A 263,318-nucleotide genomic window follows, 5' to 3' on the forward strand; every position below is an offset into this window, starting at 1 on the left:
ACTCTGATGGATACACTCTGAGTTGAGTATCTTTGATACATGAACTGGAAAGGCTGAGATCAATCAGCTGTCCTTGTTATTGATGGATGATCCGCTTTACCACCTGACAGCTGGGTCAAATAAAGGCTGGGTTATGGGAGAGATTGAAAATGCTCCACCGAAATGATTTATTGCATTGAATCGTGTGACTATGTCTGCAAATGTTCTGAAAAACTCAAAACAATCTCAATTTAAAAATATTAAAAATATATATTTTTTCCATCTTGACTGATATCTTAGAGGAATAGGCTGACTATAATTTAAAATAGTAATTTCTGGGGGTTTTTCTGCAAAAACAATGCATATTTTGTTCATGTTAACAAATCACAACCTTAAATATTTAGCCAATCAAATATCTATTATACAAGTCTATAAACTCAGCTACATAGTTAATATTTTTCATTAATTAAAAAGACACAGCTCTACTTGCTGCAGTTTTAGAGTTCTTACATGGAAGCCCCATTTTTGCCGAGTAAATAATCACCAATGTCAGAATTTGGGCAAGAACACTTTATCCAAGGTAATTTAAAGACATTGCTGTCCTTACAGAGTTTATTTACACCTAAAAGTTTTTCCAGAAAGCTTTCCTAGATAATGTAAATATTATATGCCAGCAATGTTAACACTTAAATGTAAATTGGGCACATGGCATTAAATCTACAGGTTCAGACTTTTATTTTGAAATTGAATTTGCTTTGTACAGTTTCCTGTATCTCGGCTACCTTGACACAGAAAAAGGCGGGTCTTCCAGCGTCTCCAATCATATCTAATGGGGAACTGAGTGTTAAATTCAAATGTATTTTTCCTCACCTTACATTTAAATCACAGAGGAAACCAAAAGTAACGCAAGTACAACAAAGACTTCTGTAGTACTCGCTATACTTATAGCGCAATACTAAAATAATGTAATCAGCTATTGATTTTAAATAGCAGTAGGAAAATGTAATAATAATAATAATAATAATAATAATAGCAAAAACAACAATGGTCTTTCTTGGCTAACCTACTTTCCTGTGGAAGGGAAACTGAACTTACCAAATAAAGCTCTCCTACACTTGTTCATATTGTGTCATGCAATACATATATCACATATTTTAGCATTGAAGATATCTTACAGGTTGTGTCATCTTACCGAGATGACTCCTCACACACTAGAAGCTACCGAACACATTCCTCTTGACATTGTCACCTTTATATTTCCAGCTTTCAGCGCTCAGACTCTCTCCCTGCGATGTTTGGTCCTGCTCTGCCATCAGGTGGTGGAAAACTGCTATATCATCCTGATAGAGCGCAGTGTGTGTGTTATCCTAACAGAGCAAATATTAAATCAAGCGACAGGGACTTCTGGATTACACAAAATGACCACTGTGAAGTTTGGGTGGATGTGTATTAATAAAATAGTCGATTCACTATCACAATTCCATAACAGGTATCTCCTCAGAGACTTTGTATCCAGTTATGCAAACAGGTGAGAGGAACCTTTTGATGCCATTAGATTATCCTCACAATGTCAACACGTGTTCTTTGAAAGAACACAATCATATTGTCAGTTGCTGGATCTCCAAAATCTATTAAACTGAGCGCCTCATCAGCTCAGCACCTTGAGTTTTTACAAATGTCAGTGATGATGCCAGTGTGGAGGTTTTTAAACCTTATTGAAATCTCACTCCTCAACTTTAAGCCAGATTTTCTTAACTAACCACCTGATCAGGCTAATGGTGTTTTACAAGGGCTGCTCTTCTTTAATGATGTTATAGCCAAACAAAACTACACTTTGTACACGTGTGCTCATAAACATATCGGATATTTCTTCCTTTTCTCCTCCATCCTGCCCATGTTTCCCCTCAGATGTGTCAGCAGCCTGTGCACAATTTGCAGGAGGCCCATTAACCACTTCAGGCTCCACAGAGTCTGACGTTGGTTCATCTTCCAGTGGAGGCGGTGCTGTGATTTGATCATCGTCCTGACAGTGGGTATGAGTTTGTGTCTGCTGTACCAGTGGATTGGATATTTTATGGACTAAAGACTTTTGCTAAAGTTAAAGTTACAGAGTTTACCTCTTTATTGGCTTCTTTTAAATTGTCTGTGATTGCTTTGTTTTTCCAACAGTTATACTGCAGGATCTCATTTTCCTTCTTCAGTGTCTCCAACACTGACTGTGAAATAAACATATGATTGTTTTCTCAGTTTTCCTTATATTATTATAGTGTCTTTGCCTTACAATATAAAGCACCTTGAAGCAACTGTTGTTATGATTTAGTGCTATAGCTTTTGATACGTCTAATAGCTTCTTAAACATGTCATCTTTCTTAAACAAGTTATAAAATATCACTTTGGTAACTGATAGATTATGACCAGTTGTATTCACAGAGCAATAAAACAGTAATGGATAATAAGGGGCAGCTCAACATACCTGCAGTGGCTTATTACAGCAACTTGTCATTAATTAATTGTAGACACCAGGAATTTTGAAATAATCTCTTGATATACTCACTACCTGAGCCATCAATAGTGAAAGCATGAGGAACTGTTTCTCTACAGAGATTAAAAATCCATTGCTGCACGATAATTTCTGCTGTTGCTTTGGAAATCCCATGCACAGTCGTCTTTGTTTTGGACAAAGAAGACATGGCTGATTTTAGGTGGTTTAACTTCAGCTGTCTGTGAAGGTTCTCAGTCATCCAGGTCATCGTAGTCTAAGGAGCTTGCAAATAAAAGCGTCTGGACTTCTTTAAGTTGCTTGAAGACATTTCACCTCTCAGTTCTAAGGGTCAAATGGTGGGGAGTCCCAGATTAAAACCCAGTGGGAGTTTCCCCCTCAAAGAGGGACAAAGGATCCCCTGATGATCCTCTACCTAATCACATGAGCCAAGGTGTGAAAGCGGGTGTGGGTCACAATCAGCCAAGGTTTCGGGTGAGCTCATTGTGAACTTTATAAACGCCTGGATTCTGGATTCCAGATACTGAAAGCATGTAGAATATCTATGCTGTTACTGTGTGTGTGTGTGTGTGTGTGTGTGTGTGTGTGTGTGTGTGTGTGTGTGTGTGTGTGTGTGTGTGTGTGTGTGTGTGTGAAGATAACAATAACAGGCTCTCGTGTAGATGCAGTGCTGTGTGTACTACTGGTTTCTGATTTGTGTTTGCTACAAAGAAATCAACAACAGCTGTAACACGTTGTTTTTGTAGAATTTATCACATCAATGGCGATATTTATTTAAAAAAGTAAATATTAATAAAGCATGCAATCAGTGATTTGCTTGCACTGATAATGTACACTCTAGTATAATTATGACTTTACATCACTAGATGGCAGTGTTTGATTATAGAAAAAATAATAATAAAGCCAAGCTAAACATAAAATGGACATTTTTTTCCCCACGTTGTTTGGTTGTTTTTAGCTGTTTGCAATTTCGGATGTTACTGTCTCAACCTCTTAAAGATAAATTAATTGTTATTATTATTATTATTATTATTATTATTATTATTATTATTATTCAATAATATTATTATTTTATTTCAAATTTCCTGATTTTTAATTTAAATTTACTTATTGTTTATAATATTTTGCAGAGTCGAGGAGCAGTTCAGGAAGCATTTCCCTGTGTGTTGTACTTGTATGACTCTATGAATCTTGAAATCTCGTATTATTACTATTACTATTATTACTATTCTTCTTCTTCTTATTGCTATTATTAGTAGTAGTGGTATCACTCCCCCTCTTTTCCCTGATATGCAGAGCACATATTTCAGGTTCAGGCAATGTGAAGAACCTTTTGGACAAACGTTTGAGTTTGGAGTCTTAAAACCAAATCGTTATCCGGATTACCACAGATCGATGCCTCGCTGCGTTCATGAATATCGGAGACATCAGTTGCAGGATAATGAGGCTAATTTAAGACGTTAAAATCTTTGGCTTATCATTTGAATAAAACACAACAGCAACTTTGACTAGTACTGCACAGTATTACAATCATCATTGGTATTTGTTGGATCCAAGAAGAAAAGATACAAGTACTACAATTAGATGGTTCCTTTTCATTCTCAACTATGAGCGCACTGCGAAATATATCATAATGTTCAGTGTAGATCTAAAAGAGAGAGAAATATGGAGTTTCAGGAGTTCCGAGGAGCTCGTAAAGGCATCGTGCATATCACATGGCAGGTGATAGAGCTGAGGGAGCTGGCGCTACAGTGCAGCGCAGAGTACAGACAGACAGTTAACACAGGTCAGGGCACCTTGCGCGCACGACTGCTGTATGTACGCGTAATGGCGCGTTTGTGCCCTCTCACTTTATCTTCAAGCGTCTCCCAGAAACGCAGTTAAAGGATTTGTTTGGACTGCGCGTCAGAGGGTCGCACAACGTGAGTAACATGACTTTAATGTAGTAGTTTCCCCGCATCTCTAATACATTTAAACTCCAACTTATTTTTGTGTGACAATAGCTTTTTCATTTCGGTAATTACATTTTACAAGTTGTTGTTTTGCTGCAACAAAAAAAAAAAGCACCAAATATTTGACAAGTTGTCTAATTCCTGAGTAATTAGCGTTCAATATGTGCGAGTTAAAGTGCGGCTAATGTTTTTGTCTTCTTTTACTTAAAAGTGAATTTGTGGTCCGAGGTTCGCAGATAGTGCTTATGGTGGCACTCAGTTATGTTAGGAGAGACTTCAGCACAGCCTGTATTTCAAATATTGTATTAAGTCTTAAAAATGCTTCAGTGATAATCCTGCTGGGGTTGTGCTGTGAGCATATCAGCCTTTCTATTAAGAGTAATTGGGACATAAGGTTGAATGGGACAGTATAAGTATACATGGTTTGTTTTCTTCCTTGTACATGCAAAATGACAACTTCTTTTGCTAAGGCGGAGCTCTGAAACCAAATAATGAAAAATAAATGTGCAAGCTGTTGTGGCATACACGGGTGGGCGGGGCTAGCTTCATACAGTAAAGCATAGGCTGAGGAACTTAGCATACGCATAAAGGTAATATGCTGCTGTTGCTGCTGCCGTAAAAAGGTATTACATAGGTATTTTTGATTGGTCCTTTCACCTTACTAACTTCGCAGTAGAGACGAACTTTGCATTGTGCACATCAGTGACCTCCGACACCCAGTCACTCAGATCTTCTACAGAATGTAGTGATGAAGTCTGTATTCTGAGTCACTACATGGCACAAATGCATGACACACCTAACAGAGGTGGGTACTTGAAAAACCCTCACCTCGCCCTACTGAGGGCCTTAACAGTGCCATGACAGTACCCAGCTATTTCCACTAGTAAGTGATTTCCTGTGAAAGTGAGGCAGTTTTACACCGTAATGACTGTGGACAGAAATATGATAGAAAAAAAAGCAAAATTATGTCAAAGTAAAGGACAAGTATGACACAAACTGTGCAACATGCTGTAAGTTTCTATCAAAGCTGAAATAAGTAGTCAAATGTTCGGTCCCAACAGGGAGATGTTACGAAAATAGCGCTTTGGGTCTTTTTACACAAAAAGGGTTTGGTGTGCTTTCTTGGAGTATGATCTGCTCTTAATTCCAGCTCAAATAGATGCTAAACCTCTTCATCTTTACAGAATATCACATAGTGGGCCGAAGCTTTTCTTAGAATTTACAACAAGAAAGTTTACACAAGACAGAAATTCCAAAATCGTCCCCGTCACCCTTAATTTTCCCTACATTGTATATCCCATTATATATATTTTTCTACATTACAACAAAATGCAACATGGTCTGTTGGAGACAACATGGTAGTTTCACTGTGACACGGGTGTTTCTCCGCTTGCTTGCTCAGTCATGTACTGTCAGCTCGGAGCTATTAAATGATGTTTAGTTGCACCGACACATGCTGTGTAATTGCAGATCATCAATTTCTGACAGCGTGAGTAAAATGGAAAGGGGGCGGGTGAAAGAGGGGGGACGCTGATATGCTAACAGCAGAATATCAAGGTTGATGTGTGGCCCCCCTTCGCTGAAGCATCTGTTCCATCTAAGGCTGGAGACAGAGTACACACACACACACACACACACACACACACACACACACATGCACGCATAAACATCAGAGACATGAGAGAGCTGAAGGAGCCTCCTGCCAGTGAATACATCAGGCCGGTGCCTCCTTTCTGTTGCAAATCTCATTTTAAAAAGAGACGGAGTTGAAAGGCATCATTGCCGCTGACGACAGTGAACTGATTAACGCTGCTGAGGTTGGCACTTGGGTGGCATTAGCACACGGAAACAGAAGAAATGCACACAGGAGCTCGGCTGAAGTGGCAGTTGATAAAAGCCCTAAATTGGTAACATTTATTGTTGCAACAGTTTATTTTTGACAATAGCGTTCATCGGCTTGTCGTGATAGGTTTACGCAGGGTGCACACACACTGGGTCAAGCAGATGATGGCACTCATTTCTGTGATCAAAGCTGCTCGTCTAAGTCCCAGAGTGGCCATGTTCAGATGATTGCTCTGTCATCTTTACAGCCGCTGCCGTCCACGGCTATGGTGTAGTTCCACTGCTGCTTAGAGGGAGAGACAAAGGAGAAGAGGAGAGATATGGGTGAGAGGAATGAAAGCGAAATAGCAAAAAGAGGAAAAGCGTAGAAATCTGAAAAGACAAAGTCAGGCTGTTAATCTTGCTGAAGTGAAGGAGTGAAAGAAAAGTGTCAGAGAGAGAAAGAGGAGAAACTCTGGCTTGTCCGAGGCGATCTTTGGCTTTCTTTGTCGAGGAATGTGAAGAGGTGTTAGAGAACAGCAGAGGCTAGATGCTGCTCATGCTGTGTTGTCCCATTTAAGAGAAAATAAAGTAGTAAGAAATTTGCGGATTCCAGGAGGAATAAGCAGAGCAGAAAGAAGGTAAACGAAAGGATTAGGTTTTTCTTTGGTTTTTCAGCCGCTATTTTGCTCCTTCTCAAATCCTCGCTGCAGCAACGCAGTGTGCAAGGGATGAGTTAAAGGTTTAACATTTGATAAAAGGGAGTACTGTGTTGGTGGAAGTGCTCGGTAATGTGTAAAAATATGCAAATGTATCATGTCAAAGTGTTATGGAACTTCAGCACATCTTTAATCCCCCTACTCGAGTGCAATAAGTGTGCAGCCTGCGGTGTGTGGATACTGGAGGCTGCTCTAGAAAGGAGGTAAAACTAATGACTCACTGAGGGTGTTTGACATTGTTTCAAAAACCAAGCATGGCTATGCTTTTTGAGGATTTCTGACCTGCCAAAAAGAACCTCCGCCTCTCAGGTGTGATACCAGGTGATGCTTATGACTTTAAATCCAATGTCTGCATCCACCAACCAGCCACAGTTTACTATATGTCCACGAATTGTGCCTGAGTCTTCCAGTCATTGTGACTTACACTCACACTTGACACTTTATTAGGCACACCTTGCTAATAACAACCCTCACCCCTCTTTTTCCTTTAGAACTGGCTTAATTGATCAAGGTGCAAGATTTGGGTCCATACTGGCATGATAGCATCACACAGTTACAAAAAATGGAGACACTGTGGTCATGGCCACTGAGAATAATGAAATAGGCTGGGTGTTTAAACAATGCTCGGCTGACAGCAGGATGTATCGAAGCTTTCATGTTGTTCATGCCAAATTCTGACCCTTCCATCTGAATGTTGCAGCACAAACTGAAACTCATTGGACTAGGCAACATATTTCCAGTCTTCTGTTGTTTTCATGATCCTGTGGGAACTGCAGTCTCAGGTTTTTGTTCCTAGCTGACAGGAGGGGCACCTGGTGTGGTCTTCTGCTCCTTCTTTGCCCATCTGCTTCAAGGTTCAAGCTTTTGTGCATTCAGAGATGCTCTTCTGCATAACTTTGTTTTCAAGAGTGGTTATTTGAGTCCTGCTTTGTTACTGTAAAACTCCCCCATTAGCTTTTGTATGACAGCCTGAAATATCATTTTTATGCTCATTATGCAACTTGATCTGATTAAGAAAAAAAGGTGGGGGGTTGTTTGAGGGGGCACAATAAGATTTAAAAGCAAGTAAAAAAGTCAAACATGTTTAAAAATAATAGCCCCATATGAGGGGACAAACCGTACCTGCTCTGGTGGCTCTTTGTGCTGTCTCACCTGCCTTCCTAGAGGCAGGGAAAGAAAAGACAGAAGGCTAATAGGTAAGTGCAAATGTAGAAAAATAAAAGCTGTTTGTTAAATGAACATTACAGTAAACTTATATTCATACGTATTGATTTACAGTGTTATTTAAGTGGATATCAAGAAAAGCCATTGAAGATAAAAGCTTATATGATTTGATTTTGGTAGGTAAATCTTGTTGAGTTGTTCTGAGACTGTTAGATGGCACTGCACTTGAGCAATTTTGTCCACTTTTCTGGATTAATGGAAGTAAACATTTGTTTTTTTAAGGGGTAATACGTTCAAGTATTTTGTACTGAAGCTGCTCGGTTTTTTATGGCATTGAAACACTCATGCACATGCATGGGTCTGGGCATGCGAGCGAGTCAGTGATCGAATCTCACAGTTAGACTTGTCAGAAATGATATCAAACAAAGCAGCTGATGAAGAGAGCAGAGAGGAGGTGAAGAAGAGCTTTACAGGGCAATAAATCGGGAAGTAAGGAGAGGGGAGGTGCACATTTAAGGTAAAGAGTGGTGAGTTTAAGGACACTTTGACAGCAGGAGTTACCTAATAAAGTGATTCATTTAATGAGATGTCAACTCCTGGGTAGATTGTGACATAGTGTTCATGCGCACTTGAATGCTGCAGACCAGCAAGCTGCCAGAAATCCTGCTTTTATAGATAATCAGTTAATCAGATGCTTGATTGGCAGCACCTGACTGCTATTTACCTACTAAATTCCAATGAAGCACTAGTGGTGTGTTCACTGCATAGAGTCCTGTAGTCTTGATTATTAATATATATTAGTATAAAGAAAAGGTATTCAGAGCAACATTTGCACTATTGGTGCATGGATATTTTTATATTTTATATTAAATAAGTCTTCTTTTCTTTTCTGTTTACATCTTTGAGTAGAAGAAAGTAGAGCTGTGTTGATATCAGATTTTCACAGACCTCCCTAAGAAATTTATAGTGGCTCAAGATTTTAATAGAAATAATAATTTAATAGCAATAATGCTGTGATTCAAACTAATTTATCCAGAACTTGGTTTTTTGTTCTTTTTTTTAATGTTTTGGATAAAACATTAAAAAAAATGCAAAAACTGTTTGGTCTTTGAATCTTGCAGCACGTTATTGCTTCATCTCCTCGTGAACAGTGAAAATGGTCAAAATACAGCGTATACCTAAACCTACAGTGATTCCTTTGAGTGACTGACATTTGCTGGGAGTGTCCACAGCAGTATGTGGCTTTAGGTCCTCCGCTATGTACACAGATGGACTGCTATACAGTTCATCTGTATACATATGTATACATCAGTACATCTCTCCATAGTACATCTGTATATTTGCTCTCTGTATAGCAATATAAACATCTATATACTTCACTTATTTGTACATAATCTGTACATAACTATTCCCACCTTTTATACCAGCCTTTTCTGTATATAATCTGCTCTTATTGCACTTATTGCTCTTTGCACTTCTAATTAGATGCAAACTGTATTTCATTAGCCTGTATTTATACATGTGTAATGACAATAATGTGGAATCCTTGTACTTGTACCACATAGATGGTTATTTTTATGTATTTTCTTCTGATCCTTCAGAATTTGATCTATAAAAAACAAGTGTGTGATGTGTAGAAAATGCAGAGATATGTGTTGTGTATCAGCCTTATGATGTCGAGACAATGTTTTTGCCCTTATTACCCAGCCCTATGTCTGCCAGCAGTGACTCTATAAGGACAGTAAAATGTTAAAATGTCTATAAATAAAAATGTTGCCCTCTTTATCCCGATTTTTAAATAATTATTAATAATAAAAGCAATGATATCAAATATTTTACCATATTATGACATTTTAGCCTTTAGCTGCGCTGCTATGCTGTGTTTCACTTACTCCATGAATTTGGCTTTTGTTTTCATTTCTGCTTCTGTGCTGTGAGGATATAATCCTCATCCTAGTTTAACTAAGTCCAGTACCAATATTCACTCCTGAAGACTTGGCCAATGTCAATATTTGTATTGGATTACATTTCAGTGTAGTATTTGCCTCTGCTCTATCCTCTGATGCAAGAATCGCAGACGCCCGCTGTGTTCACTGCAGCGGCTGAGCTCTGTGCTCAGTTGTTTTATTCCAGGAATTTGACCACTAGTGTTGTTTAAGCTTCACTTTTTTTGTTTCACTTGGGAGTTCAACAAGTAATAAAGTAATAAAGACAAATTTATAAACACACAAGAATGGGTTGCAAATATTTGGCCCAATTACATGCTTTTTTGATGTAACTGAAGCTTGAGTGTGAAGGAAGATAATCCTGTAATTTTCCTCTTCAAATCAAAATGGAAAACTGGACGTGTTGCGCTGTGTCTGCCCAGGAAGCAGTCATGTTGAGTGTCCATAAAGCTTTACATTAAGGTTGAGTAAGCTGAAATGAAATGAGTTTGTGTGTCAGACTGTCTGCGTGTCTCCTTCAGGATGACATTTACCTGAACCACACAGAGCTTCTCATGCGGCTGTAATATTATCAGGTAACGTGATCCGTCTCTGATCATGTCCAGATAGCTTGTTAGGAGGTTGTGACTCGGACTCTGTGTAACCCTAGTCTGCTGCAGCCGAGGTGCCGGCCTCTCGCACTGCGACTTTAGAAGCTTAGAAGTTTTTACTATCCTGCTAACTTGTGTTTGGTGTTTTATTTACTCAGTGGAAAATCATTCTTTTCAGCCTGAATTTGTATGGAGGGTAATAAGGATGCCAGTTGACTGCACTCGACCAGGCTGGCGGCCAGAATCCTTGAGCTCTATCTGAATCAGCTGCAAAGCACCAGTTGGCTTACTCTACTGGGACACACATAAAAAACCGAATTGATGCATAATCAATTCTTCATGTCATAGTTTGAGGGTCGTGCAAATTTGTGGACTATCTGTGAAACAGGGAACTAGGAGGTGGTCTTCAACTGTGGGAAAACTGGGAAACTATGAGAGTAATGGACAGCATAGAGGTGGTTAGCCAGTTAGCCTTAACTTTGTAGCAATGTTGTGATACTGTATGTAATATTATATACAATGTATATTAAAAAATTAAAAAAGTTACATATAGCTCCAAACTGTAGCTGTAACTGGAAAAAGAAGATGGGGACTTTTGAAGAGGAATCATGAGAAAAATGCTGTTTCTGCTTCTTTGACCTCCTTCAATTTTGCACTTGAAGATCAGCGTACTGGTCATGACATGCTGCTTGTTACTCTGAAAATAGAAAGCGTTGTCCTCGGCTAAAGGAGGAGGTTGATGATCACAGTTACATCATTGAAACTGGATCACAAGGTTGGACAGATCATTTACCAGGTAGTTAATGATCACACAAAATGATGCTAAGAGTTCTGGGAAATGTTTTTAATTCAGTGTTTTGGATTGTTAATCCAAAATGATCTCTCTTTTCACCTTTTTATGCCTTGCAGACGGTGGCAGGTCTCTGTGGTTGGTGCTGTGGGTCTGTTGAATGATCACTATATTGATCGCCATTGAATTTGGTCCTGATCTTTAAATACACTTCACTGACACTGGTAATCCTCCAGCTTGAAATGTAGACACATACCTTTTGGGTGACAGCTTTAGAATAAATTGGCATCAAATATGTTATTGCTGTAGTGTCCAGGTCGACTGATCAATTGATTTGTAAACAAATTGTGATTGGTTCCCTAAACTTTTACAGCGCAGTGGTTCAGTGTTCAGCACCGCCGCCTCGGGCTCTCGGGTCTAACCTCCTGGTTGACTGGGTCCTCTCAGTGTGCATTTTGTACATTCTGCCTCTGTGTGCTTTAGTTTCCTCTCAAAGTTTAAAGATGTGCTTGTTATGGTTAACTGTTTAATCAAAACTGGCTGTAGGTGTGGAGAGTTGGTGGTTGCTTCTCTGTGTGCTGCTAAGCCTGTCCAGGCTGAACCTTCTCTTTACTCTGAGCTGGGATAGGCTTCAGGATAAAATGAAAACTGGCATCTTTAGAATTTGTTTCATTAAAAAACTGTATAAATGAATTGTTTTTAAGTCATTCAGCTTTTTAAGGCTAACTGGTAGCTTGCACTCTGAGCCTGTGCTGGTCCCCCTGAGACCCTGTGTCCTCCTTTGATGACGTTACATTTTGGCTTTTCTGCACCTTTATTCATTATATTGCTCAATAAAGTGGTTTATACTTTGCTAAACAATGGTAACTTTATTATTCTGCAAAATAAACCTATTTTCCCATCAGTGCTTATCCTTTATCTGGACTAATTCTGTATAACTACACGAAATTGAAAAGTATACCAAACAAACAAAGAGCTTTGGTCACAGGGGGCCATGAGAAGCACATCCTTGTTTTTTGAGTAAATATCACAACTTTTGGATGGATTAACGTGTACTTAAGTAAACTTACTTGTGATTTGTAACTCTTATGGTAGGTGGAGTAGATATGAGAAGTGGCAAAGATGCACTATTTTCATATACCGCAGACAGATTTAAGTGGTTATTTGGAAACAGATGTATTATTAAACAGGGAATTATTGTCTGGCTTCAGTATCCTAACAAACATTTTGTTAAGTAGCTAATTACACCTGCAGGATTCCTTACTCCCGTTGAAAATATAACATTTTTGCTTTGCTTTGCCTTAAGCAGGTTACTGTTGGAGTAAGTAGAGCTCGCATATAACAAACAATCACCATTTTCAGGGCACGATGCCTGTGTGCCAGTTCGTCCTGTCATGCTTTCTCTGTCATGTCATCAGCTTCATCATCTCATCAGCTTCATCACATGGCAGAATGAGTCCACGATCTTATTGTGGCCTCACAGGGACTCTCATTGGCTCGTTTTTATTCCCTCCTAAGTGCTGATTGGTTAGTCACGCCTGTCACATGAAGTTGTGGCCATCTTTAACGTGTATGTATTAACTGCTGTTGACATGTTGTTTTTACAGCACTGGCTTGCTGACACTGGTGTTTGAGCTCCCTGCTGGTTTCTGCACCCGAGGCCACATCAGGGCTTCAGAATGAGCCGGAAAATCAAATCCGAGCTTGTTTTGGAAAGACAAAACCTCGTCCAGCTGGACTTCCCAGTCCAGGTGTTACTTCAAAATAACCCTGTAATTTTTTTTAACTGGGTTAACAGCTGGATGAGAGATTTTTTTTAAGTTTACTATTATGAGGATGACTTTATTTTTATTTTAGTTTCATATATTTTTACTTGAGGCAATTAAATGATGTAACCAGACGAAACAACAACATAAATATGCTGAATCCATCATCTTTAGTCTGAACACTTTCCCCCATAAAGACGACATTTGAGGACCTCCCTGTGCAGTTAAAGGCGAGTTTAAATAACTCTCTCTGAAAACTGTGGTTTTGCGATTATTAGAATAGTTTCCGGGTTTTTGCAAGGGTACTCGTAGTTGTACAAGCAGAGATAACCCTCACTAATTTCTAATGCACACCCAGTCGGTTTGTCCTGGAAGCAGACATGAAATATGACAGAAACTGCTCAGTTCAGAAAGTGGAAACAAAGGTTACGTCTAATAGGCAGCCTATGGGAGAAGAGTTAAGGAAATCACTTGAAATTCTTGCATGAGTAAACCTACATTAGCTTAAAATGCTTTGTCTTGAGCATAATGATCTGCTTTATTGCTGCTAAGTTGTGTTCTTTTGTGGTGTGTTTTGGATGCTGTTTCTGGAACAGAGCAAAGCAAAGCAACTCCTTTCCATGTTGCAATGTTTTTATTGTATTTAAATTAATGCCAGAAATGAGGAGTGCACAGGGTGGTAGTAGTAGGAGTGTTATTTTTTTTTTCTTTAACCTCATGCTAAGAATGAGGTTAGCCCATAAACTTCTACCATATGTTTTCTCCTTTGTGCGGGCAGGTTTATAGCCTCTTAAATGAAAATTATAACAACAGTGAATCTACTGTAAGTTGCACAAAGCTTAACTTAGCTGATTACATGCCTACGCTGAGAAAAATATAAAGGCAGTGTTGTGTGAGCAGTAAGGGTGTCACAGTTTTACCAAACCAGAGTTTATGCAGTCACTGTAAAAAAACAACAGCAATAACGCCCTCTGTCATTTCTGAGGTTTTACATATCAGGATGAACATCCATTCTTGCTTAAGCTTCCACTTACGTAATTTGGGGCCGTGGGGAGGCTGGAGCTTTTCCCAGTTGCCATAGGGCGAAAGGTGGGCTACATCCAGGACACGTCACCAATCTGTCGCAGGGCTAAACAGAGAGACAGACCGCCAACCAATTTAAAATTCACCAATTAACCTAACCCCACTAACTGCATGTCTTTAGAATGTAGGAGGAAGCTGGAGTACCTGGAGAGAACACAGACACAGGGAGAACATCCACATAGAATTACCTAATACTTATCAAGTCAGAAAATTAATTACAAAAACCTCAGATGAACTAAAATATGTAAAATATTACACATCATGTTTTATTTTATTAAAACTAAACCTATAATAAAGAAGCAGAGTTTAATAGCTAAGTGCAGCCCATGATTCAGGAGCCTGGAGAGCTGGTTTTTGCAGCAATAACATGAAGAAATAGTTTATTGGCCTTTCATATTGTTGTGGAGGAATTTTGGCTCGCTATTCTTTATATTGCCTTAGTTCATTCAGGTTTTCGGGTATTTGTTTGCGCACAGCCAATCAGGTTGAGGTCTGGACTTTGACTGGGCCATTGCAACAGCCTGATTCTGTTCTTTTTCAGCCATTCTGTTGGAGATGTGCAGCTGGGCTTGGGATCATTGTCCTGCATGACCCAGTTTGGGGACAGATTTTATCTGTCAGACAGATACTCTCACATTTGACTGTAGAAGACTTTGATATACAGACGAATTCACGGTCAGCTCAGTGGCTGAAAAGTGCCCAGGTTCTGTGACTCCAAATCATCACCCCTTTATCCCCATGCTGAGCTTGTATGAGGCGCTTGTGCTGATATGCCATGTTTGCTTTTTGATAAATGTGATGCTGTGTGTTATCGCCAAACATTTCCATTTCCACTGGTCTTGTCTGTCCAAAGGATGTTGTTTCAGAAATTTTTCTGGTTTTTTCAGATGAAACTGTGCTGAACAGAGAGTTTCTCCTGGTAACCCTTTCAAACAAGCCATACCTGTAGAGTCTTTCTCTACTTTTACTTTCATGAACTTTAACAGTTAACATGCTAATTGAGGCCTGTAGATTCTGAGAAGTAGCCCTCGGCGGGATTTTTTGGGAATGTCCCCTCCTGGTCAATTTGGCGGCTGTCTTGAATGTTTTCCACTTGTGCATAAAGTTTTTTGTTGCAGAATCATGAACTTCAAATTGTTTGCAAACAGCCTTACATGTCTTAGGTGTTGTGTGGCTGACAAAGGTAGGACCCAAACGCAGGACTCAGAACACAGACAATAAACTAATAGGTGTTTTTTTTTATTAAACTAAAGTACAAAATAACAACACCAGGAAACTAAAACCTTTGCCACAACAAGGAAAACATACTAAGGCTACGTTCACATTGCAGGTCTTAATGCTCAATTCCGATTTTTTGATCAAATCCGATTTTTTTTGTCTGCTTGTTCACACTACAAATAAAATGCGACAGCAAACGCGCTCTAGTGTGAACGCTCAAAGCGGCCCGCATGCGCAAAAGAAGACGTCACACACAACGCACTCCTGTTTATACCCAAAGCAAACAGTATTGTTTGACTGATGGCCCTTGATATAAAGACTTCGGACTTCACGTTTCCCAGTTTTTGCTTTAAGTTATTTTGTTATTTACATAATAATGTAAATAACCTAATAATTATCCTTATTGCTGTTTTAGAGGAGCGGTGCTTCAAAGGATAGTTGCAGATTTCTGTCAGAATCTGCAGATTATACAGAACAAATAAAATGTTCACGTTTCTCCAACGTTGTCTTCCCAACAGTTTCACTGACATCTACACGGGATGGCCAGGAAGCGTTCGCGATGTCTTCTCGGGCGCTGATAATTGGCGTCTGTCTTGTGTCAGTGACGTAAAAGACGGATTTAATGCGACATGACCATTCAAACAGCAGTCGCTTTCTAAAACATCAGCTATGTATCGGATTCAGTACCACATATGAAAGTGACCCAGATCGGATTTGAAAATATCGGATTTGCGCCGTTCACACTGTCAGACCATGATCGGATATGGGTCGCATAGGGTCAAACAAATCGGATTTGATGCGCTTTCGCCTGCAGTGTGAACGTAGCCTTAGAGGGAAAACAAAACAACAAACAGAGAGAAATGCAGACAATATATACACAAGGAGGATAACGAGGGAAGAGGCCACAGGTGGGAACACAGCTTACACTAATCTGACTGACGGGAATACACATGAAACAGAAGACTATCAAAATAAAACAAGAAGTACAAACACTGACACCGAGACTAAGGTGCATGGGCCTGACACAGGGACCGGAGAGAAACACACACGAAGACAAGACAGACTGAGGAGGCAAAGGAACGAAACATAGAGCCTAATTTTGAGAGTGAGAGGGACCAGATGATTTTTAACATATAACTTAAAGAGGATGTGCTTATTATTATCGTAATTAATATTATTCTTTCTGTCTTCCATTAAACTTCAGTTTAATTGTTTGTTTCCGCTCGTCCGCTTATCACCTGAATTATTATGATAGCTTTCACCAAACCAGTATATTTTAAATACAGTATGTCAGGAATTCCCAAACTTGAGAATGCCGTGGTTCACTTTGGAATCTTCTGCTCACCCAAACCTTTAATTACATCTGTAATTAACACACGAGATTCCTGAAATTCCACAAGCGCGATTTCTGATAACCACTGCTCCATTTCTCTACCACTAACGACCCACTAACTCGCCGCCAACAATCAAGACAAAGAAAATGCTTTTGAGCAATAAATTGACCCAATAAAAGAAGAATAAAACAAAATTTAATATCACATGGATTTTTTCAACATTTTGGATAAAAAATCATTTTCATGGTAATTTAAATAACCTCACGTGACCTCTCCAACCACCCACAGGTCTGCTGCCCAAACTTCTGTTTGTTGCTCATGTTAACAACCTGAAAAAGGAGGCATGCAGATGAGTTTCCATGATAGAAAACAGTTCTGCTGAATACACTATATAAGCTAACAAACTTAGAGAACTGATCACTCAGAGTCCTAGGCTAGCAATGACACCCAGTTTGTGGTTAGGCTGCTAGCCATGGTGCTTTGTCAGCCTCAACACTAGTTATTGTATAACCAAGTCCCAAAAACAGTCTTTGAATGTTGCTTTGCCACTTTGTCTTGTGACTTATTAATATAAAACCAGTCGGCTCTGATTCCCAGGTCATCCAGCAAAATTACTCGCCAGCAGTGGAATAAATGAGCAGTGGAAAAAACCCCAGACAAATTAAGCCTTCATTATAAAATTATTTTGTCCATACACATAAATGCATAGCTTGTTTCTTAAGCCCAAAACAATTCAGGTGTCTTTGCTAAGTCCTGCTTTCTTCTGTAAAGATAACCTCACATGTTGCGTTTATGATTTTCTTTTCATATGCTCTAATGTAGAGGAAAAGGTTGAGACATCCTTAAGACTTTTGGGCCAACGAACCAAAAGAACAACATCTGTCCCATTTTCCTTCAGCAAAAGCTGCTGGAGTTGCAGATTAAAATCATAGATTATAAAAAGCAAACTCCCAAACAGAGGCTTTGTCCATTGGAAGTAATGCTGACTGAAACTTTGCATCGAGTTACACGACTAGAGGAACAGGCTAGACAGGAACTATATGAAGTAACTGAGCAAACAGCTGGCCCACCTGGAATTTAGCTGTTGTTTCCTTACAGCTTCATCAGTGTGATGATCAAGTGATACTTTTTAAAGTAAAACAAAAAGTCTGATTCTGGAGAAGTGCCTTGCCATTTTTTGAGGGGGTGGGGGTGTTATTTTCTATATTCTGTCTATTTAAACTGTGGCTGCTTTGTAGAAAATCTTCGGCAATCAAACCTTTTGACAATTAAATTGTGACTTTTGCTTTTCTGCTGAAAAACTGAGCATTTTAACATGGGAGTCTACAGGGATTTACTTGCTTTTGGAAACAACCTTCAGTGGCCAGTAGAGGAACTGCAGCTTTTTTGCACTTGTGGATTTGTTCAATCTTTCAGTCCCAGAAGCTGATACTTAGGATTTTCATGCAAAATTTCTGCAACCGTTGCAGCAGAAAGAAACGCAAATGTTTGAATACAAATAGCAGAGTTGGAAGAAAGACACGGAGACATAGAGAGAGAAAGAAGGGAGAACTAAAGGACAGAACAGGGAGCGTCCTGGTCTTAAATGTCAGTGGTGCTGTCGCGTTGATGTTAATTGGTAAAGAATCTGGTGTTTCTTGTTGGCTCTGCTCCACGCGCACACACACAGTTGTATTTACCCTCTGTGACAGCAGGGCCTGGGGGGTTAGGTCTGGCCTCTAGCTGGTGACACTAATCTAAACAGGCTAAGTCAAATGAGGAGGAACGGTAACCCCCTCCCACCACCACCTCTGCGTGTGTGTCTGTGTGTGTCTCTTTTGTCTAAGTGTTAATGTTTAACTGTGCAGGTTCACAGACATTCTGGCTTTTCCTGTTTGCACAAGCCCATCGCAGTAATTGTGTCTTGTGAAGGTTTTGGTGACGCTGGAATTTCTGACTTAGTCGTTCCCATTTTGCAGCAGCTTTGATGGGTTTCTAAAAAATGTTTGACAGGAAGCTGAGATTGGGACCTCTGCTGTCTTCTTGTTTGGAGAAGAAGTGCATTTCTCCAATGTTTTTAATCTCTGAGTAGAAGGCTAGCGTTAGGTCAGTGAAGGTAGAATAACCTGACGCACTTATGTAACTGTAAACATGTTTTTAAGGAAATTTCATCATTTGCATTTGTGATGTATGCACATCCAAATGTCTCGCCCAGAGGCTGTGCATATGTGAACATGCTGGAATAATGTTCCCGACCTTCTGTTCTTGTAAGGCAAATTAGAAAGCAAACTATCCAAGCAGCGTTTTTCTCAGCTCTTCACGCTCCTCTGTAAAATATCCCTTTGTATTAGAATCAAAAGTGTAGTGATGGGTGAACCCAGCTTTGTACTGATATGAAAACAAATACTGAGATGGTTTGGACATGTGCAGAGGAGGGATAGTGGATATATTGGATGAAAGATGTTGAAGATGGAGGTGCCAGGCTGGAGGAAAAGGGGAAAACCCCAGAGAAGATTCTTGGATGCTGTGAAGGAGGTCTTTCAGAGGGCTGGTGTTGGTGTAGAGGATGCTAGGCTGTGGCAACCCCCAAAGGGACAAGGGACCACAAATGTAAAAATATGGTGCTAAATGAGTTTCTCATTTATCTAAATGAGTTTCTCATTTATCGTCAATGTCAGTAAATGAAGCAGTAACCCAGTGATGGATGAAACTGTTGGAAAACGACCACTGGAGTAAAGGGTTAACGGGAGCGCTGTCCAGCGAGGGTTAAGCTTCCTCCCACATCCCTTCCGACCTCCTGTTTCCCACCAGGAGGTCGGAAGGGATGTGGGCCCCAAAGCAGGCAGAGGTTTTGTAGTTTCTCCAGCAGAGTTCACGCAGGCCGTGTGTGAAAGACTTTGATGGTGAAGCAGTGTCTGGCTATGGTGATGTGAATGCCGGTCACTACAATATCCATGTGCCCTACAAATTAAGAAAGCTTACTATCCAGAGTGATCGCATGCCACTGTGACACCACATAGTCCACTGTAGTGTTCTGCATATTACACCTTTGAGACCTTTGGTGCAATATTCAAAAACACAAATTCTTTGTGTCACGTTCCGCACAGGAACATCATATTTCCACTGTTAAATTCTTAATTGTTGTAGTGGAATATTAGATTCTTGTCACTGTGGCAGTTTTCCAGAGCAGTAAAACATATCTTGGGCGAACAGCAGGCATGTCAAAGGGCCTGGCTGCTAAAACTTTTGCTTAATAAGCTTAGATTACTCCTCTTTATTTTACTGATTTTATGAAAACGACATAACAGGCTAAGATCCTGTAAGAAAAGAAAACACTCTAGTTTTAGTTACATTTTTTCACATTTGAATTTGAAAATGAAATGGAGTGCCCACTTCGAGTCAGGGCCGAGTTCCTGCCCCAAGTGGAGGAGTTTAAATATTTCGGGGTCTTGTTCTGCAGTTCTGCTGCAGTGATGCGGACGCTGTACCGGTCCGTCGTAGTGAAGAGAGAGCTGGGTATAAAAGTGAAGCTCTCAATTTACCGGTCGATCTACGTCCCTTACACTCACCTATGGTCACGAGCTGTGGGTAGTGACTGAAGGAACGAGATCACGGATACAAGCGGCAGAAATGAGCTTCCTCCGAAGGGTGGCTGGCCTCTCCTTTAGAGATACGGTGAGAAGTTCAGCCATCTGTTCAGCTGCTGCTCCTCCACATCGAAAGGAGCCAGTTGAGGTGGTTCAGGCATCTGACAAGGATGCCTCCTGGGCACCTCCTGGGTGGGGTGTTCTGGGCATGTCCCACTGGGAGGAGGCCCTGGGACAGACCAAGGACACGTTGGAGAGATTATATTTTTCGGTTGGCCTGGGTGCGCCTTGGTGTTCCCCCGGACAAGCTGGAGGAGGTGGCTGGGGAGAGAGAGGTCTGGGCTTCTCTGCTTAGGCTGCTGCCCCCGCGACCCGGCCCTCGGATAAGCGGAAGAAGATGGATGGAATTTAAATGTATTTATTTAAAACAGATAGTGCCTAATAATGACCATATTGTTTGTAGTCCCAGATATAAAAACAATAAATAAGAAAATTAACAAACTGTCAGACAATGAATAACAATCCAGACAAGAAAGACATAAAATTATAACATCAAAGTCCGCAGTACAATAAGAAAATACACTGTATTTCATTGCGATACTTTTTCAGTCTATGTTTTCAGACCGTTGAATTCTCTGGACGTGTAAAAAGAAGTTAGTCTTCCTCTAAGGTAATGCCCTCCTGACTGTATTTATCATCTGCTGCTGCTACTTACAGTATGTAGCATTTGAAGTGCAGTAAAGCCAGTAAGTATAAATCCTCCCATATTGTTTTCGTTAATATGCTGTTTTGCTTCTGCCTTCAGTGCCGCTCTGTCTCTGAGAATCATTTGTAAAGCAAAGGCTGCAATCTGCACTGAATTACATGTCAAAACAATTTCTTTAGCAGAGACTCTCCGGAGCTCCTCTGGAGATGATTGAATGACTAGCGGGCTGAGAAATTACTGTGACAATGAATGTGTTTCACTTATATGTAACCCATTTGTGTGTGTGTGTCTGTACTTCTATCATCCTCTTCTGATGATTAGTAATAAGCTGTGCTTATGATGACAGTCCAGAGGCTAAGTGCCGCTCATTGTCAGCTCCTATCAGCTCTGCTGTTTGCATTTGTTGAGGAAGCTCTGCCTTGTGGGTAAAATCTCTCTTCTACTGTCTCTTTGTACTTTGTCTTGTCTTCATGTGCATTTGGTTAAATTATAGTACGAGTGATAATCTGGCCTCGTTACTTCATGGTGTGTTGATTGTTATGATCCGAGTTGCATGTTATCAAAGCTAGCCGAAAGTTTGTGCGCTAAATGGCAGTTGGTGGAGTTGAGGGTTTGCTAAGTGAGAAGATTATTTTATGTTTTTTTTAATTGTATACTTCATGTAATTATGACAGAAATGCATAAGTTTCAGGTAAAAGAGTCCAGATCCATTAGCTATGAGCCAGTCAGAGGCATGAACTTCAACATTTGGGCTTTTTAGATGCTTCTTCTGATTGTTTTCAGTTCGTGAAGTCATAGTTCCTGAATTCTGTCAAAACGGAGAATTATTTGTTTTCTCAGCTGCAGCATTTTTGGAGCTTGTCTTTGTTAGTGGCTCAGATGACAGAATCTTATCTTGTTTTGGATGTTTCTTGGGAGTCATATTTTTTACTTTATCTAACTCATAGTTCAAAAATAGCCTTTCTTTATCTTAGTTTAGCTCTCAGTTTATCCCCTGAAACAACAAAGCATTTTAACTCGTCTCCATTTCAGCCAACTTTGTTCTGCCCCAAAAGCTTGATTCTGCTCATCTGGATCTTTCAGTGGGAGAAACATTTTGTCACTCATCCAAATGACTATTTCAGTCTCAGCTGAAGAAGGGACATTTGCACAATGACTGACACTAGCATGCATCAAGCATGCATCAAGACAACTTTGTTCTGATTGTCTGCCCCTCATCAAGAAAACCCTTCAACAGGTGGATGAAGCTTTTGTGGTCAAAGCTGGAGCTGAATGCCCAGGATGACAAAATCGGTGATGTCACCTCTATATAGGTTGACATCATACAAAGGGAAGAGAAGACAAAGTTTCAAACTGTGCATTTAGGATAGACTGAAGTCTGAGCCTTTGGCTTGCTCAGTACAAGAAAAGCCATGATAGGCTCTTTAGCTTTAAACACTGCTGCAGAAGTGCTTCAAATATGTATTAAACAACGACCAATAGAGAAAAATAAATGACTAGATTTTTAGCCAGGAATGCCTTAGATGCCGCATCTCGTCCTAATTTCCACCTGTGCACTGATGGTTAAATCGAAGATCATTCTTTGCACTGTGCTTCTAAACTGTCAGCACAAAAAAGGCACACAGTTCTTTCACAGCTTTAATCTTTTGATCTTAGCCGTTGGTCCCCTCGGGCAAGTTGTTACACTGACAATTACTACAGTCAGGCAGCTCTGCAGCTGACATTACAAGAATGTGGAAGTACTCGACACCTTCCTGGTATGTGTATACTGACACAAGAGGGGCCTGTAACCTCTCCTTGAGGCTGCTGCTACAAGTTTAACTATGTACAGTCAAAGTCGATAGGCTTATTCATCTTGGAAGAAATTATTTTTTTATGGTATTCCAAGAATGTCAAATGACTGATCAGGCTTTTTGAAATTAGTAATCTAAATAAACGATTTTATTGTAAAGGTTTACTGTTATCTATCAGCATTAACATTATATTACTGCATTATATACTCTGACCGTTTTATTATAACACAGTTGTCAGAACTTGGAGTCAACATGCACTCATCATAGGCATGAATGTCATGGTAGTTTTGGTCTTGAAATTATTTCTTTGAACTGAATACATCTTTAATGACTTTAAAAAACTAGAGTTGGGTGAACAAGTTTGAATTTATTTTAGATTTTCTCTAAGGCTCAAAAGTATAATATATATATTATATATACTTAATTGTGCTAACTGTTCTACAGTGTCTTTGAACTTGACAAGATGAACGCCTATAAGCTCCTCTTTAAGAATGATGGTTGACAACAGCTGGTAATTTCTCTTTGCTGACATAAAAAGCCACCAAAGTGAGTGTTGTCAAAAAGCACTCATTGCATTGACCAATACTCAGAAAATGGGGAAAGTCCAAGGAACTCAGTGAAGATAGGTAGGAGAGTTGTAGATTTACAAAAGTTAGGAAGGTCTCAACTGAGATTTCCAGGAATTTCTATTCATCTGCTATTCATCTTACTTTTCCGAAGTCTCAAAGAAGACTCAAACTGCCCCCCAACATGAGAGAAAATTGGTTAGGATGTCGAGGAACAACCCAGGAACCAACAAGAATCAAGCCTGCCATGACCTGGAAACTGCTGGCACACCAGTGTCACTGTCGACAGAGAAGCAAGTTTTATATCGCCATGGCTGAACGACAGTACGTGTCTGAGGAGAGGGACTGGGCAAAGACTGGGCAGTTTGGCCATAATGACAACAGGTGTGTTTGGTGGAGTGAAGGTGAGGCTTTCAAACCAAAGAACATTGTACCGGCTCTCAGTCCTATTGACAATTTGTGGACTATTATTAAAAGCTGGGTTGGTGCCAGGAAACCAACCCATTTAAATGAACTCTACTAATTCTGCCAAGACGAGTGATCAAATCCAGCCAGCCAGAATTATGCCAGAAGCTTGTTGATGGACAACGAAAGCTCTTGGTTCTCAGTGAGTTTCTCATTTTCACTCTGCCATGTTGAACTGCAGCTGCAATGGTAGTTCATCCTCTGCTCGGAAGATCCGCTTGGACCTGGGCCGCTCTAACCAGACCCAGCAGCATTTTGAAAGCTGGATTGTTTGCACTATACACAGACTACATATTGAAACAAGGACAGTTGGTGCTAACTGCTCTCTAATACTACTTAGCAAATTTAATGTTTGCAGCAGAGAAACATAACAATTAATTTAGGAAAGCCTGTGTGCAATACAAGGAGAAGCACTCAAGTAGTGTCAAAAACAGTGCCACGGATAGAATTCATATCTCTGGAAAACATTTGATATGATATGACTCCTCTGACTCATTTACTCTTCCTGTGACTCTTGTCAGTGGCAGCTCAGGCATGGAGTTATTATTCACGCACCGGATTGGGAAAGATTTGGACCAGTTTAAAAAAGAAATGTAGGAAAATCCATGTTGTTGATGTGTTTTTTCTAAATGGAAAATACACATGTATATCCTACTGTGAGTAGTAGTGCCTAGTTAAAGGGAAAAATCAGCTCTGCAGTTATAAAACAGCCTCTAATGGATCTAGGCGATGTCCTCTAAAGAGAAAAAGGACACATTTCATTAGAGGACACCAGGTCGGTCTGCCTGTACACAGTAATAACAGCATGATGGTCACAATGAATGCGTTGTGACAGTGTAAAAAAAGCCTAGTTAACAAATAAGTACTAATTTGTTACAGCTCCAGTTTACCTGCCCTTTTATTTACCTTTTATGACTTGCATAGATTGTCCTCACTTCATGTAAATAACATGAAGCTTATGAAAAACAGACTGGAAATAGATTTGAAGTGATGTTTGGATATTCCCATTGCTGTTTGCTGCCCTCATGATTATCATTGACTGGAAGTCATGTGTTGTTTTGTGTTATGGTTCATTACCCTCACTCTGAGGACAAATAGATTACAGTAGAAATGAGAGCAGAAGTCAACTGGACTGATGGAGTATAACACAGTTGCAGGAAAAAAGAATCAGATGATCCGCAGAGAGCTGAAAACAGAGCCACGTTTCACTGAGAGACCTGAGCGAAGCAGAACCAACTTGAATCAAAAGCACTTCAGCAGAACTAAATAGGACAAAAAAGAGCTGAGCAGTTCAACACGGAGCAGTGCGGCGCTGCAAGTCACATTAAACTATATATTCTTGGCCACCCAGCAGCAACGCATCAGCCACGGTTCACGGATCACACCCACAGTCACACACTAGAAAAGATAATCTAACCCGTGTTCAAGCCCACAGACTTAGCTTTGAGAAGATGCTTTTTATAGCTTTTCTCTCTGTATGTGTCTGTGTGTGACGCTGGTGGTGAGCCTGAGGAGACAATAGCCCACTTACAGAGACATAATCTTCCTTAAAAAAAGAAAGAAAGTTAGACTTCTTGCTGTTTTGACAAAGCAGAAACTCAACCATAGGGCCACGGAGGCTGAGGTGTTGGAGAGCAAAGCTATCTCAGAAGGCACAGTGTCACTGTAGGAGTTCAGTTTTGTCCAAGAGCACTTTCCTCTACATCAAGTATATGTGAATCTTGACTACGATGCAAATCAGTACAGTTAGTGGAAGTGTTCATGTCTTGCTCCAAAGCTAGCGCTTTACCCCATGTCCCGCCAGGACCTGAATGTGTCAGATATTTGCATTTGTAATTTTACCAGTAAATTTCCACAAACGTATGTGTGTCTGTGTCTTAGTAGATATTATCAGTGGACTTTAAACTTATGTTAATTTGTCTTTTTTGTGCTTACAATGGATCAAATGAGTAAGTAAGGTAAATATAAAGCGAGAATGGTCACTTATATTCACTCTAAATCAAAGAATGTTTGTAAAATTTGCTTACGAATAGAAAAAAAAGCACTTGAATGAATGTGTGTGATTAATTGAATGAGGCTGGTAGTAAAAGGTAGTCACTTTGAGTTTTCAATTGGATTGAGAAAGTATCAATCATTTGTGTAAGTTGGAAATGAAGGTTTTTAATTCACGCTGCGGATGGGTCGATCGATGATGGTCAGAGTGAGTCGCGCTAGCTTATAAACAAAACCATTTTTTTAAAGTTTGTTATCTAATGAATGCATTAAGTCTGCCCTGACTGTGTCCTCCCCACACAGAGACATATTTTAGAGATGTAAAAATTTAATGAGTAAGCAGCACTAGAGCCCTAAAGTAGAATGAAAGAAGAAGCAAGCAGATGTTAAGAATTCCTACTGTGAGCTAATACCCATTGCATTGCTGTTTGCTAACTACAGTAGGCTGTATGTGAAGTAGGCTCTGCACTTTCTTTCTCATCATGCTGGAAGTGGAAAATAAACTTCCTCCTGTTGTGTTTTTGTGTTTGAATCATACAGTCTACATTATTAACACTGTGTCCCCTCTTTCCCAGCAGCGGTGGTATTGGCCTTTGACAGTTGGCAGAGTGATGGGGGATGACAGGAGCCCAGGGTTGGATCATGTAGTCTAGCATGTAATGACTATATAGGGAACTACTGAGTCAGATGCTGAGACCAAAAAAATGCTGCAAACACTTATTATCATATTAGGTAACTGTTGGTTACAGCTGGTTCTGCTGCCCCCTTGTGGCAGAAAATCAAGTACTGCAGCTTTAAGTGTCAGAAACTGCAGTTCCTCTAACGGCCACTTGAGTCTGGCTCCAAAAGGGAGTCATTCCCCATAGATTTTGTTTCGATGCCTGACTTTATATATGGAATTAACACGTCTGCAGCCTAAAAAACTGTGATTTCCATATATTTCATTTCCTCAGGCGAGTCAGAGACTGTGGTGGGACACGCATGTTGGGAACAAACCTGCATGATCTAAATTTTGCTTGTGCATTTTTTCTGTGCTCAAACATTTCAGCACACACATAGTTACTGAGGCCTTTTGAGATTTGCTGTAGTGGGGAAAAAGAAAGGTTGTGCCATTTAAATGGCCGCTTCCATTGTCAGGTAAAGTTTTTAGTGCCAGTTTAGAGGCACTAAAAACTAAAATACTCCCATGACAGTTTGGACCAGGTCTGATAAGATTTCATTTTCTGTTAACCTCATGTTTGAGTAACGGCTAGTCTGAGTTTTCTCTGCTGACTTTGCTTTTTTTGATTTCTCGCCAAAGACTGAAACATTCGGCCAACCAACACAGAGTTACACCATTAGATGTTTTTATTCTTTTGCTTCTTTGTTTGATGCTGGACTTCATCCTATTTTCCTCATAATTACTTTGTTTCGACATTTTCCTCTGTGCGCTTTCTCTGTTTGCTTTTACTTTATTCTTGTAAGCAACACTTGATTTATTTGCTTGCTGTACTCTGGATATGTGGTTGAACACATGAACACACATAGACGTACTAATCTAGCTACCCTTTCTGTTTATCTTCACAGTCTTTACCTCCTGACTTTCATATGCAGTGTCTCTTTCATACAAGCTTTGGCAGTGTTGTTCAGTTGCACAGAGCATGGAGGTGACGAGGGGGCAGCGGGTGCGATGGCATATAGCAGTAGACAAACTCCCTTGTTTTCAATAAAGTGAACGGAACAGATCTCTTGATATGAGTTCACACAGGCAGATGTTTGATCACATGACACACTCGTGGATCAAATGCATGCTTTGTTTTGAAGCCCTCGTTGGCCGAGTCAACAATTTCAACACCTGAATCTCGTCCGGCGCCAGAAGATTCTGTTTTATTTCTTTGAAGGGTTTTTAAATCAAAGCACTTTGGATTTTTTTTTCAGTCTGAAATGGGAAGTGTTTGGTTCTCAAACCTGCAGCAAGCATATAGAGTCGCTTTGTGAGACAAATGTGCTTGGATTGCAGCGTGCTGGATTTGAGGATATTTAGATAGCAGTTTATCCCCACTCGCAGCAGGCTGCAGGGCAGTAGGTATTTCTAAATGGTGTGAATGCAAGAGGTGGCTATGCAGAGAGGTGCTGACCAGTCGTGCATTGTTGTTCGGTAGCTGTTCTGTCAACATGGAAACCTGGTGAAACTGGAGCAGTGCCTACAAAGCAAGTTTACCCACTTTTCCTTATCTTTCCCTGACATCAGAAATCAGGCTAGGCGGTCACAAGAAGGTGGTTATCAACTCTTCAGTATAACCCAGGATTTCCAAATCTAACTGTGAGCACATTCACAAAAGAGGCAGTATTGGCATCACATGACCAGCTGAGAGCACGGACAGGTCTACTTACAGCAGTATAGACTATAAAATTCAAAAAATACAAAGGAGTTAAGTATGTAAGAACATACTAAAAGCGACACAGCGTTCATCTTTCCATAAAGTTTTGTAAACTGAATAAAAGTGACATGCTTTCTTATGCCAAAAGAAAATGACCACTGACCGGATGTGTAAGAACCATAAACCTTCTCTCTGTCTGCACACAAAGGTCCAAAGCAGCTTCCAGGAATGTCAGCTCTGCTTTCTGTTTAGGCTTTGATTTTGTACATGTTCATCTCTTATCTTGAGCATAACTTAAGTGGAGCCTGTTAGTGCTGCACTATAAGTTAACATAACGAGATATCTCAGTAGGATGTGAGTCGCTGAAAACCCAGCGTTAACCCTCACTAAGTCCCAAATCCTGCATCATAGCACAGGCCCCTACTTGCTTAGAGGACAGGTTGTAATGGTCTGAGTAATGAGATGTGTTGGGCTCATCTTACTCATGAAACTGGTACTTGAATTAAGCTGTAAAAGTAGTTTTAAAAAAAAAAGTGTATTTTTAGCTGTAGACATGAAGTTTCGGATATGTCCTGTCAGCACATGAGGTTAGAGACCGGATTAGATTTGGCCGAGTATCCGCTTTCCTTTTGACTCAGGTGAGAGAGCTGTCAACACTGAGGAGGGTGTAGCTGTAAGAAACAGGTCACATTTATCTCCACGTTTGACAAACATGTTTTTCTGGAGTGCATCTGCGATCGTGGGAAAAGGCGTGTCTGTTTTCTCACATCCATGAATGAGCAAGCCTGTCATGTTCACACACACTACCTAATTGCTCTTTGATTGTTTGACTGTAACAGGCGACTGATGGGATATCAAGCACCTTAAATAAGCTCTCCAGTATGTACTTTCTCTTTTTTAATAGCTTCTTTCTGCAAAGTATGTTTGAAAATTGTCATCTTAGTTAAGGTGCTTTAAGAAAGCAGTGAAAAGATGATGAAAGTGAAAATATATTAATGAGCTTTTCAGTTAGTGTGAAGCAGTTTCAGTGTGACACATCTCTTTAGCAAGAGCAATCTATCCACTCACACGCAAACTCAGAGGCTCTCACATGCACACACACACACACACACACACACACAGACACACCCTGACCACTCAACCCTCTCACACAGAAACTTCTCTCCACAGTGGATCTTGTTCTTTACACTTTGTATAGTCAGCTCTGTGGAGATCAGTAATCTCTGTGTATCAGCACCTTTATATGCAGTCTCACTGTAAAACTGTGATTACCTTAGTTTCACACACTGTGGCCCTTTCAAGCTCACTCACTCACACACACACACACACACACACACACACACACATACAGTGGACACAAAGGCGATGTTGTTCTGTCGAGGTCAACAATGCAGCTGGACAGAGACAGTGTGTCACAGTATCTGAATGGTGCTGTCACCCTCGGCCTGCACATGCTAATATGGAGTCATTTATAATGAACATGACACTGGGCATTATTTAAACACACGCTTCTTCATCTGTGCACACAAATGCACACTGTAGCTCTGTCCAGTTACCAAAAAGTAATGTTGGGGTAGTCATTTGTAAAAAATCACGCAGGTTTAAACCATTTAAAAATCAGTTTGTTCCCACAGAATGGCAAAATTATGGAAGCCCTTTTCTGCCGCTAAAAAAAAGTATCCATAACTTGAAATTTTGAGTTATTTTCTCAAATTTTGACTTATTATCTCAAAATTTTGAGAAAAGTAACTCGAAATTTCAAGTTAGCATTGCCAGTCAGTATCAATCTGCGGGAATTACGTCATTTCCGTGTTACCCGGAAGCCCTCAGCTACAAATGCTACAGCTAAGCTACCAGTATTACAGCCAGTCATGAATGCACAAATTGCTGACTATTTTCAGCGTGGCTTCACAAATTATGAAATCCTTGTGTTATTAGCTGAATCGCAAGGCGTTATTATCAGCAAACGTACTCTCGATTTTTGAATGCGCATTCCTCTGCGCCGTATCCTTCTGGATAACAAGAAAATGACGTCATTCATGTAGATTACCGATTGGCAGAGCTAACCTGAAATTTCGAGTTACTTTTCTCAAAATTTTGAGTAAATAAGTCAAAATTTCAAGGACGATAACTTGAAATTTCAAGTTATGGATACTTTTTTTTGGTGACAGAAACGGGCTTTCATACAAAATACTACAAGCACAGTTATATTTACTAATATGACTGTAATAAGTAATAAACAAAAGGACCTTTGGATGTTCAGTCATCCTATTATGTTCTCTTAATTACAGTAGGTACATTAGTCTTTGTCTCTGCACCTACTCTACCCTGCTGTGTTATTATTATTATTATTGTTATATTTTAAATGCTTTCAAAGGCTCCATTAACCCCCGGAGTAGTAGCCGCCTGCAGCGTACTGCAAAGCTCCAGAGACAGACAGTGGCCAGCTTTGCTGTTTCTTTCTTTCTTTCTTTTTTAACAATCGAAGACTCATTTTGTTCGTGTATTTCATATTTTATTTGACAGTCCTGACAGACAAACTCACACACACAGACACACACACACCCATCACATTACATCATGGGGAATCTTTGGGGAATTCTGATGCTGTCTTACAGAGTAATGACAGCATGTTACTGTAATTCCATTTAGTGTGTTTCATGCTGATTTTCATTGTCACTTGTCATGATGATGTGCCAGTTGGTGCTAATGCAGATGAGCATTAGTGTGCTGTGCATCGGGGTTTATTCTCCCACGCGTCAGTAGATTACATCACCGTCCTTCCTCTTCGATTTGAACATGATGATGTCTGTTTGTTTGTAAGCTGGCATGACAGCGTGACAGCAGGGTGAGAGCCTTGAAGGAGAGATGACAGAAAAAGGATGAGTGCCAGGCAAAGAAGGGAGGACTGGGAGGGCTGAAAAGCAGGAAACAAGGATGTCAGGAGTCGGAGGGCAGCCGGAGGCGGTGATGATGGATGGAAAGCCATGGCTGTTCTTGTACGGTTGTTCCTAGTTACATGTATGCTGCCTCTGTGCACGTAGTGAGGATTTTTTAAAGAGAGTTTGTGGGTTATATCTGTGTCTGTAAAATAAAACAAAACACAAAACAATGACGTACGCTGTGTCAATGCAAAGACCTCAAAACTCAGCAAAAAGCCTGAGAGAGATTTTTAATCAAATTAAAAGAACATTTAAACATTTATCGGCATTTTTTTGGACCCTGGTGGTGACTGATGGTTAATGCAGCTTATTATTTTTATTAGTGCTTTATTTATCCAGGTAAAAAAATCTCATTGAGATTAAAAATCTTATTTCCAAGAGAGACCTGGCATCATGGCAACAAAAGTCACATACCACATAGGTATATAACTTTAGTCCAACGTAACTCTTTGTTGTCCTGTGAGTCACTGTTAGGGACAAAAATTGTTAACCCCAAAAAACCCATTGATGCAATTAAGCTTTTACTAGCGGTGCACCAATATATCGGCCTATTGTTGTTGTTGTTATTGGCCCTGTTGACCGATACTGGCAGAATTTATGGTTATTATTAGTAATATTAGAATCAGAATCCACCATCCATCCATCTTCTTCTGCTTATCCGGGGCGGGGTTGTGGGGGCAGCAGCCTAAGCAGAGAAGCCGAGTTTATCCGGGGAAACACCAAGGCGTTCCCAGGCCATCCAAGAGATTATCAGAATACTTAATCCGTAAGGAAATTATGTGGTTACAGTTGCTCCAAGACAATAAGAACAGTTACAGACTGAACTAAATTAAGGAATTCAGTATATTACAACATTATAAAATATAAGGAATAGCTCTAATATATACAACAGCTCAATTTTAAATATCCAGAATATTATATAGATTAAATATATATGATAGATCTTTTACTCTAAACTGTAAAACTTTGTTATTTTCATATTAGTTGCCAAATACTAAAATCCATCCATTTTCAACTGGTGAAATGTAAGAAAAATCATGGGAACAGCTATAACTACTTTCAAGCAGACCAGCTTTTAAAAAAAATAAAGATTTGTTTTCTTAGCACAAAAATAATCAGATTTAGTCTTCTTTTGTATCTCTATATGAATATGCATAACCTTTGGGTAAGTAAAAACCTCCCTGTCTCTAGGAGTGGTGCAGCACTGGTCTCTATGTTTTGGTTTGGGGAACCACTCGCTACTCCAGAAATCCACAAATACATATTTTTTTCTGTCAAAGTCTCGAGTACGTTGTACAGCAAGTTGCTACTTAACTTATTTTTTTTATTTCTTCTGTAGAACATCAGAACACCTGAGATCTGATGCTACCTGCCATCACCATGGAAACAGAGGCCAGTCACATGCTCGAGGCGGCACTGGAGCAGATGGACGACATCATTGCAGGTAAAGGCTAGAAAGCAACAGGTGTAAACTTTGAGTTAGTGTTTAGAGGTGAGTGGAAGTCTCAGCATGTCATGAACCAGTATCTGCACACAGGTTGGCTTCTCCAGCACCGTGTGCTACAAATAAGCATCATCTGGTCTGTATTAATGCTGTAACACTGCTCCGTACTGCTGTTGTAATTTGGGCAATTAGTGATTGTTACTGAGAACTAAAGTGGAAACTTTGTGCATCGGCCACAGCAACATAATAAAAAAATGTGTTTGCCGGCACCAGAAGCGTCCAGAACGTAAGTGGTATATTTGTTGCTACTCATAGACTGTATGTTAAAGATGGACTGAACCACTATGACGTCACCCACTCTGGTTCATTTTTACCATTCCGACGTAAAAGGCTGATGAGGTATTGCCTGGGTGGGTGAGGTGGGCACCCAAGTTTGTGAAAGTGATAACTCGGGAATGAAGCAACGCAGGAGTTTCAAAATGATACCGTAGGCGTATCTGCTAAACATCTTGGATGAGTCTCAGTGACCTCGACCACAAGGTCAGAGGTCAAATTTTCTGAAAATCTCTGAAAATCTTAGAAATGCTATAACTTAAGAACAATGCGATAAAGACTTTTTAAATTGATACGATAGGCGTGTCTACTAGGAGGCTGACAGGTAGCACTGTTCGTGGCCTGTATTTTAAAGCCTTGGCCTGAGCTTCTTGTTCATTGCTATCTGAAACCAGGAGTCAGCATGCTCATGCATTCGTGGCTTGTCAGGCAGAAAATAGGCCTGCTCTGAAGCATGCAATGCTTTATCCTCGTTCTGAACATTGATGGGGAACATAATTTACAAAGTGAAAAGTATTTTTGGAGTATTTACCGAGGTCACATATCAAGGAAACCTGAGGGTGGTTTTCACTTATCCGTCTATACAGCTGGAAGTCTGTGTTTTTGCAGCCAGAGTCGCTGCCCTTGTCTAATCCATCTGATTCATATACCTTCAGGCTTGTCGATTCATTTGTCAGTACTGGGTTTTCCCTGCACCCAAAATTGATCAGAACCCAGTAAGGAAGCAGACATGAGAGCTGAGTCGTTTGTGGCAACTGTATCAATAAAATCTTGTCAATATCCATCCCCAGTCATAGGTGTATGTGTGACAATGCATTTGTATTTATTTTTTTACAGTAGAGCTGCAGGAAATGATTATGTACAATATTGATAAAGCTTCAACTTATGACAAGCAAACACATTGTCAAGCACATTATGTAACCTATAAGGTCAAAGGTCCAAAGGGCTACATGAGTGCAGATTGTTTACCATTCTTCATCCGTAAAATATAACTTACTAGAGCTAAAAATGATATAGTTCAGTGTTTGGGTTTGCTTTGAGTTCAGCTCATACCTTTTTTTGTGATCCATAAGTCAAAATTTTGGCCTATTATCTTAAACTTTTGACTTGCTAACCCCAAATTTCAAGCTAATTTCTCAATTTTGAGTTATTTTCTCAAAAGGTTGAGTTAATAAGATAACATTTTGAGATATTAACCCCATGTAACAGTGTAAAATTTCTGAACACAGCAGGTTAATAAATGGCAGGCTTGTAATGGTGAGACTGCCTCGTTTTCTGTGTTTCTGTGAATTTTTGTTTGTACAGTATAACAAAGTTTGTTGCAGGCAGCTCAGCCTTGGACAGAAAAGATTAGACTGACAGTGGGGTAAATGTTTAATGTGATCGAGCAGCATGATGTGGGAAAACACATCAGTTCAGTCACAGGGTGAGGCAGAGAACGACTGATGTGGAGGATTTCCTGCGAATCCGTCAGAATCAGAAATGTTTTGGTCACTAATGAAAGTAAAATTTTGGTAAATGGTAAACTATTAGTAGTTACTTTACTATCACTTGTGGTGACTGATGAAACTGTTTTGATAGTGAGTTAATCATTTTTTGTAATTTTCTCATTTGCTGGATATCCGTGGGAACTTCCATCAATCAAGTAATTTTTAAAAATAACACTGTCAGTTATTCCCAGTTTTTTTAGTCGAGGCAATTCATCAATTGAGAAAATAATCAGCAGATGAAATAAAATTGCAGTTGTATTCTCACAGTTGCCCTGCGACTTATTTTCACACAGACAAGTGGAGAAAAGAGGCTTTACTGCTATCATTGTTGTAATTGTTGTTACTATTTGCCATCAATGTGCTGATCTCACCCAGGCCTTTGAGCTTGCTGTTCCGGCTCTCACTGACCACAAATAGAAAGACATTAAAAATGCCATTAGCGATAGCATCAGCCAGTCGCTAACGAGGAAATTAGAGCCACTTATCAGGAATTTAGATATGTCGGTCATATTGCATTCCATGATCAAGACAGCTTTTTCTGTGCTTTTGGGGTCAAAAAGCTTCTTGCGGTAATACTTGTGAAAGCACTCTGCTGGTTAACGATTTTGGTGTCGGTGTTGTTTTTGATCTGTTTGCAGGCAGAGGAGCAGCTGCAAACCTTTATCACAGCTACCTTTTAATAAGTTGTCTATATGCTGCCAGTCCTGGGATGTAGATGTTATCAGACGCAGACGGGTCACAGAGTAAAGGCTGTTAATGGTGCAGAAATAAATTATTAGGACTACCTCTGAAATTAAAATGCTTTACAGTTGTAATCAGTTACATACACATTTACTAATACAAGGCCTTGACAGTGTACTAAGTAGCGGGCAACTTGAACTTGTCATTGCATCACAATTTGCATGCTTTGCTTACCTGACATTCAATTCAATTCAATTCAATTCAATTTTATTTATATAACGCCAAATCACAACAAAAGTCGCACTTTGGCGACAGTGGGAAGGAAAAACTCCCTTTTAACAGGAAGAAACCTCCAACAGAACCAGGCTCAGGGAGGGGCGGGGCCATCTGCTGCGACCGGTTGGGGTGAGAGGAGGAAGACAGGATAGAAGACATGCTGTGGAAGAGAGACAGAGATTAATAAAAGATATGATTCAATGCAGAGAGGTCTATTAATACATAGTGAGTGAGAAAGGTGACTGGAAAGGAAAAACTCAATGCATCATGGGAATCCCCCTGCAGCCTACGTCTATTGCAGCATAACTAAGGGAGGATTCAGGGTCACCTGGTCCAGCCCTAACTATATGCTTTAGCAAAAAGGAAAGTTTTCACATCATATATGAAACACCAGCTTCCAAACTGGCGATTTTATTTCAGCTTTCAATGTGCTTTTCCAAAGTAAAATTATTCTTAAATTTGTTTTTAAGTGTTAATAAATTTGTAAGAAGTGTATTATTATAGCCAGTGTTGGGGAGTAATAGAATACATGTACCGCCGTTACGTATTTAAAATACAAAATATGAGTAACTGTGTTCCGTTACAGTTACAGTTTAAAAAGGTGGTATTCAGTTACTTTGTTGAAATAAATGGATTACACGGCGATTTTTCCTGTTTCATCTGTTAGACTATGCCCTCTCTATGTTTGGTAATTCCACGCTGGTGGAAACCCAAACAAAACACGCATGAAAAGGCTCTAATGCCTGTGTCTCAATTTCGCGGCCCGCACAATGACGTGACGAAATATTTTTAAAAATTATTATTCAAAATAATTATTCAATATGAAGGCAATAGGTAGAGTGTAAGCATGTAAACATAATAATAACCACTGCAGCCTGAAGTGAAGAGTGCCTGACGAGCCCAGCTGTAAGTAAGCTATTAAGACTCGACTGTACGCTGTGTTCGTGTTTTCCTCCGAAACAACAAGTTCCGTTGGAGCAGCCTTTCAACGCCTCTCTCTGTCTCTCGCTAGCAAAGTTGACCCACACAACAAAGTAAAGCTAGTTTTGGGCGACGAGCCCGACACGAACCCGACGTATTAGCCAGAGGTCCCTTTACTACGGTTGGGAGCCGCGGACCTGTTTTATATACGCGATCGCTGCAAAAAGTGCAGCCTTACCTAATGTCCCCCTACTGTTACTCATTTTATATTAAGATTTAAACATCTAGTTGGTATTGGTATGGTGACTATCCTTCAGTAATAGTAATAAATCACACAGCAAAAGCATGATAATATATTAAGTAATCCAAAGTATTCAGAATGCGTTACTCTCATTGAGTAACGTAATGGAATACGTTACAAAATACATTTTGGGGCATGTATTCTGTAATCTGTAGTGGAATACATTTTGTAAGTAACCTTCTCAACACTGATTATAACAGTCATATCTCCAGGGTATAGTTATAAATGACAAAACAGAACAAATTATAGCCCAGAAGCACAACTTTAACACAAAAAAAGCAACAGGAGACACATTAAAAACACTGTCTTCAAAATAAAACAGGAATCGGCTACAAGTGAGACATGAGACCGTGGACAGGGCAACACAGGAAGCACAGGGAACAGACACAATGAAGGATATCAGATTAACTCAACACAGGAAGCTAAACCTTTCAAACTCTCTATAAAATCCAAAGACCATGACAAATAAAAAAAAACAAAAAAAAACTTTTGTTTGATAAAGCTTTTGTTTTTCTCGTTTTTTTCCTTATAGTGCAGATAAAATAATTCACTTTAAGAATGCACAGCATTTCAGCTGAAATGTCAGCGATGATCTTTCAGAAACATCGCACATTAGAAGCAGTTCTGACATAGATACCAGCTCAGTGGTGCTTGAGCATCCTAGATTTTCTCTCTGCTTACTTTATTTCAAATAAATGTAGTCCCTGTTCAAGCCCACAGACGTGTAGCTTAAACTCAGCCTCTTCATGATAAATGGACGCAGGTTGTTTCTGTTGCGTGCTCTTTTGTTAATTTTGGGCTCTGTTTGCTGTCTGAAGCCTCTGCAATGTGTGGCTGTTGTTTTAGAGCCACGATTGCTTAAGTGCATCCAGATGTTTGTTAGCTTGGGCCATACAGTGCAGGGAAATGATCCAGGTGACACATGGACGGTTTGGAGGCCATGTATTAGAAAGATGTATGGCTCTGATTAAAGTTTGACTTCCTTAGTAATATTAATGTCCTCTAATCCTCTCCTCCTCCATCACTCACACACCAGGTTCAAAAGCAGCAGCGATGGAGTTCTCTAACAGCATGTATGACCTGGGTTCCCCCGTCAGTGCTGGACCGCTGCAGGTCCTTCAGTTAGCTGAGGACCTCAAACTTTCCTTGGAGCTTCGACCCAGCCAGGAGGAGCGAAACAGCCTCCGAGCACAGCTGCCTGCAGAGACCGCACAGGCTCTTGTAGACTGGCTGCAGAGTGGAGCTGTGAGTACACTGTGTGATTCATTTTGATGTTATCCGTCATTTCAGTGTTGATCGTCTTCTACAAGCAGTGTTTATGCACAAAATTGTGACATCAAATGGAAATGTGACTTTTCCTTTGTCTGTATTTGAGTTTGTATCAGAGGATTTCAGTGTGATGGATCGGCTTTGACTCTTTATGCCATTGTTTGCCCCGTGTTTAGTCTCTGCAGCTGAAAATGAGCATCATTCCAGACTGGAGAGTCTGCGCAGCTCATTTTGTTATTCTCGCCTTCTAAGCGTGAGAATTCCTGTGTTCTTGTTCCTGTAAAGCATTTTTATATATTTGTTTCTTCTACTTGAATTTTCAGGCCCTTTATGTTTGTTAGTGCACGAACGAGGCTGAAAGGCATTTTACATGCACCAAGTCTCGATGCAGCCTTTCCACTTATTAGTGCGGTTATTTAGCAGTCTTGGATGTGTATACAGATTCTTCCATGAAAAATCAACAACTGACTGTTTTTTTTAATAGACTGATAAAAAAGTTCATGCCTTTATTAAATACTTGTTAAATATTTAATGTGCAAAGAAACCATATTCTGTGGGGGTTTCAGCGTTGACTCACATGTTTGTGGTGATTTCTTCTGATGTTTGCAGGGGAAACCTGAGCCTAACAAAGGCATGAACTTATTAGTACGTCTTTGTGTACATGTTCAATATCTCAGGTTTTCTGACATACTCGAATTACATCTCGCACTTAGAAACTCAAGTCATTTTAGCAAGATGACAAGCAAGCAAACACTCCCTTGCTTTCGTGCTGAGGTAACAATTATTGTGTAGCACATACTCGATACTTAATTTACTTGCAATGATTTAAAGTGCTGGACATTTTCTCCCAAATTATTATCAGCTAGTTGAAAAGTCAGCTCGACAACTGGATTACAGTTCAGTCTGAAGTATGACCGGGTCAAATACCTGTGAGCTTAATGCATTTGATATTTTTTTCTGTATGAAATTAAATTAGGCTGTGGCTATGTGATGGCAAAATGACTTCTGACTTGTTGTCGCTTAAAATCCCACAGCCAGGGCTGACAGAGCCACAGTCTTAAAGCTGACGTTAGTTCATAAATTGGACACGGTATTTGTTAAATTAATTTTTATTTGTGTACAGAAACTCCAGTTAAGCGCTGAACAGTGGTCTTAATGTTTCTGATATAACATTTTCATTATGTTATATTCTATTTTTCTTCAGCATATAGTGATGTGAGTTTTTTAACCTTTCCTGACAATCCCAGTGACTTATTTCCTCTTCAGGAGAATCAGGGGGAAAAAAAATCAGACTAATAACTCATCAAAAACGCAGGAAAGAGTCAAAATTAAACGCAGGTCAACGGACAAGGTTCACAGATGTCTGTACAAATACTGCATGCAATGCTGCTTAAATGGTATTTTGCATAATTCATTGCATTCACACATTGTCAGACTCGCAGTGCTAGCTCCAGCAGCCTTCTTTTCTTGCAGGTTAACTTTTTCACTCGTGCAGAATGCGGTTGCACACTTGACACAGACTACATACAGCAGGGGGGAATCACTCATGTTTGTACAGATGACTCTCCACCTGGAGTGCTACCATCTACCGGCTTTGGTTAGTGGCAGGTGGTTGTTTAACATCATAGATCCAACAGCTAACTGGTGCTGTTCATTAATAAATTAGGAGCTGTTGGTTACATTCACCCACGTTCTGAAAGGGGGACCCTGAATGTGTTTACTACAGCTGTTGTGATATTTCAGGCTGGATGTAGCGATGAACAGACAGACTGCCATCCGTAGAGCTGGAGCGCTATCAAAGCTGAAAACACACTATTACACGCTTTGTGAGATCTGTTTCGTCTCTCTCAGTAAACCGGGAGTTCATTGAGCTGTTCATTTTAAATTTGCAGTGAGACTCTCGCCATCCTAAGAGATTACACAGATGGGTTAGAAATTTGCACTGTATGCTCAGTGTACATGTCTCTGTGGAGACAAGTTATGTTTACTTGCACTCAGAGCAGGGTAGACTGGCTGGAGATGCAAAAGTAATAGCAGCCGATTTTTTGTTTGTTTTTTTTTAGAGGAGGATAGCATCTGAAAAATGAAATCAGACATGCAAAATGTTAACAAAAAGAACCAGATGTTTTGTTTTTTGTTGAAGCCTCTCTTACAGGGTGAATATTTATTTTTGTAGCAAGTAGATCGGAACGCATAAGTAAAGAAAAGCTGGATTCATCTGTTCGGTCAGCAGTGATTAGTGCAGGAGTGCTGGTTCAGGATCACAAACAGACTGCTTTCATTAGTGCTTTTTGAAAGTCATTCAGATTCAATCCAAATCCAACGCATGTTTCTTTAATCTGCATATTGTGCGGAGGGTGCTGTAGCGTATGCTAGTAAAGACGAGGCTGCCTGCGTCTCAGAACTAACGGAAACAAGATGTTCAGCTTTGAAGTTGAGTATGATCATATTCAGTGATTTGACAGTGAGGGAACTCACATGCAAGTGTTGCATTATCTAGTGTTTTCACAGCATGGGGACAGTTGCCTTGGGGTCAGAGGGGTCAGCCGAAAGGTCAGGAGAGGAGGAAGAGGAGAGGAATTTGGCTGCTGTGCTACAGAATAGTTATTCTCTGCTGCACAAGCTCAGCATGTCTCTGTGAGGATGAGCTCAGGGCTCATTTGGTCTCTGTCCCAGTCCGACACCACGTTTCATCTATTCCTGCTTTCTTTCTTGCTCGCTTCTTTTCCTTTTTTGGTTTCCTGCTTGTTGTCGTGCTTTTCCTACAAAGTCATACTTGAGCTAATTTGGCATTGACAGCTAGACATATACAGTGTGCCAAAGACAGGACGATACAGTAAAGTTACCCTCCCGATGTCTGACTATAGCTTTGATACATCATCTGAAGTTTGGTTATATATCAGTGAAACATGTTATCAGGGTGTGTTTTGCTCCACATATATTAATGAAAGCGTTCCTTTTCTTTTTTACTGTTTACACTAAAATACTTTTCACATCATGGGTTACCTCTCAGCATGTTTCATCTTTATTAACCCTTTCATGGATTTCATCAAAAGGAGGAAATAAGCGGAGAGATTTAGGACAAGTTCCATTAGGTTCTCCTCAGAGACATCATTACATCTCCATTATTATCAACTTCCTGTGCAGCTTTCCCTCCCTCACACCCTGTCTCTGTCCTGTGTGGCCTCTCAGCCAGTCCAATATCTCTGTTTATTGTTTACTCTTTACTATTTTACCCCCTCTCCCTCTTTCTTTTCCTTCATCCATTCTTTTTCCCTGTAAAGCTACTGTTCTTGCTCACTGATACTTTGCATTTATGGACACATTCCATTTAGTTTTTAATGCAAGCTTGTCTGTAAATGAGGTAGTTTCTATTTAGGCACTCAAATGTCTGTCGAGAGGATTGGATTGCTCAGGGCTGCTGCTGTAAGGTAGGTCTAACTGCTCCAATACATTATAGCAAATGTGGTACGGTTTGATGTTTGAAACCTTGCAGCTCAGGTGGATCTTTTGGTATTTTGTGAAAAATGTAGTTTTTTGACTTTCCTGCTTTTGTCATTTATGTGAGGTTTTTTCTTCTTCTCTTGCCGAGTTTTGTCCTGCAGCAGTGCAAAGTTTTACCCACAGTTATTGAGATGGAAAGTAGATCTTGGAAAGCAGCGTTTTGAACTCCTACTTTGTTTCAACAGCAGATGTCTCACATGTTGCACTCAATCACTGGCCAAGCCTCCCTCCACCCCTCCCTTCCTCCCTCTTGCCTTCTTTGTTTCTTCCTCTCTTTGATTCACTGCTGCTTTCCTCCACAGTGCTGTCCCACTTTTCAGTCCAAGTTCAGTGTGATGTGCACAGTGTTGTACGTGACACTTTTGTCTTTATTAATATGTTATTTTAATTCATGCGGCCCAGCAGCACGAGGTGGGTGTTTTACAATAAGGTGCTGTTTTTGGTCACCATTTAAAATCTAACACTGTCTGGAGGCTGTTAATCATCTTCAGTGCCAAAGGCTTTTTCCCAATGCATTAATGCAGTATCACTCCAGTTCCCTGCTTTTTCTTTTTAAGCATTTTATTTAAAATGAATACTCAAAGAGGTCAAGGTAGAAGAATTACTTGTTCTTTCTGTTCCTCTCCCTTTGTGAGTTTAAAATTTTAAGCAAAAGCCAAAACTGTATTTGATCCAGACTACACCGTTCTCCCTTCCAAGTGTTTTCATCCCTTTGAGTCTCCGGACCACTGCTTTTAAAAAAAAAAAGGTCTGTGGAAATGTATTTCTCCTCATCCACATCGTCCGCTGGAGTCCCTTTGGTGGTTACTACACCCAGTATCACAAGTTAAACTGCAGATGCTCATGAAGAAGTACACACAAGGTGACTTTAAGTTAAAAGCACTGTGTCAGCGCTGAAAGCTGTAGAGGAGACAGGAAAATGACTTTGAGGAAAGGACAAGAAGCAAAAATAAACACAAACATGCTTTTCTTCAACTTGGAAAGTTCATGCATTAATACTGTGTTCAGTTCTTGCGCTGACCGTCTTGTCAAACCAAGTAGATATCCTAATCTAGCACTTTTTCGAGTTGTGTATTTGTAGAAGGTTATTACTAACTAAACAAAACAAAAACCATTAAAAAAGTTTCTCGTAAGTTATCTGAGTCAGTAGATCAGGGATTAAGGAACAATGTCTCACTGAGTCTGGATAATCCACAGTCAACAGTTTCCAGAGGGACTGTTCCTGTAGTGGAAAGCTGCTAACATTGCCTGAAAATTTCAATAGCAGATGAACAAAAGCCTGGCAGATAATCAAGGCAGATAGAATGTAAGGCTGGCTGCTCCCTCTCATGCTCATCCTGTCCACCTTCTCCCCCCTTCCGTCGGCTCTTTGTTACTTCGGGAACATGGCGCGAACAATTTCTCTTCAACGACGTAATCCGATAACAACCGATCTCTTTACCCGTCGGCTTCCCGTGGCTGTCATGCGACCGGCTATTGCAGTTAATAATACAACAGCTTCTTGCCATTTTTTGTGTTTCTTTTTATCGCTGTGTAACTGATTTCAATTGAAAGCCTGCGTGCGCTAGTACCTCTTGCCACGAGTTCCCAGAATCCTTTGCGGTTTTACCCCTGAATGACGTCACATTTTCAATCTCTATAGCCTGAGCAACAGGATCAAAGTCAGTTGTGCTCTGCAATTAGTCTGCACCCCACGGCCTTCTCTCCAGAGCATACTTCATGGTGAAGCACATGTAAACACAGGAAGCATCATAAGTGTATTTCTGGCAGGAAGTTGTGATAGCCGGTGACGGCTGCTCATTACTGCTGACCCAGAGATGGTTGTCTCCTGTGTTCTTGACGCAGATGAACATTTTCAGTTTCCCCAAACCTGCTGAAGAGAAAATATACAAAAAAAACCTGAACTCTTCGATTTTTTTATACATAGAAATACAACTATACAAGTTCTTTCAGCAGAAACTGTCAAGAGTTTATTAAAAATGAGATGGAATGAAAGAAAATAGGTCAGGATTTTGTTTTTACAGAGCAGTGTCCCAGATTTAATGTTTTCACTCAGTAGTTTATTATTTTGTTATATTTCTTTCTTTGTTTTTGTATTTTACATTGAAAAATGGATTTGTCTATAATACAGCCATGTGTTGACAGAAGATGCCAGAATACTCTGTGCAGCTTAGGACCCTATTTAACGTTACACATAGTTGTGCGATTTATTACGGCTTTTCTGCCCGTCCTGCAGGCTGACAGTTGGTAGGAGTGGGTAGAACTATTAGGAATTAAAAAGGAAAAGAGAAATATCGGGGTGCTGTTTTACCCTCAGCTGATTTTGGTCCCCCTTTTGTTCTCAAAGCACATCGGTTAAAACCATTCACTGCATATAAACAAGGTTAACTGTGCTATAGACATTCTCTTCATGTCTGGAAGACAGACATAAACATGGAGACCTTTGACAATCTCTGAGAGTGACTGCAGTCGTCAGGCTGTGACTGTTTGCAGGAATGTTTGCTCCTATCAGGTGACCTGAGCTTGTGATCAAAGTGGTCATGAGTGTTCAACAGCCTCAGGGTGTAGGGAACCAATTAGTCACCACAAGTTGTGATGAATTAGGAGCTGGCTTTGTCAAACTGAATGTGTCCAGTGTTCGATGGTTTTTCGTGTGAGCCGATTTAATGCAAGTTTGCTCGGCTAATGTCATCTCAGGATGGTGCTGCGTGATGGTGATTATCTCTCTTGTTCACAGTATTCACAAAGTATTTTCCTTTATTTGATAAAATACTGCCATTTGGTATCCAAATGGCAGTATTGTCACCATGCAAAATATTGCAATACTATGTTGTAGCTAAATGCCACCCTGTAAAACGATTATATTCACTTATCTCATGGGGTTTAACAGTTTTCTGCTTCATTTGAAAAACCTATTATGTGTTTCCCTTTCATCATTTTTATATTTTTCACCATTCTTCATGCCCCTCCCTCTAACTGAGGACAGAACAGAATTTAGATAGAGGTATTTGGCAGTTAGGCTCTGATGGCCGTGTTGGTGTTAGAGATTAGAGCAGGACCTCCCGGAGGCTGCTGGTGGAGATGAAGCTGGAGACTTGAATGGAGACTGAAAGATAAGAGGCAGCGATGGGGAGGAGGCAGATTGCATGAAGGCGACTGCAAAGGAGAAAGATGCGCAGTGAGATTTAAAGTACGCGGCGTGAATGCTGATTGGTCTGAACAAGGCTGGGAGAAAGATGATTGGACTAGACCACTGATGTCACAAACAGCTTGACAGCTTGTAAAAGTGGAAGAGATTTGAAGCTCAGATTTAGGAGCAGACAGATGTGAGACTGTAGATCTACCTTATTGAACTTGCGCATAAGCTTCGTTAAAATGATGCATGAGACAGACCTTCTGCTTGAGCATGCACAGGAGCGTGAAAGAGGCAGAAAGATTGTATTAAGAGACAAAGTTGGAGGAAGAAAGTGTGGCCATATCAAAATTTGCAGTATTTTGACATATTACAGCTCTATTTTCAGTAATACAAAGCATGACTCCATGAAATTACAGTTTACATCCAACTTTTTTTTACATTTTAGGACTTGAATCACTTGTAATCACCTGCACAAAAGCGCTATTTGTTACTGGGGTTTGTGTGGCTGTAAATAAACTTGCCGTTCAGACCAAATGGCTGAGATTGTTGTGGTGGACTCTGTAAAATACACAGGAAATGGAAACCTGAGCTAAAGGGCTTAAACATGTGGAGGATCACACACAGAGACAGACGAACAGGAGGCAAAGAAAGTGAGCCAGCGTCTCCCGGCACTGTGACTTAATTAAAAGAGCACACGAAAAAAAAGGAGGGAGACGGGCCTCCTGGCATGATTTGTGTTTGTGCTGACAGTACAGCCTGTTGCTGCTTTGCCCACTTATCTGACATCAGACGCTGCTGCTTTAGAGGCTACATATGAGAGCGGGAGAGAGGAAACATAGGCCAACACTGAGACACAAACAGATGACAGAGAAAGAAGAAAAATGGCAAACCCTCCCACCGTCCCCCCCTCCTTCTTTTTCGGTTTGACCATTTGGCTGTCAGATGGACCTTGGCAGAGAGCGAGAGAGAGAAAAGAGGGGGAACGATTCAAAAGTGAAGAAAGGAAGAAAAGAGAAAGAGAAGGGGAAAGGAAGGAGGGCAAAGGAGGGGGACCGACAACTCCAACCAGAACGGGAATAAAAGAGGGCGTGGAGAAGGCAGAGAGCGTCCAGGGAAAAGGACAAATAAGTTGGAAAGTGAAGAAGGGGAGTAAGTAGGGAGAGGGAGAGAAAGAGAGGGAAAACACAGTGGGACTAAAGAAGGAAAGAGAGAAGTAGGAGGAGGGGGACCAAGCAGGGGGGAGTTTTCCCTCTGAGGAGGCAGAGATCATAAAAAGCCCTCCTCCACAGCTGTGAACATCGCAGTCACACGCACACTTGCATGACAGTACTCACATGCTGCAGCAGTTTGCTCAGTCCACTGTTAGTTTGTGAAACTTGCACATAAGACACACTCAGAGGCTGATAGTCCCATAAGAACACAAGAAAATAGGCAGGGCAGCAATGGGCTGGGAGCATGGAGACTCCCATTGACTTCTACAGACACTTCTCCTGGCTGAAAAAGGTGAGTTAGGGTTTGTTTATATGCTCCTTCTCCTGCGTCTTCTTCTTCCCCCCTTTTTAAATATGTTCGTGTCTGTCCGTGTTGCACATTCCTTTCATTAGGTTGATGCCTCGGAGGAAACTTTTAGTTGGAAAACAGAGAGAGGGGAGAGATGTTTGAAGGAGAAGCTGCCGTCGCAAAGCAGTTGTTCCACTTTAGATGCCTGACATTGTCCTCCTGTTATTGTTTTATTTCCTGGCGACAGACTTTGTGATGTAATTTCCCTCAGCTCAAGAGCTGGACTGCATCTCCTGTTGTTGTTGTTGTGTTATAAAGGCACGCATCCATGAGGACTGTGTTATCAGATTGGAAATATTCACTATCAGCTGACTGTTGTTGTCAAAGCAGTGTCTAATGCTCTGGGGGTTAAGCAGAGAGAGACTTAGCGCTGCAGGATGTGTGTTGTAAAGACATGTGAGCAAGTCTTTAACTGATGAGATACCACATTTGTCTGATTTACTTAGGTTTATTTAATTTATCTTTAAAATCGTGAGGCTATGCTGCTTTTAAGCATGCTAGTGTTTTACATTATTGCAGTTTCTTTCTTCAAGATGTGACCTTTAAACTAACATTCACAGATCATTCACAGAGTTCCAGCAACTGCTAAGGTCAATGGCAAAGATCTCAAGGTGACAGTAAATCAGCTTATGCTGTTTTTATTGATGCCTCTCTCTGGGATTTATTCTGTGAATATATATGATAAGAAATTAATTGTGCAAAGTTTTCTTCACTGAAGGTGTCGCTCTGTCTCTTTTAAGGGGCTCCTTCACATGCTTAAAAGATTTTGCTGCATTTTGCCTCATTCACATCATTCTGCATTACTTCCTATCTGTTTCTCTAATATCTAACATTTAACGCTAAAACGTTATTCTACTCGGACTTCTCTGACACAGTGACTCATCAGATTAATAGAAAGTTTAAGCCTGTCAGTGAGTCCCCCTAGACTTCTATGAGCCTTGTGTCATTTTTATGGATTATTATTTTATATTTTGCCACAGTGGACGTATATTTTGAGAAATGACTCTTCACCGGGGCAGAGAATGTGTAAAAACAGGCTCTTTGTTTGACTTCTTGAAGTAGACCTGGACTGAAGACATGTTGGCCAGTCTGCACTTCGTCACACTAATTCAAAAGGCTGTGAGAGGGTCAGGACTTGGTTATAAGGTTAGATAAGAGCATCTTACCACTTGGCCACCAGATGGTGAGTTACACTTCTAGGAACGTTATTAGGTCAGTTTTATCTTTTAGCTAAATGAGTGAGATGAATAACTTTCATTTCAAAGTTTGCTGGGATAAAAAAATATCCATCCATCCATCTTCTACTGCTTATCCAGGTCCGGTAGGAGGGTTCAGCACTCTAAGCAAAAAAGCACAGACTTCCCTCATTGCATTCATAAAATCACCAGTCAAGAGGTTTGCTAAACTTACCCCAAACTAAGGTTTATTAATGGCTCAATCTGGAGCACTGATACAATCAGTTGTCTACCTCCAGTGCACTGAACAAATGTGATGCTACTTCATGTTATAGTTACAGTTGGAAAGAGGAACTTGGATGAGAAAGTTAACCATAGACTGAACCAATAACTAGTAGGCACGGCTACAACAACCCAGCTGAAACTGTCCTGAACTCTGTTTTGCTCTGTCAGTGCATCGTTGTGATTTTCCTCTCAGTGTTTCAAATCGTCCAACAGATTTACTGACAGGATTTGTTTTACTGCCACGTCTGCATCTTATAATGTATCTGAGGTAGAGTGAAGTTAGGGGTGGAGTGAAATAGCATTAAATAAATGAACCCTTACAAAGGTGCACAGATGCATCTGTGTGTGAGGACGTACATCTGAGTTCTTTTACTTGCTGTTGACCTGGCCAGCATGTGTGAAATAAACATTAGCATGTTAAAATGTATTATTATTATTATTATTATTTAACATTATTTATGCAATACAATCTCTTTTCTTATTTTTTAGTAAGATAGTCCAAGTTACTCATTCAGTCTGTTTTGTTAAAAATGGAATAAAGCCTTTGTTAGCATTCAGCAGATTAGCTTGATCTCAGTGCTAGCCCATGTGAGTTGATACTCTCCTGAGGCTACACATCTCATTCTGGCAGTTATAACTCTCATCACGCTGCTTCAGCCTTCACAGTTGCTTTGCGACTCACTTCTGCTCTACAACTGATCCACCTCAGTGTCCTGGATATGATCATTTATTCTTGCTTTGTTCTGTGGGTGGGTGTGGGCTTTCCACATATGCTCAGAGAACATCACATGGTCCCACAACAGCAAAGCTGCCATTTATAAATTGTTCCAGATACGATTACAGTGATAAACAAGTTTATTAGACCAGTGTAAGGTTTTTTTCTTAAATTAACCAAAATATTGTTTTATGTTTCTGTAATGATCAATGCACCAGTGTGCAGAAGTTCAGGCCTTTTGACTTTCTTCTGTTAGTTATTTTTATTCAGTTTCACTCACTTCTCTATTGATATTAATTGTGTTTTATTGTTATACAGCACTTTGTGGCTTTTATGTCTTTGAAAAGCACCATATAAATAAAGTTCACTTCCTTACTTACTAATCAAAATTCTATTTTTAAAGCTAAAATACAATTATCGTTGCTATCTATGAATTTTCAAATGTAGTGCTTTACAAAAAAAACTCCAGAGAGCACAGATATTTACTTGCATTTGAAAAATTTGTTTTAATGTTTGAATTGATTAACTTCTGATTTCTCAGAGAAGTCCAGTGCGCCAGCTCAAATTTGGGCATCAAAATCGGAACTCAGTTAATTCAGTGTTTTTATGACAGTTGGTCTGATACAGTTGTTAAATAAGCACTGTACATATTTACTTCAGATAATGAGGACCAAATTAGCAAAGAGTTTTAAAGAGCAAATTAGGTGATCCTTTTGTTTAATCCGTGTGTGATGGTTATTTCCAGACAGAGAAAAGGCCATTTATTTTAGTAGTATACTAAACCAGCTATCATTCCCTTCTCCCACACTGCCAGCTTGGTCCTGTTTCCTTTTTCTTTGTCTTTTTTTAAACAAACGTAACAGTAAACAGCTGTTTTCATCTTCGAATTGCTGAGGCTAACGTGATTATAGTGGTAAGATCAAGATGAAGGTTAATCAAACTTGGATCTGGAGAAACAGAAATGACAATTCATCCTAAATGCCACTGACTCACCTTCAGATTCACTTTCCACACTCAGTGGGACTGTTTACTGTCAAGCTGAGCAGACAGCAAATTGAATTGGACTTTAAATTGCATTTAGAGACACTGTGGTGTGACTAGAGAGAATACCTAAGCTAATGTGCTGCACACGCTGCTGCAGCGCTAAATCGAATGAGCACTCACGACTCAGATTAGGGCCAACGAGGGACGAAAACCAAAAACTAAAAGCATTTGGTTTTGGATGGAAGGTCAGGCTTTGACTTTGAAAGTGAGCAGTAAGATTCTACATGAATTCTGTGGACGTACATGTTACCTGCTTACAGAGCGCTGACCTTTGGAGCACTTTTATGTGAATCACTTAAAGTAGGTGGGTAGTGTGCTGCATGCTGTCATGCATTCTTAGACACTGGGATCACGCCACTGTATGTCATTACAGTTCCACCCATTCCACTGGCCACAACATTTATTGTGAATACACCGAGAAAAGTACGACTAATAAAACATGTCTGTATTCATTCCAGTGTAATCATTTATATTGAGTGGATAGTGTTTCCTCTCCTCTTGTGCAAAGCCTTGTTAAATATTTGGTCTGCTGCAGTGAAGTGTACTCACTTTATATAAATTGTACTAGAACTATGATTAGAATTTCATTAGTGTTGAATAAAATATGAATTTTATGGTCCTGTTTTTTGAGAGAACATCCTGAAAAAACTCAAAAGGTAGTTTCGTATTTAGCTCTAAATGATTTAAATATTTTCTTAGCTGATTAGAGGAATTATTAATTATCATAAATACCTGATTTAATATATTTGAATAAAAATGTGCTGTGTAAGCAAAAACCACTCAAGGTAATGGGTCAGTATTTATTTAACTGATGCTCCACCCTGTTTTTACTTGTACTGGAAGTACTTTTACTTCATGATACAAACTGAAACGCCTCTAAAAACGTAATATTTTCTAGGTTCACAGAGAGAACCTGTTTAATTAAATTTTTACTGCTACTAATATTCTAGTAGTTTTCAGCTAAATTTCCCAGATTTAGTCAGAAGTGCTAATGGAAAACTCAAGGAAACTGAAAAAACAACTGCAGAACTGTAATATATAATGATAGTGCAAAGACATTACACTGTGGCCCCAAACCGTCTTGCTCTGTCCATTCTCACTCAATCCACCAGGCGATAACAGATAAAAACAGACGGGCCTGGTTTCTTTTATCGGTCCATTCAAACGCTGTGTCATCACCACCCTGAAATGGCCTTGCTTCTCTTCGGTCTTCTGATGGGAAGATCTGTGATTACAGCAGATTTCCCACTGGAATGAGAAACTGTAAATGTAACATTATTACAGCCTTACATTTTATAACTTGAGAGACACTCTGAAAGAAACAGTTTGTCCCCCACCCCCTTTCTACCACCGTCTCTGTTTAATTTCAAGTCTGATAATGGGTTTAATGCATCCATATGGTCCACGTCAGGTGACCTAGCTGGTGTACATCCTGTGACCTCAGCTTCAGACAGTTCATCCAGGATTACAGGCTGATTTTAGGGTTTTTCATCTGTGCGCTGAGACTGCCTTTGAGGGATGAAAGAGACTGATAAGGTTTTGGAAGCTCACTAATGTGCCTTGAAGCTAAAGTTTAGAGTAGTTGTTGTGGCATCAGATAAGAGTTTCAGCTAAAAGCACAAAAAAACCCTCGATGTTTACGTTTTCTTTAAAACTGGGTCATCGCCATGATAGTAGGAAAGGTCGGCTTCTTGTAGCAAACAGTTACATTTACACTGCTGCATATTTTAGCCTAAAGGCGTTTTATATATTTATTTTTCTGGACTTTGAAGCTAGTTAAGCTAATCGTAGTTTAGACGGGTGTGGAGTGGATTTTTGGCAGTAAGAGGCTTAAATGTTGATTGCTTAAATGACAGTAATGGTTGTGGGGATTGTTGGCAAATCTGGGCCCCCCTCAAATCTTTAGGGACAGATGCAGAAAGTTCCACCGACACACGATCATCATTGTACAAGAAAACACTGCAGTGCTGAGCGATGACAATGTGGTTTTACTACTACAAGTGATTTTAACATTATCCACAGTCATTTGATTGATTGTAATAATTGATAATAATAACTGTGATACTTAATTCAGGCCTAAATTTCACACACAGTCTTGATATATTACCAGAATGACCATCAGTTCCTTTACAGCTGCTACTGCTTTCTGTCATTTCAGGTGGAAACAGATCTATAATGGACTTTTGGGCTGGTGTCAATACTAGTGTTTCAAGTAGTCATATACAAGGTTCATACTTTTATAGCATATATCCACACTGGATGTTTGGTGGGGGTGAGAGGGAAAAACACAATCAAACATGTAGAAGCAGGTGCAAGTGAAATTATCTTTGGAATATCATGAAGCAGCCAAGTAAACACAGACATGGTCGAGACGAGCACCAGAATGGAGAAGAGAGGTGATTTAAGTGACTCTGGAAATGGCCCGGTTGTTGATGCCAAACAAGGTGGTCGGAACATTTAAGAAACTGCTGATCTACTGGGATTTTCCCAAATAAAACAGGGTTTGCAGAGCCTGAAATGGTCTGAAAAAAGAAAACATCCGGTGATTTCCCTGTGTGAAAATGCCCAGCTGATGTAAGACGTCAACGGTAACTCAAAGACTCACTCCTTACAACCAAGATTTGTTGAAGAGCACTTCTGAATGTGCAGCACTTCAAAACGTGAAGCAGATGAACTACAGCAGGAGAAGACCACACCAAGTGCCTTCCTGATTGCTGATCACATACATCCCTTTAATGACCACAGTGTACCTTGTCTCCTGACAGCTGTTTCCAGCAGGATGGCACGCCATGTCTGAAAGCTCAAATCATTTCAAACTGGTGTCTTGAACATGACGATGCGTTCACTGTGCTCAAATGGCCTCCAGAGTCACCAGATACCAATCCAGCAGAGCACCTTTGGGATCATAGATGTTTAACTGACAGCTGTCATGTCAGTATACACCAAAACCTGTAAGGGATGTTTCTAGCACCTTCTTGAATCTGGTTTAAAAGAAATAGCAAGATTTCTGTTAAGGACAAACATAGTGTTGAAGCTCCAGTTTTAAGAGCTCATTCGGTTTGAGCTGTAATGTAATATTGCTGTTTCCCACACAGTCTTTGTTTGGCATTGATACAGTGTTACTGGCCAGTACACGTCACTCTGTTTCTTAACATTATGTAGGGTTAGCACAAAGCTAAATCTCAGCTGCAGTTTAACAGGCCTGCAAATGCAAACTGATTTAGCCAAAGTGTTTCTAACAACAGGTGGTATTTCTAATCTTGCTGACAGAAGCAGAAAATATCATCTTATCATAAGAATGTTTTCCTCTCTTTCCAAATGTTTGCAGCAGCATGTTGGGGAGCGGAGGAGCCAGCAGCATTCAAACACATTCTGACTCTTAAAGCTGAGCAGAGAAATGGAAACAGGACAGACATCATCATTCAGGAATAAAGCCATTTAAAAATGTTCGGCTTGACTTTCATTTTCACTTCCTGAGTTGCGGACTGCATAATTCTGCCATAACCTTAATAGCAGGGCAATAAGGAACTGGCAAAAGAACTTCTGACCAAAGGGAAATGTCTCTTTCACTGTTTGCATGTTCTTAAGTTCACATTAGAAAGCATTTCTATTTCGACACAGAGCCTGACACGGCTTTTTCTCCTGACAGGCTGCTGCAAATACATTGATATCTGATATGTTTTGTTAGACTTACAGTAGTCAGAGATGAAAAAGGTGGAAATTATAGCACAAGCTTTAGCACAATGTCGATGATTTGGCTCCGCTATCCTGCTATTTCCAGATTAACAGAAGTCAGATGAGTCAGATGATGTTTCATAACTTCGTATCATGTGCTTTGTGAAAAATGTGTATTTATACAGCATCGGCTCTGTGAGTTCCTTGTGCAAGAGTCAGCAGTCTTGCCCAGACCAGCTCTGGACATTAAGCGAGAGGATTATGTGTACAGCTTGGTTCTTTGTCAAACTCTGAAGCATCAGCAGCGCAAAAATCCGCAATATTCTGACATTTATATGCATTTAACGTTAGCAGCTAAGCCATATTACTGGCTGTTTATAATCTTATTGTATAGATATTTCAGTCTGACTACCTGTAATCTAACAGTTTACACGTCTTTGTATTTTAAATTCAACATTGGCAATATGTATGTTTGCTGAATCATGCTTTTTGCTTTTGTTCAAAGCATCCCAGACAAAGTAAATAAGTTATTTTCTGACTTCAACAGCACTTTTTATAATGTATTTGTGCAGTTTTGTGAATAATAGATACTCTTTTCTGTTTTAGAGAACCTTGTTGTGTCTGGCTTATGAGTAGCTAGATGAAATTGCCCCTGTCTTGGGGAAGCGCATCCCCCCCGTGTTTGTTGGGTGGTTAAGGTGTAATTCAGCATCAGACCTGCCAAATTTAGCTTCCATGTGCCAAACTAAGATGTTTAGGATGAGCAGGCATCTATTCATCTGTGGTTTAGACAAATAAACACTCATTAGGAAGCTTTTGTTGCAGGCTAACAAGTTGTCATCTCCACCTCTCACATACACACCAAAAAAGCCACTGACTAAAATCCGCTAACAGAAGCTTGGAAACGGTCACCTTGGCTACCTTCATTTTTTCTATACAGTCTTTGGTGTAAACAAGACTGCAGTTTTGCTGTTTTAGGGACAGAGGATGTGCCTCTCTGCTTCAGTGCTTGAAGATAAAAATAGGCCGTCCCTTATCTTTCATCCTTAACCTCTTCATGAACTTTTTGTGTTTCTTCTGTGTGTGTTTGTCCAGGTGAACCTCTGTTCTCCAGCCAACAATGAAACTTACCAAGAACGACTGCTTCGCCTAGAGGGAGACAAGGAGTCTCTGGTGCTACAGGTCAGATATTTCTTATCTATCTAAGTTATAGACGGTGTCAACTGAACATTTAATGACACATACAGTATGTACGCAACGTGCCTATGCTGCCTGTGTACTTTCATATCACATTTTCAGAGTGTACTTTTTCTTTGCTGTCCCAGTTTGCTTGTTCAGATGTGGTTGTAATTATTTTGGCATGCACAACTACATCTAACTTTTTGATCCCTGCCATAAATGAGCCAGGAGACTGTCTGGCAGGATTTGTTCCACGCTGGAAAAACATCTTGTCCTTTAATCTGTAATCCTGTGAGTTCAGATATTTCGTGTTATTTCATAACAAAACATGTCCGGACACCTTCGAAAGCATGTGAGGGTGTTTACATACGACTCGTGCAGTAACCGCCAGCGCCTAGTTGGCTGCAGTAAAGATGATTATATGTCATCTAACTATATGATGTCAGGAGGTGCTCTGTGCTGTCAAAACTCTTTAATAGCCAGTTCATGCAGCTGTGATTTCCACAGTCTGTCTTTACATTCCTCCTAGTTAATTTGTCGTTTTGGAACTGCCCCTTTATGCTCTCCGTGTCTCTGTGTATGTTTGTTTTATGCTCTGGGGAAGCCCACGCGAGCGGATGATTTTTTTTTTGACGATAAGTGCACCACCCGTCTGGACAACCCCGGTTTGCAAAGTTTTCACAAAGTCCACATCTCGTTCGTTACCACCACCACCCGCACACCTACTTCTTACACATTCCTCAACTGACACTGCCCGTGATTGGTTGAGATCCAAGTGAACCGGGGCTTGTTTTTACTGACTGGTGATTTAATTGGCTGTGGACAGTTTGCCCCTCCGTAGTGCCTTCCTGCCTTTTCACCTGCCTCTACTTTAAGACTGCTTATGTGAAGCTTTGTCTTGCTTCAGCGTGTGCTAGTATAGACACACTCTGTGGTTAGTAACTAACTTCCTTCTAGCTTTGTCGAGGGCATTCACCTCTGTTTGTGTGTGTGTGGCTCAGAGGAAGGAGGTAAGGGGTATTTTTAACTTTTGTCTTTAACATTTGGAGTTTATGCAGTCATATCAAGATCACGCCGTGTTGTTTCTTTATTTTTACTTACTTTATGTTTGTGTCATGTTTGTCAAGCGTTAGTGGTATCCATGTTTTTGGTGCGAAACCTAACACAAGGCTCTTAGACGTGACTCATTCAGATACTTGTTCATTCATTTACTCACTTGTTCATGGTTCATCAGTGCTAGGGAGGGCAGGTTTAGCAGACCAGTCCCTCTGTAATAACACATGTTCATGTTCTGTTAGCGGTTACAAGTGTCAAGCCAAAAACTTGACAAAATATTCTTTTGTGCCAGAGCAATGTGTGACAGGACGTGGCTGCAGGGGTAAAAATCAGAGAAACTGAAGTGACAGAGAGTCAGCTGCTGTCAGATGGATTTGGCATCGTTTAGGTGAACAGGAGGGATCTTTGAGTGTGTGTGTGGGTGCACGTTTGGCAGGAGGTGAATGGGTTGTCAGAGAGATTATAGTAAGTGTGCAATACATTCCTAGGTGACAGACTGCTGAGTAAATGTGTGTGTGTTGGTTTGGAGTTGAAGTATGTGATGATGTGTTCTTTTATGTGGATTGAAAGAAGAAAAAGACATAAAGACACAAACATAAACCAAAAGCTGTGGACTTTTGAATATGTAGGGTAGACTCAAACTGATAAGATTTGTCTATCACAGGTATTAGTACTATTATATAGTATATATAGCATATTATATAGTACTATAGTAATGTAACAAAGTTCTATCTCCCATAAAAACTTGTATCAGTGACTAAAATCCAGTATCCAGTGTAGCAGAAACAATGTTTACCAACTAAAACTCCTGCATGTTTCTATCTATTTTTTCCTTATCTTAAGCATGTGATCAGCCAGCGCTCTCTGAGGACGGTGTAATACAGTATGACTATGTCACCCACCAGGTGAGCGTTCTGACCGACCAGGTGGAGGCCCAGGGAGAGAAGATCAGAGACCTAGAAAGTTCTTTGGAGGAACACCGCCAGAAACTGGCCTCCACTGAAGAAATGCTCCAACAGGTAAAGCACGTGTAAAACACCATTTATAAACCTGTCACAGAAAAATGTTGAACAGATGAAATATTATTGTTTGCATGTTGCTTGATCCACCCTGGAGGGATTCTGATGCTACAATACAGACAATATGGCAAGAAAATGGCATTTGTAGTAATAGACTCTGCATAAAAGGTGGACATGGCCTTTGTGGTTTCTGGATGTCATTGTTAGCGTTTTGGCTAACACTGTGGCTCAACTAAAGGCAGCAAGCTAGGCTAGCAGAGAGTGAAATCATCTGTAAAATTTAGATTTCACCACTAACTTCGGGACTTTTAACAAAGGAGCCAGTGGTAATGGTGACTCACTTTGTGGAACTAGCCTCAAGTTGATTTTAGATGAACTGCAGTTTGTTTGGTCCTCTGTACTAGTTTAATTTCAATCAATTAAGAAAGCTGTTTTAACCCCCGTATATAAAATATATTGCTATAACAGTATTAACACAGGCTCTCTACAGAGGGCCGTAGCTGTTTGTTCTCAGTGCAAACTGCATCAGCCTAAAGAGGAGAGTGTATTATATTGAAAACACTAAATGTGGTCTCAAATGGTGACCAGACAGATGGCAACTGAAAATGAAACTATGACAGAGGTCATACTTATTAAGTTGACCTTGTTTTCACTTGGCGTTTCTTTTTTCTGTTTTACGTTAGAGGAAATACCAAGTCGCTGACTTCAGGTGATAGCAGGGAGTTATCCAACAGGATGTTCAGAGTGACTAAAGTGCAGGAGTGAGTTGTTACTGTAAATGAATAAATAAAGGAGTGGCGCAGTGTTTTATTGAGGATTCCAGTTTGATTTTATGCTCGCTGGCCTCCTTTGACTCTGTCCCTGTTTAGCTGTGTGGTGGGTATAACAGAGACATCAAAACAACTAGATTTTAAAGGGTCAAAGCTCGAAGTTACTCAGTGTTCAGTGAGATGTAATGAGATTAGACAGAGTTTACTCTTACAGTACAGTGAGTTTGAAGGTGACCTTTTTAGATAAAGGATGTAAAATGTTCTGCTACCAGCTATGTCCCATTCATTGGATGTAATCCACTAATGTTGACTTTACATTAATGCAACTGCTGTCGGCCCTGGAGGGATGAGAATCAGTCAAAACAGAGAAATAAAGCCCAGATTTCAGCAGCAGATACACGAAACCGAAAAAAGGTTTCCATAAACATGGTTTTTAAAACATGAGCAGCGGTGAAATCCTGTGTGTTTCAAAAGCATTACTGAAAGATGTTGACAGAAAATGGGCCAGTCTGATTATTAAATATTCATTTCATTACAACATCTGGTAAACTGTGAGTACATTTATAACATAGGTTAATAACAAAGGGATATATTTGGAAACCAACAGAGCATTGAAGGTCTATTTAAACTGGACTAAGAGCAAGCGAATAAAAAGAAGAATACACTTTGAATTGATCAAAGCCTTTGTGTCGGTACAATGTGGCCTATGAGTTATCAAAGATTTATTTTTAACATCAAAGCAATTTTCATATAACTTCTATATAATCTATCTCTCTATATGTGCATACTTTGTCCTTAACTGAAAAGAACTGTCAAAGCATCAAGCCTTTGGGGTTTTTTGAATATGAAAATTAATGTCAAATACAGACTATATTAATCCTGCGTGAAGATGTCAGTCACATGTTGCAAAATGTGTGCAAGGCGAACAGAGGCAACAGTTGAATCTGTATTGTTTTATAGTTTTGTTGTCTTCAGTATCAGGAAACAGATAAATACAAGTAAATACTATCTTATGTGCATCAACGTCTGTCCTTACTGAAAACCCCATTAGTATGCGCTCCTAAGCACTTAGCACTTTAAGGCACTGCTGGACAATAATTGTAGAGCAAAGTGCAGTAAATGGAAAGTTTATTCAGCCGGCCAGTCTTTGGATTTCTCTACTGCTGCCCGCAGTAGGTCATAATTCTGAAGCAGAGTCTTCTAGTCGTTTCAGTTGTTTTGGTTGCCGTCACCAGTGAGGCAAGCTCGTGAGCTCTGCCAAGCTGGACACAACAAGCCTGCAGCTCTGTGCATCACAGAATCAGGCTTCTGTTTAGACTCGTCAACAGGCTCTTTGTCCTCCTCGCTGTCAGCACAGAGGATAAAAAGGCCACAGCCCCCAAATAAATACCCCACCGCGGCCGTGACGTTTTTCTCCCTCATCCAGCCACCCTTTGTTATCTATTAGTTATTGCTGTTGATGTTTTTTCAAGTGATCTAAACCAGTTTTAGGTAAAAACACAGGAGGAATTATAACATCTCTCTCTCTTTTTTTTAAAAAAATCTCTGCTGCTACTGATCTTCTTTTTGGTTTGTGACTTGATGTTTGTGGTGTTTCCTGGTTTTAGCTGCACTGATCTGCAGCTGTCGTCCTGGTTTGTGGTTGTTTGTTAGTAGCTGCGAGTGGTTCCCTTTTACAGTTTACGACCGCTGCTCAAATAGTTAATCCGATATGAGATGTTTGGTTTGCAGAGATGAGGGCTGAGTGAGGAGAAAGATAACTGTTTACCGGTGTTTTCAGTTTCTATCTCGTCTGTTGTGTCTGTTGTATTTTATTATCAGTTATGTGCCTCTTAAATCTTCTCCATGCATAATTACAGGGCATGTTTGAAGGATTTAAAAGGTGGCAAACACGTCTGCTTCTGCAGTGTCTGATACACAAGTATGAGTACACTGGTTTGGATCATACCGAGGTTGTGACACACGATAAATTCATCTTCTGATTTCTGCGGGTTTATGTTTTCACATAAAATCACTTTTATATTTTAATGCTTTCATTAGCAAAAGTGGGGAAAAAAACAAAATGAAGATTTTGAAAAACAAAATATCAGCAAAGCTCTGGATTGTTGGATGCTAAGTTAGTTGACTTTACCTCCTAGGACCTGGCGTCCACATATGTGGACATCACATTTTGGGTTATTTAGACCAAAATACTCAATTTTGCTCTACAATGGCCTGATATCCACTTACGAGGACATTATACTGTTACTGTTCTTTCAAAATTTTAAACGAATATCCTAATACGTGGCTCTTATTTTTCTTAAAAACAAAAATAAGGTAAAAAAAAAAAAAATCTGGTAATTCTTTGTTTTTACATTCATCGGGCCCCAATATGCCCAAATATCAAAGAGAAATTAAAAATGCATGCTGTGGAAGAGTTCAGGTCTTAGGAGGCTAAGGCAGGGGTGTCCAACTCCGTGCCCGGTGTCCTGCAGGTTTTAGATGTGTCCTTGATCCAGTACAGCTGATCTAAATGGTTAAATGACCTCCTCAACATGTCTTGAAGTGACTGGTAATGAACTAATCATTCGATTCAGGTGTGTTGACCCAGGATGATACCTAAAACCTGTAGGACACTGGCCCTTGAGGCCTGGAGTTGGACACCCCTGACTTAAGAACTCTCCACAGATGTTTGAAGCTTAGATTATTCCCAGAAAATGGGAAAAAATGAAGTGCAGCACCTTCAAGTGGACAGTCAGCATGAAGCCGAAAAACAAAAAGTTGTACAGGGGTAGAAGGACACCTGAAAACGCCTGAAATTAAGGGACTTCACACTGCAGCACATCGCAAACATGAGCGCCTCCGTTAACAGACGTCAGCTGGGCGTGGAGATGGATGCTGTACGTCTGATTCTGTGTAGTGTATTCACAGGATAGTATTCACATGAGCAAACACAAACAAGTTGTGTGTCTGTGTGTGAGCGAGAGAGACAAGCGACAGGCGAACAAGAGTTTATCCAGCCATGCAGCATTATGTTTCAGCGCTGCAGGGCTGCTGTTTGCTGTGGGAACCACAACTAATCTAATAAGAAATAGCCCTCAGGACACACACACACACACACACACACACCACAGGGTGCAGAGTTCTCATGCTGGAGGATATCCACCCACACATGTAGTCATACTGTGACTACATGTCCTACAGTGCCTTTATTTAGACATAAAAATTACTGTACTGAGACATTTCTGTCTACACGGCTTACACTGTTGTAGTTACACAGTATCCTAAACAACATACAAGACAAGTATAACGCGCATAAACATTCATGGGCCATTATGTTTTAATATTTTGCCATGTTCATTAAAAATGTAATTGACTCAACAGCAGACGTCATTCACTGTCTTCATTATTATCCAAAAAATATCAACAGCCCAGCAATTTCCCAGTATTTTTGGTTTCCATGCACTCTCTGGCTGATGTTTCTTTATTTTCTGCGTTTTTGGCCAAAACAAAAAGGCGGAGGTCTCTAAAACAGTCCGTGATTTGGCAACCAGAGATTGCGAAATATCAATAATATAATAATAAAATAATAAAATGTTGCAACTTGCAAATGATGATGATTGCTACATCCTACCTACAGTTATGGGAATGGTTTGAATCAAATGAGAACCACTGAGGCTGAGGATCCTGAAAGTGCCAAAATTGCTGTTGGCACTTGAGGTTGGCTCTAAAGGTCACGCTTGAGTTTTCTTTCTGTGGTGAATCTAAGCAGAGCCTTGAACCTACTCAAAGCTGAAGCCATGCCAGCATTTATGCCAGTGCAGGCTGCGTCAACGTCCAGTTGCATGTCTGAGGACATTAGCTGCTTCCATATTTCCCAAGGGGTTGCTGTAGTGGCTGTGTCCAGATTTTTAAACCAGAGCAGATTTTACACAGGACACTCCTCTTGACGCAACCATCCCATTTATCTGGGCTTTGGATCGGGACCAGGAGTGCATTAGATTGTCACCCCCTTTGAGGTTTAGTTAGTGTCTCCTCTGGGTGTTGAGCCGGGGATCTTTCATGTGAAAGATGAATGTGTTAACATTTGGGTAGATTTAAGGTTAGCCTAAACAGCCGACTGCTTGGATTAACAACTATGCCAGCATGAAGAGTCATAGCTGATTTTGGTCAGGCCTCATTTCAGCTAACTGTAGTCACTGAACTGAGCCTTTCCACTGTGTTGGCAATCTTTTTCTGTCATTTGGGACCATGTCACACAGAATGCCCAGTGAATCTGTGCTTTGCCTTTTGGTGAGTGAAATGAGGATATTTTTATGTATCTTGATTTTGCACCTCTACATTTTATAGATGCAACATGAAAACCAGAGCTTGCAAGCCTTAGCTTATAACTTAGATCTCAACATTCTCGTCCAAATATGGTCACGTCTGAGTCAAAAAAGCTCACCTGCCTGAAGTGAAGAACTCATATCTCCATAACCTTTTGGCATGTCAACACATAGCGGAAAAACATAAAAAATGAAATGTTGCTAGGTTTAAAGTGCCTGATGTAACTTTTTACAGGGGAGCAAGCAAAGGTGCTTAAACAGACCTAAAACTGACGTGTTAAAATCAGAAGCAGTGCATATTTGAAAGGGGCTGAGAGTAGATGACTACTTATGACATGACATAAAATGACGGGGTAAATATATAAGAAGATTACCTATGCACCAGAGCCTACTGTAACATATAATAGGGCAGCATGCTAGTTACACCGAGAGAATAGAACAGCATGTGATTTGTTTTCAGAACATAGTGAGCGATGTAAAGGTAAGTTCACAGGCAAAAACAGTACCAAACTTCTACTTCTGCGATTTTATTGAGTGTTTAATTTTTAAACAAATAGATAGTATATATCCAAAAGTTGATTCTGTTCATCTGGACGTAGCGTTTTGTGGGAGAAACGTTTCGTCACTCATCCAAGTGACGTCTTCAGTCTCAGCTGACTGCAGGTTTCCAATCTTATAAACAGGACATTTGCATAATGACTGAAACCAGCCCACTGAAGGAACAATGGGCTGGGAGGTCAGTTCCTTAATCTTAATTATGCAAATTCTCATAACCATTGATCAACAACCACTGACCAAAACCCACTGACCAAAACCCACTGATCAATGGCCATGAGTACCATTCACAGAGAGTTGGGGAATGGCTGCAATCACAGCATGTAAGATGGTGACAGATGTACCCTTAGGCCCCCTCCTCGATTCAGAGATGGTCTTTCCCTCCTGGCACTTAACAGCGTACACTATGTTACTCTGTTTGTGTCGGGGGACCCGATCCTTGGGGTTGACCAGTTTTTGGCGCAGCGTGTTTTGGGGTTTAAAAGCCACAGAGACCCGGTGTTTAGAAAAAATGCGTCTCAACTGCTCCGATACTCCTGACACATATGGGATCACTACAGGTTTTCGCTTGATCAGCGGTTGTCCTTCTCTCCTGGATCGGCTGGAGCTTTCTTTAGGTGCCTTTCCCACTTTGACAAAAGTCCAGCTGGGATAACCACATTTACTCAGGGCCTTCTTGATGTGCAGTTCTTCTGCTTCTTCTTCCATGTACAAATTGGCCACGATGGGTGAAACTGGGGAGCCCATGGCACACCCATGTTTCTGCCTGTAGAACTGACCCTTGTATGTGAAGTAGGTGGAATGAAGACACAGTTCAAACACACTTGGTCGATGCTGAGAGTGGTCCTGTTGCTGAGGTTGGGGTCATCCTAATCTCTTACGGACTACCTCCAACGCTTCCGTGACTGGGATGCAAGTGGAGAGAGATGTAACGTCATACGAGACCATGGTTTCATCTGCCTCCAGGGTGTTCTGGATGTGGTGTTCAGAGCTGCCCACCAGCGGGTTGAGGATCGAAGCCAGAAACTTGGAGATGTTATAGGTGACAGAGTTGATCATGCAGACAATCGGTCTTAAAGGTGCACCCTGTTTATGTATTTTTGGTAAACCATACAGGCTTGGTGTAGATTCGCCTGGGTATAGCCTGTGGTATGAGGTTAAGATTAAGGAACTGACCTCCCAGCCCATTGTTCCTTCAGTGGGCTGGTTTCAGTCATTATGCAAATGTCCTGTTTATAAGATTTGGGGAAACCTGCAGTCAGCTGAGACTGAAGAAGTCACTTGGATGAGTGACGAAACGTTTCTCCCACAAAACGCTACGTCCAGATGAACAGAATCAACTTTTTGGAGATTTACTTTCCTGGATGATTGAAAATGCATCAAGACGTTAGATAGTATATACTTCAAGTTCTCCTGTCTAGTCGTGCCATATTTAACTCTGGAGATGAGCGCAGCTTCTTTAAAGGGATCTATAAATGCTGTGGTGCATATGATAATTAGTCACATGCACGGCACGGCCTCATTATTAAAGGAAAGCAAATGTCAGGCAGCTGAGCCGTGGGCCATGACCACAGCGTGTGGATGAATTACCTCTAAATATTGCGGCTTATCCCTCTGTAAGTGACACTGGTGTTAGATTGCAAACTGACAGTCAGCTGCCATAACGAAAGAGATTTTCTAAATATCTGTGTGTGTGTGTGTGTGTGTGTGTGTGTGTGTGTGTGTGTGTGTGTGTGTGTGTGTGTGTGTGTGTGTGTGGCTGCTGAGCTGGAGTGATTATGGGGTTTAGTTGTTCATTTGTGTGGCTGTGGTGTTGACACAGTTTGTTTACTATGTGATGTTTCCGTTTAGAAAGAAATTCCTTGTCTGACATTTAATGGACAGTAATCTACTTTATTTGACCGCTCACAAGTCATTGAATTTCTGTCTTAAATATATGTTATTTAAAATAGGCTCATGTGAGAAGTGTGTGGCTATAATTCTAAAAAAATCCCAGCATCTTTTTTATTGAATTTGATTCATTTGGCATTTTGAAAATGTGCACGCACAAATGAAAAAATAGAGAAGCAAAAAATGATTCTGATTGTTGTTCTGCTCCAAAACCATCTCAAAAAAGCTTTGCATTAATAATACATTTATATAGCTCAACTATAAGGCTACAAGATGCTTCACAAGACAAGATAGTCACGGTAAAACAAATCGTAATAAAACGTTTGAGAAACATTTAAAGGTTACACAAAACTGGGAGGGAGAGCGCAAGACAGTTAAAAGCAGAACAAAGAAAATGAAGAATTGCAAACAAGTACAGTAAAAGCACACAAAAATAATCAAAGGCTCATGAAACATAAGTGACAACATAAAAGTAGCTCGATTTGGAGGCATTGAGAAAGTCTGGCTATCCGATGTCTCTACGAGAGATTTAAAACAAGAGTGTGATATATTAAAAACTACTAAACAGCAGAAAATGTATGTTTACAGCCTCAGTTTGCACTTCATCACAGCTCTCTGCTTTCTCAGTAAAAGACTTTCAGTACCTACTGCTGACTGTGACTAAAGAAAATATGACTACCTCTTACAGCAAAAACATTTCTGTCAAAGCGGCAACTTCTACGGGAAAATCACTTCCCATAACAAAGCGGTTACGTTACACTGACTCACTCACTTGGCTTTTGTTGCTTTTCTGACTGAAGGACTGGACTAGAAAGAGGTGAACTTTTGCGAGCCTTCATTCAGTTAGTTCATTTTCAGATTTGTTTGTGCTCTTTCTAAAGCTCCCACTCCTCTTTGCCTTCACAGCGCTCTGAGCTAACGCTAACTGCTCGGTTAAATACCCAACTGTGCGTTTTGACTCGCACATGTGTGACTACAGGGCGTAGCTGGTCTAATCGAGTGCTCTGCTTTAACTGGACAAGCTGAGTCCTGCATATATCAACGACATTTGTCCTGTTTAGCAAAGTTAAAAGTAACAGGGATATGGCAGCTTTAGCCACCGCCGTTTGACACCATTGCCCCAGAACCAAACCTCCTGGAATCATATAAAGTTGTAATTTTTTTTCCACAGTTATTGTTATATTATCATGAGTGGGGGTCACACTTGAGTTGGCAGTCCTAGTTTTTACACGTGTCCCAATTTTGTTTTTCCTTATTAAGCTTTTTAAATTGGTGCACAAAAAGCTTGTAAGTTCATATTTGGTCTGTTTGGTGTTTTTTTCTTCCCATTTCTTTCTAAATGTTTCATACTAAACAAGTATGGAGCAAGAAGATGGACGTTAAAGGCTTAATCAGCAATCCAGGTCAACTGTAGTTTGAGTTTAGAAAGGAGGAAGTGCAATTTAAAGGAGTTTAGATGCGGAATTGAAAGCAACAGAGTTTTGTATGAGTCAGAAAAACGTTCCTTCATGTCCAGTGGAGTGCTTTTTTTCGTTCTCTCTCTTTTTTAGATGCTCTTTCTTTTACTCTCTCTCATACCAAAGAAGGCATATATTAATAGAGTCTCTAGCACGCTTGTGTGTGTGTATATATTTAGCTTTGTGGGGTCTGGGCCCCAACCGCTCTGCTCTGTTAGTGTGGGAACAACAATACGCTGAGTGGAGTAGCCTGCTTAGTCTCACAACACCGATCTCCAAAATCTGCGTTGCTCTAGCTTGAGTAAGCTGCGTGTTTGCTTCCCATGCATCTGACTTAGATGGTGCACATGTGATTCTCCCAGGAGCTGATGAGCAGGACCTCGCTAGAAACTCAGAAGCTGGATCTGATGGATGAGGTGTCCTTTCTCAAACTGAAGCTGGTCAGCATGGAGGAGACGCAAACCAACTCACACCCGCAGGATTCGACAGACACAAAGCAGAACAAAGCTGAGGTACGCAAAGTCAACAAACATGCTTTCAAACACATTCAAGTCTTTGATCTAGAAATGGAAAACTTGTATGATGTCTGTGTTTCATGGGCTATAAGCCAAGATCCCTGCCACACTTGCCTGAGTGGAAGTTTTCCCTTCTGTGTACATATTGATGTATTTTAGAGTTAAATAACAGGAGGATGAACATTTTACTTTGCACAGTTAATCCTGTTTATGGTTGGGAAATAAACCATCTAATTTTAGGGCCCAGATTAAGAGTATTATTTTAACTTACTTGTTGGTATTAAACAGTTATTGGTACTTTGATTATACACATTGATTTTCAGGTACTTCATTAGGTGGAAAGGCCAGATACCGACTGTCTCATACTTTTCATCTTGCCCAACTCTAAAACTCCGTAATGCAACATAGGAATATGTGATATTAGCGTCTTGAATAATCACAACTGTCATTAACTGTTCAGCTGTGTTTGCCTGGGTGATCCTTCACTACATTTCTGCTAGTTTGGGCTATTTATCAGCTGCAAAGAGCAACCAGTGGAACAAAAACATCATCGCTGGTATGATCAGGTCTGCAGCCACCGCTTGGTTTGAATGAAATCACCTTCAAAATGCACATCAATAGACAACACAATTGTTTTTACCACTGTTTTTCAAATAAAGCTTAATAATCTTTATTCCGTATGTTCCACGAGGGGTTATTTAGGGACACGCATCCTGTGGTACTGCTCTTGGGAAGTTCAGACATGCTGTCTAAGGATGTATGTAAGCTGTTTGTCTGGTTTTATTGTGTTTTTTGTCTCAAAGCCAGGAGGGAACATGCACATTCACCAGGGGCCACTGCTGTCACAGTAGAAAGGCACAGATTGGGGGGAGGGGGGATTATTATGTTATTGTATAATATGTATTTGCAATATTGTGGCTTACAGATATAACAGTAACTACATGTCTGCTTTTTAACTCTTTCTGCAACTTTGGTTTCTGCGTCTGTGCTTGTTCTCACAAGTTATACTCTCTCATCCAAGCTTTTTATAAAGAAGGAAAACAAATGTTAATGTGTGGATTAAACTATGAGGCACTGATTCCTCCCATCGCCTGTCTGTGAGACCTCACCTGTCGGCTGGTGGCAGATGATCCCGCTAAAGAGGAGTGTGATTGGTGGAATGTGTGTTTGATGCTAACCGGGTCTATTCACAGGGCTCTTATCAGCCTCAGAGTTGTAAGTACATTATTGTATAGGCAACGGCTATTTCACACAAGGCACAGTCTGTACATGAAACCTTGTACACTTGTCTGTTGGAAATTTATGCAAATTAGTACAGATTTTGTCTTTAAGCCATGTGTAACAAAAAGGAAAAACCGTTACAGCTTTCTCTAGAAACTCTCATGTTGACTCTCGTTTCCACAGCAGCAGCCTGCTGTTACTTTTGTTGTTTTTCAGGTTTGGTTTACCCACTAAACCAGTGAAAAAGTCACACGAGCAGGATTTTCCCACAGTTTTTGTCCCACATTTAAATGGAAATCGTAGAGGCCAAATGAAGAATCTGTCCTGCGATCCTGAAATATCTGTCACCCAGATAATAACCAGGCAGATGGTGAAAACATGCCCACCCTCTGGCCAACTTGACTGGCAAAGGTAATGATGAAATGTGTCTGGATGGGGTACAAACTTCACTGGTGAGGCTCTGAAACAAGCCAGAACACATCAAACAGTAGTTTAAACACCACCCTGCTCACATCCTGCAAAGAGTCAGCGAAACAGTTTTTGTTTTTGATCGTAGACTTTAGAAATAATTAACTGAAACTGTGAAAAAACACCTGAAACTCACGAGCCTCACTAATACCTGGTGCACCTAAAGCCCTTCCACCTTTTGAAGTCAAGAAATCAATAATTCTAGTATGGCCGTCATGACTTTTACAGAAAAGTGAACACCCTCCATTTAAGTATTGTGAGCTCATTGTCATGTTCAAGAAACCATTTTAATACGATCTGTGTCATGGCACATTATCCCGCTGGAAGCAGCCATTAGAATATGAGTACACTGTGGTTATATAGGGATGGACTTGGTCACCAACAGTACTCAGGTAGGCGATGGCATTTAAGTGAGTGTGTCATAGTGCGTCATTAAAATATCCCCCAACACTTTTACACCACCAACAGGCTGGAGCTTTAATGCCGTTCACACCACATTCTGATCCAACCAGGAATGTTGCGGCAGAAAACTCATCAGACCAGGCAGCATTTTTCCAATCCTCTCCAATTTCGGTGAGCCCATTTAAACTGTAGCCTCGGTTTTCTTTTTCTAGCTGACAGGTGTGAAACCTGGTGTAGTCCTCTGCTGCCGTAGTTCCTCTGCTTCAAGCTTTGACGTGTTGAGAGGCGATCTTAAACCTTGGTTGTGAGGAATGGTCATTCAAGTTACTGTTGCCTTCTCATAATCTCAAAGCAGCTGCTCATGTCTGACCTCTTGCATCAACAAGGTTTTTTTCTCACAGATAACTGTCACTCACTGGGTATCTTCAGTTTTTTGGACCAGCGGTCCCCAACCCCCAGGCCTCGGACCGGTACCGGTCCGTGAGTCGTTTGGTACCGGGCTGCGAGAGTTGAGGCTCAGGTGTGAAATGTATGGTTTTCAGGGTTTTTATCGGTTTTCAGCGTTATTTTGTTATCGTTTTTATCGTTAACTCTGTTTTCCTGGGTCTTTTCACGTGTGTTATGAATAAATCTTCTTTTCTTAAAACTTCTTTTATTTTGTTGTATTTATCTGCAACACCTTAAAGGCCGGTCCGTAAAAATATTGTCGGGCATAAACCGGTCCGTGGAGCAAAAAAGGTTGGGGACCGCTGTTTTGGACCATTCTCTGTAAACCGTAGAGATGGTTATGCAGAAAAATCCCAGTAGATCAGCACCCGCTGAAATACACCAACAACCATGTAGGTCCTCAGTTTTAACTTCAGCAGGTCATCTTGACTATGCATGCATGCCTAAATCCATTGAGTTGGTGCCATTTGATTTACTGATTAGCTATTTTGATTAGCAACCACTTGAACTTGTACCCAATGAAGTGGCCAATGATTGTAGGTGAAAACGACTGCTCAGCTCAGCAACAGGTTTGGGCCTCGGTGAAGGTGAGAGTTACATTAGGACGCTGTTTCCCTCACTGACAGAACGCACAATAACGATGCACACGTACACGCATTCCAACCAAGTCCGGCTGAGCAGCCTTTGCTTGTCTTCACTAGTTTCTTTGTGTGGACTTTGTTCATTGTGACACCCAGCTGCTTCCCACTGGCACAAACGGATACTAAGGCTGCTCATGTGGTTTCGCTGTGTGTGCGTGTGCGTGTGTGTGTCTGTGTGTAAAGCTATCACAAGCCATCCAGGGCCGTGCTCTGATAGAATAAACACGATACAGCATTTTTGACACGCAGGGGCCCATACTCTGCAACCGCACATGGATGGAGTGTGATAAGCATCAGCGGAAGCAGACAGAGGGGAGGAGATAGTGAAGGGAAAAGATGAAAAGAGAGAGGACAGAGAAAAAAGAAGGAACAGACGGCTGATGTACAAAAAGTGACAGGATGTAGTTTGAAATATTGTTTTCTGACCTGTAAGGTGCACATTAACTGAACGTGCATGATAGCCACACTGCAAATCCTGCAGGACGTGACTGCCAGCGATGTCTGATTCTATGAGAAAACCAAGTGTGAGCTGACTTTGCTTCTTGTGCAAAGCTCACATTCACTCAATAACAAGAAGAACATTTGTCTTAGCAGAAAACTTTTTTATTCAGTCAGGAAGCCACATTCTGTCAATAAATCCTGGGAGCTGTCCAGTATTTCAGATACCATTTCAGGTACAGTGAACCTGAGTTTAGTGTACCTGACATGATCCTTATTTCATAAGAAAACTGCCTGCAAACCCTTGGTTTGAGTAGAAAGTGCCAACATCTTGGCACTTTCTACTCACGGCATGCTAGCTGCACCACTTTGTCTCACACTACGGTTAAATTGATGTTTAAAATGTTGGTTTAAAATAGTGATTTGCAAAAGTTGCACTGTTTGCTTAGCACGGGTGGTCAGTTCATTTTAATATCCAGCACAAAAAATGCAATACCCGTTTTCAGCATTAAATACTGGTGCAATTAGCAGTAACCTGCATATCGCAGATGTTAGTAAATCAGTTTGCGTGCTCCTAGAAATATATTTGCAGCACGTTCCCATCTTTTACATGCAATCTTGTCACTTTCTAGCATGTGGCTACTGTTAACCCAAGGCATCATGCCTGTACCTAACACAGTAGTTTTGGTGCTGAAATGTATCCAAAAAATCCATTTAGGTTACATGCATGAGTTCATGTAGCCAATGAGCTGGAACAATCCGGAACAGCATTTCGGCACCTTCAGTTAATGAGTCATTAAATCTAACAGGCAGATTAAACAAAATAGTGCAGGATATTATCAAGCAGTCCTTTTTCAATAGGTTATATTGCAAAAAATGTAAAAAAGCAGCACAAACTTCAACAGGAATTGGGCGGCACTTATTCACTTTATCTAGTCTGTTTTTCAGGCTGCTTCAGGGATCATGAGGCCTATTCTCTCAGCTTGAGGCTCCACCACATAAATCTAACATCAGTCCTGTCAATGAGTTGTTTTTATAAGTTGGTGCTGTCTTGGTTTAGTATTGATTCAGTATTGAGATGCACATACGTACTCACCAGAATCCAACATGTCCGGTGTGCAGCTGAGGTGCTTTGCTTTGTTTACGTTATGATGGGGCTGACACCGGTCTGCATTTTTGTCAGTAAAGTCAGGACGTGTGTGTCTGTGTGTGTGTCTGTGTGTGTGGTTAGTAACAGCTGCGAGGCTCCGGTAGGCTGTCAGGAGGAATGGCAAGCATCCATTCTGAGCATTCCTCGGGGCCAAACACTTTCACCTCAGGAAACCACACCAACACCACACACAGGCTCGCTGCCGTCTCACGAACACCTTTAAGTACTAAAGCAACCACTTTTCAGGAACAAGATTCCCCTGAGCTGTGACATTTTCTTAGACCAACAGTTTGCTCAACATTTAATGTGTGTAAACAAAAAGAACAGTTCGAGACTTTGCTCTGTGCACCTTCATGTCTCTTCTTTATTGTACGCTCTGTTTTTTTCCTGTCTTTACATCCTGTCTTGTTTTGTTTTATTGGTCTAAATTCTGGGTTACGGCTCTGTTTCCCATGCGACTAGACTTGGCTGGAGCTCAGGCATGTTATAATAACCCTGGTGCGCCAGATGGGGTTATTACTTAAACAAAATTATGCTTTAGATGCCTGAAATGTGGATTTTATGTAGTTTAAAACAGCCCTGCCTGGTGAGCTGCTTTTCATGTAAAATGTAAAATAGGCCACGAAGCACAATGACAGAGACTGAAATCTTGGCAGCTTGTTCCTATTGCCATTTTTTATATTTACAATATGGTATCATACTTATATTGTGCAACATCAGAAGTTGCCATGGAAACTATTCTAATGTCAGCAGAAGACAGATGTTAGCCCTGATCTGTCCTCAGTGGATACGCTCGACATTAGCTTAACAGCCAGTACAATGCAAAATCACTAAGTGCATCAGCATGACAGACTTGTTGGTTGAGGACTTTTGGAACGCCTAAAGTGTCGTGGTCGTATCACAACGGGGCGTGTTGCGTTTGACCTTTCGATCTTTAATTCCTGTACAAAAGCTGGTTCGACTGGGAAAACCCTCTGAGACAAATTAGTGATTTGTGACCACTGTCTTGATTTAATTGGACACAATGATTCATCCACTCAGTTGGAGCACAGTTCACCCAAACAATACAACCCATTCTTAACCACCCCACTCTAATTCTGGCTGACAGGAGGTGTTTGTCTGTTCACCGCTGCTCTCCAAACTCCACTAGACTTCCTGCTTTTTCCTCTGACCCCAGACTAACCTTAAGAATAAAGTGGTCGCTCCTTTCCTGTCAGTGGTCACATTGAGCCAGCAGGGAGGTGGCGCAGAAACACTCGCGCTGTAGCTGAGCACAGATCTGTTTTTCACACTATTTCAACAATGTAAGACGGTGAGGCATGATGCCTTGCCTGCATCTGTCTCCCACAATCTCACTGTTACAGCACTAATACAAGAGGAGGGCATTGCATAATGCAAAAGTTTTTAAAGGAGTAAAAGTTACTCTTATGTTTTCAGTTGTTTGTCAATGTGCTGAGGTGTAATGCTCCTTCTTTTCTAGGATTCTAACATTTTCTCCAGTTGAATTTAAGCATTTCTTTCTTCCGCTTCAAGTGTTTGTGTAAATCTTTGTGCTTTGTGTGTTTCACAAGATTTTTATGTGTTTTCTGAGTTTCTACTACAAATGGCCAACAGTGATCCAGATGTGGCATCAACCATTTTCCCTGTACTGACTGATTAACAAATAAGTTCATGTTTTATTCTCCTCTCCTCCTCTCAACTGACTTTCATTTATTCCTCTTTTCTTCTCCTCATCTCACCATTTCACCTCTTCTGCCACCCTTCATTTGTCTTCCAAACCTCCCAGTGTGTGGTAAATCTCATCAGTGAGCTCCAGGAGCAGATGTGCAGGTTTCAGGAGGAGATCAGCACTCGCATTCAGGAGAAACGGGCCCTGGAGGAGAAGGAGGCCCAGCAGGGGGAGCCAAGAGACGGCCAAGCCCAGGGCTACAGCCCTCAAGTTGGGTTGGTCGGCTTGGACCTGAGCCTGTCTGGCTCTGATGCCCGGCAGCACAATGGAGGAAAGACTGTTCACGTAGGGAGACTTGATGGATGAACTCATCTTACCCTCCTTCCCCATCATTTCTTCTCTTCTCTTCTTCCCTTTTAACCAGTCCACACACCACCCGGTATTTGGAATATTCCACAGAATCAAGCTAACAACCTCTCTTGTAGTGTCTGTATGTGTACTGCAGGATGTTGGGGTCACACTCTGCTCTGGTTCTTGCAGTGATTGAGGCTTTCGATTGGGTTTTCTAAATGCTTCCATACATTTGAGGAGTTATTTACCTAAAAAGTCTTCCAGCAGTATGACGTAGAGTGAACTCCTCAAGTATTTGAAACATTTGGAATGTACTTCAGCACCGATCAGGATGTTGTCTCTATAAATCCTTTCAAGCTTGCCTTTAGGACCAGAATTGTGTTTTGTATTAGATTCGATGTGGTTTCCTTGCATGACAGTGATTCCTCCACTAACAAAGTTTACATCTGTCAGCTTCCTAATACACTGACCTGGTGGATGGGTCATGTTACGGTCCCTATAACCCTGCTGTCCAAAGTTTCCCCCAGATGGTGGCAGTGCGCAGCTGGCAGATGTGCGACCCGGAAGGCTTTCAGTAGTGTTCTGGGTTTCCTGGTTGTTAACTGCACGTTGTGGTGTCTGTTTCAGGAGGATCTTGTTTCCTTTATTAACCACTGTCTGGCCCCGGGGACCTTTATAACTGCACTGAATGTGAACCTGGTGTTTGAATACCCTCCCATTTATATGCTGGCATGCGTGCCCACTCATGTAGATGAACCTTGTGCCGATTGTGACATGTAGATGAAATGTATAACTTTTTTTGAGAATTGCTTGAAACATCAGAAAAGTTTCGTAATTGTGCACATGTATGTAAAGTGGTCCGGCTAACTGAAGAATGCTATGGTTTGGCTTTTCTGCAGGATTTGCAACAAGAAGTTAAGCAGCTGAAGAGCAAAGTGGATGAGTTGGAGGGAGAGAAGAGCCAGTATGAGAGGAAATTAAGAGCCACCAAGGTACTCGCTAAAGCACACAGAGCAGTGTAAAATGCACTTACATGCACATGTGTAACATATACAAAAAGCATATCAAATGTTGAAACTGAGAAATCTTATTATATTTTTGAATATGAAGACTTAAAAATGTGTTTCACTACTGCTGGAAAACATGTAAATTGTGGTTTGGCATTGTCTTCTGTGCGAAAGAAGTTCTTTCAATGTTACTCCAAAATCTGTAAACATCATTTAGTATTAGTGGTGTCTTCACAGATGTCCATTTCACTTGTCGTAGGGCCCCAAAATTGCAGCGTTTCATTGTTTTTTAGCCTTGGTACTTGGTCTAGAGGTGTCTCCAGAATCTCTGGATCTTTAAATGTTATGATGCAATGCCCCGATACTTTGAACTTCTCTAATCTTTTGTTATTTTATGAAGCTTTTACCCTTAAATTGTTGAACTCTTTGCCCACATAGTTTTTCACGGAGCAGTTAGTCCCTTCCGAGTTTTTCTTCTGAAGATGTTTTTTTTAATATCCAACAACATCACTAATTGAGCTCATTAGTCTCTGAGATCTTCCATCTGGTATTTTCTTGGCGTTTCTTAAATTTAAGTTAAATTGCATTATTGATGTGAAATTGTAAGGAGCGCATATATAGTTTTGAGATTTGTTGTGTTTTTCCACTATTTTTAATAAAATGCAGCTCTTGCTTTTTTTTCGAGAGTTATTTTGTGTAGAATACAATAGAATAAATAAAAAATGAATAAAAAAATGGGACTTAATGAGCTCCGAAGTTTTCATTAGGGTGGGTTTCCTTTGGACAAAGCCAGGCGGCTTGTTCCCCTTTTCTTCCAGACTTGCATTAAACGAACCCAAACATTGCTCTAAACTAATCTGACTAACTTCATATCATAGATGTGAGTGTGGTGTATACTTCTCATCAAACTTACCGGAAGAAGACTTTTCAAAATGTGGAAACTGGCCTGTGAAGTCACTGCAGCAAACCTGTGTAAAGGACGGACTTCCTAATCTGATAATTGCACATATGAAAAAGGAAATAGAGCAGATGTAGACAAGAATGGATGCTGGATACTGTAACAGAAGATAAAATTAACAGCTGGTGCTACTGTGATGTTATACGTAAACGTTCGATAATTTGATCAGACTGTCACCAGGTGAATTTCTTTAACCTTCATTCATCAGGATGAAATAATCAGAGCTTCACTCATTTGTGTTTCTCAGCAGCAGAGACGTGCAGCTTCATTTCCTTTGTTATGACAGAGTCTCTCTCTAACATATTGTTGGATATTGTCTGAAGGAGGTCAAACTGCCATTGGTTTCTCTGTGCTTACAGTGCTTCCTTCCTCCTCTCTCCCTCCTTCACTATCCGCCTCCTCTCCTCTTCTCTACTAACCCCTCTCTGCGGCTTGCTCTCTTCACTTTTTTCCGCTCCTCCTTTCTCTTCACATCCCTAAATCTCTCCCCGTCATTACTCTCTTCCTGTCCTCTCTCCCTCTCTAGCTCTCTATCTCTTACTCTCTCCATGTGTGTTACCAGTCGCTCATGACCCAGCTGTCCAGCCTCAAGCTGACTGTCGAGCACACACAGCTGGAGAAGCAGCATTGGGAGGAGCGCTGGCGCAGCGCACAGGTGCCTCCTCTTCCTCCTCTCCTGCCTCCTGCTCTTGCCGCTTGTCATCTCCCCGTGTTGATTTCTTTCCTATGATTAGTGTTATGTTTGGCCTCTTCTTTTCTACTTTTCTCGTCTTGCTCCTCCCCTTCTCGTGTTTTTTTTCCGCATTTCTTTTCTTTCCTTAGTTTCCTTAGTTGCATTTGTTTTTGTTGGTCTTGCGATAGCTGTGAAGCTCTGTCCTGTCCCTTTGAGCAGGAAGGGACCGGACAGAGAAACCTACACAATAAATAAATAAATCAAAACCTACACTGGTTTTGATAAGGACAAGGTTTGTATTTTTTAAAAGCAGAAACCAGTAGATTCCATCCTTTTACTTGTGGCTTTTTCTTTCCCGTCGTTGTGATTTTTAGTGTGCGTTTGCATGGATTTTGTGAATTTATTTGATTCTATCAGTTCTGTGTGTTTGTGCGACCCTACTGTGTTCATATTGTGCACAAAGGATATAACACGGTAATGATGCCTTCCACATATTCTCACTTCAGCAGATTTCCTGGCTGGTGCCTTTCATTTTATTTTATATGCTCTGTAATATTTGGAGCCTTCGAGACAAATGCAGATCTGATGGTAGTAACGAAACCCTGCACATCTCTGAGTTATTCTCTGGCTTCCCCTGCTTCTTACCCTATTGTAGGTTTTTGCTTCTGGGTTTTATTGCAGAGCAGCTGCAGGCATTGTTAAGTTTGCACTTATAGCATGCCACCATACAGTCTGTGCACACACATACTGTCTGACACACACCTGTTGTCTTCAGCTGTTGCCTCCACTGTATTTGTTAGCATAATGTGTGATTACCTTTTTTTTACTATTCTTTTCATCTTAACTCAGATTAGGTTGTCATAACATGTCAAGGCCTCAGAGCAAACACAAGCAAATAGCTTAAATAACAGGGTCCACTTTATGATTTTTTGGAGATAAATATTTTCCTGTTTAATTCTTATTTTGGCACTTTAGTCATTTAATCTGATGTCTGAGAATAGGAAAGTTGTAATGGATAAAGAAAACGTGGATTGCATGTGACTGAAGTACAGCAGTTTTTATTATATTAGAGGGTCAATACTGAAAAACAAGACAGAGGCTTAACGCTTGCATATGTATAAAATATCAGTATTATTGTTTCTTTTAAAAAACGATACTGCAGAAGATGTTTCTTCCTTTGATGCTAACATTCCCTTTTGCTGTTGTATTTGAATTTTCCCTACACGGAAGCATCGGTACCCTAATTTGTCCATTTGTGTTGGCTTCAGTTAAAGTGATGAGAGGTCTGACTGAGCTCTTAGCTCTTAGTCACTAGGCTGTAGACTGTATATAAAAGATGGATGTGATTGATAATCTTGAAATGGTTATTCTTGAAAGTTGTCACTGCTGGCCGGAGAACAAAAGTTCACCTGGACAAATGCACATAAAACAAACGCACATATGTGCGGTGTTCTGTGTTGTGTGGGGCTTTAAATATGTCCTCTGCCCCAAATCTACAAAAACGATGTAGTTTTTACACCATCTGTATATAAAAGATGGACATTATGAAAGTGATGCCACCTATTGTTTCCTGGACCTCAAATTTTGTTTGTTTGACCATTGCCATGTTGTTTTTGGAGCCAAAAAGAACTATATTAGCATGAGAAGGTGGCATGCTATGCTATCAGATAATGCTAGTAAGCTAAAGTTACGTAAACTGTATGAATGCAGTGCACAGAAACACACATATTTGCTTAGTGATAGATCAAATAAATATCAGAATGTCATTCAACAAAACTGAACCAATTATTCAGAGGAAACAATCTGTCAAAACTTTTTTGTACTATGCTATAAATTTGTTAAGAAGTCTTCCCACAGCTAAGTGCAGTTTATGGCACATCGTCCTGGCCTCATTTTCAGCTGTTTGGGCACAATGCAGTAGGGATGGGTATTGATAAGATTTTCACGATTCCGATTCCATTTTCGATTCTGTTTAACGATTCGATTCTTTATCGATTCTCTTATCGATTCTTTTTTAAAAAGGAGAACACTAAGGTCGAATAGCTTAGAACTCTGTCTTATATCTTCTCTTTGAACAAGATAGAAATTTAGGAGTAACATGGCCTTACAAACCCAACAGTGAGATCTTAAGAGATCCAGCCTATGGCTCTTCAATGGGGTCACAGAGTCCCCAGGAAAAAAAAATTGTAAATGTAAAATAATAAAATAAATATTCTTCTGTAGCAATAACAAAGTATAACATAAATTATTCTGTAGCAATTACACAAGAATATCCAGTAATGTCCCTGCCTACAATTAAACACATTCACTTACCGAAAATCGGGGCATCTGCTGTGGCAAATGGGTGCAAGCCTTTGACCACAAACTGAGTCACTGCTCGGTGACATTCGTCTATCCTGGCCTGAAAGGAGACGCTACCGGTAGACTGCAGCGAGAACTGCCAGCATCTGAGCCAGACTCTGTCTGTCTCTCTCATCATGGTCACCTAAATGCACAGTAATGGCAGGTTTTGTAATAAGGCAGATCTCACTAACATAATATGCACTGTTAGTTGATTATTTACCTGCCGCATTAACGGGAGAGGGCGTGCAAACGTTACCGCTGCTGCTGGGTTGAGATTCACGAGTCGAGCGGGATTAAAAACACGACATTCATTTAAGGTCATCGAGTGTTTTGTGAGCAAATGCTTTTGCATATTCGCAGTGTTTCCTCCCTTAAATGAAATATCTACTTTTCAAGTATTGCAAGCTGCCCTGTTGTCATCTGTTCTCGTAAAGTATAACCAAACTTTTGAGCGTTTGCACCGCTTAGGCGCCGTGTTTCCTGCCAGGTAAATGATGCTCCGCAACATGGTGACATCATCCGGGGCGACTGGAATCGATAAGGGAATCGTTTGCAAAAATGGCAAACAATTCCAAGGAATTGAAACAGTGGGAACCGGTTCTCAACAAGAACCGGTTTTTGATACCCATCCCTACAATGCAGTAATATCAGTCATGTTACAGTTAACAGCTGAGGGTGGAGAGCGTAGTACGTGTCAGAAATTGTGTTTTTTTGCCAGAAATACTTCCATTGGATAGATGCTTGAGTGGTGATGCAGTTTCCTTAGATCGTGTGGAGAAAGCTGTGGTAGAGTTTGTTTTAACAAAGTATTGTAAAAAAGTGAAATAGTGGGGTTGATTTAAAGCAGAAAACCAAAATAACTTGTGGCTACATGTGGCTTTCAGTGCTTGTTTTATATTTCCATTGTGTAGTTTTTATTTGAAAGAAGGTGCTCAGTGCCAAATAATAATAATAATAATGATGATAATATAGAATAATCTCAGAATTCACAACTCATTTTATGTGTTACTCTGATGGCTCATCAGTTGGCTGGTTGGTTTTTAGAAATGATTCCTTTTTAAGAAAAATGATTTGCTTAGTTGCTTCACACTTACAGCTCACAGACATCCACTGACCTGGAAGATCGACCCAGTTCACAGACATCTACTCTGACTTCCTCCACAGGCAGAAATCTCAGAGCTGCAGCAGCTCCTGGCCTCCAAAGATGCTGAGATCGTGTGCCTACAGACCCAGCTGCTGGCCAGAGGCGGCAGCGCCAATGACAACGCAGAGAGAGGTACACTCAGCTGACAGTCTGACCAATCAAATCTGTCAGTGCAGATATGTGCGAGAGGCAGCGATGTGCACGTCTGTCAACTCTGATTACTGTAACATCTAATCAACAGTTCCTCTCTTCTCTGTTCTCCACTTGGCTTGTGTTTTTTCCACTCTTTGCTGCCCTCTGCTGTAGAGGAGGTGTATATCAAGCATCTGATTAACAAATGTAAGGCATTTATGTTGCTAATGGGGCTAATTTCTAAGCAACCTCCTGGACAGCTGGATTTTTCTGTTTTGGTCATTTATGACTCAAATGTGAAACTTAAAACCAAACAGGGAAACACTTTAAATGTCGAGGCTAAGTAGTCTCTTCATCAGGAATGTGGATGTTTGGTTTGAGATTGGACCACAGCTAAGCTTCAGTGTGTGTCTGTGATGTGAGCCTGTACATCCTTTCAAATCAAAAAGACTCAGAAGAGTGTCAGGCTATGCAGCGTCCACTGTCCTTTACAAACTTCTTATACAACATCGAATCATCGTTATTTAACAGGAGTTCACCCAAAGTGCCTTCCGGTTTGGGAAGAACACATCGAATATAAAGTACAGTATAAAAGTACCACACAAACACGCTGATAAATGCACACAGTGAGGCATGTAAAAAAATAGATTCAAATCTGAGTAAATAGAACATAACGAGCACATTGAGAGGACTATAATATAAACATGTCATCTAAAGAAAATCTCAGAAGAGAGTGGGACAAGTAGTAGATAAAACTATGCAACTAGTTTATTCATTTCTGCAGGAGGAGTCACCAGAGAGCGTTGCAGTATCCTGACATTTTGTGCTTTGTTTTTCCTCCTGGCATTGTCATATTGCAGTTCATTGCTTTCTTGTTGCCTTATAAATGCTGCTCTAAAGCCACCGATGACATGCATATCATTTCAAAGCTGAGTCGTTTGAATAAACAAAAAAAATCCCATTTAGATAAGTTTCTGCATTTGAAAGGATGTTAAATGAAATCTGGTGCCGGCTCGTGTTTGTGTGGCTGATACTGATGCAAGCCTCATTAGTTCTTCTCTCGGTAATGGTGCTGTTGACAATGCTCAGTTTCCACGTGTGTCCCAGGTGATGCTGCATGGGCAGTTGTGCTGTCAGCATGTATTTGTTTTGCTTGATTAGTCCTATTTGCACGGCTCTCATGTCTGTCACCAGCACCGCTTCGTGCACCCATCAGCTGCCCTGATCTAACTAGCTAGCGTGAGGGTACAATAGGATCCTTTTTAACTTCTTTGTCTTCTTTGTTAGACCAGGAATACCAGAGGTTAAAGGTGGGGATGGAGTCTTTGTTGGCTTCAAATGACGAAAAGGTAATGAAATCATTTTTGCCTCTGCTACAATATATATCATTTACAACAAGATTAAATAAAAAGAGAATGACCATTTCTGCCTTGGTGATAACAGGATCGGCGTATAGAGGAGCTTACCATTCTGCTCAGCCAATACAGAAAGATGAGGGAGGTCATGGCACTCACGCAGGGTGAGCTTCCTTTTTCTGTATTGTGAGTTTCTGCTTGGAAACCTGTCTTTTCTCTCTAACGTCACTATGCCGCCAATTGTTTTGGTTTCTATCTACCAGGAAGCAGTGAAGAGGAGCTGAGCGGCAGTTTAAAGCTCAAAGCCATCACTCACAAAGCACACTCTGACATCCTCAGATCAGAGGTAGGATTCACAAGAAATTTTAAATAAAAGTCAAAGAATTATTGGGTTAATAATCTCACTTCATTCCTCCACAAATGCTTTGAAAAAATGTTTTTTCCTTCATAGCTGTCATCAAGAGGATCGTCACCGCTTATGTTGTCCTCATCCCCATATCAGAGGGATTTGGATTTCAGGTATGAATGTGCAGCGCACGTACTGTACGCGATGAATGAACGCCAGACTCTGAGTTAACTCTGTGCGGTGTCTGTTGCAGTTTCCAGAACTCTGTGGAGACATCGCTGGTGTCCGCTGCTGACCCAAGTTTGTTTAATGGGTCTTGGTAAGCCCTGCTACAGTACAAGCACATTCAAAGTGTACGTCTGCTTAACCAGATGTCAGTGATACAATATTTTTTCTGCAGGCATCGACGCCGGTTGATGTCCAGCAGTCTTGAAGAGTTGCAGAGTGGATCTTTACAAAAGGTCTGTTAGTGTTTGCCTCCACGATTCGCTTGTTTAATATAAACATACTAATCTCTATCTAATCCAGCCTATCACATCTGCTTACTAAAAAGTACTTTAAATCAGTTCTTTCTAGCTAATCTTTAACGTTCTGTTAATCTGACTGTGTGATTGCTAACCTTCTAATTCTGGGTTTGTGTGTGTGTGTTCTCTGGTCTCTCCCGTCTCTCTGTTGGCTGTAGGCTGTAGAGATCCAGCCACTTGAAAGTGAATCAGATGTAGGGGCCGAGGTACTGATCTGCAACATGATGTCACACATTTAGCTACACAAATCCCATGTATTCATTATACATCTTTAGATTGCAGGATTAGTATATATTTTTTGTAAAGAAGATGAAATAAATCAAAATATAAACAAGACTTGGGCTGTGGCCAAATAGTCCAAAAAAAATGACTCCTAATCGGTTTTTCCATGACCTGTATGGAAAACACCATGAAGTCAGGGGAAGATGTAATTTCATAAGGAAAAGAGAATCCGACTGCTCATTAAAATGTTGGCGTGGCACAAAAAGAGCTTCAAACACATATTGGATACTTTGCCTTGTCTGTTTTTACCTTGTTGTTTTATGCAGGCTGTATAAAAACGAACAACACGGTGAATCGTACTGCAGGTAACCCTTTAATGTAGTCGCCACCACCTGCTCATATCACATTGGCTATCTTACTTGGCGAAACTACAGGTTCATACGTTCTGTGGTCTCTCGTCTCTACTACATCACTAATCTTCTCCTGTGTAGACTCCCCGCAGGAAATCTCACCCTGCTGTCCACTCGTATTTTCTCTTCCGACTAAAGAGATGATCCTTTGTAGTCGTTGCCTTGATTAAAGCAAGAATTTTAACAGAGTGGTTCATAGTCCAGCTTTGGGCTAAAACATATCCACATATTTGCATGTTATGTAATAAGAAAGAAGGATTTATTTACGTGATAATCTGCACCAAACGTCAGTTACTTTGATCGTTTATTGTTGTGAATGGTCTGACGTGCGATGCTTTGAATTGTCAAGATGATCACCTTTCCTTTCAGAAAGGGTGGATTAGGGTTTCCTCTGTTAAATGAGGCAATAAATGAACCACTGAAGCACCTTTTCTTCAGTATTAAGAGAATTCAGACAGCTCTTATTACAGCGGCCACATGGATATATTAGGGCCACTTTCCTTCTCTCCTTCCTTAACTAATCTTCATGACCAACTTCCCCCCCCCCCCCCCCCCAATGATAAGAAACTGTATCTAAAGATACTATATATGGCTATAAAATGTGATTGTGACTGTTTTTGTCCAGGTAATGGGCAACTTTCCTCTAAGAGTTCCTAAATTTTCTGTTATTTTGTATTTATTATAAGTAAACAAATAGTCTAAAACGTCTAGAATGATGCGCTCCTTCTTCTATCCTATTCAGTGATTTCTAACAGGTTCGCATTATTTTGTTTGTGCCAGCAAGTCATCCATCCTCATTATACGTGTTTCACAAATAACAGGAAACACTTTAATACTATGTTTTAACCTAAAAAAAAGTAACTTTAATAAATAAAGGTTAAGTAGAGATTGGACCCCAGCTCTCTAGCAGGAGGGTGAAATGATCTTTTAATAAGCAGTAAAGAACGTTCTACTGGGGAACCAATCAGGTGCAGGGGAAGGAGGCAGCAGCAGGACAGGCAAGTGGAGGAGCCAATCAAGGGCAAGGGGACATACTAATTAGTATCAAGCCATATGAATTAAGACTTGAACATACTAACTATCATACATTGAAAGTACACAGAGTGTTGGTCATACAGAAAGAGGCAGAGTACTGAGAGATGTAACAGAAAAGCAAAAAGTAATGGAGTAGTTTCTGTGTGAGTAGTTATATGGCTGCATAAAAAGATCCACACAAGGCAAAGCATCTCTTAAATAGACCCGATGCACTTACATCAACAAGTAATGACTGATGACCTAGTGATATGTTCGAGGGATATAATAGACAAAAACAAGCTCACAGCGTTGTCGTCTTTTCTGTGAGGCCACTTATAAACTGCTAGGATGTGTAGTAATGTTGTGCTTTATAGCAAACAGTGATGTAACTGTCCTGGTGCCCTCTGACCTCTTGTTCTCAGCATGACAAGTTCACAGTGCATTATAGTCAATATATAATCGTATAATCATACTGCGTCTACACAAACAAACACACACACAAACGCGCACACACACACACACAAAAGGGCCAAGACCCACCTGAAGTGGCTGTCGCTAGTACTTGACATCACAGCTGCCTCCCAGCTGTTTCTTTCTGCTGGCCTTTCTCCAGTTATTCTCTCAGACCCCGATGACTTTAATGTGCGGTTATATTCCAGCATCATCAGACATTCACTGTCTAAAGGACAGACGGTTATGCAACAGAGGAAAAACACAAATCACCTCACGGCCCCCGCTGTGATCTTATGAAAGCCATCGGAGCACGGGTAAAGCCACTAACTTTCAGTGTAGTTAAAGAAGAATGTAAAAAAAGAGAATCGGAGCCACATAGCAACACTACAGAGATTAAGGTGTCCACTTTGTTAGAGTCAGAGGTGTCTGAAAATCATTTTAGATTCAAAGCTGCAGTGAATTTATTGAATTGTATACATTTTAAGATTATATCTGGAATGTGATGCCAGACTTGGCTGAAAGAGTAACACACTGTTTGCTTTTTATATTGTACAGAATCCCCACATGGAGCTGAACAAGTACCAAACTCTGCCGGGGAAACTGAGTAAAAAGAACGAGCCGCGGGCCGAGCTGAACGGCGACGGAGACGGAGAGTATTTATCTCCCGTCCAGCTCTCGCCTGTCCACAGCCACAGCCAGGACTACAGTCTGAGTGAGTGTTGTATCTGTTAAGCACCATGTTTTAATCTGTGAAATCTCAAATGCAGGTCTCTCGCTCTTTGTAATTTAAACATAAAAAATCTGCGTGACCTTGCACTCAAGGGAAAAATGTTTGTATATTTTGGGAAATACATTTATTCAGCTGAGCTAATCAAGCAGCCTTCTGGCTGTAGCTTCATATTGACCGTACACATCTTATTTAGCTTTGCAAGAAAGCCAGCATGCATATTTCCCCTCTTGTGTAACTTTTCCTTGGAATATAAAGCAAGTGATTTTAGTGAACAGATCATTTGGCACTGCAAAGCAAAACAAAACAAAAATATTTTTTGTCTTTGTCAACTAACTCTTCGCCCACTGCTTCCTTTCTGTGCCTTTTCTTTCTCCTCCTCCTCATGCCTGCTCTGCTGTCGGATTGCTCTTTTCTCCTGTTTGTGCTCTGACTGCAGTTCGCTGCAGGAGTGCCAGTGCTCCGGTTTTAGGTACTGTATGCCCTCACAGAAACGCAAATGTCAACACTGAAAATACACTTTCAGAAGAACTGAAACGCAGTGTTTCTGTGACTGTGAAGTCACTGAGAGAAAGCCTCTTTGAGCAAACAAAAGCATCACCTATCTTGTGAGCAAAACAAGATTTTCTGAGAGGTGAGCGGAGTCAGGGTGAGCAGCCGTTTTCGCTGAGGATGAAGCAGCTTTAAAGCCCAGGATTATTAGGACTCCCTCACGACTCAGAGAGCTGTCGAAGATAATGCCCGCCTCTCTCGCATCAGCATTTGCTGAATTAAACATACGCTTTAAAGCTAATAGGCATAAAAGCACACGGCCACCCGTATATCTGCGTACACAGAGCCAGAGCTTAAGAAGGCAGGAGGGTAATCAGAGGACTGCGAGAGGGCGAGGAGTGCAAGCTTAAGTATGTATGAAGTTCAACTAGCTAAAACACCCGAAAGTAAACAAAGAAGGATGCAATCCGACATCCGCTCCCACTCGCTCTCATGGCCTCACTGGGGTTGCACTCGCTCACAGTCCACAGCTGATGCTCCCTGTTGAAGGAGCAAGTGTTCAAACAGGAGTGAAATCAAAAGGTAGCTGCTTCAAATAGTTGAAGTGGCAGGTTTCACAATCTATTCAGGGACTTTTAAGAAACTCTGTATATTTTGCACTTATCTTAGAAAATCGTTTTCTCGTTCTAGAGTATTTGGGCAGATATTCTTGATCCTACCGCTGAGTGGCAGATAGGATGGATAGATGTAGCATGGACTAGCATGCATATTCAGAGGTCAGCGCATATTAACTGAGACAGATATTCAGAGTAATGGGCTTGAAGCAGTAATTTAGAGTACTTCTAAAGACTTAACCGTCAACAGCTCTGCTTTACAATCAAACATGTATTCAGCATTTATTTCGGAGATAAAGACGCTTTGACTAATAATGCCTTCTGCTTTTTTTCTGCTTGCATCCTTCTCACTTAACTAACCTCTTCTGCATCAGGATCTCCTGGAAAACATGACCTCTATGATGCTGGTGGGTATATCATTTCACCCCTAAGTGTAGGAGTCTTACAAACCTATTGAGAAGAATTTGCCAGCTTGTCTCTGTTTCTGGGGCTAAATAGGTTATCTGCATCATTTTATGTAGCACTGTCAAATATTGGACAGTTTAACAGCCACATTTGAATTATGACACAGTAAGCACTCCAACATAGGAGAAAGACACACAAACTGTAGTTTTGAGTCTTTTTCTAACGATTATGTCTTTGTTCCACTTAGTAGCTGTTTTCCTTTGGTGTCTTTTTTCCAGCTGCTCTGTGCATCTTCCTGTTTCTTTGTGTTGTTGGTTGTACCAAGTCACTTGGTATATTTTTTTATGTTTTTTGCAGACGTTTCAGATTTGTTTCTAGCCTTGTTTAAAGCCTTTCTTGCAGCAATTTAGCATCTCTGCGGTCACTGTGGGATGCAAATCTTTGGAGCTTTGTTTCTTTTGTCATTTTGTTTTGTCTTTTGCATATCTTTATGGTTATTTGTCTTCTCTAAGGTAGTCCTGTCTCTCTCTCAGACACAAATTCGTGTCTCTTTTGTAGTGAAATTCTGTTTTTGTGTATAGAGCCTTCTTTTTGCAATTGTTCTCTTGTGTCTTTGTGGTCACTTGGTTACTTTTGTGTTGTCTTTGGATGTGTAGTGTTTGTGCTGTGTTTTGGGATTTCTTTAGAGTAATCCTAAATCTCTTTTTGAGTTGTCCTTTGACTATTTGTAGTAGGTTTTAGTATTGAATATTTGCTTAAACACAAAGCCTATGACCTAGAAGTAGCCAGGAAAGTAATTCCAGAACAGTGACTATAGGTATGAGTAGGAGCTTTAATATTGTGATCAGAAATAGAGGACCTTACTGGGAATTTCAAACTGTTGGTCTGGTGAACATAAAAGGTGTAGTGCTGTACAAAAAGTGGTTTATTATTGCATGTATGAAAAATCTCAATGTGAGACGGTCAATTTTGCAAACAGAACAATCTCCCGTACGTGTGATTTAATTTGTAGCAGCAGATGTTCATGTTGTTCTGGTCCATAGCAGGAAACACAGATACTCTGGATCCCAGAGCTCCCCTCAGGTTCCTGCAGTGATTCCCCTCCTCACTGTTTTTTTTCCTGTGGCAGAGCATTCAGAGAAGCTGGAGGAGTGCTTTCCATCAGACCAGTCCCCGCTGTCCTCTGGAGTGGACTCTGGACAGCAGTCTCCTGTCTCACCAGAGAACAGGAAGGGTCACAGAGGAATTAGGAAACTCTGGGGGAAGTATGTTTTAAGGATATACAGAGCACACACTTAACAGCATGTTTGGTGTCCTAAACTTTTTATATTTATACTCATGTTCTCATTTCTGTCTGCAAGGATCCGTCGCAGTCAGTCGGGTAGTCCTGTCCAAGTTCATGACCCAGAGCTAGGAGACTTCAAGAGGGGAGGATTCAGAGCTACAGCTGGACCTCGATTGGCCCGTCCAGGGAAAACACAGTATATTAATTAATAAAATATCTATATTAATAAAGTGAATAGGAGTGATTAGGTGCACGGTTCACTTTTTGGTTTTTTGTTCCTATGCAGAGATCTGAAGACGCCATTTTCTAAGTGGAACACAGAGCAGGTGTGTGACTGGATTGAAGACATTGGACTAGGTCAGTACAGCATCCTCGCTCGCCAGTGGGTCACCAGCGGTCAGACTCTGCTATCAGCCACGCCACAAGACCTAGAGAAGGTATACACACTCAAACGCACACATCACTGCTTTATAGAGTGTGGTTCCTAAAGTGATGCTTCTAAGACAACCGGCACACACAATCACACTGTGTTGGTTTTCCATACAGCGTGTCACATATTTTCCATTTCTACCTGTCTGATCATTGTTGCCGTCTGTCTGTTTGTTTGGTCTTTAGTAACGCCTGCCTCTGCCTTTCAACCAGCTCTTTAGTTTCGCCTTCAACACTGTCACATCATACACCTCATCTCCACCTCCAACCTTTCTCTGCGTCTCATCCAGATCATTTTGATCAGTTCTGTTTCTTTCTTCAGGTTAATCTATATTGATACTGTGATCCATGGAAACTGTCAAACCTTGGATCGCCGTATCAGAAAGCTGGAGTTTCTGTTTTTCTTTTTAAATACCTCATCTTATATATCCTTCTGCTAGGAGTACACAACTGTTTGTTTATTTATCTACTGTGTTTACCTTGGTTTTTGACCATTTTGTTATTTTTCTTTAAGTTGTTCTTCATTAAATTCTTCATCTTTTTAATAGAAAGTGGGTCTTTGAATATACTTTTCAGGTTTGTCCTTTATGGTATGCAGCTTGCAGTATTTCTTTAAATTTAGGTGCAACCAGAACTTGAATGGCTTTTATTACTAAAAGGTTAGTTTAATCATTTAAATTCAATGAAATTACCATCAGATAGTCAGATTGAAAGATAGGGTGAGAAGTTCAGCCATCCGGGAGGGGCTCAGAGTAGAGCTGCTGCTCCTCCACATCCAAAGGAGCCAGTTGAGGTGGTTCAGGCATCTGACAAGTATGCCTCCTGGGCACCTTCTGGGTGTACTGGGAATGCCTTGTTGTTCCCCCAGGCAAGCTAGAGGAGGTGGCTGGGGAGAGGAAGGTCTGGGCTTCTCTGCTTAGGCTCCTGCCCCCGCGATCCAGCCACGGATAAGCAGAAGATGGATGGATGGATGGTCAGATTGTCAGTCATTTTATCAATGATTGAATTAATATTTTGCAGGTTTACTAATTTATGGGTGCTCCACATTATCTGCCAATTTAACCACTTTTGCAGTAGAAGAAGCTACTTCAAGCTGTTGCTTTATTCACAAAGGGTTGCTGCAGCACGGGCAGCACGGTGGCACGTCATTGGCACTGTTGCCTCACAGCAAGAAGGTCCTGAGTTCAATTCCACCATCTTTCTGTGTGGAGTTTGCATGTTCTCCCCGTGCGTGGTTTCCTCCCACAGTCCAAAACACAGGAGTAAATGTGAGAGCAAATGGTGTCCCTGTGTGCTAGCCCTGAGACAGACTGGCAACCAGGGTATATCTCGCCCTATGACAGCTGGGATAGGCTCCAGCACCCCCCGCCACCCTGAAAAGGATGAGCGAATGGATGGTTGCTGCTGTTGCAGCAGCTCTGCAAGTTATATTTGGCAGATTTGTTTTATGTTGGATGCTTTTCCTGACGCGAACCTAAAGGGATTTGCGTCTCCTCCCATGATCTGACCAGGGATTTTTCACTTGTTCGATGAATGTATACTAAAATATTTTTAAACAATAATTTCACAGATAGGAGACTTTGGAGAATTTGGAAAACTCTTTCATGTTTTGCCTGTTATTGGAGTTATTTCAGCATCATTCCACATTCGACTATGGGGGTCGATTACATAAAAAAAAGGTCCGCCGTTCATTACAGCACTTCACTATGCAGACGATGCACTGATGCTACAGTAATGCTACAACCTTTGCTGATCGTACACGCTAAAAATGGATGTCATTAGACTTTACGAAGAGATAGCAGAGGTTCTGTTGTTCAGACCTTCTCCCCACTCTTAATGGCATGGGAGTTGTAGCATTTTGACATACTACTTGGCGACTACTGCAATAGTTGAGTGTAAGCAAGTCTTTGATTTCACATCTGCAGCTGCTCCAGAACATCGCTGCCTAGCCACATAAAATCATGAAGGACCTTTACGACAGGACCCTTGCTGTCGCTTTTAAACTGTGGTTTACCTGTTCACATCAGAACCTAATCAACACTGGAAATGTTTTAAAATCCATTCAAAACACTGGCTTTTAAACTAAGCCTCAACATTTGCTTTTATTTATTTGTAAGATTTTATTAATTTTGATATTCTAAAGAGTTCTTTTTTGGTAGTACAGCACTTTGACCAATGTTGCTTTTAAATCTGGTTGACTTGACTAAACTGTAACAGGAGGAAAAAGCCAATCGTTTCTCTTTGTCCACAGGAGATGGCCATGAAGAATCCACTCCACAGGAAGAAGCTTCAGTTGTCCATCAAAGTGATCAGTAGCAAACAGCCTGAAAAATCTGCAGAGCTCGATTACCTCTGGGTTACCCGTATGTAAAGGATTCTTTCTCTCACGTACGCACAGACACACATATGGGAAAATCTCCGAGAAAACAGTTATGTTCTTTGTTCCAGGTTGGCTTGATGATATTGGCCTTCCTCAGTACAAAGACCAATTTAATGAAGGAAGAGTGGATGGGCAGATGCTGCAGTATCTCACTGTGGTGAGTTTGTAACTAATCAATTCATGTGAAGTTAAATCAGCGTTACCATATGGGGGGAATGAGCTTTCAGTTGCCCAAAAATAAAAGGGATGTATGACATGTTTCCCTTCTTGTATCTGTCTCTGCTCTCCATGTTAGAACGACTTATTATTCCTTAAAGTGACCAGCCAGCTGCACCACCTCAGCATCAAGTGTGCCATTCATGTTCTCCATGTCAACAAATTCAATCCCAACTGCCTCAAACGCAGGCCCGGCAATGAGGTATTGTTAACTCATTTATACGGCAAAGTACAAAGATGGCAAAAGAGCCATTAGTGAGTGAACTCTTAAATTAAAACTTCAAATCAGATCCGCTGTCTCCTCTTTGTAAGTTCTTTTTGTACATTGTATTTGTACCTCACGCATTTTTCATAAAGACTCCATCCATGAAAGTCAAAAACTTGATCACCCGTTCAAGGTCATCGCTTGTGGAAGTCCTTGTTCTGACTACCTGTATGTGTGTGCGGCATCACATGGTGTCACATCAGAGTTAGCTAAGTTCATAGATTCCTGCTCACAGATGCACATGTTGGTGGTCAGAATGGGACATCCACTTGTGCCACATTTGCACATGCAGACTGAGTACAGTTTATATAACTATGTTGGTTTGTATTTTTTTAATCAGTTCATGCAAACAAAATTTGCCAGAAAACATCACTTTGTAAGGCTGGGAAACTGTTAAAAAGTCAAACTAGAACAAAAAATACATTCATTTGTGTGTGTTACAGAGCCAGTTCACTCCCAGTGAGGTTGTCCAGTGGTCTAACCACCGAGTCATGGAGTGGTTGAGATCTGTGGACCTTGCAGAGTATGCCCCAAACCTGAGGGGCAGCGGCGTGCATGGAGGGCTGATAGTGAGTACATAAAAGCAGCCGGCATCTGGAGCAAAATGGAAAACAAGAATTTAAAAAGCATCTGACATCATTTCTCCTCAAATAGATGCTGGAGCCTCGGTTTAACTCTGATAGCCTGGCCATGCTGCTGAACATCCCTCCTCAGAAAACTCTGCTGAGGCGCCACTTAACCACCAACTTCAACAACCTAGTAGGAGCACAGGCTCAGCAGGAGAAGAGGGAGTACACTGAGGCGACAGGATACTCCCCACTCAGCATCACCGCTAAAGTCAAGGTAAGAAAATATAAGAAAAGACTCAATTATAAAGCTGAGAGTAGCACAGGCAGTAGGTAAAATAAGGCATCATAAGAGACCAGTTAACACCTTCCCTCTCCCTGCAAGTGTGAGAAAAGCGCCTTAATCCACGGTGAGACCTCAGTGTGTCAGCTCGGTTTAATCTCCGAGCTCTTCCAAAAGTTTAAGCCAGTGAGAACTGCTCTGCTGCTCCTCACATCTTTAAGACTCAGCCGTCAGCCACAGCGTCAGCTCAAAGTGCCTCTTGAAGAAAATAATTAAGTAATAATAGAAGAATAATTCATCATAAGAGAATTCACGCTTGCATTTGATCCACTTATGATCTTGGGCACTTAGACATCTAATGCAGGAAATATGTATGCGGATGTTTTTGTGGAGGTATATAATACTGTGGATGGGAAAAAAATCCCAAAACGAAATTGTTATTGTTAAGGTAGATTTTCCCCTCAAGATGAGCCAGCTATGAAGTAAAATCCAGCAGTGCTTTGTGACGATATCACAGATGTTAGAGGACACATTTGATGAATGTTGTGTGTCGCTGCCCGGTGTCCCTCATTCACATCTACTAAACACAAAAAAGAGCAGATATTAGGGAAATCCATACAGATGTGATTACAGGAAATGGAACAAAACTGAGCACAGCATTGTTTTGATCTCAGTGTCAGCCTGCATTTCAGAAATAGCGTTTTAGCTGCAAGCTCCTTTGCAGCCCACTGCAATGCCAGCTTCCCTTTCACGCTGCTCTGGTCTTTTCACTTGGCAGTAATACCAGTGCAGTGTGTCAGTTGAATTACAAGTATTCAAGATATTCAGTGCATCTCAAGTTTCCAAGGTGTGATCAAAAGAACCAGGGAACCAAAAACCCCATTACCTGATTTAAATCTGATCAAGGAAGCTCTCAGAGTTGTTTGTCCTTGCTGTAGTTTTTGTGCATAGGACTGGGAGTCCACCCCTTTGTAGTGTTGGTGTTAAGATCTCCAGTTTGCATCTGAATAACTTGTAACAATAACATTTAATCTACAACATCTAATGAATCTCCTTTTAGCTCTGTTTTGGTCTCCATATAGTCCTCAACAGGCGGCTGCATCTTCCATAAAGTTCAGCTGCTAGTCACAACATCTGTTTGTGGTTTGATGCTTGACACGCGACGTGCAGTTTTATCAAAGATTTTTTTAAATAGTTGCCTGCAGCTGTTAATGATGGCAAACCAGTAAAGAAAATCACATCAGTGAGTTGGGTAATCATTCTTATTGACATTGTTGATGTAGGAGTAGTGATTGGCACGCTTTAAACGTGTTGCTTCTTGTTGTAGAGCCTATCATTAGTCACATTGTTCTAACATTAAAAGTCTTCTCAGCAGTCACTGTTGCTTTGTTGAAGCGTGACTGCATGACGATGCTTTTGTTCCTGTTTCACTGCAGCCGAAGAAGTTGGGCTTCTCTAACTTGACTCACCTCAGGAGGAGACGGCCGGATGAATCTACAGACTATGTCTGCCCCATCGAGTCCTCCTCGCCTCAGTCGGGACAGTCTGCAGTGAACGGGGTGCAGATGCGGCCCTACACTGGCTTCAGAGGCCTGAGCCCCATCCTAGACCGAGAGCCCGACCGCTCCAGGGACCAGGTGGGGCTAGAAGATAGCAGAGCCGACCCATCTCCATGGCAACAACTGTAACGCCAACAACACGGATGACTGTTGTCATCCTGTCTATTAGCCATTCAGCTATCTCTGCTACTACTCTGCTTCCTTTGCTTGCAGCCCATAATACCTCAGTCCATCCCCTGATGTGCTTCTTTAAGCCCCGCCCATCAGCCCGACCCTGTGCCTTACATTTAGAGATTGTTTCTCAGTCAGCTGCTTGTCACGCTGCAGGGAGTCCTGAGACGAGCACAATTCAAGTATTTTGATTTCAGCTCCGGTCAGATGCCTAACTAACCCAACCTCAGCCTCAAACCTGTGCCATGACTCTAACTCATCACGAGAGAACACAGCCTCTCTCTGGATTCCTGTGACATCACTTCCTGTAATCCATACAGCATATACAGACATGTCTTCTTGTACAGTATTAAGCCAACATGTGTGCACCACCAGTAGATTATTTTTTATGTGTGACCTTTGATTTTTCTAACCAGGTTGAATGCAGTTCTGTTACATGGTCGAGATGAACTTGTGCAATATTTACATAAAATAATGGAGGGATTTTATTTATATCATTGCAGAGAAAATCATAAAATAGCATGTTTTGTTTGAAACTTGAGGTGGTGATTTTTGTACCGTTATTTTTCATATTTGACTGTAATAGTATTTTTATAGCAAAGAAAGGAAGCTAACGTGTGGTTTATCAAATCATTTAATAAACAAAATCCGACATGAGCAAAGTTGATTCATTCTTTCTGATGATCAGAGTAGAAGCAGATGTGTAAAATGTTCAATGACCTTTATTTATTTAGTTTTTAGTTGTACATCATTATAGGGGCCTGTACTGGACATTTTCAGTGTTTCCCACAGAGGTAGATTGCACGTGCAAAAGGAGGAACGTCCATGCTGTCTTAAATTATAAGAGCCATAAATTGTTGCCATTAAAGTCAATTTCTCATTCTATGTAAGGACTCAAAATTTACCGCATGTAGTGACTCCAGCTCTTGTTCTGCTCTGTAACATCATCAGTTCACAAAGGGATATTTGGCATTTCTGGCTTGCTGCATATAACCGCAGTAAGTTCAGGTTAGTAACCAGAACCAGCTGTCCCTCTGCTTCAACTTCCAGTTGACAGCAGTTTTCCAGTTTAGAACAGGGATTACCTTTACCAGCAGTCCAAGGTGGTAGAGTTGGAATCTGTTCACTGCGGGAACAAGAGACTGACTGGAGAATAGCTCAGTGACATCAAGACAGCAACAACAGTGACCCGGCTACCCTGCCAATGTCAAAGCATGCTGCCTGTTAATGTGGTTGAACTCACAAACTAAGAGTTAGGTGACTTCATGTGGAAAACACTGAATTCCTCAGGAAGCATATTCTGTATTTCTGTAAGATAAAGCAACAGACTACGCTGCTGGGCGGAGCCACGAGCAGCAGCATGCCTTAATAACCTACATCAAGCACTAACCTGCTTCCATCATCATCATCATCTCCATTCTCACCATCACAGTGGCTGTCATTGCTGTTTATGACGCCACGTTTCCCCCCTTCGGCTGAGCGGTCTGAGCCAAGATGGCTGATGATCATCACCATGGTAACCCTGTTAAAGGTGACATGGGAAGTGCATGTTTGACTATGACTCAGCTGCAGGTACAATCCTCATTATCAGTGATCTGTTGCACGTTTTCATATCTTTCTACGGTAATTTTAAAAGGTTTAAGAAACATATTGTTTTGATGATAGTAAGCCTGTAATTGTGAGTTGTAATGAGTTTATAAGGAATCTGTGTGTGTGCGTGTGTGTTGCAGATGGCGACCACAGAGGGTACCATTTTGCAAATAGAAGCTCTTTCTGAAAGCATCAACAACCTCACAGTAAGCGCCAACACACACAAGCTGCTGCCTAATGACTTGTGCAGCTGATTCGCTCACTGGGAATCTGCTTGTAGTCTGCTGTAAGAGAAGTTTGAGTCACTCAGATGGAAAACTGCAGATACTCAGATGGAAATGCCATTAAAACACCACGTCTTGTGTCTGTGTACAAATTAAAGCAATGCTGCTAGTGTGAAACCTGCTCGCTGGTACTTGCTTCTTTATTACTTGCGGCTATCATCCAGATGCCAGGCTTGGTTCTTTAGCATTTGTTCTGTTCGTTCAAGTCAAGAAAATCATGACAGTAACTGAAGTCTGAGATGTTTGATAACACGTTTGCAGCGTCAGTACATCAGTGAAGATCTTGGTAAAAAAAAAGAAATTTGAGCCTTATTCATATCTTTTTATTATTTGAAGTTAAATTTTAAGTCCAAGAATCTGCAGGAGTTACATCAGAACAAGGAAGGGCGAATTTAAACCTCAGATTTATTATTTGAAATAATCACAGTAATTAGAATCAACAAGCTTCCATGGCACTAGAGAGCAGAGAGACGATAACCAAGGCATACTTTTTTTCAGAGCAGACCTTTTAAGATGTCATAGAATGAAAAGCACAGTCTTTTTACAAACATTAATAATGTTCATATTTGCTAAGGTGAGTTAGTGTCACACATTCAAGGTAGCCATGTCTGAGGATTTCCTACAGATTCATCTTCATGTTGGGCATCTTCATTTTATAAATTCCACCTATGCTTCTCTTTTGTGACATGTCATAAAACAATCTCACATCGGATCTGATGTTCTCATTTCAGTAAAGTATACTGACCCCAGCTCAGAAGCAAACACTAACTTCTAATCTCTCTAACCCATTGCCACTCCCATGATGCTCTGCCCCCAGTATCTGCTCAGCCGAGATGAGCTGCGGAAGGAGATGAGGCGTTCACAGACGGCGCTAGTTTGAAGGACGATGACCCTAAGCTGTAGGCTGTCAATCAACCACAAAGACCTGTAGCGACCTGTCTCACAGCTGAATTTGTACCTCAGCCCTCAAGCTAACACTGCAGCGTGGAGCTCCTTGTATTTACTTCTACTAGCCCCTGATACCTCAAGTTAACTCCTGCACAGAGGACTGGGAAACACAAACGGACCTACACATTTTGACAACAATCAAAGGTCTTATTTTTATTTTCTAGTGTGCTGAATTGAACAGTTATTTATACACTTTTTTTGTTACTGCTTTCCTTAATTCCCTATGCAATGTAGCTTTTAATGAGCATACTGACCACTGTGTACTGTAAATACTGTGCTGGTATTTCATTGGGGAGGACTGTGCAAAGCAGTGAACATGCAGTTTAGAATGGACAAACTGGACATTCCATCAAAAATGGTGTTGAAGCCATTTTTAAGAGCAGAGCAGCCAAAGAAGAAGGAGCTGGTTCCTCAACATTGTCATTCTATTGTTCTGCAGAGAAAGATGCTACATATCACATGTTGAAATAAAGAAGTTACAAGAACTACCAATGCTTCCTAAATGACTGTATGGAACAAAAAATTGTTGAAACTCCTCTTTTGCCTCAAAGTAGTACTGGCCATGATAGAGCACCCTGAGCTTGGTCCTGCTGGAGGTCTCTTCCTGTTAAAAGGAAGTTCTTTTTCCCCACCTTCACTCAGAGCTTGCTCTAAGTGAGTTGTGTGTTGTCTGATCGTGGGGTTAAGCTAAATACCTGAAGACCCATACTTTTGTGAACAGGAGCTATATAATTAAAATTTAATGAAAATGAACAAGCTGCATTAGTTCAATCATGAAACATAACTTTTTTAATTTACTACAATATAAATTAGATGGACAAAATATTAAATTATTGTTGTTTGACTCCATTAATCCTGAACATTTGGATACTACATCCAGCTTTGCAGTTTGGCTAAAGAGGACACCCATCATGAATTTAATTTCATTCCCTAACTCAAGGGAATAAGTTAAGGGTAGAGATCAAAGATTGTGCACAGGAAAGAGAAGTCTGGTTGCTTGTAAAATAATTTAATTCCACAGTGTTTTCAGCAAAAGTACTAAAGTGGCCAAAACCTTGACTTTGCTCTGAAACATCATATAAATTTATGTTTCTGTGGCTTTAATTTCTATGGCTATTCAGCTATTTTAACATGATCACAAAACTAACACCAGGATTTACTATGGTTCATTTAACCCTCTCCAGCTGTGATGTGAACACTTTACTAAATTTACTTTTACAAGTAACTTTTTAAAGCACATCCAAATATATGGTAGAAGTCTGGAACAGTAGGACAGTAGTTTGTGATATTCGGTTGACAAAAATCAAAGAAAAATGATAAGACTGGGTCCTCTAAACAGTTTTGTAGGACTACAGTTCACTGTAGTCCTACATTAACCTCTACTGGTCAAATCTGGGATTTCTCCACCTGTGAAACTTTTATCATTTCCTAAACTGACCTTGAGAGCCTCCACACTATAAGTTGCAGTCCCAGCCTACCTGTCCTCATTGCTGCTTCTTTCTAAAAGCAGACAGTTACACATTTTGTTTACCCGCCAACCCCTTCAGGCTCACCCCAGTCCTCAAGCTGCTGCACCAAGCTAACTGGTAAGATGAGTCTTTTGTTGACTTACCTAAAATTTGACAAGATGCAAACACCACACCCTTGCTGCCACTGTCAGCGAAAACTCTGCTTCAGCAGAAAATTCTCAGTATTCTGCAGGAAGTTCTCTACACATCAGGACACAAACAACCATAAAACACTCACACAGACTCTGTGTATCTCAGCAGGACGAGGGAGAAGAAGAAAGGAAATGTAGTGTATTTGGAACTGTGGAAGCTCCCAGACCAGTCCTGGTGAGTATCTGTACTGATTCACAATGCTCTTTCTGTTTATGTGCTGGTGGACGAGAAACTGATCAATATTTAATGTGGAAAGTAGTGTCAGAGTCAATTATGCTCTCAAATAAATGAACAGTGACACTAATTCCATGTGCTGGGACAAAAGCAGAACAGACAGTGGGTTCTTCTGCTCCTCAAAAATGCAACTGATTTAAATATAAAGTGATAGCAGTCACACAGCAGTGCTTAAACGGTTGTGAAGCCTTTAAAGTTTCTTCATTTCTCTGTATATATAACCTCAGAATTCATAAAAGTAGATAAAGAAAACCCATTTAAGCAAATGGATCCAAAATATGGGTTGTCTGTTTACTGAGAAAACCATCCATTGTTACACATCTGTAAAAGGTTAACATTTGACCTCTGTTTAGAAAAAAATATGCAACTAAATCTAAGTTTAAACTTAGGAAGCCTGCATTTTCTCCAGGGCTGGTTTTTCACAAAACCAACACTGTCCTAAAGGTAATGGATGGACGTAGCTGCTGTGACGTCATTCACTGGTTTGAGGACCATATTTGGAAGAGAGAAGAGTGCTAAGTTATTGGCTAACACTAGCAGTCTTTGTTATGAACTAGAAGGCACTGACAGACAGTCGTGAGGTCGTTTTTAATGATTCTAATGAATAGAACCGAAGCCTAGCAGACTCCAACTGGATCCAGCTGCATGTGTCTGGACAGCTGTCAGAGTGACCATGCCACTAACTCAAGTATTCATGTGAAATATTTATTTTATTTAAAAAAAAAAAAAATCTGAGGGAAACTATCCATAGATAGTGGCTCATTTTTTTCTCAAATGATGAACTCTGATATTTCTTTTTTTTTTTTTTAACTGGGGTTGTTTTCATCTATATTTAGGACTAATGTGAAAATCTGAGTATGTTTTAGCACCAGTATGTGCATTTCAGCTTAAATTTTACACCAACATTTGACCATCATTTTTCCAGTGTATCAGGGAGACCAGCTTGTGATCTGCTGCTCATCATCCGTCGACCATGGGTGCAAAATTCAGCAAACCTGCATCTAACCCACTGAGAAATGTGTTTTCCTGTTTCAAATGTGGCCAATCCAGGCAACCATCCTTTTATCATAATATATCCCCCCAACCGAGCATCTTTGCTACACTAAAGAGGCGCAATGTCCCCAGGCCCAACGAGTTCATACATCTTTTCAGCAACTGCATCTCTGCTGCTACAGCCAGAACCCAAGAGTACCTCACCTTCAAGGATCCAGAGGACAAGTTACGCCCGAGTCCTGAGGTGCTCACTCAAATAGCAACACTTATTGAACAAAATACGTCATCAATAACCAAGACATTTTGCTTTAGAGAAGTTACTGAAATATCTCACGCTTTAACAGGCCTTCCTGATGACCTACATCACTCGGAGTGTTGAGGTCAACCTCCAGGATACCCTTAACTGCACAGTCATGACTCCTGAGCAGCACGTCCTCCTAGGTGCTGACTGGGTTTGGGCAGTGCTGGAGAGGCCGACCAAGAACCCCAAGTTCCAGATTGTCGTGCAGGTCCTGCACCTGTCTGAAAGGGAGGAGGCTGAGCAGAAGGTCTCTATGGACACCTGCAGTGAATCCATCCAGATGGCCCAGATGGAGTCCAGCAACAATAACATGTACGAGAGAATGGTGAACTTCTGCACCTCCATCGGCAAGGACTGCTACGCTCTCTTCTTGTTTTTTGGGAAAAAAACCGACAAGGTGAATATCTATGGCGTCCTCAGCAATAATTTTGAGGCGGCCAAAGGAAAATGCAGGATCGACAGAGCTCTGATCGAGAACTTCTTTAAAGGTTTGAGGTATCTCCATACGCCTTTAGGAATGATGCAGGCGATTATGACCAAAAATAAAGGTGAACCCATCACTGTCATGATTAAATTCAGCTGAATCACAGTAAGACGAGCACGCTGAGCTATGTAGTTATGTTGTGTCGAACACCACAAAAACAGGTCTGCATTCTATAAATATATCAGACTCTTATATATGATATATAAAAAAAGAATTATATCATATACATATAAGAAATTGAAACCTAATCCATTTGTAACAATATAAAAGGTATTCGAGCTGAACAGAAATACTCAGACCAGCCCTTCTGACACCAACAACTACGCCGCTCTTCCCCATTCTGATGCTCGGTTTGAACTTCAGCAGGTCGTCTTCACCATGTCTACATGCCTTACAGCAATCATCTGCTGCCGTGTGATTGGCTGATTAGATATTCGTCTTAGCAAGCAGTTAACAGGTGTACCCAACAAAGTGGCCAATGGGTAACTGTATGTTTGCCGTTTGGAACAACCTGCCTGAGGAACTCCACTTAGCGCTTCCTGAAAATCTGTTTCACTTCTTTGGTGGTGCTTTCTGCATGTGGTTCTACTTTTTTCCCCTCATCTTACCTCTTTTCTCTTAATTCTATTATTAACTATTATTTAATTCATTATTGTTTGGAGTTCTATCTTTTCATTTCATTTAAATTTTTACCTTTTTAATACTGTTTTTGGAAAGCATTTTATAACGCTGATTTTGATAAGTGACATGCAAATAAACTCCTATTAGGTATTACAACAACTTCAGAGTCATGTTTTCAATCCTGGTGTTAGAGCTTAGTACAGCTTGACCAGTGGTTAAGCTACAGAAAGGGGCGGACACAGTAGATGTACTTACCCACTCAAAATGTTATCAAAGGAGACCACTAACATCCATTTATTCTCTTCCCCTCATCCAGTTATGGGTTGCAGTGCGGCTGGAGCCCATTCCAGTGGTCACAGGGTGAGAGGCAGCCAACCAGTCACAACTACAGCCAATTAAGAATCACCAATTATCATAACATGCAGGTCTTTGGACTATGGGAACAAGCTGGAGCACCCAGAGAGAATCACAGGGCCTTAGCTGGCCGGTAGATTCAAACCCAGACCTTCTTACTGTGTGGCGATGGTGCTAACCACCGCACCACCACGCTGCCCACTCAATTACTAATGTAGCTTAGTGATTCAACAGAGTAATAACTACTCGAAACTGCAGTGACAGCTGTATGCACAACAATATAAAAAAAATCTGCACTTGTTAAATATTTTAAGACAAAGTTTTTAGTTTAGATAAAGCACACAAGTATCCAATTTAAAGGCACATTTACACTCATCCAAGTTCCTCCATTACTAAACAGGTATAAAAAAAAAAACCTCCCACAACAACAACATAAAACACGTTTTAAAACATTAATGCTCACATGATCACAGATTGTTTTTGAGCTCGATCTCAAAATTTCTGACAGCTATGGTTTTATCATAAAATCCCTCTACTGTCCAAAATTAAAGTGGAATGTTGAACATTCATATGCCCTCAGGAACATTACGTTATCATCGTCACTCTTTAGATATCAGGAATGTTTTCACACAGAAAAAGAGACTCGAGTGCTTAAAGACTAAAGCCGGAGCCCATCATAGTTCATCCTTCACGTCCGTTTCTTCTTTGTAGCTTTTACGCTCACATTTGCAGGGAGCAGTGTGGTCATCCAGCTGAGGCACCAGCTCCATGTCTGCGTGTCGTGTCGGCTGTCCCGTCTGTCGCTCTGAATACATGTGCAGCACTTTGTAGTAGTAACAGTACAGCCTGCTGGGCTGCAGCAGCTCTCTGGCCGCTGCCTGGCCCGCTCTGGCGATCTCTTGTGCTTCAGCGTCGTTCTCTTTAGCCCATCTGATCTTCTCCAGAAGGTCCGACAGGTTTCTCTTCACAGGAATGTAATGTGTTCCTGCCCTCAGGTGGCTGTAGAAATGTTCATAGTACTGAGAGTCCTGTTTCAGAACCAGACTGTTCCCGAGCATCAGGTAAGGAAACCGGTACGCTGCCACTGTTCCATCAATGTTCACCTGATATTTGTACTGCAAGAGGAAGACAAGGTGGCACGAGTTGCATACACACGTTATGGATGTATTAAATCTATTCATAAAGACGAGGCATCAAGGAGCTAAACTAAATCATTGTAGTGAAGTGAGTAACGTATGGATGTATATATTTATAATTATATTTATTAAAGAAAAGACTATTTTAAGCTTCCTTACCTTAAAGAAGTCAAAGAATCCAACAAGTGATGCTTTGCCAACGTGTTTCTCCTGGTCTCTAAAGAAGAACCACGCAGTGATGCCGGCATCAAGGAGCTCTGGGTTTTTTTTGGACAGCGATACAAGCTGAAGACGCTCCTCTCGACTGTCCCGACCCCGGAAAAACGCCCGCTCAGTTTTATTCACCCACGGAGGCCCTGATGGAAGTATATATTACCGAGTTGGAAGAAATGTCTACGTTTACATACAAATCATAACCATATTTCTCCTAAAGGTGTTGACTGCTTGCTTGCTTGCTTCATTCATATATATATATATATATATATATATATATCTTTACTCAGATTTCCTGAAAGTTAAATCTGAGTCAATATATGTATGAAATCCATTAAAAAAAAAAACACTTCCTTGTCATTTCTATCTTTAAAATGTTAACAAACAAGAGCAGAATGTGTAATTTAGAAAAAACAGTGACTTTAGATGAAAACGGCTTCTGACTCCAAAAATCTAATCTGTCGGCCGACATTGGGAATGTTGTGCGCAGAAAGAAGTGCTATCTTATATCTATCATTCATCACATGGACAAACGAATTGGCTCACACCTCTTAATCTTTGAATTCATCTGTTTTCAGTCCCACTGCAACAGGCTTGTGATATTTTTACAAAGAAGTGTTGCAAACTCAAAAACTCCACAGTCCCTAAACCGCCTCTGGAATCAACATCAAAACAGAAAGCGTGCTCTGGGAGGTTGATGACATGGCTCAGCAGCTCCTGTAGGTGTAATGTGTAGGTTTTGTTCATATAGTGTATAGAACAGGGGTAGGCAACTCCAGGCCTCAAGTGCCAAGTGTCCTGCAGGTTTTAGACGTGTTCTTGATCCAATACTGCAGATTCAAATTGCTAAAAGACCTCCTCAACATGTCTTGAAGTTCTCCAGAGGCCTGGTAATGACTTTTGATTCAGCTGTGTTGACTCAGGGTGATATCAAAAACCTGAAGGACACCTGCACTCGAGGTCTGCAGTTGCCTTCCCTGGTATAGAGTCTATGGACTGCGGTGCCCTCTGGTGGACAGTTACAAAAACAAACCAAAGGAGAAACTGCCTTCATAACGTGACAACCACCCTCACAGATGGATTCTTTGGTTGTGATCTTTTGGATCTTCGTTAAACTAGCTGCAGCTAAACATACATACTTCTACAACAAGTTCAACCTCTATACTGCCTGAAGAAGAACAGCCCACTAAGTTGGATTATGTAGTTCAGGAAACCTTGCACACTGTAGATTTTTAAAAAAGGTTGTGCTTTATGGCTCTTGAGAACATTTTGGGAAAATACAGCAGAGGCAGCACTTTCTTTCTTTTTTATTTTATTTTTGCTGAACGCTGGCAAGTTCAAAGCAATAAAAGGTCTTAAACTGCTGCACAGTATTAAAAGCAATAAATCAATAAAAAGTACACCTCTGTGTAGAAGTACATCCCAACATAATTTACTCCTGCCAGTTGCAGTTTAAGTGCAATTTCCTTCAAACTCAGATACTCAATAAGAAGTTTTAACAACTTGTAGCACAGACAGAAATATACGAATGATGATAACATAAACTGAGGGCTGTTTTGCTCAGGAGTATCAAAGTTACCTGTATTCCCTTGGACAGATAGGAGGTCATTAGTGACCCCTCTCAGTGTCTCCAGGGTGGAGTGTGTGACCTCATAGGTAGGGAGGACGATATCCCGTGTGTCTGTGGAGCCACACCACGATAAGATCGGAACAGCAGCCGACGTCTTCGTCTCTAGCGGCCAGTCACCCACATTGATGTAAAACTCCACATCAGGCACCCTCACCTGCAACAGAACATCGCTGTGTGACTGTAAAGACTTTATATATATATGCAACAGCACAGCATGGAAAAAAACAGCAGAACAACTCTACCTTCCTCGTCAATGATAGCAAAATTTCATCAGAGAACATCTTGAAGTCGGTGTATTTTCCCAGCGTGCGCCGGTACACGTGGTTGTTGATGATGGCGTAGTGAATGAGCCCTCCTCTGTTGGAGAATCTGTGAGGCACTTCCTGCCTGAGATGCTGCAGGTCGATGGTGGGAAAAGACTTAAAGTCAGCTAGAATCTGTCGGTCATCGCCGGGACACTGCATGACGCTCTGCCAGACGGAGGCATCGGGCTCAGGACAGTCACAGTATTCATGATGCACTGGACCTGAGCATGGGAATGAGCCATCAGGGTTAGATACACGTATAAATGCAATGTGGAAGATGAGGAGTCACTGTCAACTTATTAAAAAAAACAAACCCCAAAATATCTGGAACAGTCGATGAAGTCAGTCAATGTTGATAAATCCCAAAAAATACAAGTTACTGGATGTAAAGCTGCATTAAATCTAGCGTATGTATGTGCACTCACCTCCAAATGTGACTACAAAGCAGCACAAAGACAACACTTCTTTATGCCAATGCTATAGTTAGTGTTCTTCTGCTCTATACATATGGGCTGGCTGTAATGAGGAGGTGGAGCAGGTTATCTAAGGTTGGTGGTGAAACATCTGGTTACTTGAGTCTGCATGTCAAAGTATAATTGGGCAACATACCAAACCCAAAGCTGCTCTCCAGCGTGTTCATTGCAGTGTGAGTGTTAAATAAAAAGCACTTACGTGTAGACAAAAGTGATTGCATGAACCAGTCTATGTAACATTTACCGCATTCTTTTTAAAATAATTTTAATAGCTCTGACAGTCACTCTGCTCTTAAGTCTTTACGCCTTCCTGTGCTTCAGTAAACATCAGTCTTCCATTAGTACAACATGAAGTGGACAGTGTGACTCGTGATGGAAGAGTTTAAGTATAAATGCTGCAGTTCTAGGATGAGTATTTTGAGGTCCCTGTCATATCTATCTTCATCATTCATTGTGTGGGTTACCCATGGAGTGGTGAGACTTTAGTTTGTGGCCACTCTTGGCTCTGTTATCAATCCTGACTTTATTTTTTGTGCAAAACACTGGCATCATAATTAAGAGCAATGCACTCTGGTGATAAACTTTGCACGTAAAAGCAATTCGTCATTTTTATCCCGATTTCTCACCATTAAATTGATTTCTCACCTTCGTATAAAGGGTCTGAGGACAGAAGGTGATGCAACAGGTTTTCTGACTAACCTTGGATGGTGTAGGGTGAGCTAGCCACAGCAGCATCTCTGTAAGAGACCTGGATCTTCAGACCCTTGTGAGCAGTGCTGTAGAGCCGATACCTCAATAGGAAGGAGCCGTCTCCTCTGTCCAGAGGTGGAGGGACGTGGATACGGAGGTACTCATTCTTATCCAGTGAGCCGATCTTCACTTTAAACGTGTCTTTTCCTGAGCACCACATTCAAAAAGCATTTCAATGAACAGTTTGAGTGCTAACGCAAGTAACAGTTATGCATATTCGGCCGCTTGTGCACGTTTTCGTTAACATTAGCCCCCAAAAACTTTAAACGTAGCTTGCTAGCCACCGGGTTGTAATAACAAAAGAATGCTGCAAAAACAGTTTAAGGTTAGCTTAAAAATACTGCAACAGGACTTTAGTGAACTAATAATGTCGCGTTGGTGGTCATTTACCTGGAGACAGAGTCAGGTTTTCTCCTTTTGAATTCACTGCCTGAATAAAGAAGTAGCGAACTGGTAACACGGTGTCCGGGTTTAGCCCCGGACCCCATATCAGACACCTCTCTGGACTGATTCCTTCAGAGTCACAAACCGGGAAGCTTGTGCTTAGAAATACTAGTAAAATTACAAATCGGCTAATTAAACCACTCGGAAACGGCTCGACTACATCTACGTTCCGGTAACACGCCATACTCCAGCAGCTGGCACCAAGTAAACGTGTACAGTCACTAAATTTTAAGTGCAAAGTTTTGATAGAAACTCCTACTCCGACATGTTGGTGAAGACAACACGCCCACTGGTGATGGCCAGTGATGCCTTCACGGGAAGTTGGAAATTTTGGGGGTATACATATTGTGAACGCCCCCTACAGACATAAATACTCCACATTACTGATAAAAAAAAGATCTTAACACCAATTAACCGCTCCTTTGTTGTTGTTCTTGTTTTTTAACCAACTTTGCAAAATACTGCAGATAACAGCATCAGGATTAGTTATTGTCAGGGGTAAAGGAAGTCTTCAGATTTACTACATCAGAAAAAGTACTTATTATTGCATCTCATTTACAGGTAAAAGTTCAAGTTCTACTTGAGCAAAAGTACACAAGTACCGTCAGGCCAATATATTTGGCTGACCTGTGCTGCGTTCATTTCACAAATCCCTTTATTGTTGTAGCTGGTGGGGTACTGCTATTTATTTATTTATTTGTATTGTTATTGTGTAGCAACGCAGCTATGTCCGCATAATATAAACAGTGAAGGTGAAAGATGAACGCTAACCTTTTTCCACTCCATAAGTTAATGTGAGGGTTCCTGATGGTTAGGGACAAATGCAATTGCACTGCAGGATGCTGTAAACAGACCAAACCTCAGTCAGGAGAACAACTGAGAGAATCCATCCACAATACCAGGTTAGTCATTAATATACTGCTGCATGTAGTTACATTGTAAAACTGAACTTTAAAATGAATAGTGGTAATAATAACCAAGAGAGACTGACAGTGATCACCGACTTTTTAGGGGCTTGTTGAGATTAAATAGAACAAGATACAAAGTGTTAAAACATGTTAAAATAACAACAGCCTTAATAAACGCAGCTGCCAAATATTCTGAGGAGTACAACTCGGAATAGAAAGTAAAGACTTCTCTTTCAATCTCTATGAAATCTTTGCATTCAGTCCCATTTATCAGCAGGCTTATAATTAAATTTCTCAGCTGTCTACATTTCTCAAGATCAATAAAGCAGTGATCAGATAGAGATTTTAGATTGTGAGGTACACCAAAAAATGGCATCGCTCACCAACCAATAATCAATTCCTGACCTGCTTTCTCCATTAGGTTTAAACCACAAATATTTCTTAACTCCAGGATTCATACATCTCCAAATGTCTGTGAAATTATTATCACAAGCAAAGTTCTCAATAATGTTATTCTGCTGCCTCCTTCCTAAGGGAGGCGCCCATCTGTCCATCCATTCATCTGGTGTCATGTTCCCATCGCCTCCATCGACAGTATAATCTGTGGGGTACATAACTTTAACTCTGAAATCACATTTGTTAAATTTTCCAACAGACTTTTATTTTGACCTTCATTATTTATGTCCATAAAGCCTTGTGGCAATAAGGAATAAACCTTCGCATTTCAACACTACAGTTAACCAGTGGCTCTCTCTGTCAGCTTTGTAAGTTATAATTTACCCTGGGAATTTATTAAAACAAATTGCCACACCTCCAGATGGATTAGATCCATGGCTGAAAAGAATCTGGTCTCCCCACCGATTAGTCCAAAATGTAACATCAGCATCTACAGAGTGAGTGTCTTGTAGTAATAAAGAGTGACATTTTTGCCCCTTGCAAAATAAAAGAGTGCATTTTTTCTTAACAAGGTCCTTCAAACCCTGAATGTTTAATGAACTAAATATAATTTGTGAGTGAAAAAAATAAAGAGGTATGAGTTTAACCCATAACTCTTGTCACCCACTCAGTGACTAGTAACCTCTCATTTTCAGCCGAGCTCTGTTGTCCCATTAATAATATTCCACCATATAACAGTCTTACACGGAGCCTTTCATTTAGCGTCGCCAATCCTCCGTCCTTCAATGTATCCACGAGGACCTCGGAAAAAGGTCTGTCTTGCTTGCTTGTCCAATTTGAGGCCACATCTGCTTCCTCTCTTCCAAATCCTCCCGCGGCAGTACCTCAGCAAAGTGAAAGCAGCCATTCTTACAGACAGCCGAACCGACTCCTTCAGATCGTAGTTGTCTTTGGTCAGCTGCTCATATCTTCTCTCCAACTCTTTAACCTTCGGTCTACATTCTTTCACCTCCTCCAAGTTGAACTGAACAGCTTTCGATAGGATGGCTAGCCTTTTTAAAAAGTATAAAAAATATACAAACCAAAGATATAGTTGTAAAGACCAGAAATATTCTAAAATTTGAAAAAACATACGAAGGCAAGAAGAATAATAAAGAGAAAGAATAAAGAGAAACAGGAAAGTGTGGATGCCTACAACATTCACTCAATAAACAAAATAACAGGGTTATGAATCATGCATCGTGTGGCAACAAAATAGAAAATGTAAATAATTGTCAGGTCTGTCATTAAACAATTTCAGTTATGAATCAGTTCATTCAACAGTTTTTGCATATTTGATTGGATATGTGAAAAATGCATGGATGGATGGTTTCCTGTTCAATCTATTTGAAGAAAATAATCAGATTTTTAAAAACTTATATGGTAAGTACATTTGCAATAAAATTTTTAAAAAGTGATGTGAATAAACTGTGAATACATTTTAATTTTCACATTTTTAACAAAAGCAGACGTTTGCATATTGCTTCAGCTGCATGTTATGTTCTGCACTTTTTCCTGTTCACCTTTGCTCACTGATTAGCACTTGAGGAATTAAGTGGTAATGTGAAGAATAACAAAAACACTAATGCAGCATGATGTATACACAAAATCAACACTTGTTTTTCGTCTTTATTTTGCATCTTTTACACGTGGTAGTGTCACTGATATCAAAACTCACACATGACCTGAATGAAATACAGAAAATTATAAACAGGTCATTTAAATGACAGTCGTTTGTGATTTTGAATGGAAGGAACATCTGCAGCGACTGCTAAATGACGAGATACTAGTATGTAAAGATGTTTTCCGTTCTGTGTCCCAGCTTTTCCAGATTTGGCAGACAGGCATTCTGGATCATAGGCGCAGGGCCGCAGAGGACGATGAGGACATCGTTGGATGCAGCGGGGAGGTGGTCCTTGATCATGTCATAGGTCACAAATCCTGAGCTGTAGCTCCAGTCTGGAGAATAAGATCAAAGAACCACAAAGCTGAATTTTCACCAGTATGTGCACAATTCGGATCGTGTTTTTAGCACAGGCTTACTGAAATGTGAAAGCGTTTCAGTCGTGCATGATGTCAGAGGGTTTATTGTACCAAACAGCCACAAGAAAAAAACAGTACAGCCGATCTATATATGGCTTATTCAACATAGAAGTGTGTCTTTTATTCTGCTTTTTACTCCTTCTCTAAACGCTGAATATTAAACACTTCTTCTTTCTCTCATTTTGAATCTGTCTCTGTCCTCAAGGCCTCAGAGAAAGGAAGGGAGGCCTTTTGGTGAAAGGCAGGCAGAACTAAAAGACAATCTCCAGTAACAGATAAAACAGGAGACATTCAAAGAAAGATGACACTGTCTGCTGCGGTTTTTGGTAAGACGAAGATTTTAGTGTCAATGAAGCCATTTGCTGAAGAGGCTTGTTCAACAACAGTCATCTCGCCATCAAAGGCCAGCAAATAATGGCACTGCTAATGAAGAGCTCTTCAAATCAGAATCAGAATCAGAATCAAATAAATAATGATCAAGGGCTGATGTGTCCCCTTTCTGAGGGGAGCTAATGAAGACGTGACACGACAAAATAAAAGGTCTCCACAACAGAGATTATGTAACAATAATATGCTTGTTAATTCAAGCTGGCTTTAAGGATTATACGAGAGAAAACGGGAATGTTTTGCTAAGCTACTGTAACACCTTGTGGGAAGTATCTCCCTCCTCAGCCCGCAGGGATTTTCCTTCAGCTGAGGCGTCTTTATTTGGTGTCAGCAGTGAAACCAAACGCCTGAGAATCAAGATTTATCCTGCTGCATGTAGCCTGGAGAGTCTCTAATACTCACATACAGGCCTGCCGTATATCCTGTGTGGTAAAATGATCAAATTAGTCACAGAAAATGTTTCTCAGCATCAACTTGAATGTAGTTACAAAGTTTTTGTAAATTGACACCCCTTTCTCAACAAGAAGTTTGGGCTTGGGTGAGCCTGAGTGCTGAAGATATCTACCTATTCGGAACCATGGTAACAGGGTTCTGGCTGATCGGAGCTGGTTTGGCCCTGACTTATCGAAGAATTAAGAAAGCGGAACCGGCTGTTCAAACCTCCACAAGGCTGCCCGCTGGGATTGGAACGATGGGAGAGGCGTGAGTTTCTCAAAATGGGCTCATTGAGTCAGCACGGATAAGATCTTGGAGAGGCTACGGCTGCTGTGAATACTCAGAATAAGATCTCTGACTGCAGACTGGATACATCTCGGAAGGGCTAGCTCGGAATAACATCTCTGGGCGCAAAATTGGATGACATCTCGGGGAGGCACATTGGCGTGAGTTCTCAGAAATTGGCTCCTTGAGCACAAGAAATGACAACAACACAGAACGCAAGTATGGCGAAGCTCGCGGCTCTCCAACGGGAGATTGAGAGACCAGTGTTGGACTGTAGAACTGCTTTGAAATTCATATGAGCTGTTCGCACTAAAGTAAAAAATACCATCACTTCATGCGGATATCCCTCTTGGCGCCAGCTGCAAGGCCGGAGCTGAACAAAACACCCTGATAACGACTGTGTTTAGTCTGTTCCTTCCCATTCCATGCAAGGCCACCTGGGTTGGCTGGAAGACTGTTTACTTAGCCTGGCAGGGCGAAGGACACTGTCTCAGCTGAACTATGGACACGCACACACATACATATACTGATACTGATAAGCACTCACTGACGCATCACCCTCCCTACCCCGGATCCAACGCCACCTCCAACGCTTACCTCCCCTCTGATGTGGACATCGGGTCAGCTGGAGGCGCAGTCGAAAGATTGCAGCGGTCCCAGATCAGATGTACACACTGGGACTCTTTCCCATGTTGCTGTCTGTGTTTATTGTGCTATGGTGTGTTGATCGATATCTGTGCATCTTTTTGTGTTACACATTTCGATGTTTTTTTCCTCGCTACCTAGCCTGACCTGTCTCCCCAATGTGATGTTTGTGTATTGTATGTACGGTCGGCAAGGTCTGTCATCTCGGTTGTGGGCAAAAGACCTGCAACTGACATCTCATCATCATCTTCTTCATTTGCTATTTCCTGATATCAGGCGTATTTTTAAAGCCAAGAAAATATTACTCATATCTGGTTTACTTCACAAGAAAAAGGGAAAAATACTAGCAATGATTTATCTTCATTCCCTGTTGGTTTTCTAAGACAACAAAGACATCTTCAGAGTAACATAAATAGAAATGAATTGAAAGACTAGGTGAAGATAAGAAGGTCCATATTCACATATATTCATAAAACAAATGGTGAAACTCATTATGGATTTACAAACATCTTCCTTTTCTTTTTGCAGAACTTCTTCTGTACAACTCGTGCACTCACACATCACAGGTGAGTCACACAGGTGTTCTGCTACATGGCAGTCACGAGTGAGGGAGTAAAAAACAACACTGGCTGGGAATTTGCAACACAAAGGAAGTGTTGTCTCTGCAGACGGAGCAGCATGAGAATTTTGTCAGAGTTGTGCTTCTAGGCACCTGATGAACTGAAGCTGCCAACTTGACCCCATTCATATGCAGACTGATATCGACTTGACTCCATCTTGTGGCAACATTTATGGCAGGTTTTAGAGCCAGTGTTGGTAAGCGTGGGGAAAAACAATCCATACAGAATAATATTGGAATATTCTGTGTGGTGATTATGATATTTGCAATATATTACTTGAACTGTCTCAACTGAAAAACATTCAGTATTTGAACACACCCAGCTTTTCCCTTCTAACTGAGAGCTCATGGTTAATGGTTCAGTCACACAAGGAAAAATAGGACAGCAGCCTCTTTGCAACTGAAAAATATCATCGGCTGCCTGCGTTTGTCGTACTGAATTATTTCACATTCTGTGAGCGATTGCAACCTGTGGTGACTAAATAGTTCCCCTTAACGATGTTGCACATCCACAGCTGCTTTTGATTGCACAAGTTGCCTGATAGGAAGAAACGTTTCTGCAAACAGTCGGCGTCTGACTTTGACTGCAATCATTTTCTCAGAGATTGTTGAAGGTTTGCAAATAGTTGATGTCTAGTTATAAATGCAGACAAATTACCAATAAGTTGTCATCAGTCTGAGTCTTTGTCAGTGAGCACAGATCAACAGGATTTGAATCTGGTTGTATTCTGGTTAATTTACTATAGCAGGGTTAAAATTGAACTTCTATGAAATGGGAATTTCTGTCTATGCAGACTCCAACAGATATGTGATTTTTGCTGATTTATCACAGTTAGTTGCTGTATTATGTACATTTGTCTCACACTAACTTGTAATGCTGCTTTTTTCCACATTCAGACTATGAATTAGTGCTTAAACTGAGCCCTCCCACTCTATTCTGGAGTGAACATTTTACAGAGTGAATTTTAGATCCATAGATGAAGACATTTCCTCTTACTCTGTGGAGGTTTGTCCAGTGTGAACCACAGCTGAAGTCTCTCAGGATGGTTCTTCTTCACCTCCTCCAGCTCCTCCCTCAGTAAGATGTCTTTCTCAGTCTAAGATAAAGTAAAACCCAGTAAAGCGGTTTGACCACAACACTTTCCCTTTATATGCAGTTATAGAATTCAACTGAGACAACGCAATATCCCGCACACAGCTGACCTGGTTGGCGAATATGAGAGAGCACTTGGTGTTGTCAGTGGAGTCTGATGAGATACTGCGAATTAACTGCAGCATAGGAGTGATACCTGGGAGGGTGAAAGACACCGGAGTTAGTCTCAGAGGTGAAATACAGACTTTTCTCATTTTTCCAGTGAACTGAATGTGTCAGCAGTGCAAAGCAAATATCAAAACTTTCTAAAAGTTAAAGCATGTCACAGATTTGAGGACCACACAAGCAGAACAGCTCTTTTCAAACGCTCTGTATTACATCCCAGTCGTCTAAAACACACTAAAATAATAACAAGATGCAGTAAAGCACTTGAAAAGTGTGATTACACGCAGGCCTTGGAATCACTTTAAGGTAAATAACACTTCTGCAGATTTTTGTCCTCTGTGATGTTCCTCTGAATGAAGTGCGTGTATAGTTAAAGTTATTAGAGTGATCTGAAAATGGACCTGTTCCACCAGCGATCATTCCCACGTGCTTAAACTTCCGAACCTTTGGCTCCGACTTCTTGTCTGGTTTGATGGCAAACTGACCTGAGTGGATGACACAAAGTCTGAACCAAAGCAGATCACACAGCGCCTCCTGCTGGTGTCAGCAGGTTAATGTAGAAACTTCTTTTTTTGGTTCTTTTCATAAAAAACACCATCACCACACCATTGCCCTTATACACCAGGAGTCCATTGGGCCCTCTGAAGTCAATAGTGTCTCCAATGGTCATGCCGTCCAGGTACTGCGACATCTTCCCTCCATCAGGGAAAGACGGGTGGGTGTTCTTGTAGTAGACCTGGAGGAGTTTACAGAAGGACATCACATTTTTATTTTCACCTTCTTATGCAGTCTCATTTTCCACAACAGTGCAATAAAAATGACTTCCAGGCTCTCAAATGATCCACTCAGCTGGTAATAATCAAATGTCAAACTTTACACATATTGTCTAATATTACTATTGATTTGGCCTTTTTCTCTTACTGGAAAAGCTTCCCTATAATCCAGAAAACAGAAAAAAAGAGTGTGTAAAACCAATATTCAAAATTTTATTTATGCTTTTGGAGAAAGCATCACGATCACAGTTATGTGACAAATGATGAAACCTTCTGTGCGGTACAAAGAATCTCACAACATTGTGCTTCAGTTTTCTGTATGAATGATATTCTAGTGTTAGCTGTTAGCTTAGCACTCAGTAATTTTATATACATATAAAATTACTCCAGAACATCGGCGTAACTTTGTGCTAGACATTGGGAGGGTCAAGATCTCTGTCTAAATAAATAACTCTGGGTAAATTCCCAGATGATTAAACATGCAACTGTTTTGCTGGTAATAACTGAAATGAGTAAAGAAAATCAACAGCCTATTTATGCAAGATAATTCACAATTTTATGGGGGGGGGTATATATTGGTTGGGTCTGATTATTGGAGGGGTCATAACCCCCCTAACCCCCCTGGAACTTACGCTCCTGCTCCAACAGGCTCAGTTTTTTTAAGGTATTATTGCTTCAGACTTGGTTGCCTATTAAAAACTGAAACTCATGGCCTTTCATCAGTTTCTAGGGCTTTGTACAAATGGCTTATAGTGTGATAAAAGTGTTTATTAACCAATGACTGACTGTCCAACTGATAATCTCACTGACGATAGTAGCTCAGGATGCAATACAGACACTCAGATCTTTACCAAATTTCTTAATAATTGCTCTACAGATCAAATGTGAACATGTTAAGGTTAACCACCTTAACCACGAGGTCAACATATCCTTGGTGCTCATCACTGGAGACTGGAGTGTAGGCTCTAACCGCCAGAACGCCGTTCACCTTTGCTGACAGGTACACGTGCTGGCCTGCACAGCGGACAGAGACGGGGAAGAGAAGTGGCAGGTTTGGTGTAGTGTTGGGTTAAAGTGAAACAGGACGGTGGGGAAAATGTTGATACAGGAAATGAGGGCAGTTCTACGGCTGCAGCAAGGAATCGTGAGCATCACTGTCAAGTGCTAATACTTATCTATTCTAATCAAAGTCCAATAATTTTTTAATTTTGATATTTAACCGGTGTAATCGGCAAGTGAGCCACAGCATAAGTATGAGGAAGTGCTAAAAGTGCTGAGTGCTCAGATAAGAAAATCTGCATGCTTGCTTTTTCTACTAGGATTTTATCAGAAGAGAGAAAGAAAAGAGCTGGTACAGTACCTACTGGCAGCCCAAGGATGTGACTTCCAGATGGAAGGCCAAACCGAAATTTCTTTGTGTCATGACTGATTTCCTGCACAAGGACACAGCCACAGTACCATAAAAAGAGAAAATACATATAATATTATCCTTCTGGGCTGGCTAAATAAATCTCCCATGGCTTCTGTTTGAAGCTTTATGTTTATGCAATACATTAACAGATATTTGTCCTATTATGTAACTGCATCTTGAGGGTATTTAAAACATAAAGACCGTTCCAGGCCTGCAAACCGGTGCACTGCACAAAAACAGAGCTGTTACAGCTAACTCAGTGAGAGCAGCAAATCTATCACTGCACCCCCAATAATACTTTCTTATGATGGGAATTTTTGATGAAAGAATGAGTCCTACATTGCCCACAATGCAACTCAGCAGACCTTAATGTTTAAAATGTGGTGTGTGAAAGGATTTACACGGGCTCTTGGTACACTAAATTTGAACTGTTCTTTTTTAGGGTCTTTGAGTGAATTTCAAAGATTACTGAACAGAAATCTTGTGACTACAAATGTGCAAATCTTGTTTTTTTTGCAGTCATTTAAAAATGTACATGCTTATTCATCATAAACATAGATGCAGGTCTAAACACACACTGGAGTTTGTATGCAGCCCACCTCTTTGCGTATAAGTGGGAGAGGATATTTCACTGTGGGATCTTGGAGAGTGACGGGCAGCTTCTTCGTCTTCTCACCTGAAGAACCTAGCAGGAAGTAGAAAACTGTTCCTACCAACACAAAGACAGCCACCAATCCAGGGATCACCTGCAGGACAAAGATCAAAGTGTGAACACGCTGCATTTGTGCATTCACATTCAGCCGTTTGTAGCACGCCCAGCGACTTGCACAACAGTTAAGATAGAGAAACAGTTTACATTCAATAACTGAAAGGAGAAATAAAGCTCATTTTTTTCTCACCAAGGTCTCGTCCATGTTTAACGTGACAAATTAGTCAGTCAGAGCCTCCCTCTCCTCCCACAGACCAGAGTCCACACAGTTAAGGCAGTGACAGCCTTGCCTCATTCACTCTACACAAATCTCAAAAGGGGCTCGGCTTCCCACTGAGCTGAAAGGTGACACGGGGCCCGAAGCACCAATAGGAAGACAGATTTCATCATGACGCTATATAGTACAGAGGTGGTATTCAGACAGTGAGGAGCAGAGCCTTGAAATCAGACCACTGACAGAGGGGAGGAGAGACAGGCATATCAGATTATATAACAAAGACCTTCACTGCTCTCTACAGGGGCACAAAATACTTTACTCACTTCAGAGAAAAACATGCTTTTCAGAAAATAATGAACTCGTGTATGAATATTTCCACAAAAAGGCATCTAATTCATTAATTTATTCAAGTTAAACACAACAGTGATAAAAGTTTTAGCTGGCATTAAATATGTCCTTGAGTTAAGTAGTAATCTTTAACTGTGAGCCCAGTCTTAATGAATCACTGTGAAGCAGGTTCTTTCTTCTTCTTCTTTTTTTTTCGGTACAAAGTAACCGAAATACAAAAAGGCAAGAAAAACAAAAATCAGCCTTTCCACCATATCTCATGATCAAACTTAGTTTGGTTAAAAAAATCTGAGAAATTAGAGAACAATGTTCAAAAACTTGGTTTTTTTTATACTAATGAAAGAAAAAGTGGGGCGAATATTATGAATCCTTACATTGTTTTTAATGCATTTGTGTTTGAAGAACAGTAAAAAGTAAAAGCGCTCAATGCAGCAAAAGTCACTGTGAATCTATTGCAATAACACACTATCATTATAATCACTGAATGCATTAAAACAATAGTATTTTAATGTTGTACTATGTTGCATGGATTAATGTATCTTATTCTATCATTTAAGAATTTTTACAAATGCAAAGTACACAAGAGCGACCGTGGCTCAGGGGGGGTTGGGAATCGCATCTGTAACCCGAAGGTCACCAGTTCGATCCCTGGGCTCTCTGTCCTGGTCGTTGTGTCCTTGGGCAAGACACTTTACCCTACTTGCCTACTGGTGTTGGCCAGAGGGGCCGATGGCGCGATATGGCAGCCTCGCTTCTGTCAGTCTGCCCCAGGGCAGCTGTGGCTACAACTGTAGCTTGCCTCCACCAGTGTATGAATGTGAGAGTGAATGAATAGTGGTATTGTAAAGCGCTTTGGGTGCCTTGAAAAGCGCTATATCAATCCATTATTATTATAAGAGCATATTATGGCAATGCATGCGTAAGCTGCAAGTTCATTGAATTTGTGCTTAAGTATAGCTCAGTCAGGACTATATTTATTGACAATCACAAAAATTATATTTGGGAAAACAAAGCAGGCATTTATGATATTGGGCTGGGTGGAGGTGGGTTGCAAAGTGGTTTGCTGAAATACTGCATCCTGTATGAGATTAGCTGATTGGGAGTGTAGACTTTACCAGCTGACCCGTCACCTGATGTGGTGTTGCACTGAGCTGGTGTCCAGTTGATCTCCTGGGATTGAGGCTGAGTTTGGCTTCATGGTCTTTTGTTATACGCCACTATATTCCTTTTATTAGATACTATACTTTATTCTTTACAAAAATCATGTTTTTGGCAGTTGGAATTGCTAAAAATCAATGTAACATCTAACTTTGTGTCTTTGGGAGTATCCTAAAAAAGATGAGCCAATTTTATTTGTACCCAGTAACAGTTGCAGCATTTTAACCATTTTGTTTAGTCACAGTCACCAACACTGATAAAAACATAGCACGGGGTAGAATAATGCACTCTGTGTCTCTGTGTCAAGTCAAATGATTTAAAAGCAACAAATGTTGACCAAATCGTTGCAAAAAATTATGAGGCAGATTTTTAATACAGTCTTTAATACTTGAGCATAACTTCAGGGTAAGAAAATAGCAAGATGACAAAATGGTGCGAGGAATATCCTGAGGTTTCTGTAACAAAAATGACTAAACTAAACTACCAGTGTGGTTCTTGAACTATCAGTATGTTGAAAACTGGAGAGCAAGCATTCTAGGAAACAGCAACAAGTAACAGACAAGCGATTGAAAACTCCTGTTTTTGCATTCCCAAGCAGCAGCAGCAGACTTAAAGACAGCAGAATTTAACAGGTAGCCTCCTTCCTGCAGGTTACTGTGCCAGCTCTGATGATTCACTGCTGTAATCTTCATCTACACTCCGGTCCACATTTAAGGTAACATCCTCTGAGGCGTCATGGTCCACATCGGCCCGGTGAGGCAGGGCTCTGGTTCTGTACTGCTGCACAACTGGTTCTGCAACACAGATGTTAAATTAAAAAAAGATTTATGTAGACAGATAAAAGAATCACTGTACAAAGAACCAGTCGTAATCTCATTATGTAATTGTGGGATAATGTGAAAGCAAAATACTACATGAATATAACTAAGCCTGGAATGTCAAATCATTTTACTCCAATTTTGGACTCGAGTTTCCATCACTGTAAAAAAGTTAAACTACACATTCAGTCTCTGAGACACAGAAACACAATTTTGACATTATGTCTCAGTTTTTCTATAGATAATGAAACAGTGCAGTAGTAAATGAAAGAAATCTGTCAGCATGACTCTGGGCCTAATTTGTAAGAAGAAAATGTGTAAAATTACACAAATCTATTGTTTAATTACTCTGGTGTATTGTGAATGGCCATGACGAGATCGTTATCAATAGGAAACGCTGTTAAACTTGTAAAATTGTTATGAAAATACAGTTAAAAGTCCTAATTCACATTTTCCAAAGCCACCCTTCGGGCTGGATTGGAGTCTTTGATTCAGGAGCCTTATGTTTGACACCCCTCGTCTGAACAATAGATCCTGCATTAATAAATCTGTGCATTATATTTTGAAATGGAACTGATATAACTCTTGTTGTATCAGTTGTGTTCATGTCTTAAAAAAAGTTTTGGCTAACACCTGATAATAATCACTAATAAAAGCTTGACTCACTGAAGCTTATTTTCCAGTATATACCAAGGAGGATAATAACCTTCACAGTTATCAAGAAACGCCAGCAAAACGGGTTTGTTTGAGATGATCTGCACGTTTCCTGAAAACTGCGCCTGTGTGCACAGAAAATAAAAAAGTACTAGAGATGTTTTTTGTTTGTTTTTTTACATTTGCAAATATTAAAGCAATTTAAATGGCAAATGCCGAATCAGAAATGGTATTTAGCAACAGCAACTTTTTTAAACTGCTTTACCTTCAGTACCCATAAAATATCACTAGAGGGCGCTCTGTACCCACACATTTGCACAGCCGCCTCAGTCAGGCGGTCTGAACCAAGACTTGTGTCTAGAAAAAAAGTTTGATTCGCTGATCACGTGAATCCTTTTCATGCTTCCTGTTGAGGACGATGGTTGATGATGGGTTAACTAAAAATATTTTAGGTACTCTCAATACTCAGCATGTGAAAATGTATATATAAAACACAAAGCAGCACAAAGAGAAGCATGAAAACCAAAAGATGCATCTCAAATGCTTAACATTTTAAAGTCAAACGCTATCACTGCAGGTTTTCACTGCAGGTTACTCATCACCCTCTTTTAATATCAAATCAGTTAAATATTGTGAAATGAATCTAAAAACAATCTTTGGGGGAAACAGGGAGGCTATGAGGCCATAACAGTGGTGTGCTGTTGCATCATGTGATGTTTATCTCTGCCCAGCGCCTGTTGTGTTTACAAGCACCCAGACAGCCTGGTAAAAGAGAAAGCCCTGAACCCGTCTAATTATCTTAATGTAATTAATGGATTTGTGATTGAAAGACAAATAGCTATGACCCTTTTTTTGGTAAAATATACACCCGCCCCTCATTTTGTTAGGTCAGCTGCACATCAACACAAATATCTAATCAGCCAATCACTAAATGCATTTAGGCATATAGACGTGATCAAGACGACCTGCTGAAGCACAAACTGAGCATCAGAATGGGGAAGAGAGGTGATTCAAGTGAGTCTGAATGTGGCACAGCTGGTGATTCCAGACTGGCTGGTCTGAGTATTTCACAAACTGCTGACCTACTGGGATTTTCTGACATAATCATCTGTAGGGTTTACACAGGATAGTCTGAAAAATACAGAAAGAAAGTAAAAATCCAGCGAGTGGGAGTTCTCTCAGCTAAAATGATGTATTGATGATAGCTCAAATAACCACTTGTTACAACCAAGGCATGCAGAAGAGCACTTCTGAACACAAACTTTGAAGCAGATGGGCTGCAGCAGCAGAAGGCCACCTGGTACCTCTCCTGTACCCAACTAAGAAAAGGAAACTGAGGCTATAATTAACACAAGCTCACCAAATCTAGACAATACAAGATTGTAATAAAAGAAAAACTTTCACTGGTCTGATGAGTATCGATTTCTGCTGCAATGTTTGGCTGTTTGCATCAGAATTTGGCATAAAAATGTGGAAACATTGATCCACCTGCAAACTGTATCAACAGTTCACGTTGGTGGTGGTGTAATAGTGCGAGGGACCCTTGGTACCAACTGAGTGTCGTTCAAACTCCACAGCCTACCCGAGCATTGCTGCTGACCATGTCCATCCCTTTATGACCAAAGTGTGACCATCTTCTGATGAGGACGTCCAACAATAACATGTCAGAAGCTTAAATGAGCTCAAACTGGTTTCTTGAACATGACAAATCAAACTGGCATCAAACTGGCCTCAACAGCCGCAAGATCGCCATCCAATAGTAGTCTGGCTTCAGTCCTGACATCATTAAATAAACAACAAGCTTTGAGAAGTGATGATAAACCACAGAAAATATAAATTTCATAAAATTTTAGAGGCTAAAACCTGAAAATGTGACTGATCAGTTTTTACTTCTTGCTTCATGTGCATCGTTGAAAACCGTCAAACATTCAAACACACCTGCCACCTACATTCATCATGAGTCATTTCATTTGATCAAAGTCTTTGAAACGGGGTGGAGCTTCTACTTTCTCAGAACTGGGAAGATGAGGTTCAGTTGGGAAAAAGCAACAGCAAAGCAACACCATGGTCTCACAGGTACTGGGTGTGGTGGCGGTTAACCCGGCAGACATGCAAAGACAACTAACAGGTTTAGACAGAGAGCTGATGAAAAACAGAACAGATCAGAAAATAATTACAAAATGTTTTCAATTAAAATAAAAGGTCATAACAGATCTGAATCCCAATTCAAAGGGTTTAAAAAAAAAAAAAACACTGAGAAGCGAGACAGTGAGAGAGGTGAAGGTGGAACCACACACACACACACGCACACACAGACACAGGTGGAACTACCTGTTTCTCAGGTGCTGTTGTCATGAGGGGCAGCCTGCCAAGGGACTCTGTCTCTGTGCAGTGCACAGTAGAGTCATTAAACATGGAAAGCTCGACTAAATGACTAGCATATACTGTATGTGATGAATGCACGTGTCTCTTCTCAGAGGACGCATTACATCAAGACTCGTGGATTTGATTCTGAAAACTGATATGTTGCACCCACATACTAGTACTAATGCCAAAGGTCTAATGCTCTTTAACAGCAGCTCACAGGAAACCCTCAGAGCTCTACAGGGTGTGAACTCAGTCAGAAACTGAAAGCCATTTCTGTATCATTTTTGGAACAGCTTGCACTCAGATATTTAGTTTTTACAGAGTATTTCTCGGAAAATACCATGACAAAAACAAAGGAGGGAATTCATGAAACAATATCATCTGTTACAAAGATTTAAAAAAAATAGTTCAGTTATCTCGGCCCTACAAGAAGACTGTTTGAAAAAAGTAATACTGTGTTTGATAAATTCATGAAACAGATAACATATAAAGCTGAACAGTCTTTTGGGAATGTGTTCATCAGCCTGCTTTCTACAAACTGTTGTTTCTCACATTGTAAGCGGTGACGCCAGTGTTAAATGTCTTACTGCCATTCTAAATGCCAATGACACAGCTTTGTTGGGCCCATAACACCACCGGTGGATAAGCTCAACACTTGGAGTTGGCAAATACCATTCATTCATTAATTCATTCACTCATTTATTCACTCATTCCACTCCTGACCAGCGAGCAGCTCCACTGCAGCAGCTCAATATTTAATGCCTTGCTCAGGAACTCCTGAGCAGCACGGACAGACCGGCCACTGTCACTGTTCCTTATTTCTTAATTAACAAAGAAAAAACACATTAAAGACAAAAAAAGAGCAAAGCACCAACCAAAAGTTGTCAAAACATCTGGCAGATCCGCAACATCTGTCCTCTTTTGGTTCTGAAGGTCTGCAGAAAAATGCAACAAGATTTGTATCATACTTTCATGGGTAATTATTACCTTTATAGGTTTTACTTTTTAACTTTATGTCCTGAGTCTGATGACTCGGTGTTTTGTGTTTGTTTATATTATCTTTTGTTCTCGTTTATTCTGGTTATGTCTTTTGTTAAGATTTGCTGTTTGGTAGGTTTCGGTTCTGTACTCCCTCTGTTCCTGTTCTGAGTCTGTCTCTGCATATGTGTTGAGTTTCCTGTTTTACTTTGAAGGTCTGTGTTCCTCCTTCTCGTCTGTGTAATCAGTGTCAGCCCTGTCTCCCAGCTGTTTCCTCTCAGTCCTGTTCACTTCTTGTATTTAGTGTCTGCGTCTCTCCCTGCTCGTTGTCGCGTCATTCCCCACTGTGTGTTTTGTCTGCCCGCCTGTTTGCTTGTTTAGTTTAGTTACTTTGCCAGTTTTCTGTTTTGCCTGCTGTTGAGCAATAAAGCTGAGTAGTTTTAAGTTCACTTTTGACTCCACAAGTTTGCTCTTGGGTCCACAATTCCTGCCTTCACACAGTCATGAAACTTCATTCCAGTTACATTTGGAACACCATAGTTAGAAAATAATGTCTCCAATTTGTTATTTTGATATTTGTATTTGGGGACATGGCTCTACTCTTGGCCTGAGACGTCAGAGAGCAGGGCAACAGGACTCGAGCACCGAACAGACGAGAAATATAACAACTGATATAGTTTGATGTGTAATGAAAGGGTGTGAGATGGCACTGAGCTCATCAGCTGACCTGCCAGACTTGGATTTAATGAAAGGTAATTTTTAAGTGCAGCCATCATCAACTCAAGTGTGCAGGCATAAAAGAATATAAGGGAACGTGTGGTATATATTGTTTTAAAAGTAAAGGTTTGTTTATTCTTGTTGGCCAGCATTTTTCAGAGGCTCATACTCACTAGGATACAGTAGATGAAGATAATTACACAACATTTAAAGTATTAAATTAAACAAAGCTCCACAAATTTTGTAAAGACAACAGATTATTGGGCTGGCTTATAATCATGGGTATTACTATTTACTAATAGACTCATATTACTGAATGAAGAAAAAATCATATTCACAGACAATAACTGTAACATGTTAGTCTGCACATGTAAGTGGAGACTAACTCCAGTGGGACAGAGTTCATAACATCTTTTACTTTTACAGGGAAATAAGATGGGGCACTGAAATGGTCTGCTACATTTAACCCATCACTAATCCACTAAACCCATATCGCTAGACTTTTGGTATATTAGTAGTTACTCAGTGGTGGGAAACACACGTGCAGTGGGGTACCTGTAATGCTGATGAATGTCAGTGTAGCCCTGAAACCCCTACGAGCGATGCTGCTGTCCGACGTAAACCGAAGCACCATGGTGCTGTGGTAGGAAAGGACAGGAGGAGGGATACTGCCGCCACACAGCAAGGCTAAACAAAGGAATGCAACAAGATACTGAGTGATACAGCTATAAAAAGATGAATTCTGATTTGATGTATCCATCCTACCAATCTCCTCTGTTCCTTCAACATCTCCCAGGACAGTGAGGGAATCATACAAGCATCTCTCCGACTCCTCCAGGTCAAAATCAGTAAACTCCAGCTGAAAATATAGAAATCAACCAGCTTCTAATCACACATGTCCTAATAATACCTTAAGAAGAATACCAGGTAGGTAAGTTGTGCAGCTCACCTTAACCACATGACCCAGAGGAGCATGGATTACCCAGTGGAGGACACAGTCATTACTGTAGGCTTGTGGGTGATTTGGACTGTGTATAGAAGCCTTATCGTCAACCAGAACAAGTGTTCCACATCCTGAGTGTGCACACACACACACACACACACACATAAACATTAGCTTACATTAGACAGTTCAGTTTAAAACATTTAAAAACACTCATCTGCACACAAATGCACAAATGTGCTGTTTTTAAACCTAGAGCGTGTGTGTATTTTTTAGAGTCCTCAGTTAGCCTGTTGGTGTCTCAAGCAGCATCCACCTGCATAATTTGCTGTTTGTTACAAAAACCACAACCCACAGACACAGCAGAAGCTAAAATTGTGTATGAGCTGAGTACGCAATGCGTGCATCACTCTGCCAGCTGTATAGTGTATAATCTGGATTGCATAATGCGCTCGTGTATGTTTGCAGTGTATGTTGTATTTCCCACCAGGATGAGAGTGTCCTTTGACCGCATGGTGCCTAATTACAAAGCCACTTCCTGCTCTGCTAACATCAGAGGAAAAGAGAAGTGTGGCATTGTGGGAATTATTTAGAAGAACTGGGCCGGGCAGCACACTTCCACAGAATATCCCTGAAACACAGAGGCACATGAAGACGTTTAGATATTTACACACACTTTTCTTGATATGTATTCCATGAACAAGATTCTCTCGTTGTCAGTGTGTGCGTTCGGGGTGTCATTCAGTGTTTTGCAAAGACTAAACCTGTGCTTACCAGCAACATTTGGCTGCATGGTCATCAAAAAAAATCCTACAGAAAATCCTAATCCTACATTCATCAATTCATGTGAAAGAAAGAATTAGATACACCGTCAAAGCTGTGGGAAGCTTCATGTTTTCAGCCAAGCTGTTTACGATAAGATATATTATGTAGGCCAACCACATCCTGACCCCAGCACAGTTTTAACTCACAGCCAAGACACAGAAAAACTGCTACCTCTTACAGCCATTTGTAAATTATTTAAACTGGCAATAGCAACATACCCTGTATATAAAAGATGGGCATAGCCTCCACAATACCACTCACTGGGTTGTGGGCTCTGTTTGAAGCCTCATAGTGGTTTAGCAACCATATTCACTTCTTTTTAAGCCACAAGTGACCACATTTGAAGCGGAGAGGGTGGAGTGCTGAGTTATCAGTTCCTACTGGCAATGGGTGCAACATCCACATCTGCTACTTAGTATTTGTAACAGGCTAACTTACCAGAACAGACGCACAATTTTCTTAGGTCTGTGCCAAATAGCAGGTCATGTTATTTGGAAGATAATTAAAAAAAAAAAAAAAAAAATCCAATAAGTGACTTAGTGAAACTGAAGCCCAGCAGAGAGCCATGAGCTACAGCTGCATGTGTCATCACATGTCACTCAGTGTGGCTGCGCTTCTAATTTTAAGCCTCACCTGCATCCAAATGGATGAGGTGTAAAAACAGAGTTGTTACAAAAGGGGAGACCACATTATTTTTTTCACCAACATGTTTTCTAAAGGTATTTTAACATCGCGGTTTGAGGTTGCCATTGTGGGCACTTCTGCATGAAGCCCAGACATATCAGAAATATTACTTCTCATTTCAAAGAAGTGATATATAAGAATGTATTTTTAGAAATGTTTCACAGGTCCTTTAACACAGCCATCCCCAGAGGTCCAGGCTGGCTCTGATGCATCTTTAGTACAGTATATGCTGGTATATTGGATTCCTTTCCCTTACAGTATCTGAATTCTTTCACCCATAAAGATGACATTTCACAACTCCTCCAATCGGGCTCCAAGTGGGAAAGAGTTAGGAGAGTCATTACTTCATGACCCCCATGGTTGCTCGTATTAAATGAATGAAGGTGAACTGAACAGAAGCTCAATAACTGGCTTTTTCTTTTTCAGTTGCACATATATTGATATTTTTCATTACATTACTACAATAGACTACATATAATGATAGTATTGTGAGACTCTGTGATTCCCACAACATACAAAGTAGTTGTTATTGTTGAGGTTAGCCAGGAAATGATTGTGAGTCAGTGCACTGTAAGCTGAAATGAAGGTGTTTGAAACTCACCAACAGGCCGATGGCTTCCTACTGAAACAGTGAGTCGATCATACCGACAGTACGAGTCGTTCTCCAAGTCAAAAAGATCGAACTCCAGCAGAATACTATAACCTGGAGGAACGCTGATGCTCCACAAACACAACCTGTGGGAAGGCATGAACAGTTTAACCAGGGCACTGTATTTTCCTTCTTTACATCCATATAATCCTGAGCTAAAAGTCAAATGTTAGTTTTTTAGAGTTTCTCATCCTCACAGAATTATAGGAAATATTGATTGCCAGTTATCTTATTAAGCATGGCGTTAGCTCAGGCAGCTTCTGGCACATCGGCTGATCTCAGTGACTGCTCATATCAGCACATTTGATTCATTTGCTTTAGGCTGCACATCTGCAAGCCACCTCATAACCCACCTCCACCCCAGCTTGTCCATTCAGTCTGCATCGAAATCAATTGATATCGCATCTGTTGCATGGACTGGTTGTTGCTCTCTCTGCCATCTTTTAAATTTATGCACGTAAATGGCCTCAAATATAAATCACTACAGGTGGAAATACAGTGTTCTCTTGACTACACTGATTCTGACTGAGCAGGCAGTTAGCACCGCCGCTTAGTTCTTCTCTGAAGTGTCACTCACTGGTTGTTGTCATAGCGATCGCCATGGAGCCTGGGATTTTTGATTACCCCGTTAATGTCAGACACAGGCCCATCTCTGACACTGCAGAGTCCTGAGACACACGCAAACATCAAAGAAGCATGAGCACATTATGAAATATAGATGAACAAGAGTTGGTGTAATGAGTGGAAAGACAACTCACTTGATGAAACCGTTGTCTGCTGCTGGTGCTCAGCTGAAAGAAGTAGAAAGATGAAAGAGAGAACATAAATATAGATGGAAGAACTTCATCTGTCATCAGAATATTTGTTTCTGGAGGAACTGTGGACAAAAACCCACAGAGTTAAACCGCAGATTAACGTAATCTAAAATGTTCTAAATAGTTAATTTATATTTATTCAATACAAAATGTTTTTTTCTCCTAATTTTCAGAATGACACTGCTGAGTTTAAACAATTCAAAAATGCCTACAGACTTGGTTTTTGTAACCTTTTCTTCTTATAAAAATAATAATAAAAATCTGTTCTAACCATGATGACAGCATCAGATTAAGTCCAGCATGCTTTGATAAAGCTCAGCCTCAAAAGTTGTCTTTGTTGGGATCCACAAAGTGGCCCCATATGGAGAAGCAACAGCTCTAAATTTTATCACGTTAAATATTAATAACAGCAGCAGCTGCTAAATGAACTGCAGACAATCTGCTGCTCATGTTTGTGCATCACACACTGTGTGAAAGCTAACATCATCATACAGGGATGACACATACAAGATGCTATGCGTCTACTGTACAAAAGTCCTGAGGAAACCCTCATTTCTTCATATTCTGCTTGGAAAATAGGAATAATATGTTATTGTTTTCATAGATCCAACTACAGAAAGGCAAGAAATGAGACATTTTTGTGACAAACAGTAGTAACAAAGTATCAGATACATCTTAACTTTTGTTTATTGTTTATTTGAGTTATCTGTTGTGTTTAGACAGTGTTAAGTGGTTTTCTTCAGAGGAAAGAAGCACTGCTCTGATAAGGGTCCGATACGAGGGCCGGAATGAAAATGAGTGACAAAGAAGTCACTGTATAAAAGGAAGACTTGGAAAGGCCTTCAGAGAGCCGGGACAGCTATTAAGACTGCTCTTTAAAAACAGTTACAAGTAAGTCTGGCTGCTTGGAAGCAAAGTATAAAGAAAGGAAATGTGACTCAATGCTTTTTCACAGTACTGTACTCACAACACTTAGAAAGCTGGGCGATTAGTTAAAGGAATGTCACAAAGGCAAGTGTGTTTCTATATTACGTCATGAAGGTCTGTTTTTTAAGAACATATTTGAATCGATTGCTGATGAGGAAACAAAGAATCTTTACCTTCATCTCCTGATATTTCAACAAACAGACATTGTTTACATTCCTGTCTGTTACATCACATTTTGATGGTCAAGCAGCACTTTAAAGGTTAGGAAAACCGGTTTCTCACCACCTTGATATGTGGGTGGAGGCATATTTACTGCAATATGTTTCTACAAGCTTCAGCTACTTTTTAAGTTTGTCCCTGACTAAAATACAAAGTGACATTCAGATGTTATCAGATGGATCTCTGGGTGTAATAGCCACTTTGTAGCAGCACTGTACTACCTCCATATATGGTTATCATGTGACACACCATGTGTATCACACTCGTTAGAAGCAAATATGCTGTATATGCTGTATCAAAACCTACCCTCTCTCAATTTACGCTTGATCCAAGGCAGCAGCAGCCTGACGTCAGTGAAAATCCCCGGAGAACCTCGTTTGGAAGGGGGGCGGCTGCTGTTGTTTCCCCAGCTCCTACCACATCCTTTACCCCAGGAAGTCACACCCAGCGCCACCCAGCGATGACCTTCTGACCCTGCTGGACACACCAAAGGACCTCCTGAGTCTCCCTGGACAGAGGATGAAGTCGTGGGTCAAGGGATGAGTCAATTATTTAAAGCTCAGTGGGATAGAATGACTGATTTACGGCACTGAATTGTGCTGTAAATAGAGCATCTGTGAGGATGGAGAAAAAAAATCAGAAGTTATAGATAATGAAAAGATTTTTAATACCTGACAGGCATCTCTCCCTCCTGTCTCTGGGCCGGCACACAGAACTGTCATGCTCGGCTGAGGCCAGACGAGTCTCTGGTTCATCATAGAACCTTTAAGAGTTTGGAGGACATATTTACATTTGGCTCGGTCAACCAAATCCAAATGCACCTCTCTCAGAACCATAGGAAGACGACCCCCTAAGAAACAGTTACATAGATTGGAATAGATTAAAAAGCTCCAGTCTAATTTAACAATATTTAAAAGTCAGAAAAACGACATACGTTCCTTTATCCTCCCCCATCCAGCCGTCATGCAAGCAGTCTGAGGAAGGATATTGTCATAAGGTAAAGGCAGACATATCGGCTGGACACGAGCTCCTGTTGAAAAAGTCACATCAGGTCAAATTAAAAACCATGGTGGCCCGAAAGTACAAAACACAACAGAAACACAACATTCCTTGTTTCTGTTTTCACATCATTGCATCATGCTTGAATGTTATTCTCAGCAGTGTCCTTGTGTGACTTTTGTCATTGTTGAACCTGACAAAGAATCTGTAAGTTGTACTTGCTTGCATGTGAGCTATGTGTGTCCTGTGACGAGCTATGATGCTTCAAGCAAGCATGCAGACTGCATACACATCACTGTGCTCTGAGGATCTGAAGGAACATCTTAGAGCCATTACATATTGAAACTGCACTGACCTTCAGTCTGCTGCTCCCTTCTTTGCAAAGGGTCACCGCAGCAAATCTGCATATCTGATTGGTCGGACGATCTTCCTCACAACTCTTGAGGAATTTGTCTCAAACGACGAGTGGTCACATGTTAAGTGAATGTGTTAACCATGCACCATGTAGCCACACCACCCCAGCATTTCAAACTTAAAAATTCAGTGCAGTCAGAAAACTTCTAATGTAACAGAGACCTCCCACCTAGATTCAGATACCTGGTTCTTGTGAAATAATCCAGAAGAAATTGTTGTTTTTTTAAATTTGATAGAAAGGGTTGATACAAAAGATATAATTCTATTTTTATAGTTTATTTGATCCATTTGTAGCCACATAGCTTTCTGTAATAACATTTTCTCCTTTACCATATTGATGTCTTGAAACCAGATGTGACAGATGAGGTGTGGATCTGAGAAAACATGCTGATCGACTCAATTGCAAATCATCGGCAAATGAGCGGAACTGGACTGAAATTCACACAGTAGACTTGATTTTTTACTCAATATGACCCAAAATGCAGGTTTAAGGCAGTTGTTTGAGTCTCTGAGTCGAACACAGTGATCAGTATGACACGTTATTTGATTTTGAACCAATGCGAACAGAAAACTTGCCCATCTGGATGCGTTGGTTCAGCTCTATGAGAGCTATGTCATAGTTCATCGGCAGAGCAGGGTTGTACTTTTCATGGACTGAGACGGACTTGACCAGAAAGACTTGCTCCTCCTCATCGTGTACTCTCTGGTCAAACTCTCCAACAAGGACTCTCACACCACTGAGAAACTCTCTAGAGAGAACATTCAAAGCGTATCATTTATTCCTGTTACATAAAATGTTCATTCAATTCTGCTCAATTATAAGTCGTGTCAGCGACATAACGCTTTATACTTTGACAAAGATGTGAAGCAGTGTGCAGCAGTCATTATCCAGCAGTCACTCAAGATGGATCCTCCACAGAAATGAGAGCCCCTGTTCTGGAGGGAAACCTGAGGACAGACGATCCATAAGAAGATTAAGCAGAGCCAACAGCACAAGTCAGTTTGTCACTAAAAGAAAAGGCTGGTTTACCCTTTTCTTAGTTTGCTATACCAGCCTTAAAAATGACACTTTTTTCATGCAGACCCATGAATGCAACATTCATGTAAAGTGCAGCAGATGTGTGAAGTTTAAATGTTTAAAATGATGAGCAAACAAAGTTGCAGTCTCTCATATTGCAGGACTGTGGTGCTGAATAAGGTTTTTTTTTTTTTTTTATAGCAACCCTTTAAAGCCTGAACCATTAAATAATAACCAGAGAAAAATTTTTTTTTTGAAAGTGAAGCATTTATTGAACCTTTTGACAATTAAAAAAGAAACAAGTTTCAATTCGTATTTTGTTTGCTACATACTTTATATTTTTGTGTGTGTAATTTATTTACATTTTTCTAGGGGAAAAACACACGGATGATTTAGAAGTTTTAAAAAAAAACTTTCAAAAGTTTGTATGTGTCAAATATGATATACTAGGCATTAAAGGGGTTAAACCGAGCAATTGAGCAACGAAGCAATTTATCCACAAAATTCCACGGAGCTGTCCTTTTTGGTTCATAGTGTAAAAGGTTACTTCCATCTCTTTGTCATTGAGTGATCCTCAGGAAATACCAGCATGAGCAACCATGTCATGTTTGTGGAGGACAGAATACGTGGTGAGCCTGCATGGCCGCTGATAACCATCAGGGGTGAACAAGAAAGGAAAGTTCAACAATAACTTTAACCACTGATATGCATCTTTAAAGATAAGCAAAATAGCAGTCAGATCAGACAGCTAAGCTAAAGAAAAGAAAGAAAGAGAGAAACCTGAAAGAAGAACTAAATAACTGACCAACCACGGGTGCGATCCGTACATGGCTTCAGTTCCTCCTACCACCCTCAGAGAGGAAACCGTCGGGTCCCACACTTGAGAAATTCCACATTTTGAACCTAACAGAAAGCATCAATACTTTTGAGACCACTGACAACATTTTCCCTCAGCTCTGTGTCATTTTAAGACATGAAAGGTTGTGTGTTCCTTTTTTCAGTACCCATCCTATTACTCACCTGTTTGAGCAGCATGGATGCCAGTGTTTACCCAAAAATACAGAGAGAGCAGAGCGGTGGTGGTCCTCATCACTAACCCAAGCATGGAGAAAAGGTCTCATACTGGGCAGACAAAAAGGTTTATAAGGACTAGTGTGATGTGAGGGTATACTCACAAACAAACCAGTAAAGGCTGGCCGTGATGGTGATTGGTGAGTTCAAATGTCGCAGTAAAAATTAGTTGGAGAAAAGTGGTGAAAGTGTTTATCATCTCAAGGTCAGCTGTGGTGAGGTGTGCAGAGTGTTATTGGTGCCTCAAAAACAGGGCAGCAGCTGTAAAGCCTTCAAGGGGGAGAAACAGTCATAAAACACACACAAAAGGACAGAGAGAGCACACTTACTGCCGCACAGCCTGTGTGAAAAGAAGTGCTGACGTAAAAGCAGCCAGAGAGGGAGGAAAACGGGGAAAGCAGAGAAATAAAACGACAAAATCTTCCAAGTGTCAAAGCTGCAGCCCCTGTGAATGAGTCCTCTGAATCATCTGACATTCAGAAAAATATTTACATTTTTAAAATTTCACACAAAAATCTCATTTTCAGAGATGTTTGCTTTATTGGATATTAGATTAACACCACTTACTGTATTGCTTAGTCAAAAAACGTGTTGTAAAAGCTTAAAAATAACAAGTCCTGATCGCATTTGTCACTTTGTGATAACAAAAAACGACAACAGGCAGTTGAAAAGTTATTTTACTTACCAGAAAGCAGCACTGTGAGAAACAACTGTGAGAACGTTTCTCTTTTTCTTAACCTGTGCTACAAAAAAATACCTCAACAAGAGAGTTCCCTCTCCCAGTTACATTTGCAAATGACTGAGAAGTGCGGAGGAGTATTCTGCTCTGAGAGGTGGAAATTAGATACACACCGAGTGTCGCATATCAGCAAAGTAGCAGTATCAGTAGAGTATTCCCAAAAGGAAAGTGTACTGTAGATATTTTAAGAAATACATTGTTCCAACTAAAACCAGTGGGTTACAAGTAAAAACAGATTTTCATCCAAAGCTGCTCATATTGTTTCATTAACAGCCAGGAAGACATGAGTGTGCAGGTATGAGCATAATAATCTGTTAGGTTAATATATTTATATATCCTCTCTTCTGGCTCTGCTTTGGGCTCCACCAAGTCCAGCTTCATGCTAACTTTGTAACCAGATTTGCTGACCATATAAAGCACAGACAGCATAAAAGATCCACTTAATTCTCAGATCCTAAAGTGAAGCGTAAGTGCATTAAACCTGCATCTCTTTTAACTCCACCAGAGGTTGATGTCTGTGGTTGCAAAAAGAATTGTGGTTTCTACAGAGTGAGTTTATTGACGTAGTAAATTACTTATACTGAATAAAACATTAAATCCATTTTGCAAGTTTTGATCATTCTAAAGGCCGTTACACATCGTATGTGTGATGAAAAAATGACACAACATGTTGAATCTTCCATATCTGACCTCGTTGTGCACTGTAAAAATAAAATTATGTCAACATCAAGCAACATCCTGTTTTGTTGTGTCTGAGGTTACTATTTCCATCTCGCTGTGTAATCTCTACCGCTGTGCGATTTGAGGTACGAGCTCGCTTGTTGCCAAATTCAGTGATCCGATTAGTTAGATCTGTTGTATCTGAAAAATCAGAAGAATCGAGCTTGGTTCTGAGTATGCTTTTGGTGTGAGCGGCTGCATTATGAATAGTCCGAAAAATATTTTTAATGCACGAAAGATTCACATGGATTTTACGTGTCCTGAAGGCCTTGAGACTCAAAAAAGGTGGATTGTGCAGGATATCACCATCAGAATCGACCCTCACTCATCACACCAAGATGGCGACCGGGAACACACTCATCTCAGGGTTTTTAAACAGGAGTTCACAAACCAGTGGGTAGCTACTAGAGATGGCACGATACCACTTTTTTATGTCCGATACCGATACCGATATCATAAATTTGGATATCTGCCGATACCGATATGAATCCGATATAGTGTTTTTTAATCAACAAAACTGTTTTTTAAATATCTTGCTGCATTTTGTATAAGTTCATACTCAAGTTTAAAACAACAACTACACTAAAGCTATTCTGTTATACCTGTGTGCAAAAAAAAATATTTCATAGTTCAGCAATACTGATCAATCTAATAAACTTAAACCTACACCATCCTCCCTATTCTGGTATTTTAAAGAGTACTTAGCATAAATATTAAGCAACCTAACTAATAGGGTTCCAACTCCCAGCAACAACAAAAGTAAATAAATTAAAAATAGGGAACCACCCCTCACGCTCCACCTCATGATGCTTAATCGACGTAATCAACCTTAATTTGATGGAGTGTGAAAAAAAAATGCACAGAAATCAATTATTTTTCAAGAAATATTAAATAGATTCAACATCTTTCTTCAAAAAAAATTGCAGACTGCACAGATGGTACCTTCCCAAAGGAAAAAGTACTATAGCTTACTAGGGTATATATATTAGACTTAATAGTCACTATATACAGTAATTGACTTCTATTCATTTTACATCAAATTAAAACTTTGGGTGTCAGATAATTATTTATTAAAAGCTAGACATTTTAAATGAGAATAAGAAAGAAAAGTATGTCTTTGTGCCCCCTTTTCCCTGTTCATGCCCTATCGGCCCCCCTGGCTAAACTTTGCTAGATCCGCCCCTGCACAGTTACCAGCCGTCAGCTACGTAGAAAAAGATCCTCGAGTAGAAAGTAATATTAAATAAATTCTAACAACAGCTGATCAAGCTTAAACGTGCTGCTGTTGTTCAGCCGCTGGTTTCCTCTTTCTGGTGCAAAGTGGGCCAAAAGCAAACAAGAGAGACGGCTTCGCGACAGAAAAGCCGATCAGCTGATCATTAAGCAGTTTCATGATTGAAGTAGCAGCAAGAAGAGGCAGTCGCTCCATATATCGCTTGTTAAGCTTAACGCAGGAATGCTTTACAAACATTCAGAGATGGACTTACACACTTGCTTTACTTCTCTCGGGGATAACTTTGTCGGAGATGAAATGCCGGGTTGCTAGCGAAGCTCCAAATGCTATCCAGACCACCGACAGGTCCCGCATGCCACAGCCGCTCTATCACGTGATGCATACTGCTCCGACGTGCTAACGTTCTGAGGTGAGTCACGGCGTGTTGCAAGTTTTGTGAGGTGCTTTCGTGATATTTAATGGATCGGATTACATTTTTTTTTCTTCTCCGATATCCGATCCAGTAATTTAGGTCAGTATCGGACCGATACCGATACGTAATATCGGATCGGTCCATCTCTATTAACAAGTACACAAATGAGCAGCTATTGTATGGGCTCAAAATGTGGTCATAAATATTTTGTACTTGTAAAAAAGATTTGTATGTGTAAAAAAGATTTGTGTGTGCATAAAAAAGATTTGTGTGTGCGTAAAAAAGATTTGTGTGTGTAAAAAGAATTTGTGTGTGCGTAAAAAATATTTGTATGTGTAAAAAATATTTGTGTGTGCGTAAAAAATATTTGTGTGTGCGTAAAAAAGATTTGTATGTGTAAAAAATATTTGTGTGTGTAAAAAAGATTTGTGTGTGTGTAAAAAAGATTTGTGTGTGGACTTAGAAAAAAAAAAACCCTGCAAGTTACAAGTACGGATTTTTGACCCTATTTTTCTTCCTTTCATCTGATTGGTCAATGTCATGTCAATCACAAATGTAACAATCCAATCAGAGAACAGATGGGTTTGGCTGTCGAGGGGCGCTTTTTTGAACTGCAGGTCCTTGAAGGGTGATACAGTTTGAAGCTGGAGGATCGCTATATAAATATCCGATAGCAGCTAGGTCCCCTAACTTTCAGCAGCTGTTGAAAGGATAAAGTTGTGGTATGTCAGTGGTTAGAAATAACATTATTACTTTAGGATTAGTTTAACACAAAGTCAGGGCTGACCCAGGACCATTGCTGTGAGTCACAGTGCGCAGCATAAAAGTCCTTTCACATCGGACGCAGGATGTGCTGCTAATGCTAACTGCTAACTAAAAGCAAAGGATCCAGAATTTGTTACGCTGGCTGCTGAGCTCTGTGGGTTTTTGCAGCAGCTCTACCTGTACTAGATGCACCTGCTCCTTGTCTTTTCTATCTCTGACTTTATGTCCTCTACAAGAGTTTGTTTTTTTTTTGCTGGTTCTTCAAATGTTCAATAAAAACATGTATGCTAATTCATAACGAAGAAAGCTTTGTAATGAAGACTGTCATTCCAAAACACTGCCCGCCCCCACCCCGCGGTCCGCAGCGCTGTTGAAAAGGCTGTGGAAGTCCCTGTATTAAACACGTAGACCTGTGACACAAAAAAAATCACCAAACTCGGACGACCACAGACTGTTTTCCGTCGTGGTGATGAAGGAAAACGCTGGGTTGGCATGTAAAAGGGCATTTATTCCCTTCAAAGACCTGCAGTTCAAAAAAAGCGCCCCTCCGACAGCCAAACCCATCTGTTCTCTGATTGGATTGTTACATTTGTGATTGACATGACATTCACCAATCAGATGAAGGGAAGAAAAATAGGGTCAAAATCCGTACTTGTAACTTGCAGGGGTTTTTTTTTCTAAGTCCACACACAAATCTTTTTTACGCACACACAAATTCTTTTTTACACATACAAATCTTTTTTACGCACACACAAATTCTTTTTACACATACAAATCTTTTTTACGCACACACAAATCTTTTTTACAAGTACAAAATATTTATGACCACATTTTGAACCCATACTATTGACCACGAGTGTTTAAAAGCCTGCACATGAGCATTCCCTGAATTAAAAAATGGAATAGACGTTTAGTGTGTATTTATGTGAGTGTTTTCTGCCTCGGGGCTCCCACTCTAAGCCTTATAAGCCCCCTGCTTCCTGTTTATGCAGCCCAGTGGCCCAGACCCCACAGGGTGTACATGGCTGGATGTGACTCAGTGCTTGGCATAGTTGCTTGGCCACAGTTGCCGGGGCTGCTGTTGCCAGGTGTTGCAGAGAGACGCGTAAAATACCGTGCTGTCGGTAACAATTGGCATAAACAATAAATGGAAGCGTGAAACGAGGTCAGCCTTCAACGGATCATTGTCTTCATTTCTCTTGTTTGTGTAAAGCTGGACAAGAGGAGCGATGAAAGGTTCCCTCCTCACACATAAATCCAGATCGATGTCTGAGCAATATGTAGTAGCTGTACACAATAGCATCCGATTGGTAGGAAGCAATTCAGTCTTTATAAATTCTTTATGTAAAAGAGGAAGCATTAACATGCGGGCACAGAAGGCTTAGCACTTCAGTAAACAAACTTTAACCTCAGACTAATATCCTTTGTTTCCAACCTGAAATGTTGTGCTTAAAGAAGCCTGATTATACAGGTAAAGTTTACAGTTCTTGAGTACAATAAAAATTAATGTGTTCCAAATATTAAGCCAATTCTTCACACAAGGACCCCAGATTGGACATCTACTTTCAAACCAAACTATGTTGCATGTTTACATCTGCTTTTTCCCCGAACTCACTGCGTACGTTTATCCCAGCCTTGTTAGTGGGATTCTGGATCCAGTTTCTAAGAGCATTTACTAAGTTAAAATATATAACTTTGTTCTCTTTATATCAGAATACTATATTAACTAAGTACCTGCAAATAACCAAAACTAATGTGAGCAAATGTGCAGTGTTAAAAATTCCAATCAAATTAAAAACCATGCTGGTTCTTCCACATAATGGTATGCATGTAATATTTGTTTTATTACTCTCCCAGACAGATACTTGAAATTAAGGGTAAGACTCCTTAATTAAGGCCATGTTTGACACTGTCTACTTGAACTCACCTCCACAAATTCAAGAACCAAACCCCTCGAACACTTTGAGCGTTTGTAACTGAATTATCTGGCAAAAACATAGGAGCTGCGATGCTGTACAACCCATCCAAGAAGTTTTTTGCTACACTTTTGGTGAGAAAACTTCTAGTATTTTATAATTCTCTTGCTTAGCAGTATTTATCTTGAAAATCAAACTTTGCAGAATTAGCTGATAACTCCATCCTCTTGCTCAGAGATCACTATTGGCTCCAAAACACCAACATTGAGGTTGGTAAAGCTGATATAACGATGGCAACATCCATCTTTAAAATACAGTTTATGGTCACAGTAGCTTGCTAATGTCATGAATGACATTTCAATCTTTGATTGAAGTGCAGACTTTCAGTTTTAATTCAAGTGATTTAACAAAGTACACCATTAAATGTTTAGGAATTACAGCCATTTTTATACACAATGGCCCATTTTCAGAGGCTCAAACACTAATTTGACAACTATATGACAAAAAGCACCTTTTCCTTTTTTATTCAAGGACAGATGAAACAGAAAAGATCTGGGATTGATCCAAGTGAATTTGGGAGCCGTTTACTGGAACTCAATATAAGGTCCAAAGAGAAGTTGATGCAAACGAAGGAAGCCATTGTGTCATTGTCCCAACACTTATGGATTTAGGCCAGTCCACAGAGATTTACAGTACTCCGATTTTATCAATACAAAGAGTGTGACAGAACTGTGTGAACATCTAAGATCATAAATCTGAGTCAGAAAATTAGACAACTACTTATCCAAATAACTGCACTTACTCAGATCTCCAGCAATACGCCACCAGGTCTGAAATAGCGTTGACGAAAGGACATTAGTGAAGTATACACACCAACTAACTGCATGTTGATAAAACCTGGTAAGATGGAATCTCTCATGACCGCAGTCTTGTTGGAATGCAGACTCCAGCATCCACAACCTTTCTTCTGGAGGTGCTTTTTACTTACATTAATCATGTTACCCGCTCCTGTCCGGGCTCACACAGTGTGACTGAGCTTTCAGAACTGTGGCAAGACTGGTTTTAGACTTAAAAGTTTGCAAAGTAAAGGTTAACACAGTGCAGCATCAATGATCGGCTTCTGAGCTTTATTAGAAATGCAGCCCTTCCAGTCGTGGTTTCTAGAAAATGAAAACAGCCATCAAAAAATGATGACAGGCCAATCCTCTCATCCCTGAAGTATAATCCTGATCATATTGAATCTTAATGGAGCCGTCTAATAGCTTCCACTTTAATCTGGCTTCCAGATACAGCGCGTGAGGTGGAGTGCTGATCTGTAATGCACTACAGGAAACAGGAAAACAGGTCAGCTGGACAGATTGAGACTAATGGTTCAGTCATGTGATTTACAGCTGTGTGCCAGAATGACTCAACTACAAAATAAAAACATAACTTCTGAACTAGGAGAAGATTAAACATTGTTTATTCCTTTTTTTTGGTTTACAAACAAAAGGCACCCATTGATATATTTTGAGGAGTGTCACATTAAAATGAATGACAAGAATCCCTTTCCCAACTTCTGAGAGTAGAGTGGGGCCGATATTCATCACTGCACTCAAAGTAGGAGCGATTAAACAGGCCTCCCCTCAAGAACCTCACATTTTAAAAATCAAACACTGAAACTAAATCATTTTAAATGCATTCACAACCACTGATGAAAGCTTTTATTCTGCACCTTAAACGTGCCCTGCGATCAACTGATCATTTAAAAAGGCCAAATAAAACTACCGCTCCTCCTTTGATGCAGGGGATAAATACTCAGGACATCGAGTCTTTTTAAAACCCCTGAAAACACATTTTAATCTTTTTGTCCCTCCCCTCTATGAAAAGTAGGGTTCTGCTTGATTGCATTTTTTTTTTCTGCCAGGTTACGAGAGCTAAAGTTGTTTCACGTAAGAGATTTTGATCTCGAGTCTGTTGGAAATCGATTGCTATGACAATGAAACCACAGTAGAAATGGCAATAATTGCAGTTCCTCGAATGGCCACTTGACTCAACGCAATATCCAAACTTGACATCTTATGAAGAAAATACTTTTTAAAACTGCAATCATGTTTAAAGATATGCACTTAAGTGGCCGTTCCTTTGTGTTCAGTTTTCTGCCAAGTTATTTTAAGCTAGCCAAACATTAGCATAACATTTGACCTTTGGCACTTTACCAAGTTATCTAGCCATTAGTAGCAGTAGCATCACTTTTCCCGCTCAACCTTTTATCCAAATATGGTCACATCCTGTTTCAAAGAAGTCAGTGGATGTTGGCACTGTGGGTACATCTTTTATCTACAGTCTATGGATACCCCTCAAGTCCCAAAATGTAATTTAGCTTAAAGGAAACTGGTATCACCTACTCTATCAAAACGTACAAACGTCTGTTATGCATTGTGTTACATTATTTCTTTGCCAAATTTCTGCTGCAATCAGGTTTGACCCTGCAGAAACTACTCTGGTGGCTGGATTTCGTTTTGGACAGAGGCACACTAAACATTTTCCCCCTAAGCTGCTTGTATGACATCAAATTCCTCTAACATGTACCAAAAAAAAAAAAAAATTCTTGCAAGCAAGCTTATATCACAAAAATGTAAATGTGCCAAAGAAAAACTTTGGTTGTTGCAAAATAATGCTATAACGCAATGCAATTCCTAAACTGTTCAAAGCTGTGATTTCAGAGGTTTACAATCATTTCAATGCTTGTGTGCAATGCCCCGTTTTAACAATCCACTGGTAGGATTCAGTAGTTCCTGACATCAGAAGTGATAAAACCCTGAATTAGACATGGCGGCGCTTTATTTCCCCTCCCTCCCCCCACCACACTACACAAGAACAGTCATAATCACACCAGAGACTTCACACCCTCGCAAGGAAACAGAGTTAAGCAAGAATTCGTCACATGGTCCCTCAGCTTTTCCCATATTAAAATCACAGGCAATTACAGAATTTTTCAGAGCTCAGTCAGGGAGAATCTGGCTGAGCAATGAAGTCAGGCTGTTGAATGTCTACTACATTCAGTGATGGAAAAAGTTAAAATGTGCATGTATATACAAAGTCATATGACGAGCAACTTGTAACAGCCAAATTCAGTATTTAATCTACTGCATTTACATTTTTTTAACAGGTTAAATTTCTTTTTATTTTTATTTCTTTTTTTTTTTTATTTTAAATATACAGCAGCTGAAGTTGGTTCAGTTAGCTCTTTATCAGTAAACTAGTCACAATGTTATCAGCATAAAAATACATCTGTTGTGTTATATGTCATCTACCTAAATAGAGTTATACAGAAAATAACTAGAAAACAGATTTGATTGCTTTCTTTTCACATTATCTTGACAAAAGTTCAGGCACAATTCAGGTTTGAGTCTTGGACTTTCATACGATCTATGCAAAATGACTCATGCTGTGAGATTTGGGAGAAAAAAAATAAATCACACTCCTCAGTGACTCTGGCACGACAAACATGTAGGTGCTTGAAATCTCTATGGCCTAAGATGCAAGCAAACAGCACGCAGTCACACCCTGCTTCATTAAAGCTCGGGGAAAAGACAAACATAACATAGTGCGCAGATTAGCTCAGTTCCAACAATGTAAGACTTAACATGGCAACGAATGGTCCAAGAGGTTATAAACAGCAGCAATAGAATACAGTATGTCCCGCGAAGTTACTCTAACACATGCACACACAAGCACTTGCAAAGAAAAACGACTTAAACCCTTCACAATGTTGGCGAGCTACAATTAGTGCTACCTGAAAAGTAGTGTACTAAAAGAACAGTGTGGAACTCAAGATTTGTACCGGTACAAGAGCGTTTAATATCCAAGCATTCGAGAAGAAAGAAATAACCATCTCACCCCCACTGTTTTACAGAGGTATGAGCATGTTAGCCAAGATGCATTTTGGCAAAAGTGTAGCTTAATAACTTTCAGACGTGATTTAAAACAAAAAAGGAAACTGAAGAAGAAGCCGGATATCTGCTGATGCAAGAACCGTTGGTTTGTAGGCACTGGGTAAAGCCACTACAGTACAATCTACATTGTGCTTTGCTGTAATTAGAGAGTCTGCCACCGTAGTCCACTGGGGGAACATGCAGAGGTGCATCATTGCTGACAGTTTCTTTCTCACAAGCAGCGAGAGGGGCTAAAGGCCATTCTTTTTGTGGGACATAAAAATCAGCATAAGCAAGCCCCTCCCGTGTTTATACTTCAGTTTCCACAAGCCATCGCTGCAAATGTCACATGTTAGCTAAAATGGCTTCGCTCTTGGTGTTAGGTCATGACAGAGTTAAACAGTGATCCCTAGGTCAGCCGGTCCCTGAATAAGCCTCTTAAAATGTCAAATCAACCAACTGTTTAAGCATCTAGCCAACGCTGCTGTCAGGTGAAAAAAAAAAAAAACAAAAAAAAACAAACAAAACAACCCTGATTCTTACAGACTGCTTTTAAAAAAAACGTTCCATACCATAAAAATGACACGAACCACAGACAAGCCGGAAGAAAAACAGCAAAACCAGTTATCTTTTCAGATGACAGATATACAACTTACACTTGCAACTTAAAACATATCTGACGCGACTGAAACCTGGACTGATTCAAAACCAGCTGGGGATTTTTGCAGCAGCATCATCATCCAATGCATAGCTTCGTTTTGCAGGAAGACAGCCAGGCGAGCACAAAGATGCGAGATGAGCAGGTTTAGAGAAGGTTGCTCTTGAGCAAAGCTGGCGCCGAGGAGGAGGACCGGACATGCTGGGAATGAACAGAACGAGGCTTGTTCCAACTAGTCCAAGTGCTATGAATCGGAGCTGTATGGTGCAATAAATCCATGCACTGAGTTTCTATGAAATGCCAGAGATCCAGATAGCCAACAGACCCCTGTGAACTCCAGGCTTGTCAGGTAGTTCCATCTGTATTTGAGTTGTTAAATGGTTTGGTGGTGTCAATGAAAAAGAGACCAGAGACTGATGTTTTTATTGTTTGTTTTTTTTCCTTTTCCAAGCACTTTGAACACAAGCACCTTTCACCATCCACAGCCAGTCTTTTCTTAATTTCTTTTGTCGCTCCGCCTCGCAACCCGCCACCACGTCCCTCGGTCACTATCTCATGGTCGAAGAAGCTCGGAAGTAGGACAGGAATTTGAAGCAGAGGCTCACCACAAAGTACCAGATGTTTCTGGCCATCTGGGATCGGGCAATGAATATGCGCCAAATAAACACCACCAGGATGGTGTTGAAGGTGTAACGAATGTTCCTCAGCCTGGAAATAAAACAGATTGTGAGACATGCGATACACCACCTTAGACTGTTTCATATTGATAATGTGTCATTTCCAATGAATGCTCTCTAATAATAACCTAATTAATAAGACTCACAGGCGTTAAGACATGCTTGTAAACTGTGTATAAGCGACCAACCAAACAGTAATACCATATACATCACACTGTCCTGCAATGGTCGAGTGCAGCAGGTACCAAAGTCCTGTACACTGTACAAGAACTAGGACACTGGTGCATATACCCTGTGTACTCTTGTATCAGTATAATAACAGTGAGTTGGATGTGCCAAAGTAATACTAGACAAATATTGTGTAGCCAAGTTATAACTAGTTGGATATCTACCCCAGTGTGGGTCTTGCATAAACACCCCCTCCCCAAAGAGAAAAAACAAAACAAAAACAAAAAAAAAACCCACCCTGCATTTTTACTTTAATCAGCCAATACAGTATTTGGATTTGTGAGCAACAATTCTGCATCTTTTGTGCAAATATTTAAAAATTAAATATTAAAAAAAAAAATATTTAAAATATTTTAAAAAAATTTTTTTTAAATATTGTCAATAAAAAGTTTTCAAACCCATTAACGAAAAGTTGCATACAGCACATTTAACTGGCGATGCAGAAAAGCATCTTTTGTGTGGTGAACTTTAAAGAGCCTGCCAGAGCCCATCACTTTGAATGCTACTACTTCCTGTGTCTCTGTGTTGGAGGAAAGGATGACAGATTTAATTTCATAGACTTCTTACTTGTTGAGGTGTTTGCGTGCAGCAGGCAGCCCCGACAGCTCTTCGTTGAGGACGTATTTTTTGGTGCCCATACAGTAATTTTCCATGTACTCTGCCCAGTGCAGCTGACGCACGTCAAAGTTAAATATCTGCAGCAAGAGAAACAAGAAACACCCTCAGTATGCCTCAGCAGCAACATTTGTTTATGCGAGACGTACTCATGACAAACCTTTATCGATTCTGAATTAACAAACATTTAAATCAACTCTCAACAGGGGACGCTTTCATAGTAAGAAGGCTGCATTGTGGATCTGACAGTGTTCCAGCTTACTGTGGCAGTTTCCCCCCCCAGTGGTGCCTTCTAGGAAATAATACAAGCGAGGCACTGTGTGGTCAACTGTTGGGGGACGTGGGAACAGAGTCTCTGCTTCAGTAAGGAAATTCAAGCCCTTGAATCCTCCGTCTAAGGAGCCTGTATCCTCGTTAGGCGAGACAAATGCACTAAAAAAATAAAAAATAAATAAAAATTCTGTGAAATTAAAAGTTTAACTTTGCTAATATAATGTAAAGCAGAGGTGTCAAACATAAGGCCCGGGGGCCAGAATCAAACCACTGGACAGCTTGGAACAAGCCCAGTATTTTTAAGTTAACTGTATTTTCATAACCGTTACAGCTTCTCCTACATAAAAACATCTCGGATGGCCATTCATGCTACACCTAAATAACGGAGTAACCCATCCACTATAGAAATTTCCGTTCTTTGCAACAGAACTGCCGTAGAAAAAGTAGTGAATTCATTTAATAATTTTCATAATTAGTCTGGGCAGTGAGCTACCAGAACTTTCTGTAAACTTGCACATTTATTTCTTATTACTTTAAGCCCAAAGAGGCGTCCCAGGAGATTTCCTTCTTTGCTACAGCAACATTAGAAAAACTGTTGAATTTGCCCTTCTTTCTTAAATTACTAAGACATCAGGGATTAAATGTGTAGCTAAAGTTCTTTACACAGGCTCATCTGAGATGAAAGTATGCTGTATGTGGTCAGTGTAACATGAATTTGACGCCCCGGATTGAAAGCATCTGATTATTTTCTCGAAAAGACTCCTCAAGACGTCAGTGTCGTAATGTTGAGTCCAGATTCCTCCAGACAGTTGCAATGCAGAACAATGATCCCGTTCACAACAAACTGACGTCAGCAGTGAATGAATCACGCTCTGCCTTACCAGCCGACTACTAGACATTATCACTCTGGCACTCCACTCTGCCACAGCGTGTAAACGACTGCAGTGTGGGCGGGGCAGGCACGGGTCACTGAGGCACGGAGTGTGAATGAAGCAGTGTGCGGAGCGATGATTAAACATTGTTTATTCATAGCGACCCTCCCTACCTTTTTATCCTCAGGGCTCATCTGGGCCAACAGCATGGCCATGTTGTCAGTGTTCCACACCCAGGAGTGACTGGTGAAATACTCCAGTACCATCATGGCTTTGTGGAGGCGAGTGATCGTCTTCATCATCCTATGGCAAACGGCATGTAGAGGAGGGGCAGTGTAAGGAAAAGACAGCAGTGTTGTGGATAAATAGTGTTTGCAGAGTAGGACCAGAAGGAAGATGAGGAAGAGGACAGGACAGATGAAGAGTGGTGGTATAAAGAGGCAGGATGAGAAGGAAAGGAGAAGAGTGTGCCAAAGTGTTTGGGAGCAGGGGCAGAGGTTAGACAGTCTAGAGAAATATTAGGCTATAAAAGACAGGTACCAGAGAGAGCAATGTATATATGTATGTATATAAATTAACCGTTTGCAGTCAAATTTGTTATTCCTGTATATCTCAGATCGATTTGACCTCTCCGATTACGCTATGGGCATGACTTCACTGATTTGCACATTTGATTAAGCTGATCTTGATTTTAAAAAGTGATCATTTGAGCTGTACAGTGCTATGAGATTGCATACGGTAGCCATCAGCCACAGCGTTAACGCAAATGACAGAAGAAGTGAACACTCAGTGTTACAAACCACATTCTCAAACTAGTAATACCAAAGTCCTGGTGCCAGAAACCAAAGGTACATCTCAGCTGATGTTTGTCCATGACCAGATTGGTTAGAAAACTCAAATGAAGCAATCTGAAACTATTAGGTAGGTGGAGTTAATGCTGTGGCTGATTTATTGATCTAAACTTTGAACTTTTGTTCCCATCCTGTCAAAATCTTAAAAAGTGCCAAGAAAAAGTCTGTGGAAAACTGATTTGTCAGCTACTCCACATCATTTTCTTTTGCCAGCACTTTTTAAAACTTTTTCTTACTCCTGGAGAGAACAAAGGAAGCATGTTGTAGTTTTTCCAGACAATTTAAATTCAATCGTGTAATTAATTTTATTAAACCCCAGATTAGGACATTTGGAGGTCATACTTTTTTCACAGTTTTTGGTAAGGTTATAGCTTGCCTGAAAGATCGGTGTATTTTCCAAACTTTTTCATAGCACTGCAAGTCAAGGTGGCAATTTCTCCCCTGCGGCAAAGTGAGTCACACAAATCAGCAAACAAATCAACTGGATTTAATCTGTTTATAGGCCAGGAGGACAGACAGTTCACTCTCAAATGAACCCATGACCCAGTCTAGGTCAATATTTTACCCAAAATAATTAAAAGCTCAACACAAAAATGAACTAAATCAGCTTAAGTTCCTCAGAAAATAAACTTACAGTGGAGGTGATATTGTCCTCCTGGTAACACAGATGAATCCAGTTAGGATACTTAATTTTTGTGTTAGTTCAGATGGAGGTAATCAAATTTTTAGTAGGAATGATTCAAGGTGATGTTGTGATCAGTGTGCAAAGAAGCAGCCAGTGTTATTAGCAGGATAAAAGGGATCCAAGTCTTCAAATGCCACCTTTTTTTGTCATCCAGTAAATTGTAAATGTTAACCACTTTTGGATCAAATTACTTCAGACGTTTCAATTTGTCATGAACGGAAATGGCAGGCTGCAACGCGAGGCCTGTAATGCTGTCCTTTTAAACTGCTACACTAATGAAGGCAGATTGATATGACTCAGATTCCTTCTGCGAACACGAATGATTCAAAGATGTGACAAACATGCATGGTTGATCAGCATACAGAAGCAGGGATAATCATTTCTTGTAGCTGGTGACAAAGCCAGTTAGGTTCAATACAAATTACCCATTCAGCCATCCATGAGTATTTCAGACAGTTAAGCACAGCAAGTTTTGTCCAATTCATTTTTCATTTATTTTTATTATTTATTTGTTTTTAATCAGAAACAGCACTGCTGATTTTAAAACTATAAAAGGTGTCACTTTTACCGTCTGAAATATTTGTGGCTTTAGAATTTAGACTAAGAATGAATTACCAATCAGTTTGCATGCAGTAGTGTTGTTTTCAGTGAGACACAAGATGTCCAACTGAGCACAACTTTCTCGATTGGTCAAGAAGTCTGGTGGTGCCTCAGCATTTTCCATGATTGGGTGAAGACCGGCGGATAATGGATGTCATGTTCACAGCATGGCTTGTTCACGAAAAAAAAAAAAAAAAAAAAAGGGCACGTGGCATCTTCTTTGAATTGAAAACACATGCTCGGATACTGCCTACATTAACAGCAGACGTCAAGAAAAGACACTGCAAACATTGTTCCTTCTGCCCTTGTTTCCACCTTCCCAGGAAAAAAAAAAAAAAAAAAAAAAAAGACACATTCAGGGAGGAGTGGAGTGTGGGGAAATTGGGAGAGGCAGGGGGCAGACTGGCAGACAGGAGAGGGTTGAGGGGCAGTTGCAACCTTACCGGGGCTTCCGGCCCATCAGCGTGAGATAGCCATCATAGAGCAGGGCTGGCAGCGTGTGGCTGACAGTGGTCCAGTACTGATTAGTAAAGGGGTTGGAGCGTAGATTGACATTGGGCCTTCTGAAAGCCTGCTCTAAGGGATTGGTCTTGAAGGACATGTTTATACAGTACTCTGTAGGAGAGAGAATCACATATGACGGAACAGGAAGGACACAGAGGACGAGAAGAAAAGGAATGCACGTTCATTTTCTCCTCCTTTTGATACAAGGAAAGACGCAGGCCCACTGTAATCGTCTAATTAGCAGCACAACAGAACACTGGATCTAGTCTTTGTAAACAAAACAAGACAGTGTGAGTCCACTTCAGTCCATTTATGAGCTGGACTGAAGTGAACTTGGTGCCGAGGTTTTGGAAATCTAACTGAAAATACAAACATTAGAAAGACGCAAAGAGTGCAGAATCCAGCATGTTCAGGAGAACAGCTGGGTTATACATTCTTCACCTGCAAAACTGCACACAAGCATCTTTAACACAGCAGCACTGCAGCTATGACGTTAGGCTACTTCGATAAAGGAAGGGTGACAGTGTAAGCCGGCAGAAATGAGAGTGTGTGTGTGTGTGTTTGGGGTAGGGGGTTCTGTTAGAACAGCAGCGGCACGGCACATCCGAAACGGCAATGACGAGGTTACCTGGGTTCTCGTCCAATCAGCCTGAGGTACAGATCATAGAGGAAGGCCGGAGCTTTGTGGCTCACGGCGATCCAGTACTGATTGATTAGGTGATTGGATGTGAGATTAACATTGGGCCGACGGAAGGCCTGCTCAAGGGGGTTCCTCTTGAATGTGGATATTACATGGTACTCTAAGAAACAGAAGGTTGTTCAACACAAGTCATCAATGAGCAGCTTTAAGATTGCCGTTACATTGTTTTGCCTTTATGACTGGCTAGAAGGTTGAGCCATGTGGGAAAACTATACTATATGTTCTGCAGATATACAAAGCCACAAGGTTTGTACCGGAACTAGAAAAAGTTAGATTTCCTAGTTTTCAACTGCCTTAGCTGTTAGGAAACTAGCTAGACAAAAGGGTGCTAATACAATAAGAAATAATGTAAGGTGAATAACATCAGGCATCTAAAAAATGGCAGCATTACAGGGGATGAGGTGTGTCATAACAGCAACTGATGCAACCAAATGTGCACCTCCACCACCTGTGTGGCGATCAGCCTGCAACTGCTGCGATTGGCCTGTTCAGTCCTGTTGACTCCTCCTATACATTTGAGCTACTCGTTACCGCTGTTGAATGGCTCAGTGTGAGAATAATCACACTTCACCTCAATATCAGAACTCAGCAACCTGTCCAAACTATCAAAATGGATGTGAGTGCATGCTCCATGTGGAGAAAAAATTTGTAATTTCTTTAAGTAGTCCTCAGGAACTGTTCTCCAGGGTTCTTTAAGGGCATTTAAAGCTCTTCTTTGAATTTTGGGTGCCCTTTGTTCCATTCTCTGTCGAGATGATCCTACACTTTTCCATCCAGGTTTACCGTGTGTTCAGGATCATCGTCATGCTGAAAAATGAAACTGTTGCCAAGCAGATGGTACTGCATAGTGGATCAGTCTACAGAGGCACGTTTGTGTTCACAGTTCCAATTTTGACAAGATATCCAACAACACTGGGTGAAATGTAGCCACAAACCATGAGAGAGCCTCCACCCTGCTCTATAGATGGGTGTAGACACTCACTGTGAACCTTTGACCAGCTCTGTACATACTAATGATTTGAACAATAATTTCACATTTGGATGAATCACTCCATCAGACCTGTTGCCGCAGGTTTTTGCTCCAGTTCTTGTGCAGTGTCCCCGTCTCACTTCTTTTATAAGTGAAAAAAAGCAGCTAACAAAAAAAAAAAAAAAAAAAAAAAAAAAAAACTTTAAAGGACCTTTAGAAAGCCTGGAGAACTGTTACTCATGACCACCAATAATAATACTAAAGAAATCTGGCAACTTGGAAGCAAACTAATTAAATGAGGGGTGGCTCAAGACTTTTGCACAGCACTGTATGCAGCAGAAGTTGTCAAGATCTGCAAACTGAGAAATTGTGTAATATCATTTAAACCCTGAGGCGAGCCTCTACATGATCTGGATAAAGTCATTTCGTTCTCAGTTCCTATTTGAAACTATGTCATGCTGTTATCTGTCACCTTTTTAATGCACAGTGCAACTTTAAACAAAGGGGAGTGACTCTCAAGCTCGTTCTGTCACGGTCGCTGCCACCCTAATTTTATATATGCAAGCCCTGCACCTGGCTCAGTAATTTAACTGCCAGCACACCAGAATTCAAGTTTTAGGACATAGCGGTTTTACATTTAAAAGCTTAAAACACTGCACTTAGAGCAGGAGCTACAGTTTAAACCATGAAATTTAAATGCAAGGCATTAAGAGAATTCAGCACAAATACAGGACATGATGAGATTATGAACAGTTTTCCAAAATGTGCAACTTCTATACTGGGGAAAGATGCGCTTGGGATACTTTACTGCCCTAAATCAATATCCATAAGGGACAGGTAAACAAAAGCTTCTGCTTTGGGTGTGGCAGGCCGGGAATCAAGTTACAGTGAGGGTATATCATTAGACGCCACGTTAAAGCGCATAAGCTTCCACTGTCAGGGGCTTCCCCCTCATAGGCTGCGTTTAGGCAAGAAATTGTCTTACCGACTTCTCCCCAGCGAAACGGGTTAATCCCACCAGTTGTACAATTGTACACGGGTATGCTTTTAGGCCTGCCGTAAAAAGGGAAAGATGTCAGAGGAACTAAGATGAATTAAAAAACAAATATTGACTAAAGTTGTGTTAATGTGTGGGTCTCTCACCTGTTAAGCACCTGTGATCCTGAGTACCAGCCTGCAGCCAGCGTAGTGTTGATGACCACATCTACAGGAACCAGGTCAGCCACAGCATTATTAGATGCTCTCATTGTTCGGAGGATCCCTTTACCAGCCTAAGAGGGGGTGGCGTAGAGGAAGTATTAATGCAACCGATTTGTGGAAAACACACCACAATCACAAATCACACCACAGACTTTATAACAATTAATAAACCACAACTAGCTCTTCAAAGCAAACATACGGCACAGTTGTTTATGTAACCAATCATGAATAACAGTAAATTACCACCAGAATCTTAAATACTTCAATACCACTCAAAGCTCTCTGATTGTGCTGTAAATACGAGCAATCATAAAACAGTTTAGACTTCTAGACCCCACCTACAGTTATTTTTCCTGTGTACTTACTGCAATGAAAATCCCACTGGGTCCATTGAAGTTATCAATCCAGCCCTGAAAGATGTTGAAACAATGCGCTTACTCACCAAAGCTGAATGACAAAGTTTAACAAAAGCAATGGAAATATTAAAGCTGAAATATAACTTTCAGGCAGATGTTCAACCGACTTAATAAAAAAATAAATCAATCACACTGCTGCTTAAACTTTAGGAGAATTCCCACAATTGTGCTTGGCAAAAAGGAGAGGTGAAGAAGACCAAATTTGGGGGGGAACAAATCCAAATAATATATAAAAGACACGATTATGCATTGTTCTTTACCAATTTAAGGTTCTACAGTAATGATGAAAAGGCAGCGCAACACCAGCATCTGGAATAACTCACTGGGAAGGGCTCTTTCCAGCTGGCTCCAACTATGGAGGGTCTGACAATGCCTACGTTGAGGTCTCCAGCCTCCTGCTGCACCATATATTCGGCCAGAGATTTGGTGAAGGTGTAAGTGTTGGGATGTTCTCCAATTAGCTTGGGAGTCAGTGTAGATACCAGATCGTCATCCATCCAGCTGGACCGAGAGAGACGGAGAGAGATTAGCCCTGTATTTGCTTCATTTAATTTTATGACCTGTAGCGCTTTCCAGTCTGTGAAGTAAACAGAAATATTGCTCATTCTGCAGTACTAATCACTGTGTGGGTGACTGCCCCAACAATATTTAAACCCAGAGAATATCCAAAAGGCAATGGCACATTCCCCTCAACACTTTGCAATACGTAGGTATTGTAGGTTGTCACATCTGTCACTAGCACTACTGCTGCTGTTCAGAAAACTCTTCAAGTGTTAGGAAGCCACACCTCCAGGGGAGCCTTACTCACACAAAAATCAAACCAGCTGTAATTACAGGACAAAAGTATAACAGCCAAAACAATATTCATGTCCTTCTTTTCACTTTATTTTCCTTTAGACTTAGAATTCACCAACTGCTTAAACCAGTTTGTGTAAAATGTCATCGTCTCTCCCACGCTGCACCACGCTCTCATTACACACAACATTTCACTAACAAACACACCAGGGGAAAGGGCAAACAAGTAGTAATGAGCTACATTAAGCTCAAATTAAAGCCAAACCAACAGCGTTCACTCATCAAAGATTACTCTAAAACTACAATGAACAAAGAAGGGATTTTGGGACGGCCGTCAACACCAAAAACATCCAAAATCTCTACAATGTGGAATTCAGAAAGTTGTAGGCATCTCAAAATGGCAACTTCCATATTTTTGCTTTTTTTAATAAAAAATAAATAAATAAATGGACATGTATACACATCCATTTTTTATATACAGTCTACAGATAATGTGTGTAAAGAGAATAACTGCTGTATGATGCACAAGTTCATTAAATGGACCAAAATACCTCATTTCATTACCAGTGCCCACAGTTTTATTAATTTATTCAGTCTGCAGCAAGTCTGCTAAGCAATACGATTTGCTCTTTTGGACTGTTCTCAAGCGTGAGAGAAAAAGAAAAGGAAAAAAAGTCTCCAACAGACCAGGTGGGAAAAGAGTTTAACCCTCTCTTCCATGCAAACCACATGTGATTACACTCCTAAAAATGTGCTCAGAACAAAGAAATGCAAACACGAACAACACAGTAGTCATGATTACATAACTGCAACAAGGTAAAAAGGGAAACCTGAAGAGCGAATTACGTGTGCCAACAATGCCCATCTGCTCCACCTTCCATATAAAAGCCAGAGTTGAGGCAAAAGGAAAAATGATATTCCAGCTCATTAGGTCGTTTCACTCATCACTATTCAACCGCTACACAACAGCCTCGAGCAACTCTGCCCATCCAGAAGATCAGTGTGTACTGTACACAACAAACTCTGCATGCTGTCTCTTTGCACACGCACTCAAACGTTCACTGAACAGCTCTGTACATAAAATCCCCCAGAATCATAGCACTAATCTCTACTCCACAGACTTTACTAATCTATCTTGAGCCATTTACTGTAAAGCCAGAGTTAAGCTGAAGTGCTTCGCTTTATTTCACTGGCATTAATCTTGAAATGCACTTCCTACTTGCTTTTAAATCCATCAAAGTCTGGGAAAAAAAAAAAAAAAAAAAAAACTATTAAACTTAATGCTGCCGTTTAGCAATGACTGCTACGTCCTCATATCTGCACGCGTGAAGCAGACGTTTGGTGTCAGTGCTGTTTGATCACATTCCAGATCAGCTTACTCCAGAGTATCGATGAGTTTTCGGTAGTCTACGGAGGGAGAGTAGACAACTTCCTCGATGAGCTCTCGGTTACAGTTGGCATAGGCTGTGGAGATGTGAATAAAAACCTCCAGGTGCTTCATCCTGTGAGCCAGGGCCAGCATCATCTGAGTGGCCAGGACATTCAGCTGCACTGCATCCCTGAGTGAAAGATGGTAAAAGACAGGATAGTACATGTCAGGAAAGCAAGACGTGATTGCAGCTCCACCTAAAAATGCTTACTTCCGTTTTGATTACATAAGGTTCACATATCTGTCGTCGCAAAACACAGAAGTATCATTTAAGCTTCCGCAAACAAAAGTTCCTTATCAAATGTTTACCTGACTCCTAGTCTGACTCAAAATCTACACTACACTGATGTGCACAATTTCCTGCTTGCACACTGCCCGAAAACTTTGAACAAGAACACAAATGTCCACAATACTAATTATAAACAGCATCCAATTCCACCCATTTAGCACAAATAATTTCCTCCAAGCATAATGTACCATCTCCAAAAGGCTGCAAGAGTTAAATCTCAAAGCAGCTCCAGGCGTGCCCTTTGCATGCCGGGTCAGGTGTCATCAGTCTGTGTGGTTCAAAACAACAGTGGGCAGTCCGTCAACATTGCTGGTTTTTTTTTTTCTCGTGCCGCACCAAGCAAACACTGACTCCATCACCATTCATTTGAATAAATAACAGCTATTTTTTTTTTTTTTTTTTTAAAAAGGCAGTAGATCGCACACACTAAGGTGCTGCCCTTTACCAGGCTCACAGAATTTAATAAGAAGAAACTAAGCTTTTAGGAGAAGCTAAAAGCAGCAAGTTTTAGGCAAAGAATGAAGGAAGGTGCAAGGTCAGAATATAAATGAGCAAAGCTACAATCAGGAGCCCCAAACATAAGACCATACAGCTTAAAACTAATATAGAAATTTAACCCTTTAAGACCTACCATAGAACCAAGTCCGCCAGAGCTTATATTATATTTTTACATGCTGTGGAGCCATTTTTGGGAGCATTTCAAGTTGCTATACATAAATACAACCATTATAGCCCAAATTTTAATAATATGTATGCATTAAGTGCATAGTAATTACATAAATTGCAAAAAAGTTCAATAAACTACAAAAAAAATTCAAAATCGTTTTTGTTTTTTTAACATATATTTCTAGTTAGAGAAATTTAAGAGGCTTATCCCTCAAAACTGTAACTACAAAAAAGTTGCACAAAATAGTTTCCCACCACAGGAAATTTATTTTGAGTGTCTTCATAGTTTTATTTTTGAAATACACCAATTTTTATATACTGCAGGAAAAACTAAAATAAATATTATAGTGCAAATATGCAAAAAAGCAGCATATGCATCAAAATAAACTATTTCCAGCAGTGCAATATGACTTCTAAGCATCCCAGAAACGACACAGAAAATCATAAAGTCAAAGATAACTTTTAAAAACACCAGTATAGGCTCATGAGGCCCTGATGGTAAAAAACTACATTTCCGCGAAAATTACGTCACTTCCGGTTTCGGGCAGGTCATGGCGGCCATGCAAAAGTTCGCTCTGACGTCTATTCCAGTAGGAAGTGTTATGAACAGCTGATCGGATCGGCAAAGCGTGTTTCTGGAATATTATGTTTTTGTTGCTGCAAGCACCTTTTATGCAGTTTTTGCAAAGCTATATGTGGAAGGAAACCGTGACCTAGGACAAGCTGATGGCACAAGAAGTACAACTTCTCCGGTTTCATATGCAAAAAAAAATTATTGCGCTAGCTTACGTGGTTGCAGTGCTACCGGGATTTAAAAATAGTTACGCAAAACAGAGCGTGCCCGCTCCGACCAGTTTTAAAGGGTTAAAAAGAGGAAAAAAATAACTCACTTGAGTGGCTCACTAAAGCGGACAGTGGCAGCACAGTGGAAGACGATGTCAATGTTTTCAGCAAGGATGCTCTGGTCCGCTTTACTCAGATTCAGCTCCGGTTGTGTGAGGTCAGAGTTAACTGCAATGATCTTCTCTGCAAAGTCCGGCTGATCTTGTTGCAATTTTTCAAACAGCTAAAATAGTGAAAAAAGTAAAGTCAGTACAACATGGAAATTACAGAAGACCATAACCAAATACAGATGACTGTCATGCTGTAGAAGACCCCTTTCTTTTTTTGACCTAGTCACAATTTAGGATGAAGAGTCGTCACTTCTCAGACCAGCCTGTTTTTCCTTTGTTTGTTTTTCTCCTTGTTTTTAAACATTGCATTTGGCATCAAACTGGAAAACTGTTCCCAAAGAATGTGGTAGTATCACGGTGTGCAGGGTTTCTGCACAATCTTTATCAGATGCTGCTTCACCAACATGTTGCTGCTTGTCACTCTGCAAAATTGTCTGAAACTAAAATAATGAAACTGCGATCCCAGAGCCTGATCTGAACCCCACTGAGACTCTGGAGACTGTAGTGGCTTGCGTGTGCCAAAATTTGTCCTCGGTCATCTTCAAACTGTGGAAGTGATGAAGTAAGAGGGGAGAAAAAGACCAAACTAGAGCAAAATGAGAAACTGCTGGACTTTGCAAAAGTGTAAAGGCAGTCCATCCAGAGGGTGTTTGTTGTCGATGTAGCAAAAATATGCAGTATAACATTTCTGTGCGCCATTTTTGTTCCATCTGCCAGCTACAGAAGAGCCTCAAAACCATTCATCACATCACACCATCCTCTCTTTGCCCATTACTCACCTTGCTGTTGATGATTTCGGAGATGCGGGCTTTAGGGCTTTGACCAGCTTTCGATCTGACCAGCACATAGACTGATCTGACTTCTGGACAGGACCTCAGCAGCTTCTCCAGCAGCACCTTCAATAACAAGCAAGAAAAATGACTCAGTTTGGACTGAGATTGTTACAACTGGTCAGTCCTGCTAAATCTTCACAAAAGACAAACTCTGATACAGAAGAAAAACGTTTTTTGGCTTCTCTCTTGTTTCAAAGAGGTTGCATATTTTATTAGGCAAAGATTTTGCACAAGAGTCCTCCTTATACAACTCCCACTTATGTGCGCTTGGTACTGGCACAAGGAGTACACTAGCTTGTGAACACAGTGAGGCTGACTTCATGTCCCATCCCCATCTCAAACAAACCAAAAAAAAAAACTCAAACACTGTATATCATTCCAAACATATATATACACACTACTAATGTGCAACATTTTTATTAACCATATAAAAACAGAGTGATAATAAAAAGATCACATTCGAAAACGCTGAAAGATGTTTGAAGTTGGAACTTGAGATTTGCAATGCATTATGGGTTGAGTAATCATTTTCCTCTTGCCAAAAATTTGTTCTGTACACATTCTTGCACTTTTGCTTTCTTCCGGTTCCCTTTATTTTGAGGACCCAAATCAAATATTTTTGACTCACAGCTGCTCGGCTTGGTTTGACGCTTAAATCTTTTATATAAAAGATGCGATGCGTCACTGGAGGAAATGAATGAGAAACTCACTTCTGGAACCAGAGCCTTTTAAAATGAGTGGTCACTGCTGAGCTCTATATTGCAAAATAATAGCTGACAATAGAATTCGATGTGTTTGCATCATCACGAAACTGCAACACTGCAGTTCACTGGATGGCTGCAGTTGTGCAGAGACGTTCCAGCTGATGGAGAGTCATCGTGTGTGCCACTTCACTTTAACATACAACTCAAGTCAAGTGTGTGTAACATGCTTCAGACTGGAAACTCTCCAGATAGCCACTTTAAAGATTACCAAAGTTCATATTGCTGGGCTCAGACCTGCTGGCTGCTACATGATGAAAACCACAACTGTACCTTGCCCATGAAGCCGGTCGCTCCGGAGATCAGCACGTTTTTTCCTGCATAGTATTCTGGGATGTTCACCATGATGTCTGCAGTCTCTCAATAATACCACACGACCTGCACAGACAAGATAAGAAAAAGATGAGTAAAATAAAATAAAGCTGTGTTACAAGGACAGTGAAGTCCTACACAGACTCACATTTGAGGAACTTCAAGGTTGCCAAACCTGTTTTGTGCAAAATTTTAAATCAGCCTGTAACATCCGCTTCATTCTGAAAACACACCACACCAGGAAATGCTGCAAACATGCAAGTCATTCTGCACTTTAAAATCTAACTTTATTTTAAAGTCTCCAACATAGCAATGTTTAAAGTTTTTAAACATGCCTGTGCTTTTCTAAACTGGTTTGAAGTAGGTTTAGCTGGAGAACGGCAGCTGTAACTGAACCTGTCTGTATCCACAGCTTGACTGGGAGGGTTTCCCAGTTATTTTAGTATGTTTTGATTATTTAATGCTAAAAATAAGAACATGGTGGCTTCATCAATTATACAACTCTTTAAAGTAGAGACCAATTAAATGTTTTGCTTACTATAAATCAAAAGGAAGTAGTTGGACCTGGACAATTTTATATATTAGGAAAACAAAAGTCCAAAGCGCACAACTTTGCTGTCCTTGAAAGACCTCCAAATATGCAAATATAACTTTAACAAGCTGAATAATTTCCATGAAGTATAGGAACAGTATTGTTTATTTTTAAAATAGTGCTGTAATACCACTAACAAGGATTTCCCCAAGAACATAATGGTTCACAGTGAGTTTCTGACAAAATAATGAATTGATAACTGCATGTTATTTTATGTATTTACTCATTTTTTAAATGCACCAAATTATTAAATGATAATCCAAATATGAAACAAGTGTTCTGTGGCCTGGCTTATAAAACACAAACGCACACAAAATCAAATCAGCTGTCGATTGCAGCTCTAAACCCAAGTCTGCAAACACTGCAGTAGACAAAGCACTTTGATGTGTGTCAACTTTATCAGTCGCATTATTGGCTTTTATGAAGAATGACACCATCCAGCTGATAGCTGGCCACTAGGATAGATATTTCACATAATCATTAACGCAGGTGGTTTTCTCCCGTCGGCTGATTGGAGCCGATTATTGTACGGCACCGTTACAGAAATCCAAATGGGGTGGGTGCAGTTTACTCTGTGGTGGGGCCTGGGCCCCCTTTCCCTGGCGGGTCGCGGAGTATGGGAGTGCCTACTGGGGTCAGCGGGGGAGCTGGCCCCAGGGAGGGGTCACCTGCCCCTCCCTTCCTTCCCTCCCCATCTCCAGCTGCCTCCCTCTTCCCGCTCCACCACAACCACCCACACATGCAGGGCCTTGGAGTAGGGGTATGTCACTAGGGTGCAGAGGAGGCTACCCCCCCTCTGTCCCCTTCTGGCTGCCTCTGCCTCAATTTTATCCCACAACTTAGACATTCACATTACTCACACTCTCATTACACATACATATAGGATCTTGGGGGTGGGCACGATACACAGAGTCCAAATTACCATCAGGGTGTACACCTCACCCCTGGCGTCGTTGCCCACCTCTCAATTTTAAATACACGTAGACATTGAGGGCTAGCAGGAGGGACTATGCGCTTACCTGCTGCTCTCTGGCAGGTAGCTCCATGCCCTCCTGGGTTTTAAATGCACCTTAGAACACACATGCATCAACACTACAATGAGCGGGTGGAGGGAGGTTTGGAGTCTTCTCTCACCCCCATTCTCTGCGGCCTGCTGGAGCGGGGGGGCTAGGAGGAGGAGTTGGCCGTCCGACTGCGGTCTGGAGTGTGGGGCCTCCCTGCTGCTGCGGAGTCGGGGTGGTCTGCCTCCCCCCACCGCAGGGAAAAGGGTAACACCACCTGGGTCTGGGTGCAGTTCCCCCCTCCAGGGGTAAGGGTACCTAGACCCGGTTTGTAGAGTACGCTTGGGGAGTGTGATCGTGTGTACAGCGTCTCTTTATGTCTGTCTCCACGTTGGTTGAGTGTGGAGTAAGTGCATATGAGAGCATGAGGGTGGGAATGGATGTTTGTGTCTGTGTGTGCCTGTATGTTTGTATCTATATGTCAGGTTGGGTATCAGACGCCACCTCTCTGGGGACATCTCAGGCCCTCCAAGGTTTGGAGGCCTATCTCCACCCACCACCACTTCCCCTGCCAGTGGCGGACTCCCTCAGGTATCGGTGCGTTGGTGGTTCTTTGTGTCTGGGGATGGGCGTCCGGGTACACACTGGCTCACTCCTTGGTGGCCGCTTATCGGGGCCTGGAGCCTGGGGCTCGCTCGGGCCACTTCGGAGGTGGGGTGCCCCCGGCCTCTCTGCCTGGGGCTCGGTCACTCAGGCACAGCTGGCTGGCGGCGGAGCTCACGGGCACGTCACTGCAACTCCCCCTGGCTTCTGCTCCGCGGCTGCTGAGTGAGCCCTCATCTGGGACTCTCCTCAGCTCTTTCTGGGACAGTGGCGCAGCTGCCCCTCTGTTGGTCTTCCTTGATCTCTTGTGTTCTGGGGGCCTCTGGATGTCTGGAGTTTTGATCTCCTCCATACCTGCTTCATACCCTGGAGGACGGGGCTGTGGCTCCCCACACTCCCTAGCAGATCATTACATGGAGAAACCTTTGGAATGCAAGCATGCTCATCCACACAGGTATGCACACAGGTGTACACATGGGTATTCACAGACGCGGACTACAGCTTTCTTGGCTGCTGCCTCAAAGCACATTGTGCGCTGTCTATCTTGCGTGCTGCACAATATCGTTTATTATTTAGTATCTACTGATATCTACTGCTAGCTAGTTTATTGTGATGGTGCTGTTTTTTTTATTATGTTGCTCTTTGTTGTTTGCTTTCTCTTCTGTTTTTTTTTCTCCATACAGGTGACCCAGGTGTTTTGTTTGTTTTTTGTTTTTTCTTTCTTCCCCCCCTTCTCACCGTCTCTTCTCCCCTTTGGTTTTCTTTCTCTCCCTCTCTTTCTTTCATTCTTTCTCCCTGTCCTATCCCCCAGTCATGTCTGTCCCGTTTGTAGCAACTGAAAATAAAATAAATTCATAATTATAATAAAAGGTCAGTCAAATGGACCAATATGGCAAGGCCATGATGATCCACTTGGTAAAATAAATCCGCTTGGCATCTTTCTTGGCCTTAAGATAACAATTCTGATGGCTAAAGATCCAAACGGGACACTAAATAAATAAATAAATAAATAAATAAAAGAAATCCAAATCCTTCTCCAGTTTTACTATTAGAGTGTTGTACTGCTAGAACTTTATACTGTGCAGCGTGTCTGAAAGTGGCTTTCAGAACAAACTTTCAGAAGCATTTTTATTTGTGTGCATCAGTCTGCCTGTGTGATAACACACAGTAGCTGGCTTTAAATGAGATCAGAAGGTCAACACCGCAAGCTTCCCAAATTTCCACTGGGAAAATGATATATTTAGAGTGATGATAGGTACTTTCAACCAATAAACACACAAAATATAAGAAACTAATGTTTGGAAAGCTATTACGATTTTCTATTAGATTTATGTATACTCTAAGCCATTCATCCATCCTTTATACAGGAACAACAACCATGCAAATCGTTATCATGGTCTGCTCGTACTGACTTTATCTTTTATCCTTTCCTCTGAGCAGTTTCCGCCAGATCCAGAGTTATTTCTTTGCATTAAATGGCTTTCTAAAATTATTACAAAATCCACATAATCTGAAACCTGCAGTTTATATTTGCAGCTATCTCAGGTTGTTTAACCACTGTAGATTAAAGTGTATAAAGTTTTAAAAAAGGGGGTAAACTAAGATTCCATGTTAGCTATCCAGCTCTTTTGTTCACATTGACAGTGCTAAAGGGCGATTCCGTGGTCATTCATGTTTGCATTTTGGCGCTATCGCCACTAGGGATGGGTATCGTTTAGGTTTTATCCGATACCAGTACCAAACCGGTACTTTTGAAACGGTGCTGGTGCTTAAACGGTGCTCGAACCGGTGCTTAAAGAATGGAGAACACAAAATTGGTCCAAAAACCATGTTCAGCTGTTTTTTGTAAAAAGATAACAATGTTAGCTTTTTCTGCAGCTATAGTGGATTTATGGCATCACTCCTGGCTGGAAGCAGTACTTAATCAATGGAAAACACAAACTTTGTCCAAAAACCTCTCATGTTTAGCTGTTTTCCACTTTTTCTTTGGTCATTTTAGTCTTTTTGGCCAGGGTGAAGGGAGTATCTGCCATCAAACAAGAAGACAGCTGCATGTAACTACGACAGTGTTTGCTAGTTCACCTTATATGCATTAATGTAATAACGTGGTTAGCCTACTCAACGTAAATTACACACGAACAACATTAAGCTACTCACTCAGAGAAGAACGGCTGCTGCCATCATCATCATCCGTCATCATTTCTGCTACACTGGCAGGGCTAGGGGCCAGGACTCTACTCTTCGGGTTCTTGGGGAATGTTGCTAACTCCGCGTCCGATAACAGGCACCACACCCGCAGTAGATGTGCTCGGTGTGAGGTCTCGCAGCAAGCTATCAAATACGGTGCATTTCTCGGCTTTTAACAAAATGCTATACGTCGCCAGGTGTTTCATCAGATTCGAGGTGTTACCTCCTTTGCACAGTATCACAGTATCAGCTTAAAGCACTTGTTGCAGGCTGCTGAGTTTGCATCTTTTGCTGTGAAGTACAGCCAGACTTTTGACTGCTTCGCCCTGGGCATTTTTAATCTGTAGCTCTGCTCTAAAAGAACATACGTACCTGGGCCCGCCTACTACGCTCGCAAAGGTAAAATGATTGGCTGGAATCCAAAGTGTATGACATCTAAGGGGAAAAAAATAAAAATAAAGCTGCTTTTCGGTCTGGTTACTACCGTTTACCCATCCCTAATCTACCGGTACCCATCCCTAATCACCACACACGTAGTTACAGTTAAACTGGTTATTCAGGTTTGCACTGTCAGACTAGGACGGGGGTGGGCAACATCCTCCTCTATCTCGGTGTTGCCCGAGGAGAAATTGTAGCTCTACACTCTCCTATCTTAGTTTCCTTTCAGTTGTTATATAAAAGGTCTAAATTATACTCCAAGCATCTGGTAAACATTGCAGATCGCTTTACATGAGTCTCATTTCTAAACCAGATGGCTGGTTGCTTGAGAAAACAGCACATCACGACATGCAGCATAAACTGATTTAGTACTTGAAAACTAGACACCAAGTCAAGGGCTACATTGACACCTTATTTTCATTGTCAGCTGGTGGAAAAATCCTGGTGGGCACAACGCTCACTGAATGCAAAAAGCCACTGCCACCAGCCTGAAGACTTAAACTGTCAGTGAATTCTGCTGCGATGCAGAGCAATAGCTCATACACAGCAGATGATTAAAAATATCAAACAAACATTAACTCTGGACACTGATTGCATAACTTTTGCTAACACGGTACTGCAGCTGCTGGGCTCTGGAGCTCATATGGACTGATGTGAGGAACAACTCCCCAGGTCCCACTGCTGTAGACGCTCTGTGGATCCCTGGCCAATGCTGCAGATGCACAGTTTGCTGCATCACATCTTGTGCCAAGTGCCAAGCTCCAGCTGTACATCTGTCTGATCCCTGCTGCAACTAGGACCAAGTTTCACTGTGTGAGCACAGAACAGCACTCACACCAGAGAGAGATTATAAAAGATCTTTATTATAAATATCTATATTATAAAAACATATTTTAGTCTGATATAGCTTGTGGGTTATACTGGGCCGGAGACTGACCTTATTAAAAACATCACACAATGCCCATAATGTGACTGGCCTCTAAACTCAACTGAAAGGGGAGAGAAAGACTAGCTTAGACTAAACGCTGACAGGAAGCATCAAAAACTAGTTCTGTCAGGACCAGTTTGGTCAAAAGTATTGTTACGGCGTCTGCAATCATTTCTATAGCATGGTATTGCTCTGACCCCAAGTGATAAGTGGAGAGCTGAAAGGGGCATTCACACCATGTAACGTCCATGAAATTCAGCAGCTTTAAGCAATAACAGGGAAAATACGTTTTAATAACAGTAAAATAATACAAAAACCAAACTATGATATAAACATGCAAGAATAAGAAATTTATTCCTTACTAATACATTATTAGTAAGGAAAACTGTACAGAATATTAAAAATGCCACATTGAAAGGCCCACTAATGGGAGTAAATGACAACACTATTTGACATGAACCGAGCTTGATTATCTATTGTAGTGACCAACTGTCAGGGTAAGGCAAGCGGGAGCACATTAAGTCAGAAATAGCATGAAATGGAGAAGCTGGGGAAATTTGCCAACGGGATACACAAAAGGGTCTCAGCTGAGCCATCAGCTGATGTTACAATCAGCCTATCAGGACTGCGTGAACTCCATGAACTTTCAGAACCAAGGTTAAATTAAATTTTCGGTTTCAATACGGAAAATTGAAGCCGCTTGTCTCTTATCTTCTATTCAGCAAACCCAAACATCAGGTGTAGTTTATTAAACCTTTAGTCTGCACTCTAGACTATTATTGTCCCACCGTCTCAAACTCTACGTAAGATTTTATTGATAAGGTTATCCGATCATTCCCACGATGAATCTTACGATACTGAAAACACAAGCAGAAGAGGCACCGTCGCTTTGTGTGCATTTCTGTCATTTATCTACTTTTAGGATCCGTCTTCTTTCTGAGCTGATCCGCAAGGTTCCAAATATGCAAGTGGGCTGTGTTTCTCAAAGGGTTCCCACTCTTGCTGAGCAGTTTAACAATTTGCACAAACTTCAGTTTACACATCAATATTAAGAAAAGAAAAATTAGATTGAACATGTTTCAAGGAAGAAAACCAAAACAAAAAACACCCACAAAAGCTGTCAATGCATGAGGTCATTTGGGGAGGAAGTTGGGCTCGAGAGGCTGGAGCGTGTGCACGATGTCCGTGACACACCTAAATCCACTGGCAGTAAAAGTGGATGACACAAATGTGAAGCTATTTGACCGGCCAGCTACTGTTGTCATCTTTCACTTGTTGCTGACAGTAGTTGGCTTACCCCACAAAGCTAAGTCTGCCTTTTGAAGAAAACGAGCACCAGAATGTCAAGTTATTTAAAATGGTCACAGAACAGCCAACTGCTGGCTTCCCACATCAGATTTCTTTTTTCTGTTTTGGAGAGGGTCAAAGTATCAAGTATCTGCATCCAGTAAAGAACACACATATCTGTGAGAGGATTATTTTGGATCAAAAGAGCAGAGGTAATGGGGACAACATAACTGCAGGTGTCCAGCAGAACAAACTCTTCAAACTCACACTGCAGAGCAACTTCGAAAACAGCAGTGTCACAGCTAAACTAAGGAGGACGTACATATGCTTAAACTGGATTATCATATGAATTAAAGTGTGTGGAAAATGTATTACATAACACTAAGATGGGTCAAACCAGTGGCCAGAAAAACAAAGCACCAGCTAAAGAACAGGAGCCAACAGGATCAGTGTTCAATCATGCAAAGGTTATACAGGCCACAGAGTTTAGAAAGTCAGGAGGTGTGTCAGCCTACTCATCCTGGCATTTAAACCGCAAACATGCAAGACAATCATTCACATCACGCTGCTGTGTTATGGTGCTTTAATAACCAAGACTAGAACAACAAGCCAGCTGTATTAAACCCCCAGGTGCCTTCTGCAAGCATTTATTAATTCTGCTGTAGCTGTAGATTTGCCCCCTGTTTGTGTCTGTGTGTGCGAATAACCATCCTTCTAGTTTTTCTTGCTTTGTGTTTAGGGCCCTTGAAGGATCTGCAACATAAAAACTAAAGAGTGTTTAAGTGCCTGAAGCCAGTTGAGTTTGGCCACAAGACAGGAAGCGTGTGGCCTCCTTTAAAAACCACAGCTTGGGAGTCATACCAAAAAGGATACATGCACACAAGTCGGACAAAAACAAAGTAATGCACCAAAAAAAAAAAAAAAAAAAAATTTTTGTGTATATATATATATATATATATATATATATATATATATATATATATATATATATATATATATATATATATATATATATATATATATATATATATATATATATATATATATATATATATATATATATATTTTTTTTTTTTTTTTTTTTAAATTTATCAAGGGTTGTAAAACCAAGTGATTTTACAAACCAGTAAATGTGGAATAGCCCACATTTAACTGTAAATGGTCAATGCAAAGCACCTCCTGAAAGATGAACACAAATGACCATGCTGATCATTGAATCGATCACTCATGTAGTGCAATCTGCAGCTAGTTACCGCACTCACTGATTCACTACATGCCTAAATTATCATTCGAATTTAGCAGTATATCCAGCAGCCAGTTTTTGTATACATTTTGCATGGTAGCCGACAGTTTGTAGGAGGGGGGGGGGGGATTAAATTTTTTTATGTCGAAGTCTGACCTTCAAAGCACCTTCAAACTCTAAAGTCAACCAGCACAGACTAACCACTCAAAGCAGCAGTTGGCAAAGAAGTCGATTGTTGAGTGTGGTGGAGTGTAGCTTCACTTCCTCGTGAAACATAACCTGACAGCTGGTAAAACAGGTCATTGTTGTGTGGAGTTTTCTCACCAATGCTGGTGACGCCAACACTTTGAAGAGTTTCATATTACAAAGTCAGGTGACTGTTGTTTTGGTGCTATACAAATAAAACTACATATAAACATGTTCTATATGCCACATAAATATAAAACAATGATTCTTGTAAGTGGCTTAAGTCCTTGCTGCTACTAATAGGTCCTGTCTGCTTTGGGGCATGCCTGCTACCGTCCACTGCAAGTAAAGGGCAAACCACACGGGCCTAGGCACTGCTCAGTGACCACCTGCCAGTGGTTGTCTCATATTCTGGTTTGCTTTGCACTTTTGTAAGCGTTTTCAGAAGAGTCAGAATCAACAATCACAAGGTTTATGGTGCTCTTTGTGAGCGATTCCACCTAGCATTAGACACCAACCTCCAGCAACCACTCCCCAAGTGGTTGAGGAGTAATTGAGGTGTAATTTTACAGTCACTTTTTGGCATCCAACCTGTTGGTTTCTCAAAAATAAAAGACGCAAATCCCCATCCACTATACTAAAACTGTCATTTTTTTTTTTTAATTTTATTTCTTTTTTAGTTCACCCAGCTCTATTGAAAAAACATTATCAAAGTGGCAGTATAGATTGATAGACCAAAATATAGACCAAAAAAAAAAAAAAAAAAAAACCCACCACCAGCATGTGCCCACTTATAAATGGTATTTATAAGAATAAAAACCCCACCAGAGCCTACCTGGAAGCACTGCATGCCTCTTTTGGCCAATATATCCAGGGTTGGAGGAGGACAAACTCTTTTGGCTAATAGCAAGAATTGCTGTGAAGCTGCTTCACAGGCAGGATTCTAGTAATGCTCACGTTTCCTTGTGGTGCCTGGTCTATGATTATAGAGATGAGATAATTGAGAAAAACAAACAAGATGTGATTGTGAAGAAAAACGGGAGTGCAGGGGAGAGAGGGGAGGCATGTCTCTTAGCCTGACCAAAAAACAAACAAAAAAGGATCATGCATGCATTAACCCCTTTAAAGCTGCAGAGAAAGTGTGCACATCACAGGAAAAAAAAAAAAGACCCTGGAACAAAAGACTGTAAAAGCTTTCTCTCCCCGAACATATCTAGCATCCCCACATACAGCTGCCCTTGAAAACTCATCAGCCTACACTGAAATACTCCCTCAAATCTTGTGTCTTCATGTGAATGAACAGAAAGCTCTGTCCCTGGATGTAGCCTTGCAGGGCCTGCTAAGGCGTTTGATCAAGTGTTTGTGAAAGAGCTACTGAAGCCTACAGGCAGGCAGGCAGCAAGTTGATCCCTGATGTTTCACTCTAAATAATTGATCAAATGCATTATAATGCCCCAACTGGGCACCTGTGGCTGAGGTTTAATTGTTTACAGACAGAGGAAGTCTAAGCTTTTGACAAATGCTCTCAGAGGAACAATCCACACCTGACTGATGTCAAACCCCACCTAATACCAAACAAGTGGGAGAGTGATAGATCTTTGAATTAAATGATAAAGCGTTACAGACACTGAAATGTATATATTCACAACACTAATCTAACCAAATTCAAAGATATTAGAGATGATAATAATAAAAATGTCATGATATGAAATGGTAATTCACTTTGTTCATGCTTGAATCCTTAAAGATCCTTGCTTTAAATTTAATGAGAAAATCCTTTAGTGTTGCGATGGGTAGCCAACAAATAAACGCTATAGTTTAATACATGTTTCACACGTTTGATCGTGCTTTTATTGAAAGTGTGTTGACTGTATTATCTTTGGGTTTGTAACAGCCTCTGAGGCACAGAAAAAGGCAATTAAAAAGATGGTAACAATAGCTGGTAGGTTGTTGGGAATTGGATTACCAAGCATTTATAAAGCAGCAAGGCAAATAATATTGTGAGTGATTGGAGGCTTAATCCTCAGGCCATCAAATTTCTTAACAAATGAAACACGTAATTTGTCCAATTGGGTCTGGTTAAAATTATCCATGCGATGCAATGATAGTCAAAGTATTTGTATATTGTGTGCTTTCTGTCTTATGTTGATGTGATGCAATCAAATATCCAGACGAGGACAGATCTACCTACATTACACTGGGCTTAAGTTATTGAGTTTTGCTTTAGGATGCTGTAATGCAAGTCTGTGGCAGCTACAAAACTTAACTGGTACAAAGATACAAAGAGAAGACAACACTTCGCTCCCGTTTAAGCTCAGCTGCACTGATAAAGTTAAAAATTGCGTTTTCAACGCTCTCTGTGCATCAGACTATATAGCACTTATATTACAAGTCTGTTAACTTTATATTATGACTAAAGGTCACTGAGGTAATCACCCAAAGAGTCCTTTGTGTCTTTTCTCTCTTATTCTCCATTTGTGGAATTTTTCATATATTTGTTCTCCTTTTGTAATGTTAACATTTTCTTTGTAATTTATTCATTTAATTCTGATTAGAGATTCTCTTTTTCCATTTCAGTTGCACTTGATTTCCCTGTAACTGTTCTATTTACCACATTTTATGTAGATTTTGCGGTTCAATTTTGTTTCACACGCTTAAACGTTAATACATTTGTTTCAAACGGAAAGTACTTTCAGTTAGCTCTCATTTTTGAATGTGCTAAATAAAATTTAGAGTAATACATTTAAATTAATTCAATTGAATTCATTTATGTAACACCAAATAACAGCAAGAGTTGCCTCAAGGCACTTTATATTGTAAGGTAGTTCCAACAATAATACAGATAAAACCCCCAACCATCACACGATCACCTATGAGCACGCACTTGGCAACAGGGGGAAGGAAGAATTCCCCTTTAACAGGAAGAAACCTCCAGCAGAACCAGGCTCAGGGGGTGGGGTGGGGCATCTATTGTGACTGGTTAGTGGTGAGGGGAGGAAGACAGAACAAAAGTCACACTGTAGAAGAGAGCCAGAGAATAATAACTAATGATTAAATGCAGTGTGGTGTATAAACACTGTGAGCAAAAAGATGCAAATTAAAGAAAAGAAAGTGCATCATGGGAAGCCCCCAGAGGCCTAAGCCTTCTGCAACTTATCTAAGGGACGGTCATCTGATCCAGCCCTATGATCTTTATCAAAAAAGGAAAGTTAAAAAGCTAATCTTAAAAACAGAGAGGGTTTCTGAATGGCCTGAAAGCTGATGCTCCCTCTTCTTGAAAGTAGTAATGAGTGAAGACTTAAGATTTAAGTAGGATACTTCCCCACACTAAAGACAGAATCATAAACTGATGCAAAAAGTAACAAAACAAACATCTCATGTGCAAAACATCTTCGGTGAGGACCCCCCCCCCCATTCCCCGGAGTCTCCAGGCTTAAGCGAAACCTGGACACATGCAATTCATAGCCTGGTGTTTGCAGAAGACAACTTGTGAAATCTCAAAAACAATATCTCAGGCCAGTGTGACGACAACAACTTTAATCCTGTGCGTACATTTTTAAAGCCCTTTACAACATCTTGAAAGCACAAGTTTAACGCAGGTCCAGTCTTCCAATTAGTTAACTGGTTTATGTGTTTGCATTTCTGACTGCACGTTTTTACACTTGAAGATGGACAACTGGGGTTAACATCGTTTTATTACATGGACAACATTTCTGGTGCTCCTTGGCAGTGCATTTTTCCTTAGCTAGCCAACAAATGAGCAACCACAAACAAAAAAAAAACAAAAAAAACAAAGAGGATAGCTGGCTTTCCCTTTTGAAAAAGAGAAGTAAAACAAAGGCAAGTAAAGATTTAGCAGAAGTTTGTTTGCTAACAAACATACTTGATTTTATGATGTTGCACAAGTTATCTTGCAAGAGGATGAGATTGCAGAGATGCTGAATGAAGCTTAACTGATAGAAACCCATTTTGTTTTTTCCATCTGACTTTTTGATTGTGTAGTAGCATCAACATCTCCAACTGACACCATCCTGGTCCCGTTTTTAAATGAAGATTCTACTAAATGTGCTTAATTGCAACTTTCAGTGATTTATACTGAACACAGATGTTGCGATAAAGAGGTTTGCCTTGCCGTTTTGTTGCTGCTAGGCAGGTTTTTTAAGAATGTGTTCATAGAGGTAGTGCAACTACCGGGGGGAAGAGAATCATGAATCACTCGCTCGCTCTCTGGGGAGGCCAACAAGCATGCGTTGACTTCAAGTCCTGCAGGTGCAAATGCCAACAACGTGCTTATTCCAGTCAAAATCAACTTCCTGCCTGTAATTGTTGACAAAGCACGGCCATCTATGTACTTGCATTGCAGGTTAACTTAGTTTCAAACTAAGTATGCCAACCAAGTGGGAACAGAGCCAAATCCTAGAGCACTTAATAAACATTTTACACATGTGTGTGTTAATCATTGAGAGACAAACCTCTTCTGAAAGTTTATATTTGTAGGAGACCTCAGAAATATCTCTGAGGGGAAAAAAATTCAATAAACCCTCTGATGATTGCAACAATTCCATTTTCTTTCAGTCAGCATGTCACCATAATCATCGTGATGAAGTAATTCTTTGAGATTTTACCTAAGCCAGTGTGTGTAATTAGAAAAAGCGTGAAAGAGGAGGGGGGAATAAAAAAAAAGGCAGACTCCATTAGGTAGAGTGAGCAGTGAAGCCCGTGATTCTCATTACACACAGCTGCCTCAAATCATTATCACGGTCACCACTCACTCTCCATTTGCACAGTAGGCGACGATTAAACAGACCACGCAGACTAATGTTTGGCTGTGACTGCCTTTAATGTGATTAGTAGCAGAATCTGCGAGGAAATTAGAAGGTGTGCGCCTCAGCTAGAGCCTCGCCACAAATTAAGAGTCTCCTGCGCTGCTGAAGTAGTTCCCCCTTCCTCGTTTAAGTAGTAAAAATGAGGAAGAGTGGCCACCCCACAAGAAATGCTGCACGAGTTTCGCGGTGGCTGGCTGCCACGTTTGTGCGCGATGTGCGAGAAATGCCAGCAGAGTCGCAGCTGGTCATATCTGCGTAATTTGTTGGAGTTGCGCTACAGAAGCCTCGAGCCACCCCTCCCTTCTCTGTGTCGCATCTCTGCCTACACGTTGACAGCCTGTCGCACGGGCACTTGAAGCTCTGAAACCCCGCTTACAGTTACAGGAGCACGAGCACACACATACATACACGGACAGGGGCGCGCGCGTATCTCCACAAGGCGATTTGAAGCGTGTACGTACCAGAAATGTCAGCGCTTTTCCTCCCGGCGTGAAAACTTAGGAGAGAGTGTTGAAGTGAGGCGGGAAGCGAAAAGTAGCGAGTACCGCTACGAAAGACTGAGTGGAGCCCCAGCAGGAAGCCAGCGGAATAAATGAACCCCGTGACGTCAGGGACAGCGGTCTCGCGCACAGATAGGAAGAAGATGAGGTCTCACTCCTACCTGTTTCACCTACTCGACCTACGGAGACACGAAAAGACTTTCGACTGAGACTTTTCTCCTAATTATGACTTACTATCGTTTAATTATGAGACAGAGGTCATTATTACCTGAGGCAAAACCTGCAAGGCTTTCTAAGCCTTAAATCATCAATTTATTAGGACATCACGTTCACAGTAACACTTTCGTAGAAACTGGAAGTATCCTCGTGGTACGTTAGATGAAGAAAAATGGCAGTAGCTAGGACTAAATAAGGTTTCTGTGCAAAACCTTTTGTTGTTTCAGCACCGTAGGTGTGAAACCACTTCATCAAATTTGCATCTTTAACATAGCAAAAGTGGGCGGAGTAAGCATCAAACAGTTCACCCTGAAAAGCATGGGCTGAGGAAAAGGAGACACAATCAGGTCATAACATTTTTGTAACTAGCGCATTTCTCAGGCATGGGCAGTTAATTTCCCCAAGGGGCCTCGTGAGAAACTGGGACTGTTGTGGAGGGCTGCATCAAAACACAGAGCCCAGTTCAGCTCATATTAATGTTATCCTCCTTACTATATGAGCTCATTGCTGAGGCCCTCCACAGCAGTCCTATTTCTCATCTGGCCCCTTGGGAAAATTAGTTCCTTGATAGAAACTGAAATATGATGTACTGCTGCAACAAAAACGGCAAAAGTGTGCAATCATATTTCTATTTTTGGAAATGGGTTTAATTGGTCCCATTCACTGAACCAGTGATGAGGTGGATAGGATGGTTTTAAAAGGATTAGATAATTAAAAAAAAAAAAAAAAGTGGCATGTAGATGGGTGGTTCCCAGACTGCATACACTATACTAGCTACATGTAGTTACATGTCTCCACTCTGGGTCACATGGCACACCTAACAAAGGCAGGTACTTTGAAATTCCTCACCCTGCCCAGTGAGGAAGGAAGCAGAGCCATTAAAAAGCCATGGAAGTTGTTCTAAAAGTGAGGAAAAGTAACATTATGCTGTCGTAGGCTGTCGATTTCATCGAGCTTCTTATTCCTAATGTAAATGCAAAACTCACACCAGTGTATAAGTACACTGCTCAGAAAATTAAAAGAATGCTCTGAAAACACATCAGATCGCAACTGAATAAAGAAAAAAAAATTATTCTGCATGTCTATACTGATATGTACTGGGTAATGTGATATGAATGAAAGGATACCACATTGTTTGATGGAAAAGAAAATGATCAGCCTATAAAGGGCTGAAATCAAAGAGAAAAAATGATGTGGCAGGCTAATCCGTTTTGCCAAAATTTTATAGTAGCAGCTAAAAATGATACTCAATAGATTGTGTGTCCCCCAGGTGTTTGTATGCATGTGTGACAATGTCAGGGCATGCTTCTAATGAGACGATAGATGATGTCCTGGGGATCCTCTCCCAGATCTGGACCAGCATCACTGAACTCTTGGACAGTCTGAGGTGCGACCTGGTGGGGTTGGATACTACGAAACATAATGTTCCAGAGTGTTCTGTTGGATTTAGGACAGGCGTCTGAGGGCCACTCAGTGGTAGTAATTCCTTCATCCTCCAGGACTTGTGTGTATACTCTGGACTGGACGGTGGTCTGTCTGATGTGCAGTGCAGGAGTCTGTACTGTCTCCATTCCTGTTCACCCTGTAAACCTCAGACTTTCAGTACAACGCCTGGTCATGCCAACTAACGAGATAATATGACAAAGTGTTGGAGTGCTTGGAAGTATTAGTGATGAGCATAAGAAAGAATACAGAGCATTAGTAGGTAATTTGTGGAGTGGCCTGAAAGGAATCATCTGGTTATGTGTGTGAATAAGAAGAGAAACGATGACTGACTTCAACAGGAAGAGGACAGCTCTATGACCCGTGTCTATCCTGAGACAGGATGCTGATGTAATGTTTGAGTACAAGCACTGGGGCCTCCACATTAACAACTGACTGAACTGCAACACCAACACAGATACTGTGTATTTCCTATGAAGCTGAGAGTCTTGTGTGTGTGCAGTAAAACTGAGATTTTCCATTAGTCATGTACGCAGAGTGCAGTGTGCTGGAGCTGGTGACACTGTGGACTCTCATCTCTCTCTCCCTCTTCTCTCCTCTTAAAGCAGACAGTGTTCTGAAACTTTTAAAGCTCTGCAGAAAGACTTGAGAACTGTTGCGCAGCACCACTTAAAAAAATTACTTCTTGGAAGCACAATATGAAAAAAAAAAGAGGGATGTCTTGAGACATTTGGACACTAACCTCTGTCATATGTGGTCATTGTTAAATAATACACCAATCATCAGATAGCTTTATATTTCTAAATATAAAAATTCTGTGAATCTAATCAAACAGATTTTAAGAAAAAGAGAAATGCAAACAAGTTTTGCAACTTTTTCCTAAACAAAATGTACAAAAATGGGCTGATATCAGACAGAGTAGCCATCTGATTGCACTGACTTTGATACTTCGACCAAGGAAACAAGAAAGGAGGACGAAACAGTAAAATATGTCACTGTGTTACCTGATTTTTGTGTTTATCTTTTACATAAATAAATGTGCACTGTAAATGATTGCAGAGAAGGCACAAATCAGTGCACAAGGAAAACAAAAATCATCAGAATTCAGGAAATGAAGTGTTTGAAGGTCAAAGTTTCCTGGGGGACGTCCAAAAGCTACAGTGGGGCAAAAAAGTATTTAGTCAGCCACCGATTGTGCAAGTGCCCCCACCTAAAATGATGACAGAGGTCAGTAATTTTCACCAGAGGTACACTTCAACTGTGAGAGACAGAATGTGAAAAAAAAAAAAAAAATCCATGAATTCACATGGTAGGATTTGTAAAGAATTTATTCGTAAATCAGGGTGGAAAATAAGTATTTGGTCAATAACAAAAATACAACTCAATACTTTGTAACATAACCTTTGTTGGCAATAACAGAGGTCAAACGTTTACTATAGGTCTTTACCAGGTTTGCACACACAGTAGCTGGTATTTTGGCCCATTCCTCCATGCAGATCTTCTCGAGAGCAGTGATGTTTTGGGGCTGTCGCCGAGCAACACGGACTTTCAACTCCCGCCACAGATTTTCTATGGGGTTGAGGTCTGGAGACTGGCTAGGCCACTCCAGGACTTTCAAATGCTTCTTACGGAGCCACTCCTTTGTTGCCCGGGCGGTGTGTTTTGGATCATTGTCATGTTGGAAGACCCAGCCTCGTTTCATCTTCAAAGTTCTCACTGATGGAAGGAGGTTTTGGCTCAAAATCTCACGATACATGGCCCCATTCATTCTGTCCTTAACACGGATCAGTCGTCCTGTCCCCTTGGCAGAAAAACAGCCCCATAGCATGATGTTTCCACCCCCATGCTTCACAGTAGGTATGGTGTTCTTGGGATGCAACTCAGTATTCTTCTTCCTCCAAACATGACGAGTTGAGTTTATACCAAAAAGTTCTACTTTGGTTTCATCTGACCACATGACATTCTCCCAATCCTCTGCTGTATCATCCATGTGCTCTCTGGCAAACTTCAGACGGGCCTGGACATGCACTGGCTTCAGCAGCGGAACACGTCTGGCACTGCGGGATTTGATTCCCTGCCGTTGTAGTGTGTTACTGATGGTGACCTTTGTTACTTTGGTCCCAGCTCTCTGCAGGTCATTCACCAGGTCCCCCCGTGTGGTTCTGGGATCTTTGCTCACCGTTCTCATGATCATTTTGACCCCACGGGATGAGATCTTGCGTGGAGCCCCAGATCGAGGGAGATTATCAGTGGTCTTGTATGTCTTCCATTTTCTGATGATTGCTCCCACAGTTGATTTTTTCACACCAAGCTGCTTGCCTATTGTAGATTCACTCTTCCCAGTCTGGTGCAGGTCTACAATACTTTTCCTGGTGTTCTTCGAAAGCTCTTTGGTCTTGGCCATGGCGGAGTTTGGAGTCTGACTGTTTGAGGCTGTGGACAGGTGTCTTTTATGCAGATGATGAGTTCAAACAGGTGCCATTCATACAGGTAACGAGTGGGGGACAGAAAAGCTTCTTACAGAAGACGTTACAGGTCTGTGAGAGCCAGAGATTTTCCTTGTTTGAGGTGACCAAATACTTATTTTCCACCCTAATTTACGAATAAATTCTTTACAAATCCTACCATGTGCATTCATGGATTTTTTTTTCACATTCTGTCTCTCACAGTTGAAGTGTACCTCTGGTGCAAATTACTGACCTCTGTCATCATTTTAAGTGGGGGAACTTGCACAATCGGTGGCTGACTAAATACTTTTTTACCCCACTGTACGCTCATTCTTCCCTATTCTGCCTGCACGCTGCAGAGAAAACAGGTTAGCTTAGTTGTATCTACTGAAACCCAGAGCTAAACTAGCACTCTTACGCTGAAATAATACAAAATGGCCCCATGTTAAGTTAACAAGGACATAATAGTAGATCATCAGAAGCAAGAGACTGTGCTTTTGTTTAGCTGGGTGGACAAACTAGTTTAACAGAGACTTGTTTCATTCTGGATGAATACTGAAAGAGTAGTGTTCCAGCTCCAATATTACTCATAGACTACATTATTAAAGATAAACCTTGTATACTTATAGTACAAAAATTAGAAGCTAAATGTACAGAATCACAGACAACAGGCTCCAGATGCAAGAGCAGGGCATGAGCAGTCCTAACGAAAGAGAAGGATCTGAAATTTTTTTCCATACTTTACACAATATAAGCCAAGAGTTTACAGAAAGGCTTACATCTTCAATATCCATATTCATGAAAGAATCAAAATCTAAGTAGAACATATGGGAGTCTGGTGTGTGTGTGTGGAGAGGTTTGGAGATATCACATTTATTTGTGGAAAAACACGGGCTCTTAATGTGGAAATCAAAGAAAGAAAAAAATCAGCATCAGTCCACGGTATGATCATGTGGGGATCAGCCTCTTCCTTAACATTTTCCCAGTGTGGGTGGTTTGGTGGGTGCATGTGTGTGAAAGAGTGCTATGTGCTGCCAAACACAAAGCAGGCAACATTTCGCCCTCTAGTGTTCACGGCTACATTTGGACTTGATTCCGACGCGCAAATAACTGAGTGCTGCTCAATGAAAAGTACATAGATAGATGAGAAAAGGTCACAAAGTATTAAGGTACTTGTGATTTTTTGGGATTTTTTAAACTTAAATATTTGGATTTTCTTTGTATTACATAGTGTTATAGTGTAAACATATACAAAACATATTGCATAAATGCATGCATGTGCAATAAAACTAACAGGCCTAAAACCCCTGATTATTTTAACAAACATATAACCATTTACTTGTTTGATATCACTAAACAATATGTATACGTCACGCTTATTTACATATCTGAACGTGTATATCAAACACACACTGTTGTTGTATTCACATTTCGGCATGGTGATGCTGCTAATCCATTTTTATGCCACTGTCATTGCACAAAACAGGTGTTTCTCTGTTCTTTTGTGTTACACTGGTATCTCTCTTTTGAATACAATTACACAGTGCTTTATATTTGAATTTGCAACCCATGTAGATGAGCTAAAGTTAGAGGGCGGGACAACAATTGGATCAAAGCAGGTATATCTTTAGTATCATATGTAGCAGTTTTTACTCTCTCTCTCTGTTATGACAAAAATCTGTAACCATAGAGCCAGTTTCATGTATGAGGGGACAGGGTTCAAGATGTGCTTGAAAATCATGTTCAGATCTTTTTAAATTACTGACTTCATACACTTAATTACTTTTGGATCAAATGGTGATTCCCCCTTGGAATTGTAGCTAATAAATCTTGAACAACAGTTACTTTTACTGGAAGTTAAGAACTAGGATGAAGCGATGACTTCAGAATTGAGCTATACACAGGCTTTCCGTGGCACCGACTCTTAGCTCAATTACTTTAGTTTCATAGAGATATTATCTTATTGTTAACTGTATTACTGTGCCAACACAGTATATTGCTGCCAAACAGACCTATCAGATCTGCTGAGGTACGTGTCCCTGTAGCATGAAGCTACATTTCTGAGAAAGTGTATGCTAGGCTGAGGCTTCCATGGGTGGGCAATTCATTCTCCAAAGGGGCCACATGAGAAACTACAGGGAGTGCAGAATTATTAGGCAAGTTGTATTTTTGAGGAATAATTTTATTATTGAACAACAACCATGTTCTCAATGAACCCAGAAAACTCATTAATATCAAAGCTGAATGTTTTTGGAAGTAGTTTTTAGTTTGTTTTTAGTTTTAGCTATTTTAGGGGGATATCTGTGTGTGCAGGTGACTATTACTGTGCATAATTATTAGGCAACTTAACAAAAAACAAATATATACCCATTTCAATTATTTATGTTTACCAGTGAAACCAATATAACATCTCCACATTCACAAATATACATTTCTGACATTCAAAAACAAAACAAAAACAAATCAGCGACCATTATAGCCACCTTTCTTTGCAAGGACACTCAAAAGCCTGCCATCCATGGATTCTGTCAGTGTTTTGATCTGTTCACCATCAACATTGCGTGCAGCAGCAACCACAGCCTCCCAGACACTGTTCAGAGAGGTGTACTGTTTTCCCTCCTTGTAAATCTCACATTTGATGATGGACCACAGGTTCTCAATGGGGTTCAGATCAGGTGAACAAGGTGGCCATGTCATTAGTTTTTCTTCTTTTATACCCTTTCTTGCCAGCCACGCTGTGGAGTACTTGGACGCGTGTGATGGAGCATTGTCCTGCATGAAAATCATGTTTTTCTTGAAGGATGCAGACTTCTTCCTGTACCACTGCTTGAAGAAGGTGTCTTCCAGAAACTGGCAGTAGGACTGGGAGTTGAGCTTGACTCCATCCTCAACCCGAAAAGGCCCCACAAGCTCATCTTTGATGATACCAGCCCAAACCAGTACTCCACCTCCACCTTGCTGGCGTCTGAGTCGACTGGAGCTCTCTGCCCTTTACCAATCCAGCCACGGGCCCATCCATCTGGCCCATCAAGACTCACTCTCATTTCATCAGTCCATAAAACCTTAGAAAAACCAGTCTTGAGATATTTCTTGGCCCAGTCTTGACGTTTCAGCTTGTGTGTCTTGTTCAGTGGTGGTCGTCTTTCAGCCTTTCTTACCTTGGCCATGTCTCTGAGTATTGCACACCTTGTGCTTTTGGGCACTCCAGTGATGTTGCAGCTCTGAAATATGGCCAAACTGGTGGCAAGTGGCATCTTGGCAGCTGCACGCTTGACTTTTCTCAGTTCATGGGCAGTTATTTTGAGCCTTGGTTTTTCCACACGCTTCTTGCGACCCTGTTGACTATTTTGAATGAAACGCTTGATTGTTCGATGATCACTCTTCAGAAGCTTTGCAATTTTGAGACTGCTGCATCCCTCTGCAAGATATCTCACTATTTTTGACTTTTCTGAGCCTGTCAAGTCCTTCTTTTGACCCATTTTGCCAAAGGAAAGGACGTTGCCTAATAATTATGCACACCTGATATAGGGTGTTGATGTCATTAGACCACACCCCTTCTCATTACAGAGATGCACATCACCTAATATGCTTAATTGGTAGTAGGCTTTCGAGCCTATACAGCTTGGAGTAAGACAACATGCATGAAGAGGATGATGTGGACAAAATACTCATTTGCCTAATAATTCTGCACTCCCTGTAGGACTGTTGTGGAGGGCTGCACCAATACGCTGAACTTAGTTCTGCTCATTATTGCTTAGGCTATGCTGTAGTGTATAGAGTTAAGATGAAGCTTTCTATTTCTACGCAGTGTTACTGAGCCATGACTTCATGTTGTAGCTATGAACTGTCACCAGGGGACAGTATCAGACAATATTTCCAGCCACCTGTTTCTGTTTTTATTGGCTCTAGCTTAGCTCTTGCCCCAGAGAAAACAGAAGTCGTAGCATACAAAGAACTTTATGAAAGAGTGAAGCTTGCAGTAAACTTTAAAATACTTGACTATATTTTTACATACAAAAAACTTACAGTGTTCACACGTGATGTATGCCGTACCCCTCTGGATACACAGTATGTCCATCCATTCTCTTCCACTTCTCCAATTCGGGGTAGTTGGGGGGGCTGGAGCCTATACTGGCTGTCGGAGAGCAAGAGGCAGGATGCACCCTGGATAGGTTGCCAGTCTGTCGCAGAGCTAACACATAGAAACAGACCACACAGCATATGTCTGTACTATATTCAAACTTGTTTCATATTTCTGCAAGTAAGATTGGAGTCACTGTAGCCGCAGCTGTTGTTATGCTACCTACCGGTACCATGTGAAACTCACAAACAGTACTCCTTCCAACAGAACGTGTTTGGTCTTATTGGTGAACGGCTGTGGAATCAAAGCACTTTGAAATCGGATGATGCTTTTTTAATACACCCTGTACAATCAGACAGTCACATTATTGTACTGACATATGTGCACAATGTACTGAGGTTCACAGTTGTTTCAGGACATGTAAAGTTGTGAAACCTCATGTGTAATGTGCAAAAGAATAATCTGACCAGGAAGTTGTTCTTTTAAATCTCATTTTGGGGGCAAAATCACCAAATATTTAACCTCTGGACAAAAAATAAAGCTCTCAGACACCTGGAGTTGATCCAAGATGGTTGCCAAGTTGTGAAACTTGCTTCTCTGGGGGAACCCCAAGCATCATTTTGAGTGGGTGCAATCAGCTCAGGTGGCTAAGGTAGGTAACCCAGAATACAGACTGATCTAAAAGCAGTAAGAACAAAGACTCCAGCAGGAGGAAACACAGTAGAAGCAGGGACTCATACAAGATACATACCAGGGAGTAGTAACTTTCAAAAATGCAAGGCAAGACTGAAACAAATGTAACTAAAAGATGCCATAACCATCTGAATATGTGAAACGTATAGGAGAACAGCGAGGGATATTTTAAGAAAAGGTAAGCGTTTCTTAAAATACACAGTCCAACAGGTAAAATCTAAAACCCACAAACAAGAGACTTAGACATGCAGGAGTAACACAAGACTATATACACAAACAGGACTGATTAGACAACAGGACACGGGAGGAATCACCTGACAGCAGACGATAACGGTCAAGGAAACATAGGAAGAAAGAGACCGGAAGTAAAACTAACCTTCAACATAAAACAGGAAATAACCAAAACATAATAAAAGACATAAAAAGTTACAGACAAAAGAACACAAAGGGACTAAAACCAGACGGAGTGAGGCACTGGAGAGCCGACCTCTACTACTACTACTCTATTATATTATTATACTACTATAATAATGTAATATAATATTATACTACTATTATATTATTAATACTACTACTACTACTACTACTAATAATAATAATAATAATAATAATAATAATAATAATAACAATAATAACAATAAAGACATTAACCCAAAATTATAATACTAAAACTCATCATCAGGGTAATAAGATCAAACCAGAACCAACATTCAGAAATGAACGAAAAACCTCAAATTAAGCCTCATAAACTGAGGAGACTAAGTATCCATGCTACACAGTATCAGTAATGAAACATCGAGTTGCTCTTCATCACATAAATATAACTAAAATCAAATCTTTTTTCTGTAGGATTGTGCAAAAGAGTCCAAACTTTGTCTAGATTTTCAAAAGAACGGGCAGACCTTCAGTAAAGCTGTCTGACATGATGTGTATTTCTTGCTGTCAGCTCCACTGAAGTGACCGGTGATTAAGCGCAGGCCTACGTGGGAACTTGCCTCTGCAGATCACATCTGGCATTCGTCTGTCAGCCTTTACTTCTGTTTGTTTTACAGTCCGGTTCACATTTATGTCTTTATAAAGGCCACTCGCCTGTGTTTGACGTTTAAATCACGAAATGCAGCGTGAACTTTTTCCACCCCATTAAACCTGATCCTGCTAATACCCCCCCCCCCCCCTCCCCACCTTCCTCCCCTCCTCCGCCTCCCCCTCATCACCGCTGCTGCTGCGCTCCTCATACTTTCCAAATAAAACGGATCCAGCTGTGTCCAGCTGTGTGCCCTGCGTGCGTCACACCCGTGTGCTGCTCGGTAGACAGACTAGGTGGAAGAGAAGGAAAGATGTCCGGCATCGCGCAGCTGTCGGTGTTCCGGGGTTTGTGCTTTCTGTGGGCAGCCGTCGGCACGGCGAGGAGTGGGACCTTGTTCCCGCGGGAGAGCCTGGAGCGGGGGCCGGTCAGCTTGACCGATATGTTCCGAGAGGTAGAGGAGTTGATGGAGGACACTCAGCACATACTGGAGGAGGCAGTGGACCAGGTTGGCGTCATATTTTATCCATTCATATAAAGCCAGTGCTGACTGGCAGAGAAATCCAATGTGTCCATATTAAAGTAAATACGCGACAGTTTTATTAGAAAGCAGGGGAATAAAAAAAGTGTTTCAAATTATTTTAATGCTCAGTTACTTTTAGCAGACACATAGTTTCCGTGTCTGCTTTAAATCTGACCCACGCCGTGCTGAGTACCACCGTCACTCATCATGATAGTATTTGCTTAAAATAGAGATTTCCCGGCCAGACACTCAGTTCAATAAAAGAAAAGGCAATACGGAAGAGCTCCTGCAAGAACTTCATACAAACAGCTTTTTCTAGACAGCCTTCAGTACCTTGTGTTTGTTATTTTCCTTCCCAAGAATTGAATTTCAGCAGGTCCGATACATTTCCTGATGTCAGTGAGCGTCTGGTTTTAATCATTTCTGGGCTACTGGGAGGTTTCCCTTTTGCATCAAGCAGAGAATGCAAACTATCCATTCTTATAGCCCCCTTAAGGATCCATATTTTCCAAAATATGAACGACAGATGTACAGTATAACATATGCTGCTCTTTACTTAAGATTTACCCTAATTTTCCTTCCAACAGATCACTACAGAGAGTGCAAAATCCTCTTCAGGCTCACTGGAGCTGGGTCCTAACTACCACAATGAGACTACGATGGTGATAAAGAACGGAGACAAAGCAGTTAAAGTGCTAGACAGAACTGACAAGGTAGGGATTCACTCATTACCGTGTAACTTTCACACACAAGCCATTCACTTCATAGTCTACAGTGTCTGAGTGGGTTTAGGATTAATTGGTAAGAAAAGAAAAGTTGTTTTTCTTCCCCAAGTCTGATACAGTATTTCACCCCCTTACTGTTTTTATAGGACACTAACAACAACACTGGGGAGACTCATTTGTCCCATGTTCATATGGAGATCTCCAGCCAGTGGAACAACATGAATCATGTGAGTCTTTTACCTCTTGTCCTTGATCCAGACCTAAACCTAAACCAAGTTTTAAACAAGGTTTTGTCTTTTTCTTCTGTGTCCACATTTTCCCGATGCTGCCATGAAGCTGCTATTTTTATGTGAGTCAGTATTTTGTACTGAGATTAATAGTTTAACATTTTGGCTTGTATCAAGTTGGGATTCTGGAAATATTTTGGAGAAACACAAAATCCAACTCACTTAGTTTCAGACCTCTTTTCAAAGCGATGGGAAGTTTACAGGCTGCCTTTTGGAAATAGATAAAAGCTCAAGCCTCTTTTTTATTACATTCCAATGAGAATCTGTCAGTATTATTTTAAATATTTATCAGCTTTTAGAGTGCTTGATTTCAGATGCATTTTCCTTCAGTTTGGGAAATATTCCACATTTGTAAGACGAGACAGAGAGAAGGAGAGGTTTTTGAAACCATGGGACCATTGTATTAATACGTTTTTTCAAAAAAAAGAATGATCTCATCCAGCAAAGAAACCTACCATATACTTTTCATAGTTTTCACCAAGCGGAGGCCAGCTTGGATTGAGGTTGCTGCTGCTGCTTGCTGCCTGCTCTTTACTTTATGGTGGTGGTTTTGATCTTTTTCTTTCCTGGCAGCTGTACAGATGGTGGTTATGTTAATAGAGGAAAAAGTGCTAAGGAAGCAAGGAAGATTGTAAGCCAAAAAGCTGTACTTTTGTAAAGAAAATACTAAAAAAAACAAGCAAACAAATTAAACAACTAACGCCATATGTCTTTAACCTTACTTGTTAAGTCACAGTAGAGTCAGTTAATCGCATGGCACTGTTGCTGCTTCAGAAAAAAAAAATTAGTCAGCGCATGGGGAGTTGAAAAAAAGCACATGTAAGCTAAAATGTGGAAACATTTGGTTAAAATGTGGATGCTTTTTGGATGAGTGGAGGCAGTCTGCGAGTAATGTGATTTAAGTGAATAGAGGGTCTAGATAATTTCCTACAGCACTGCTGTCCATAACAATTGTCAGTCAAATGCCTTATTGTTGCTACAAAGCGTTGCAGACAACTGTGACTACTACATTTCAGCTGTTGCATTAAATGTCCCGTATTTTGCTCCTTTGTGGTTTCATAACTCTGGTCTGTGCTCTTTTTACCCTGATTCTGCATACCTCCATTTCAGCTGCTGAATTTTCTGATGGGTTACCTAGCCCAGCTAAGACACTGCGTTGGCATGAGTTCTCTACCTAACTCGTTAAGTAGCAGTGCAGCATTCTTAGAAAATGTTAGTTGCCAATAAAACTGCAGGGCATGCGCTCACTCTTTGCTTGTGAGTGTGCTGAAAGAGCTACTAGGCAGAAACCGTGCCTTTGTGTCAACTTGTAAGATAGATAAGTAATGAGAAGACAAATTGTATTAAGCTGTGTGAGAGAATAACTGAGCTTCTGCCAGGAGCACTTCAGACAAACCTAGGATTGTTTCTCCATTTTCAGACATTTATATTTGGTGGCATTTCTGGGACCTCCCCGCCATTTGAAAATCATACGTAGAAAGCCTAAGAGGAGGGGGAACAGCAGCAAGATCCTCCTACTGTTATGATTTAACCGAAGCAGGACGGGACACAAGAAAAGCAGTTGACAAGGTTTATTCACCAATTCATAATGTGCAGTGGAATTTTCAGAGGCAAAGCCAGAGAGGAGAGACATTGTAGGAGAGTGGTGAAAACAAACAAGCAGACTAGAGAGCAAAACAATAAAATACTGTGTGGAATTCCTGGCACACAAGGAGGAAATCTGGAGCACAGCACAATTCTAAGGTGTTAACTTGAAAACACAAAAAAATTAACACTAAAGAGTCTGAATTATATTATAAACAATCTGTAGAGTGTAGGCGGAAGAGCTGGCACCATGGTGTATGGGACAAGTGCACAATCCAGGGAACCAGTGATAACAGTTGTGTAGCCATGGCTCTGGGAAACACACAAATGTACACAAATGCAGGGAGAGAAAGGTCAACACTGCAGGCAAGCAAGGATTGCCCACGGAACAAAGCAGACAACCGACATGGTTCAAGTCAAAAATAGCGCAAACAGGCTGAACAATATGGGGTGGTGGTGGGTGACAAAGCAGCTTGCAGCAAAATAGCACGCTCCTATAAGACTTGCTAATAGGATGAGCAGAATAGAATCTGCTAAGCCGCCAGCTGATGAGAGCTGGCATCTGAAATCTGCTGAACTTGACTCCCCGACCTGCAAAAAATAACAGTTGATTTCCAAGCTTTGCAACTTTGTCATGTTACATTTCCTCAGAAAAATATAAAGAAGAAACCCCCAAAAAAGGATGATAGAGGAACTTTAAAAGTCATCCATTTCTCACAAATAAAACCAGGACTCTGTAATGTGTGATTAATATCTAACCGTTTAGCTTCATTTGACCTGTTTTCCTGTATTGATGAGGTAGAAACGCAGACAGTAATAACGCTTTCGGGCAAGAAAACTGATATCTAAATTTACAGTGGGGAAAGGAGGTCTGGTTTAAAGATGTTCTTTGTTTGCTTCCTGTATTCAACTTTCACAGGCCACACTTTCAAAGATAAATCAGAGAAATCCACCCATGTGGCTGGGATTGTTTTTGGCATGCACTGTTTCCTCTCACCACTGGAAACAAGTCAAACTAAATCTCAAATATCTCATTAGCATAAAGACTTGCTGACTTCCTCTGCTGGAAAATCCACCCTTAAAAGCGCATTTTTCAGCATGCACAATATTTGTCTCTTTGTTGCATGGTGTACACGGTGTTCCTGCAACAAACTCACAGTTAGCATCATTTAACAACAAGTTTATAATATTTCCAGCTTGGTCTTAAAAGCCCAGATTGTTTCAGGCATTAAAAAAAATTGTGTTTTCTTTTAAGCACCGTTTCTTTCTGTGAGTCATCCTGGAAAGGGCACATATTTGAAGATAATTTCTTTACCTTCAACATGCTGGAGTGCAAATCAAGTGTAGAGGACAGAAGGAGGGGATACTCTAGAGACCCAGCCCTTCTGTTGCATTCAGATGCCACTGATGTTGTCCTTAATGCAGTTTCCATGGAGATGGACCCAGCAGATACCGGGAAGTCATTATGTGGGGGTGCAGTGGAATAACGTACGACTGTTATTGTGATACAGGCAAATAGCACTCAGCTACACTGAATTCTGTTTGGCTGAGTGCTTCTTGATAATGATATCCATTGTGAGATGAGATTATTTTCAAGATGCATGTATTTCTTATCTAAAACTATATAAATACTTCTGTTAGGTTCTTCATCACTTCATATATTTGTAATTCATTTTTCTCATCCCACAGGAATGCATGGTGGACGAGGACTGTGGCAACCTGAAATACTGCCTGTATGAGATTGAGAACTCCAAATGCCTCCCCTGTATCCCAACAGACATGGTGGGGAGACAGTTAGTGTTGTCTTTTGTGGTTGCGATGAGCTACTATAATCAGTGTCTTTGCTTCAAGTACAGCATCACTAGTCACGATGAACCCAAAGACGATTCACACTTCCCCTCTAATCGTTGTATTGCCTTTCAGCTTTCGAGGGAACAACCTTCCAGCTATAGTACAGTGTGACTGGCTGCATGTAAAAGTAATCACCATAACTTAACCTGGTGGTTTCTGGACTGTCAGTCCCATCAGTCTGAAAGCTCAGCTTTAGCCTCCATGTTGTTTTTGTTGAGCTACAAAGGAATTTGGGCAAAAAGAGTGGAGTACAAGTTTATCAGTTATGCTTGAAAGTTTGAGTAGTGGATGCATCCATAAATGGTTTGGATGATAAGTGCTAACAGACTAATAAAATACTGGAATTTCACTCACTGATAGGAGCTCTGCCGTTGAGAGGTTCAGTTCAGTCACTCAGATTAGCAGTGCTTGGCTAAAACCTGTCAGTCACAGAGACAGCATGGCTAACTTTGTCTCAACAAAATACATACAGGGAAAAAAATTAAAATTGAAAAATCACAAACAAACAGTTGTTATCTAGGAGAAACGTCCACAGAAGCTAGTTCTGTTCTAAGCTGTAAACATCCTTTATAATGCTGATAAGTTGGACAGCATTGTTACTGTGTTACTGTGCCTCCCTTGTGTCCATTGTGCTACGTCTTGATAATCCTTGACTCTACGTTTGTGTATTTCCTGTTTTACTTTGACAGTCTGTGTCCTGTGTCAGTGTATTCTGTTTTCCTTCCTCCCTGTCTGGTCTTGTCTGATTAGTCACAGCTGTGTTCCTCACCTGTTTGCCATTTCCTCCTTTCCCTCTGAGTGTATATATGTTTCCCGCTGTTCCTCGTTGGATCATCTGCTTGTTCTTCATGTTCTTTTGTTTAGCTTCTCCCAGTTTAGGTTTTGTTAGTGTTTTCAGTTCCCCTTCCGTTAAATGCTTTACAGTGTTTTTTACAGCCACCAATGAAAGGCTCACTTTCAGTTTAAACCTCCACCTGTTCCTCTACTTGTCTGCACTTGTGTCTGCACCTCTCATCTCCACACAGTCTGCCCTTGCAAACCGTGACAATATGGGGACTTATATATTTGAAGCCTCACGTGGCCAATAGAGGAACTGCAATTTCTGCAGTTTTTTTTATTAGAAATATACAGCATAGAAAATATTGGACATAGTTTTAATGTTATGTGCAGTAGACAAAAAGTAGCACTGAACTTGAGTTTAAAGATAATTTGTGTTGAATGTTTGTTTTGAATAAAACATTTTCTATTGTAAAGTGGCAGAAACAAGTATTTAGATTGTTTACATAATACAATCCATAATCTTGGTTAATTAATGGTACCAACGTTTCTGAAATAAATGATGTATACTACAATGTGCAATATTTGCTCCTAAATAGCAGATTAGAAGCGGAATGTAGCATAACATAGAAATACCACCCCATGCCCCCCTCTCCACACACCCCTGGACTTGAAAATGTTCAAAAGTAACATAAGTGACATAAAAATGCATTAAGCAAAAAAAAAAAAAGTGCCCTCTATGCCGTGATGTAATGCTATCTACATGAATCCAAAAGGATGCACTTGACATACTTTTTTTAAACATATCTGATTGTGTGTCCTCACATAGCCCTGCATCAAGGATGAGGAGTGCTGCTCTGATCAGATGTGTGTTTGGGGCCAGTGCACAGTGAACGCCACCAGTGGAACAGAGGGAACCATCTGTCAGAGTCAGAGTGACTGCAGGCCACACCTCTGCTGTGCTTTCCAACCAGGTAAGTTTCATCTGGGTTGGAACACCAGAGAGACTACCTTAAAGTGCCTAATTGGATCTGTTTGCTATTTTCAAGCAATCTGTAATATGTTATTATCTCAACCTGTAACCAGTTCTAAATGCTTGGTGACAGAATTTAGGAATCAAACATAGTCCAAGACTAACAAAGTCAGAACGGGGATAGTCTAAGTGAGACATTGTGATTTGGACTGACCAGTCAATGACTTAGAAGATTCAATAAAGGCAATTTTAAACTTCATGTATTTTTTTCACTGCTGCTTCCATCAGAGCTTTTGTTTCCAGTATGTAACCCCAAACCGGGCAAGGGGGAGTCCTGTCTATGCCACCCCAACCTGCTGATGGACATGCTAGCCTGGGACCAGGAGGGTCCCCGTGACCACTGCCCCTGTGCCGATGACCTTCAGTGCCAGCCTCATGGGTGAGACCAAACACAGCAGCACACGTTTACAGTGAAAAAAGAGCAAGTGTAATTTGTTTTTTGCTTGAAATTCACATTTTTCTTTTTTCTTGCAGCCGTGGATCTGTGTGTGGATAACAGTACTAGAGATTTACAGTGCAGCAGAGTTAGATGAAATGACCTTAACGATCCAAAGACGGACGCCTCTGCTGATCAACAGCTGCTGAAAGTACAGGCTGTTGCTTCAGGACTGAACTTGCACTCACTGTATTATTTATGCCTTACTGCCAGTGTATATTATATATATATTAAAAACAACAACAACAATAAATGACTTGTTTTCAGCTTTGGGAACCAAGGAAAGCACGTTCTGTTATTTACTGATCTTATTTTTGGTTTGTCAGCAGTGAACACTAGAGGGCGAACTTTTAAACATTTAAAAACTTGGTGGGTATCTCTTTTTGTAATGACCTTTAATTGACCTTAGTGGAAACTATTAAATGTCAAGAAAATGTGTGAAGGAGAATTGATAAGGAGGAGAATCGGTGAATCTGACTGCATGTACACTAGGCTCCTTAACCTTGTGATATCTGCTGTGCTGAAACTACAAAGTCCAGAAGATGGACTACAAAATGCACATCGTACTTCACCCTGACTTTCTTACTCATATTATTTCATGCAGGTCACATAAAAAAAGAACCAGAGGTGAAAAATATCACTTACAAATTCAAAAAGTTGGATCCATCTATCCACTTATCCTTTTCAGGGTCCTGGGGGGCGCTGGAGCCTATCCCAGCTGTCTTAGGGCGAGAGGCAGGGTACACCCTGGTCAGGTCACCAGTCTGTCGCAGGCGACCAATCATACTCACATTCACTCCTGCATTCAATCCTATGGGCAATTTTATGTTTTCCAGTTAACCTGTCCCCACTAACTGCATGTCTTTGGACTGTGGGAGGAAGCCGGGGGAGAGCCACGCAAACAAATAAAATAGATCCTGGTTTGTTTGTTTTTTCGTTTGTTTTTGTGTTTTTTGCTGGGAAGGGGATCCAGTATAACTCCTTTCTGTGACTGAAGAAAAATTTCTTCCACTCATCTCTTATCGAGTTCAGGCTGGAGGCCGTCTCATATTACCCAAAGTAAAAAATTAAAAATGATGACTATCCTAAATGCTGGCAAAACAAACAAATGTGCATAAAAATGCAAATTAAACTATAGTTAACTTTAAACAGTTATATAGCTCATAATCTGGATATAAATCTATGTTCTTCATGCAACACAATACCTGGATATGAAGCAGATGTTATTACAGCCGCATAATCAACAGGCTGTTGATCAGGTTATGACATAAAATATTAAATGTCATTTTAATCAACATTTACATGATTTGTCAGTCCTTTTGATAGTTTGTTTTCATTAAAGGGCTGATGGTGTGTTGCTATAAATTATGGATTTAGAAAATTCCAACTGTTGTAATGAATTTGTATGAACAAGATATAATAGTGTAATAAATTGTCAATGTGACAAGATATAATACAGCAGAGGGGGCAAAAGCGCAGACATTTGTCACGTACGTAGCAGAAAAGATGTGTTAAAAATACTCTGGCAAAACTGGGAGTACTAATTCAACTTCTTCAAGGGAAAAAGTGTGTTTTAAATTAATAAAATATTCAACTTAAACATCTGTTATATAAAACTCGACCAAAGAAAATAAAGGGAATTTTAAAAAGATATATCTATATTTTCTCTTGCCTACATTGTAGAGCGGTGACTCTGCATGCACACCTAAAAACATCGGTTGTAACGGTGCAACATGGGCAAAACAATTACAAAGAAAGATGTCACGCTTTCCATTTGTGAGCACTTCATCTGTAAGTAGAGCAATATCACCACCTGCTGGTGCTCACAGTCAGACACACACTTTTCCTCTGACCTCATTACAGAAACACTAGAACAGCGATCCCCAACCTTTTTTCCGCCACGGACCTGTTTATGTCCGACAGTATTTTCACTGACCGGCGTTTAAGGTGTCGCGGATAAATATAACAAAATAAAACCGGTACCAAAACCAAAGAATGTTTATTCATATCACACGGGAAAATCATAAATTTCACACCCGAGCTTAAGTTATCGCAGGCCGGTGTTCTGGGAATCCATCCTACCTGGAAAAACATTCTACCCAATGTTTATGCGCAGACGCGGCGCATGCGCACAACACCAACGCCAAATAACAGCGGTACCAAACGACTCACGGACCGTTTTTTGTTTTTTTTTTTATCTTCGTCCTGTATTTAATAAATTCAAAATGAAGTAAAATCGCTAAATAAGGCAATATTTTAATTAGGAAAAAAGTGCATTTATGTCAGTCATCCGGAAATATAGTCTTTTAATTCACCCGTTTCCTTACATTATATTGTTAAACTGTTTTAAAATCCAATGACTTGAATCCCAAAAGACTTACTGGTGAAAACTTCTTTGATTGCCCATGCCAAATCATAATATTACAAAAAGGGAAAAATAACACTGTTTGTTATTTAAGGATCACCAAGATTACAAACGTGCTAAAAAAAATAAAGCTAAACAGTGCTACATGATCAAAAATACAACTACAAATCTAATCGTGAAGAAGAGAAGCGTTGATTAATTTAAAAAAAAAATTTTTTTAAAAAAAGTCATTTTGACTCAAACCTGAGCCCACCTCTGTTTGCAGCTATTTATCTTTAGCTCATGTTGATTTTAGTCTAAACTCTAGCTCATATGTACAACAGTTACATTTACATCTGCAACACAAGAATTTCACTTCTACTTGAGCATTGCTTTTTTAAATCCAGAAGAATATTGAAATCATCCTCCAGAATTTTTAAATATAGTTAGTAGTGTCAGACCAGTTTTGATGTTTTGGTCTCCCTGTTTTTCGTTGATTTTTTTTTTCCCATCAGGATTTGGCAGTCACTGAACCAAGCAGAGGAGATAGCACAAACTGCATGGCAGCAGAAGCAGTAGCTGCATAGCTGGCCCCTGGTTTGTTCCCTGTTTTGGCCGTTAAAAAAAGAAAATGAAGATATCCAGTAATATCTGAAAATAGCCTTGTTTATTCCTTTAAAGAAAAAAAAACAAGTTAGAATGTGTCACAGCTTTTCACCTTAAATTGATTTCATACCACTGTCAGTACTATATATCACTTTAATTTCCCCTTTAAGTTTATATCCTGTTTCTAATGTTTGTAGTGTGAAAGCCTCTGTCGTCTGCTGTTGATGAACTGTATGAAGGTGTTTGACGGATCGGATGGCATAAACAGGCATTTGAGATCATGTCTGAGGGGTCTCCGGGAGTGGAAGAATTCATGAAAGTTAATGTTTCTCATTCCATTCAAACTGTTTTTGGTAGAAAATATAAACATAGTTTTGCAACAGTAATTTATTACTAACATGCATTGTTGTCTAAATTGGTGCATGTGTCTGCTGTCACTAATACCCCAGAGCATACAGTTCATTCTATACAGGAAAAATAAGTAGACAATAAATAAATCATCCATGCCATCAACACACAGCAGTGTAAGAGTGTAATTACTGACTCCTTCACAGTCAAGACAACCCGTTGTTAGACTGGCTGTCTCCATCAGTCTATATGTCTGTGTCTCTGTAGGCTGTAGTTTACCTCTGCAGGGTGTTTCTCCAGGCTTTCTGATTCTCACTTTTCCAAGTATTTTTGATGTATTTGTTAATTATGCTATGATTCTTTTAGTACAGTTCTGTTATGAAGTCAAAAGGTAATGTTTTAAAACTGAGGTGACAAGCAAGAGGCAGATCTGACTGAGAAACTCAATTAGAGGTATACTGCACACTCAAAGGTTACCAGCATGGGAATTATACAGTAAAGCCCTCTTCATTTAAAAAATGAACATCTTAAATTTAACTTAACACTAGTGATTGAGCTTATGGCGTCATCAGGAAAGTGTTTCAGCTTCTATACCGCTTTCTTTTTGTAACTCCACAAGTCGCCCTCTGCTGGCCATAAAAAAGAAAGCAAGTATAATAGACTGCATTCTTTCTCGGAGCCTCGGTGTCCTTTTGGTGTATCACCTCCTCCCTCCTGGCTCTTGTGTGCTCCTGGCACACAGCTTCTTCTTCTTCTTCTTGGTTGGCAACCAATGTTGAGGCGCATTACCGCCCCCTGGCTCACAGCTCAGTGCACATTTAGATGAGAAAATATATATTTGACACATTTAAGGAAAATACTAATAAAATAAAATAAAAATGTTCCCTTTAGATTTTTTTTGCTCTATAAAATAGTTGTTTTCTTTTACAATCATTCATCTTAGCAGTAGGATTTACATTAAAAGAGAAACAAATTAAGTTTGAGTGAAAATATACATTTTTGCACTCTCTGGTCAACTGACTCAGTGACTCAAATGACTCAAGAAACCCGATTCACTTTGGTGAGTGACTCATTAAAACTCGAATCAGTAAAAAGAATCGAATTTATCATCACTAGCACATAAATAAGTTACATAATATTCAGTACTTACTTTTAAAAGTTTACTCTTTGGCCGCTCCGATTCAGCCGTTTTTTTTCTGCAAAATTATCCACACCCACCGCAGCGCTATGAAGTCTGGGATATGTTGGGCCATGAAGTCTACACTGCCACATCCTTAAAATTCAGGGAAATGAAGGATACATTTGAGGGCTGCATTTCGAGCAGCCTTCGTCGCGTCGCTGTGACGTAATCGGCCTTAAAATGCGGCCTTTAAGGCTGCAGACCCTGAATTGGGATACAGCCTGTGTTTCCTGCACCCTCTGTACTACTTGAACGTCATCTCAAAGAATGTCTCAATTCCAGAAAATAGTTACTCCATATTAAATTAACTACTTCTGAAAGGTGGGTTGTATAGTGTATATAGTATATTATATAAATGGGTCCAGCTCTTTCTTTCTTTTTTTTTTTTACCTTCATAACTTTTGAAGTACAGGAGACACCCACCTGAAAAAAGCCACTATCTTCTTTTGCACAATTAGTTTCATTATCATAGTTTCAAGTGTTACGAAATCAGTTTTACCCCAGTTCTTTTTATTCCTCAGGCATCCAGAGACGGCACCAGAACTCAGTAGTTATTTCACAAAACCTTTATTCATCTTTATTCATCTTCATTTAAGCATGCATCTTCTAGAAGGGAAGACGTGCAAGGCCGGTGTCCCTCTGCAAATCTTCCACCTCTTTGTTAGTTACAGCCAGCTTTATAGAAGTGACCCCATCATAAAACCCCCATGGTGTGCTGCAAACTCTGTGTGTCTGTGTGTATGCACGAGCACGTGAGCGCCTGTGTGTGCACGTACCCGTGTGTATGTGTGTGCACGTGAGTGAGTGTGCATGTGGGTGTGGGTGCGTAACAGTTAAAGCACTGTGTGTGTGTGTGTGTGTGTGTGTGTGTGTGTGTGTGTGTGTGTGTGTGTGTGTGTGTGTGTGTGTGTGCGTGTGTGTCTGTGACTTCCTGCCGGTCAAAAGTAATCTCCTCACCCAAGCTACACCAGGTTCCTTTAGACAACATACAAAACAAGTTAACATATTACAAACACTGAGACCCCCACTCTGCCTCCACTGGGCCATTGGCCTCTTGTTGTTTTACATTTACAGATAAGCATGTGGAGAGTCTCCTGCAAACCTACTTCTAAGTTATAACAATTATGCATTTTTATTAAAGGTACAAGCATCAGCATCAGCAACCCCCAACTGTAGCTTCCTGTCTCCTTTTATGACACCAGACCCCCAGTGTCCATAAATTCCTTTCTCTCTAAACAATTACACACACTCTCAGGCCTACAGCTAAGCCAAACTAAAACACAGACCAATCCTTCCTTATTCCTGTGATCTAAACAAATTTAACACATCATATTATAATAATTATTTTCTTGTACTCACACAAGTAACAATGCTGCACCAACTTAATGTCTGTGATTTAGAGTAAGAGGAACAATCAGTGGTATACTGAGTCCCATGTCATTCCCCAATTCGTTACTGGACCAAATGCACTTTAGGAATTGAAATGTCCTTCAAAATGTGTAATGAAATGTGTTTTCGGATTACGGTGAGAAGAACGGAGGAGAGAGGAGGCAGAAATGAGAGAAATAGGAAAATCCCTTAGGTTAAGTAATTCCTTTTGTTCTGTTCCCCTCTTTTGGTGTCTCTTGCTCACCTTTTTACATCTGCATTTTGGTGTGGTGTCTGGACTCCAGGATCTACAAACTTTGTTTCAATAAAATTTATTTCAGGCTGTTAAGAAAGACCAAATATAACAAAACAGAATCAAATAATTGAAATGAAGCTTCGTGATAAACAAACAAGAAAAATTGAGTCATAAATTTACATTTGTGGTTGTGGAACTTGAGAAGGACTTGATATGTCACATCAAGTTAAGCCACCGTCTTAAGCAAATATTTCTGTAGTAAATGAAAATTTCAGAGAAAAAAAATGAATAAAAAGTACATTAGTGTTTTTTCTAAAATGATGAAAAATTATTCAATTAAATGGGATTTTTTTCTGAACACTAGTTACGGAGCAGAATAACCTCCAGGACAACCTGTGAAATGAGAAGAGAGGTTAGGTTCGTCACGAAGTGGGAGGGCGCAGTGGACGGATTGGACTCGGGCCTACGGCTCACACACGGCTAGCGTCTGCGTTCCCTTCATCTCCGACCGTCATTGGCTAACGAGCACGTCGGTCATTGTTTCCCAGCCTGAACTCGCATCTGATTGGCTGACAGGACACCTACGACGGTAGGGCAAACGCTATTGGTTGAAAAACTAGGTTAGTGGTCCGACAGGCATGACGGTGAAGAGAAACTGGGTCACCGATTGAAAATCGTTTATGTCACACTTCTGTGTGTTGCTATTACATATTACCAGCGGCGTTCAATGGATGGATTAGTCCCCCTGGATCTTTTGTAAGTATAACACAAGAACGAGGATATGTTTGTTGACGCCGCGTCTGTGTGACTTTGCTGGGCTTCAGTCTGTGATGGATATCGTCGATGTTTTCCCAGCGCTGTGGTCATGTCAGTGTGGTTTTCTAGAGCAGGAGGAGGGACTTTAGCTTTGCTGGCCAAGTCTTGACAGTCAGTAGCTAGCAGTGAGCTGTATGCTAATGTTAGCAGACGGGGGAGAAATGCCGTTATGGTCAAAAAGTGCGGAAAACGCCTTTAGTTTGGCGGGGTTGGTTTAAGTGGTGCCAGGAATCGCCGGGACTTAGAGGAAGCTCGGGCGTGGGTAAGTGCCGGTCAGTGGCTTTCAGTTTATTAACTGAACGTGACCCAAGTGAGTAAAGCTCCAGTGCTAGCGCATTAGCTGTGTAAAACGGGCCTTGGTGGGTATACTCAGCAGCATCTATCCTGCTCCGGTAACTTCAAAGCCTCCATTGCTTGCTCCATTGCACAGGCCTCAACGGTACTGTGCTATTCTTCTATTTATTTGGAGACCTGTGCTTGTCTTAAGTATCGCGACGGTGTATGCACTTGCTGTGGAAATGTGGCCACCGCTAGGTGTCTCTGCTGTGGTTGATCAAAGACTATTTGATTGGGTTGTGGTTATACTATGCATGTAATTAGTGTATTATTTAAGCAGGAGGATATGGGGTGTGATAGATAATATAAAATCCGAAACAAAACCTAACCAAACCGCTCGAAAGCTGAGTGAGTGACGATTTTAGTTGTTTGTTGTTACACATCTTGGGCATCATAAAGGGTGGACGTGGCTTAAAAGTGAAACAAGTGCAGAAGGCCTAATGCCCAGGGATGTCAGCTGGCAAGCCTAATGAGCACCAGAGGGCGATACCTGTGGTTGTAGAAAAGCCTTCCTGTCCTGTATAAGTCTATGGGAAAACAGCCCTCTGGCCTGGCATCAATAAACACTTTCCTCATGTGTTTATGGGCACAGCAACTAATTTCAGGTCACATTGAGTAAGACGTCAAATCCATTTTCTAATGTACTGTCATTATTAGAGACAGACAGGAGGCTTAGGTGTTAGCCAATGAGTATGCAGGTCTCCTTGCATGTCATACCTGGTTTCAGAATACCAAGGCGGGTCCTGCTGAGGACCAGCTGGTTTTGACTGGGAGGATATGAAATGGTCTTGAGCAGGATAGGAAACAGTTGGTTGTCACTGTTGATTCATCATCTGAGTCACTCTCACCACACTGAAGCCTTTTTTTAGTACACAGGGTTTATGGATCTATTTGGGGATACATCATATTAAACCTTTGGATGTTGTGTTAAAGGCAGTTTGCTGTTAATCTTTTTTTTGTTGGATTACTGTCTCGTGTGTTAGTTTGACAGGTGCACCTTGTGTTTTTGTAGTTTCTCATCCCTGCCTTGAGTAGATTATCCATTAACTGTTTCACCACATGAAAGGCACTTGCTGTGAACTTCAGACTGTGTCTTTGTTTTTGTTTCTAGCCAGGTAGCAACCTATATCAGATTTTATCAGTACGGATATATGTAGCCACAAAGACATTTTTACAGCAGACATTTGTTGTGATGACTCAGAAGGGTTGCAGTTAACCATCCTGTTGATCATGAAGGCCAGATGACAAACTTCTGGTTTCTATGAGGAAGCTGTATGATATAAAACGTTATAGAGAAAAAGATTCTTGTCATAACTATGTGGATGCTAATTTAGATTAACTAGAGATCATTCTAAGTAATTATGTGAGAGAGACTGTCACACTAAAAGTGTCTTGTATTAAAATGTATGTGGAAAATTCTTCAATGCCTAATATTGTGGTAGAAGTATAACGTTAGTGGGGGGAAAAGCTTTTTAAAACCTTATTTTAGGGCAACCTTAGTAAACTTATTAAACATATATATTTTTTTAATGAGATTTAAGTTGTGATCCTACACATGTAGCTGTTATTTCCTGTTAACCATTGTAATGAATATTCATTTGGATAATTCTTCAACATAAGAGCCCACAAGTGCTCAAGGAAAGTTCCAATTGGTGAGGCTTGCTTAAATAAGATTATGGGACACAGTTTATTTAGAGGTGAATGTATGAGAGCTACTGAAAATGTCCTTCTTAAGGGGTGAATAGCATTGTCAGTAATGAATAATAATAAATAAAGGACATGGCATGGAGGTGTAGTTTGTAGCGCTGATGCCTCACAACAAAGTTTGGATCTTCTGATCTGCTGAGGTCTTTCTTTGTGGAGTTTACACATTCTTTATGTGCCTACATGGGCTTCTTCCGGGTACTCCCACTTCTTCCCAAAGTCCAAAGATATGCATGTTGAGTTTACTTGTGACTGCAGGTGAGAGATTGTGTGGTTGTCTATCTCTGTGTCGGCCCTGTGATGGTCTGGCAACCTGTCCAGTGTGTGTACCCCGCCTCTGATCTTATGATAGCTCCACCCCATTTCCCTAAGTAGGATAAGCAGTTAAGAAAATGGATGGATGTAACCAAGGCACCCTGCCAAGTTTAATAAAGATGCCTCCTGTCTAATTCCCAATAGGAGATGTTGGCCACAGTGACTGGCCATATGCTTTGGCCGGACAAACCTAACGAGCCATGCCATTGACTAAACAGAGAGGTTCCACATCCATCAGGAAACCCTTGCATGTAACTAAGAAGATACGATGCTTGACACTTACTTATTTCTCCCCTGTAAGCTTCTGTGGTTTAAAAAAGGGAAAAGGTAAAGAATTGTTGGGGTTGAAAGGAAAATTGATCAATAAATGTGTTTATCTAAATAAAAAGACACAAGTAGAGATAACAAGCCAAATGATTTTAACTCGTGTAAATACAATAAATAAATAAAAAAACAATTTTTTCCATTGTAGTTCAAATAATGCATTTTAATGTAATTTTTTTCCTGATATTAAATAAATTAAAATCTAATTTCTCTAAAAACAAAATGTTCTCAGGTGTATGTTTAAGTATGTTTAAAAGGAAACTTAACCTTATCCTTGGCTGGACTAATTTTGGTCTCCAAATATGCAGGTTTTTCAGGCCTGTATATTATCAGGCCTGATTGGTCAATTTTCCTGAAATCCCAAGGATTCTTTCTGCACATATTGCTCATTATTCCCCATTGCATATAGATTGCATAAGGGATTCGAAGCATCCATCCATGCATCGATCTTCTTATGCTTGTCCAGATCAGAATCACAAGGGTGTTGGAAGTCTAACCCAGCTGTCCTATTCTATACACCATACATTTATTCTGCTGGCATACACAACACAAAGTGGGACATGTATTTAGTGTTTATAAAGGGAGCTACTTCAACAAGCTCCACCAAAAATGCCAGCTTATAAATATGCAAAACAATAAGCAAGAAAATAGTTTCCACTACATGTGGAAACAAGAAACGTGTTTACCACCTTAAACAGGCCGTTGAGTACAACTGTGAAATTGAGGTATACAAGAAGGGTTTGCTAGGTGGATGGAAATTATTTACTGCTTTTGTACTCAAAATTGACTTACAGTCACAAGTGAAAAAATAAAGTACACCCTCTTTTCAATTCTCAAGTTAGGGAGATAATAAACAATCATCTGGTCCTCATCAACTTCTAAAAAAATTTTTAAATACAGTTTGTGTTGAGGAACAACTCACAACATATTGCACTGTCATTTATTTAACAAAAACTAAAGTAAAAACTGAGTATACCCCATGGTTCAGTAGCTTGTTGGGACAGATGGCCTCACATTGGGCTCAAGAATACTTTGCTTACAAAGGAGCTCGTGGTCGCCTTAATTACTGCAAGGTGCCCACATCATCACCCCTTCAGGTATGAGGTGTTTGTGCCGATATGCTGTAGTTTGGTTTTGACAAACGTGGTGCTGTGGATTTTGCCCAGACATTTTCAATGTCCAATGAACATTGTTCCAGAAGTCATGTGGTTTGCTCAGATGTAATTTTGCTAATCTAAGTCATTCGCCATGTTCATTCTTAGAGAGATTAGGTGTTTGAAAACCCTTTAAAATAAGCTGTATTTGTTCAGTCTTTCTAATTTTACTGTTATGAATTTTAACATTTAACTGTTAACTGAGAAGTTTCTCTGACTTTGGGGTGAATTTGCTTGGACGACCACTTTTGTGAAGATTTTATGAATGTTTTCCTCTTGTGAATAACTTTGTCAAATAAAATGATGGACACTGTATTGTTTAGTAGGGCTGCCACAAACGATTATTTTGATAGTCGACTAGTCACCGATTATTTTTGCGATTAGTCGACTAATCAGATCATGCATCCATTAGACGTAAAACGTACAGCTTATTGCACCAGCATGCGTCTGCTCTTATATAACTATCATTAGCTTACAGCTTGAAGTGTTTAATGTATGTGATAACTAAAAATAAAGACAAGATGATAGTTTATTAAACTTTTAATGAATTTTTCAGATTGTCTTGGTGGAGTTTAATAAACTCGGCCATCTCTTCTTTCTATGTGAAATATAACAGGACACTGGAGTAAATTCTCTACCATTTCACACTTCTGTTTAATCAGTTCTCTGTTTGACGTTTATTCAGCTGTGTAAAAACTATAACTTTAATCTCAGCCAAACCGATTTACTGAGGAACAAATAAAACATTTAAAAAAAAAAAGCCAAACAATAACATTTTTAAATTATCTGAGTGGCTTTTATATCATGTTTAACCTGAGTAGCGAAAGACTGCGGCGGGTTTGAAAATGATGTCCCGGGAGTTTGCCGTTCTCACCGGCTCTAGTGAGCCTTGAACCCTCTAGTTATCGAGCTGGTGGGTAACAGACGTCTCCGAAAACGTCGGAACACTTTTGCAAAAGTGTGATGTCTTGATAAACCGAGCAGATATTTGAAGCTACACAGCTGCATTCTCCCCTGAAAATATGTTAAAAGTTTATTTTGTGACCCAGAAATAGTAATAAGAGTAATATTAAAACTAAGTAGCTGCCGCCATTGTTGAAAACTGGAATTGGCTGGGCCACGCTATGAATTCTGGAATAGTTTGGGCCACGAAGGATACACCCGACCCATCCTTCAGATCTGGGGAAATGAAGGATGCATTTTTCAGCCACGTTTGGGCAAATCTTCGAATTTGGACAGGCTTCGCCACGTTGCTGTAACGTAATTGGCCTACAAATGCGGCCTCCGAAGGATGCAGCCGCTAAATTTGGACACAGCTATGAAACCAGACACTGCTGCTTCTTCTTTGGGGTTTAACGGCAGCTGGCATCCCTGGACATGCAGTGCTGCCATCTGCTGTTTCAGTCTGTTATTACACTCTTAAATCCTACTACTTATTCCTGCGTCTTTCAGGATCTTACAAAGCTTCAAACGACACGTCAACGATTTTAATAGTCGACGTAATCGTGACTAGTCGACTAATCGTGGCAGCCCTATTGTTTAGTAATGGCCTTTCTATTTATTACTTTGTATTGTAATAAATAAATATAATGTCATGGCCATCTATAATAATTACCTGCCTTCTGTCAAAGTAGATTTCAGATATCATGGCAACAAGAAAAGCAAAGATTTAAAACTGGTGTCTGTGGCTGCTGGTGCTGTCATATCATTGTGATGGGTCTTGATGGATGGGGTCTATTATTACTATGAGGAAAGAGGATCGGTGCTTATTGTGTCACTCAAAAGTGAAAGTTGGTTTCGCTCTTGTCGCTGCACATGTTGTTTGTCGCCACCAGCACTGGCTTGAGTGATTGCATAATCTCTTTGCCATTTGAGATGTCTCTCAGTTAAGGTGCAGTTATTGACACTCGCTCTATGTAACAACAGACTGGGCACTATGTGACGTTTTCCCTGTTGAACACTCTCCAGCTGTAGAGTATTAATTCATTACTTTTTCCATCATAAGCTTATGCCTTTGTATTTGAATAACAGCAGTAATGACTGCTGTGTTACTCAGCACAAGAACAGAATATATATATTTCTGCTCTCACTCGTCTCAGAACACAAAAAGCAGTGTGTGCACAGCATTGTCATGAGTGCCGCCATCAACCGAGGTTGGACTTGTTGGCATGCCGGATGGCTGCATGAGTGTCCCAGCTGGATCAGCAGCCATGCATATCCATGAGAGCACAATCTGTGATCTGATTGTTCGCAATGGAAATGCTCCAACCTGTACTCGGGCCATTTTTGTAGCAGCACCTTGACCTGTGCTTTTTTTTTTCAGCTGGACAGGGCGCAATCTCATGCTGCCAGAGAAGCACAGGTCTTTCTAGATAACGAGCATATCCAGACACTTACTTGGACCTGTTGCCCTGAATCTGAGATTATAATTTCCACATACAGCGCTGCTAGGGTCTTCTTGGGTCAGCACTGTTGAGCCCTGAGACTTGACAACCAGACTTTACTTCCTTGTCAGTGCTTAAATTTAAATCTGTTGTTTATCATTTGTTTAGAAATGTAGCTGGGATTGTTATCGTTTGGCAAGACCTGCCCAGTGATGATGAAAAACTCAAACTCGGCACACAGTTAGTTCTTGGCTGTAAAAAGCTGAATGTGAGCACACTGCACTCAATCTATGCAGTAAACCCTTTCACATCCTTGCAGACAGGCTGTTACACCCTGACTGCTGCAACAATACAAACCCCAACTATGCACGTAAGATTTGGTGACCTCACGTAGAGAAATTCCCAGAATAGCTCCACCCACGAATAGAATTAAAAGAAAACACCTGTGTGAGTGTGCAGGGACTTAAAGTCTGACATAGTTGTACCTGTATATCAGGTTGTTTTACAGGTCAACTTATTGTAGTCTCTTGCATATTTCAGAATTGCCTGTATTGTGATGCTTGTCCTAAGGATTGTATTGTACTGTGAGTTTGATTTTTTTTTTTTTAAATTAAATTTGTCATTCAAAAGGGACACATTTAAAGCTTTATGAGTTTAAAAGTCACCAGTTAAGAGTTAATGCTGAGTGAAATCACATTACAAGTACCCACAGAATTATGTCATGCTTGCAGATTCCATCTGTGGAGCTCTGAAAGCTGTAATAATTTTTTAAAATTTTTTTTAAGTGACTCATGTTGGGGTTGAAACTATTAAATCTCACAGGAAGCTGGATATAATAACAGTCGTTAAAATATTCCATTTTATTTCACTGACCAGAGGTCTTTGCACAAGCCAGTGTACAGTTTTGATATTTCTGGGTAAGAGAAGACGAGAGTGCAAGGGTTTCGGTTCATCCCTGTTTGAAGCATCGAGTATTAATTTGTAGTGTATTTGATATTTGTAAAATCTTTTCACATCTTTACAAAAACGTTCCATCACTGGCCATGGTGGAAGTATTTGGGAGATTTGGCAGCTGACTTGCCGGCTGGATGCGTCTTTCGTGTATGAACGGGCTTTCTGCCTGCTTCCTGACTGTCTGAGTGGGTGTTTCCCTGTTCAACAGGGAATCAAAGCAGAATGCCTTGCTGACTCACTGATGAAGTAGAAGTAGGTGGTGGATGGAAATCGAGGCTGGCTGGTTAGAGACCATAGAGATTGGCTGACCCACTTTTTACTCCAGCACCAGTTCCTTTCAGTGCTCAATCATGACATAGTGGTTTTCCCCTTCTAGCCCAGGGCTTTGTCCCAATAAAAGAGCTCACCAAGCTCGTCCTGACCTAGTACTCTCCTGCCTGCATCTTGAGTTTCACATTGTGTTGTTACTGAAAATTAGATAGTTGTTTTATGAACCCGATCGGCACTCATTCTACATCTATCTTCATCTACTTTTTCTAATAAAGGTTCATTAATATTACACTCTTAAGATTGGAATTGATGGATACACCTGTTGACTAAAGCTGAAAAGATCTTTCTCCGTAACTTGTCTCTGCACACAGACGTCATTTTGACATTTTCATAAATGTAAAGTAGAATCTTTACCCAGTTACTCCTCACATTTCTCTGCACACAGACGTCATTTTGACATTTTCATAAATGTAAAGTAGAATCTTTACCCAGTTACTCCTCACATTTCTATAGCACAGTGGGAACAGCTGGGTAGCTCATTGTGTTGGAAAATACTTTTTCTTAAATCTCATACAGGTCTATGTTGGCAGCCGTGTTGCCACCTTGATGTGCTGCGCTTCTCCCATCTCTCCATCACTCAGGCATTTTCTGAAGCAATGTATCCAGTTAATATAAAGCTACTGACAATGAAACTGAGCTTGAATCTGTGCAGGAGATATACTCCAAAAAGTGATTCATTAATTTGCTGGGACTAATGAGGAAATATTTTGCAGAATGTGACTTGTAGTTGGCTTTTATCTCGTACCAGAATGAATGTTTAGCCCTGGATTTTGAGTGTGTTACTTGAATACATTTTGCTTACATTTAGAGATTGGCGACAGATTGATTTTGCACCTGACTCACAGATTTCTCTTCATCCCCCTGCAGATGTAGACGGGCCCCAGCTGCTTAAGGATCTGATCATATGAGGGGAGACCACTTCAAAGTGGATGAAACTAGGTCAGGCTGAATCAAACCAGACTCAGACCAGATCACAACCGAGCAGACCAGATTGATTCAGACGATACCAGGCCCGTCCAGGAAGCCTGTTCCAGTTTCCTGTCCAGGTAACTGAAGCCGCTCTGCACGCCATCTGTAGGAGGTGCCTACTCATATTTCAGATATGTGAATTTGAACCAAGGAGTCCTCCTTCACAGTGCTCTAGTGGGAGAAATAATTAACATATTTGAAAACTAGGCCAGCATTTGCTTTGGAATAATTGTGACATTAAAAATGTGATATTTATGTATTTTTATTTCCATGTAATATTTGTAGTGTTTGGTTCAATTTAAGTTATCAGTGAACTTATGTATTAATACACCTCTGTAATATTTGCTTACACAATTTAAGGACTAAATCTGGTTTTAAAGGAGTCATGTTTTCAGAGCAGTGACATGTTGCATGCATCTGATTCCGGCTGACTGCTGTTTAACTTTATCAGCATTCACCCCAGAAAAAAGGCTCACCGCCTCCACATGCTGCGGACATTTTTAGCATCTTATAAAAACACAGCACTCCCATTGCAAAAAATTTAAATGGTATGCTTGGCCTTGAACAAGTGGTTTAGTGCACACACCCGCTTGCGGTTGAGTGAATAGATAATGGCATCGAATATCTATTTTTTTTTTTGTCTTTGTTTTGTTCTTGTTTCGTATCCTGAACTCCTGAATAACGAGGTGATGCCTACTTCCTTTTTTTGTGGTGTTGAGTTGCAGTGAGAGATAGAGATTCCGCTTTACTTCTCTTTTCTGTCCTCTATTTCACCTGACCTCTCCACTCCCTGAGCCTGGTTGTGCTGGAGGTCTCTTTCTGTCAAAGGACTTCTTTGACAGGCGTTCTTTAACCGTACGGGATGATCTGATCTTTGGGTTTCTCTTTGCTTTTCTCTAGTCTTTAGCTTACAGTATAAAGCTCTTTGAGGCAAATATTGTTTTGACCTGGAGCTGTATGAATAGTGCATTTACTTGGCAAACTCATTCAATAGCAAAGGTTTGTTCGTTTAGAGCACGTGTCAAAGTCAAGGCCCGCGGGCCACATCCGGCCCTGTGAGATTATTTTATATAGATGTACTATTATTGTTATGCATGGCCCGGCAATATGAGGCGCTAATAATATACAAACTACAGATCCCATAATGCAGCGCTGCAGCCTCCTTGCTGAACGCTAGGCTAACTGGGAACATTCCCGCCTCAAACAAGTCAAACTTCTGTTATTGCGAAGCTAGCCGCTCACAATGGTGGAGAGAAAAGTTGATTCTGAAAGCAGAGCCTTTCAGCGCCAGTGGGTGACGGAATATATGTTTACAGACATGCTGGTAAACCCGTGTGTCTTATTAGTGGAGCTAATGTGGCTGTAATGAAGGAATTTAATTTAAGACGGCACTACGAGACAAAACGTCAGGATAGCTGGAAAAACCTAAATGCAGAGCAGAAACTACAGAAAGTAGAAGAGCTAAAGAAGAATCTGACATTTCAGCAGATGTTTTTCACCAGAGCAAAATCACAAAGTGAAGCTGTTGTGAAAGCAAGTTTTATTGTAGCAGAGGAGACAGCCAAATCAGCCCGGCACTCAGAAGAGCTGCATGATGAAGCTGTGCGACGTCTTGTGTCCAGACAAAACGCAGATTTTGGCAAATGTGAGCCTGAGGAGAAATACGATTGCTGATCGGGTTTGTGAGATGGCCACTGATTTAAGAACACAGTTGTGTGAAAGAAGCAAAAACTTTATCGCATACTCTCTTGCTGTGGATGAAAGTACAGACATGATGGACATTGCACAGCTGGCCATCTTCATCCTTGGAGAGGAAATATTGAACATTAAATCGATGCACGGGACAACGACAGGAAAAGACATTTTTTAAAACGTATGTCAAAGTGTAACCGACATGAAACTGCCCTGGGCCAAAGTTGTTGGACTTACAACAGATGGTGCGCCAGTGTTGTGCGGTGAAAAAAGCAACTAGTCAGCAGGTTGTGAGTAAAGATGCAGGAGGAGAACTGTACCGGTGAGTTAACAGCATATCACTGCATCATACACCAGGAAAGGCTGTGTGGTAAAGTCCTAAAAATGGAGCATGTAATAATCACCGTAACGTAAACCGTAAATTTTATCTGAGCTAAAAGTTTAAATCACCGTCAATTTTAGTCTTTTATGTAGGAAATGGATTCAGAGTTTGCCGACATGCCATCATACAGAGGTCCGTTGGCTGAGTTGGGATAAAAATTCTCAATAGAGTTTTTGAGCTCAGCAAGGAAATCTGTCAGTTCATGGACATGGCATGTATGATGCGGTGAAGGCATTTCAAGTGAAGCTGTCACAAATGCACCAGTGCAACCTGCCTCACTTTCCCTGTTGCCAAGTAATGTTGAACCAAGTCAGCGGACTTTGCTGAACTGCACCTGTGCAGATTCAGATGGAGCTGCAGTGTAATGATACACTCAAGGGAAAGTACAACACTGAATGGCCCGCGAAGTTTATTAGTTCCATTCCTGAAGCAGTGCCCAGCTCCGTCTACATGCGGCTCCAACCTTGTGTATGCTTTCATTTATTTTTTCTGGGGTTTTTGGCAGCATGTTCATATTTCTATGAACAGGATATTTCTCTGACAGGATATATTTTTATGAAGAGCAAAATATTTAAAGTTAAAGTTTATTTTTTTAAGTTTATTTAATCTGGAATAATATTCCTGTCTGTTTTTATTCATATTTATGTTTAAAAAAAACATAAACATGTTCAATAAATGTTTTATCTTGTTTGGCCCGCGACCTAAAGTGTGCCTTGAGTTTTGGCCCCCTGTGCAATTGAGTTTGACACCCCTGGTTTAGAGGCTTCACAGTAAATACATTTGCTTATATTGTTTTTTTTTTTTGGGGGGGGGTTTCACCCATTCCTCTGAAACATTAGTGTGGCTCTTGATGAGTCATGCCACCTGTTTGCGCATGCATGTGCTCGAAAACTCTAATCGAAACCTTTACAGAAAATGACTGAATAATTAAGCAAGAACTCTTGTTAACGACATGCCTTCTTCAGTCAGCTCAGAGTCACTTGGCAAGGTTTCATCATCTCTGAAGTTTAAACACTTGCCAGGGTTGTAGTTGGCGAATTGGAATACACATGGCACATCTCAACCAGTCTGATTTATGTGTCATGTAACTGATACGGTGCGACCTAAATAGCTTACAGTATTTCAATACATGCAGTTGTAATAGTGGCTTCCTGTTTATTGCGCCTGCACACTTGACCCAGATGACACGATGTTTGCTGCATGTGTCCAGGCAACAGTTACTCTGTCTGTATTTTCTTTGTTTTGGGATTTCTTTGTTTTTGTCTTTGCAGATTCTCAGAATGATTCCATCTTAAAGTGTTGCTTTTGTGTGTTCACAGTTGAGGGCTCCAGAGTGGATGGAAGGAGATGATTTTAACACACAGGCTGTGATGAACATCTGTGGTGAGTTTGGCCCTTCCTAAAAAAAATAAATTAGTATTTCCCTCTGTGCATCTCTCAATTAAGTGTGCACGCTTTATTGAAAAAAAGGTCTGTGCAGATAGTCACCTCCGTTTCTCACAACTACAGTATTTCCGCTTTGATCTTGACCTCAGACCTTTTATAGTGATTTCTTGTCAGCACGGATAATATGAGTAATCCCGCACATGTCGCGCTTATTATTTGTCAGTTCATTTACATACTTAGACCCAGTAGTTTCGGTCTATGCATGCATATGCATGCTACATTTGTGTGACTGTCTGCTCTGTGTTGCTTATATTTTCTTCTGCAAAGAAACAGTGGATTGTTTCTTTTATTTTAGCTTCTAATACACACAGACACCTGCATTGCAGCTATTTCTTAAAAGAGAGGGTTTAATCACCAAAAGACTGAATAACAAGGTTGCACACGGGTCTGTTGAAATCTGGCACAAGAGCCTTTTTAGATTTGCAAATGGATTTTTATATTTCTGGGGAAATATTCATCCTTATGTTGCAGCTGTCATTTAGCAAGAATGTGTTTGTGTATGAACCGTAGGATCCATTCATTTTCTATTAGTGAAGTAGACCTGTCTTAAAAATATTTAAAAATTTAGTTCACGAACCACAGAAAACATCTTTAAGGCAGCAAACCTGTTTCATAATTACCTGCCTTCGTCTATGAATAAACATTTTTTTTCCTCCTACGATTGAAGCAATTTCTCAGCGTTTGTCAGTGCTGTTACGCTGACGTTACCTCGCCATGATTTACATTTAATGAACAATTCTGGATATTAATGAGGTGAAATTTTCACACTCTGCAGTGCCATCCAGGGAACCATATTGGATGTTTTTGCTGGCCGGTTCTGTCTTCTGAGCAGCTTGTTTAACGCCCCCTGGTTAATACATTTACGTGTCAGATTAGCGTCAGCTCGGTTATTCATGTAATTGTGCTACATTGTCAAAACAGCAGCTGATACGTTTGTTTAGCTGTTGAACTAATCTGGCAATCATGACAGTTGCTGGTTTATTGTGCTGTATTTGAAACTGCTGGATAGTCCTTTTGGATTTTTGAAATGTGTGCCAGAGGCATCATCCATCTGGTTTGCTGTCTACAACAACAGACTGTGGTTTAAGAATCTTTACACCAATAAAACAATATATAGGTCCCCTTTTAAATATGTGCATTTGTCCTTCAATTTAAAAAATAAATAAGTGAATAAAATAACATTTACTTGGTCAAACTGCAAGAGCTTTATATAGCCGCAATGATGTCTCATACAGGAGTGGGAGCTTTTGTTTTACTCTTTGCTATGAATATGAGTTATAGACTCACACAGCCACCAACTCGTGTGGGACAAATGTAATTATTCCAACCACGCAGAGTGTTGTGATCTCAGTCAGCAGTGGCACAGCAGTCACTCCTCCTCATCTGGAGCCCTGTGAAGGCAGGCGGCTTGATAACCACTGCAGAGTCACCCAGAAAGAGTCACAACAAAGAAAGTCGTCAACTGTTGTTATTCTGGTTTGGCAGTGTGGTTTACTAGGTTGCCAGTTTGTCTTAAGATTATGTAGCTTCAGCAGCCGGTGAAATAAAAATGGTTACTAAAAATGTGTACGTAGTATTTTTTTTTTTAAATTTGGTGAAACACTTGTGCACTGGTAAAGCCACAAATACGGTGACAAATAAATGAAGGAAAAACACCAACTTTTGCAGTGCATTTTTCACAGAAACAGACTGCTTTCAGTGTGTATACGCTTTACGCGACCAGTTCGTACCTACAACAAAAGAATGGAATCTTGGTGTTTTTTTTTTTAATTTATTTTTATTTATTTATTTTTGTGACACTCTGTATATAAAGGCCTTAAATCCGCGCACACAGATATGTCTGTTTTTAAGCTCAGTGTCTCATTGTTCCGTGCAGATGACCTGATGGCAGACCAAAGGATGGACATCTCGTCTACAATGACCGACTTCATGTCCCCCAGCTCCACTGACCTCATCTCCAGTTCCATCAGCACGCCTGGCATGGACTACACCCGCAAAAGGAAAGGCAGCACCACCGACTACCAGTAAGTAGACAAGGAAGAAAGAGAAGCTCAAATGCTCACTTTATTGGTAATATAAACATATTTGCTACTACCGCTTGAATTACCAGCAGTGGTAACTGTAACATCACATAAATAGACCTTGAATTTATTCTTGACAGTAAGGTGCACAGAGAAAGGGGAAAAATATACAGACTGAGAATTAAGGGAAGAAGTGATAAAGTGAAATGACTAGATACACTCAGTGTTTCTGGTCTTATTAACCATGTCTGATTATGGAGACACAAAGTCTTTTGCATTCATTAGTGCAGGTGTGCTACAATATTCATAACATTTGTGTCCTTAAACACTGTTAGCCAATGTTGCTAACACTTTACACGTTGTTTAAAAAAAACATAATGATCTGAATCATTCAGTGACAAAAAATTGATTAATAAATTTGTGTTTCTTTGCAGAATTGATGGCTTCTCATTTGAGTAAGTTCAAACATTACTCGATGTTAGTAGATCTAGCAAACTCAATTAATCAGCCTGAAATGCCACTGAACCCTCACACATAATCTTTTGCACCATGAAATATTGAACAGACTGAAAAGCAAACCTACTCAACCCAGTGAACCCTTTGTGAAGTGCTCTGGTTATTTGAATGTGTTCCTGTGGTCTTGCTGAAACTTATATCTCCTGTTTTCTCCTTCTCAGCGACATGGACCCAGATAAAGATAAACTGGGCAGGTAAGGCGCCATTATTGCCATGGTGATAGAGCTTTAATCTGCTGGATGTGTCTGTTTATTGCTCTTGAAATAACCTGCTTCTGACACGATTGGGTTCCCTGTTGATTTCAACTTAAAGGGTCCGTTGAGCCAAATCATAACGTTCGTGTTTTCACACTCACATTTGTGAATCTCAGAAATCTGTATTTGGATGTTTCAGTGCCCACATAAACACAGAGGAGGTGAATGGAGGTTTTACACTGGATGCTGCTCAGAGTATTGAGAGATGTTATTTTTAACAACAGCAGCTTTTACTAGAATAAAAATCCATGTTGCTCTGAATATTACACAGATTCCAAGGTTTGTCCTTTAGAGCACAGTAGAGAACGATCGGGTAATAAACACCCAGTAAAGATGTTTAAGTTTTCCGGCACGAGGACTTTTGCCATGATCTATATGACCAAATCTGACACGTCAGAGTTTTTCACCATGTTAGGACTGCATGTTCGATCATTTTATTGCATCGGACGTCATCAGTGCAATTTAATTTCACTTAACAGGGAAAGAAAGGCAGTGATGGGTGTATTAAAATAATTTTTCGCAGAAATGTTCATAAAATTAAAGCAAAGTTGAATGAATGTAATAAGCTGCACAGGAAAAGTATCATAAACTACTACAGCTGCTGTAATGCATGTTACTCTCCAGGGGAAAATCTCTTGCACACTGCACTGTGACACCAAAGGAGAACCATTTCACTACTGTACAGACACTGTCTGCAGTTCAGCTGGGGGTGCAGTAGGGAGTGCTGCCTGAAGGAGAGTGAATGACGTAGTCACGTTACATAGCAACTTAAGGGGCTTTGGATGTATTACTTTAACCCTCTGGTTTTACTGAACTAAGTGCTCGCCACACACTGGATTAGACAAATCTTCCACTAGCAGAAATAACCCAAAAAAGACACAGACAACGCCGAGTTTGGAGAGATGCTTTATCTCAAAATAAAGTCAGTCTCCTGACTTTTTAGACTAGTTTAACTCGTCCTAATTGTTTTTGGAAAGTCAAGGAATCATTTGCATGTACTATGAAGTCATCGTCTGGGTGTGTCTGTAGAGTGGAGTGGACATTTTCCTTGTTGTTGCTCTTTTTCCTAACTGTAAATATGAGATAAAGAGATGTGTCATGTTTGTACTGCATTAGTCATCAGATTTGCCCTCTTGCTGCCCTTTTAAAGTATGTGCTATCGCATTAATTTAACAATCAAACCCTTCAGTCCTCTCTAATTTCTCTCTCTAATTCTTTCTCTGTTTGTCTTTTCAGTGACCAACAGGGCAGGATTAAGAATGCCAGGTATAAACACTCCTTTTCTTTCTCTCTCTCCCATTCCCCCTTACCTGCTAAGCTCCCTTGCATGAATTAAATGTCACTCTGTGGATGGGGACAGAGAGATCTTTGTGCACACTGATAATAAGAAACTTTATACATTGAAGTGTATAGATCCAAGCATTATGTGGAAGGGGACTGTAAAAGCAAACCTAATTGCTAAAGCCAAGCTGTCTTTCTCTTACATGGAAAGAATTCTCTTTTATAGCTGCTTCTGTGCAAAGCGAGAGCAGACAAGCAGGAAGGATATAACTTTATAGTCGTGGAGGATCGGCAGAACAACAAAAACTGGATTTCTTCATGTCTCTTGAGGCTGTTTTCTTTGCGTCTTGCTAGCTGATTTATATCATGTTAGACGGGACTATGAATGCGTGGACAGTGGAGTCTGTTGGATAAGGTGCCTGATCATGCTTTCCTGTTGTGATCAGGTTTAGGAGTTTGTATTTTGTAGAGCAGGTAAAGTTCAGCCAAGCTGATTTATTATTATTTACTGTGGATTTCTGCCAGCAAGATGGGTGGAAAATGACTTTGTTCATTGACACTTGTTTGATGTCTGATGTCTTCTCCTGCACAGAGAGGCTCATAGCCAGATTGAGAAACGTCGCAGAGACAAGATGAACAGCTTCATCGATGAGCTGGCGTCACTGGTGCCCACCTGCAATGCCATGTCCCGCAAGCTGGATAAACTGACAGTCCTCCGGATGGCTGTCCAACACATGAAGACGCTCCGAGGTTAGAATCAACTGGGAGGGTTGGGGAGGCAACGAAGTGAAAAGTCTTCTCATTCAAACACTTGCTCGCATCAGTTTTTGTACTAACATGTGAAATATGCGCTGTTGAGGACCTGAGGGTTTCCATCCCAGTTAAATAAAGATTAAACAACGAAACATATTCATAAACATGGGAAACGTGAGAGGTTTTTACTGATCAGGTGACAAATAAAGAAGATAATTGATGATTGATCCCTAATCGGGGAACGGGCAGGTCAGGATAGTTAAGATGGATGATGTTAATGCAGTGAAGTACTTACCTGTGCCGTGTTGGAGACCGCTGTTAAAAATGTGAAGGTCAGTGGGGGCTGGTCAGCAGCTGGTCAGTTGATATTGGTAATCCTTTGGTAAACATTTCCAAATATGGAACTGTGTGTAATTCTTAAAGGAAGATAAATTCATGGCTCTCAAAGCAAATAAGATTAAGTGGGAGCATACAGCTTTCTGAAAATGCTCTTATGTGTGCAGGTGCAGTCTGAATAGTCACAGGTGTGACCTGCGTGTGTTTTAATGTTGTGTGCAGGTGCAGCCAACCCGTACACAGAGGCAAACTACAAGCCTTCCTTCCTCTCAGATGATGAACTGAAGCACTTGATACTAAGGGTGAGTGGAAAAATCAAAAATAATTAAAGGTTCTTTTTATAACTATACAAAGGGGGGGGAAAACCTCCAGAAATGAACTTTTAATCCAGTTTTTAACGTTCTGTTTAATAATGCAGGCTGCTGATGGCTTCCTGTTTGTGGTCGGATGCGATCGTGGCAAGATCCTGTTTGTTTCTGAATCCGTGTACAAGATTCTCAACTACAGCCAGGTACGCTGACAGCCTGAGGAATGAAGGGATCTTTTTGGTAATGGTGGATGATTTTTAAGCCACCTTAAAAGGCTTTACTGTGGGTCTGCGACAGGCATGCGTTAGTTCCTTTACAAAGCAAAAGAAGGATGCTGTGAATCTGCTCACTCACTATTACTACACAAACAAGTGGACAATTCATAGCCAGCAAACATCTATGTCTACCCATCCTAATTTGAAATTCCACAAATTAAACGATTCAGATTTATTCATCTTTCTCTCTCCTCTCAAGAATGACCTGATAGGTCAGAGCCTGTTTGACTACCTTCACCCCAAGGACATCGCCAAGGTCAAAGAGCAGCTGTCGTCCTCTGATACAGCCCCACGAGAGAGACTCATCGATGCTAAAAGTAAGCAAAAATGGACGTGTGTAATCTATTTTGTAGAGCCAAAAGTTTGGTCAATGCCGTTAAAATCTGTCACACCAAATGGTGTGAAAAAGAACCCCATATAGGGAACTGAAGGCTAGAAACAGTCAGAGTGCATTTTCTCAAAGGAAAAGCCTGTTGATTTAACGATGGCAAACACAGCTGGAGGTAAAACAGGGGAAGTGTGCATCATTCAAGGCACTAAGAATAGAAAATGCAACCAAGAGCTCCAAATGGATTTATTTTCCACATGTGCGTTTCCTTTGTTATTTGTGTGCAAGTCCTTCTTTCTAAAATTGCTGAGGCTTGAAAGAATAGTCGTTTTCTGTTGACTGATTATTTTCTTTCCTTTATTTTTGCAGCTGGTCTTCCTGTGAAGACTGACATCACCCCCGGTCCTTCTAGACTCTGTTCTGGAGCTAGGCGGTCATTTTTCTGCAGGATGAAGTGCAACAGGCCGTCTGTCAAAGTAGAAGATAAAGACTTTCCCTCCACCTGCTCTAAGAAAAAAGGTAGCGTGCCATCGTCTTCATTAAAACCTGACAACCTTCCTCTCTGTCAGAGCACCACCTGAAAAAGCTCTGTGCTTATCAGCTCTCTGGTCCCTTTCTGACATCCACTCATTTCTGTAAATCTGATGTCTCTGCTTGTCATTGCTGTTTCTGTATGGGTGGACTGATCACAGCCTTGTGAAAAGCTGTGACAGCAATCTTATGAAGCACGTGCAGTCAAGTTACCACTTATTCTTTTGGAGATTGGTGTCTAGATCTGACAAAAAGTAACAGCTGAAGTTAGTTTGTTGTTCCCAGTTGCTTCTAAAACTCTTTATTGTAAGTTAATGACATACCTGCAGGGTCCATGTGCAAGCATCTCTAAATAAAGAAGGATGCACTCATTTATGCACGCAGCACTACAGCAAGACCTTAATTACCCCTGACACAGAGATAGGACTGGTCAGGATCTAACAATAAATGACATGGTGTGTTTTTCCCTTAACAATTATCTAAGGGTGTAGATGCACCATCATGACTACATGTAGGATGTAGCATCTGTAATTACCAAAGTATCGTCGTATTAAACAAACTCTAATTTCAAGCATTTTACATCACTGTCAGGCCTAAAGGGTAAATGGTATTGCTGCTGTGGCTCGTTTCTCCCACATCGTCTGACAGAACGGGTGAGGAGCATCACCTCCTTATGAAACCAAAAGCCCTCATTTCCTGGTGTTCCTGTTCTTCTATTTTTAGGTTCACATCCTTTTCATAACAAGGAATTGCACCTCAGTTGGCATGAGAGCATGGTGTTTATTTAACCTTTATTTACCTGCGCTATATTGTCAAAAACAAATTCTAGAGAAAAAAAAAAAAGACAGACATTTTATTAATGTGTTTTATACATTTTATCATAAAAAGATTTAATAGTTTTCTGTTCTCCAACTTTTATTATTTCATTTTGAGAAAATTTAGTTTGACATTCTTAAATGTCTGTTTAGATTTTAGTGCTTGAAAAGGTTACATTTTTGGTCGGCTTTTATTAGTTTAACTATTCAAAATTTTCTTCATATTATAATGAAAACGATACATTTGACAGTTATCAGCTTTTTTCCTTGTCTTTTATACTAGAACTGGCTAAAATAGATGCATCCTATTTCAGTAATGCATGAGGGCTCAGGCGGAGAAGCTATAACAGTAATGATGGAGCAGTGATTATTTATTCATGTTTCAGGCATTTCTTTTGTGTTTAAGTAGTTATTTGAATGATGTGTTTTCTGTGTATGAATGCATCCTATTATCCGATGAGAGGACCGAGTTTATTTATTCATTTGAAAACCTTTTAATTAATCAGCAAAGCTTACACGCCATAAAAGAATCTCACCAGTGATAATCTTTGAAAATAGGGCTGCCTCTGAAAGTCAGAGCTATGAAGCATCAATCAAAGATGCTTTCAGTTGAGTGAGACTGCGAGCGCTTATCTGCAAACAACATGCGCTGCACTTGTAGATGAGAGGAGCTGAAACCTGAGGCGCAGGGCCTTTTTTTTCCTGATAGGCGGTTGCTCTGTAAAGTCAGATGAAGAAGATTTTTGCCGGAATCTTTATAATCTTTATTAACTGCTTCTATAATTTAAAGGGGAAGAAGAAGCCAGGTGCTGATAATCAAATGCACTTGACAAACTGATGAGCAAGAATGACTACCTCTGTAAAAGCAGAAGTTGTGCAGTTTGCTTCTATGGAGCATTCAGGAGGGTGATAACATAACGCTATAATCTTTCCAGAATTCACCCCAAGGTCAGACTGTGCAATGCTCGAAGGCACTACAAATAACCCAGGAGCTACATCTCCGGCTCTACAGGCCTCAGTTAACATGTTAACTGTTAAAGTTCATAACATTATGTTTAGAAAAAGACTGAACAGAACGAGTGTGGCTTGTTTGGGATTGTTGTTAGCAGGAAGTTTCCACACGGCTTCTGATCCAAAGTGAAGCTTGGCTTCAATGGACAACAAAGGAGGGGTGATGGTTTGGGCTTGTGTTTAAGTCATTGAGTTGATCATGAACTCAGCTGTATACATAGGTATTCTAGAGTCATATCTGAGGCCGTCTGCCCCTTAATAAAGCTTGGAAATGACGAAGTTGGGTCGTGTGACACGACAGCGATCCCCTGCACAGCAGCAAATCTACAGCTGGATTAGCTGGAAAGAAAAGTATCAAGCTGTTTCTTCTGACTTACGATTACTTCAGTTGGACTTTTATTGTGAAGAGATCCACAGAGTGAAAATGTGAAGATGGATTTTTATTCTCGCAAGATGACAACGTTCTCATTAAAGTGAACTTTGGCCTAACTACCTTAACCGTTTGCTTTGTTGTTGATGAACAGTTGCAATGGGCCAGTAAAAGTCCAGACCTCACCCTGAATGTAATGATGTGGTTGGACCTTAAGATTCAGCTGTGCTGAGCAAATGCCTAAAAATCTTAATGAAGTAACACTGTAAGGTAGAGTGGGCGGGCCAAAATTGATCCGCAACAGTGTGTAAGGCTGATTAAATCATACAGAAAACAGTTTGGTTCTGCTGGTGTCACAATTTGCCTCCGCTCATTTCTGCAGAGTTGGTCCAAACACTAAAAGTTAACACAAAAACGGCTAAAGCCAAAAATGAATTTGAACTCTGAGCAAGAACCAGACTATCATTTAACAACATCACAAACTACTAGAAAATGTTATGTTTCAATTAAAAAGCACTGAGGTAGTTTAATTTGAACAGAAACACGTGATGGCCCATTAATCAAGTAAAAAAAATATGAACGACAACAACACTTGGGACCTGCTGAATCACATTTAACTGACCAAATTCTGATTTGTGTGAATCTCATTTGGAAATTGCACCTGGGCTGTTCTGGCAACCTCTATATCACACTTCATTAGCTGTGTGCCAAGCAGGTCAGGGCTGAAAGCAGTCTGAGTCAGCTTGGCAGACGGTGGTTTCAGCCGTGGTGAATTAGCTGGAACACATTGGAGTGCAGTGTAACATCACGCCTGGACTCGAGTTTTTAAGATTAAAAATCAAAGGTTTAGAACAAGACACGAACGGAGCCTGGGTCGCTCAATTTTCCTCGTCGGAAAGTGACGCACGGGACATTTGCACTTTGATCAGTCAATATAAGAAGATTTTCCTGGAATACATTGCAGCATCTGCTCCACTGGTCTAAGAGCAAATGAAAACATGGCTGGCTGCGTTTGGAGCTACTTAGTAGCTTATTGAGGAACTGGAGTGTAAAACGTCTTTTATAATCAGAGGAACATTTGCAGGCACATACATGCAGCTGATTGTCACAGTTCATGTTAAAAAATGTTAGCAGTTAACGTTCATGGAGACACACTTCTCTGTGTTACACTGGGGGGGGGGCTGCAAAGTTCAGTACAGCTACAGAAGTGAAACCGCCAAAAAGGTATTTTACTTGTGTAACATGTGTTGAGAAGATGGGAGAAGTACTCCCGTCTTCATAGAGAGTGGAAAGGTGTTCCAGATGGTTTGGGCGTTTGCAGAGGAGGGATGGCAGATATACTGGACAAAGGCTGTTGAAGATGCAGTTGCCAGGCAGGAGGTTCTTGTAGTTTCTAATCTTGTAGTTTTATGGCAAAGAGCAAGTAATAAACAGCCCAGAAAAACACAGATGGGCTCATTTGTCAAAAATAGTTTATAGAGGGTACAAGCCAAAGTCCACACAGCACTAGCTGATTAACTGTGATCCTTTAATCCTGCAGGGACGACCGTATGATTTGTCTTCAAGGGTTCAGCCTAGTGCTTTAATTTGTATTTGATAATTAGCTGTAACTGCATCACTGCTGTGGCTTCCTCAGCGTTTTGTAAGAGATTTTGAATCAATCAGCCAAACTGTTCAGATGTGGGTTCATAATCAAAAAAAAAATCCCATCACATTCAGTTCAGTGAACTGTAAAAAAATGCTCCATCATACCCCACAGCATGGTGACGGTATCCCACTAAGATGGCCCTGCTTATTTCTAATTTTAACGCCTCTCTCTCGCGTCTCTTCACTCTCATTACAGCGGACCGTAAGAGCTTCTGCACTATCCACAGCACAGGCTACTTGAAGAGCTGGCCACCTACCAAGATGGGTCTCGACGAAGACAATGAACCCGACAACGAGGGCTGCAACCTGAGCTGCCTGGTGGCCATCGGCCGCCTGCACCCCCACATCGTCCCCCAGCCCAGCCTGGCAGACATCAGGGTGAAGCCGACAGAGTACGTCTCCCGGCACGCCATCGACGGCAAGTTCGTCTTCGTTGACCAGAGGTGAGACGCGAAAGGGGAGAGCCGAATAGGTCACCTCGTCTTGATTTATGTGACAGGACAGTAAAGTTCAGCTGCTTGCATACTCACATGATTTTCAAGGTCGCATTTCCCTCAGCTTATCCTCAGTGTCCGCCTGCTTGTTTGATATATTTAGAGAGCAAAAGATTGGATAATAAAAGGATAAAATGGCCAAAAATTGAACCGACTGTAATTTTGATATGAGAGTTTGATATGAAATTGCCTCCTGAAGGGTGGAGGGGTGAGAGCTGTGAGGAAATATGGATTCAGAGAAATCGAAATAACTTGTAGTGCATAAAATGTCAGAGTAGAGCCACAAATAGTCTGTTTTTACCTGCAGCGCTGTGTCATTTAGCACAGCCTTTGTTAGCAACAAACACGATGGAGTCAAATACACCCCTGTTTAGGATGCGGTGATTTTTGAGTTTTTAATTTTAGCTGTTTAGATGAACACATTATGTTTCAGTACACACTGTTTTACCTTGGTGCTGTGTTACAACCGGCCTTTAGTACAGATGAAAAGCTTTTCAGTTAAATGAGTTTTATTCTTGCTCAGTGCATTAAGTGCAGTGAGGTTTCAGGACAGAGTGATCTGCTTTTGGGTGATTCACTATCTTAGAAAACCTTTGTTGCCCATAATTAAGACTCTCACCAGCAGCTGCAAGCGAACAATCCTCTTTGTGTCTGTGTGTTCTTCCAGAGCCACAGCCATCCTAGCCTACCTACCCCAGGAGCTGCTGGGAACTTCCTTCTATGAGTATTTCCACCAGGACGACATCAGCCACCTGGCAGAATGTCATAGACAAGGTGCCTTCTGAGAAACCTCTAGAATCCTTGTTAGAGTTTAATAGAGAAGATGTGAATGAATGAATGCTAGTGTGCTCACTGCGAATGTATCGCAAATGTCCACAGTGCTACAGATGAGGGAGAAGATCAACACCAACTGTTACAAGTTCAAGATCAAAGATGGCTCCTTCATCACGTTAAGAAGCAGATGGTTCAGCTTTATGAACCCCTGGACCAAGGAGGTGGAGTACATCGTGTCTACCAACACTGTGGTGTCGTAAGTATCTGAAAACGCATTTTATTTGCTTTACCTGGAAGTTTTTAAGCTATAAACAAAAATATTTTGGCTCTTTGAAGACTCGGGTACATCACCTGTGCGCTTCCCCCCCCTTCTTCAGGTGTCCTATGATGGAGGGATCAGATTACCCTCAGTCTGCTGCCTCTCCACAGAGTATGGACAGCGTCCTGACCTCAGAGGGTAAATGACTTCCTTCATTCTTTCACTCCCTGCTTATATATCAAAAACATCAGCCCATGTCCACAGTTATTCTTCACAGTGCATATATTCTTCTTCTCTTGATTGCTGCTGATTGGTAGGTGGGGGGAGGCGGGCGCTGCAGACGGTGCCTGGTATCCCCGGCGGCACAAGAGCGGGAGCTGGGAAGATTGGACGCATGATTGCTGAGGAAGTGATGGAGATCCAGAGGTGAGAATAGGAGAATTTCTGTGGTTTTTACAATCTCAAACCAGTCGAGCAGAAAACCAGCGTTAGTGCTCTAATGGAAAATCACCGTGGCCTAGTTTCTTACTCAGATCATGCTGATAGAGGTGACACAGAGAATGAATTATCAGGTATTACAAGCCAGCTGTACACACTGGCAGGTGAGTATTTGACAAACCATATGCAGGATTTTACCTCATTTTTCTGCACTGAATCATTTCAAATGTCAGGTTACAATAAAATGGAGAATAGGCACATGTTCTGTGCTGTCTAAAGTAGGACAGTGTGTTCGCGCTGCAGGCTCTTCTCCTCGCTTTGTGAAACTTCAAGGCTGATGATGAAACCCAGCCAAAATACCACAGACTGTCTCTGCTGATAAATGATCGCCCGATTGTTATGGCAGTTCTGAAAAATGATTGTGTTCAGTGAGGCTGATAGAAGAGGGACTTTTTTTTTTATTTGGGGTTTTCATGTGCTGGAAGATTTTTGGCATTTTAGGGAAAGATGCTGTTTGACCGTCTGAGACTGGTCAAATTTGCAGACCACATGAATTCATGCCTGATGCAGCGATACATACAATACATACACGTGTGTGTGTGTGTGTGTGTGTGTGTGTGTGTGTAATTACTCATGCAGTACGTGTGAACATGCACATTTTCTTTTATCCTTTAGGACAAAAAAAAATAACAAGGCAATAATCGGCTGCCTCTTTAGCAAATACACAGAGGATTAGTCGTCCTTGTTCTGCTCTGGCATGCCACATAAGAGAGCAGCATGAAGACATTCTCCACCTGGTGCAGGTTCTGAGGCAGGAAAACAAATTATTGTTGCCAGCTGCAAACCTCGTAGAGTCTCTCCAACCATGACGAGGGATTTACCGACCTGATATTTAAATCTGAAGTATGTTTGATCTGGACTCACAAAGCTGTTTCAGGTATAATCTGTTCAGTTCCCTTGTATTTAGTGTGTGATACCTCAGCGCTGCACTGGTTGCTAGGAGAAGAAACCACAAAGGATCAGCATACATGCAATGGAAAAACCTTTCTTTAAGTGTTTGAGAGCAATTAACATAGTCACAAAATAAATAGGCTTGTTGTAGCACTAGGATCGTGTTGGTACTTGATATCGACTCTACGAGTACCTGGATGGTGTACTTGTTGTGTTTCATGTACTTGTACTTTTCAGTTCATTCAAAATGGCGAGTGTGAATACAGGAATAGACGATTGGAGACAGCCTAGATCTGATTCAGAAACACTGCTGTTATCTGTTTCTCCCTATCAGGATTCGAGGCTCCTCCCCCTCCAGCTGTGGCTCCAGCCCTCTGAATATTACCAGCACACCTCCACCCGACACCTGCTCCCCAGGGGGCAAGAAGGTAACACACACACACCTAATTGACCTGAAAGCAGTTTAATTTGTGTGCTTCTCTGTGAACGTGCACTGTGGTGAGGGCCACGTGCTCGGGGTTCCTGCAGGACATTAAAAAAAAATCTTCATATATCTGTAAATAAAACGTGAAAAATAAAGTCTTTAGATGTCCTTTATTTTGAGATGGTGTCTTTAAAAGTCACTACTAATAAAATAATTCTGTAAATCACTTGCTCGGTATTGTCATCTCTCTGTTGTCTTGCACATTTATTTATTTTAGGATAAAATTAAACAGTTTGACCCTCCAGGGCAGGGATGTCAAACTCTTTTTACAATGTGGGCCAAATCCAGACTCTGAGTGAGCTGAATCAGTGAAACTACACGATAAATGTCTGTGATGGTTCTTGGTCATTCAGGTCATCGTAGTCTGAGCTTCTTGAAGATGATTCACTTCTCAGATGAGAGGTGAATCATCTTCAAGAAGCTCCTTAGACTACACGATAAATGTGTATAATTACAGAAAAGGTTCTGGTAGTTCTTTGCCCAGACTGTCCTGAAATTGTAAAATATTACATTTTTGTTAATTCAGAGAAAATGTCCTGTGTACTTAATGTAAAAATCATAATTTTATATAGTAAATACGGAAAAACCAGGAACTTTATGTCATTTAAGTGTTTATCTATTACCTAATTACTTTGCTGTATGAATGGCAATTAATCGGGGTTCTTTATCATTAGGAGAAGTTGTAAAAACTGTTAAAACTTCAAATCTATGCACTCCTTCACATTTTTCAGAGCCATCCAGTGGGCTGGAGTCTTTCAGAGGCCAACTCTGGGCCCCAGGCTTCATGTTTGACACCACTGCTCTAGCTCCTGCACTACCCTAACAGAATAACTGTCCTCGTCTCTACTTTAGCCATAATTGCATTGTTGAAACACCAAACTCGTCTTAGTATTTATAGTGCAGGAACTTCATGGGTCTGTCTAAAACCTGAAAAAAATGCCCCTAAAGCAAACCCAGAAGAGCAAAATGTGCAAAATTATTTTATCCTGTTTTAATAATGATAAAAATGCTGCTTGTACCAGTTTAACATGTGTATACAAGTTCATGCTTCCGCGAACCTCAGCGTCACTGAACAAGTTCAATGTTTTTACATTGAACTGATGTTTACTCGTGTCGTCTCTGCAGATTCAGAACGGCGGGACGCCCGAGCTGCCCAGCACGGGGATGCTTCCTGGACCCGACTCTGTTGGCTACCCCTACTCCAACCAGTCCATCATGAGTAAGTCACTGAGTAAATCTGTCATTTTATGATTATGTCCTCTTCATCAGTCATCTTCTTAACAAGTTGCTCTCTGTAAAGGTGACAACTCCCACCTGAGCATAGACATCATGGATGAGCCCGGTTCCAGCAGCCCCAGCAACGACGAGGCGGCCATGGCTGTCATTATGTCCTTGCTGGAGGCGGACGCTGGCCTCGGGGGGCCCGTCGACTTCAGCGACCTACCCTGGCCGTTGTGAGGAAGCTGGGAGGGACGAGCCGGAGCTGCTGACGTGGGGTCGACGTCTGGTTGCCACGTTTTCCCACCTGTGTGCATGACGGCACCGCAAAAATGTCCATCTTAACAAAAAAAGGAAGAAAAAAAAAAAACGCTCTGTAGATACAGAGGAGATCCTCTCTCTTTAGGTGTCCATCAGACTGGATGGCCGTTAGGTTTCACCCCCAAGTTTTTGGTTCGTCATTCCCTGCAGGTGGAGCTGAGATCCTGTTAAGATGCTAATTTTTCCAGTGCTGGTTTTCTAACGTTGCCACGGTGAGAAACCATTTCTCTAACAACGGCGGTGCTGACATGTCGATGCTCCTTCACTCTCTACCCCATCAACCCAAATTAACGGAAGGCCCCCCTCCCCTCCCCCAAGACACTCGAGACGGTGGCAGAAGTTTAATGGTGTTGTTGGGTGGCGAGCCCCCTGTCTCTGAGGTTTCCCTGTAGGATACTGTACAAGCACGAGGACGTGAACACACAACAGAAGATACTCAGAGGACCTTTATTCTCAAAATTCCACTACCAGGTGTATCTCGCGTATTTAAATTCTTCCTTCTTTTTTTGTAAAGACTGAATTGTTTTGGAAGGCACCGCCCAGCTGCTGTTTCCAGAGTTTACGCAAACTTTTACTCCAAGCTGCTCATCCTCGTCTGTTTCCTCAGAAGTACCGAACTTCTCAGTTTCCTTCTGTGTTCACTCAAACAGTCTGCAGTGCTTCTGAGAGAGGCATTAGGAAGCTAGAAAAAAAAGGCGAAAGCGCTGGAATTGAGGGGGGGTTGTTGGGTTGAGGATCCCTGTGTGTGTGCCTGTGTGTGTGTTGAGAAACAGACCAGTAAGGTTTAACAGGTTGGCCTGTGTGGCCTTGCTTATAAATCAAACTGATCTTTTTACTATTTTACTGTTATTTTCTAGTGAATGCAGACATGCTTCCCATACGGAAGAAGGAGGAATAAGTTGAAACATTGCAAATATAATAAAAATCCCAGCAGTAAGCGAGACGGGTGTGCAGGAGCTCCGTTAGGTCGGGGTTCCCTGCGTCACGTGTTCCCGTCTATTTAAAAGGCGCTGGTGAAATAAAGCAGGCGATTAGAACAGCCTCGGGATCGTGGATAGATTTAAGAGGGACTAAACACAGCCACGGGTCTAAACTCACACACACCTACCAAGGACCAAACGCCACACGGCTGCAGTAATAACACGACGTAGTCGATGGTACTGCCGCTGTCTGCTTGCGCATGAACATGAAAGATCAAAAAATGCAGAGTAAAAGCGGACAGTGGCTGCAGTGGTTTTAATACTCTGGTTCTTATTTTAGAACTTAGTCTTTCTCTTCAGCCCACAGAGCGGTTCTTCCTCATACCAATCCAAATGCTCTCTGCAGGTAGACGGGCGTGGACGCAGTGTAGTGTAGATTCTCCACGGATGAGTCCATGTGGTCACAGAGAACAGGCAGGCGAGCAGACATCCACACAGATCCTCACACTCACTGATTGCAAAGCCTCGAAGGTCCGTTTGGTTCGTAATTTGTGACAAATTTGCATCACTCAGACTCGAGCAGGCTCCAGAATCTTATTTTTTCAGCATCATCTTTACCGAGTTCCCAGCTCGCCTGCAGCACTTGCAGTTTTAAATCTTTGCATTATTGGCAAGTGATGCTTTATTAACCAACGTTAAGCTTTTTCCTCTCACCACTGAAGCTTTTTAAATGACTGGTGCTCAGTAGTGATCTTAAGTCCAAACTACTGAAGCCATCTATTTAAAAAAAAAAGAAAAAAAAAGAAAAGAAAAAAGTGCCAAATCTTTTATTTGTGTTAAGTTTCTCCCCGAAGAAGAAAGAGGAGGGAAAACCCAACCGATCCAAGACCCAAACCTTGAGAGAATGTCGGCAGCGTCTGCAGCTCGACGTGCTGCCAGAGAGTGCTGCATGAGAGTCAAGCTCAGTCCTTAATCAGCTTAGCCAACTGAAAATCTCCAATCTGTCATAAACGTTTTGATTTCTATTGGACCAAAAAGGCTAAAAAGTGTAAATCTACTCCCATCATTCATTATTTCAAAAACAAGGCCTATAAACACAGGTGAAACTGGCACTGAACCTAAATCCCCGAGACCCATAAACCAGCTCTGAATATAAGACAGTCTTGGTGCATAGATTGACCTACAAAGCTGGAATCTTTCAAAGGAAGACCATCAGCGAAGATCTGTTCCTCCTCGTGGACGGCCTCCTGCTCGTTTATCTCTGGTGGGCTTCTGAGTGTTTGCAGCGAGCGCTCCGCAGGAGAGGAGCGAACAGCTGGAGTGAAGCTCTGACAGCTGTCAGAACAAAGAACGAGGCTTTAATGGGGGGGAAAAGGTGGTTAATTGAGTCCGGTGGGAGCAGCAGCTGTATGGGCGGGCACACTCGGTGTGCTCGACAACAAACCAGGACTGTTCAAGTGCTCCTCCATGAGGAAATGTTCTTCACTGCCATTTTATTGACAATGCGGGAGGCGACGCAGCGTCAGCCTGCTAACATAAAAACCAATAAGCTTGGGTTACAGGGTCTCCACCTGCTCACCCCCTCACTGATCATTCAGCCTCTCAGTCTTGTGTTGAACTGTGTTCTCAGCAGAGGGGACTGGATGGGCTCTTTGGGCTTTACTTTACACCACCCACAGAAGGATCCACCCCCTTTTTTTAACCAGCCTGGGTGGGGCTAAAAGAAGCTGAAAAAACTCCCAAAAAACCTCTCAGCTGATTTATTTGCAAACTTGCCAGACTGCAGTTACTCTTAAATTTTTATTTTTTTTTGCCCGTTTCACCCAACTGTTAATTCAAACTACCTTACTAACTGCTGGTGAACAAAGAGGACTTTGTAACGAAGATGGAGCTCACCAACATCTCTAATCACTTCCTGCAACAGTTTCTGGGGGTCACGAGAGATTTTTAATAGACTTTTTTTCCCTCGATGATGAAGATGATCCCTAATTTGACCTCTTCACCTCTCTGCTGTCACAGCCCCGGGCCTTTGTGTTGTCCGATAAATTAGAGGCAGACATGACAAAAACCAAAAGAAGCAAAGACACAATCAGATTTGCCTTTTAACTTTCTGAAATCTATTTTGGAAACAAAAAAAAAATCTAATTAGATGTTTGGAAATATTTTTTTAATGGCGCTGCATTATAAATACATTATGAAGGCTCCGGTTTGGAGGCGCAGAGATAAAGCCTGGATTTGAGTCTGAAAGACGAAATCCCAGAGATGTATTTAAAAAAAGTAAATGAATAAAAAACACAGAAACAAAAGAAGTTTTCTTCATCGCTCTATTTGCAAAGCATAAACAAAAGTAAACTGTGTTCTTGTGTATGACATGAAAAAGGTCTTTAAAGGGCTGATGTATAACTTCTCAGCTTCTCACAGTGACCAGCACGTTCTTATACAAACACGAGGCTTCCTGTCAAACTTAGCCCCGCCCACATCAAGTGTTCTAACACTTGAGGAAAATACTTTTTCATGATGGGTTTTCTGTTTTTAACTTTCAAAGAAAACACATGTGAGACACAAGCTGGGCTAATACAAGTCACCTGTTTTATTTCCACGTGGGCAGACAATGTTAACATCGACCAACTGTGGCCGCAGCTTTTAAAAGAAATCCTTATTTGAGGAGGCTGAATGCTGCGAGAGTGGCAGCTGCAGCACCAGCTGCTGTTTGGACCTCAGCCGCTTAAGTTTAAGCCGGGCTCAGACTCCGCCTCTGCCGTCCTCCTCCAATCAGGCAGCAGCTGGCAAGGTCCCCTCTGTATCTGTTCTAGTGGGTTTATTTCTGTTTTAAGTGTTTCTACTCTACACACTACAATAAAGTGTTCTCCTTGTTGATATCTCCCTGCCCCACCTGACGATAATGTATCAAATCTTTAAATATTATCATGTTAAGAGTATACTTTATGCAAATATATATGAGTATGATGAGTGTATTGTATGTATCAGCAGTGAAATATTTTTCAAATAAAATTATTTGTTTCTGTCATCGAGATTCGCCCGTGTTTACAGTCGCTTGCTGGCTTCTTTCACAACTCTCAGCCAATCGGTGAAGCCCGCTGGTATTTTTATATGGTGTTGCCATCCAGCTCGGGCAGAATCTGCAACAGAGAAACGCTGCTGCTGCTTCTCCACCGCCACATGCAGCTGAAAAGAGCTGAGCGGTTAAAGCACACTTCAGCAGGACAAAGAGCTTGTAGGTTAACCCGAGAGGTTCGTGGTGGTTTGCTTCCCGCGGCCCTGTAAAGTTGCTCAAAGCATGAGCAGACACTCTGGACGCACATTAAATAATCATGGTTACAGTGGAAGCAGCGTATCTATATTTGATCTGTCCAGCCGAGGTTGGGTCGTTTTCCTGCTACTGAGCATTTCTTTCATCCTCTGCCAAAGCTTCACAAAACCTCAGATGCCGCTTGAAAAATTGAAAGTAAAGTTTCTTCTTGAGACTCTGCGTGTTATGAGAAGGCATCTGAATTTTAATATTTCAAAACTTTCAGTGCTGCTGCATCTGGAGGGATGTCTTCTAAAGCTGAGTCACTGCACGCCGATCACATCTGCAGGCTTCAAACATCACTAATCACGCAGCCTGGATCAGTGTGCGGCGCCAAGACCTGGACGTGAAGCTGTTATAACAGCAGAAGGCTTCAGCAGGCAGGCTTGCATTCAAATGACACAATGTTTGACTCATTAATGAGTGATTAACATGTAAACAGCCAGTGTTGGAAACATCTGAGGTGGAGATTTTAATCACCATAAGCACCTAGGGGTTCGAGAGGACTCATTTTCTGCCATGTATATACTTATAGCCACTTTATTAGGTACACCCTTTCAGCTAATTGTTAATATATACCTAATCTAAGAAAATCTATAATCAGCCAATCACATGGCAGCAACTCAATGCATTCAAGGTGACCTGCTGAAGCTCAAACCAAGCATCAGAATAAAAAGAAAGGTGACTTTTAATGTTGTTGCTGCCAGATGGGCTAATTTGAGTATTTCAGAAACAGCTGATCTGCTGGGATTTTCCCCAAACAACCATCTTTCAGGTTTAGAGGTTCCAGTGGTCTCAAGTATTGCTGCTGACCATGTCTATCCCTTTATGACAGGGGTGGGCAATTCCAGGCCTCGAGGGCCGGTGTCCTGCAGGTTTTAGATCTCACCTTAGGTCAACACACCTGAATCACATGATTAGTTCGTTACCAGGCCTCTGGAGAACTTCAGGACATGTTGAGGAGGTAATTTAGCCATTTAAATCAGCTGTGTTGGTTCAAGGACACATATAAAACCTGCAGGGACTCGAGGCCTGGAGTTGCCCACCCCTGCTTTATGACCACAGCGTAGCTTTCTATAATGGCTGCTTCCAGCGGGATGACACACCTAGGGGTGCAACGATACATAAAATTCACGGTTCGGTTCGGTTCGATACTTTGGTGTCACGGTTTGATATTTTTTCGATACAAAAAAATGTTCATGCATTTTTAATTTGTCATTTATTAAAATTATAAATATATATTTTAACTCAAAAGTACAGTTTTTAAATTTAACCCTAACCCTTGTGCGTGTTTTTTATTTTGACAGCGAATGCGCACCTGCGGACCACTTATGTGCAGCCCTGGTTATATAGCTCGTCATATTGCAGCCACAGAAATTCTTTTGTCCATGAAACCATAAAGCTGCACTTTCTTTTTGCCTTATAGTCTGATTTGTCATAACTTCTCCGTTTTGTGGTAAGCTTTTCTTTGGCTGTCACTTCTTCACCCTGACCTGTCTTATTTGGCTCAGCAGAACTGAAATGCTTTTATACGCTCACTCACATAAGCTCAGCGATTCTCTGCGCGATCAACCTCTCACATGTTTAAGCTTGCTGCGGGAGATTTCACTTGTCATGTTTGCATAGTAAGCTAACGATTGATAAGGCGATGTCAGAGGAATTGGTGCACAAATTATCATCACTCACAGATCAGTGCTGTCGCTCTCTATACACAGTTCCCACGATTGCAAAGTGAAAGCAAAAAAACAAGCGCAAATTCAAACGCGATTTCAATATGTCACATATTGACAGTGGCTCACCGATGCCAATGACATAATTACCCAGCTACATTTCTGAAAGAATGCAAAAGCATTGACATATATTTTTCCTACAATAGCCCGACGGGCAGGGAAGAGAGATTTTGGTAGCCCGACTGAAAAAATCGCTAGCTCCGGGACGTCGGGCTAGCGATATTGCGAGCCCTGTATCTGATTGAGGAATCACTCATCTTTGGAAAAGAGAGTTTATTACAGAGAAATGGCTCTTTCCAAAATAAAAGCTATACTATCCGCTTCTTCTGGGCTATATTCTCAGCAGCATAAGGAGAATCATGTGCTAACAGCTGTCTAAATGACTCGGCTAAAGTTAGTAGCATGCTTGCTTTTTTTTGTCTGCTTCCACTTGTCTTTGCACTAGGATGATGTCGGCGTAAATGTGCAGTCATATTCGTTGTGTTCCCACTAGTGCTTTCAGGTTAATCTCGTTGAAATGACCTTAACGCCACAACACGGCAAATCTCCGTTAACGAGCTACCGCCGATCGCTCCGTGCATGGGGCTAGACGGCAAACACGTTAACGAGCTAACTGTGCTAACATACTAGTTCACACCAATGTAATTGAGCATTGCATGGCACATCCAACATACTGTTTTACTTTAGTCCATGACTCGCTTACCTTCAGGGTCATATGTCACATGAAAACCAAAATAATTCCAAACGCCAGATCTGAATGTTGCAAGTAGAGCTTAACTTCTGTCTCGCTAGCTTGCCCTGCTCTCTTCCTTCTGACTATGCTGTCTGTGTTGAGCGCTCAGTGGATCTGCGCTCGACAGTGCAGCCTAGGCGGAGTAGTCGAACACAGATTCACTGAGCGCTCAACACAGACAGCATCGTCAGAAGGAAAATTGATAAAATAAATTACAAATGTTGTATTGTTCGATACATATGCGTACCGAACCGAAAGCACTGTATCGAACGGTTCAATATCGATACGAATATCGTTGCACCCCTAGACACACCGTGTCACCACAAAAAGCTCAAATCGCCTCAAACTGGTTTGTTGAATATGAAAGAGAGTTCTTTACTCCAAAGTCCATCAGTGATGAGATCTCGGACCAATAGAGCACCTTTGGGATGTGGTGGAGCAGGAGACTGACAGTATAAATCTGCAGCAGCTGCACGATGCTTTCATGTCAACATGGACCAAAATCTGAGGAATGTTTCCAAGACCTCATTAATTCTGAGACATGAAGAAAACAGCTTAAATAAGAAAGCGACTGTGATTCTTGAAGGTGTTGTAAATAGCATTTATTTAAAAAAAACAAACCAAAAAACGTGTTCAGCATCTTTTCTGACATCCTGTGTGCTCGCAGCAGTGATGATGGATCTGTGCAGAGTTTCAGAGCACCTCGGTCAAGACTCAGGAGTGGAGCAGAAAATAAACAAGACTTAAACTAACACCTAACTTATCAGAGGGGTGCACTGCAAAACGAAAATCAGTCTTCAGTTAACAGGTGATGATCATATAATCTGATCCGGAGCAAATTATATTCAGAGTTTTGGTTTAAAATCTGTTGCAAGTGGCACATTTCTGTTTGCAGAGCATACCATCAAGTCCCGCCGTAAAGCTACAGCTCTGCAAACTGTGCATGACACAGTTTCATAGCTCTGATATCCAGCTGTCCAAATAAACAGCAGCACATCGAGCATGCTGAGTTCTAATTTATTAATCCACAGCAGTGTTGCCTTCTGCTGTTTTATTTATATTACTTATACACACACACTATTTATCCCCTCTTTATAATATCTCAGAGTGAGATATATGGCACTCGATCAGATTTGTGAGGAAGAAGAGTAAAAAGCCACATCAAACACCTGGTTTTATGGAAGCGTGCAGAAAATCTGTGTTGACAGAGAAAACTTATAACCACCATTATTACCGTCATCTCTGGGATACTGGGGTTTTAATTACTGTCGAATCAGCTAACTCAAAGTCTGGCAATGCTGAACCCGCTCTGTAGTGCACCCCTCTGAAGTAAACACATGTATGTTGTGTGAAACGTTGTGACACAAGAAAAAGAGTCCATCTTCACATCAAATTATTGCCCCCCCCCCCACAGAAATATGCAGAGGCACTGAAATCCACTTTCCCAGTGAGGTACAGTATTCTACAACACACACACAGCACTCAGCATTCACACATGTAAAACAGATCTTTCCTCACGTGTACACAAAGGTCCACTAAACTCTCCTTTGGTTGACAAATAAAAGAGTAAACAGAGCTGGGAGGGGAGGTTTGCTGATGTGCTTCTAGTTCTCATTCATTCGGACGCCGTGTGGACTGAAAGCAGCTGCAGCAGAGGTGCAACACAAGGCAAACTGGTGTTTTGCCACTCAGGAGGAAGAGGTGGTGGTGGAGGAGACACTGGAAAAGTCTGTGCTCACACTGAAAGCAACACGCCGCTTAAACTCTACAACTTTGTGCGCTTGCTGGCTGCTAAAGGCCAATCACACGTGTGTGTGCTTCATTAGGTGGTAACATGTGTGCAGCTGTGATGAGAATGCAAGAAGCCTTGTTGGTGAAGGTGAAAGCATTTGTTGCTGGAGGTGTGAACACAGAGGTGGAGGGGGGGGGAGTGTGTAGCAAACCGTCTCATGCAGAGGGTGACGGCATGTCGGGGTCCGGCTCGTAGCGGTAAGTGGCCTGAGTCTGGCTGCCGCTGCTGTGCTGCTGCTGGTTGCTGTGTGCGGCCGGGCCCGAGCCGTCCTGAGCCTGCTGGTTCAGGCCCTCGTAGGCCTGTGCTGGCTGGGGGGCTGCACTGCTCTCAGACGCCGGCCCCAGCACCACCTGCTGGGGGAGAGTGTCCAGCTCGTCCACCTGCGGCCCGGGAGGGTGCATGACCACCAGCTGGTCCTGCGGAATGTCTGCGGCCGCCGCTGCCAGGTTGGTGGTCGACTTGGACTTGACGCACTGAAAGTCCACATGCCGACTCTTGCCTTCCTCCTTCTCCCAGGACATCCTGATGAAGGGGCGCTGCACGTAGTTGTAGATGACTTCTGGACGGCCTCCAGGTCGTCGCTTCACCTTCTCTTTGTAGGTCGGGTATCCTGGGAAGGAAGGAACAATATGTAGTCGGGACAAAACAAGCTCGAGTGGAGCTGGGTTGCAAAATAGCTTGCAGACAGATACGCACTAACAGCATCTATTGGTTGGAGGATGAGGAGAAACAACTACTCACTACAGGTGCAAGTGCACACAAGTTAATGACATACTGTTATTGGTATAAAACCATCATGGGTAGCCTCCTCCAGCAGTCTGAGCTTAGAGCAGTGTAACTAAGCGAGGACTCAGTCACCCGATCCAACCCCAACTATGTTTTATCAAAAAGTTACGTTTTAAGCCAAATCTTAAAAGTAGAGGCTGTCTGCCTCCCGAATCCAAACTAAGCAGCTGAACTATAACTAATGACTCTGTGAGATTCACCATTTGACTCAAACAGTGTTTGAGTCAAATGGTGTTTGAGTTAATATAATATGATGGGAAAATAAACCAACAAGACTCTGCTGATGGCATCAAACTAACCTATATTTTACAAAAAAAATTCAACTTGGATATTGTTAATTACTGATAATTGAAAAAAATGTGGGATGTGTGGCCCTGATTCTTTTCGAGCTCCAGCTTTGAGACATGCCAGAAGAAAGTGTTACTTGGCTTCACGCATAGAGGCGAGTGTTACTGAGAGTTTTAGCATGAAGCTAGAGCTTGTATTTAACATTTTCCTAAAAGTCATGTAATGAAAGCCACATTTACTGGCATTTTACTGTTGTTGTGGAAATTCTTGCCTCAGATTCGGCCTTTTAGATTTTAACAACCTGTTAAACAACATCATTTACTGTGTGTAGTGTGGGTAAAAACGTCCCTCTGCAGGCCCGCAGGAACGCTCCCGTTTGTTCCTGTGAAACTGTTTCCATGACCTACAACTGTTTTTCCTTCCAGGTTTGCTGTTGTGTTTTTTAGCTTGGTAAATAGAGTGATTCTTACATAGCGGAGTACTAGCTAACATTTATACTCCAAAGGATGCATCGGAGAGCAACTTCCTTCTGAACTACCAGAGTTAGAGCAAGCATAACAAGCCATCATGACAAGTACTGTAATGTGAGCTGAAGTACTCTGCAGACTTTTATGCTGCTTATGACGATTAGATAGCGGTCCATCATAAAGCATCATCAGGAAGGTGACTGATGTCTCCTAAATGAATTCATTCCATCCTCTCCTCACACAGACATGACCTCACCAAGTCACTTGTATTAGGAGACGGTAGACACCAATGTGGTCTAAACATAGAGAAGAACTAGGGCAGGGGTCTGCAACCTTTTACACCCAAAGAGCCACTTGGACCCGGTTTCCACGCAAAAGAAAACACTGGGAGCCGCAAATACTTTTTGAAATCTAAAATGAAGATAACACTGTATATATTGGTTTTTTTTACCTTTATGCTTTGTGTGAACAACTAAAGTAAGTAAGTAAAGTTTATTTATTAACACAAAGCGCTGTACACAAAATTAAAATAAACAATACAATCAATAGACATTATACACAATGTAAAAGATCAAATGTAAATAATGTAAAGAATATAAAATACGTAGATCAACAAAAGGCTTGTTTGAACAGAAAAGTTTTTAACTGCTTTTTAAAAGAATCCACAGAGCAACTAAGGTGTGTTGCTTATGAAATCCATGAAGTGCTACAGAGAAAATTACATTTTATTTATGTAATTAACACATTTTGAACTTTTAAAGAAATAGAACAAAAGGAAAGACACCCAGCTGAACTAAAATGATCCATGTAGCAAACAAAAACTGTGAGCCGCCACCCTCATTATCGCCTTTGGGCTTTTGGAGCCTTGACCTGACTTTTAAAAACTAATTGGAAAAAAAGCACTATGCTGCTAAAATAAAATAGATATTTGCAAAATTCTGCCTAAATATGTATTTTACCTGTGTGGCGGGGCGTGGTCTGCAGTGCCGCTGCAGGGGAGTCGGACGCACCTGAGCGGCAACCGCAATCATGCCTCGCCGCCTTAAAGTCTGTGCTATCTATGCTGTTGTGTTGGTGTGTCGGGCTGTGAGCGGAAAGCAATCGTGTGTGAAAAGTGGTCAATAAAGAGATGCTGAAAAGCATGTTCATGGAAACATCGTCGAGTCTGCCGTGATAAGTTTACAATAAGACTTATGGTCCCGAACCTCTGCGCACAGCCTCTGCAAATCGGGGCTTTCATCTTTATGCAGGACTGTAAGCTGTCATCTGTGAGGCGTGAGCGGTGTTTGTTTTTAACATAGTTCACGGTGGAGAACAGCTGCCGACATAATGTGGATTCGAAGATCCATAACTGGCCTACCTGGGGTCGAAAGTCTCGATAAATGCACGGCGTTTCGGTGGGTACACCGGTTTCCGCGAGTGTGACGCTTATTTTGAGCGATGAAAAAATAATAAGATATAATTTTATTTTTATATTTCAAAATCACAATAATCTTAAAAGTTAAAAAAAGAACTAAACACAAATAAAATACACTTCAGCTAAATACTTCTAATTTATTTTCCCAAACCACCCGGAATAGACAAGAGCTCACCAATTTAATTTTATTTTGAAACTCAAGGGAAACAGGTATAGGGTGAAAAATACTGGGCCCATCATAGGCCCCTGAGGAACTCCACTGCTAACTTGTTTGTTTATAGAACCTGTCATGTGATGATAAAAAGTTGTGATCAAGGTGGAAAAACTGAGGTCACTTATTAGCAATGATTCTGGCACTGAACTAAAAGATGAGCCGGGAACCCTGTAAGTGCATTTGGGGAATAAGGGTCACAGCACCGTGTGGGGCTATGTTGTTCTTGTGCCTTGGGTTCCAGCGATCTGTCACAAAGCAGACTGAACATCCAACGTGCCAAACCTAGTTTGTGACTTTATGTCTCAGACATACTGGTACAGTTTTACTATTGAAACGTTGAATACCCTGAGATATCCACACCTCAGAGCTGATTCTCATTCCCGTTGCTTCAAACTCGGCCACGACCGCTCCAGTGCAAGCCGGAGGTCGCCAACCGATGAAGCCAACAGAACCGCATCATTGATTGAGTTAAATTACCTAAATGATTCTAAGCTGCTGCACTTAATGATACATCTGTGATGGTTTTAGTCCTGGTTGCCACTGGGAGCTAAAGGCTGAGCAGAGCTGTGCCTGTGCCAGCCTGGCTATGAAAAAAAGCAGTCTGTAGGAAGCTGATAAGGACTCTTTGTGACATCATCTTTGAAAGCAATTACTTTTACAAAATATTTTACATCGGCTTTAGACATTCAAGGACCAGACTGCATTTGAAGACAAAAACTATTCTGAAAGCCACGAGTAACAAAAAAACCCTTTGTGGTGTACCTTCAATTCCCAGTCGGATCTTTTTCAGTCCTCTGTCCTTCAGCACCGACTTGGCCACGTCTCTGTTCTCGATGTACTTGAAGAAGCGGTAAAGTTTGGTGCTGTAGATGACTGCGGAAGACAAGAGATACATTCAAAATCGAACTAATGTGAAGTCAGTGCATTAAAATATGAAGCAAAACCGACAACTCTCCAAATGCACGACTTTCCTGCCCTATCTGAGACATTTAAAAGGTGAACAAGAAAAAGCCACACAAACAGAAAGTAAGCGGGAGCTGCAGGAAGTGTTCGTGCCACTGTGGCCTGCTTTCACACACCGAGGCACCTTAGCCTGGTTTCTGTAAAGTGGAGCACGGCTTCCATCAGATTACTGTCACCCAGTTATGAGGCAAACAAACCAGATCAGTGGAGCAGCAGGGTTCACTATGAAATCTTACTCTGCGAGTACTCCTCTCCCATCTGCGGTGGGTACTCTTCATCCCAGTCCACCACATCGTCGTCAGTCAGCACCACCACGTGACATTCCCTCTCTCCGCTCTGGGCGCTGGCCACCATCAGAGGCAGAACCATTTCCTCGAGGTAAAACTCAAATTGACGCCGAGCTCCATCATTGGACAGCTCATGCATCAGGGCGCCTGAGGACGAACAGACCAGACGTCATTGTGGACAGAAAGCAGAAGCCAGAAACGATACTGAGCTGTGATTCTTGCTCTAATCAAAGCAAGTAGAAGACTTTAATTACCCCACATGAACGACTATCTGTATCAAACTTGTTATTGTATTGGATTAATAATAGAAACAGTCGAGACACTCAGATAATCCTGAATAGAAGCATATGGAGGAGCCTTTTAACTGTGGGTTGTTTTTTTAATCAAATTTGACTAACAGTTCTGAAAATGCAGTTTGTGTCCACAGAAGTTATTTCTAAGGAAGACTAGAAGCTTTAGGTGGTGGTGGAGGCACCACATGATTCAACCTTTAGCAGGAATAATTGGAAATCGGGCTGGACCATATCATACCGTTCACGGTAATACCGGTATAATGTTCGGCAACGATAAGAAAATGAAATATCGCGATAGAATATGTGTAAAACGCACATGCAGAGTGCCTTTGCTTTCATACGCACATGGCGGCAACGGAGAATGAGAAGAGCGAAAGCGGATCGTTGAATGAAACGGATGAACCAGAATTGGTTTGTAAAAATGCTGCAACTTCAGTGGTGTGGAACTGGTTTGGCTTTCGTCCGTCAGATACACAACAAAGCACTATTTTTGGTAGCGCATGCTAGCGGGCCGTCGTCATTACTGTGTTTTTTAGAAAATACGGCACACTTAAAATCAATCCTTTGATTTTTCTGAAAATCGACAGGTATGAACTCTGGTTGTGTTTACTGACCTCGAAACAATTTTATGTGGTACACGGCGCTCGAAAATCTGTCAAATGTTTTAGTACGACTTTGCTAAGCTACGAACCCGCACCACTTGATGGATTGTCGGAGCATTACGGCTATCGTAGGCAAGTATTTTGTCTCGTGTCAATTATATCGTCAGTTATGTCGTTATCGCAAATTTTCAAATGTATATCGTGATAAATATTTTCGGTCATATCGCCCTGCTCTAATTTGATTTAATCGTTCACTGAATGTCTTTATCAGTCTCCCAGAGTGTTGTGGAGGAATTGTGGCTCACTCTTCGTTACAATGCTGCTTCAGTTCATTGAGATTTGCGGGCATTTGTTTATGCACGGCTTTCTTAAGGTTCCACCGCAAGCTTTAGCTCTCAGACAGATGCCCTCACATTTGACTATAAAACACGCCTCAGTGTGGCTGCAAAACAGGCCCAAAGCATAGACCTCCAACGCTGTGCTGCGAGTTGATACGAGATGTTTGTGCTGATATGCCGTGTTTGATTTTCACCACATGTGGCACGGTGCATTAATGCTGAACATCTCAACTTTGGTGTCGTTGCTTTGAAGGAGATTGTTCCAGTAGAGGTTTGCTCAGATGCAACTTTATCTAAACTGTGCAGCCCTTTTCTTTTCAGAGAGGAGAGGCTTTCTCCTAACAACCTTTCCTTGTTCAGTCTTTTTTATTATACTGTCATGAACTTTAACATTGAACATTTAACAAGCTAACTGAGGCTTGTAGAGCCTGAGCTCTTGGGATTTTTGCAGTTTCTCTAAGCATTGTGCCATCTGACCTTGGGATGAATTTCCTGTGGCATCCACTCCTGGGAAGAACTGCAACTGTCCTGAATGTTTTCCACTTGAGGAGAATCTTTCTCAGTGCATAACGGTGGACTTTGAAATCATTAGAAATGGCCTTATAACCTTTCCCAGACTGACATCATGGCAGCAACAGTTGCTGTTCTAAGATCTTTGATGATGATTTTAAACTTCTAACTTTTCAAAAGTGCTCACACTTGCTGATGGTCAGTTAATCAAGTGCATTTGATTAGCAGCACCTGGCTGCTGCTTACCTTCTTAGTTAACTAATTAAGTCTCTCTCAGACTGTGGGCTTACTTGTGGATCCTAGCGTGTATACAAGTAGAATGGGAGGCAGAGCCGTCAGCTTCTTTTTGTGGAACCAGCTCCCAGTTTGGATTCAAGAGACAGGCACCCTTTTTACTTTTAATCCAAACTTTCCTTTTTGATAAAGTATACCGTCAGGGCTGGATAGGGTGTCCCCTTTCACTCACCATGTGTTCATGCACCACTCTGCATTTAATCATTAGTTATTATTAATCTCTGACTCCTCCCCCTCACACCAGCCAATCATCTTGTCATGTGTTGTTGCTCACCTGTGGTTGTATTTACTTAATGTTTATTAAGATTTAAGGTTTATTAATTAATATTTGTAAGCTGTACTGTGACACAAAAGATAAATATCAGCCAGTGACATCGGTAAATGTAATCTTATTTGCCAGTATCACTGAACAGGGTATTCTGATACTGAGCTGATATATCAGTACATCCCTGGTGTTTCTACCTGGAACAGCAATCAATTGAAATCAGAGACATGCTGACTGAAAAAAAGAACTCTAAAAAGTAGAATAAAAAAAATCCCATCCTGTTGTGGATTAATTAACTTTACCAGCTTTGGCTTGTTATGTGCCTGCATAACAAGCACTGAATCTCACAGCTAATCATGACCTACTTTAGAGCTCAGCATAGAGCAGCAGCAAGCAGCAGGCTGCGCGCTGAAGCCACTCCTCCCACACACTCAGACACACAAACAAGAGGCACAGCCATGCACAACGACAACAACAACAAACGTCCATCACACGCAGCATTGTCACAAACCAGTACAATGTAGCTGTGCAATAAATTTAAGCAAACAATGTTATTTCAGCTCTTTCTTTTTCTCAATAAATCAATCGCATAATCTGCTCCACATTCAACTGATGGCTTCAGTAAAGGACAGTGAACAATATCCAGCCTGTTAGTGTGAAATTATTGCTTTCCTCTTCCTGAAGTAACTGCCTGTACCCATGCAACATGCAGAGACGTGTACTTTTTCCCATTAAAAAACAAAAGAAGTAAAAAACCAACACACTCACCAAACTGTGCACTGACAGAAGGAGGAACTACATCAGTGTGCATGCAGTAAATCAACAGCTAGCCATTTAGATACTCACTGAGGTCTCTGCATTTGATGGTGCTGTAGTTGAAGGAGATACAGAGGTAGTCACATGCCTCCCTCAGCTCGGGAATGGAAACGCCGTCAGGGCAGCGGATTATCCCCGACTTGTAGTAATCCTGCCATTTTCAGCGGCGCGATCGCACACATAAACGGACGGAGCGGTGGATGTTCATGCACGCACATGAGCAAGGGAGAAAAAACAAGGCGCCATTATTAATGCTGCTGCTGCTGAGAGAGAGCGAAAGAGAGGATGAGGAGAGGGGGGAGGGATGGAGAGCGAGCGAGCGAGTGGAGATGAAAGTAAAAAGCAACGTCACAGAGGAGAGAGAGGCTTAGAGGAGAAAGGGTGAAGGGTGATGAAAGTAAAAGCTTCCGACGTCAGCCTCCCTCCCTGCCCCACTTTCCATCCTCTGTCTGTCCCTGTGCACCCTCACGGTGGCTGTTACCCAGGAGACTTTCTACTGATGGGGAGAAAAAGAAAGAGAGGAGACACTCGGGGCACACAGGACAGAAAGTTCTGGCACATCTCATTTCCTGCTCTGCCTCATGTCTCCTTGTGTAATTCCCACAGACATGCAGGCTTTTGCCAAAATCCATTATACCACGACCACAATCGAGCAGCTTTTCGCCCGTTGTTACTAATGCTCTCCCAAAGAGAAGAGGCAAACACATAACATTTTACACCTGCCACAAACACTTTTGGAAGCAGACAACTTGGACGGCTTTCAGAATATTTCCTCTCCTCAGGCTGCTGTTGTGCTAATGATTATTTTGCTATGAACAGATGAAATCAGCATTAATGAACGAGCATGTTCACTGCGGTCTGTGCACTGGGTGCTCTTTCAGCTGGACATTAAATATTCCAGGAAAAAGAAGCAGCAGTATGCTGTAACACATACCAAACATTTCAAACCACAACTGTATTCGTATCTGTGCATAACAGTCTTTACGTTATCTCACATTATTTTCACCAGCAGTTCCTCTTTCCGTTGTACTCTCAGATAAAAACATGTAGCGTGACACCTGCAGTTTTTTCCCCTCTGTAAAAAGCTCCACTAACATAAAAGTTTCCTTCACGGCCTTACGAGACACTTTTACACGATCCAGCAAACCAGACAGTCCTGCAGCCTCTGGGTCAGATTCACCTTTTAAAGCTGGCCAAGTTTCTTTCAGAAGGGATCTTTGTTTTCAGCTTGTTCGCACAGTATTAGCATTATAAGCCAGCTTCTCCCATCAAAGCATGCCCCGAGGGGCTGTGGGTTCTCGACGTGTTGAGTGCTTTTGCAATAGTTTATACTGACAGTTTTTTTTTTTTCATGTTGGGGGTTAGTTGTCAATTGGTGCATACAAAAAAATCCTACCTCCCGCTCCTTCTTTATCAGTTTTGCTTTTAATTACGGCCGTCGACGTGTCACGCTGTAATAATTCTCCCCTTCAGTTTTCTTTTAGCAGAAAAGAATTTAAGGGTATAAAATCTGACTTGATAAATACCTAAAAACTGATATGTGTTATTTTTCTACACTTAGCCACTGCAAAACTTTTATGACAAAAGCAGATAAATGAGGGACAGTGACACCGGTAAATGTCACCTTATTTACTAGTTGCTTAGCAGCTGATATGCGACAAGACACTTGGCTGATGTATTTTTGCATCCTCACCGGAAGTACTCTGCTGCACCTGGCACAATTTAAATTCTGCAGTATTTAATTAAAGTGATTCTTTCTTTCTTCGGGCAAAACAAATGACAAAAGAGTAATAATCTATGTTAGAGGAAAGAGCAGGAAGCATTTAGTTCCTCTCTCTACATTTAACTGCAATGCCTCAACTTTAATTTGTATTAGACGTCTTTAGACGGCACAAATTGACATTTTAGTGATACTAAAACTCACCTAGTACAACTGCACATAGGACTTTCACATGAATCTACCTCTGAGTGTGAGCGTGTTAAACTGTTATCCCTGTTACCTGGTGATGGGCTACAGAATGAAGAAGCAGACAGCAAGTGTGGGGACTAAAGTGCATGGTGTGGTATTGTGCTGGTAGTTTATAGGTGCAGTGTGTGAAAAATACGTGGAACAAGCAGTAATATGGTAATATTCTTGTTCATGTATGTGGTGATTATAAAAATCATAATATACAAAGAAATTCTTTGTAGTGAAGCGGAGTGTTAAAACAGATGAAAATGTCCACTGTGGCGATTTTTAATGCTTCTCATCTTCATCTTTTTCTACTCTACTCTCTACTGTTCAAGTCAATTTTAAGCCAACCAGCATTCTACCTGTGGATAAAGTCCCTGCTGTCAGGCCACCCGCTTCTAGCATTTTGGAGGACTGAATGTCTCCGTCACACAATCCCTCTCTAAAAGGGACACAAATGTAGGACCATAAATCATTCGCAAGAGTTGCTGAATTGCAGCAAAAGCCCCCAAAATCTTAGCAAGACTATACCAGGATAGGTGGATATGACTGAACTGCAATGCAATGTACGGGTGCTTCTATTTAGCCCACATCATATGAACAGATGGAAGAAGAGCTTCAATTTTAAATAAACTCCCATCAGCTTCTTATCCTCTGCAACCCACTAGAATATGCCAGCATGTGGCATACAGGTCTGACTGTAACTATAGGATCCCACCAGAAACAGACACTTTACTGAGACTGCAAATATTCTCAGCAGATATACGACCCCAACTTTCCTCAATGAGCCGTGCTTCTTAGAATAAAAAGAGCTGATGTTGTGTCTTTAGGATACAACATCAGCTTGTTTGAGGTACTTTGCTGCTTCTGTAATTGCAATCCCTGTGTGGGTAACTACATATTTATTTTAGGACCTATGATAACCATAATAAACGAGAGTTTAAAACCTTTTTAGCTCATGCAAATAATCCAACGTTTTCAGAGAGGTTCTGGGCCCCAAACACAGGATGGAAAAAGAGAGAGAAAGGTTACAAAAAAGAATGAATATGCCGAAATAATCACACAGAGAATACAAGAGAAGACACTCATTGGGTCTGTGGTTAATAGAGGGGAAATGGAAAAGTCTGAGACAAAGTCAGGGAAAGAAATGACAGTGAAGCGAACACTAATGAGAGGATTACACAGAAAGTGACCGACACACAGACACAGTGTACATCCTTTCTCACCAGGATGGCTCTGAAGACAGTGGAGCTGATACCATCTGCCACCTCAAACTCTCCTTTTTCATTGGGCCGAGTGAAATTGTTGTCCCGCCCAGAACCGAACATCCTGAAAATACACGGCAGGTTTTTTTTAATGACTGCAAACAACGGCTGAACAGATAAATGACCATCTATCTGTACTGCCATGCTTTGTGTTCATTAAAATGCATAAGCTGCTGATGATATACCTGGCCTGTGTTATCTCTATGCAGTTATAATCTAACAGATAACTTCTTTTTTTGCCCGTCGTCTGATTTTCAGAGTGACTACCTCAATACTTATTTTTGTTGTTAAAAAAATGAAACTTAAAAGTTAATGTGCTCTGATGTGGTCTGGACAATTACCTGCCCAGCATGGTGTTAGGCTGAGCTGTGAAAATAGCAGGATCCACCACAAATCGTGTGTTGTCCACAATGAGTGTTACTCTTTCTCCCAGTCTCAGCCCACTGCGATGTCCTTCTTTACTGCTCAGGTCATAGATGTAGATCATATCAGAGGATCCTTGGCTCAAAGTTTTGGAGTGGTGGTCACCTCCAGGGGAAGCCAGGGAACGAGGTATGTGTCCTACGTGGGAATGGGGAAGAGAAACCCTGGGTGGACGTGGGCTGGAGGACCTGGATGATGAGCCTCCTTCGCCACGTTCCCGGTCTATGGATGGAGAAATGTGGACGATTAATGCAGAGAATATTTGGCCTGCTTTTACCATCTACAACAAGCACCTTTATCCTCCTCACCGTGCTGCCGAGTGGGAGAAGTAACATTCCTGATGCAAGGCGTCAACTGGCTCTCTCCCCGCTCATGGGAGGAGTCGCGTGAACGATCGCTGGAGCGCCGCCGCTGCTGTTCCCGGTAATGTTCTGCTCCTCCTCCTCTTTCTCTCGTACCGCCACTGGCACCGCCCCCGTACAGACTCATGGTCCTGACCTCCGGCCGCTGCTGGTGGTTGCAGTCCAACGCTGACACACCACACTGCTCACTTGTGAAGAGATGGGAGGAAATCACAATGACGCACATCTCGTAAAGTTAGATTATTAAAAATAAATAGTAATAGGATGCAGTAGAATGAAACCAGAGAAGATTAACAGAGATTTTTTAAGAACACTTGATGCCTCCTACAGTTATACATGTCAGGTCAACTAGCTACAGCTGTGTAAGGTACATAAAACCCTGCAGTGCTTTTAATATGAAATGGATGCAGAACATGTCGAGTTATGCGCTAATAGTGTAATGCAGTAACATGTAAATGACCGAGAAAGTGCATCAACACAAAGACTGACTCGTACACTAATTAACCAGGTGAGATTAGACCTCGAGTCCTGACTCTAATATAAGCCAGTTTCAGATTAAGACCTACAACCTTCTCCAGGTGAAGCCAATAAATGCCCATATACTTTTAGACTAATTAAGGCTATTATTGTTTGGCTCCGTATCTTTATCTCTATCACTTCTGTGGCTTTTATATACATAAAATCAGCATAATCCTGCATTTCTTTACTGTCTTATGGAAATCCATGATTGCAAAGATTAAACAGGTTTTTTTAATTTAATGAGAGCAACTGCCAAATACTGGTTCTCATAAATTAAGAGTGGAATCAATACAAGTCAGAAATTGCATTACTTTGTTTGTCCGCTGCAATGATGACCTTCATCTGCCCTTCTCATTTATTCCTTAATATTTAGAGCAACTAGCATCATTTCATTAGAGCAAAACGGAAAATATAAGAAGATTTGGTATTAATTATTAGGTCGCAAAACTTTAAAGTATACCAATCTCTAAAATGTTTATCCCATATATATACATATATTAAGCGTTTCGTTAACTGTGTCTGTAGCTCTAGAAAAACACCTCATATCTGACAGCTTCTCATCGTCTTATACTTCATGGAGCTGAACAGTGAGTAGATAATCGAGCAACTCCATAAAGGTTTTTATATTTAAAGCATCACTTTAGAAACTCATTCAAAGCAGCCATTCAGGTTTGATGTGCTCAAAGCTTCGAGTCCAAGTGGGACGGCACTAATGATCGCACAGAAACCCAAAGTACTGATGCGTGACTTCATGGAGCGGCGAGGCACATTACTCTGTGCGTCGACTGCATCCTCTCTAGACTCATTCACACTGTCGTGCAGAAATCGCTCGAGGAGCAAAAGAGTAGTTTTTTACATGCCGAGCCGCGGGACGAGAAAAGTCTGCAGTCAACTCGCGTGAACCCCAACAGGCCCTAAGTGCTGCAGAAACACAACTGCACCAAACTGTGAGCACCACCGACCTCAGCCTTCAGCTACAGGCACACACTACATCAGCATCAATTAGAGGGTGTATCCATGTGAAACAATCTGAGTGAGACGAACTCACTTGGCTACAGGACAACAAAGAGAAATCGTCTTGATTGTTTATTTGCTCCACAAGCTGGTTTTTCACAGGTTTTTGACAGATAGGTAACGACCGATCCACCTTGCTTCGGAGTGAGCGATGCTTCCTTGAGTGTTTTTTCCAGAGACAGACAAGCAGCCCTGAGAGAGCTCTTACAACATCTGCCCTCCATTTCAGAAAGGAGTTAAACACACAAGCTCCTGCGTGCATTAATGCACTCGAGAAATGCAGAAGCAGGCACGCACACTCAAGCGAAAAGCAACTCGCTTCCATTATTGGCTTCAGGCTTTCATTGTTTTAAGACTGAAAGAGAAATACTTGCAAAAACGGATCTTCAGTCATGTTAAACTACATGACAAATACCAAATGTAAAGCATTATCTATACTTTTACATATATAGGTGCTCATATTAAACACTGACAAAGTTTCAAAAAGGTACAAAACAATCCCCAGGAGCCCAAAGCTCAGGTTCAGATTGTTCTAAACACTGTTTCAGACATTTTATCTGCTCGTGAATCTTTGTGATGTCACAGAGCAGGGATTTCTCACTCTATCATTATTTTGAACTGTTAATCATGCAAAGCTATTATATGAGCTGGACACTAGTTTAACATGTCCCCTTCAACCAGATCTTAGAGATGTGAACATCAATTTTCTCCACATTCTTCCCCAAAAAATACTAAAATTCAGATGCCGTCAGTACATTCTGTTAATTTTAACCCAGGATCAACAAATATGGATTCGTTTGAACTGTGAATCATACAAAGCTGCCTTAGGAGATTCCCAAAATAAAAAGATGGAGCTAAAATGAGCTTACACAGAATAAAGGTGCAGTACACTGAAGTCATATAATGTAGTTACAATCAGACGAATAGGATGAATAGGGAACATAAAATCTGCTTGGATAGCTGTGTGATAATTATATCACTACATTTACTATCAACACAGGTCTGTACCAAACGGTTAATGACAGTATTGATTAATCTGACTCAATTATTTATTTGTTTGAAAGAAAACTTGAAAAGGACTATAAAATACATGAATGTCTTTAGCCTAATAACAGTCCAGAACCTAAAGGTTGACAAATCACTGAAGTGTACAAAAATGTAACCAAACAGTTGCTAACACAGTACTGCACTACCAAAGGTTCTGATAATTAAATCATTATTTAGTTATTACTGATTGATAACTCTGTTAGATGTGTTGATGAATGCACCCATTATAGATCCACTGCGACAGTACAGCTGGCTCTTTGATCAATAGCACTGAGCTTATAAGGCAGAAACAAATCCAGGTCTCAGTAATGAAGAGAGCTGGGTCTCCCGAGAGGAGTCGCTGTGAAATATGATGATGACCGTCTACTGGAGGTGATATCATCAGAGAGACATAAAATGGAAGAAACAGGCTGACTTCTTCCATAAAAAAGACAAGATCCTGTAAAAGTGGCTTCAACTCTGACAATGACAACACATATAAGTTGTTACATTAACATACACTAAAAAGCGTCTGGTCTGGATTTCTAACATGTCTTCTGTTCAGTCTTTTCAATTTGAACTTGAACATCGAGGAGGACAACATTTAGGGCATCACTCAAACTGTACATCAAAATAAAGATGATAACAGAGAAGAGGTGAGAGTGTCTACTTATAGTAACTAGCATCCACTGCCACAATATGGGATACTTTTATTTAGGATGTGAATGTGTTTGAACATTCAAATAATCATTATTCTTAAATGAAATTGTTTGTGGGGACATTTTTTCACCCTTGATATGACATAACACACTACAACCATGAAAAGGTGGCAGTAAAGCACAAAAAAAGGAAAAAGAAATCTAATTTTGGAATAAATGTCTACAGTATTTTTGCTATTAAAACCCATCCAAACTTTACATTACAATAGTTTTGATTTATGGTCACAGGCAGCAGTACTTCAATATCTGTGCTTTATTTGGTTTTAGTCTTTGCGTAAAACAAAACAAACAACAGCATTTGTGGTGTGAGCTCTTTTAGTCGAGTGAATACACCAGGAGAGAAATCCATCTTTTGGAAGTTTTCTCCACAGGAAAGCTGTGAATAGTAACGTCTCTTGCCTCGTTTCCTTTCCACCTGAAATTACAACCTTTAAAAAGTGCACTGTGGCATTTCTGGATACTTTGTATACCCCAGACTGTTAGATATAGCAACTCTATAACTATAACTCGGGAGTGCCACCAGGGATTTGTCATCAACCCAGAGTGGAGGACTGCACACTCCAAGTACTGTCGCCCTTTGGATGGTTTTATATACATCTAGGATAATTCAAATAATGACAGCACTTTGTGTTTTTAACAAGACACTAAGTGAGGAAAATCACTGGGCTTTATTCTAGAACCAAGGGTTAAGTAAGCTGTTCAATAACACAGCAGAACTGAACTTTATTTCCCTGCACCATGCCCACTAAACAGGTTTTGCATGTTTTGGCAGAGCCTCAAAGGCTGGTAATTAGAAAAGGCTCCCTGGATGCCGGCTGAGATCTCAGCGTGCCGGACAGCCGGCTTGCTGCTGCTGGTCAGACGGGTTGACCGGCTGGCTGACAGACTGATTGAGTGGTTAATTGGTTAACTGTCTGGCTGGGTCAGCGGGAGGGTAGACCATAATGTCAGAAGACAAGCAAACTGATAAATTAAAAAAAAAAAGCAATGCAGCGACAGACCATCACCATGAATTGCCTCTATGGCGATTCAAGGTCATTTATTCATTTTACCTGACGGCAACCCATCAGTCTTGTGAAGCAAAAAGCTCAACTGTTTGCACACAAATTTCTACAAATTTAGCGTGTCTAAAATAAAAACATTTTTTTAAAGCCATGCACATGGAGATAGTTAACTTCTCAAGCAGGATAACCTCTCAGACATCAAAGTGGAAACAAAAATGAATAATAATTTCCGTATTAATACAGAGCTGCAGACTCCGCCAGTGTCCTTGAAGGGAAGGGTCACCATAGTAGCTGAGCAAAAGGAGAAACGGGTGCACACACACACACAAAAACACCAATGTCTGCTTCAGGTTCAGTGTCTTCAGGTGAACCGTACGACAGGCGCACACACAAAGCGGGCACTGACCATTGCTGAAATGTGAAAAACACCATTTTTCATACAGAGAGCAGCAGCCCGGCCCGTCATCCAACACAGCATACCTCGACTCATGACACGCTCATTAATAATGAAGTCTCCTTTTCAAAAACACCACAGTTAAGAGTTCTGGCAAGATGTGGCTGATTATGTAATATATGTATTTACACCAGTGCCTGACACAGCATGAATCTCCAATGGGATTCTAATGCTTGGCCGAAATGGGAAATTAAGAATAAAAGCGGGTCTTGCAGCCAAACAGGCTGCCAGCCAGCAGCCACACCAGCAGAGTGGAGGGAACAAAGGAACTGAGAAGGCAATACTTCACTCAGGGCAGGCAGATCCTCTCATCTTTCACATGGCAATGCAAGTCTACAGAAGCCACGATTTCACACAGACGGGGCTAACATTTCACTTGTCTAATTTCCTGCTACTGGACACCCCTCCCTCCCCCCTCCTATACCACCATTTCTACTTTCTTATTCATCTCAAGAGGTACATTGGTTCTGTGTGTGCAGTTTTAATGCAAGTCAGCAACCCATCTAAGACACAGTAAGACAGGCAACGATGCATGGCGTCCTGGCAGTCTATTAAAAGCATGAGGTGAGAGCCCCAAGTGGTGAGGGTCCAATCTATTATTTAGGGGCAGCTGACACTACTGATGGGCGAAGGCAGGGAAGCTGCCCTGTACAAAATAAATCCAACAAAAGGACAATTAATTAAAAAGGCATAAAAATGGGAATTACCATTCATAACAAGGATATAAATGCCACCCCTTGCCCAGGATGAGTGGATGTGAGACTACCATAAATATCATTATATCATCACACACTCCACAGAGTCCCATCAAGGATAAACCTCCTGTCACTGTTCTTCCTTTTTGGACCACTATTATAATTCTTTTCATGACAGGGAGGCATACCGAGAGCAGAGCACTAACACATGTAACACAATGACAGAGCTGAAAAGCCTCGGTGCTTTGAAAGCCGACGTGCACCTACCGCTCGGTATCAGAGGGCCAAGTGAAGACAAAGCAGCAGGGAACGAGCTGCGGGATGACAGCGGCACAAAAGCCTTGCGCTCCTCCGAACAAAGCGGGCTTGCCGGCAGCTTCAGCATCCTCGCTCATTACTTTCCAACTTCATCAGCATCGTTTCACACGCACACACTCAGGCCAGACTTAACTCGCTGGTTTAAGAAAGAAAAACACAAATAAAAATCCACCAAAAGCGTTTAACGTGTCTGGATGGCGAGGGGGGGAAGACTCGCTCGGGCTAGTCATTCAGAGTCACCGGAGGGACCTTAAACTGTGAATGGCCGCGTGCTTCGCTGAATCAGAGCGGTGCTGCCTTCACGTGATCCTCGTAAGTTGCCACTTCTCAGGGCTCCGTGTATTTTTATTTTTTCTTGGTTTGCTTTTAAGCCGTTCTTTCTTTGCGCACAACAATTACAACGATTTATTTGTTTGACATTATATCGTAAAGAAAATTTACCCTGGCTTATCCAGAAGGTTACTGAACTTTAAAAATTATTTTCAAAACTGTGATATTATCTAATAAAACGGAAATCCTCCAGTTTCCCATTCCTCATAAATATATTTGAAAAACCGCAAATGAGATTAATTCTTCAAATTTCATAGGCTCTGGATCCTAGTTTGATGAAGATGAAATGCAGAGATAACACAGCCTCTTTTATACTTAACCCTTCGCATGAAATAAAAATGCATTAATACGCTTTTTTTTCCTTTTTTTTTTTTGTGCCTTCAACAACTTCCAGTTTGAAGTGACTGAAGAACAAACAGGATGAATTCCTGGATAACAATATCATTAGCAGAATCTCCCTCACTGTGCTGAATGCTGAACTACTGAAACAGCAGAAACCCTGGACTTGCATCTGAAAGCAATATATTTTATCTCCTCGCTTTGTTTCTTGATTTGGTAAGTTTAGTCCCCAGGCGTTTTATAACTGGATATTCTTGTATTTTGCTTATTTATTGTTGTCTTTTTATCTCTTATTCCTCCATTTCTTTTTGCCTAATATATTTCCTGTGGGGGAAAACTTGTTTATTGTGCCTTGTAAATGGGTTAAAAATCTCTTTAGATAGGACCACTAAGACATGGAGCTACTTTTGTAATTATTACTACATTTTACACATACATTTTTTTTAAATCTTGCATTTCATGGGCACTGACTGTTCAACACAGCCTACTTCTATCTTCAGCTAGATGTCTAAGGCATTACACCTACTTAAGTGCTGCATACTACAAATGCTAATTTCTTTATACCCAATTCGTAACTCTTGAACTTTCAGCAACCTGGCAACAAATTTTTTTTCGAGTCTTGCATAACCTTTTTAAATATTCTTAACATGGTGGTCAGATAATATTTGAGTTGAGGAAATGTCAAGAAAACATACACTCACTGGCCATTTCATTTGGTACACCTGTTTAGCTGCTCGTTAACACAAACATCTAATCATCCAATCACATGCAGACATGGTAAAAAACAGTTAAACTTGAAACCAAGAATGAGAATGGTAAGAAAGGTGATTAAGACTTTGTTGGTGTTGATTTAGAGGTTATCAGTGCCAGACGGGCTGGTCTGAGTATTTCAAAAGCTGTTGATCTACTGGGATTTTTTTCACCCAACCATCTCCAGGTTTAACGGAGAATGGACTGAAAAAGAGAAACTTTCCAGTGAAGGCAACGGTAATTCAAATAATCACTCATTACAGCCCAGGTATGCTAAAAAGCATCTCTGAATGCACAACACATCAAACCTTAAAGCAGATGGGATAGAGTGGTAGAGGATCACAATGTGTGCCACTCCTGTCAGCTAAGACAGCAAACTGAGGCTTAATTTTTGCTGCAGGATTTGGGCAGCATAGTCAAAATTTGATGTAAACAAAATTAAAGCATGGATCCAATCTGCCTTGTATCAGTGGATCAGGCCTCTGCTGGGATATTTTCTTGGCACACTTTGGGGACCATAGTCCTGTGTATTGTTAAAATACCGCAGCTTACCTGAATACTGTTGTTGACCATGTTCATGAAATTCATCAAAGGGGTTTCTTAAACATGACAGTGAGTTCACTGTACACAAATGGCCTCCATGGTCAGTGAAGCACAACTGACAAATCTGCAACAACTGTAAATATGACATGTCTGTAAAGAGTCACCCAGGTCATGGTAATCTAAGTCTTTAAAAAACATAAAGAAGTCCATTCGCTTTTCTTTCCAAGCTTCCTAGAGTGTATGATATGGCAGCATTTATCAAAGTCTGAGGAATGTTTCCAGTACTTTGTTGAATCTGTAGCATGAAGAATTAAGGTGGAGAAGACTAAATGTCAACAACATGTACCTTGTACATGGATTGCCAGCTGCACTACTTAAAATTATTTGCTCATGTTTGTGAACACAACTTGCCACGTTTGTTCTGTGAGTCAGCAGATATTTTGTGCAGAAAGTTCAACACGTCACCATCGCAACCAAGAAAGCTGAGTTTTAAAGCAGTGTTTCTCAACCACTGTGCAGCGGCACATAGGTGTGCAGTGAGAAATGATCACGTGCCGTGGAAGGTTATCTGGTTCCACCTGATTAGTACTCTATAACAGCGGTCTCCAACCCTTTTTGCGCCACGGACCGGTTTATGTCCGACAATATTTTCATGGACCGGCCTTTAAGGTGTCGTGGATAAATACAACAAAATAAAACCAGTACCGGTACCCCCCCCCAAAAAAGATTTATTCATAACACACGGGAAAAGACCCAGGGAAAGCGAGTTAACGATAAAAACTATTTTAAAAAAAATGATAAAAACCGATAAAACCCGGAAACCATTAATTTCACACCCGAGCCTCAACTCTCGCGGACTGGGGTTGGGGACCGCTGCTCTAAGCCATCGGCGTGAGTAAGGGGCAGAACAATTACATTCTCTTCCACTAGAGGGCAGTACAACTACCTGCTCTAAATAAATCAGAATCAGAATACTTTATTAATCCCTACGGAAAATATGTGGGTTACAGTTGCTCCGAGACAGTAACAGTAACAGACTAAACTATTTAAACATTACAATATGTTACAGAATTTACAAATTTAAGAAATAGTACTAATATATAAAAATCGCTCAATTATAAATATCAAGAATATTGACAAAGAATTACAAAGCTAAGAATATTACAGGGGTGGAATATTTATGATTGACATTTGACTCTAGCCTGTGAACTTCTTTTGGACACGTGTGCTTGTATTTGTCTTACTTTTAACTTTTATACTTTTTCAATTATTAAACTTTATTCAACAATAATTTATAATGTATTTCAGTGGGAGAATCTTCAAATCTTCATTCAACTTACACATCTTTCAACTTTAACTACTTCCACATACTCACCTACGGACACCATTCAAACAAAGACAAGACCCTGGTCTCTCTAAGAGTTACCGCTGCATTGATATGAGTAGCAAAGGGGGACAAAACCTTGTTGTCTCTCAGCAGCTTTCAAGCTGGAAAAGTGCAAGATCACAGAAACATCAACACTAATTACATAATAGTGATGCTGTGAGACGACGCAGTGTGTAATAGCAATAGATAAATATTTGAAAAGAAAAAGTAGTCAATCTGACATGTGTCCTGGAGAAAATTCGGACCCAGCTGAAGGCCCTCGCATGAGTAGTGGTCAGGAGAAATCTTTTTGAAACCTAGTCCTGGACACTTACCGACAAACCCCAAACCAAGTTGTCTGTAATGTCAATTAATAAAATTAACTACATTTTATTTTTTTTAAAATCACCGGTCTTAGCTGAACTGTGTTCTCTGATATGAGCAACAAAATAATTAATTCCTGCATCCTCCAAATGTGGGCGTAAATACTAAATTCAGTCTACATGCACACAAATCGGTACATATGAGACTGAACGGATGATGATGCATGTTTGTGTTTGACACCGTGTTAAATTTTTACGTCGACCGTTTCATCAGTATACCTAGGTATACTCTCACGGTCTTAGCACTGACAAGGACACTAGTAAAAATCAAAACTCGAGAAAAAAAAACAGTCAGGAAAGATATGAAGGGAGCAAAGGTCTGTGGCTATTCCCTTTAACAGGGGTTGTCTTGTTGTTGCCTCTCCTGTTTGACCTGTTGTCACTTTCATCTGCACAAAAAGCAGGTTAAATAGTTTCACAATGATTTATGTGATCCATGAGCTGACTTTGTGTTATACTGTGATGATCCAGTGTTCCCTTAATTTTTTGGAGCAGTGTATATAGCTAATCCATAAAGGTTTTAGCCTGCAACAAGATCTCACCCTTATCCTTAGCATCCTATTCTGCTGTCACGGCAACAAGACACAGTTCATTAACCTCCAGGATAAGCTTCAAAGCGCACTTATAATAACTCTCACCATCACGCACTGATAAGACCATTCCACAAAGATCTGGACAACAGCAAAAATCAATATAGACAGCCTTCCTTGCATTAACAACAGCACTACCGCCTCCTCATCTACGGGAAAATTAGCTGTTTTTGCAAAGGTCAACTCCCAGCTCAGTAATAAATTTATGGATCCAGAAGTAGTGGAGCCATCACACTATTTCACAAATATTCACTCACTCAAGCTGGGATTAACCATTACATCACCTGTCTGTCCATATGGATTGCAATGTACCCTGCTTTCATATCACATAATGGTGAATTATCACATTAGCTTCTTATTTTACAGCAACTACAAACAACCACCCACTACAGAGTTTTGACACTTAACAGAACTACACTAAACACAAAGTGCAGCTCCAGCTCAGCAAAGAGTTGAGTTAATATCAAATTAAGTTGGTTAACTTTAGTTGAGCTGCGTAATCTGATAAAATTATAAGAAACCAGGTTAGCCTATTAAGTTAGCGCTTACAGCATCTCCTGACTGCTAGGAGCTAACTGCTACCAGAAAAAGGAGTTTATAAAAGCTCCCCGTTACCTTTTTGCGTTACATTCCGATTTGTAGTCGTGACAGTTGCTTAAACAGCCCGCTGCACCTTTAACCGAAGATTGGAGAGGCAGAAAAAGACGAGCGTTTTTGTAAGAAAACCCCCTGTAGACAAACTACTGTTAGCTTGAGGACTCTTTGTTTTGGTTTGGGTGAGCGGAGTTAGCGTGGAATATCGCGAGAAAACAGTTCAGCGTGCTGACACAGGCGCACACTGCACATAATAAGAATTACAACAATGACATGACATTTAAATATTTTATTCCGTTTATTCCACTTCATTAGTGTCATACTTCTTACTAAAGTCATTTAAACTATATTTTTTATATTTTTGAAGTGCATTGCAGCGTACTTATTTATTTTGGCTTTGGGGTCAAAAGTAAAGTAAACAGCGCGCAAACCTGCAATGCAATCATATAAATTAATTTATACATGTAAAAATATATGAAATTAAAAACACGACACATTTGGTCCAAAGTTTTATCTCCTTCAAGATGTAGAAGTCGTTTTTATGAGTGGCCTACAACACCACCTGTCATATAAAAGCGCACGCACAACAGGGAAGCTTTGCCTAATCCAAAGAAAATTCATAAATATCAGTTTAATAAATAAAATCAGTCTAAATAAATAGAGTAAAAATGCACACTGACAGTAAAGGCAGGCTAACACTTATAAAAGAAACAAGAATCTACAAAGTAGCCTCAAGTTTTGCACCGTGAACAGGGTTCTGGAAATGTTGCTGCGGTCATATAATAATAACAATTAAAAAAAAAAAAAATCTAAACTCATTCTGACTTGAGGAGCTCGTCCAAAACGTTCAAAGCGTGCTGGATCTCATCAGAAGTCAGATCGCTCAGCTCGTCCAGCTCCTCCAGACGCAGCGGCCACCTTCTCCTCCTCCGGCCCGCCGTCTCCCGACTGCTGTTCCGGGCCCCTGCCGTGTGGATACCCCGGAGTCTCATCTGCAGCCACTCCCGGCGCTCCTGCACCTGCTTGTGCTCTCCGAGGTTGTGCATGAACTGGACCTCACTCACCGTCCTTTTACTGTGCACAGATATGTGATATTGCTAGGATCTAATAGTGATGAACTTGTTATGGTGAAAAAAAATCATCTTAAATGATCTGTGAGGATTACCTTAGTGGTCGTCCTTGACAGTGAACGGAGAAGTGTAAAAGGCAGAGTGAAATAAGTAGAATCTTATAGTCAGTTTTTCCCATTTTGATTACCTGTTAAAAACAAAAAAATACAAAAAGAACAAAACTTCAATATTTTTTTTAAAACTGCCTGAAATGAAAAAAATATCTGACCTTTAGTCTTAAAAGTGTCAATTTATTTTAAAATGTAATCTACCTTGAAACCACTGCATCCTCTATCTTAACATATATTAATTTTATTAATGTATTAATGTATAAATGCTAATATATTACAATAAAGCTTACACAACTAACAACCTCAATTAGATTCAAGCCTTAGTGGGCCTCCGTTTTAGCCCAAGTATAGCCCAAGATGAACTTACCTGTGTTGTAAAGTGAGTCCGCCTGCTTTGGTGGTCCGCTCCTATCAGTTATGATTAGACCAGGACTCCCCAAGTTCCTTTTTATATCCTCGGGCTCCTGCCATTGATGAGCTGCCTTCATTGTTGCTGTTGATGTCACACCTCTAGCTCGTGGAGGGGGCAGAAGAGGAATGACAACACCTCCTCTGAACTCCAGGCTTTCACTTTTGTCATACGAGAGCAAATAAATGCTTTTGACCCCAAATACCCACACACTTATTTTACACGCACAAACTTTTGTCAGAATGCCTGCATTGTTGGTATATTGCAAATCCATTAACTACTTTTATGCACAGGGATTTTGCGCCTGGAGACATTTTATCTATGTGACTGTGACAGTGCAATTTTTCTAACTGGCACAGAATCGTGTTATGAAGTTACTTATTGTAATAAGATGATGGTAGTGGGACTACACAGAGGGTCTTGTTTCAGGGTCCAAAACTACACATTCCCAAGCTTCAGTTCAAACTTCTCTCCACATTCTCAATTTAGCATGCTTCTCTTTTGTTTTTTCTCTATTTCTGTGAGCCATCCAGATCTATTAGTTCACATCTGAAGTGACCTTTTTTGTCTGACTCCCGTGCGCCTCACAACAATAGCAGCAACATTTGGATGGGTTTATGACCCTCACTGACTTATAGGGAGTCGCCCTGGTTACGCCGACTTCTTACCCAAGAATTAACATTATCTTAATGAGTTTGTCTCCCAAAAAAAGAGCTTTTGCACCAAGTTGACGTCAGAGGAAACATCTTGAATCAAAGAGTAAGTAGTAGTTCAGGAGGTGCATGGCTGGGTGATGCCACTGCCGTCACTGTCTTCACCATGACTGGCAAGCATACATGGAGAGTTACACATTTTTCTTTTTTATTAAGTTAAAAAACATTTAAATAGTGAGGATTTTTATTAAAAAACAAAACAAAACATCATTTTCATAAAGATTTCTTGGTGATCGCGTACAATAACACCATCAGTGAACCATAAATCTGCTGCTTCGATCCTCTAAAAGATTTTCCCTTATTCAGCATTTTGATTATGTGTTACGGAGTGCTCTGTAACACCCTGTAGGTGATCAGTGTTAAGAACTGGTGACTGACCATTTATATACCATCCAAACCATAAAAATGTTGCATTACAGGAGAAAGGCAATAGTTCAGAAAATCTGTGTATTGATTTGCAGTGTCCTGTTCCCTCTAAGGGGACATGTGCATCTGAACCATGCCAGCAAAATGCCCCCCCCCCAACAGCATAACAAATCCTAATCATTCTTAAACAAAACAAAACAAACAAACAAAAAAACCCAACAACTAAAAAGTGGTTCTGCAATGGCAAATCTCAGGAGCTTGATTTCCCAGTATCAAAGGAGTTGCTTGTATCCTATGAGCTTCACACTCATTAAATTTCTCTATCAGCCAAAACTGATGTATTTCCCATTGATCTCAATGCAGATGTTACTTTAGTTACAGTGCTTAAAAGATGAGCCTGTTACCTTTCGTTGTCTTAATCAAGATCAAGTGTCACAGAAAAAGATGGGATGTCAGCTGTGCCTCGAGGTGACTGCCATAGTAGGTTGGTGCAATATTAATAACACTGAATGAATACGGAAGTTTTGCACTGTTGTTGAACTATTGTATCATCCAGCATACCAACATGAATAAACATTCATTTTATTTATTTATTTCCTATTAAAGGAAAAGGACGCCCTGCGACAGACTGGCAACCTGTCCAGGGTGTACCCTGCCTCTCGCCCTATGACAGCTGGGATAGGCTCCAGCGCCCCCCGCGACCCTGAAAAGGATAAGCGGAAGCGAATGGATGGATGGATGGATGGATGGATGGATGGAAAAGGACACCTCGTCCCTCACAGAGTTCACGGTCTCAGTATCATTCAGACACTCAGGGTTTACATGAAGAAATATGAAGAAACACACGATAGAGCTGTTTTCACAAACTGAACAGAAGTGTGGCAAGAAAAAGACAAACACCTCAAAGACGCAAGTTTTTATTCCCTGGTCTACTTTTTGACACTTATAAGTAAACGGGTCAATTTGTAGCTTGATTAGTTTTTCATTGTTTCCACTTTAGGGTGTTAATACTGAACCACTATAATGTTGTCTGATATTTGCTGTGCTTGTTTTGTTTAATACATTTAATTTTTTTTTTAGTATTGTTTACTTTACAGTTGTTTTACTTGGAATATTTGGCTTTTTAATAAGAACTCCTTTATTGTATTTTTACTTCTTAAATATGCACTTTTGTTTTGAGTAAAACAATTTCTCTTGAGCTTTTCAACTGCTGTAACACAAGAATGAACACACTACACATTTCTCTTCTTTTACATTAGTTTATCTTTTAAACTATATTATAATATACAAATATGTATAATATATATTTTTTGAGTTGTCCTGTTAGTTTAAACCAAATAGCCCAGTTCCATTTATTGTTGCATTGTTTAATGATGTCTAAAAGTTGCATTACTTGCTGGATGCTTGTTGTTCCTTTTGTACTGTACGAAGACATTTAAAAAAAAAAAAATACTCCTATCACAATCAAAATGATCATTTCTGTCTTTGTAAAGCGTCAGACTCTGACTGGAACATGTAACTGTACTATGTATTTCCTTAACCTTATTTATTGCTTCTCTTGGCTCTCAGGCATACCTCCCATAAGCTTTGATAACAGTTTTGCAGCATTCAGAAGGTAAATGTTTTAAACTATATTAGACAAAAAGCAATATCGTTTTTTTTATCTTTACAAAATCTGAATAATCCTAATTCATCCCTTCCCTGTCTCACTCAGTGCAGCTCTGTCATTTAGACGTCTGGGTTAGTTTTCAGTCACAGGTGTCCCAAGGGTAATTGAGCCACGGGACCAAATAGCTTATACTTGAAAGAAGAAGTCTAGGCCTTATTACGGGCACATACGCTGCATATTAGGTAAGCACAAAGGTATGAGTTTTCTAAATGTGGAGGAGCCGGGGATGTCTATGTCATGACATGCTGTCGAATTACAGTAAAGTACTGGCAGCTAAATTTGCCAGCATTAAACTGATATTTCACACTACACCTACTGTAATCTGAGAGCTGTTCCTTACTGTAAATTAAACAAAAAACAACGAGTGTCTTATTGCAACGCTTCACAAAATGCAGAAAAAATTATCTCTCGTGAAATGTGATCATCCCCGGTGGATATACTGACAATTGTTTGACCTCTTCCTTTTGAACGAGTAAAAACGGGAATGACGGCATCACTAGTTATGCCAAGCAGCTCAAGCATTCATAACTAAAACGTGAGAGAAGAAGTAAATGTGTCTTATTTATAAATCCACACAGAGACAACAAAGCCAAATCATTGGTTTTAGATTTACCTGCAGAGCCTTTTGTGTTCAACCATCATGCAAAGCAAACATGTTAATTCATAAATATTGGCTTTACTCTGAAGTCTGCTGTTGAACCCGTTGATCCAACAAACAGGTCTCGTGTTCAGTGATTAAAGCTGTTTGCATACCAGCCCTGTAAGATTTATGGGGTCTTCTCAGACGGGCTGACCTCCACTCGCCTTGACACTACTACAGCGACCTCTGACCTTAGCTTAGGACCTTGTCATTCTTATTACCTCATGCTCATTCAATGTGTAGAGACTTTCTTATGGCACGCAAAGCCAAAAAGACAAGGAGACTGACAGTGTTGTATTTTACCTTCTGCTTTTCTGTGTTTCTCCTGATATTCTGGACAGGAGAAACTGTCTGAGACGGATGTATTCTTTTAATCCTTATTTCTGTCTCCAAGTAAGAAGATGGTTTATTTCTGAAAGACAAGGACAAGACTTTCTCTCTGTATCACCAGAAGGGCAAGTGAGGCTATAAACAAAGAAGTGAACAGCATTAATGCTAAATAATATAAGCATTAAAACTAGGTAAAGGGGTGTAAATAAGGGGATTCCTATTTCAGTTGATGTTTTGGCTTTTAGAAGGTCCCAAGATGACGGCTGACATTGACAAACGACGGAGTGCAGGAGTGGCTCTTTCCAACTGAGACGTAGGGTGTGATTAAAGGCTGTGGATTGTCACACATGTGATTTAAATACTAAAATCTTGAGTTATGGATCATTTTGACCATTTGTGGAAAATGGAATACAGTGAAAACACAGCGTCTGACATTATCACCTTAGCAAACACCATCACCAGCTGGCTACTGTGTTTCCACAGCTCATCAGTCCAGTCAATTCATATCATCAGATGTTTTACACTGAAAACAGTTGCCATGGGCAGTTATTTAGAAGTCTATGAAGAAATGGTTTTCTTTCTCCGTAATCTCAGTAAACACTTTCCTGACTTCACATGGGTTACAATCATATTTCTGTCTACGGGGATGTAGGACAACCAACGTATTCCCCGTAGGACGCTGTAAACACTTGTTTCAGATCATCAGTAAACTGAAGGGCAGCACCAAAGCCCAGTATCAAGATTATTTCCAACTGTAAATCATGCAACATTAGAAGAGTGCAAGAATAAAAAATATGATGGGATTTGAACAAAACTCATGAAACATGAAATGATGATATCTATAACAGTTTACTGTAATGATGCACATATATATAAGGGCTTTTGCTGCAGATGAAAATAGTAACAAAAAGGTCAGATGTCCTGTGAGCAAGTCTGCTAGAAATATGCAGTTTAGTATAAAAGATTGTGACAGTTACAGGTTTTCACTAATGTAAGGCTTTCACAAAATACTGAGGATTGCATTAGTTAGGTGAAATGTTATCCCACACTGACTAATGTCTAATCTGAAGCTGAAACTGCTGTGCATCTGTGGGCCACTTTGCACCACCTCCACTTAAGCCGTCTGCTGCCACTGATGCCTGCTCTATTTGGGGCTGAGGGTCTTGCTGTTGCTCTTCTCACCTCCTCCTTTCCATGTATGCACACAGAATGGTGAGGAGGTGGGATTTATGATGTAGGGGTTACAAGCTGTTCATGCCTCTCGCTTCTTCTCCCAGAGATGCACACTGCCACCTGAGGCGTGGTTTTACTACCACGCTGCACTGTTACTACAGTCAGAATTCCCCACACGTAGCTGGACTGATTGCTTTGATAAGGCATTTTCACATTCCACCAATCTCTGCGATTTTGCCAGAGTACATCATTTAATGCCGAAAGAGAAAGTGTTTGTCTGACAATTTGAAGCAGTCTAACTGCTGAAAAGTAGGTTATTACGATTCATCAGATTCTGGCTTTCAGCTTCATACAGTTTGCTTTTAATAAATTCACTTTATTCTGCTGCACTCCGCTCTCTGATTGTGAAAACAGCCAAACTGATGGATAAAAAATATCTTGGGAAAGCTGTTACAAGCTAACACTCTTGCTAAGGAATCCTGAAACCAATTTTTAAAAGCTAAGTCAAGGCACCAGTTTTGAATGTTATCAAACCAACATGGACTGGGCGGTTAAGGTCAGCAGTGACTACCACACAATGTGAACCTGACATCTGTAGAGAGCTTTCAAACTAGAACAGGTAGCTATAAAACTGAATCAAACCAAAGTAAGGCTTTTAAAAATGCCAAAGTGTTGGTATCTGTCAGAAATGAGTTAAATTGATTTATGTGGATGCTCTGAGTAAATAAATTATATTGACTTTGGTGATGCCCTTATTGGTGCTGTAGTGATGCCAAGAAGTCAACACTTAGAGTACTGACTGGGATGAGAAGGCAGTTATTTTATTTTATTATTAAACTATCTTTCTATCCCCCTCCCCCTGTCGGTGTGTGTATGGTGTTTGAGTGTGTGCAAGTTAACCACGCCTTGTGTTTCAGGGGCGGGTCCTCCTTTTTTCTCGCTCTTCAGCTCCCACACCTGGGATGACTCAGCTGCTCTCTACCTAAGGTGGAGGATTTGATTGTTGATTGTTGAATTGCAAACAGTTAGTGGAATTGTCTCTTATGAATTCTTACGTTTGTCTGATTTGACTTTTGTTTTCCTGTTCCTTCCTGTACATGAAACCTATTTTATGAGTTCTGCATTGAGTCCAAATTGGACACGACAGGAAGACCTGTCTCTTAAGCTAGAACACTCTGGAATAATTCTTTGGTTACTTTAACACTCTAAAGCTTTTTTTCCCCACTTTTCTTTGTTTTTGTGTCTTGTCATCTTTTTTTTTTTCAGTGTGTTCCGCACTTTGGTCTTCCTCTGTTGTTTTTAAATTTGCTTATGAATAAATTAACTTGACTAATGGCAAAAGAGCCCAATCTGACAGCAAAATATGTTACAAACATGAGTAGTAGTAAATCTGGCAAATATTTCATACACACTCAAACCACTGTGACGGTAGTTTGAATGTATATGAAAGACATAAAGTCCATCTATCTTCTTCTGCTTACCCACTTTAGGGTCGTAGAGGAACTGGAGCCTGTACCAGCTGCTATAGAGTGAGAAGCGGGGCACACACACTGGGCAGGTCAGCAATCTGTTACAAGGCTAATGGAGAGCACCATTCATACTCACATTCACACCTATGGGCAATTTGAAATAGCCAGTTAACCTGACTCTAGTAGCTGCATGTAGGAGTCTGAGTACACAACAGTATACAGGGATATTACACAAAACTACAAATATCAATAAGGAAGGGGACAAGAAACATGTGAAAGTAATCAAGAGAACAGAGTAAATAGGAAGTAAATCCCATAATACACTATCAAGGCAAACAGGAAACAATCCAAAAGACATATTACTGAATACAAAGTCGAACAAAAGACCGAGACAAAGAGACTCTGGAGGGAGGACAAGGGAAAAAATACAGAAAGACGAGACAGTGAAGGGAAAACACAGGGACTGAATTCAAAGACAGCACCAGAACTGTAAACCATCTAAATCCGCATCCAAAAGTCTAAAAAAACCAAACAAACCTATAACTAGAGCTTAACTACAACAAGAATAAATGCTTAAAATTACTCAAATTATAATTGAATTAATTCAAAACCTCAACCTAACAATAATAAAAATCTTAAGGGTCTCAAAAAGCAGTGAAACCAAACACACTTAATAATCACCATGAGTGCCAAAGATAAAAAGTGAAAGTTTTTAAGTAGTCCATCGTGAGCTTTAAGGAAACAAGAAAAAAAATATGTCTGGCTTCAAAGTCAGATTTTCAGTCAGTTTGAAGGAATGAATGAATAATAATGAAGAAATATGTGATGTGTAAATGTGGATGTTGGAGACTTTTTTATATAAGGACTGTGCAGCATGGCATTAAATATAGACCTCACACCTAAAAGCTTCTTTCAGGACACAGACACGCACACACACAGTAATGCTGTGAACTGTCATCTGGAGTGCAACAGTGGTAGATTGGGAGGGAAGCAATTTAAGACCAAAACACCTGAAGGGAAATATACCTCCACACACACACACACGTAGACACACACATACTCGCACATACACACATACCCCTTCTCTCTGAGCTTCGATGCCTAGCTCCATGTGGTTGGCATGGAAACAGAAAAACTCCCCCCAGATGAAAATGAGATGCCCCCAATACGATTCACGTGGGAGCACAATGGGAACATTAAGATGAGGAATTATAGGAATAACATCCAACATGCTAATGCCTTTGATAGGTCTTCATTGTCAGTCTTCACATGAGGAGATTTAAATCAGTCCACATGTTAGACCCCACCGAAAAACAATGATTATTCCACATGTGTCAGAGCTTATTGTTGCTATTTTAGTATCTAAATTCTTTTGTAAACCCACAACAGAGTGAAAAGAGTAGAAATCTCACCCTGAGGCAAAGTATCGTCTGAGTCATACGTGTTAATCACCCCCATCAGCCCCCACAGACTGCGGTCATTTAGAGCTGCAGGGCAGCAAAAGTCTTACTCATAGCATCCTTCAAACTCCCAGGCAGACCAAAAATAGCTGACAATTTTGGGAGTCTGCATGGCAACACAAAACATACTTCTGGTATATGTGCAAAGTTCCCAGGGAAAGGGTTTTATACATACATACATACATATATATATATATATATATATATATACATACATACATTTCTCTCTCTCTCTCTCTCTCCCTTCTCTCCCTACACACACACACACACACACACACACACACACACACACACACACATATATATATATATATATATATACACAGAAAGGAATTGGCAAGAATACCAGAGGCGCAAAACACCAGCTACTGGTAGACAGAACAGTCAGCCGAGACTGCAAGACCAGACTGACCAACCTGTGCACTGCCTGGATTGATTACAAGAAGGCCTATGACTCAATGCCCCACAGCTGGATACTGGAATGCCTAGAATTGTACAAGATCAATGGGACCCTAAGAGCCTTCATCAGGAACTCAATGGGGATGTGGCGCACAACACTAGAGGCCAACTCCAAGCCCATAGCACAAGTCACCATCAAGTGCGGGATCTACCAAGGAGATGCTCTGTCCCCACTGCTGTTCTGCATAGGCCTGAACCCCCTCAGTGAGATCATTAACAAGACTGGCTACGGATACCGACTACGGAACGGAGCAGTTGTCAGCCACCTCCTGTACATGGATGACATCAAGCTGTATGCCAAGAGTGAACGTGACATCGATTCACTGATCCACACTACCAGGCTATACAGCAATGACATTGGAATGTCGTTCGGACTGGAGAAGTGTAGTCGGATGGTAACAAAGAGAGGGAAGGTAGTCAGAACTGAGGGGATTGAACTACCAGAAGGCAACATTGCAGACATAGAGGACAGTTACAAGTACCTGGGGATCCCGCAGGCGAATGGGAACCATGAAGAGGCCGCTAGAAAAGCTGCAACCACCAAGTACCTGCAGAGGGTCAGGCAAGTCCTGAGGAGTCAGCTGAATGGCAAGAACAAGATCCGGGCCATCAACACCTACGCCCTGCCCGTGATCAGGTACCCTGCTGGGGTAATAGGCTGGCCAAAGGAGGAGATAGAAGCCACTGACATAAAGACAAGAAAGCTCCTTACCATGCATGGAGGGTTTCACCCCAAGTCCAGCACCCTGAGGCTGTACGCTAAGCGGAAGGAAGGGGGCCGGGGACTGGTGAGTGTCAGCACCACAGTCCAGGATGAGACAACAAACATCCAAGAATACATTGGGAGGATGGCCCCAACTGACCGAGTGCTCAGTGAATACCTCAGGCAGCAGAAACCCAAGAAAGAGGAGGGAGACGAGGAACCATCATGGAAGGACAGGCCCCTTCACGGTATGTACCACCGGCAGATAGAGGAGGTGGCTGATATCCAGAAATCCTACCAGTGGCTGGACAAAGCTGGACTGAAAGACAGCACAGAGGCACTAATCATGGCAGCACAAGAACAAGCTCTGAGCACAAGATCCATAGAGGCTGGGGTCTATCACACCAGGCAAGACCCCAGGTGCAGGCTGTGTAAAGATGCCCCTCAGACAATTCAGCACATAACAGCAGGGTGCAAGATGCTAGCAGGCAAGGCATACATGGAACGCCATAACCAAGTGGCCGCCATAGTGTACAGGAACATCTGTGCCGAGTATAATCTGGAAGTCCCGAGGTCAAAATGGGAGACGCCCCCAAGGGTGGTGGAGAATGACCGAGCTAAGAACCTGTGGGACTTCCAGATACAGACGGACAAAATGGTGGTGGCTAACCAACCGGACATAGTGGTGGTAGACAAACAGAAGAAGACGGCCGTAGTGATCGATGTAGCGGTTCCAAATGACAGCAATATCAGGAAGAAGGAACACGAGAAGCTGGAGAAATACCAAGGGCTCAGAGAAGAGCTCGAGAGGATGTGGAGGGTGAGGGTAACGGTGGTCCCCGTGGTAATCGGAGCACTAGGTGCGGTGACTCCCAAGCTAGGCGAGTGGCTCCAGCAGATCCCGGGAATAACATCGGAGATCTCTGTCCAGAAGAGCGCAGTCCTGGGAACAGCTAAGATACTGCGCAGAACCCTCAAGCTCCCAGGCCTCTGGTAGAGGACCCAAGCTTGAAGGATAAACCGCCCGCAGGGGCGTGCTGGGTGTGTGTATATATATATATATATATATATATATATATATATATATATATATATATATATATATATATATATATAATTCCCAAGTCTTTGCTCCGAACTCTCTGGTGACAGGGATGGAAACAA

The 263,318-nt window shown here is 40.9% G+C and overlaps 9 protein-coding genes and 1 long non-coding RNA gene across 22 annotated transcripts; 4 read left to right on the forward strand and 6 right to left on the reverse strand.

Moving 5' to 3' along the window:
• The first annotated feature begins 4,241 nt into the window (after window positions 1-4,241).
• Window positions 4,242-98,002, forward strand: ppfibp2b (PPFIA binding protein 2b). 7 transcript variants are annotated; one of them, XM_040036043.1, is made up of 28 exons: window positions 4,242-4,401; window positions 32,592-32,696; window positions 37,735-37,943; window positions 54,157-54,243; window positions 56,202-56,315; window positions 65,657-65,806; window positions 72,363-72,590; window positions 73,496-73,588; window positions 78,742-78,853; window positions 80,141-80,202; window positions 80,297-80,372; window positions 80,472-80,554; window positions 80,660-80,727; window positions 80,808-80,873; window positions 80,955-81,015; window positions 81,237-81,284; window positions 83,733-83,889; window positions 86,545-86,680; window positions 86,777-86,896; window positions 86,987-87,137; window positions 89,381-89,492; window positions 89,578-89,666; window positions 89,805-89,927; window positions 90,434-90,559; window positions 90,645-90,833; window positions 92,276-92,476; window positions 94,300-94,365; window positions 97,158-98,002. In XM_040036043.1, exons 2-28 carry the CDS (start codon window positions 32,615-32,617, stop codon window positions 97,341-97,343), a joined length of 3,195 nt encoding a protein of 1,064 aa, XP_039891977.1. In that variant the 5' UTR covers window positions 4,242-4,401; window positions 32,592-32,614; the 3' UTR covers window positions 97,344-98,002. The 7 variants fall into 7 exon arrangements, with proteins under 7 accessions (XP_039891977.1, XP_039891997.1, XP_039891993.1 ...); XM_040036059.1 differs by lacking the exon at window positions 97,158-98,002 and adding an exon at window positions 95,261-95,879 and having other exon boundaries at window positions 4,243-4,401; XM_040036063.1 differs by lacking the exon at window positions 72,363-72,590.
• LOC120736140 lies at window positions 66,543-85,495 on the reverse strand. Its single transcript, XR_005696425.1, has 3 exons — window positions 85,371-85,495; window positions 84,253-84,254; window positions 66,543-66,554 (listed from the first exon to the last, which is right to left on the reverse strand). It is a non-coding gene; the product is annotated as an uncharacterized LOC120736140 (long non-coding RNA).
• On the forward strand, window positions 95,991-99,840 carry rep15 (RAB15 effector protein). The gene is made up of 3 exons (XM_040036122.1): window positions 95,991-97,226; window positions 98,212-98,523; window positions 98,624-99,840. Exons 2-3 carry the CDS (start codon window positions 98,260-98,262, stop codon window positions 99,161-99,163), a joined length of 804 nt encoding a protein of 267 aa, XP_039892056.1. The 5' UTR covers window positions 95,991-97,226; window positions 98,212-98,259; the 3' UTR covers window positions 99,164-99,840.
• A 125-nt stretch (window positions 99,841-99,965) lies between these two features.
• On the reverse strand, window positions 99,966-105,310 carry poglut3 (protein O-glucosyltransferase 3). Its single transcript, XM_040036098.1, has 6 exons — window positions 104,937-105,310; window positions 104,496-104,693; window positions 103,261-103,544; window positions 102,968-103,172; window positions 101,335-101,531; window positions 99,966-101,154 (listed from the first exon to the last, which is right to left on the reverse strand). Exons 1-6 carry the CDS (start codon window positions 105,172-105,174, stop codon window positions 100,714-100,716), a joined length of 1,563 nt encoding a protein of 520 aa, XP_039892032.1. The 5' UTR covers window positions 105,175-105,310; the 3' UTR covers window positions 99,966-100,713.
• A 2,616-nt stretch (window positions 105,311-107,926) lies between these two features.
• Window positions 107,927-115,222, reverse strand: LOC120736180 (NADH-cytochrome b5 reductase 2). Its single transcript, XM_040036161.1, has 9 exons — window positions 115,089-115,222; window positions 114,789-114,935; window positions 114,139-114,211; window positions 113,686-113,792; window positions 112,612-112,741; window positions 112,407-112,490; window positions 111,951-112,036; window positions 111,745-111,844; window positions 107,927-108,292 (listed from the first exon to the last, which is right to left on the reverse strand). The coding sequence occupies exons 1-9, from the start codon at window positions 115,101-115,103 to the stop codon at window positions 108,120-108,122; spliced, it is 915 nt and encodes a 304-aa protein (XP_039892095.1). The 5' UTR covers window positions 115,104-115,222; the 3' UTR covers window positions 107,927-108,119.
• Window positions 115,223-116,975: 1,753 nt separating this feature from the next.
• LOC120736148 (ovochymase-2) lies at window positions 116,976-132,571 on the reverse strand. Of its 4 annotated transcripts, XM_040036143.1 has the most exons (18): window positions 131,405-132,570; window positions 130,824-130,989; window positions 130,669-130,740; window positions 130,454-130,551; window positions 129,481-129,578; window positions 129,207-129,379; window positions 128,152-128,247; window positions 127,889-128,067; window positions 127,524-127,725; window positions 126,015-126,047; window positions 125,834-125,924; window positions 125,209-125,342; window positions 123,586-123,729; window positions 123,105-123,229; window positions 122,921-123,014; window positions 122,711-122,842; window positions 121,336-121,395; window positions 116,976-117,415 (listed from the first exon to the last, which is right to left on the reverse strand). In XM_040036143.1, the coding sequence occupies exons 3-18, from the start codon at window positions 130,736-130,738 to the stop codon at window positions 117,273-117,275; spliced, it is 1,872 nt and encodes a 623-aa protein (XP_039892077.1). In that variant the 5' UTR covers window positions 130,739-130,740; window positions 130,824-130,989; window positions 131,405-132,570; the 3' UTR covers window positions 116,976-117,272. The 4 variants fall into 4 exon arrangements, with proteins under 4 accessions (XP_039892077.1, XP_039892083.1, XP_039892071.1 ...); XM_040036149.1 differs by lacking the exon at window positions 130,824-130,989 and having other exon boundaries at window positions 127,889-127,980; window positions 130,669-130,770; XM_040036137.1 differs by lacking the exon at window positions 130,824-130,989 and having other exon boundaries at window positions 130,669-130,770; window positions 131,405-132,569.
• A 5,374-nt stretch (window positions 132,572-137,945) lies between these two features.
• far1 (fatty acyl CoA reductase 1) lies at window positions 137,946-169,593 on the reverse strand. 2 transcript variants are annotated; one of them, XM_040036172.1, is made up of 13 exons: window positions 169,462-169,593; window positions 155,671-155,775; window positions 154,583-154,699; window positions 153,741-153,916; window positions 151,846-152,025; window positions 149,995-150,172; window positions 149,621-149,665; window positions 149,199-149,326; window positions 149,041-149,108; window positions 146,325-146,496; window positions 143,919-144,048; window positions 142,553-142,680; window positions 137,946-141,788 (listed from the first exon to the last, which is right to left on the reverse strand). In XM_040036172.1, the coding sequence occupies exons 2-13, from the start codon at window positions 155,740-155,742 to the stop codon at window positions 141,629-141,631; spliced, it is 1,554 nt and encodes a 517-aa protein (XP_039892106.1). In that variant the 5' UTR covers window positions 155,743-155,775; window positions 169,462-169,593; the 3' UTR covers window positions 137,946-141,628. The 2 variants fall into 2 exon arrangements, with proteins under 2 accessions (XP_039892106.1, XP_039892115.1); XM_040036181.1 differs by lacking the exon at window positions 146,325-146,496 and adding an exon at window positions 147,014-147,185 and having other exon boundaries at window positions 141,629-141,788.
• Window positions 169,594-179,611: 10,018 nt separating this feature from the next.
• On the forward strand, window positions 179,612-187,548 carry dkk3b (dickkopf WNT signaling pathway inhibitor 3b). Its single transcript, XM_040036190.1, has 7 exons — window positions 179,612-179,912; window positions 180,515-180,640; window positions 180,799-180,879; window positions 184,213-184,305; window positions 185,981-186,125; window positions 186,413-186,563; window positions 186,659-187,548. The coding sequence occupies exons 1-7, from the start codon at window positions 179,718-179,720 to the stop codon at window positions 186,678-186,680; spliced, it is 813 nt and encodes a 270-aa protein (XP_039892124.1). The 5' UTR covers window positions 179,612-179,717; the 3' UTR covers window positions 186,681-187,548.
• Window positions 187,549-193,337: 5,789 nt separating this feature from the next.
• On the forward strand, window positions 193,338-224,861 carry LOC120736214 (aryl hydrocarbon receptor nuclear translocator-like protein 1). Of its 2 annotated transcripts, none has more exons than XM_040036202.1 (20): window positions 193,338-193,478; window positions 201,907-202,085; window positions 205,402-205,465; window positions 207,405-207,552; window positions 207,984-208,004; window positions 208,227-208,259; window positions 209,556-209,585; window positions 210,193-210,350; window positions 210,912-210,991; window positions 211,108-211,200; window positions 211,472-211,589; window positions 211,970-212,119; window positions 216,171-216,417; window positions 217,136-217,242; window positions 217,348-217,498; window positions 217,620-217,699; window positions 217,819-217,927; window positions 219,225-219,318; window positions 220,500-220,593; window positions 220,675-224,861. In XM_040036202.1, the coding sequence occupies exons 3-20, from the start codon at window positions 205,420-205,422 to the stop codon at window positions 220,830-220,832; spliced, it is 1,917 nt and encodes a 638-aa protein (XP_039892136.1). In that variant the 5' UTR covers window positions 193,338-193,478; window positions 201,907-202,085; window positions 205,402-205,419; the 3' UTR covers window positions 220,833-224,861. The 2 variants fall into 2 exon arrangements, with proteins under 2 accessions (XP_039892136.1, XP_039892145.1); XM_040036211.1 differs by lacking the exon at window positions 193,338-193,478 and adding an exon at window positions 193,485-193,800.
• Window positions 224,862-228,191: 3,330 nt separating this feature from the next.
• LOC120736229 (BTB/POZ domain-containing protein 10-like) lies at window positions 228,192-251,784 on the reverse strand. Of its 2 annotated transcripts, none has more exons than XM_040036229.1 (8): window positions 251,605-251,784; window positions 240,886-241,127; window positions 240,496-240,799; window positions 240,116-240,218; window positions 236,969-237,089; window positions 233,770-233,967; window positions 233,333-233,443; window positions 228,192-230,008 (listed from the first exon to the last, which is right to left on the reverse strand). In XM_040036229.1, exons 2-8 carry the CDS (start codon window positions 241,064-241,066, stop codon window positions 229,554-229,556), a joined length of 1,473 nt encoding a protein of 490 aa, XP_039892163.1. In that variant the 5' UTR covers window positions 241,067-241,127; window positions 251,605-251,784; the 3' UTR covers window positions 228,192-229,553. The 2 variants fall into 2 exon arrangements, with proteins under 2 accessions (XP_039892163.1, XP_039892156.1); XM_040036222.1 differs by lacking the exon at window positions 251,605-251,784 and adding an exon at window positions 246,638-249,272.
• Between the last annotated feature and the right edge of the window lie 11,534 nt (window positions 251,785-263,318).

Source organism: Simochromis diagramma, unplaced genomic scaffold (genome assembly GCF_900408965.1).
Source record: "Simochromis diagramma unplaced genomic scaffold, fSimDia1.1 OVJJ01000333.1, whole genome shotgun sequence".
NCBI classification, from domain to species: domain Eukaryota; kingdom Metazoa; phylum Chordata; class Actinopteri; order Cichliformes; family Cichlidae; genus Simochromis; species Simochromis diagramma.

Excerpts from the sequence above, each read along its gene's own strand:
- dkk3b (XM_040036190.1), top strand. The coding sequence starts at position 179,718 with ATGTCCGGCATCGCGCAGCTGTCGGTGTTCCGGGGTTTGTGCTTTCTG. Across the intron at positions 179,913-180,514 it reads TGGAGGAGGCAGTGGACCAG|ATCACTACAGAGAGTGCAAA; the intron begins GTTGGCGTCATA and ends TCCTTCCAACAG. Across the intron at positions 180,641-180,798 it reads TGCTAGACAGAACTGACAAG|GACACTAACAACAACACTGG; the intron begins GTAGGGATTCAC and ends CTGTTTTTATAG.
- ppfibp2b (XM_040036043.1), top strand. The coding sequence starts at position 32,615 with ATGCTACCTGCCATCACCATGGAAACAGAGGCCAGTCACATGCTCGAG. Across the intron at positions 72,591-73,495 it reads ATGGAGGAAAGACTGTTCAC|GATTTGCAACAAGAAGTTAA; the intron begins GTAGGGAGACTT and ends GCTTTTCTGCAG. Across the intron at positions 90,560-90,644 it reads GCGTGCATGGAGGGCTGATA|ATGCTGGAGCCTCGGTTTAA; the intron begins GTGAGTACATAA and ends CTCCTCAAATAG.
- LOC120736148 (XM_040036137.1), bottom strand. The coding sequence starts at position 130,753 with ATGCTTGGGTTAGTGATGAGGACCACCACCGCTCTGCTCTCTCTGTAT. Across the intron at positions 123,230-123,585 it reads CAAAGGACACTCTCATCCTG|GATGTGGAACACTTGTTCTG; the intron begins GTGGGAAATACA and ends GTGCACACTCAG. Across the intron at positions 122,843-122,920 it reads TGAAGGAACAGAGGAGATTG|CCTTGCTGTGTGGCGGCAGT; the intron begins GTAGGATGGATA and ends TCCTTTGTTTAG.
- rep15 (XM_040036122.1), top strand. The coding sequence starts at position 98,260 with ATGGGTGCAAAATTCAGCAAACCTGCATCTAACCCACTGAGAAATGTG. Across the intron at positions 98,524-98,623 it reads AGTTACGCCCGAGTCCTGAG|GCCTTCCTGATGACCTACAT; the intron begins GTGCTCACTCAA and ends ACGCTTTAACAG.
- LOC120736180 (XM_040036161.1), bottom strand. Across the intron at positions 113,793-114,138 it reads CATCCTTGGGCTGCCAGTAG|GCCAGCACGTGTACCTGTCA; the intron begins GTACTGTACCAG and ends TCCGCTGTGCAG. Across the intron at positions 108,293-111,744 it reads ACTGGACAAACCTCCACAGA|ACTGGAGCTACAGCTCAGGA; the intron begins GTAAGAGGAAAT and ends CTTATTCTCCAG.
- LOC120736229 (XM_040036222.1), bottom strand. The coding sequence starts at position 246,765 with ATGAGCGAGGATGCTGAAGCTGCCGGCAAGCCCGCTTTGTTCGGAGGA. Across the intron at positions 233,444-233,769 it reads GGGAGAGGAGTACTCGCAGA|TCATCTACAGCACCAAACTT; the intron begins GTAAGATTTCAT and ends TGTCTTCCGCAG. Across the intron at positions 230,009-233,332 it reads GATCCGACTGGGAATTGAAG|GATACCCGACCTACAAAGAG; the intron begins GTACACCACAAA and ends CTTCCTTCCCAG.
- LOC120736214 (XM_040036202.1), top strand. The coding sequence starts at position 205,420 with ATGGAAGGAGATGATTTTAACACACAGGCTGTGATGAACATCTGTG. Across the intron at positions 207,553-207,983 it reads GGCAGCACCACCGACTACCA|AATTGATGGCTTCTCATTTG; the intron begins GTAAGTAGACAA and ends GTTTCTTTGCAG. Across the intron at positions 217,700-217,818 it reads CAGCGTCCTGACCTCAGAGG|GTGGGGGGAGGCGGGCGCTG; the intron begins GTAAATGACTTC and ends GCTGATTGGTAG.
- poglut3 (XM_040036098.1), bottom strand. The coding sequence starts at position 105,174 with ATGGCGTGTTACCGGAACGTAGATGTAGTCGAGCCGTTTCCGAGTGGT. Across the intron at positions 104,694-104,936 it reads AAACCTGACTCTGTCTCCAG|GAAAAGACACGTTTAAAGTG; the intron begins GTAAATGACCAC and ends TGTGGTGCTCAG. Across the intron at positions 101,532-102,967 it reads ATCTGTCCAAGGGAATACAG|GGCCTCCGTGGGTGAATAAA; the intron begins GTAACTTTGATA and ends TACTTCCATCAG.
- far1 (XM_040036172.1), bottom strand. The coding sequence starts at position 155,742 with ATGGTGAACATCCCAGAATACTATGCAGGAAAAAACGTGCTGATCTCC. Across the intron at positions 154,700-155,670 it reads CGACCGGCTTCATGGGCAAG|GTGCTGCTGGAGAAGCTGCT; the intron begins GTACAGTTGTGG and ends TTGTTATTGAAG. Across the intron at positions 144,049-146,324 it reads CTGATGGGCCGGAAGCCCCG|GATGATGAAGACGATCACTC; the intron begins GTAAGGTTGCAA and ends CGTTTGCCATAG.